The sequence below is a fragment of the Cyanistes caeruleus genome, chromosome 2, assembly GCF_971803275.1.
Source record: "Cyanistes caeruleus chromosome 2, bCyaCae1.hap1.1, whole genome shotgun sequence".
In the NCBI taxonomy this organism is placed as follows: domain Eukaryota; kingdom Metazoa; phylum Chordata; class Aves; order Passeriformes; family Paridae; genus Cyanistes; species Cyanistes caeruleus.
The window spans coordinates 47438150-47726507 of NC_141702.1; the positions used below are offsets into that span (position 1 = coordinate 47438150).

Genomic DNA, 288358 nt, shown 5'->3' on the forward strand with positions numbered 1-288358 from the left:
GCAACTTTAGAGCCCAGGACAGAACTATAGTCAGACTTTTTACCTAATCAGTGGAAGTTTCTTCTCCAGTTAATTCTCAGGGCACTTCAGTGCAAATTGATTGAAATGAACCTGAAGGTGTAACGGTAGCTGCCCATTGTATGGGATATGCATTGCTAATTAATACTGATTATTTCCTTCACCTCCTTGGTACAGTCTGGCTGTTTCAATGCATACCAAATGTGGAGTTTTTAAGACAAGTGATGGTTTCACTTCACTAACCTTATAGGTCTGGGCTGCATCTTTGCAAGACACTGTTCTGCTACACAGCCACATTACAGCAGCCATCCAGAGTAAAAGGCTTTTTTCTGTTCCTATAAAGCTGTATTACTAGTGGAGCTTTGCTGAGGAGCTTGCAATGACTGGAGCAATTTTCTGAAGATGAAGTTAGTAATAGTGCTGCTTTTAGTTCCACCTCTTATGGAATGCCTATAACTTTTTTTTCATATTGTGGGGAATTGTAAATTAATTCCTATGTCTCCATGGGTTTGAAATGGAAACGAAGCCTTCACAGTTCAATGAAGTGGAAAGTCTTTCATCAGAAGAAAATCAGTGAAAGAATTGGATGGCAAAGACTTCATACATTGCAAAACAGTTGTTTGCAATTAAGTCTGGGAGTAAGATGTGCATGATTCTGTCATGTTTCTTTTTGTCTATTTAATCAGCCTGAGGCATAACATCAGATGGCTTGAAGTGGCATTGTTTCCTTGTCATATCCTATGTTTTGCTGTATATTATGTGTACTGTATATGTACTGTATCAAACGACTACAATCTGCTCAAAATATAGATGTTTCATATCCTGATCAATAATCAGGACACTTTCACAGATGCATTAACATTCTGAAGTAGTGAACACTGCAGCTGAGAGGAAATTGTTTTGGAGGCTGTTAGGGAATTATGTAGGAATCATAAGGACGTAATCAGAGTTAAATTCCTTGTACCACAGCCCTTCTCTGTGGTCATGGTGGCAAAGAAAATGACAGCCTGTGCTGATATTTCTCTTTCTGTCTCACAAGACATACATTTCAGGCAGAGCTGTGGATCACTGTGCACCATGAGAAAAAACTTTGAAACTAGTAAGTTGAATGGAGTCAAAGTTGAACTGAAAGTAAGCTAGACATAACCTAAGAGGAGTCCAGTAGCTTGGTCACCATCAGCTCCTAAAGTCATGCCACGCTACTGCTGGTTTTAATAAGAATCTCACAACAGCAGGTAATCTTATTTACCATATGCTGATCACAGTGCAGCAGATGGACGATGGCATTCTGGTCTTCTCTGTGCTTTCCTTGCACTTGTCAATTCAAGCCCTGGGAAAAAGGCTTGTATCCAGATTGATAGCACATGGATGTTCTCTAAGGGCTTGACTCTTTCATCAGTGCATTATTGCAGAAAGGATTGGAAATCCTTTCTCTATAAATGTAAATGCAGTTAGGGATAGTTGGTGTTTCTGAAGATGATTTATTATGTCTGTCTCAAAGTTGTCAGAAGGTAAGTCAGTCTTTAAAGAACAGATTACCCAGAGCTGATCAGTGGGTAGAAGAGTGCTATGGAATATCACATAAAGCATTTCCTCAAAGAAATTCATAAACAGGAAAAATCAACTTATAGGTACTGATGATGGTTAGTCTGGGCATATCCCTGGTTCACTAACATGTATGAGCGTTCAATAACAAAATTAAATCATTATAATGCAATCTGTATCTATATTATTAAGTTTTTAATTGTTTTTTTGTCTGTGAAGGAAATTTTACATGGTAGACTCTAAATTAAATAGAAAACTAACAGCTAAGTAGACAGTTGGTGTCCTTGGAATAGAAGAGTAAAATAACAAAAAATGTCTGAGATTACAACTAAAATAACTTCTAATGATCTTTTAATAATCTACATGAAGTCCTTCTCTCTGTAAACAAGCTCATTCTAATGTGAAATTTAGCATTATTTATTCTGCTGCTACAGTTGTACAAAATCTGAGGACCAAGCCTGCTCAGGGGTTTTCAAGTAGTGTGGCAAGCATTTTTTCGATAAACTAATTAGACAATCCACAGAATTTTCAAAGTGAGTTAAGAAGGAAGATAAAACTTCTGTTACCATATCTTTATACTTAATCAGATTTTAAAGGTATTACCGAAATTTCTCTGATTTACTTTGCACATTTGTTCCAACAAAATGATGAGTCCTCTAAGAGGGCTTAGAGGGAACACCTCTTCAAAGTGTTTCTGGCTAAGTACAAAGAAGAGCAAGGCACTCAGTGCTGTTACATCTGAAGCCTATTCTCTCCCACTGGAGACATTCAGTGACTGCCAACTGCATGGCAGTGCATGGAAATGTCTTCATGTTTTCTTTTTTTTAATGTCCTTCATGAAGCATTAATGGCCACTTCTAGTGACAGATCCTGTTTTGAAAAGATGTTTGTTCTGATCTAGAACAGTTTTAGTGACATTACTCATCTTTTCAAACAGGTTAGTCTTCTGCCTGCCTAGGGAACTGAAGTAGCTCCACATGGAAGGGGCAGGTCATCATAAGAGGCAGTACAAAAGAGTGGGAAAAGAGCACATTGTATGAGGATGGAAACTGGGACCTTGTCAGGCATGAGCTGAGTTGACTGAAACTGCCATGGGATTGTAGGCTCCTTCTGCACACCTGGTTTCTAAAGTTATTTTTACACAAGAATGAACATTATTTTATCCCATTTTAAATGAAAGCAAATATACCAGTCCCTGTAACAGTCAACTCCTGACCTCCCCTTCATGAAGAAGTGTCCTCTGTGAACTTCCTGGTCTCTGTAGTCTTCTCAGTCTGTACTAAAACTAGCAGCAGTGATCTGTTGGAGTGTCATTAACAAAAAATCTCTCCTGTCACAGGGTTTCAGTGAGTTGACTGGGCTTCCATCATGACTTAGATCAGCTATCCAGGGAGTAAATATGTGTCCTGTAGTGCTTCCATACCCTGGGTTTCAACTGTACTGGCCTGTGATACTGGGGTTCCTTTTTTTCTGTGGTCTGTACAACACTGAACCAATGGGCTGTACTTAATAAGAACTAAATGGTATATAGAGATTTTTCACAGGGTCACAGCACAGTTGAGTTTGGAAGGGAAATCCAACTCCCACTTCTCAAGCAGAGACTCCCAAAACCAGGACAGTGTGCTTTTGAATATCTCCAGTGATGGAAAAGCAGCAACCTCTTTGGGCAATCCATGCCAGTGCTTTACCTGCACAGTAAAGAGGTGTTTCCTGATGTTCAGATGGTGGTCCTGTGTTTTCAGCTTGTGGCCATTGCCTTTTAAAAACCTTGGACTATTATAATGAAACATGTTGCTAAAAATGGTGTGTCTCTTTTATTTTTAGAGATTGTGGCAAAAAAGGGAAAAATCCATTAACATAAGTTATATGCATTTCCATCATATCTCTTCCACTTTCCTGAAGAAAGTGCAGTATAGTGGGTTAATGGTAAATGAATCTCTGATCTCCAAATATCAGTCCTTTATTTACCTATGTACTAATTTCTGAAAATACAATTTCAAATTCATCTCTGACGATCCTTTATACTTCAAATTGTTGTCCTATGTATCTTAAATAGCAGCTGCCACAATCTGATAAAAATACAGAGAAATATTAACTGTTTTAATCCAAACATTTACCAGAGCTGTGAGCCTGTAATTTTTAGAGTAAAGAAAATAGGAGAGATGCAATATCTTTAGAGAACTTAAATGCCACAAATAAACAGCTGCAACTTCATATAGCTGTGCATCACTCTGAAATCATAATCTCAAGATAAGAATGTTCTTCCCAGTCTGAGCACTCATGACCAGTTTGAATAGAAATGATTCACTTGGAATTTGGGAAGCAAAGCAAAGCGGTTGAAGTGAATTATTCAGAAATTGTTCCTGAAGAGGAAAACACCATAAGGTCAGGACTTCACAAAATGGTTATGAGCACTGACCATTAACCTAGGAGAATTCTTTGGGTGATGTGTTGTATCTATGTATTATGAATCAGTTTTGAAATTTTCTCTTCAATGGATTATGTCAAATAGACCTGACAACATTGCAATGAAGGCTTAGTGAATCAGTCTCCTGCTCTTTTAGTCCTCTTGATATAATTTATAATACCTTTGAACCCTCTTTCCTCCCCTCCTGTTCCTGACTATTCTTCCATGCATTTTTGAACCAGATTTGTCTAAGATACAGCCTAAATTTATCCACATCTCTCCAAAATTGCAAATGATAAACTGGAGTTAAGCCAGATGACTTTAACAGGAATGTGCGTAGTCGTGCCTGGTAGATCACAGTCTCTGTGGCTCATCTGATCAATGCAGAGAGATATTAATTCCAAATGCATATTTTGTGCTTGGAGGTAACTTTGATATAGCTAATTTGTCCCTTACATTGAAAATACATCTCAGCCTTCAGTCAGTTTGTAGCCAGGACTATATGAAATATCACCCAAAGCTGTCTGGAATTTGTCTGCCCATATAAAGACCATGAAAAAGTTAAATTGGACAAAAAACTCCTTGTGGAACAATATTAGACAAGTTAAATATCTGTCTTTTTTTCTGGAAGTAAGCAAGATAAATGGCTTTTATACAGGAAAACAGTGAGTTGTATTGTAGCTACTGCAGAGAATTTCACATATGCTCTGCCGTGTTGTGCTGGCACGACTCCGATGCAGCATGAAGAAACGGCACATTGCTCACAGTGTTAGCACATATGATTAAAGATACAGCAAGACAAGAAGCAGTCTCTCAGAAGAGTTTTTAAAACCACTTATTTAGTAAAACCAATGCTTCCAAATCACTGAACAAAATAAACAGCCCATGGGGAACACTTGATCTTATTATAATCTGAACTACCAGCCACTCTGCTGCCATAGCCCAGAATATTCAGATGTTCTGGATACCTTCCAAAATTTCTCTCTCCATCAATCTCTAGATAGTGGTTTTAAAGTGGTTGGGATTTTTTTTTTACTTCACTTCTCTCTTTTTTTTTCTTCTTGTTTTAAAATACTTTTTTTATTTGCTTTAATTGTTTTTACTTATGAATCTTTAAGAACCATACAACATATAATGCACGAAAATATTAATTTCCTGAACTAATTTCTTTTACCTTATTGAATAGAAGTACGAACTATATGTTTATCCCAGTAATAACAATACTGTGGTTGTTTCTTCAGAGCACATGCATGCATTACCAGATGAAAGCGAAGGTATCACAACTGTGTTCTGTGACTTCTGAGGCATCACCACCTTTTGGTGATGAAGTCACCAAAATTTTTCTTCTAATTTTGTTGATCTATCTGTTTGTTTTGTTTTGTTTTAATGAGGACTCTGCTTTTTTGATCTACCCCAGGACACCTGGTTACAGTAGGCTTTTGCAGTCATGCTTTAGCCTCATGGGAAACTGCATTGATTTTAGCAAAGTGCCACAATGGAACAGCAATGTCTTTGGGGTGAGCATTACACCAGTTTCCTAGGAGGATGAGCTTTTTAATAAACCCTGCTTTGCCACATGTATCAGCTTTTTAAACTGTCTATAAACCAAGCTTACCTGAGCAAATCTCTCTCACACATACATATGATCTGTCTAATCTAAGGGACCACACTGACATAGATCAAGCAAAAGTGAAAAGCCATTGCACATATAGGTAATTTTAATCCATTCCATTTTTAAATACCACAATAAATTTAATTTTCACAATAAATTAAATAGCCATATTCAGTTTACAAAATAGAATTACTTAGTGTGAAACCAGTATTTACAAACATTGTACACTATGTACACCATGTTTAGCTTTGTCAACACACAAGTATAGAAGAAAAAATTATTTGACCTTTTCTTGACACATGATTGACATGCTACAAGTGACACTATGGTCCATACAATAAAACAATAGTGCAAACTCACCACAGGAACTCTAAAACAAAGTAGTTTGTATGAGATAAGATATTCATTTAAAATAATAAGAAAATAGTACTATTCACTCTCATTGTAAAAATGCAGCACTGTGTTTAAAGTGTCAGTATTCCTTTAGTAATACACATACCAAACATAGCTTCAAGATTATGTTTTCTCACAGCTTTACAGACTTTTGACAAGAATTTTTATGGCATAAACTAATGTTCTGCTTAGATCAATAAGTATGTCACATAAACACCTCACTAAGCAAGAGGAACACTGACCCTTTTAACACTGTCTGACTGTTTCCCTAAATACTTCCTTTCCCTTTATTATTATATCTTAAAAGATGCAACTATATTGACAGTCAATTTATGTTAGTTACTACTCTGTAGAAAAAATCGATCCCACCATATATTTGGTCACACACTGCATTATGTACACATATGCATGAAAAAAGTTACTTTGCTAGCCGTATCAATGAAAAGTGCATATTTCAGCAGAGGCATCCTATTGCATGCCTCAGGTGCAACAGAAAGTGTTGTATGAAGTTTAGTTTAGGGCCAGTTAAATGTCCTCCCCGTGATCTGGTAAAATTTTTGATTAAAAGGATGGAAGAACTTGCGCAATTTGGTTATGACAGAGGTATCCACCTCTGGATGGATGCGTCCCTTGCTACCCGCCAGGCACTTGTTAAAGACAATGTTAAATCGCAAGCAGTAAAACCCTCTGGTGGCATTGAAGTATAAATTGTACTGACTTATCCTCGGAGGAAGATTTAGGAACTTCTCAACCAGCTGGAGCTCTGGCAGTGGCTCCGTGATGAGCCGGTCTCCGTCCACGATGTGAAATTGCTCGATTGGGAAGTATTTTAACCACCTCTCCAGATGTTTTGTGTAGATGCTGGTTCTCACTGCCTTATACTTAGTGTTCACTTCGCAGGTATTAGGATCAATAGCCAGCTTCTCAAATTTGTAGTAAGTTTTGTTCTTTCTTTCCTTGCCTTCCAGCACCTGAGTGTAATCAGAAATAGCTCTGGTGGTAGGTTCCCTGACAATGATCAATAATTTGATAGATGAGTTCATTTTGTAAATCCTTTCAGGTACTTCCTCAGTGATAAAATACGCGGGGCTTTTCTCAATTGTTATTTGATGAGGGTAAGAAAAAGGCATTTTTTTCCGATACCACTCAATTCCCTTGGCATAGTTTTCATCATTGTCAAAGAAGTGAATCTCTTGAGAAGCTTTGACCACTGCAGGGTGAAGGTTCAGCATCTCCAGTAGTGCTCGGGTGCCTCCTTTCCGCACCCCAATGATAATGGCCTTGGGAAGCTGCTGAACCAGATTGTGCAGTCGAATTTGTTCCTTGGTGGCATTGCCCTTTCGAAATTCATGGAGCAGACCTCGCTTGAACTGCAGGGCTCGCAGTGGGATTTCGTCCTGGCCATGGGGTCCAAAACGACCATCAATGGGGCAGAGGGGTTGCAGTCTGCAAGTAAAACAAGAGGTACTTGTAAAAGGAGGACATCTCTCAAGAAAAGTTTCATCTATGAGGGAATCCTGCTCTTGGAAACATTTTCAAATGTAATGTGATGTGCCCATCTTTCAACTTTTATTTTATTCTGACAGTGATTAAATAATTTGCAATTTTTAAATTATTTAATCTGTTTTTTTTACTCTGATTTAGCTGGGAAATTTCACAATCTGTTTGCCCTTTATCAGCATAGGAACTATGATTACTGTTCTTGGGGCTTGTTGAGCCTCACCTAAACTTCCACATTCCTCATTATTTTGTGATGGGTTTGGCACTTTTTAAAGCATTCTAAGATGAATTATATTTGGACATTTTGATCTGAAAATCCAGCCCATTTAAGTATTCTCTTTCCCACACTTTTCTTAATCTAGTCTGATGTCTTTCCTGTGCTTTCCATTCTGTTGATCCAGAGATGGCTTTTTTAGTGAAGAGGAGGAAAGGGGATGAAAACCAGCTTTCTAAGCATCACCTTTCAATATTTCTCCTCTTTACAATATGCTCAGTGTTTTTCTGCCAGCCAGAAAGTCCAAGGTTCTGATTCAGATAAGATCAGCAAGGTACAAAAAGAATGGAAAAAAGAGTTTTTAAAAATGCATTTATTGCATTGTTACACCAACAATTTTCTTATAATCACCCTTGTATCCTCCCTCTGAATCTTATTTTGTGTTTTATTATTTCTTCTTTTGCAACTGCATTTTTGTACTATTCTTTCATATTCAGCTACAATTATTTCCCCTCTTTCCCACTTTCTAATTCTTCATTCTTGCATCTGACACCACTGGATCCAAAAAGTGGTTTGGTAAGAAAAATGTTAAAACTTTATTTCTACAGAACCTTGAATAAACTCTCATCTTCACTCTCAAATCAGCACTTTGGACATTATACAGGTCAATATTTCACTGAAGATGAAATTGGTGAGTACAGAGAGCTTCCAAGGTCCTATAAAAAATATTATTACTAATTTTGTGGAGCCAGGCTCTCCAAAATTAAGGATATGTAAGAACAAAGGTTGCCTAGGCAATTTTAGTGTGAGCTTGCTGTGCACATATATTATGATACAGTTCTTAAATTACACAGCTGCATGCTATTATTTTTCACAGGACCCCTGCCTTAGCCAGTATACCAGATGGGCAATGCTCATTAATTGCTGTTTAGGTATTCAGTATTTATTCTAGTTTCTCAGCATGTGGTCCTTCACTCATTTACTATATATTATTCAAACCCTGCTTTCAGGACATAATTATTTATTTCATTGCAGGTTTTCCATCCATCACTGCTTGTTGGGGTCTCTAATTTGACACTGATTCTAGGACAATGGATGGTTGGGACAAAAAAAGTTTGATCCCCCTGGCTGACCTGTTAGCTTGATTATCCAGATGCTGAGAGATATAGACTGTCCAGACAGAGCTGAAGAAACAATCCATATGACATTGCTGGGTTCACATGAGCTCTAGCTAAGTCCCACAGATTAATTAGAAACTGTGATGAAAAACGTGTTCCTGTTAGCTCTTTTCTCAAGTTTCTAGCTTCTTCTATCCCTTTGCTCTCTGCCATCTACTGAAAAAGCCTGACTTGGTGGCAAAGACTGAATCATTGAAGTGCTGATGCAAATCTGCCCATACTGGAAAAAAAAAGGGAAGGAATGTCTTAACAGTGCTACAGTTTGGTCAGACTGAGGTGTGGCTGGTGAGAGTCATAATGCATCAGCAAGGTGGCAGTTAAAAGCATAAGAAACAGAAACTGCAATTGCTGTCTCTGTTCTCTTTCCTCTCCTTCTGTGTATTTGTTATTTGTTTTCAAGCAAAGATGATTCCACAACAGCAGTTCCAGACCCATCTCAACTAATTTTATCTCTTGCTCAAAAAGACAGCTAGCACTGCCTTCAGTGTAACACAACAGCTTGTCAAACAGGGTGGTTTCCTTTGAAAATAAATAAATACTTAAGATATCCTCTAGCCTAAGGGAAAATATTGGATATTGTTAGAAGCACTTCCTCAGCCTTTATATTTCAGGGATTTTTTTACTCTTTCCCCCTTATTCTACTCTATCTAAACAATAAAAAGGTAACTTTTAAAAGATTTTGGTAGTGGTGAGTAAAGGGCAGATCCTCATACTTTAATCCAAGATGTAACTATTTACTCTTAGGTTGCAACATGATAAACTTGATTTTCTGAGTCATTTTCCCATTAAATAACAGTTCTTCGCTAAGAGTATATGGCACTTTTTATATCACTGAGTTGCTCTGCCAAAACAGGCAATTTTTCAAGCTGCTACAGTAAAACTCCACAATTATTCTTCTTGAAAACACCCTCCATAAAACAATTAATCTCCAGGAACTGTATATCAGAAAAGTTTCAAAACAGATGAAGTAGGTCTGGACAATCTTAATGAGCTGTCTCAACTGATCCAGAATACTTGCTAATTTTCTTCCAATGGAGGTGTCACAGCAAGGGGAGGAGCAACAAAAGATTATAAGCCTGGTTCCAATAGTGTAGAATGGAAATCAGGTGTGGAGGCTGTGGTACTGCCAGCCAGGGAGTCAGGTAACTCAAGGACTAATCCAGAGAGTCTCAAAATTGCCACATAATCTATTTGAGCTTCCACATATGAAGCAGATCCATGCACTCAGGAGTTGAAGGAAGGTGGCCTCCCCTGGAGGAAAATGCTCATCAGATTTTGTGACTTAATGAGTCAGATAAACTCGTGGTAATTTCCCTTTGGGCCTAAGGAAACTCAAGACACTGCCATTGGAGAGCCTAATCTGAGGCTATTAAACATGAGCCATCCCCAGCTCTCTTGTTCAAATTAGATCAGCATAAATTAAGCATAAATGAATCTGGATTTCTTCCTGAGCAATTAGTTATTGTGAAGTCTGTTGAAGCCACTCAGCATCCTTTTTTGAGAGATTCAACAATGATGAGGCAGAAGAATATTTCTAGTTAATTCATCTATGTCTTGTCCTTTCTATTACTTCTTTATTTCATAAAAAGTCCATACACAGGACTGTGTTTTTAGCAGTGTGGTGTGCTTCACACTGGTAAAGCAAGAGAACAAAACTAAATTTTGCTGCCATTGGCAACACTATGTATGAAGCCAGCGGAATTCATTGCTGCAGGAGGTCAGTGAGTCAAATACTGTGGCGAGATAATTTTATAGCCATCAGTAAATTCTGTAGATGTGCAAGCATAGATAATAGGGGAAGGTTAATTAGATTTCATGCCTCCGAGCATAAAATATACTTTTGCAGGGACCAGTAAGGATTTCTGCCTCCATTTACAGAATCACATTAGTCTCAGTGAAGTTTCTACTCCTGGAGCATCAGAGATGGTTTAACCACTAGTGGAAAGAAGATATAAGTTCCAGGTCTTAATTTGCAATGCACTTGGTCTTAGCTGAGTACATGGTCTCCTTCTGGAGTGGATTTGAGGAGCTGAAGAAGACACCCAGTGGCCACCAATGGGTCCCACCATTACCTAGCAAGGGACAGTAGGTACCTGTGTTTTTGCTTTCCAAGCACTGTGTGGTCATGCAGCACTGTGTGACAATTTTGAAACCAACTGATATGTTGCATCATTTAGAAGAAGGAAAATAATATAGCATTAACACTTGCAAAGTGTCTACCAGCCTCTGAAAATCTTGTAGTTTTTCATTCATTCTTTTGAAACAGCTTTTTTTTCTTTTCTTAGATTTTTCTTTTTTTTTTTTTCCCCCCAAATGTGTTCTGCCTTTGTGTGGCACCTACCACAGGAATGCCAGGCCATTTCAAAGCTGACAGGAACAGCAGTGTCAATGCAGGTAGCACTACTGCTGCACAGTCAAAAACCAGTCAAAACTCAGCCTGGTCAGAAGTGCCAAACACTCTTTGATTTTCTCTGCTGTGTTTTCTACTACTCTCCAGGAAATCATTTGCAGAGAAAACCCACTTATTTAGCACATTCAGCTACAGAAAATACCAGCTAATTAACATAGTTAAAATTCTCAAACCCTGAAGCAATCTTTCAAATGAAATAGTATTCAAAACTTGACGAGCTGCTCTGTGGGCTCATACTTAATTTTAACTACCACTGTAGCACATTAATTGCTTGCTCACAAATTTAGAAAAGGAGATGTATAAATACATCATAACTGTTTTGCTGAAACTAGAGGTCAACACACAGATGTACACAGGCAAAATGAGCTACTGTAATGACATTTTTACTAGATGCTGGTTTATTTCTTCTCCGAAAACAAGTGTCAGTGTGCTCAGAATACAAATGGACAGACAGAAAAACTTTGACAGGGATGACTGTGACTATTTTCCTACTCTCTTCTCCAAAGGGTAGGAATAAATAATGAAAACCAATATTAAAATAGCCAGTCTTTCTGTCTTCCTATATGAGTAGACTCTCTCAAAAAAAAAAAAAAAAGCAAACCAAAAAATGAAGAATGAAAGAAATCAGACCCTCAAAGCAAAATCTCAGACAATCTTAGCCCATTCTAAATTAAATAGCAGCTACTTAATGACTTACCTATCCAAACTCCCAACTCTGGCAACTAGATATAGGAGACTTCCAATAGCAAGGCTGCCTAGCACAAAGAGCTTCTGTCTCAGCAACGCCTGCTGTTTGAATAGCATGGCCCTCCATCAATCTTCAGGACTTCTTCAGTCTGCAGAGACAAGAACACATAAAACCCTCATCAGAAAGCAATATGCAGGGTCATGTTTAGTCAGGTGTTGCAGCTGATTAAGCCACACTTGCAAAATCTTTGCAAAACTGCAAAATAAGTAGTTAAACTTTTTTTTGGCTACTGTTTTTCAGTCCCACATGGCAACATATTTGGGGTATGATGATAACCCTGGAAGTGACAGTTCAACTGCATCCACCATTACTAGGGCTGTGAGACAGCCACAATGTAGGTCTTGAGTGTAGAAGCTCACTTTGTAATAGGATATCTTGCTAGGTAAATATGTTTAGATTTTAAGCCTTTCAGAATCTGATAGATTTCAACAGAGATTTAAATGCCCTGATGTCAAGTAAGGCTGCAATAACCAGGAGTTAGGAGTGCAGGTCCTCTGTACAGTTTATGGAGGCACATTTACTCTGTCTCTGATTTTTAGAGTGTTGAGAGAAAAATCTAAAAAAGATGTCCTGATCCATGCCAGTAAGTCAATTATGACAGACCTGTGAAGCAGGTAGCTGGGGTGAGCACAATAATGATTTTTCAGCATCAGTGTATTCTATCAGCTGTGTCTGTGCTGAGCATCAGACAGTTCTGTGTTGAGCCACTTAAGCTCCTCACTTGTATGACACCAGTCTTGACTGTCACCTCAACACCTGATGGGACACAAACTGCAACCCTTGAAACATGCCTACATCCTCAGATTTTAGAAATACCAAAGAATATATTTAAATTTCTTTTTCTGATGTGCTCCAGAGACCATCTAATTCCCATAGTTGAGCATTGCTTCAAATACTATAGTTATGAGGCAGTCAAGAGTAAAAAGACATCACGTTATGCCATGAGTTAACCAGGAGGTTCCTAGGCAAGGTAGAAAGAAGCACTGAGTAAAGCTGTTTGTCTCTAGTTTGACTCTCCCTCAAGCACTACATTTGTGTTCTGGGCTGCAGATCTCTTTAGGACACTCAGACCTGGATTCCTACTACATTGTTACATGAACTGAGGAGAAAGATCAGCTCCTCCTTTCAGAGCACAGTCAAAGATGACATGGTTCTTCATTTTGTACCAGTTCTGAGCTTTCTCATAGATACACAGGAGAATTAAGTTACAATCCTTTTTCTGGCTCAGGAGGGGTAAAGCCATAACGTCTACCTACCTACCTAAAAGAATGCTTTCATCACTAAATAGATCCTTTTGATACAAAAATCATAAAAATATAAACTGTAATCACCTGAAATATTAATCTAAAGTCTCACTCCCTCTATCAGGAAATGTTTTCTGTATTATGGAGTAGTTTGAACAGAAACATTTTTTTCCAAATTTTGGCTAGGCTTATTTTGAGCAATTGTTGATGTCAGGTTTCTTAAGTTTTACTACAGCAAAGCTTATTTTGCAGCACGTTTTCTTCTTTTCCAGTTTTAGGATTTACATAAAGCAAGACTGGGATAGATTACTGTAAGCATGAAACTATATACAGAGGCAGAACTGCTGGTCAGAGTGCAAGGTTTGACTGACCACTGCTAAACACAGCCTGAAAACATTTCTTTGTCCTGCCCATGATGTTAAATTTTTGGCCCAGAAAGCTCTGTTAAGAATCCAGGATTCAGTCAGGGAGATAATACAAGCTGGAAACTATTCCCAGCAGGCAGCAGTCGTGTAGCCTGCCTGCCCCAGTGCTGGCTGGGTTTAAAGGTGCAGAGGCAGGTCATTCCAAACTGGTTTTCTTCAAGTGTGGTTGAATAGCCATTCTGAAGCACATTTATTTTATAGCTATAGAGAAAGCTTTCTAATTTCAGCCCACCATCTCTTGATAAAAGAGCCATGCAACGCTGAAGGTCTGACTCTGACTTGGTCTCTAAAATACTTCCGGTACAATAATAATTGTAATAATAACTCCTTATACAGCTAGGTCACAGCTCAGGATAACCTATCATACAGGATAACTAATCATACAGAATATATTGCTTTTTATGTAGATAAAAGCAACTCTATAATAAGAATTCTTAGATAAGGTCTTTATTGCAACAAGAATAATATAAAACACAGAGTAAAAGGAGTTTGCAATGTAAATATAGAGATAGAAGAAGTATTATCATCCTTTAAAAAATAAATGAGGAGTAGAGGTACAGAGAGATTAAGTGATTTGCTCAAGGTCACAGAGAAAACCTATAGCACCAGTAAGATTCAGTCTGAAATAATTCCTTTCTAGTGCTTTAACTACATGGTAAACTTTTGCCTTTTTGTAATACAATTTTTTTTTCCCATAAAAATCATGTATGAATGAGGAATCCTATACTTTGAACAAAGCAGAAAATACGTAGCCAAAGCTGAACTACTAAGAAAAATGCACAGAGGTTACATCTCCGTGTTGATATTTTACTGCTAATTACTTTTTGAACTGCTTAATTAAAAAAGATGAAAGAGAAGGATGTGAAGAAGAGGATGAATTTTCATAGGTACCAGGTTTTAAATCTTTCAGTACTGTTCCCACTAAATGAGAGTTTCACTTGAGTGCTACAACAATTGGTTCTGAACTTTGTCTCTCAGAAAACATATACACATGCAGCCCTCTTTTCATTAAACTAGAGTGCTTTCCATGTGTTCTCCTTTATACAGGCTCTTGGATTCCAATTTCTGCCTGAAAGCACTAGTGTGGCTATGGAGGTCATCAGGCCACAACAAAATCAAATTAATGACAAGCTGTTCCCTGAAACAGATTCCACAAGGCATCATGATCTCAATATTAATATTTGAAATAAAAGTCAATACAAAAAAAAACAAAAGCCAACCAACCAACCAAACCACAAAACAAACACAAACAAAGCAAATCAAGCAAATCAAGCGACCAAAAAAGCCTAAACCCAAACCAGTTCCATTTTTATGTTTGCATGTACCTATGTACAGAAAACTTTTCCACAGAATGACAAATATTAAGCACACACTAGAAATGTAAAGATAACATTATTTATTTATTTGTTTAATTTTTATTTTCATTTTTAGCCTCTGATTTAAAAAACGTGGAAATAACTTTATTCCAGAGACATGGTCTCAATAAAACTTTCCCTAGGTGCTATTTTTATGCTGAGAAAAAACATAGCAAAATACTATCTTGATTCCAGAAAAGGCTACACCTTGCAATGGATGCAATGGACAGTTCTCTGTGCCAGAGGAGAGGACTGAAAAAACATTTCTATTTAAGATACAGAGTTAAAACAACCAGAATGTGATTAAGGCAAAGGTCCCTAAGGTGGAAGTGTTACCGAAGAGAAACATGGCAACGCTTAAATGAAATGGAAAGAAGAAATGAAAAGAAATTTAAATTCTGGGATGTATTATCAGGTGCACAAAGTTTTCTGTAAGGAATGCATACTTTTAAACTTTACAAGAAGATCTTGGAAGGCAAGATAAAATGTAATCCAAAATGACAAGATTTTTAGCAATTATTTGAGGCAAATAAGGGTGTTTTAAAACAATTTTGCTCTCTTTTAGGGGCAAGAGCTGAACTGTCACAAAATCTGCTGACCAGTGGGAGGAGGATTGGGTGAAAGCTGCAGGCAGAACTTTCCCAGTAGCTGAATACTGAATGTGGATCCTCCCACCCAAAGAGATGACAGCACACTGTTGCACAGCTCCAGTGGGCTTACATTAGAAATATCTGTCTTGGATAATTTAGTTAAATATGCATACAAGAAAGTTCATTCCTGGCTGAGAGAATCATAATGCACAAAGAGCAACACAAATTACTGAACGCAGAATTTCTAGTAAAGTGTGCAACATCACATATATTTAAAAATGTGATTTGTAAATAATGTGTAAATTAAAAGCAAAATGTGCTTTGTGATTTCAGATGAACATCTGATCTGAATTGTTACACTGACATGGTCCAGTTCAATAAAGAAACATGAGAAAGTAGCCTTACCACAGTGTTGATGTGAATGCCTCATTTAACCCCTTCCTCTACATTCCCATTTTGCTGGTGAAAAGACTAGGGTTATTGAGTGAATTGCTAAGAGAAGACAGTACAAGGTCCAGTATGTGGAACTCTGCTGACAATACCGACTGAAAAATAGATGGACTGTCCCTGACAAGATGAAGGTATCATGGATAAAGGTAGATAGTGGGTATGCCAGCCAAAAAAATGTAAATTTTTTTGTGAACTATTGTGAAAGTCAGTTTTTGGTTCAAGTTAGGTCAAAGTCAAATGAGTAGGAGAAAACAGGTAAAGAAGCATACTAATAATGATGGCATTAATGATAAATATCTGAATTGTGCAGAAGCACAGAAAAGAGACTCTGTTGCTATAATCACTTATTCCAAATAAACAGACAATGAAACAAGAAGATCACCAGGAACTTTTTTGCAAATGATCAAAGGGAATTTTTTGGACACATAGAGCAGAGATGAGAAGATGCTATAGATAAATGAATAGTGTGTGATTGATTATGGATGGAAGTTTAAGAAACAACAACATCCTTTCTTTTGGGAAATGGGCTGAAGAGATACAGTCCTGATAGAGTTATGTGATTAATCAAAACGAAGTACAAATCAGAGGCAAATATGTACAAAGGAGGCTGGAAAAATAATAAATAAGATGTGTTTTTTATTAGAATTTATTGTTTGGTATGTCTCTTTTTTTTTTATTTTTCACACCAGCAGGGGTCATCTGTTGACCAACAAATATTTGTTATACGCTGCAGAAAGATCTTTGAGTTTATACAGGACTTAAATACAGAGACAGGAAACAAGTTAGGGAACTTATCACTGGGCATATTTGCATTATGTCTCTTGAATGTTAACTACGCTTTCTTGCATTTTTTTACTGTCACTGAACTTCATAAAAATCAAGCACCTAGACTTTTTCTGGGGTATGAAATCACATGGTGTTTGGGAAAGGAGGGAATTTATGCTTCAAATTGTATGCATTCTCATCAGCTCATGATCTTAGTCATAGCCTGCCTGGAATAGCCAGTCATATTATTGCTCCTGCTTCTCCCCCCCCACACCCCACTCCCTTTTTTCTGTCTCACTGCTGAGGAAGGTCTGGGCTAGTGGCAAGGAAAAGATGCATTGCTGCTGTACTTTCTCCCCAGTAGTCTGCACTTTGGTGACTTCCTTAATTGCAACAGAACTATTGCACCATGTGAACGGTATTAAAGAACTAGAATGATCATGATAAAGCAGGACATGATTTTTCATTAGGGAGAGGATTTTTCATTCCTAATAGCATTGAATGGTCTAAGAAGAGACAAAATTCTTCACTTTTTTGACAAAGTAAAATGAAATGGATAATAGGAACAGAAAGATTTGAAAATACCATATTTTTTAGGGAATGATAAAGTACTGACCCTGCAGAAAAGGAACTTGGATTTTTTTTGAAAATTTTTTCCTTAAAAGGTCATATTTCAATACAAAAAAGAAATTTAATTCTCATGAGTAATTACAGTTTTCATTTTTTTCTCTCTCTAGCATAAGACTGAGATGGGATGAAGTAAGATTAATGCACATTTTCTCTATTCAGGTTTCAAAGGAAGAAAAGAAGGAAATATAATATGTAAGAAATTCACAGATAAGAGTCCTTGTGTAGCAGTAGACCTGTCCTTTTCTCCTCATGACTCATATTGACTGAAAGAGTGGAGAAGGAAATGTCAGCAAAGCTGATGGAAAACAATAAATAATGCAGATAAATTCCAACATAAAGATTTCCTATAATGTTATGGCACATCTGTGACAATAACCTTTTTTTTTTATCTGCTATTGTGGAATTTTGAGATTTAGGACTGTCTTTAAGCTGCCCTTGAAGTCAGTTTTTTTGTGTAAAGAAGTGGTAAAAGACTTTCTCCAGAAAAGCTGCTAGACTCTGAGACCACCCACAAAATCAGCATCTGTACGTGGATACTAGATAAAAAAACATATGTTCATTTCTCAGAAGTTAGCACACTATCAGTGCTGAAAGAGTATTTGTGACTCATAATCCCAAACAGGGGCTGGCTTGGGTGGTATAGCCAGATACCTGTGCTCTCTCGAGTCTATAATAGAGTGGTAATGACAATTTATTTAGTCCACTCTCCACAGGACGGTTCACTCCAGACACACTGAAGACTCATCTGCCCATAATTGTGCTATCTCTAGGAAGCTGCTGTGTCAAGTGACAACAGTACAGAAGGCCATAACCAGCTCTTTATCACATTCCATTCTCAGCCTGACCCTTCCTATTTTTCTTTAATTTTTTTAAATCTCACTGAAAGACATTGAGCAATATGGTGTTGGGAAGAGAGAAACAACTCAAAAGCTTGCTACTGACTTTCTGGTGCCCTGTGCCAAACAGATCTGCTGCCAGATTGTCAGAGTAGTTAGGAATCTCAGGCGCTTTGATGCCCTTGGGGTCTCAGGCACATCTGCTTAGGAAAACTGCCTTATTGCGTTTGAGCCGGCGAGGCAGGCGGCCGCGTTCTGCTGAATGATGGCTGGGTTGCCATGATCCACGCTTAGCTACAGTGCTCCAGGAACATTTCCAAGCACATAGATCTTAACAGGACTTCATTAGTCCAAAATACAGATGCCTGTCTCCTTGCCAGCATCCTGAGTATATTACCCTGCATTGCTCTTTGTACAGCATGAGATTAATCTGATAAGGTTGGCCCTTTTCTGCAGTACTTCCCCAGCTACTTCCCTCCTTTTCTACTGAAATGATCATCTTCCTGAAATGATCACCTCCCCTTGTCTGCTCCATTTCTCAGGAATGGTGGAGCTGATGATACTAAGAGAGAAAACCTGTGGGAATTCAGTTGTGGTTATAGAGAGACTATAATAGATACTAATTTCACAGTCTTTAAAAGACAATACCGAGGTGGTTTCTTCAAGCTGGCACTAAAACAACTGCAACCAAAAATAACAATAATACAGAAAAAAGGAACTTGAGGAATAAAATTCAGTGACATGGAAGAGGGAAGCAATGACTGCAAAAGTCAAAAGAGAAATCATAAAGGGCGGCCAACAGTAGTGTCACGTTAGGAATAAGCAGTTTGCTTTTCAGCTCTGGGAAAGACAGAGAAGAAGATTATGAGTCTTCTGAGAAAAAGGTAAGCAGGTAGATATCCAGAGCTTTCTTATTTTGTCCTTCATTTAGGGTCCAGTCTTCATCATGGACAGTTTCATTGCATTGAGCAGGATAAAAAGGCAGAGAGGTATTGCTTAATATGATTTAGTGTGAAATAAAATTACCTTTTGTCACATACTAGTAATTTTGAAATGTTCTTTTCCACTACATAGAATCATGTCCATAGACTATCACTCCTTTTTTTTCTCCTTGGAAAAATTATCCTTTCCCAAATAATATCAAATCTGAAAAAAGACATATGAAAGGCTGTTTAAACATTCCTTAATTAATTGAAATTGGCAGATAATTTAAATAAAATTTCACTTAGATATAAGGCAAAATCTATGTGGCTTTCTGCAGTTTCTTGCAACTCTGTTTTCTGGTGGCTTCCCTTCAGAAATATAGCGAAACTGAACTAAATTCAGAACATTGCTAGGAGTCAAAAGCATTGATGGGAAAACTAACAGCAAAAACTTAACTGAGCTGCAAATATATTTTGACGGGACACTGCATTTACAATAAATCCATCTCAGTAGATTTTTGCTCTTGGCTTTTACCCCACTGCTGAGAAAAAAAAATGCCATTGTATGAGAGTACCCCCCATGCCTCTGTGCAGCTCATATCTTTATATAGTACACTTACTCATCTCTTTTCTCTTATCCAAACTCATATTCTGAACTATCCTATTGCTGATGAATAGACTTCACACTGTCTAATATGGAGCACCTACATTTGCTCTGATCAGTAGCATCTCTGTCTTTTACTCAAACCCTTAATCTGAAACATGATCAGCTCAAACTGCTCTCATATTCAGGCTAAATTTAATACCTTTATCATAAATGTCCTGAAGATTCAGTCAGATTCACACCTATATAAGTCTAAGTTTTTCCTGTGTGTTCCCTGCACCATTTTATCCCAACTACTGCAGTGGTCTTTTCTCTGTCCTTGAACAATGTAACCGTGTTTCACTCACATCCATTCTGAACAGTGCTGCAAAGGGCATTCTTCCACTCCAGCTCTCTGCAAACACCACCTTCCCATTTCCTCTGTCATACCTTTCTGTATATTTCTATGTCTGGATAGCCCATGGGACTTCTGCTGGGAGAAATGGGAGTTTAAAGGCTTGACCGCCGAGATTCAGAATGACCGCCGATCTTTCAGAATGCAAGGTCTCAGTGCTTCCCCTCTAAGTCCTGACCACAACACTTCCCTTAGAAGTGCTGTCAATTTTAATGTGGAAATCTAAGTGAAAAACAATAATGACAGTTTAGACAAGAACTTGTTAGTGTACCTCAGTGAGAAAGGCAGACCTATTAACAGCTTTCTCTGAAAATGAGAGAGCTGGAGTTTTCTGCTGTGCATGTGTTCTAAGGGCCAACTGCTGTACACTGCTGTAGTGATCTGAGTGACAGATCAGATTTGGGCAGACAGACCAAATTTTCAGACAGAAAATAAAGGGGAAACAAGAAGACACAGGTGTTAACATGTTCCAGTGTTACAGAGCTGCTGGAGAGCTCTCCATAAATGAGCTCTCTGGTCACTATTCAGTCCTCTTGTTCTGGCACAGCCCACTCATTCATCTTCCTCCCCTTGGGAAGCCTGAGCAGTAGTTTGGGTCTCTGTTCACTGTCCTACATGTACTCAGCCTGGCAAATATGTCTGCTTCATGATTTTAAATTCTAAAAAACAGAACATACTAAAGTCAACTGAAACATCTTTGCACATACTTTACTGTAGGTAGGTCTTGGAATAAAGCAAATGCCAGCACAGAGGTTTGTGCTTCTGATCTTCACTGGTACTTATGCCTGGAAAATTATTAAAGGGCTGCTCTTCTGCTTGCATGAGATGACTTCTCTCTCTGTCTTTTCTGAGCCACTTCTTAGAGAATACTTTTCAGTGTACTATTCATGATTCTTATACTGATTTCATGCTTGTGCAGCTTGATTATCTTGGTGAACTCAATTTAACTTGGGCTTCATGGATTAAAGAGGAACCAATCCTTTCTTTGTGGGTGCTTGTGACTTACTATCACTTTCCTAGAAATATACTTTTTTAAATTAATTTAATTTTTTTCCCTTACCCATCATGACCACATGGACTGTTTGTATTTTTAGATATAGACATATTTTGCCTACATAGTAAAATATGCTAGAAATGCTGCCACTAGAAGAGGCTGACACTTGTTTGCCACACAGTTACTGGTGAATCAGTGAAAGAGACAGAAGGCATGGATTTAACTAGATGGAAAACTCATGTACTTTATCCAGGAGCTTGAAATAACTGACCTATGCAGTTCACATTTGTAATGGTAATTACAAGGTGTCTCTGGTTTGTCTTTGCTCCTGATGCTCATTTACAGAACCTACAACCTGATACCTTTTGGGATCAAGGGATGGCTGCAGCCTCAACCCTGACTATTAAGTCCAAATATGGAAAACTGTAAAATAAACTGCACAATTAAAAAAATATCTTGTTTGGGTGAAAATTAATGGCAGAATATCTCAGCATTTTGTTTATTTGGCTGTGAAACATACAAAACACTTCCTCATGCTCTAAAGGACCCTGTATTTAAAGCAAATGTTACATAAATATACCATAAAGTTAAACTAGTTCTGTTTGTCCATGAAAACATAGTTCTTAAAGGGTCCTGCTTACAAATTGTATTGCTATCAGAGTGAGTGACATCTTATGAATGTCTCAACAGATGGAAGAGTTGATCTAATAATGAAGAAAACAATACTCACAAATAATTTATTTGTCACTTGATGGGGCAAAAGAAGAGTGAATAATTTATTTGGTCAATATTATTCAATCATCAATAGAAGTGGTAGAATAATTTATAAATTTACTTATGAATAATTTATTCATCAATTGATGGCAGGAGGAAATTAATGAAGTAAACAATATTCACATAACACTCAACAGGCTCTCAGAGGCAGGGCAGGGATGAACTGGGAGAATGGATCTCTTTTGTCGGGCTCAGAGCACAGGGGATCACCAAAGGGCAGCTGCCCCTCAGTCACTTCTGTAGCTTGCTGATAGTGGTGACCTTTTTCATTTACCCACCCAATTCAAGAGATCTGCAGCGATGCCCTGAGAGCACTGTGTGCTTTCTTTACGTGTTTGGGGTGGTGGGAAGCCATGTGGAAATTCCTGCTCTGGTGTTCCACTGGCTTCTGCTGTGACAGCTCAGGCCAGACTCTGCTTGCTCTGACATATGGCAGCAGAGGCTGGGGGCCCTCTCATCCTCCCAGCAGCTTGAAACTTATTGTGCAGCTGAGAAATGTGCTGGGCTCTGCTTGTGCACTCAGGGTAGGAGACAGAGGGTTTCCCTCAGGGAGCCACAGGACACTGTCCTCTGTTTTTAGTTAAAAAATTATACTCTAAAGAATTTTATAGAAAAAAATATTTTTTTGCACAACTGAATTGTGCTGTGACAGAAATTATGTTACAAATTGCTGACATACAGAGTTGAAAACAGCCCTTTTGTCCACCATGTCTCTTCAGAATGCAACTTCACATGGCTGCAACCATCAAAATAATTTCAAGGCAAATCTTATCTGAATGTAATTTTTAGATTTCGTTAGCTTAGAAACGTCTTTCCAATGTGGCTGCGGATGGGGGAGGTTTCATTCCATTTAATTCATCCAGAAACACCCCACTGCCTTCTGATAGCATTCACTAGTTTGGTCTCATTTTGATCTGCTGCCATTGAATGAATCCCTAAGAAATCCAGTCTGAACATTAACCAACAGCCACAACAGAATAATTTTAATACAAATCACCTGGAAATGGCTTTTTGTGTTATAATCTCACACTGCAATCACTCTCATAAAAATATAAATATAAAGTAGACATAAGGATATGAGTAGAAGGCCTTTTTTCTGTTCTCAATGTACTAAGTTTAATAGCAGATATATGTGCAGTTTGGGATGAGAACAGATGCCCTTTATGAACAGACTAAGTGAAGGAATCAGCTGGTTTATGTTCTCCTCTCAACTCTCACCAGGATTTTTCCACTCTGTTCCTTTGTTAGCTATAAACTGCAAGCACTGAAAATCAAAAAATGAGGGAAAGTTTATGAATTATACACAGTCACAGAATTTATTAGTGCTCCATGCTCATTCTCTTGGGATATACTGGAGGAAAAGCTTTGAGCAATTTCCAAATTTTCAAATGTGCTCTCTGTGTCTTTATCTCATTCAGTTTTTGATATAGTGTGTAAATTATTTATTGGGACTACCATTATTTTGTTAGCTTGTGTTGTCCTCTGGCACCATATCTGCGGAATGATATTCATTTTGCATTTGCAATGACTGAACTTAAAAGAAATCAGTTCATTCCTCCTCTGTTCAGCTCTCATCCTGCAAAATGATGTGAGAAGGACTGAGATGTGAACAAAATTTCATTTTGACCTTGAATGCTAATTACTGTTTTCATCCTGCCATTTCACAGGAGGATGCAAATAAACTAATTTAAGAAATATTTTTATTTTCTCCTCTGTCTGTCTCTTTCTCCCTCTCATGGAGGAAGGAATTGGAAATAAATTCCTCAACATCATAAATTCACCCTCAGAGCTTATATGTGCTTTGCTGGTTAAATTCAGAGAAGGATCTTTTATTATATATTTTAAATCTGTAACCTTCAAGTTAAATTTTGAAGCTGTCTCATAACTTCCCAATTGCAATAACATCTCAATGGAACACCTTCTCAGTTACTTCTCCTTACCATGTGTAAAACAGACTAGTCCTTTTCCACATCCAAATGTACAATCTGTTCTTAAGCAAACGTTTGTTATAATTGACTTCCTCCTTTGTTACTCCCTTAACACACTTACATTCTTTCCTGCCATCTCTCACCCTGCCCTGCTGATATAATTACCAGGTAGCAGGCTACCAGGAAGATTTCCATTTAACAATTTATATAGGTAGCTTTACATGCAAAAGAACGTGGTAATGCACTGGAGCCAGATCATAGCTTAGCCTGGTGGAAAACTTTATCCTCACTGTTTGATACAAGAATAGACTCAATTACAAAATAATTTTACTTCTGCTGGAAAGCTCCACTGCAGTGTGTCCCTTTCCTGCCCCTCCTCAAGGCTCCTTGTCTGAAGCCTTCTTGCAAAAAAGGAGGGTGTTCTAGTGGGGGTGGGTTCATGGTTTTTTTGTGTCCAGCTGCGGTTCACCTTACGCAAAAAGGCCTGGTGATATCTGGTCAGTAGGCGCAGTCAGTGAGGCGGTAACCATACTGAACATCTGGCTGGGAGACACTGTCATGGAGCTGCCTGTGCTTCAGGGCAGTGCCACATCCCCACCTGAGGCCTCTGCCAGGATGAAGGATGGATGGCAGTGACACAACTCCTTCCCCTGTGCTGACTGCCACTCAGGCAAACAATTTGCCTCCTGGCATCTCTGCAATGGGCCCCATTTTCTACAAACACAAGATCACAGACTAGAATAAGGAAACAATATTGTAGTATTACCTAGCTCTATTTTGCTAATGTCAGCTATGGATTAAGTCACTGATGTCTTTCAAATTTCTGTCCTATCTGCAGGTTCACTTTAATCCTTCAGTCTTTGAAGATGCATTTCTCATAACTCTATGAACATTCCTGCTGCTAACTAACCATCTTATTTGATTCTAACTATATTTGTGGGGTTTGTGTGCATTAATATACCGATGTCCTGTATTACTTTCTTGAGCAATTTTCATTCTTGAGAATGGCAGGCACTTTTCTATTTTTGATTAAATTTAACATACTTAGTAGCTGTGTGGTACAGATCACAGTTGAGAACACACATGAGAGGTGTGATGATGTCAGTGTCCATGCTGTTATTATCAATACAACCAGACTTCTGGAGAGTGCACAGTGAGATAAAACACCTCTTACCTCCAAGTTCTAATGCTTTTTATTTAATAGTTGCCTAACAGAGTGTTTCTATAGATGTCTTGATGTTGTATTAGGTGAGGTAAGGAAGTCACTAAATTCTGTTTTATAAAACAGATGTATGTAGTAGGTAAGAAAAGGTACCATGGAGGTGAAATTTAATCTATGCAGAAAACCTTGCTTTCCATGTTGTCCTTCCTCTTTGTGTTTGTAGAAGTATTTTTTCTTTTTTTTTCTCTGACAGGTGCTGTTTCAGTGCCCTCACCAGCTAAACCTACCTTCAGAAAACAGGCTAAAATAGCATCAACAGCAGCAGATTTATCAAACCACCCTATATCACAGGAACCATTCCCATGGTCCTGCTATGACTCCTGGAAAAAGGTGTTTAGGCAAGTAGAGGTGTCCTGATCCCTGCTATGAGGTGCTGCTCTCTGCTTCTCCCCAGTTTCCTGCTAGGAAGCCTGTCCTGTTGAGAAGATGTGAGACTGCTGCCACACTCCTTGGCCACCAGGGACAAGCCATACAGGTATATACCATACTGGTATGACCCATGAGAGGGTGTTTCCCTGCACCTGCCCACCTTGAGATCCCTAGGGCCCTGTGCTATTCATGTCTGCAGGTCATGGATATCTGTATAAACCCTTAGGCTAGAACTACATAAAAACTGGCACTAAGCCTCATTCTGCCTAACTTACCCCAAAAGGTGCCATTCCACATCAATTTACACAGTGCCCAGCTTCAGGCTTTATTCACACTGCTGTGTGAATAACAGGGCTGACTAAAAAGATACCAGCACTCCCTGTACATTCACACTCCTTATCCTTATCCTAAATACACACAGCTAGGTCTATTGGAGAAACCGATGTACGAATGTGTTTATACCCTTTGATGCACGAAAAAAAAAGGAAAAACAACCTCTTTTATCTCTAGGAATGCTAACAGTTTTTTGTCAATCTATGAAAATAACAAATACTTGCTTTGAAATTAAGTCTGTAAGCTGAATATTAATGAACTACTATAAAATGACTAGCATTTAGTCTGCAGTGTAAGTGTAAAAGAAAGAAAATTAAGCCATCCCTCCAGCTGTCTCCAGGCAGTGAGAGATGGCTCTGCACAGGGCTGTGCATCCTGCTCCTTCCAAGGTCACTGAAGGGGCCAGCCCTGGCACACAGAGCCTCTGCAAATGTTATATCTGTTATTGCAGACTCTATAAAGATATAAATGTTACACAACAAGAACAGCTGCTGGGCTTATCCCTTGAATGAACATAAGATAATGCAATTGAGTTTGCTTTTGGCCAGGGAAGGTCTGGCTTAATGCTTTAGATAGAAATGTGGTTCACATGTTCGACACCAGTTTAACACCTGGAATTCTAGAGCAGGCTCTAGCCACTGTCTTGCTGCATTCCTACACTTTTCCCAGCAATGCCCCAGCATCCAAGCCTTGATAGCTGCGATACTGTGAGAATGCTACAGCCTGTCCTGCTTGGAAATGTCTCTCAGATTGCAACTTTGAACAGACAACTTCTTCCTTTGTTCAGGATAACCATTTTCTTCCACCAAAGCCTTCCCTTGCCAGCTAACAGGAGTAATGGAGCTGAGACCTCTGCTGTGACTCAGAGTGCTTTGAGCTGTACCAACCATCTGCCTTATAGGAAGGGTGATCTGCTTCAAATTCCCATAGAAGAACAGTACTATTATTACTGCTAATTAATAGTAGGCAAGGACACAATTCCAGATCAAATTAAGTTCCAATCAAAAAGTCAGCTGTGATTTCTAATTGATTGCATTTTAAAATCAATCAGTTGGGTTGTGCATGTTTTTTTCACAAGACTCAACAGCTTACTGATGCTTGTCTTTGTAGGGGGACTGAGATTCAAGCGGGACTGAGAAGGTTTCTTTTTTTCAAAGTGGAATTGACTTTTTAAATGGAAGATCTATTTTAATTAAAAATTTACAGTGAGATTTGTCAAGCTCATGTTCCTCTGGAAGTTTATTATGAAGCTATGTGGAAAGAAAGATGCTCTATGTATTTGTTCTCTCCCAAAAGGCCAGAAGTTAAAATGAACCTCTGTGCCTGCTAGCACATACAGACCCCGTGGGCCTCCTAAATTCCTGCTCAGCCAAGGCTGCTTCACACTGAGAAAAGAAAATATCATCACCTCTCCATAATGGTAGATTAAGTTTTCCCTGGTTCCCTCTCTTTGAGAATCAGGCTCCAACATAACATTTATGGGTGCTAAAGAGCCAAGAGGGTTGGTGAAGTTTTAAACTAATAAAATCAGCACTCCAGCCAAATGGGGCATGATACAGTTGAGTTTGTCCACCCCCATCCCTTCTGTGTGTTATATGAGTTAATTTAGTGCTTCTGGCTTTCCTCTTGCTGAGCTTTCAGGGAATTGTTGTTGAATAGCAGTTAACTGCAATTGGCCATGAACATTCAGAATTAGGAGGAGGGGCAGTCTATGGAGCACCTTGATTCAGACTGTGACAATTAAACTCTTGGGAAGTTACAATAGTATAATTAATGATATTGGAGTTAAATCTTTGATGCTGCAGAAGAAAGCTATTACAAAAGCCTAAGCCTCCAAATTCCTGGACTCTGGGTAGATTACAACTGTATTTCAAAAAAAGGTTTGTAAGGAAAAAATAAAATGTGGACTAAGCACTCTGTATTATGAAGGATGAATGAAGGAATCCCAAATGATAATGATCATGGATCAGAGGAAATAGATAACATATGATGTACAACAATGATGCAGGTAAGCATGTCACTGAGTGAGCCTTTGGAAAAACAGGTCAACATTGAACCAATCATTCAGCAATATGGAATAACCATAAAAATCGTGGGCTTCAATATCAGAACACAAAGATTTTAGTTAAAGACACTTTATATTAGTAAAGAAGCCCCAAACAAACAAGTCTACATTTCATTGAGACTGAAAAATCAAATTTATGTCTTGGGCAGAACCAATATCAAACCCTTTGGGACTTAGCTAATGGAAAGAGTGTCTTACACTGGTATGTACAATAACAGAGAGTTCACATTACTTGGGACCCTGGACAGATCTCCCTGTCTACAATCTACATTATATTTTCTTATCATTATTCTTTACGTTGCCAAAGCACAGTTAAACTTGTTGGAGAATCAATGTATATGTTCTTCTTGCTATTTCCTTCTAAATAGGAGGAAGGATAGAAACTGGCTTTGGTGTGTTATGTTCCAGTGTTCTTAACCAGGTGACCTCTCTCTGCTGTGGGTTGAAGGCTGTGCTCCTGAGGGACACAATGGCACAGACACTCTGTAACTTCAGTGCAGCTCTGGGAAGACCCACCCTCCAGAATGTGATTTTCCTCTCTGAAAAACATACCTGTCAGTCAATAACTGCTCTTCTCATTCCTTGCTTTTAGGAGAAGGGGAAAACTCATTATATTCTTCTTGCACTCTCTCTGTTTTCTTTAACTAAGTCATATTTGCCACTGTAAAAGACCTATTGATTAATTTAATAGATCTTTTGCTCTTTCTGCAGATTAACATCTTACTTTTTATCTTATTTTTTTTTGTGTGTGCAATCTTCACTTCAGTCTATTTAAGCACCCTGAAATCTTTATAGCATTTTTAAACTCTTCATTCTTTTGTCCCTTAGGTATCACCCTGGGCAGGGGTGAAATCACACAAGCACTCATCAACTACCAGTCACAAACAGGGCCCTTCCCCCCTAGAGTGGTGTCTGGTGCGAAGATGACAAGTGTCAAAAGCACTTGTCACTCAGAAAGCTGACATCAGGATTGCTGGGCTAAAAGTTGACTCCACATGCCAACGGGGATGAATAGCAATACATAAAATTTTCTTCTTTTTATAGCAGAAAAAATTCTGACTCCTTAGCTCTCATCTCTACTTTGGCTAGAGCCTTGGGAAGTCAGCCTGGGTGTGAAGCTGCAATAAAACCTGTGGACTTCAGCAGAGGCAAGAGGAAGACAGCTAATATACCAGTGTGAAAGTGTGGAGAGTACAGTGTCAGGGTAGGAAAAGCAGGATGCAATGCTTAATGATACACGTACCTCCTCAGTCAGTGCCCTAAATGTCAAAAGCCTCACCAAACAGTTTCATAGAGTCAGAAATCTTGATTCAGAGCCACATTCTGGAAAGTCACTTTCCTCCAGGTATTAGTCTTAAACCATGACCTCGCAGCATGCACTGTTCCCACTGAATTGAATATTTAAGCTTTCTCACAAATTTCCCATCTGCATAGAGCAATTTGTTTGTTGATGTTTAGACATGATTGACATAATTTGACAATCTGGCTTATTAGCTTTCTTTGTAACTATGTAAAACACTGACAATGATTATCCCAGTTGACTGAGGACATGCTTCCTGTGACACAGTAAACAAATGTAGCAAAGGAGGCTTTTTTCCAAATGATTGCTCCAACCCCCTAATGAGACTGCTAACTTATTTCATCAGGGTTGCACTACACCAAGCGTCTTAATGAATCCTCAAGTCACAAAGCTCTGTTTCCAGAGCCTGAGGTACAGCAGCTAGAATTGTATGCCTATGGACTTTTCTCTTTTTAGCTGCGTGCTGCATTATAATGAACCTATTTATTATACTGCCTGCAAAAAGACATTTCTTTGGGGAAAAAAAAAAAAAAGTATTTCGGAGACTTAGTTTCAAAAGCTACCAAACTCCTTAGAGGAGTGCTTCTTCCTATAAATCAGTGCCTCTTAATGGAAAGAACATGATGAAAGAATGAGTAATGGTAGGTAAAAAAATAAGGATAAATCAACCTGATCATTAACCTGCTCGCACAGTAAATTCTCTGTACTCTGAAGGCCAGGATTTAAGACAGTTCCTCTAAATCAAAGGATTCTTATGAATCCTGTTCTGCAGCTCCCTTCTATAAGTTATGTTTGGATAGTCAATGACCATGTGTAGGGGATGTTTCTCAGGTGTTCATAAATATCAGCACTGATTTATTTGGAGAAAATAACACATGGTGTTCCCAGGGGTAAAAATCATTACTTTAGTTTTGGTGCATCTAATTACAATAAGTCTATCATCCTCACCATCTCCTGTAACTATCCAGGGAATTGGCGGAGTTTAACAATGAAGAAGAGAGTGCTCCAGTGTCCAATTAAGGTTTTCTTTGAGGATTAATAAATCATGTCTCATCAGCCCCACTGACCCAGAGGTGTTAATCTTCACCTTATCACTCTAATCTTGAAGCAAAATTATGCAGATCAAGAGCAGCCGAAAAGTTGTGTTAATTGTTCCATTAGGCTGATGAAGTCTTTATACCCATATCCAATAATACACTATTCCCTAAGTGTGTTTAGATGCTCTGTTACAGAGCAGGAAACAAACAGCAAAAGCAACTGCCACAGCTATTTGGAATAGGTGACCAGTAGCTTGAGCTCCATACTCAGCTCTACTGCTATAACTGAGCTGAAATCACATACTGGAACAAGGCACTGAGAAGCTGAGAAACAGCCAAGAGAGGTTTTAGCACATCTAAATGCAGTTGCAAAAGGAAACAAGTACTGTAGTCAATAATGGAAAGAAGACTTAACAGTTATCTGCCCTGTAAACAATATCCTTGATTAGAAGACATAAAAAATACTGTTTCATTTAAGGGCAAGGATCCAGGTATTTCACTGCAAAGAGTTTTTCTCACTGACAAGTCTACAGTAATCATGGAGAGTGTGGCAAATTGAGTTAAAATATCCTCCTAAGCACTACAATAAATTAGAAATCACATTTTATCTTGTTTCCAGCCTACATTTATTTGCTCTTGTTTCTAAGTAATCAGGTAGGTTAAATTCTTTTGTCATGAACGCTCACAAAAAGTACTGAGTTACATTAAAAATACATTTCATAACCATTATTTTTCAAACAGTTCCTTCTCCTGATCTGAGTTAAGCAGTAAAGGAAATGTCAATTGATACCTTTAAGGGTCTGTGCCCTTACATACTTCTGTGCCCCTGAACAATGAGGGAGAGAGACAGGATCAAAGCCAGAATAATTTCATGGGGTGGGTAGAGGGAAAAGGAAGGAGGGCTGGATTTCGAAAGGCTTTTGAATGTGTGATCTATATTCCTATTCACACAATATTTACTTCTATATATCTGTCTCCTTTTCTTCTAAACAAAACACGAGACTTTCTTTTCCCTCTTCCCACTCTGTCACACTCCTGAAGGAATGGGACTTAGATTCTTCCCTCTTCCAGGTACATGACTAAGGAGTGTGTGTTGAATTCAAGAGGACAGAAGCACCTCCTTCAAATTGTTAAAGAAAGTTAAAGTGTTGGGTTAGAGAGAGGAAAATGAGTAATGTTTTTCCCCCTCTTTCTCTTTTCTCCAAAATGTGATTCACATATTGTGGTATTTTCTGAAACTCATGTAAAGACTCTTTTACACTCTGAATGTACCCCTGTATGTCTCACCTGAAGAAACAAAGAAACATATTAAACAGCAGATTTATTTATATTGTTTGTCACAGAGATTTCTCAGAGAAAATGGACAGCTACTATTTCATCCATACTATTAGTTCCTCTTTTTTTTGCATACTGAAGATATTTCAAAAAGATTCATCCAAAAAAAAACCTAGATAAGCTATTGTCATGTCTACCCTCTGTGTTCTGTGTTGAGAAATGGAACATACCGTTATGTTCAAATAATTTAATCTGTAAAAAAGACGAGTGACCTACACATAAAAGCGTGCATCTTATAAAGCCCCTAGATGGGATCATTTAAATGATTAATTTAGCCAATATAGTTTTGAGATAAATTGATTTTCCTCTTTTCCCCTATTTATCACCCTGTATCCCATTAAACAATTTAGCATTTAACAAAATACTACCAGAATAGAGCACTCCCAAGGTCACTCTACTAACCCTCCTTCAAGAAACCCTTTGAAATCCTCCTCTAGTATAAGACTATGAACAAAACAAAATTAATCCTCCCTTGCCCTCCAGCCTAAGAGGATTCAAACTCACATATCTTACCTCCCAAGAGAATTGCAACCTCTTCATCTGTGTGCCGGCGTCTTTATGTATGCACATGCATATGCCAGTACTCAGAGACAGAGAGATGGACAGAGCTCTTTGTGCTGCTCCTGAGAAAGTGCTTTTGCTTTACATTAAATAATTAAGGATTCCTTGGACCAGAGAGCAGGACAGAGCACAACCATAGGGCAGCAATTTGGGTACTCAGCTGGGAAAGAGGACTGTTTTCTGCTCTTTGCTTCAAAGACTACTTTCTATTTAAACCAGTGATTGCTGTGAGTTCTTCCCTCTGCCCTGCCTGGTGAAGCGTGTGAGCCCTCACCTTCCAGGTGACTGGTTAGGTGAACCAGCAGGACTCCCAGGAAAAGAGATCTTCCCTTGTTTGCTGCAGCTTGTGTCTGCGTTGGGGCAGCTTCTGGTACTGAGTGTCTGTTAGGTCATCATGTGATCAGGTCACTGTCTTGACAAATACCCCAAAAAGCCATTTAGCATCTCAGAAAGCTCAGGCCAAACACAGCTACAACTGTTGCTTTTATGCTGTACTGGTGTTAGATTGGCTTCTCTTCCCAGGGGTTGGAGGAGATGCCAGAACTCTACCATTTTTCTGGTCATGCTGGTTCGAGAAGTGCCTTCAGAACCTGTGGTTTATTGCTGCCAACAAGCAGGTCACTCAGCTAGGTTATCAAGATTCAAGTCCTTACTCCAGAACAAACAATTAATCACAAACCTCTATTCACACTGGGTAAATGAAAGAATGAAAGAAATATCAAGGAAAAATGTGAAATAATATTATGTCTGATTCATAAAATACAGAAAGAGGGCTTGGCACCTATCTGTAAGGTAGGGTTTGCCGTCAAGGATGTCAAGAGAAAGGAGATATTTGTCTGGCCAGAGGCAGACGCTTCTTTCCCATTAATTTCATTCCTTATTAGTCTGTGTGCTTCCAGCACAATTCCAAGGTGGGGCACCACACCAGGGAGCTGGGAGTCCAGGAGATGATAGCTAAATCCTCTTCATTTCAGAACCTATCTTCCAAGTGCCAGAGCTCCTAGGAGGGTTTAACTTACAGCTTCTCCCCTGTTTATTTCTTAAAATTTACAGAAGTAGGTGTTTCCAAAGCTGGCCAAAGACACTCACATTCAGTTGTTGTGCCCAGAACAGAAAAGTGTGAGACAGCACTGGAAATTGTGGCGTCGACAAAATAAAATCATTTTAACAACATTATTGTAAGACAAGAGAAATGTTTAGAAAGTAGTTAACGCCAGATCACTCTCATTCATACATTTTTAAAACAGATTGATAGAATGCATCCATTTTTTAAGTCTTTTGCCTTTCATATTTCTTATTAGTTTCTTCTGTTTTGGAATTCCACCGAGTGACTATCTCTGCACGTTATGTACAGAACATAGCAGAACAGTGGAATACTTTTATATCTTCTTCAGTCTGTCTCCCTCTGCCTGAATTTTAATAATAATAAATCTGAATGGTTATAACACAAAACTGAAAGCAAGCTGCCTGACAAAGCAGGCAGAATGCATGAGCAACATCAGTATTGCTTTACTTTCCAGATGTGTGACAAATTACATCTAGTTTATAAAGATGGTGTTATTACCGTTGTGTTTCTTCAAAAAACAAACAAAAAAATGACCACATGATGGTTCTTATTCTGTTTGGCAACAAAATGTTAAAAAAAAGAAAAGGAAAAAGCAAATAAAAGGATCAAAAACCTGTCTGAGATGATGAAAAATAAAGTGTGAGCCACGTGTACATCTCTCACTAAACAACTTTCAGTTCATCTGCCCAGACATCCTATTATAACATTTATAACAGTTGCAGCCTTTAATAGAAGCCCTAATTCAATTTGTCGGAGTCTTAAAAGCGAACTTCTATTTTAATCAGCTGAACCTCAGCAACATGAAATTGATAAGATCATTTCCACACAATATGTTAGAAGTTGCACTTTTGATTTGCCACCAGTTAGTTTGGGGCACCTTTTTCTGCCAGTAGATGGAAGACTGCCATTTTACATCTATGATACTTAATCTGGTTTCTTCTCCAAGTTAGAATTTAATTTCTCTACTTATTTTAAGTTTGAAATAGTTCTTTTGTCACCCCAGGAAGACGATAGTTGAGGTAATGATTTCTTGTGGGTTGATCTAGAGACAGGAGAAATATTTATTTTTCATGGAAAGAGGCAAGCAGAGATGATGAATGAAGAGAGCCACTGTCATAAATGAAGCATGTTTCTTCTGCCCAGGAAGAAAAGCTAGGAGCTGAGGAAGTATCCAAAACCCTTAAAAGTGCCAGTAAAGTAAAAAAAAAATCTCACAAGCCTGTCTCCACACTAAATATGACCCTCCCTTGTGGATAGCTGTTCATTCTTAGAAGATCAGAGCTGCAATGGGCTGTCTGCCACATCCTCTTGTCACCTCTAATTGAGGTGTAAGCAATTAGTTGCCAGATTCTGTGGCACAGATTGAAAAAAGATTATCTTGGCTACAGAGAAGGAGCTTTTGTCAAAGACCTGGAACAATATTATTTGCTAAGAGTTAACAAGGTAGAAATCTTACTTGAAAGAGCCTGATTGCAGATTTTAATCTAATAGAAAAAGCTATAGCACTCATTTTGAGCACATCAGTTATTACAGTTCGCATCTGACTATTCAGGGGAGAAAACATAGGCAACTGCTGGCTGTATTTTCTTAAACTGCTTTGTATATACCTCACTAAGCATGGTGTGAAGTCAACAAATAATGTATGTGGATTATCCTTCAGGGATCACCCATTTCTCTTCTGATAGCCTTCCCTTGAAAGAGAGACTATCTGCAAACGCCCTCTTTCTAAAGGGAAACTCTTTCCAGGTTTCCTCCAGCTGAGGGCACACCCCTCTAGGGACAACAGGATTCCCTTTCTACCCTTTCCTTGTCCTTGGCTCTCACTTAGTATAATTTATATTGCTACACAAATCTATTGCAAGCAAAGATTTAAAACAAAAAAAAAATGGTCTACTACGCAAGTATTAGACTGCAAACTCAGCCCAGCAAATTCATCTTCTCTAAGATTTGATTTCTTCTCTGTCATTTCTTCTTCTCCACCTAACAATTTTCGCAAGAAAACAAATTCTGTCAACGTAGCTGCTCTCAGCCTGCTGTCCATATTACCTCAGTAAAAGAAGTAAATTTGATGTCTGGACATATGTAGTCTTGTGGAAAAGGATCTTACTTCACTTACTGACAAGCCTAGTGGTATAGGTAACAGCATTTCCCAAGAGGGGTGGCCTTGCTTTAAAAAAAGAGAAGAAGAAAAAGAAAAAAAATCAATATTGACTCTTGACACGTTTTCATTTACATCACTGCATTGCTTTCAGACTGGGCACAAATCAATAAGCAGCTTTTAACACTGCTCGACTAGTTTGTTCTATGTAAAAGAAGAGAGATTTGCCTCAAGTGGCTTGTTTTTCCCCTTTGGGCTCCAGGCAGACTCTCCACCATTAAGAGTGTGTGATTCTCTGAGATGAAGTTGAGTTTATTTGACTGCTCTTTCTGTGACTGATCAGAGGAGCTTGAACTGTAATATTAATCACACAACATTTTCTTCATCCCTACTTACAGTCAATTGACTTTGTACTTAGTGAAAGCGTCTCAAGCAGCCAACTCAATGTACCAGAGGGCAAGAAGTCAATAGGAGGAAGAAAGATTTAGTTTCAAAACACACAGAACACAGCCTGTGGAGCCACTGACACACACATACCGGGCACTTTATCACACCACAGGTGTGATGCTGTCTCATGCTTTTATTTGCGTGATGAAGGCACCCTCATTACCTTTTGTTCACTAGGCCCCCTCAGCTAAATGCAACTTTTCTTTCAATCTCAGGGTTACATGAAGGTGTAGGAACCAAGTAGTTTCTCCAAACTGCACTGGGTTCAGCAATTATTTAGTTTCAATTTAACTCTCTATATATTTCACCAGAGAAGTGACCCATGAAGTAGGCACCTTCTGCCTCACAGATACTGATGGCTCTTACTCAGATGCCAGGCATATGTCATGCTAATAATACTATCCATATGCTTAACAAATACCAATTTGCCTCAGGCACCATTAATGCCACTTTAATAGCCACTTGCTTACAGTGGGCCTTCTAAAACCACATCATAACATATTGATTTTTGAATATAGAAGAGAGGGAGTACAGATGCCCTGGAGGTAGAACATTATCAGTTTTGTTTCAGCACACCACCTCAGAGAATTTTTAGCTCATGAAGCCTCGACAGAATTTTTCACACCAAAGAAGTGCACACAACATTGAAAACAAGAGCCTGGAGGATTCATTTATTGGATGTGATTCCTTAGAAATGTTCTTTGCTAGAAGCAGGCTCTGTGAAGTCCAACATGCCATAAAATGGGCAATCATGTCTTTTCTATGGCACATTTTAGACACGCATGATCAGAGTCTTCCCACTTGTGTAAAGCAACTCGTTGACTGCCTTCATTGCTTCCATGGGGATTTTCCCTAAATAAAATGGAATCCTCAGTAGTGTGGAACTGATGTAACACCAAGCAAAATGTTGTCTCTTCTTCTCTGAGCTTTCCTGGATTAGATCTCTAATTTTCTATACACAGATACATGTAATATTAAAATAATGTATAGTAAAGGACTACATGCTCATACTAGACGTTTGCCATGGTTTTAGGTGGATAAAATTAGTTTCACTTGGATGAAACACACTGAGAATATTTTAGACAGATTTTTCTTGTTATTAACTTTGCAAAATTTCCATAGACTGGCCCACACCTGTATGAAATAGTTGTTGTCTTAGACATGCAAATCAATTTTGATCTAAACATCCAAGTTTTCTTGACATTTGTCTCTTACTAGTTTAGAGTTACAGGACAATATGTATTGCCCAGTGGAAAAGAGTACATTCATAGAATAAAGAAGGACTTTCAATCATAGAATAAAGAAGGACTTTCAAGGACACTCACAGAGATCAGTCAAACAAGACAAGACTTTAAATCTGTATTCCTATTCTTTTGGGAGGGGATCCAATCAAATCAGAAAATGAAAAAGTAAAATTAACTCTCTATTCAAATCCAGCCAAACATTAATCTGGAAATCAATTCTGTATACTACCAATTTTGCACAACTCTTCAGCCCTCAGTTCCTGATGCAAATACAGCAACCACTTGCTCTCAACTTCCTTCCCTGACATTTGTGAAATAGTAGGCAAAACGAAATTAATTGCTCAATTAGGAAGCATAAAATTGTATTTCTTGTGGAACGGATCCATTTTATTACGGTTCGTACTCCATGTACCAGTACCAGATACATAAGGCTTGTATTACTACTCACCAAAAAGCCCATTAAATGCCAAGTCCACAGGCATGCTCCAGCTGATCTATACTTCTCCACCAGTGGGAACTGAGGTAAATTACCCTGTATGGTGTGATGGGCTGTTGCCCAGAAGCTATGAACGTAGGCGGTGCACAGCCACAGCGGCTATCTCCATGGAACAGCAGAAGGGTGAAGGATGAGGGCAGGACTGCTGGGAAGTCAGCTCTGTCCCTATCAGATGACAAACAGTGTTGACACCAGTCAGGCTGCCCAGCTGCCCCTACATCTCTTGCAACACACTCACTACTTAGCTACAAGAAGTGAGCAGTACTTTCATCCCCAAACTTGCAGGAGATGTAAAATTTCACACCCACCATAAGAGTACTTGCAGCTCCTGGTTTCTTTTGTAGATCTCTGATACTATGTATTTTCAAAATTTATTCTGAATACCTACTACACCAAGGAAAAATGGGTACCATATAGCAGTTCATATAATCATAAGAAAATCTGAGGTCTAAGAGGAAAGGTCACTTGGATAACCTTAAATCTGATTTTCCTGTCAATTAAATAGGCTCATCCTAATTACTGAGAATACCACTGAAGATTTTACACCAAGATAGAGAACCTCACCATTATCATTTCCCCATTGTATAGAGGCACACGTGGAAGGGAGATGGAGTTGAAGCATCTTGTCTGAGTTCCTTCATCAGACCAATAACCAAGAGATCACAGAGCCAGCCATGCCTCATTTTCCACAAGACCTGTGAGAAAATCCCTAACTCTGGAGCTGAAAGATCGCTGGGGAGAGCTGAGGGAAGTGATGGATACACGGATCTGGGTGTAGAGAATAGAGTAGACTTGCTTTTGTGAATCTTGCAGCTCTATTGGATTAAGAAGAGCAGCACAGACTGTGTTTCAGCTCTGACTGTTCCAGTTCAGCAGTATAGTCTGGCACAGATAATGCTAGGCAGGGTTTCAGTGGCCTTGGGGTGAAAACAAATTGTTCTAAACCTCCTGTAACAGAGCTTAGCACTCCCTCCAAGAGACCACACCACTGAAGTGCAGCATACGTTTAAGTGGACAGTCAGAGTTCAAACATATGCAGTCATGCTGGTATTTCACAAAGGACTCCATTTGGGATGAAAAAGAACATGACTATAAGGCCATGGGAATTTTTCACCATCTGTGATAATAACGCAGAAAAAGCTTGGCATGCAATCTGCAAAAGATAATTCTCTTTTGGGGATGAAACTCCAGGATTTACTTCCAGGATTCAAATATTAAATTTTTTTAACACCTTATGATCATTCATGGAGGCAAATGATTTCTGTCCACAACACAACTCTTCGAATGAGTTGCTAATTGGTGTAAAGCATTTGCAGCAATGTATTTGGTCCAATAGTTGCAAAAGACCAGTCCCAATTCCATACTTAGGCTGATTTCCAATACAATACTCCACTACAGGTTGTCCAATTGTTTCATATCACATTTTCTGAAATCAGAGCTTAAAGGCTGATGTGACACACAAAAAATATCATCAATTGGTTTTCTGAGGTTTTTTTACACCTGTTTACATACACAAAAGATCCATAGCTGTTAAGCAGCAAATCTCTTTAGGTGTACATGAATTGGGATTATCAAAATTACATTGTTAAAAATCCCAGAAATTGTCATTAAGAAGAGAGATATTATCAGACTAAGCCAAACTGACAGCGTGCCTAGGTAGTGATTGTCTTTCTGTGGTCAGGGTAGAGCTGTTCTCTGGGCAGGTTGGAAAGTACAGCCCAAGTTTGGATCAGTGTCCAAAGTGTCCAATAAAACCTGTCCCTGGTGCTCCCTTTTCCCTGTTGCCATTGTCCCTTCATAAGGTGTGCCTGACCCAGTGCTAACTCTGCTGCCTCTGGGCACACAGGGTCAGATCCCCTTTCTCATGACTGTTCTTTCCCTCTATGCTGAGAGAACCTGAGCAAATTATTCCTAGCAGCTTCCATGGGAGAGAAGTCTGCCAGCTCTTTCCTTCTCCCTACTTCTCCCTCTCCTTGCAATTGAATGGCACAAAATTATTAAGAAACAATGTGGTGAAGTATGATCAAAATGTTCATTTGTTAATGAGCATGCTTAATGGAGAAATTAGTTCCTGACCCTCTCAGTCAGTGATTGGGTTGTGCTCAGGATATGGTACTTTTCTGCTTTCATTATTTAAAATTCTGGTGTCAAATTTAATCCTATTCAGTTTGTGTCCTCAATCATTTCTTTTGACAGCAAGATCCATTGGCTAATCATTTATTCCTGAGTCGGCTGGGGCTTACAACACACTGGTTATTAATCAGATCAGGTTTTGTATTCATTAATGGTGAAATGCAATGAAAAAGCATTCCCCTGCCTCAACCAGACTAATTCCACACAACAGCACAAATGTGGATGTGGATTGAAATGAAACCCCCATAGGGCTGAGAAATTCTGGCCTCAGTGGGAACATCAGAGAACCCAGGACAAAATCCTGCTCATGACTCATTCTCTGCTTTGGCTTTGTCTGACGTTCAGAATTGCAACAACTCTGATCCTGAGACCATAGAATGCAAGGGCAGTCAAGATACAACTAGAAGAAAAGTATTTGGGGAACATCCTCTTTTCCATTCTTTGCTGTCATTAAACGAATCTCATCGTTCAAATTTTGTGTTACATTGGTGTTAAAAACTGGAATGCTCTGTGTGAAGCCACAGGCACTTTAGGCAACATTGGACATTGGACAGTTTTGTGACCTGGGTGTCTGGTTCTCATCACTGGTGTCTGCCACTTTTTCCTCCCCAGCCAGGCTGGCACAGCACCAGTGTGCAAGTGCCTGCCTATTTATATTTGTAATCCTGGCCCAGGCACATGGTGGTGAGCAGGGCCATGGGTGTTACAGGCAGGGACATCAACTGGTAAGGACATGCAAAGGTACCAATGAATGTTGCACATCCTGTGTCTGTTGTGATATCTAAGTCCTTTGATCTCAAGTAAAACTTAAAAAGCAAAATAAGGATAACAAACATCCCAGCATACATACCCAGAAATGTAAACATCTATAAGGGAAACATATTGGGGTAATATTTAAACCTACTTTTATGCAGAAAAAGAGTTTTTAAAAGACACAATTAACTGAATTCTGTATTGGTTTGCAACAATTAAAAGTCTAATGCTGATGAACAAGTCTCAGTAGTATAGTGAGAAAATTGCAGTGGCATCTCTTCAGAGTCCAGGAACTAATATCAATAGCTTTGTTTTTTTTATGCTTCTCAGGAGTATGAGATTAGGAGAACAATTTTCCTGCCACAAAGAGTACTAAGAATTACTGAGCACAGTATTGCATCTTTATGCTGCTAAAAACCATTTTAAATAGCCCTCTGGAGAAACAATTTAAGAGAGATGGATTTTCCACTAAAAGGTGCACATGCTTGCTTGTTTTACATAAGCATTTCTCCCAGTATATACCCAGAGCAGTCACACACACAACCACATGTGTCACTGGAGGCACAATTTCTTCATGCCAAAAACTAATATTCCATCATGTGGTAACACTACAAGGAAGAATGCACATGGTTTCAAGAGGTGTTAAAACCATGAAGCGGCATTGCTATTGCAGTATCCAACACTACATTGGGACTGGTAAATTAAGAAGTCCAGAGCCTGCTCCATAGCCTGCTCTTTGGCCTCAAAAGAAGTTTGCAACCCAAAGGCTAAATACCCTTTAAAACAGGGTGAGCACAGCTATTTCACTTACAACCTCCTGAATGGTGCTGGAACATTGGGTTAGGGAATTCTAGGTGGCATGAGCCCAAGTGCACGTCAGGGAGAATGCTCTCTGTTAGTGAATAACCCAGGACAGTGTTTCAGCCTCTATCCTGGCACTGTCTTACCAGTGTGGATGCAGCCCTTGGGACTCATGATCCTGAGAGAGGATTAAAAATGGGCTAAACACCTTGGACCTGTACTGAGATGAGATTATCTAGGGGATGAGACAGATGGAAGTAAGAAAAAGAAATGGGCTCTTCATCAAAATCTCCGCTAATTTCTTGCCTTGAGAAGTTATATAATGATTACCAGGTACTACAACACTTTTATCATTTTTTGAAATGGATTTAGTGAAAGATTCGTATTGTGTTGCCTGACACTAACTTTTATACAGATTGCTTGGTGTATTGGCACCAGGTATTTTTATTCATCATATAAACATAAATATATTTAAAACAGGTCCTTTTGAAAAAAACAAGGCTATGATTTTGCAGTACTACTACAAAACTGAAATAAATTTCTCCTGTCTTTAGAAGGCCTAGGAACCAAATTGCTAAGGACCATCAAATATATTCCTATAGGAAATAGATTTGCAAAAGTCCAGGAAAATTTTAATTCAATTGAGTCATACTCTAGGAGGGACAGATTAAAGTGACAGGTTATCTTGTGTTTTTTCCATGCAGGCTTTATTCTAACAATTGCTTTTTGATGAAATGTCCAATTTAGTTTCAAAAATCTCTGATCGGGAGATTTGCCCAGCTGTTCCAGAGGAAGGTGCATTTATGTAAGAATTACCTGTTCTTGTTCAGTTCTTGCTGCTGTCTCAATCCAGAGATGGATAATTTTTTAAAGTAAGATGTATGGAAAACAGTTGTTTTACTAGGTATACCCTAGTTCTTGTACAATTTCTGTTGTATCTGCCATTGTCACTGTTCATGCAGCTACTGATCATTTCAGGCAAAGATTTTTTTTTGTCATCAATATTTTGGTTAGCTATTTACAGAGTTGTGTGAGCGTAGCCTTGTTGTAGAGAACATAGAATCAATGAATCACTGACTACTGAACAATTTATGTCAGAAGAGACTTAAGATCATGGAGTCCAGCTGTCAGTGCAGCACTGCCAAGTCCACCACTAAGCCATGTCCCTATGTGCCACCTCTACACATCTTTTAGATACTGACTCTGCCAGTTCTCTGGGGAGCCCATTCCAATGCCTGACAGCCCTTTCCACAAAGCATTTTCCATAATATACAATCTAAACCTCCCCTGACACAACCTGAGGTCATTTTCTCTTGTCCTAACAAGGTGTTATCCTTGTCTGTAGAATAATATAAGATCATTCCTTCCACATTGTCAGTGAACCTTGCAAACTGATCTTACCATGCTGAAGTTACCAGACTACCAGAGATGCGTAGAAGGGACTGGGGGGTGTCAGGACAAGCTGCTGCAGAGGCTGCAGAGTGAAGGCTGGTTGCATGGGTGCCCACAAGTGCTCCAGCTGCCAGCACTGCCACAGCAGGAATCCCTCTTTCTCTCTATCAGAGCATAGGTACTGGAGGCAGCAAAAGTAGCTCCACCAGCAGCCCCCTGTGCCCTGTACTTTCTTACTTTGCTTTTCCCTTGCTCCACAAGGGTCCTCCTTTCTTTTGCTGTCACAAGGACAATTCCTCCAAGTAGGTTTACCATGCTGTTTTTCTATAAAAATGCATGAAATTTCTGTTTTCTCACCAAGCTCCTGAAACTAGGGTCAGAATTTGGAAGCTTGCTCTGAAGAAATCAGGTGTGCAGTTTCTACTGTCCTTTCTTGAAGGTGCTGTCACTCTCCATGAGAGCAAATGATTCTCCCATCCTGCTATTGCCAGGATCTCAGTGAGTCCCAGGCTGTGTTTGCCTTGCAGCCCACCTTAAAGGAAACTGAAATACACAGGCAGAATGCAGCTCATAGCTTTGAATTTTTGGAAGACAGCCATTTTCTAGGAAAAATGTTTTAATAAATTAGTGAGAGGTGGGAGGGTGACATTAGGATTTGTAATGCATCAAATTCCCAAATTCTTCTCTGTGAAAAGTTTGGAGGCCACAGAGGACATCATACATGTACATATATACACACTTATATGAAGAAAGGTCTACATATATTTTCATAAAATTTGCTTGAAAAATCATATCTGCTTCTGTTGGATTCTGGAGACACCTTATTATTATTCCTATTTCCTATTAAGATCTGTTGCAAAAGTGTCATTCAATGTGAATATACAACATTTTAGCAGGTAGCAGTACTTAGGAACATAAGAAAAAACTCCTATATTTGGGTTTATGTGAAAATTTCTGCTGAATTTCTACTCAAATACTTCACATGTGTTATTTTCCTCTTAATCTTTCATGTAGTTTAAAATGGTTAACCATTAAAACAAAAATAAAAAAAAATTAGAAAATAAAATCACAGTGTTAGCTTCTGCTAACACAATTAAAAGACAGGTATTTTTTATTCTCCTATCAGTCATGAAATACTCACTTTATCTTTTATCTTCTGCCCTCCTCTAGTAATTGTTTTGCCCTGTACTTCCTGATGCAACATGTGCTTAGACTAATGGAATATCTAAATCATGGTAAAAAATTAACATGCTGTAGGCTCTACCTTCAAAAAATGTAAGATGTCACTACTTAAAATGAAAATTGATGTGCAGACAAGAGAGAAAAAGAAGGTGTTTTAATTATAGGACAAGGAAACCTTGTTCTGATCTGGTAGAACTGTGACCATTTGGGAGAAACAGAGTATTTGGATACATAGATGATATATAAGGTCCATCTCTCAAAAATTTAGCATAAAAAATACTCCTCAAGTTTCCATTTGAATTATACCTGCTGGCCATACAAGCATAAAATTGCTGTTTGTCTCAGTAAGAGCTGATTTTTCTCTCTCCTACCTTCATCTTTTTATAGTGCATATTCAGTGACTAATTTCTTTTAGAAATCTTAATTTCGTGGATCCATGTGATTAAAGAGGAGAAACAGAATGGAAAAAACCTCACACTACTCAATGTATCAGCAGCCAATTGACCAGCTTTTATGGCCATGGAAAACAGCTTGCAAATAGTATTGATGTGTTGTCCAAAAAGATAAGCTCAAATCTGATAGAAAGCCAATTTATTTCAATATTCTTTAGCAAATGATGTTTTTTGTGACCTAACTAGATATTCTGGCTGACCATGCTAAGTCCAAACAAATCCAGTGTCAGGAGGCTGCTCTTGAGCAGGATAGGACTGTGAAAGGCTTGTGGTGGTGTTTTAAATCTTCTTCCTTGGTGCTGGTGCCCAAGGTTACCTCCCCAGTGCACGTCTGAGAGACTGCAGGATGGGAGATAGAGCAGATCATTGGAAGACATCCCACAAAATACAAACCTGCAGAGCACTGGGGTCATGACAATGCTGAGCAACAGCACTTTAGCCTTCGTGCAACACCAGTCAGCTTGGTGCTCTGGGCTTGCTGTTACATCTTTGGAGGATGACTCAGGGAAATATAAGTTCCCTCTTAGTTTTCTGCTGCCAGATCTGCAGTTTTAAGTACATAAATTAGTAACAGCATCTGACATCATCAGCTTGTTAATGCAAGTTCTTATCCTCTGGTACCTCTGGTATTATCTTTGACCATTATATACTCTGGCTAAATAAAGAAATGAAGTACAGAGCAGGATAAAATAAGATAAAAAAGGGAATAACAGAATTGGATGGACATTAGCAGAGAAGGATGGTCATTGAATTTAGGATACTTCATTAGGACTCAGGCTGTCCAAATGAGTTTCCCTTTTGACTAATGACTATTTGTTGACAGCAAAGTGTTTAAGAGTATCTGTGTCCCAGCTCCATGTCTTAAAATATGTTCTTTCTTAATTTCATCTAATTAGATTCAAACTGTTCAAGTTGGGGGCTTTCTCTAGGTGTACATGTACTAGATGTACTACTTTTCATGTACAGTGATTAACATGAAAAGATGTGTTGTACTGAGTGAGTTGGCTGCATATGCACTAGTAAATTAGAGACATCTATATCTTTTATCTATATTTTTAATAATAATATCTTCACAAAATCACAGAATCACTAAGTTGGAAGAGACCTTCAAGATCATCGAGTCCAACCCAGCCCTAACACCTCAACTAAACCATGGCACCAAGTGCCACATCCAGTCTTTTTTTAAACACATCCAGGGATGGTGACTCCACCACCTCCCTGGGCAGACCATTCCAGTACTTTATTACCCTTTCTGTAAAAAACTCTTTCCTAATATCCAACCTAAATTTCCCTTGGAACAGTTTAAGCCTGTGTCCTCTCATTCTGTCAGTTCCTGCCTGGAGAAAGAGACCAACCCCACCTGACTACAACCACAGTTCAGGGAGTTGTAGAGAGTGATAAGGTCACCCCTGATCCTCCTTTTTTCCAGGCTAAACAATCCCAGCTCCCTCAGCTGTTCATCACAGGGTTTGTGTTCTTCTAATAGTGGTCTCATTTGCAGACCTTATTTAAGTCTTTAGATAATGCTTAACATAAAACTATATTGTCAGAATATACAGAAATCATATCCAAGATGAAGCATTGTCATAAAGATGTATAGTATACTTATATTTTTGTTTACTTTTGTTACAATGTTTATAATTTTTGGTATATAACTACATATTTTATATATATATGTATAGAATTGTGTATTAAATTAAGAATATGAAACAACACACCTTATATAAAACCTCTTTTTTTCTGTCTCAAGATGCAAAGCTGTTTATGCTTTTAAGATTTATAAGACAGTGCCAGTTAATCTCATTCCAGACTGTAAACCAGAATAGTTAGCTGCAAGTTATAACTTCTACATATGGTAGAAGTTATATATATACAGTTTATCTATCACATTTGATTAGAATTGTATTTTGCTGTCTAAAATTTATTAATCTACGTAAAATTTTTCTGTCAATAAGATAGTGTTGGATATAAAAAGAATACGTTTCTCCATTTTGTTACATAAGTCTTTGACTTACACACAATTACAAAAATTCTCTGATGTAAATAAACCCAGAGTGGTTTCAAGGAGGATATTGTAAGAACTCCACATCGAACTTTGCGCAGTCATTTGGGGAAAGAATTGAAATGATTTTCTGCCCCCTAAAAGCAGCTTCAGGTACTTCTATCTGCTTCTTGAAAAGACTGTTTAGTGGTATGGATTTGATTAGCTCATATTTTTTTCTTTTGAGTCAGGGACAGGGGAAATAATGAATGACTAATCACTTCAGGTTACTGTTTTTTTACACTGAGGCTATTACAGAACCAATTAAAAAAGTCAGACAGAAAGCTACAGAGATCTGATTAGGTTATAATGCTAATTCAGGGAATTGCGTACAGATAATTATTCTGCAGTAGAGATAATTCCAACAAAGACTGATCAGAAGATGTATCAAACACCTAACAATCACAATTTTGTCTGAATTCCTTTTAAATACTCATTTTAAAAGCTGCAGATATATTGTGGCTTTTTAAACAAATATGCTGGGCTCTTTCCTTCCTTGCCTTGCACAACATTGCCATGCAGTTTTCACAGAAGCTCAGTTCCCACTACATTCCCACACTAATCACAGCTGGGGTGTAATTCAAAGCAGCTTTGGACCTTTTTTAAATTCCACCAGCTGGTAACAGTTTTCTAGGGACTAACCCAGAACTGCAGGCAGCAGAGCACAGGCCATGGCTCAGCTGCTGAAGGGGATCACACGTCTGCGTCCGGGGCTGCTGAGAGAGATGCCAGCAGTAATAACACACTTGCAACAGCCCAGGTGCAAAGGGAAAATGATAGACTGTAAATCGAGGTAGTGCTGTGTCACTCTTTGTGTCTGATTTCTAGGAATGGACAGAGGGCTGGAACAAACTTGTTTATACTGTTATTATCAAATATGGTTACTGTGCTAACATCATATCTTGAAATGCAGAAGACAAGTGCTTGTCATGTGTGTGTGACTCCTCCTGACCTCCTGCACTGTATCTCCTTCTCTCTTCCTTTGTCACCTCTCTCTTCTGATCCTCTCTGCAGCTGTGCTCAGAATAGGTCCTGCATGTCCCTGCCAGCAACTCATATCTTATCTCAAAACATATGACTCTGTACGATGTCTCCTCTTTTTCATTATTTATACTCTGTGCCCTACACAAAGTCGTGCTACTCGGTTCTGAAAACCTCAGTGCAATTCAATTCACATCAAATCAGCCAGTTTGTCAGCTTCTCCATCACCTAAAAGCTCTATATTCACTGACCGACCTCCCTAAGCATATCTGCTACCTTCCTGCCTTCTGTCACATAAAACACCCCAGCATTACTGCCCTGGTACCTTCTAGGAATTGACTGATTTGAAATATAAATTGTCTGTCATTTTCCCTTTCTTCAGTGTCTGCTGACTATTTAGCTGTTTCTTCTTAACATGCTTGTTCCTCAGGGCAGAAACACTGCTCAGAAAGCATTTAGCATGCATGGAGAAGTGCTTAAGTAATGATTACTACATTGTGTGGCTGTACAAAGCCAACATTTATAGTTCCTGTTTTATTCCAAAATGTGTTTTTTAGATCAGCCCTTGAAAGATTTCAAATAACAACATTTTCCCAACAAACAATGAAATAAAATCTTTCAAATAAAACCTTTTAAGGACTGCTTGTTAGGGTCCATTAATAAGCAGACATGACCTATGCAAAGACAATTTGAAAGCTTAGCACCAGCCAAGCCCCTATGAGCTCAACACGGCTGCCACATTGAAGCTGCCTGCCTCTTGAAATGACCAACTGGAAATCCTTTTCTGGCTGAGCATGAGCTGTAGTCTGAATGGTTTCTGAGGGTGATAGGAGTTGTTTCATGTATAGTAACAACTTAATAAACACATAGAAAATTGCAGTCTTCTATCTTTCTGAGGTTATCTAAAAAGATACATTCTAAATATAATTAAGCCTTGATTTGACCTGTTTCATGGACTTTATCTTTCACTAGTTTTTTCAATCTTAATTAGTATTTAGCATTTATGCAAGTCTGTGTGATTTAAGATGCTGTGTGATATATGAGTTTAAGGGAGTCCTCAGCTGAAGGACGAGTATTTTAGTGAACGCGAGACCTGACCCAAAGGCTATTTGCAGCAGTTTGTCATTTAGTACAGGGAAGGTTAGGTAGGTTACAGTGATATATGATCTCTCATGCTCTGGACCTAACAGCACAGTTGAGCTGCTCCTGTGACTTTCATTAACTGTGTGCAGCTCTTTTCATACACAGAGTAAACTGAAGATGTGACAACCCTTCTCCCTGTGACTGGAAGAAAAGTGAAAAGTTCTGATAAGTTTGGTCACTCCATCAAAACTCTGTGCTCAGTCCACGTAAGCCTGAATGCAAATTTCTGCTGAGTTTATTTTGCACTCATTCATCCACCGAGGGGGAGAGAGGGGAAATCTTGGCGAGTGCTCCGCATGGAGCTCTGCCAACACGCTGTATTAAATAGTCACCCCAGTGCAGGAGCAGCCCAGGGAATGCCAGGGAAAAAACAGCACCTGCAAGTGTTCTGCAAATGGCATGGGGCTATGGAAGGGGTGGAGAAAGAATGAAAATGGGAAAAATATGATGAAAAATGGCTAGCAGCCACGGGCAGGCAAAACATATGGGCAAGCTTTTCTGCTTAAGGGGACAAGTTAGTGGAACAATTCTTCTCTTCCTTTTATGTATACATAAGAACTGGAGCTGTTAAAATTTCAAGAAGTGAAAAATGGACTTTTTTTCTAAACAAACAGTATTTTGAAAAATGCTGTTTTGTTTTGCATTGTTGCCATTTTCCCTCTCAACATTTTCCATCAGAAGACTGACTAAAAATATGTAGAAAGAAACCCTGGAAGACAATTATTTCTCTCTAGCCAGCTGGACAGGTACCAGCAAAACCAAATAAACAATCATATCAAGAGGCAGTTCATAATGTAGTTTATAATAACATTTTCATCAATAATGCTCCTGGTTTATATTGAAAATCTTTTCCATTGAAAAATTTCCAGCAAACTGAATATAATGTTGAGTGCCTGATTCTCCCTGTAGGCTGGTGAAACTCTTCTGTGGAAGTCAAGTTGCCTTGCATAAAACTATCTTGGATATCTGCTGTGTACTAATATATCAGCCTGGGGGTTAATATATGAAATTCTTCAATAGGGGCAGCCATTTTAAAAATTCTTCCAATGTATGGCATCAAGAGAAAGAAATGTTCAGGTATGAGTATGAGCAAAAAAGGAAGCAAATGCATAATAATCTTTCTTTAATGGCATTTCTATAAATCCTCCTCACCTGCAACCCCCCAGGCAATAGATGGAGAAGGAGACCAGTTTTCAAGAAAAATCAAGCTCAATCCCAAAGGCAGAAAAATTCTAAGAGCTATAAATTATGAAAATCAACAACAGGTTTACAGAAAATCAAGAAGTGTGCAAACAAATTTTGTGTCCTTGCTTTCCATTCAGTCCACAACAGGAATGGGCTGCCCCATCTGACCCTTGCCTACCTAATGTCCACTTCCACAGCAGGGTTGGGAGGACTTAAGGAGGAAAGCCATAAGACTTCTCCCATCCACACCATAGCATCCTCACCAAGGCAAGACTGAGAGTAGCACCTTGGCAACAAGCGGTAAGAGATGCCTTTCTCTCCTGCATTGACACACAGGCAGCTGATACCATCTGATATTAGCACCAATATGGATCTGTCTGGTGAAGCTCTGGATGGCGTCCACAGGACAGCATTGATCGTTTCATTCAAGCAAGTCATGTCAGTGATGAGTCAGGCACAATGTGGAGGGGCACATGCCAGCTTTCAGCCTCTTCCTGCTGCATGACATCAATTGGGTTATGGAGCAGAGTTTAGAATCCCTTTAACCCTGGGTAACTGTTCTCTATAACGATTTTACTAAAGTGACTGGAATAAGCTGCTCTTGCTTCTCATTCCTGTAAGGCTGATTGTCCCTAGTTGTGTGTGACCTTGCAGCATGCAATCCCTCCTTTGCTCTAAGATGCTGACTCAGTGCCAAGTACAGGATGAGTCAAATGCATTATTGCAGTGCCTTAACTTCTGTAGCTTTGGAAAGCAGCTATTCCACAGTGCCTTCCACCCCCTCACAGCACACATCTGCATTTCTTCTATATATAGACCAGAAAGAAAGGCTTTGAAGGAAGGAAGAGCACTGGCATAGTGAGCAGCTGCAGGAACTCATGCTGGGAAGCTCCCCTTTACATTATTGGCTGCTCCCGGTCTCTGCAGGGAGTCCTTGGCTGCGCTTCTCTGTCAGAGGGGATTGTAGCAGCACTGGCTGCACCTCTGTTTTTCCAAGACATGGACACTTGTGGCCAGCTGTGGCCTGAGGGGTACTACCCTTCACTTGTCTTGCATCAAGGTAAATTTCTTGTGGATTTTTATTAAATTTAAAATTTCTTTTTAACCCTGAGGTTGAAGTACATTAGGCTGCATGATTTCTAGATTCCTTACCTGGCTCTGGTAATTCTGTAATTGTTACTTGGGGATATATGATGCTCTTCTTATTAAGGAGGGACATATTCTTTTCATTCACACAAGACAAGCCTAGCTCCTATAAAGACTCTAGCATGGGACTTTCCATGAAACAAATTCCCTGTTTACTGGACCAGAATCTCAGACAAGAAACAACACTGGGCAGAGCAACCTGTAGCTGTGGCTATCTGCATTGTTTCATGCAAGGTGCCACTCATCATGGTCAGGGACTGCCTTGGTGCAGCAGTGAAATGTGGGAGCCCTCCCACAGAGTGCTGTGGTGCTGCAAGACCCAGGGGAACCTGCCTCCACTTCTGCAGAATTCTTCTAAGGGGTCCCAGATTCTTTGTTATCAGAAAAGCTATTGTAGTCATTGAAATCTGGACTATAACTGCGATGTTTCTTATTAGAGTCCTTGCAAAAAGAGGTTGTGTTGAGATTTAAAGCACCATTTTACTGGTCTACCTAAGAAAGATTTAAAAAATAACACTTGATAGTCGTGGCACTCGTTTAAGAATGCTACCAGTAACCCAAACTAGTGAAAACCACTTTTGAAGACCCTGAAAATTAAAATATCTGTGTTTTACTGCACCAGTCCTCCACATTGTTTTTAACATTCAAAACTTCTCTGGATTTCCTTTACCAATTTGTGACATTTTTACTATTTCCATGATATGTTTGTTATTTTTAACCTAAATCTTCAAGACAGCTTTGCTGAGAAAATTCTAGCACACAGAGCCACTTCATGAAATTAGAATGGCCGTCAGGAAATAACAAATCTACAAGGCTTTAAATAATATATGAAACTCTGTTTCAAACAGCCTTTTACAGTGGAGTGAAAAGACAGATCATCTGGGGATTTAAGCCTCTAAATATTTTTCAAAATTTTAGCTTATGGAAAATATGCAGATCTAAAATACGTCATCTGAGGGGTTTTTTAATTCACCAAAAGAGAGTGATTTGGTGTTTGCCAGAACATCTTCAGATAGTTAACAGGAAAAAAAATCTGAATTAATCAGAGAAATTAATCCAGCAAATTTTATTGGCACAAAATGTCATACCTGTGAAACTGCTCTCTCTCACAACACCCAAGAGTGAAGTCTGGTGTGTTTGCCCATGCCATGTCACACAGACCTGCAGAGCACCACCCCAGATGTCACCTAGAAGGTCTGTTGTAGGTGGCTGTGCTGTGGAAGGGGATGAGGTGATGGTGCTCTAGCACAGACCTGAGATGTCTTCTGAGGAAACACACTGCCCAGCTCAGGACAAGGGACCTGGTCTGCTCCCCACCTGCCTGCTGATGTGGGTTTTCATAGTAAATGGTCTAAGGTGGTGTCAGGGATAAGAGGCTGGATTGGTTTTGTCCTTTCTTCTGTTTTTGGAACTGGTGTGCTGTGCAGCAGGAGCCAAAGGACCTGAAGTCAGCCCTCAGCAGCTGGGACAGCTGAAGGTAAATCTACCTCAAGTTGCACAGCCAGCCTGTTGCCAAATGTGTTGACAAAGGAGTTTTTGGCTTTCCCTAACAGCTGTTTTCCAGGGTGCCAACCTGGAAACAAACCTTTTATCTCCAGGGAGCCAGACCTCTTGTCCATAGGGATTTCTCCCTTGGTCCTGTCTCTGCCTGGCCATCTTCTTTGTTAATGTTCACTTGTAAAAGGGGCTGAGAGTCATTAGCTCCCTTTGAACTCGCTATGAATAAAAATAATTTAGCATCACAAGCCTGAGATGATTTTGAGTGAAATCCTGGCATATTTCAGGCAATTAAATGAATGGGTTGTTATTGGGTCTTTTGTCCAATTGATGCATAATTTTACCACCTGAACAGGATCCTTCTCTGTTCTTGCCTCTTTAGGCACATCCCCTGCTCCAGTAGGAAGGAAGAACTTCGAGGTGAGGTAGAAATTGCTGATCCAACTAAAAATTTCCTGATATTTCCTAACAGCAGAGGATATTTTTTGTGGCTTCAAACTCTCCTACATTTTGAATAAGCAGGCTTGAGATTTCTGTCTGGTGTCTTTCTTAGTCTCACTTTTGGGCATGGAAATTTCATGATCAAAATAATTCAGCTATTTCAGAAAATGAGAACCAGTATTGAACTGAGTCTCAAAATGAAATAAAATTGGAAAAAGTATGGGGAAGTTATGATACAAAGAGATAGGTAGAAATATAGGAGCCAGCAGGGAGGGTAAGTGGAAAAGTGAGAATGAAAGAAATATGTATGCCCAGATACAGAGCAGAGGATTTGAATTGAGTGCTAGCATGCTCATAAAGTGAAAATAAATTGTGTTGCCAGTTTTCTAGTGTATGTCTAGGAGTCATTCCATGCAGTCTTTTATCAAACTCATGCAAGGTGACTTGCAGACACAAAGAGATAGGCAATAAAGGAGCATTGTCTCATCATCACCTCGCCCTGATTGTGTTTGAGGGAATATTAAATAATTGTTTATTTCGCTAGTAAAACACATCTCTGCTCTAAATATATTCATTTTTTAAGTCTGTTTAAATGAAAATGGCTACCTGCTTTTTGAAAGCAAAAGTTGTCACCAGTGTGCAAACTGGTTTTTACATGACTTCAGGCATCTTGGGTACAATACTAATATGCAGACCACCTACAAGATTTGGAAAAGAGGGAACAATCATATGGAAGATTGAAAAATTCTGTCATAGAAGTACTGAAGGAGATAAATTTCTTTTTTTCTGACTGAAAAAACTCTGATGTTAGTTTTTTGTTTGCCATTTTCTCAATTATTAAAGTCAAAATTGTAATCTGAAAGCTCTTACCGTATTTTACTCCACAATATAATCTTGACAACTGTCAATAGCATTTTTTAGATTAGTATTTTCTCTTAAAATTGCTTTACTATTATATTTTATATGTGCTGTACATATTAATATGTCTTTGTACTTGTATGGGTACAGAAAGCCGAGTCTCTTCCCTCATTACAGAGGAAATTCCTCTTGTCTATGTTCATCATATTTTACTTACATTGGAGTATTTTCATGACCTACCCCTTAGCACAAAGTCCTTTCTCTTAGAATGAATCAGACTATTTTTTTATTTTTTAATCCCTCATGGCATTGAGCAAAGTCATTTCACTCAATGTAGGATTTCTGAGAAAGAAAATTATCCAAATATTTGCTTCCAAGAAAAATCTTTTTATAAGGAGGAAGGTTATCTGAAAGGATATCTGGAAGACTTGCTGTGAAAGCACCTGTGAAAACACTTGCAAAAGCAGAGTAATTAAGTAAGGATTGTTAACTATGCTGTTAATGTGTTCTCATTGTGGGCAGCACATCGACATATCTAAAATAAGAAACACTTTTCCTTCACCTTTCATTGTTTCTATGTTAGCTAGACAGCCTACATATATAAATTTGCTTTTCTTGACACCACTCTCAGGATTTCTATTGATATGAAGGTACATTGAAGAGATTAGAAGAAACACAGGGTCATAGAAATTGCCAAGGTAGATTAAATCAGAGGTCTATGTAATTCATTGCCAGCAAAAGGTATTAGATAATCTACAATCTTTATGTAACTTTTCTTCCATGGAAAGTTGATGTCCGAGATCTAGACAGATCCAATAAAACAAACTGGATGAAAACTGTGACCTCTTTTTTTTGGAATGACAGTCAGCATGTGAACAACCAATATTTATTTGGGAGGATATCTTAATGTACACATTTTTAAATATAAAAGCCTCTTGAAAAAAAGTATTACTTTTTAAAATACAAACTAACACATATCATGGTTCCTGATATCAAGAAAATGACAGCTCTTTTCATTGGCATCTATTGTTAGTTGTGTTTCATATTTTACATTAAAAAATACATGAAAAAATACAGTTTTCAGCAGTTCAGTATTCCTAACAGGAAAAAATATGTGGAAGTATTTAATAAAGGCTGCTCCTAAATGTAAGGTCCATTACAATTTTAAAGAGCTTGAAACATTTTTCCTTTCATTATTTTTGTAGATGTGTCTGCTTGCACCTACAAGGTGGAGTATGCAGTACAATCTTGTGATTTCTTGGAGAGAAGGATAAACTGACCCAGAGGACATGATACAACACACCTGGGACAAAAGGCTGTTCTTTAGATGTAAAAATTTCACAGAAACTGAATAAGGTCAATCTCTACTGTGCTTTCCATGTTCACTTCTAGATACAGACAGATGTGTTTGAAAAACAAAACCATTCATTTTACTCATTCATAATTTTTTTTGTTTGTTTTTTTTTAGCACATCACTCTAAGTATCTTTGTAAATAAGGTAACAAAATTCAATAATAAATTCAAATATTTAAGCCTAAATATGACTTCTAATACTTTCCATTTTGACTCAGACACACAACCTTTCCTCATAGTAGAAGCAAATATATTAGTAATAAAAATAGTCACTTTCTATACCCAAATTATTTCCCCTTTGCAGCTATCACTGACTCCTCTACCTTCTGTCAAGTTTGGTTAAGGGTTTCAGAAATTAATAGGAAGGCATAAGAGCCTGACAGATAAATATGGACAGCATATTTAAGTAAATCACATTATCTTCAGAAAGGAAGGGATTAAAAAGCAGATTTCATTTATCTTAAGAGCTCACATAGCCTGTTGTGTTTGGTATCAGTTCTCATTGAGGAGACATATGCAGGTACAGGACAGCTTTTTTACTGAAGAAATGTACCTCTCAAATTTCACATGCCGAATAAACTGAAAAATACCTCACAGGTTTTTGAGTTTGCTGGATCCCTAAGAAAGAGGTGTTTCTCATCTGCTGGCAAGGCATATTTGTCACATTTCAGGCAAGAGTATCTGATCATATTTAGTTATCTATTTATTTGTTTGCCAGAAAGAACAGATGATGCTAATCACAGCAACGGTGAAAGAGAGAATCCAAAAAGTCCACATGGCTTTTGATTAAAGTGTGTTAGATAGTGTTTTAACTTCAAGGGTTTTGTTGCTGTCACAGATCCCCACAGGGATTCCCCTAATACAGCTGTGCTTTTTCACCAAGTACTCTATATGGTACACTAACTCTCTTGCTGCAGTTTTTTCATATATCTTTTTCTATTTTTGTTCAAATGGGTTACTAGAAACAGTTTTGCAAAACCCCCAAAATGTACCACCCCATCCAGGATGTGTCAAATGCCTTGCTCAGACAAGCTTTGCTGGCAGTACTAACAGGGGTCTCAGAGGCACTAAAATTTTCATGATGACTGCAAAAAAGAGTCCAGCTTCACTGGAGGGTGGGACTATGGCCACTTGGAAGGATTGACACAAGGCTGGCTGGAGTGACTGATGGGCATCAACCCTCAATGCCCACAGTTGCCACTGAAATAAATTAACACTGGTTTAATCCCAAATTAATAATGTGAAGTATATCACCTGCCTGGGGAGAGGGAACAGGTGAGGATGTGTCAGAGAAAGGAAACTTTGAGGATTTGGAATTCACACAGAAACCCATCACAGACAGGTGGGAAGATAGAACACAGTAAAACTGCAGCTCAATTACTACATCAAAATTCCACTTCTTTCTAAAGGAGAGGTTTAATAAACAATCAATCTCTCTGAGGAGTCTGTTCTGATTTGTCGTTACACACAGACAAAATTGATTTAGAAACTGTGTTGAATTGTGAGGTTGAAGAGTGAAACTGCTGGTATCACAAAAATTTCACATTAGTCCAAAAAGCCCTCGATTAAGAAGGGTTGTAGAAGGAATTTTTGATTAAGCTAATATAATGGAAGGTGTACAAGCCCATGGCAAGGGTGCTGGAACCAGGTGGTCTTTAAGGTACCTTCCAAACCATTCTATGATTTATGTATTTAATGGTACCAAATGACAGGAAAATGAGATGGCAGCAAAATTCAGTGCTTAAAAAGGCAAACTAATATGTTTATGCTATGTGTGTAGTTTACACTAAAGCATAGTCATGAAAATCAGCTCTTGCTCAACAAGAGAAATGGATGCAAATAGCTTTGTGCCAAATGTCAGCATCATCTTCGTGCTCAGGGCAGTTGAAATAGCAAAGAAATGTCAGGGAAAAAGGGATAACAGAGAAAACTGTGTGCTGTTCGGTGTATTCCTGATACATCTACATCTTAAATTCTGCATATAGTTCTTACTGTGTCACTTCAAACAAGACCAAGTAGAATAACAAGTTTTTCAAAGAAACTGGGCAATGCCTTTCCTGTGAGAGGTAATTACATAAACTGAAACTCCTCAGGTTGAAAAAGGAATATTGGTAGAAGGAAAATATGATTTAAGTCTATAAAATTGCGAAATGCATGTAGATGCTGAACATGAGACTGATTATTCATTATTTTTCAAGATGTAAGAACTAGGAAGATCCAAATGAGATTATTATTAGGCAGTTTAAAATAAACAAAAGGAAGTACTTTTTCAAATAAGGCATAATTCAGTTGTGGAACTCTTTGTGAATGTCAAAAGTATAAGTGGATTCAAAGGCAGATTGAAGACTTTCAATGAAAAATCCATCAAAAGCTATTAAACACAGTGAAGTGATTACAACTTACAGCTCACAACGTCTCTGAAATGCAAATTGCTGGGAGTAGCAAGGGTACAAGTTAAAGTATCATTCTGTCTTTGCCCTGTTTCCATGACTTCTTCCATAAGCACACTTTATTTATTCTTGTAAAGAATAAATGGGATGCTGGAGTAAATGCACTTTTGAGCATCAAAAGTGATCCCGCACAGCTGCTCTGTGTGTAGTATACAACTCAGATTTCACTTAAGCCAACAGGGTAATTTCATTGATTTTAATGGCAGCTGAATTAGGTTGTCTGAGAGAATGAGCCTCCCAATCCCATGTTTTGCTAAGGGTGTGAAAACGAAACTCCTTAGACTGGTAAACGAAAATTCAAAGGAAACCATAGTTGCCCAAACCATGGAGCATGTGGACTTCAGCTGCAAAGAGAGAGAACTTTAGGGATTTATATTACAACTGTATGCAAAATCTATAAGTTTATGATTGATCTATTCTTGAATTTAAGTGACTGGTCAGCTGACTGCTTTTACTCCCTGGAGTGGTAGCTGGTCTGTTTGCCTGACCGCTCATCTGAGCTTATAAAATGCACGGGCAATTCAAGGTCAGCCTATAGTTTTATGAAATTTAGATGATAATAGATATGGCCAAACTACAAAAATGTCACCTGCTTTTTCCCAAATTATTTGCTTTCCTGAGACACTCATTAGTAAGTGCACAATTAAATCAACATTATTTGGTTTCCTTTACTTTTAGAGAAAGAACTCTTTTAGAAAACAAGTCATATATCTACAGACAGAATACGTCCTTTAAAAATAAAGAAAATAAAAGCATACCAGGATAATTATTTTAAGAGTGCAACCTACAAAGTTATTACTTCAGACATACTACCATGAATAAGTTTGTTACTTAAGACAAATGAGATACCAGTGATGTACTTGCATGGATAACATATAATCGTCTGTTAAAATGTATTATTTGAAAGAACAATCTTTTCAATTTCCAGGAAATGATGTTTTGTACATGTAAGCATGTTCTCAAGACATCTCTCATCCAAGGACTCTGACATCTCACTTCTGCATGAAATTCACTGTATGCTGAATGGGGAGGAGAAAAAAATTCCTTCCACTTCAGTACCCTAAAATGTGAAGAGCACTTTGGGTACCTAGCATAGACATTTAGTACCAACTGAGATGCTCCATGGCAATTCAAGACACATTTGTGATGCTAACAGCTTTGACACAGGAATGATAGATAACTCCCACCTTGCAGAGCTGCAATACTCTGGGGCACCACAAAATGCACTAAGGACATATATTTAGGTATTTGATTACTTCCCTAGGTTTCAGGTGTAAGTGAGCTGTAAGGGCTCTCTCAATGGAGAGTAACAGGTGTGTTCCAAAGGCAGCTCATCTCAGCCTGTGGCATCATTTTCACATAGGTCACACCTGCCACCTGTGGAAGGTTGCTTTTCTCTGTAGAGAGATTATTTTAATGGGTAACTGACTAATTCAGGCTTGACTCCCAGTTCTTCTCCAGCCAGTTCCAAGAGAGGTCAGTCCTGCAGGGGGACCATTACACTACCACAAAGCAAATGCTAATGATGTAATGGGATTTTGTTCCCTGAGCTCACAAGGTCTAAGGACTTAATGTGAAATGTTTCTCTTTTTTGATGTGGGAATGAGCTAAGGGGACTGAAGTTACTTAACCCAGCCTACTTGATAAGCTATCAGCAGGGCTAGAAATACAGTCTTTGCTTGAGAACAGCTAAATAAGATATATAAAAGTTGCTTTACCCTAATAGTAAATGCTTAGTAACCAGGCTCAAAACAGAGAGGAAGCTAATTAGATATGTTTTATGGTTAGTCAAATATTAGCTATAACAGATATAGGTGAACGAATTAACATTAAAATTTACAAAGCTGTTTATTATAGACAAATGTAGGAAATTGAATGGGAAATAAGAGCAGTGGGATTTACCTTTATTGTCTGGACTTACTAGGGAGGTGTCAATAAAAGTCACCTCAACCACATATCACAATGAAGAAAACTTGTTTTTCTTTAATTCCATCCTATTAAAATAAGTGAGATAAGTATAAATGAGAAGAGTAATTCTACATTTGTCTGAGTAAGAAAAATATATTCTTCAGTTTTAACCTGATTAATGGTTTCATTGTTTTGGACTTCTGTATTTTAGTACATATTAAGAAAGATGTTTTCAAAAACCTCTATTTTTTAGAAAGAAAGAGAAGGATGTGTTGAAAAATGTAATTTTTTAAACAGTGGATGCACATACACACCCCTACTGTGTCTGTAAATGAAAAAAAAATATTTTACTATGCATAGAAGTTTCAATATGAATATGCATGGAGGTGATATGTACATGACAAAAGTGTTAATACTTCCATCTGAAGTTCCAAGAGGTGTCAGTATGATATCTAAATGCAGTATGTGCCATATTTTTACCAATTCAGAGTTCACTAAATGTATTCTTCGAATAGATTCATACATTTCTCAAAAAAGGACAGTATAATCTCATTTCTCATATGTCTATGTTTATTTTTATTTACCTGTACTCAGACTTACAAACTTATATATCATCAAAGAAAATTATGTAGCAAAATTAAAACTCATGAAAAAGAGAACATGTGGATTTTATTTTCCTATTCCCTTTTCTCTTCAGAAAAAAAAAAAAAAAACAACAACAAATTCCTGTCTATAAACTTAATAATTTTGAATAAAATAGCCAGCCAATATAAAATACTTCAGATAAAAAATTTTGAAAAAATCTGCAGAAACCAAACTATGTCCTATATCCTGTAAACTTAATTAAAATTAAAACCAACAACAATTTCTCCAGTTCTAAAAAGTAAGTTGAAATATGACCTGACAGTCATTTTGGACTTAAAACAAGAAGTCTAGAATCACTCCAGAGTTCTCAACAGGCTGGGAAAATCTGAGCAGCAGAAGTGTTGGCTGTCCTTTAGTTCTTGAGTTTTCCAGCTGTTGAGCTCTTCTGGATCCATCTGTCCTTGGCAAATATTTGGCATGCCTCCCTAGGTAATAGATCTGACATGATTTCTTATGCATCTGGAGTCTCCCTGAGATGGTGATGCAATACTACTATATTTTTAAAACAATTTTATGTTTATACATTCACATTTGTACAAACACACAGTTCTTAAACTCAGTTCTTCTGCAAGCCCAGAAACCCATATGACTGCACACCAATAACGGGCTTTGCCAGCTCTGAAGACAGAGTGGAGCTCCTGTGCTGTTCTGATGCATCAATATGTAAGTACTCAATTGGCAGCTGGATTAGTGCACAGCATGCATTTTCTTCTTTCTGAGTATTTTTTTTTTAAATTCAAGGGTAAATGTCAAAACAATGCTGTAAAACCAATTAAGAAGAAAGAAAACAAGATTAGAGGTGCTACTTGAATTATTTATTGTTGTTCACTGTTGCCAAGTCTTTAAATAAGTACTTAATAGACCTTACTGTAACTCTCTGAGCAATACAGTAATTTATTTAATGCACAGTTCAGCAGTTTCTTAACATTCAACTGAAATAGTCCATATAGTGTGTTGTGAGCCTTTGTGAAGTTCCCTAAACTTGGACTGTTCACCATTTGTGAGAGTCTTCATGCAGAGCTATTCATTCTTCTCATTCAATAACCTGATATATTAAACAGGCATTGATCTCTGTGGAGGGAAATATCAAGATTTATTGATCAGAAAGATTATTTCTGACCAATTTAAAGCCAGCTTCAATATTTATCGTGATGGGAGATAAATCTCATTATTCAGGAAAACAAGAGGCTGCTATGTATGTACTGTTATTTATTACTGGTGTTCTAACCAGACATATCTGGAAATCACTCCTCCATGGATTTGAGTTTCAGGTATATGACCTTTTCATTGATATTAATATGATAAAGTGGGAAAAAATATTGATAGAGCTGGGGAAAAACATCTTTCCTAACCCTTGTCCACCAGCATTTCTAGGGAATAGAGCCAGAAAATTTCTGCTAAGAATGAGCAGACTAGTCAACAGTAGCTGCAGATTTACTGATTCGTGATCTGCTAAAGCTGAGAATCTCAAAGTGCAGACACAGCTCAGTCCTGTTCAGCAGCCTCCTGAGAGTATTCACAAAGGCTGTGTGTGAGTGGGGGGTGGAGAGAACAGCACACCTGTGAGTTCCTGGACCAAGCTGGGGCACACACCTCCTTATGTGGCACTTGGGATCCACAATTTCATGCAAACAGTGCCACCAGCTTGTCCTAGCTACAGCAGGAACCAGGCCTGTTCTCCTGAAACAGAACCTGTTTCTTGTCCATGAAACCATTCAATTTGTAAACTATTGCTCATATAGTACCTGTGGCTAATATGTAATGCAGGAATCCAAACATTACACATTATAGACTGAAATTATTTCTCCGCATCACAGAAGATAAATTCATCTTTACCCTCCACTCTGCCATGGAATTCAGCCTGTAGAAATGGAGGTGCTCTGCTTCTGTGGTAGGTTTCCCTACTTACAGCCAACAGAAATTTCTAGTTGTGAAGGGGAAGAAGTTCTGAGTTTGAGGGAAGATTATTTCAGATGCCATTATCTGACTATTTGAGCTGTAGGTGTCTTACTCTCTCTAAACATTTGGGCTGAAATCCAAATCTTTATCAGTACATGTGCCTGCTTGAAAAATAGTGTCAGACACTCATTAGCAATAACCTACTACTTTTGAAATTGACACCATTTACCTACAGGAAATTGTCTTTTTGAAATAGTACTTTGTACTGAACCATTCTGAGATAATTGTTCCAATTAAAAAATACATGGGGCATTGCTGTGCACCTCAGGATGGAAACTTTATTGTGCTGTGAAAGAAGTCAATAGGAGTTCAAAGTATTCAGCCACCTGCAGAACTGATGATAGAGAGCCAAAAAATTTGTAATTCATGCTGGAAAAAGAAACTGTTCTACAAGCAGATACAGTGTTGAAAAGGACGAGGGTTTGAGCATTGTTTCTTCTCCTCCCCCACTCCACCTCCTCCTCTCCCAGCTTCCAAAACAAAAAAAAAAAAAAGAAAAAAAAAAAGGAAAAGAAAGAAAAAAAGAAGCGATGAATTTCTTATGTCTTTGAGTATTGCTGAGCTCTACATAAATAGGAATATGCTCGTTGTAGGGAAACAGTGAGATTCAACTATTCCCATTAAAATGCTAATTACAGTCCTTTTATAGATCCGTTGGAGAGGATTTGGGGAACAAAAATAGCACCCAGAGATTATCACTGAAAGAAAAAAAAAAATTCAAAGAAGAAAACATGACATTAAAAAAACTTGCTTCTAAATTTAGAAGCCCACTAAAGTGAGCCTAACCATTTATTCTCCCTGGAGCTGCTCCATATATTAAACTAATACTGAGAAATCATGAATTCTTATACTTAAAAGCACAGCTCGCAATTTGGATTATTGTACTTCCATAGATTTTGTGTCCTGTCCAAACTGTCACTGACAACTGGAGAGAAAGTCCTCCAGTCCTTAGAACACTGAAATAAATATTGTGGGGAAACAGCATTAAGCAATACAATCCCAAAATTACCTGTTATTAAAAACAGACCAAAATTTTTTTAGAGAGAATATATTATTCAGCTGTAAAATAATATGTTTGGCATTCACTCCAATTTTTCAACATTATGATTCAATCTTCTAAAAAGCTGACATTGAAAATAACGGTGTAATAAACCAATTTATCATAATGTGTAAAAGAAACTACTGGAATAAATTGGAATAACCTTTCAAAAACTAGCAGCTTTTAAAAGTATTAATTTCTACTCCAGATAATTGGAAAAGACACCTGGGTGGCCAAGCAATATTTTTTATGGGATTACCCTGTCAGAGACTCAGATTGTCTTCAGAGTCAGGAGCTATCGGTTAGCACTAAGTGACAGTGAATCTTGCAAATGGGTCTTCCTGGATGCTGTTTGCCATAAATTACCAAACTGAACTCCCCTTCAAGGTCAACCATAAAAGAAGGCAGATATCAAATGGCCTTCACAGAAACCCAAAGTAGTCTTCAGGCTTCACGTAAGCAGGTGCTGGTTATGTTGGATCCTATAAAAGTGACTTAATAGACATACAACATAAATTATTATCAAACTTGGAAGATATTCTTGGGAACTAAACAGCAGAAGAACATAATTGGAAGTTGTAGTTCACAGGATTAAGGGCTAACACAAGTTTCTCCCCATTACAGAGCAGTATGTGCAATGAAACAAAATTAATAACATGAGAATTTAAGATATCAATATGTTTCAAGGCACACATGCAAAACAACTTCTTAAAGGAAAATAAGACATCCTAAGTCTGTCAACTTCTTTTACCTTTCACAAAATCTCTTGTCATTTTTTTCTCAAGATCATCTGTGTTTACATAAGCATTGTTAGTTCTAGTGTTTTAGCTTTGAAGTCATAGTTTTGGATTGATTAAAGTTTAGTCAGTAAGGTTTATAAAAGCAGACACTAGTGGCATAAAACTGTGCTACAAAAGTGATTTTAGTCCTTTTTTCTCTGAGAGAGAAGGAACAGTTATAAACAATATGATGTCTTGAAATGACAAGGAAGTTCTTTATTGTCTTTATTGCCATCCTTTTGGATGACAATATGGAAGCTGTGTCCCAACGGTAACTAACATTAATTCACATTAAAACAAAGTGTAGACAAGATTTATGAGCTGGATTTAAGCAGAGCTCCCTGTCACTTCCCACTTGAAAATCTGGACTGATGGTGTGCTATGGAGCACTACGTTCAATGCTGCTTACTTGAACTTCTAATGCCATAAAGGCAGAGGAGTCAGGCTCAATGTCCTGTGTTTTTGGAAAGGCAGGGAAAGCAGGAGAGTGTGAGAAGGCTCAATGAGTGGCACAGTGCAGACAACACCTGCTGCAGGGACACCAACAAGCCCATGATGCCAGAGGGAGCATCAAAGATCATAGAATTGTAAAATTGTTTAGCTTGGAAAACCTCTAGGATTGCTGAGTCTGACCATTAACCAACCCAGCACTGCCAAATTTCCCACTAAACCATATGTTCAAGTGCCACATCCACACAACTTATGAACATTTCCAGGGATGGTTATTTCACCACTTCCTTAGAAAGCCTGTTCCAATGACTGACCATCCTTTTGGTAAAGTAATGGCTCCTAATATCCAACCAAAACTTTCTCTGGTGCAACTTGAGGTCATTTCCTCCATCCTGTTCCTGGTTACCCGGCGGAAGAGGCTGATCTCACCCCAACTTCTTTTCAGGAAGGTAGGTCTCCCCTGAGCCTCCTTTTCTCCAGGCTGAACAATCCTTGTTCCCTCAGCTGCTCCTCATAAGACTTGTGCTCCCGACCCTTCATCAGTTTCATTGCCTTTCTCCAGACATGAAGGATGCTTCAACCCTTGATGTGTTTTGGTTCCTAGCATGCATGGGGATGTCACAATCCCATTATACCCTTTACACTGTCCCCTTTCTACTTCACTGAAACGTATCCTCATGCTAATATGCTTTCAAACGGTTCCTTATTGGCGTGCCGCAGCCTATCGGAAATCTTTCAGGAGCTGCTGCAGTGCTCAGAGCAAAGCTTCAGCTAATGCAAACTGCTGACATGTTTTTCAGAAACCTCCCAAAATGAGAAATTTCTCTTTGCATACGTTATACTCTTTAACCTTAAAGCAGCAACGGACCTTATGTTAAAAATAATTAGGAAAAAAGGTTTGAGGATTTGTGAACTCCGGCTTAACTATGCCACCTCAGCCAAATATTCCCAACAGCATTCCTGTCGTAACTGTGTCATATTGTGTAGTATGAACACAGTGCTTCTTTAAATTAAACTTTTGATAGTTTTACAATAGTTCTGTAAGAGCCCATGAAAGGATAGAAACTTTATTGGACAAAGCAAAGGCTTTTGAACTCCTGTGGTTACCCATATGAATTAGATGACTTAGAAAGTTTCATACCGTGTATGGATCTTTCTTTGCTCTGCAGTGCTGCTTTCCTCCTTCCCTCCCTGTACAGTGAGCCAGTCGTCCTTGTGCTGTGATAGTACTTTTGTGTCTGCTATGACCTCTGGAACTGAATAGCTGTTTCATATAATTGCAAAGCTAACCCACTCTTTCCCACTAGCTTCACCTCAATCCTGAGAAATGAAACAAAGAGAGATTCTCCTCACAGCCGCTCTTCAGCGAGCTCAGATGTCTGAGCCACAGCCAAAACTAGGTCAAACAGCCCGTTTCCACATCACATACTGACCTCTTAACAATTTTGCTCTGTGATATTCCTAGTGGGTCTTAGCACAGACATTTACAAGAAATGAGAGGAATAAAATCCTCTCCAACACTTTCTCTAGTTTTAAAATAAATTGGTGACATAGTTTGAAGTTCAGTCTAAAGATGTGCTAATTATACAGGGAAAAATCTAATTAACCGAATCAGGAAACCCATAGCAACTATTGTCACATTCTTGTATGACAGAAGCATCAATCTGGCAGTCACTGGAGCATACGCTCAATAACTGCCTGAACTCAGATCCTTTTTCATCAAGACCTGCAAAGTTAAAATGAGATACCAGCTATGATAACAGTTCAGCTTCACAGGCCATATTGCATGAAGCAGCATTTCCTTCTCTCCTCTTTTTATAATTTTTTTTTTTAAATCTAAAAAATAAATAAATATATATGAAACCTCCCAAACAAAATACACTTAGCATACTTGTAGGTTGAAAGTGTTGAAATGTTATGAAAATGACATTCCCTGAGAGTGAAAGGGGATGAATTTGTAATATAATGGAACATATATTTTTTTCTTTCTGCAGCACTTAATATATTACACTGAAAAAACATGGAATTCCTGGTAGAAGATAATGGGACTTTAAAAGACAGTGAGAAAATTCCAGGAAAACAAAATCCAATGTGTGTAGGAGAGATGAAATTGTACCACTGATAAAAATGATCATTTCTTCTATAATTTATCTCTCTCAGCACTCATTACTCTGACTACAGGAAGAAGTTAAAATATTATGGACATTTTGAAGGCTCTTCCTTCTCTAAAATTATCACTAAAAATAGGAGGAAAAATGCTAGTCTCAGAGGGAGGGAAAAACACACAACTTGTGAACTGTGATAACATAGGACCTATTTAAATAAGTTTGGTACATATGTCTTCCCAAAGCTTTTAAATTTGAAAGTTTCATCCAAACAATCCCTGGAATAGTTAGCATTGGTGATTAAAGACTTAAGGAGGCTTTTAGGGAGCATAAGATATTTTTTTTAACCAGCTGATTTAGCTGTAAGGAGCTTTCAGGCTTAAAAGAAATTCAACACACTTAATGGTATGAGGAGAAGGATATGGGGCAACATACTGTTTGGGAGAACCCAAAACTTCCTGCATGGATGATGTATGTGTTTCTCATACCCATGAATTAGTGAGCTAATGTGCAAGATACATGAAAAGAACAGACTATCAATGAAGCAGTAAATTCTCAGCATTGTTTGACACAAGCGCTAACAAAAATCTGAGTCTGGAACACTGTAGTATCCCCAGTGGAAAAGCAAGATTTGAAATAAAGGTCAGTCTATGGCAAGGAGCACACAAAGTGTTAGGTAGGATATGGCATGCAAATGAAGATTGGGCAGAACTTTGAAATAAAATCAATGAAACTGAGACTGGCTAGACAAGACCTTTCAGCACTCATACAATGGCAAGAGGAAAAACTTGCTGCAAAAGGAGGTGAACTGTGTTAAGCTTTGACTGAGCAGTCACATCCTTCCACAGAAAATGGCATGTATAACATACATTTGGTCAGGAACACTACACTTGGTGTTACTCTTCAAAAGACTCACCCACACTTTCTATGAAGAAGCTGAAGTGGTAACCCTGGTTACTCATCTGTGAGGCTTTACTTAAGGAAAATGAGGATTATAAATCCATTTCTGAGTGTGTCTAGATCATAAACGCATTAAACGAGTAATGTCAGAGATGGATTTATGTGTTCTATTTCTACTAAGACATAGTAAGCAAAACAACACAATAAAGGAGCACAAATATACATTCCATAGATTAGGGCAGATTTTTAAATAATGTATTACCGAAGACACTTTCACTGTTACAGACTATCACTACAGATTCAGTAGCACTTGCTGCACTTTAAATACCTCATGTATAACTCACGCAGCTAAAAAAAAAAGTTTAACTGAGGAGATACTGACTTACACATGCTAGCAGAAAGTAAGATTGCTGGTTTGCCATGAAAAATACTTTGTTTGCCACAGCAGTGGGGTCTGAGTTATTTGTAAGGAACAATTACATGTGACTTAATTCTATATGTGAAAGATACGGTACCAAGACAACTAGAATTATAAATCATTATTGCCATACTTTCCTTCACTATTTTGGCTTGGTCTGTATGAAATAAATAAAAATCAAAATGAGTATGCAGGTTGTCTTTGGTAGTTACAACGTCCTCTTTGTAATTTTGTCAAGCCTACATTTTTATGTAACAAAAGATAGCATCAGTTTCTTTGGGTTTTATATTATAGATGAACAACCCCCTTTGGACTGCATTGGATTATCACTTATTCTCTAGATCCTGGATTCTGAGAAGCATGGAACCCTCTTACAATAATTTTTAAGACAAGTGATGATTTTGCTGCCGAGTCCCTGGTACACAGAGTAGTTACTACTCAGTACCCAAGACATTGCTTTCAGGAGGCACTTCTCACTATGAGCCCCAGGACAAAAGTTTCTCTTATGTACAACCCAACAAATAAATAAATTGATATTAATGAAATATTTGCTTTAAAACACAGACTTCTGTAACAACCTAGAAAGAAAAGAAACCCATTAAATGCTTCCTTAATTAGATAAAATAAACCTGATTCTTGTTGCATGGGATTGAGCTCAACATAACAATGAAGGAAAGGATCAAATAATTTATTAATTGTACCTTACCCACTGATTTAAGGGAAGGTTCTTGTTAGTCATCAACAAATCTACAAGTTATTATTTGAGTCATCAGCTAGAGAAAAGTTTATGTCCAAGTAAGTCCATTCCCCCACCTGCAGTGATTACAGTAATATTATTTTCTTCAAGGTAACAAACACAATTTTCAATATAGGCAGGTTTCCTCAGTCCTTAATGAAGACTTAACTCTTAATTTCTTGCATAAGAGCTGTTAGGTTCCTCCAGTAATGCTTACTGTTGTATCACATCTCTCAGGATCGTTTTTTTTTTCACAGAGGAATCTCCCAGGAGATCATTTTTGTAGTGCTTTTTTTAACACATTAAATTAATTCAGCATTTATCATATTTACTTGTGATTTTTTTTTCCCTGTAGGAAGACATAATTATGAATCTCAACATAACATTGGAACATATGCAGCAGGTGTCTTTCAAAGGAACTAAAAGCTCATTAGAAAACTGGAAGCAAAGACCAGCTGCAGTAATGCGTGCTTTCTAACCCATACAAGAAGAGAGAGAGGGGAAGCTGAGAGACAACTTGTCAGGTTGACTAGCAAGTGGAAGATATTGCTGTGGGTCTTAGTAGGAATACACAGAGTTAGATGCTTGCAGCAATACCTATTATCTGAGATTTTAAGAACTTCAATATTTAAGTAGCTAAATTGTCCTTTTAAAGGTGTCATCACATCTATGGTCTGCTTTACTGTATTTTGTGAGGCATCTTCTCTTCTTGTTCCCCTGGTATGTTTCAGGAACAAATTTTAGTTCAGTGCCTGAACGTTTTCATTTTGGTTAGAACTGTTCTTCCCTGTTGTCATGGGGTGGCTTTACCTTTAAGGTGGTTTTGGGAGCTAAGGAAATTGAAGCTGCTGGTGGCTGATGGGAGTCTTTCCTCCTGACCAATTATCAGTCATTTCTAAGAATTGACAGCAGTTTTGACCATTAAAAAGTGAAGTCAACTTGTAAACACCTCCTTAAAATGTAAAGTCAGAGCACACTTGCTCTCTTTGTTTCCTGGCTGTGAAAGGTAACAGAGCTCCAGGCCTCCCGTACCCTGTCCAGGCCATGCAGCCCAGGCAGGGGCTGGGCTGGGCCCAGCGGCTCCGGCCGGGAGATGGGGCCTGCGGGGCCTGCGGGGCTTGCCCCAGGCTCTGGCCAGGCCAGGCCGGTCCCTGGCTCAGCTGCAGGTTTTGCTGTGACTGAATTCACCAGAGACTGCCGAGTGAAGAAAGGAAAAAAAAGCTCTGGACCTGCGGCGGGCTGAGACAGCGACCACACTCTGCAGAGCAGCCATGAAGAATCTTCCATTGCAGACAGCTCCAGCCGCTGCTCCGGCAGAGATCACAGAACCATCTACAAGGCCTGGGCAAGATTTTAACACTTTCATTACCTAGATGAGACTTGCAGGTTAATCCTTTTATCCAGAGAGAGAAAAAGAGAGTAATCAACATGTAAAGAAACTTTATAAACTATCAGAGACAGTAAAAAAAAAGAAGCTTCAGAAAAGGTAGAGAATAAGGAGATGCTTTATGAGCTGAAATATTTTTCTGTTAAAGCTATGGAGTTGGACAGTAAGGTCCTGAAAGAACTCCTTTAATTCATGATAGAGTATATAGGGAGGAATGGAGTGTTCAAAGTGTGGATTTTGAGTAAAAAGTAGAGTAATTGTGATATGCTGAAGTGCTGGAAGATTTGAAGCCTTGGGGGCAATGAGAAAACTGTTTTCTAGTGGAGCTCACAGAAACAGATGAAGAAGACTTTTGACTTTGAATAACTCATCCTTAAAATGACATCCCTAAACTCATGGCCCATACCCACCTCAGAGTGATGTGAAATGGGAGAAGTGAATTCTCATGATAAGAGTTCTAAGCAGCTGGCATCAGAAAAATGGAAAGCTATAACAGAAATAGCTTTCTTGTGGAAAACTCCATAAAATAGCAGAAGAAAACTTCTGTTCTCTACAAAGACTGATGAAAAGACTCTAGCAGGAATTGGGACTGTTTTAAGCACCAAAGTTCCAAAGTTTTTTGTCTCTATGTTGTCATGTGAACAAGGGAATGGTGGGTAGTAGGGGATAAAAAGGGTTTTCTGGAAGTTTATTCTGGTGTTCTTATTCTGGTGTTCTTATTGTAGTTTGTTAATAAACTTTATTCCTTTTTAAGTTCTAAGCCTGTTTTGCTCTTGCTCTAATCCATATCTCACAGCAAGAAATAGGTAATTTTTTTAGTTACTGGTTTAAAACTATGACACCTGTGCTGGTGAAATAGAGGGTAATTCACCACAGGGAGACAAGAGCTATGGAGTTTTAAAAGAAATATGCATGTCTGCATACAGGAAAGTCAGTGACAGCAGAAATGCAAAGCCAGTTCCATATCTTCTTCATATTGCTAGTGAACAGGCAACAAGGACCAGCCACCTTCTTTCATCCTGTTGTCAGACAGATCCAGCATGTTCCCATACGCAAGGTGGAAGAGACAACATATCCCCTTACTTCAAAAGGGACCCACATTTCTGTGCATAACATCTTTAAATGCCCACAAGTATCTCAGAGACTGTGATCTGTGGTTTCTTTTCAATCACCATTTTCTGGGATATGAAGACGGGCTGGGTGCTTTCCTTCAGTGGTTCCCATAAAAAAATGTAACATTTTAAACCTGAAGGAACCCAATGACAGGCATGAAGGAAGATATTTTAGCCAAGGTGCAGACACATCAGCTCTGGAATCACTCCCAGGGCACACTGAAACTCAACAGAAGAAGTCAGAAATTGATATAAAGGGCCACTGGGAGTAATAGTTAGGGTACCCTGTGAACTACTTTGAGAAATCCCCACGGATCTCCCAGAGCATCAGAGAGTTATGGAGGTGCATCTCGACAGCACCAACCACTCCCACAATGGAAAAGTCTTCAGACCTTCACAGTGAAAAATTTGTCACATTCCAATAAGGCAATATTTTTGTTTCTGTTCTGATTTTTGTTGAGAAAGATTGAGTTTCAATTTGCATTTGTAGAAAAGATTTCTGCTGAACAGTCGTTCCGTTCAGGATTGACATTACTATTAGAAGTATTTTACTAATAAATGTCTAATCAATTTAAAGTAGCTGCAGCTCAGAGGACTTGTTTTAGACACTACCCTCAGAGTGTTTGTTGACAAGAAAATCTTCAGAACTTTCTTAGCCCCAGTGGAACAGCCTGGGGTCAATCAACATGTTTTTGCTTTGTTGTAATGAACATCTGGGAATTAAACCTCCTGTTTCTGTAGCTGCTCTGCTACAGATTTTTTTCTGGTACCCATAATAGGCTGGGCACTATCTGAGCAATACCTGACCTACCTTGTGGAGCATTCAGGAAGGTGCTGAGAAAGAAGGAGACAAGTGCCTCCAAGCAGTAGTGGGATGCCTGGGCAGACATTTGGAACACCTTTTACCTGTGCTTCATTGACCCAGGTTTCATCAAGAGTCTGCATATTGTAGTTTTAGATGTAGGCAGCCGAACTGCTCTGTGTGAGTTTAATGGACCACTGCCTGACTATTCCCTAACACCACCCTCTGATAAGCTGGGATGTGATCTACACCCAAAGGTAATTTTGTTTGGCAAAGGCCTGACATAAAATGGCAAGGACATATTTAATGAAGAGAAAAAAAATGACAAAATGCAAACAATGAGCAGAACACCAGGTTTCTTTCACTTTTCTGCAAGGACTGAGAGAAGTATGCATTTTCAGGGGATGAATTTGAATGGAATGATGCAGATATTGGACTGCTGGCGATAAGTAAGTTACAATATCCTAAAAAAGGAAACAACTGGGAAGGGAATGATAGTTCCAACCATAAAAATAGAAAGAAAATTGTAGTGAATTTTTAAATGACACTTAAACCAATTTTCTTAGATAGTCTAAAGCTTACACAGGTAAGCTGCTCCTTAACTTTCTGTAATGAAAGCCTGTAAATGTTTTCCATTAAAACTTGATTCAGCTACAAGGAAAAGTAATCTGGAATTTTTTTCTTTTTTCCAGTTTTGGAAGGAGGACCTATCTGTCTTGTACAGTTTCTAACACAATTAGTATTTCCCATATTATATATATATATATATACATAAAGTAATTGACACTGTCATTGAGCTGAAGCCATTAGATCAATATTAGCTTGAGAGGTCCCATAAATCTTGCTGTTTTAACATTTAAATGACATTGCTGAATATAAAGTGTATCAAATGTAGATGATTTGAGTATTAATTCCTCATTATTGTGGAAAGTATGATTAACTTCATTGAACCTTTACCTGAATTTCTTTGGCAGGGCATTAAAAATTGATCTCTATTTTCCTATTTTTCTTTAAAAGTCCAGGTACTGATAATGTGTTCAAACTTTGATGCTTTTTATTTACTTATAGAGACAAAGATGCCTATTTTGTGATAATGTGAAATAATAAGGAATTTTATGTATTCTAATTTGAACTGCTGGTATTATTGCTGCTAATGAAGTCTCTTCAGTTTACAGAAGATGGTACACTATTTCAACAACACCAGCAAAATATGTAAATCAGCATGTGTGAAACAAAAAGGGAAGAAATAAATCCTGGTGCTGTCATAGTTCCTTCTGAAGTTCTGCAACAAATCAGAAATAACTCCAAAGAAAGGGTTATCTTTTACTAGATGACACTTTTATGAAATTGTTTTAGCTTTTCTCTTTAGTGCAAGAAAGAAATCATTACAAAAAGGATACAAGTGACCTACAGATGATAAATCTCCTCTTAGATATTTCTTTGTGTTTGGCTCATTGGGCATTATATATAATAAATACATTAATTTTAAATATGTTTACTTATATTTAATTTTGAAATAATTACTACAACAATATGTAAGCCTTGATCTTATTGCCACAACCATTTCACATTCATAATTAATGAAACAGCTTATAAAGCATATTAAAGCTTTGATGATCAAAAGGCCTAGATGTAATCTGGCCTCTTTGTTGTTTTTGGCTGGTGGTTGCCTACAGTAATCTGTTTAGATTTGATACTATCATGGTCCTCTAAGATACTAGCATACAGCAATATTAGACAGCTACAATGACTGTGGGATGGAAATTTCCATTTGCTCCAGAAAATATTCATCAACTCTGCAATGACAAAAACCATAATCACTTTAGCTAGGTTGTTCAATGTACAACAAATTTTGATTCATCATTCTTACCTGTATTTTCTCCAGTTCCCCCTACTCTAACTCAGTTACATTTATTTTTTTGTCCTCTCCAGATGTCTTTGTTGTTTCTAGGATTCTGTGAGATGCTTTGGAAGTAACTGTAGTCATACTGAACCAGCTAGATATTTTAATATCAAAGGCTCTCTAATTCCTAATATCATTACAACTACTTCATTTTTGTGACTTAAAATATCCATATAGTTTCATGAGTTTGGTCATTTAGAAAAATGATTATCCTGGTTGCCTCATATACTATTCAGAGTTTTCTCTAGAAGAACCTTCCTTGATGATAATAATCTTTAGATCAGGAATTTTGGAGTGTTAGTTGGTTGTCTTTATGAATAACATGAGGATATCTGGACTGATCTGTTGGTAATGTTTACACGTGGGAAATCTACTTATAGGAGAATGAAAGATAGAAATAGAGAATTATCTACTGAATTTATTTGAAAAAATTAGTTCTCAAATGTCACAGTCAGAAGGTCATGGTAATGCAGTGGCACGAGGAGTCAGGCAGAACAGAAGTTTTGCTTTCAGGGAAAAGAGAGTGCTCAGAGGAGGCCAGAAGGCATATTTTCAAATGTGTAGAATTAAAAAAAAAACCAAAAAAAACAACCCAAATGAACAAAACAATCCATCACAAACCCAATAGGAAAACAACCTCCCTTGGACCCAACAACCTCAGCATAAGTTTTAATTCTCTGTTTCTGCTTTAGCACATTGAAATACAGTTAACTAGCAAGTGTTCATATTAGATAAGGGGAATTGTTGCTACTCATATAATTATGCTATTTCTGTAGCTGAGTCTGGCAGTGAGAGAGAGCAAGACATCACATCACGCTGTCAGGGCAGTTGGTGCCTTTGACAAGAATCCATTTTCCGGTGATCAGAGGTGCAGTTTTTATAACTACTTCTGTGCAAACTCAAACATCAATGAAACAAACATCTTTCAGAAGACAAGTTCCTTTTAAACCTTTTTTGCAATGCTGATGTTTTTAATGTGTTTTTAAAAAACTTCAACAAAGACAAGTGTGCAGATCAAAAAGTGCATACAAATAGAATCCTTAATCTGTATCTGTAATAGGAACTGAGCTTTCTTAGAATTGCAGAGATATATTTTTTTAATGACTCAGACAAATCCTTTCCTAAATATATTCATTAGTTTGGGGTTCTTTTAGTTTTTTCTTACCTAGCATAACCTTGTCAGAGATCTTGATATTTAGAGTCATGTTCAAAAGCTGTTCACAGTAAGTCATCTAGGGCACTCAAGGAAGTTTTGTTCTGTTGTTTCAAAACCCTCCTCCCCTCCCATCCCCACGCAAGCCCCACTGCGGAGGACTCGTGCATGCCATCTGCTGGCACTTTCTAGACCTCTTATAAGTACATTCCTGTTTCCTGGCCTCTCCCTTGTCCATTCCAGTGACACAAAGCATCCTCAGTACTGCTGAGGTCAGGCACAAGGTCACCGGTGTCCCTAAAAGGCAGCATCTCCCCAGATGGATGCCCAGATACTGAACTAACTATATTTACAAAGCATTTCCAAAAAGATTTCTTTGCCTGATTTTTTTTTTTTTCTTCTTTTTGAAGCATGTTTTTTAATAATGCCAGAATAGCTATTTCTTGTTTTACTAGGAAAAGCATTTTAAGAAATACTAGTTAACATTTTGAGTAATATTTTATTTCCATGTGATTTGACATCAGACATACATCCCTCTGTGCGGGGTTTTGATAAGAAAATGTTTAGGATTCATGCCAGTGTCCCTGCTTATGGCAGGGCACTTGGAACTAAGAGGTATTTAACAGTTCCTCCAACCCAACCCAAACCATTCTATGATTTTATGATTTATAAAATTCTTTTAACAGTAAAGAAAAGTTGAAAAGGGCATGCCCACATAATGTAAAACTGCATGTAACTCCTATATTTTGGGTCTTTTCAGTCACTTTATTAGTATGGCAGTTATTTGCAATTTTAACCATATGCACTTGCAGTTACATTTTTTTGTGAATATGTTAAAAAATACATATAGAAATGAATGTAATTATATAAACATAGGTGTGGATGTTTGTGTGTCCATGTGTTTCTGTAAGGCAAGTTAAACAGCTATGGCTGAAAAATTTTCAGCACCATTGGAATTTCCTTGTCTTTAAAGGGATGAGCATACCTACATGCATGCACACATATAATATCCCTTTGTGTGTGTCCTGTGGAGGAGCAGGTAAACTGAACTGCTTTCTTCTGTTTCATATTACCCAACCAGTATTCTTCAGGAAAAGATTAAAACCCAGCAGAGTTCTTGTTCTGTAATGAAGTAATCACTGGTAGGGAAATTGTTAAGTGGCTGAAGTGGCAGTTTAAGAGAAGCACTGCGCAGCAAACTTTGCATTGGATGAGGAATATGTAGTGTGGCAAGATCAACAAAATAAACGGGGCTTCCATCCTGTTTGCACAAAATGACTGCTGTGTCATTTTGTGTCATCAGGGGTGCAGATGAGGACTTGTGCTCTCAGCTCCTATACACAAATGTGCCAATCTTATATGAACCATTTTATCACAGATTAATTTCTGGCTCATCAGCAGTGCTATCAAAACAGGGATGAAGAAAGGCCATAGCTAACTTGAGGTGAGTTAAAGTAGTAAGACTTCTGACTATCCTCACGAACTTTATTGAATCAGTCCTTCTTTGTGTCTCTTTGAAGGAGAAAATATGCTTATTTGCATTTTTGCAAGGTATTGATGAAGGAGTTAGTTCTAAGGAAGCAGAAAATAAAAAGGCAAACAAACATGTAAGAGTAATTTTGTATAAAGAAAATATTACAACATTCCGACCAATGCAAGGATGTCTGAATCACATTTCCTGAAATCAAGACATGGCTTCCCTGAGTCAGCCAGTCAATCATCCTCTAAGGATGTCAGTCTGTGAAAATTAAAAACTTAAATGACAAGCAGTCCAGTCTAGAAAATGTAATAGTGATTAAAAAGAGTAAAAAAAACCAACAAAACCTTAAAATGCTAGCATATGAGAAATAAATGATAAATCCTATAACAGACACACTGAAATAATACAGGGAAAGTATAAGTCTTCTAATCTCTGCCCCTCACTCTTCCTTCCACACTATTGCAACAATTAAAGTCTTACTTTTTGGATTTTCTTGTTTTATTTAGGTTATCTATGTAATGGAAAAACAGCACACATTGAACTTACATTTATTTCTGAAAATGTATTATATGTTTTTAGGAATTGGTTGGATAATCTTATGAAACATAAAAGTTAAGCCTCTTATTTATAGATCATATTTATAAGATTTATTTAAGATCATATTTAGAAAAATGTCACAGTGACACATTTTTGGGAATCCTAATTATGAGAAAAGATACTGATAGAAGACATTATTCTTCACAGAGGAATAGAAAAAGTGGCATAAAAATTTATTTCTGTTACTTATATAAATCATTTGGTACAATTATAACGGTGTTCAAGGATTAATATTGGAATGTTAGAATAATAACATTTAAAAAAACTGCTTTTGTTCCTTTAATCTTCTAGTTTCATTGTTCTTTCATCTTCTGCTTAAATCCAAATGGCTGCTTTTGAAAACTTTTAAAAACATTTCACCAGAAAAGCTCATAGAGATACATTATCTCCCTTTCATTTCTGTCCTGAGGCTATCATGTTTGACAGTGACAGAAAATAGTTTCAAGGACAATATAATGACAGAAATGGAATAAATTAAAGGAAACTATAAACTACTTAGTTGCAGAAATAATTTGCTCTTGTTCTGAAACTGAAATCTGGAATAAATATTTTAGACTGAAAAAAAAAGCGGCCTTTAAACAGGAGCAACTATTTAAATAAGCTACTATTTAATTCATGATAGCAGTGTTTCAAAGGAACATTCTTAACATTATCCAATTACCACTTTCTCTGCAAACTATAAAATTTGTGTGAAAAGTTGATTACATATATATTCTGAAAGCATTTAATCATCAGCAATGTCTTGCTAATCAGGCATCAATCTGAGGGATTAGTTAAAATATGGTGGTTGTTTTCTCAGTGCTGAAATAAATGCTGGAATGATCCTTCAGTCACTACTTTTACAGGGGCCAAAGCAGCATCCACATGCCAATGTGGAGCTGAGGGCAGCAGACTTTTGCCTCAATACCTGCAAGTCTTTCTCACATCCTTTTCCTCTCCCCTTCCTACCACACACTTGGTACCACTTTTGCTTGAGCAAAACAAAAGGAAACACCAAGCATATGGGGTAGGTGCAAAATCTCAGACACAACCCTGGATTGGGATGGAGAAGTACCTCCATGATCCTGGGACTGAGAAACAAAGCTAAGAAAACAATTCAGAGTTAATAAGGTCCCTATCAATAACCAGTGGGTATCAATTAGGCCTGATCTTGCTAAAAAGTTTTAAAAATACTGCTTTATTTCAGATCTAAATGTCGTCTTTCCTAACTTTAATGTTTTTAAGAGTCTGCTGATTGTATTGTGGCTACAGCAAAGTAATAGTAGTGTTTGTTGGTTCTTCCTGATTAGAGGAAGTTTTTAAATTCCTTTAGACCAAAATCCTTTGGTGCCTCTGCAGAAATGTAAAAAGTGGATACAGAACTTTAAAAAACTGAAATAAATGACAAGTGATTAAAGCACTCAGCACCCCAGAAGTGGTGATATGGATGTGGACATTCATTTAAAAAAAACCAAACCACTGGTGTGAAACTCTCTGTGACTACTTTCTGAAATCCATTCAAAACCCTTTATTGTTTCTAACTTTCATAACTAGGCTGATTTAACCCAGGGTGTCCATTTTGCTTTAGTTATTTTGAAAGTCTGTACCATAATTAATATTTTACATAGAAACAGCAAATGTTGCTGTTTATTACTTTAAAAAGTAATGTAAATGTTTATGAACTAATATACCAAATTTGATTAATGATGTCAGGTATGTAAGTTTACACACTTAAAGAAATCTGATATTAAATGTTGATTTAATACTTTGTGTTTTCTTTCTATGCATATCAAATGGACCACTCAGTGTGAATTACTGACTGCTTTCCAAAGTGTAAAGCTATATGTCTTTCAGTTTTGATTAATATACATGAAGGTACCAGTATGCAATTCTGTTCAGAGTGGCTATGCTTGCAGTGCCTAGATTAAATCATTTGAAGATGTTATGAGTTAAAAAAATAAGATTACAATAAACCCAAGACAAAACAAACCCAGGACAGTGTTACAGCATTTTAGAAATAGTTATTAATCTCTTCATATTTTTAGATTTGTTGTGGTTTCAATAAAAGCACCAAGTAGGAAAGGTAAAAACTTCATGAAGAGAGGTTTATTTTGGAGAATCATGGCATAATTTTAAACTACTGTATGACTACAGTGTCTCTGTAATAATTATATAAATGAATCCTGCTTTTTATCACACCATATTCCAACAATGGAATGGCCTTTTCCTCAAGTGACGTACCCTTTCTAGTTTTCTTAATACTTTCCCAGTCACAGCGTACTAAAAGTCTTTTAAATAACTTATGCAAAGCCCTTTTCCTTTTGTCCTTTTTTTTTTTTAAATAATCACCTATAGAATTGCATATTCTCTAGATACTATGTGATGAGGATTGCCCTCATTTTGCATAAATTGCTTTTTTGTTGCTATTACAAGTCATAGGCTCAGCACCTTGTTAACATGGCTCACAATAAAACTGAGTTTGCTCAGGTCACACTAGAGACTAACACTTGCCCAAGGATATTTCTGTGCTTATTGCCTTTTTTCCCCAAGAAATCCTCCCCATTGAGCAATAATAGCATAGTTAAATTTGCATCCTGCTTGCCTGGGTTTGCAGTCAGGGGTCTTTTCTGATGTACTGCCTTCTCTTGGCTTTGAATGGGCTGCAACTTTCACTTTCTAATTTGTTTCGGCTGACTGACAGCTCAGCAGTGAAGGAAAAAGAAGAAGCCTTTTTCCATTCACCCATCCATGAGTTCATCATTGCCTTCAAACTTATTTCCTTCTATGTCCTTCTGTAATTTTGGTTATGGTTGTCCTTCCTGAGCAGTGACAAAGGTTGAAAAGAAGTCACTGGCAGGGGTAAGGCTGGGTCAGACACTGCTCTGGGGGGGTACCTGCCTCCCTGGGTGCTGGTTGGAAGGTGGCAGCAGGATCTGGGAGGCAAATATTTCCTTCCCTAAGCCTGAGGCATCTCTGTGGTTTTCCCACCAACATTAGAAGAAAATATACAGAATGTCACCTAAAATAAAGAAGGGTATAGTCATTCCTTCACATGTGACTGCATACAAAAGCATGTTTCCTAATTTGTTCTTGTTTCTGTTCACAAAAAAGGGGTTGAAATTCTTGTAGAAATCAGGCCTTTTGATTTTACTGACTTGTTAATATGTTTTCTAATCAGTGTCCTGATGTTTCTAAGCAGTATCCTTCAATTCTGGAACAATTCCATTACGTGAAAATTCAGTTGTGCTTAACATGTAGTGTATGCTTTTCTCCAACTTCCCCCTTATTTTCAAAATGGATTATAGACAAAAAAATATAAATTCCTTATTTAAATACACATAACACTGAAATTCCCACCTCTCAGCCTCCTTGATACATGAGGTAAGGTTTAATCTCTTTCTGAACCAATATGTACCACAAATAGAAAATACAGTCAAGTGAGAAAAAAATTCTCATTGCTCAAACAAGCAAGATATGTATATTCATACATTCGCAAAGAAATTCAGCAGTGTTTTTTAAATGAGAGAGTTTTGGAGATTTTCCAGCTTTCTTCTGGCACTATCAATAGGGGATATTTCAAACTGCTATTTCTTCATCACAAATGCAGTGTCACTATTAAGCAGCACCCAAGAAGATAACTGAGCTGGTGGGTCTTGCTTGGTTCATTGTTTGATGATTGCATCATAGGAATGCAAACAATTCTTACATCTAGTGATGATGTAAGGCAAATTTCCAAAAAATAAATCAACCATTATTACACTAAGTACTTAAATAGTACCAAGAAAACTTGTCTTGTGGACTGAAATCAACACATTAGATACAGCTTGTTAGCAACCATATCAGCTTCCTAATCAACACTACTTTGAGTTGACAGAATAAAGCTAACCAATGCAGACAACAGGGCACACGCAGAAAGGCGCTGGGTAATATTGGGAAAGGAGGCATTACACGCTCGAATGAAGAAAAAGAAAAGGAAAGAAAAGGCAGACAAGTCTCTTCATACATCCTTTCACTCACACATTGAAAGTGTGAAAAGGATATCCAAGAATCATTTGCCACATGCTCTGAAGAGCAACTTCAAAAAAAAAAAAATTGTCATATTTTTGTCACATTCAAGAATTTTACAAGTATGAGAGAAAAAGCTGAAATCGGACAGCGGTACACAACAGATGGGCTGAATTTCACTTTCTACCTCTAATAGGAATGACAGCTTCCTTAAATGAAGACTTTCTCTAGTGACGTTCTTTTCGAAGCTCAAAAAAATTTATGTTAACAAGGCCTGTGTGGGATGAGAGCATCACTAGTGTCACTCCACAAGACAGAGAACTGACCACAGGCGTTCAAGATGAATTGTCAAATATAACAATGAACTCGAAAACCAGTCTGAGGAACCTTTAACCTGACCCCTTTCCGATGGCATGCTTGGGGGTGGTGGGGGCTACCCAAGGCCTTCAACCGTGGTTGAGAGTTGTTCACTGTTTCTGCCAATAGTCCCCAAATATTTCCTTTTGCTTAGCTAAAAGGAATGAATTGGGAGCAAAATGCACTTAGGGGACAACTGAAAAAATTTTAGTCACCTGCCCAGCATTACCAGGAAGCCTGTGGCAGAGGTCAAGAGAGTTTTCTCTCTAGGTATGTCGTCTTTGGGATAGAGTTGAAGCAATTTAAGGAGTTGCCCTCCCTTGCTGTTACAACATCCACAGCCACCTTGTTTTAATGCTCTCGCCAAGAGATTGAGTCAGCTGCAGCATAAAGCCAGTGGGCTTGCTTTAAGTTGTTAACTGTGAGTACAACTCAGCTGTGAAGGTAGAAACCTTCAGCTAAAGCACAGTAATGAACAGCTGGTGGGCAGTAACTGCTAAAATTGCTATATCCACTTTTGAAGTCTCAGGTGTTTTAGTTTTTTTCTTTCTGCGTTTTTCTGCCTTAACTGACCTAATTCCCATTCTTACTACACAAGACAGGCATCTTACAGAGATTAGCATCTTTCTTCTGTGTATTGCTGGTTTGTTCTCAGTGCATAGTCCCTCCTTGTGCAGTGAATGAAGCAGAGGTCTGAAAAATCCTATGTGTAATAATGAACTAAATACTGTGACATAACACAGACAAATAAGAAAAATGAATGCTTAAATAGGCTACCCTAGTCCCTGGGTGCTTACCTTGGCTGCATTTCAGGACAAAAATCTGTCACTTCTCTATGCACCCTTGCTTTTCATGGCAGAGAGCTTGGGCTTGTAGGTAAAAAACATGCTATAGTGTTCTGCCCTCTGAGTGGGAGTGCTGAGAGGTGCCTGGGAGCACACAGCAGCATCTCTAGGCCTTTGCAGACAAGGACCAGGTATCCATGTGGCACCAGTCTTTTCTCCTTGCTCAACGCCTGCAGCTGAAACCAGACTGTGCACCAGACCTTTGTGAAGGTCCCACCAAGGAAGAAGCAAATATTTCTGTAGGTGGGATGAATGATTCAAGCACAAAGAAATGCTGAAATAAAATAATGCCAGTTTTAGTTCTTGCTGATTGTCCTTCTGCTACTGACCCATACACCTGCCTCCAGCAAGCCCTTGACTCACTCACAATTCCCATGGGCCTTACTACTTTTCCAATTTTTAAAATTTACCTCTTTCACTGTCCCCAGCCCATCATGCCCAGATTTTATTCCTTGTAAAAGCTTATTTGTGTACTCTACAAATGTTCATCTTTGTTCAGAATGATTCTTCACCATCTGCAGTAAACAATAGGAAGAATGACCTGCAAGCAGATGCCCACTGTATTTTTTTCATATCATTTAGTCACAGTCCTTTTGTGCCTTAAAAAGTCCACATTAATAACAGATCTGAAGAGTCACAGAAGTACATTTGAAAGTGCCAATTCACTTTTATTTGCACACCATAGTAGAAAACCAAAAGTCCAGAGGCGATAGAATGAGGAATACTGAAATGTTGTTTGCAGAGAAATGTTGTTGCTGTCTGTCCTTGTTTTTCCAAAAGGCTAAAATTATTATTATTATTCTCTCAAACAATAATGCTATGTATTTGCTTGTATCTTGAATTGTGAGCTTCCTATTTATGGCTTTTCTCAACTCTTGTCATTTGCCTTGCTTGCAGTGTTTTATAGTGGAAGCTGAAACAAGCTTCCTCTGTGGAGCAATTGCAAGAGTTGCTAAATATTATGAACATGATCCCACAACACATCTGGCAGTGCACTGCATTACATAAGCTTGTTACCTCTTTGTATGGGGTAAGGTCCTGAGGAAATCTTCTTAAAAGGGTCAAAAGAATATCTACTGATATTTTTTTGATGATCATCATATTCTGATGATGTCTGGAAACAAAATATCCTGTAATGAAACTGGGAGAAACTGAGAAATGCTGAATGGAAGAATAGTTCTTCATGCACTAAGTCATTCCAGCAGCTGAGGTGTTAAGAAACCCATCAAGTGTCATGGGACTGAAGATAACATTGTGGGGATGGCAGAAGTGAGTGGGAATGACTTGTGTTTGCAAGCCTTGCCACTTGTTAATGGTGTACTTATACAGAGCTTTTCATAGATATTCTTTGCTAGTTTCATTCCTTTTAACGTGCAGGCTGTAAACACATTTATTATGAAAATTGTAAACAAAACAAAACCAAACAAAAATAATTCACACAAACCCTGTCTGAAACTTCTGAAATTTGACTATTGGACTATTCATAACCTTCCTATCCTCATCACAAAGGCATTGCATTTTTTGTTATTAGTAGAGAACATGAGGACATGAGGAAAAAAACAAAAACAACAAAAAAAGAGAAAGAGACAACACAGAAAGGAGTTGGAAAAATTAACGCAGGCAGAAGAGAAGAGACATGATGTTGCTGGTGATGTCAGAGAAAAAACAAAGGAGACATGGTCATGACAGAGAAATGAGAATCAATTAAACAGCAGACTCCTTTATGAAGGAATGTATTTATATTTTCTCTTGCCTCACTACTTTCCCTGTTGTGATAAGGTGAGGCTTTTGAGTAAGTTTGGATAGTGTCACAGCAGTGATTTTCAGAAAGTCTCATGTGTACTTTTAGCCGAATAGTCTTCAGAAGGTCTTAGGTCCATTTTTCCAATTCAATGGGAATTTTAATTGACTATTAAAATACAAAATTACACAATAAAGACATTACTGAACTTCTGCAGAAATACCAGCAAATGTGCTGTCAACAGAAAAGTGATTCTCTTCTGTAGGTTTATCAGAACTGCTACAACAGCAGAAATAGCCTGGAGCAGCAGTAATTGAGGGTATAGAAGAGCTTTCCACACATGCTTTTCCTCCAGTCATAAGCAAAGCAAAGCAAAAGTCCGATCATTAAAGCATTAATTTTACATGATTCTCCCTTCTCATTACTTCATATGCATTAGGTTATATTTCACTGTGTGATATAGAATGATAGGAGGCACATGTGTACAACAAAGGGTAAAAATTACATGACTAAGTGAAATCTCCATGACGACAATGCACAGAACCCAGTCCTTTGAGCATATTTGCCCTCTCGTTGTTTTCCAGAGCAAACCTGCCAGTAACTGCACCGATTTAAGACATGAGGATTTTTGTGTCCTTGGCTTCATGAGTTCACAGGGGTTGGCTGAACCCAAATTTCACCTGTCACAGCTGATGGCTCCATCCATAGAGGTTCCTCTGAGCAACACTTCAGGTGGAAACGTGCCACCCTGTTGCCTGTGAGCTCTGCCACATGCACGGCTCAGGTGATGTGACAGTGCACCAGGCATCAATGTCAGTGATGCTATGTACCAAAGTCAGCTCGTGGGTGAAGCTTGTCACAGCTCTGCTCTCCTCAGGGAGGGGTGAATGCTGCAGTGAGAACAGTGTAAGTGTAAACAGACAACTTGTGTTCTGTTTTGTGTTCAGCAACGGTGTTTTCGCAGGAATGGTAATATCACCACATCACAGAAATCATCTGAAATTGCATTTCTGGAAATCAAATAAATGAAACTGAGCTTTTACTGAATCTGTGTAAAGGAGTGGGTGACCTTCCATCTAATCCTGAGTTTCTCATTAAACAGCAAATGGTTGAGAAGAGAGTGTGGTAGATTGACAACGAGCAGCATGGAGACCATACACAGACCAAAAGCAGTATGAATATTACACCACTGCTGGTCTCAAAGGGCTTTATTAAAAACAAAAGCATATAAAGTAGCTCTTGAACAGGATGATTTTTAATTGTGTACTCCTGGGAAATCTGTACAATACAGACTTGCTTGCTTCCCTTGTAATCTAGAGGGATCTGACAAGCTCTCAACAGCGTCCCTTTGGTCTAAAATGAGTTACTGCTGAGTTTCTGGGCTCTGTTAGTCTTAGTGGTGAACAATGTTTACCTGGTTCTAAAACAAATGCAATTTTATTGACATCTTTTTTATACTAAAAGAAAAGGTAACCAATACAAGGGCTCAATGTGACATCTTCTAGTTCCGCTTTCTTATCAGCACAAATCTCTGAGCATACACTAACAGCAGTGAAAAAGCAGCAAATTGAAGCCATTAGGTCGATACCTACAACGTGCCCGAGTGCCATGGTATCGGTGACCAGGCTGCATTGCCTTACACTTCCTAGAAAGGCAGATTACCTCTTTTCTCTGGCCTTTAGGCAGTGCAAGGCTCCTTGAGCTGGACCTAGAGCAGACAGCTGGGCACAGCACTACAGTGCCACACTTCACACCCCTCCATCATCTACACACTGTATTCTGTATGTAGCATAGGCAATGCATTAGGAAGGCTGGAAAGAGGAAAAGCTGTAATACCTATGGTGGCTGAATAATGTGGGGGAACAAAACCAACTCCCTGAAAGAAAAACCCCCTGCAGTTAACCAAGCTAAATATTAAGAACCACCAATGAAAAGGATGCGACTTTTATTTTGATCCTGCTTCTGTGTCATTTCAGAATTTTTTTCTGGGCCATCAGGGGTGCTTCCTTCCCATTGGGATTTACTTGCTAACATCTCTAGCAAGATCAATTATTTATCACAAAAGATAACCAGAAGAGAAAGAACAGAGCCCTATTCTACTACCCCTGGCTAATTTCACAGCTTTATAGCTAGTGCCAGACAAAAACCATGCACCAGACAGGCAGGACTCTTTCTCTGATGATGAGGCACCCACTTGGAAAGAGACAAACCAGGCTCCAGTGTTTACTTGGCAGAAAATGGGACAAAGCACTCCAGCAGGGAAGCCTGGCACTCTTCAGTTTATGTTACTGAAACCTCTATGCCAGGAGGTCTCTGCATGACAGCCTGTAACTGGACAGCTTCTACCAAAATTGGGTCAGCTCTGTTCACAGGCACCAGCTGAGGATCTGTCCTCCCAATTATTTATGTTTGCTGTGATATGGTAACGATATGGTACATTCCCCAACCATCCCATTGCCTTACATTGATCTCTCAGATGTTTTGAAAGATGATGAAAGTAGCAAGATGAAAGAAAAAGGAAAAGCTCAAAACAAGCTCACATTAAATATTCATAACTGGTAGTAATTGCAAACAGAAAGTAGGAAATAAAGCAGTAGTGATTATGCAGTGTCCAAAACATCTACAACACCCTCCAGGAATTTTTCTCCATAGATTTCTGTTGCTGGGGTTGGAAAGTGACCCAATATTTTTTGGCCTATGCCTTTGGTCAAATTTTGTACCTTGTTTATCTGATACAGGCCAGGGTTAGTTAAGAGTAAAATTAAGGCTCTACACCTTATTTCTGCTCTCCAGGAAAACCTATGATGAACCTCTGTCTTCAGTAAAAACAAAACAGCATTTCTACTGTGAAAAACTTTATATTTTAACAACTAAACTGTTGTGTTGTCACTTCAGATGTTAAATATTGTGGTTTCATTAAAGCAACTGACCTCTAAGTCTTAAAAGTTCTTACTTTTAAAGTTTTTTAATATGACTTCTGCTTATTTTTATAACTCAGGCAATTCTGATTGGACATTATTAAGTCTGTTAACCAAAATATTTTCTTTTAAAATTACATGTATAAAAGGTTCCTTTTCAACTGTAAGATGAGAACTAGAAGCTTTATCTGAAGGTTTCTCTTTCATGTAAAAATTTATGAACATGCTGACTTTCTTGAAATTACCATTTGTTCAACTACATAAAAATCACGAGTTTATTCCAGTCTGTCTATATCTCTATGATCTAACAGCTAGTGTTGCTTAATCAATGTTGATTACCAATGCATGTAGAAGAGCCATGAAGTATGTCCCAGGATGTTCTTGTGGGTTAAGGCCTGCTGGGTTAGAATCTTACATCAGTGCTAGAATAAACTGCAGGATTAGTTTCCTGAGCCATACCAGCCATCTCAAACCACAGAAGTCACAGGTAATTCAACCTGTTCCTACTTTGCATAATTTTAATGCTCTCATGAAGTAGCCTTTCCCCGTGATATGGAACTTCAGCTCAGAGAAAAAAGCAAGAATTCTACTTCTACAGTGAACTTGTCAGTTTTTGCCATCTGAGCACTTGCTCAGCTCTGGAGACTGCAGTAGCCTTGTTAGGTTTCTAAGGCACCCTAATTACACACATCTGAGATTGCAGAATGCTTCAATTTAAGCCAGCTTACAATCAAGTTCTGTGCTTTCGCAAATATTCAGAAACATCATCTGAAAGGATCAAGAGAAATTGAATGGATATCTACTGGGTTTTATCTGCAGCTTTGATGCATAATTTTTCATTTTCTTTAGTCGGGTTTAATACAAAGAGAGAACATGCCTAGAGTCCCACAGAGGTGTTTTGACATTAGGCTTAATAAAGCATGAAGAAGTCATTAATAAATAATGTTTTGCTGGTTAACAAGTAAAGCTGAATGCATTCACGAGACCCAGAAGTAGATTACATCATGCATGCAGCCAAATGACTTGTTAAAATGACTGCAATGGTTCCATTTTTTCCATTGTGTTTGGCACAGCCCAACACAACATTGCACAAATAAAAAAAACACTGCAGCATATATACATGCACCTTCAATTACAGTGTTACCTGTCAATTTTCATTTGCACTCAGTGGGATTGAGTGGTTTGTAAACAAGCATTCATGAAAGTGACAAAGAGCTATTTGTATATTGTTAAGATTTGCAGAGATCGAGCATTGCTGTCTGGAGTTTCAAAGGAAAAGACCTCTTGTATTCATTGAGTTATGCATCATCCCATTCTCGTGTCAAAGCTACAAGCTTAATACATTTTACTGCAGACACGTTTGAGCTACAGCTTTCAAGATTGTGGCAATATTTCCATATGTCCTTATTTTCCAAGGTTAAACATTCTGGTAAGTTTTGAATAAGGGTCTGTATCTATGTGCTTGGGGTCAAATACACAGCTCCCATTCCCTTTGGTTACAACCAGGTTTCCTGTGTTATCTGGATTGGGAATATGGCAGCGTTAGGGTCTGGATTCACTCTCCATCGTGATGACTTTGTCAGCTAAATGCCTAAACTGGGAGCTGAAGTCACCTTAAACTCTCCCTGTAATCAGTGCCAAGAGACAAATGTTTCCAGAATGTGATTCAGATCTGGGCTTCTGATTACAGAATCAGCTTAAAATGAGCAAGTTCTCAATTTAGAGACTTCTGCTATATGCTTATGCTTGTAGGCAGGAAAACTCCTCAGTCCCTCCAATGAGGCCAAGGAACAGATTGTACAATTCAAGTTTGGGCCTGTGAGATCTACGCAGTTTGTGAGGGAAAGAAAAAAAAAAAAAGATAGGAAAATGTTTCCTTATTTTATTTTTAGTTTGAGATATAGTCATATTCTAAATAAAGAGTCATGATATTCAGAAACAGGGACAAAGATTCCAAATGCATGTCTTCAAGTCTCCAGCACAGTTTGTATAAGCACAAAAATGCTCCAATCCTCTATGTTAGTTCACTGTCATTTGTAGGTAGTGCAACTATCTTGGAATGAACATAAAAAAAAAAAAAAAAAAAAAAAGAATATTTGATGTCATCTATTTACTGAAAACCCAACTTCCAACATATTTAGTGTACTTATGAAAACTAGATTATTTTTCACACCTGATTGAGCTGCCAGGTTCCAAGAGTTACCGAGAATAAGAGGATTGGAGGAAGCTATAATAACTTCTGAAAATGACTTAAAATCTCTGATATATGTGAGGAAAGGAATAGCTATTTAGGTCGAGCAATTTTTCCAGTTGTTTAGAGGGGATTTTTTTAAAGAAAAGATATGAAGAAAATAAACTTCAGATCCATGCCATTTTTAGAACATGAAATTGAAAAGTACCAAATCTTTTAGTCTGAGTCACAAATGGGGTGATTTTCCTGTGACATTTCAAATTTTGCAAAAGTAGAAAAGCCTTTTTTCTAAACATCCACAGATTTAAGATATTCAGGGATCTGAAATATTAAATAAGCATTTTTGATATGGAACAGTAAGTAGCAGTGGATAAGGTACATGGCCCATTTATTTTCCATGTCTTTCTACCATTTACCACTGAACATCATTTCTATCCATAATAATATAAGAATGCAAATGCATGAGCACAAGTCGGTGAAAATTGAAGTATTTTAGTGAATACACTTTCTATATATTATCCTATGGCTTAACAATCTCTGCTGACTTGGTTTTAGAAAGCAGACTTGGGTGTGGATTACCTCAGAAAATGAGACATAAATTTTAGAATTCAGTCTCCATTCAAATTTTTCTAATGAAAGCCTAAGTACTGAAACCAAGAAAAACTTGTCCATGCTCTCAGATGAGAATCACAAGATTACTAGGAAACTGTCACTGCCCAAACAATGCAGAACAAAAGTTTTAGGAGATACCTGTCTTGTGAAACGTGAACTGCTTGTGGAATGCAAGAATTAGCTGGATACACAGCACAGCAAATACAGTATTGCTTCTGGGCTGGGTGATGACAGGATTTGAAGTGACAAGCTTTCTTGCAAGCTAAGACTCTTGTGAATCTTCAAATGGTGGGTTTATCTATTCAGATTCTGCTTGTACTATATTTCAGGTATTTACATCCTTCTAGGACCATGCCAATAATCCTGAAGCATATCTGAGAACACTGACTTTTGTTCTCAAGGAGATAATTTAGGAATAGCTTAGTGTCACAAAACACTGGACAACAAAATTACATCAGAAAGTTCTATCCATTGCATGAGTTTGCATAGTTTTAGAATGCTACCTCCATAAGATGTTAAAATATAAAACATCCAGTCTTTGTTGATGATAAGCCTTTTGACTTCATGAAGGTGTAGCTGATGCTTTCAAAGAAGGTTCAACAGATATTCACATAGAAATATGTATATATTACCATGTGATAGAATCACACAATTTATACAGCTGTAAAAGGACTGGCTTTATGGAAAGAAATTACCATTACTACCTAATTTTTATGCACATTAACCTGCAAGGAAGAAAAAACAGAAAATAGTATTTATGCTACAAAACATAAAAGTTAGCTAGAACGGTAAATCAAAAATGAAATGGAAAGGAAAGGTGCTTAGGTTTTTCTTTCCCTTTTGCATTAGGGAGTTAAAAGAAACTTGTGATTAAATTTTTGTAAACAGTGTTTGTAGCAAAAGCTGTTAAAGCAGGAATCATTTTGTCAAGCCCATTAAGACAGTAGTTTTCTTGATCTCCATCAAGATACCAGCATACTAATAAAGGAAAGAAAATGCCACCCTCTATCAGAAAAACAGGGAAGGACACAGAAAGCATTTGGCAAGCTTTGGTATAGACATCTTGCAATTGGGTTGGTAACTCTCTTTTAGGGAAGGAAGAAGGATTTAAGCTTTCAAGTAACAGTTCAAAATATAGAAAGAAGCACCAACCAAATCAACAAGCATGAAGTCCCCAGGGAACCCAGCATTTTTATGGCAGTATTTCCTGGGAGTCTCCTAGCAGATCAAAGCATGTCAGCTTTCATTATATCCCCTTGAGAGAAAAATGTTCACACTGCAGCTTCTGATTTGCAAAGGCTCCAGGAGGCAGAGGCTGATCAGGAAAGTGTTTTGGAGTGTTCACTGTCCTGTCTCTGCTGAGACTTCTTGCAGTGACAGGGCATTTTGGGAGGGACAACACCACTAGGCTGTGACATGGATTGACTGGCTGTTCATTCCTTAGAGGAGCTGTGTTATACAAAGGGTCATTGAAAAGAAATTCCCAGATTTCTAGTGGAGTCCCGTGTGCCCTTTTAGCTTGTCAGACTGCAGTCAGGATTTATGATTATACCTTATGATCTGAACACTGAAACAGGAGAAATTCTGCATTTCCATGCCATCTCTAACAAACCCTGTCTTTTAAGTACCCCTCTAGGAATATACATACAATTTAGCAAAACAAATGCTTTTTTCATGATGGCAGTAAGTACAGCATGGCAGTGCACATACCAATTGAATAGTAGCTTTGCATCTTTTTATTTTATTCCTCCCAATAACTACATGTTCCTACAAGTGTCTCACAGGCATACCCTGAGTTTTCTACACAGCTTTTAATGGAGAACATTTTAAAGAGTTTTCATAAAGTAAATGAAGCTGTGATAAGCAGCACAGCTGGTGAGCCAACAAGAGACTACAAGGAAGGCATCAACAGGAGGAAAACGTTGTAGGAATTTATTTTCCTTATGAGGCCTACAGATTAACCAATCAAGATCAATGCTCCAGTTCATGTATGCAAAACATACATGGAAAATTAACAGGATGACTTGAATACACTCTGAATACCTCTTTGCTGTTGAGACAAAAATTTCAGAACAAATATCCCCCAAAAACCAATACTGTGCACCAGTAAGGAAAGAAAAAAGCTGAAGAGCTGTACAGTTATTTTACTTTTGCTTACTCCTGAATGTGAACTGGAAGGAGGAAAATATTTAGAGGAGAACATCTTACTTGGTCATGTTGTGACCTCAGAAAATCTAGGGGACTAAACTGTAGGTGACTGCTTATACCAACAAGTACCTCAGGAAAAAGACCCCAGGATGCCTTTTTCTGTTGCCTGTTGAGGAAATGGAGTAAAAAAAAAAAGATAATGCTCCCAGGCAGAATATTCAAGATTTTTACAGTGAATACCAACAGTTTTAGTTACTTATCCTTCATAAAGATACTCATAAGTTTTCATCAGTTTGGGACCAGATTCAAAGACCTGTTCCATCCTGAAACTGGATTCCAGCTTCCCCAAGAATATTGTGTGTGGCTTCTGCAATTGTGTATTTTCATGGGATGTTACTTGTTTACAGTTTTCATGTATGCTTTCACCTCTACTTGCCAGTTATTTGTTACTTTAGGAGCTGTTGTATTCTGAAACATCCCTGATGGAGGATGTTTGTATGACCTCCCAGAGTTTAAATCACCCATTTTTAACCTTTTTCCCACCAAGAGTAGAAGTCTTAATTTTAGCAGACATACAGAACCTCTGGAAGTCAAATTCTTTGCTGCAAGGCCTCTGCAGTATGTACAGACCCAAAAAGATCACTGCATAACCAGAAGAGAATCATTAACCCTCTCTCAGGAACCCTCTTTGCTCAGTAGGTTTCAGATTATTTCTTGTAGAAGTTGTCCATTTGCAGAAAATGAAAAAGCAGTTGTTGATATCAAGAGATCCAAAACAGCTGTACCTTTGAGAACAAAGTTTATTGTGCTTTCTCTCCCGATGCAAATAAGAGCCTTGGAGACACTGCACTGAGGGAGCAATGTTCTCTTACTGTGAAGCAGAGATCTTTGTGGCTGGGCCTTTTTCTCGGAGGCACACGAGTATTTTCTAGATTTTGTTGGTTTTGCTGCCTCATATTGTAAGCAAAGTGAAAACTAACAGGCTGAAAAAACCCGTGTTGCAGATGCTTTTAACTGGACTGTGAAGAGTTCTTTGTTCGTTCTCTGGGGCCACAGCTGAGCAATGTGCTTATCCTGCCTTTTTCCAAGGATATGAACAGCCTCATTGCAAGCTAATGCTTAAGGCATGAACATAGGAATCTTGCTCAACTGGCTGTCTGGATCATTTCTGTCTTTCAACCAGTGTTGTCTGGATCTCCCCCAAATTCATTCTCAGCCAGATGCTCTTCTCCAGGAGCCATTTTCCTCTAGGCAGTGCAACATCTTTATGATGGCTCTGGTTACATCTGTAGAAAATGAGATATACACTTGGGTGTCATCTGCAAAGCTTGCTTAGCCCCTCTCTGGAGTATTTTGGGAGTACTGGGAAGGGATGTGGGAAAGGATTTATGGTCCTATGGTCAGACTGCAGGTGCAGGGTATTGGGAAAAAAAGAAAACAATGTTACCAGTTTTCTGGGGTCCTATTGAAACCAGACTTTGTCTCTGCACAGTATACAAGATTGGGGTATATTCACTTAACATTTAAAGGAGGAAGAGAGATAAATAATTCCTTGGCCCTGTCTGAAATTAAAAAGTCCTTGCAAATTAATACAGCACACCAAGCTGGATATTGCTGTAATACTAGCAAATGGAAACATGGTGCACAGTATAAAACTCCCTGCATAAAATAGATAGAATGAAGAATATTGTTTGTTACTGTAATACATTTTGGATATTGTGTGTTTTACATTTAATTTTACAGTGCAAAGGATATTACTGAAAGAACGGCTTTAGTTGATGCTTTTCTTATTTGGTAGAGCTGATATATGAAGAGGTTAATGTGCTAAATTTACATTTTCCTAGACTGATTATTTCTTACTCCAATCTGTCTTTCCTTGTTCTTAACCTCTTTAAAAAGAAATGATATAAAATAGGACTCTTTTTGACAATTTTAGCCAGAAAACCTTACTTTCCCTGCCGATTTTCATGCTCTACAAGCTTTGCCATCATAAACCACTTTGCATGTATTAAGGAGTATTATATTAGATGAGGCAATTTAAGTGTATCCCATTTCACTTGGTGAAACTAAGCAGCTTTGCATTATAACTAAGTTGAGATAATGAGAATGCGTTTTAAAGCACGTGTTACCTGAAACTGAAGTTAGCTAGTCATTCAATCCTGCAACCTGTGGGTTTGCAAAACGATGGCAGGAATCCTGCTGTGAGGGAGATAGGAAAATTATTATAATCTGCATTTCTAAATTGAATGAGTATTTTGCTCAGCAGAGGCCTCTTGACTGTAAATAGTCTGAAATTACATCCTGCTGTTTAAAATGCCTTTTTTTCCAAGTAAGTAAAAATGCCCACATTTTCTTAAATCAAATATTTTTTAAATCTTAGATGAATTAAATTATCGAGAGCGGAAAAGTCATAAATCCTTTTCTACTTCTTGTAAAAACTGTTTGATATTCACATTTATAATATAAGGGAAAAAAGGTCTAGAATTTATGGCTTTATGCTTTAATAATTTAATTATTATATTTTTAAAGCTTATCATCATATCTCTCTCATCATTTTTTTACTGAAAAAAATCCATGTTTACAAGATTTTTAATTTGTACAGGGGAAAATTGTATGAATCAGCTAATAGATATGATGTCTGAGTACTAAGGTAAATTCCTATTGAAAGTTTCCAGAAAAGACTCTACAAAAGAGAGCAAAAGACCATGGGTTTACAAGAAGGCAGAGGGTATAAATTTCTGCCACAAGAATAGCATGGTAAACATAACTTCATTCATGTGAGTTCTTTATCTCATTAAAGCTAGAAATGACACAAGAAAAAAAAAAAAAAAAAGAAAAAAGCCCTAGGGATAAGGATTAGAGGCCTCTGTAGTTGTTTGAGCAATGGTTTTCTACTGTGTGAAAGCAATACCTACTGTAAATACTTTTCATTACATCCTCTCTAAGAGTTCAAAATGGGATAGGAGGTGTCTCAGCCTATCTTCCTGAAATTCTCTGTCCTTTAAGTGATAACCAGTGAAAACATTTACAGTAAAAGTTGTTTGTGCTCCCACTGGAACTTTGCAACACTTGGCAGTGTGTGTGCTTCAAAGTTGAACAAACCAGGACAAATTCTCTTGCCCAGAGTGTGGATGACCCTGTCTCTCTACCCCAAAAATGTTGTCTGTATTCTTACCTGCTTCTTGGAAACTGTTCCTTCCCTACCTGCTTCCTGAAATTGATATCAATTGAAATCAATACTGTGCATTGAATGGGACTGTGGGGCAAAACCAAGGCAAAACAGGAATAGATGGGATGGATAAGCAGGATCCAGGAATCAAATTTGTGCCTAAGCCTTGTTTTGCTATTATAGATAGATGTTTGTGGCTTTATGTATTCTGATAAGAAGTGGTGGTTGAGAGGAAGATGAGGTCACTCTGATGTGAAAGATGGTTCTCAGGAGGACCAATGAGACAGGCAGAGATGATGACAAGGGTATAGACATACCTTAAACACAACCTGTTTTTCTGGAGCTTAAGGGACCTTATGCTGAGTTTCAGTCTTATTGTTTTGGATTAGGATTCACAGCTCTGACCTACTTCTGAAACGGTGCACAGACCACTTCTGGGGTATTTTTGTCACAAAATATATTTGACAGAAGACATTTTTGTTTCCACACATTAATTCAACCTCCTAGGACGTGGAAGGGCAGAATTCAGTCTTTCCTGTGTCAGAGGACTCTCCTCCCAACCTCTGGGAGGAAGCTGTAGCCTCCAGGATATAGTCTGTATGTTGTAGGCTTAGCACAAAATCTCCAGGATCAGTTTTAAATCTCAGGTTATGCCAAATGTTCCCAGTTCACAATCCCTTTTTTTTTTTTTTTTTTTTTTTCTTTTTTCCCCCTTTATTAAATGCACAATGTAGGCACTCAATGCAGTATAACCATCATTTATTCACTTACATCAGGGTAATTTCTTACCTTTGTTACTTAAAATTCTGTAGGCTTTGGGTATAAATCTATCTGCACATGTTTGATCAAATTCAGCCAGTAACAAAAATTAACCATGGAAAATTTGGACAGGTGGAACTCCACCGGTTTTGCAGCCAGTCAGATAATTTAGCTTACTCATTTTGATTTGCACTGTTTAAATGAACATGTCTATTACCTGTCAAAGACAGTTTGTTCTCCAATCTATCAAACAACGTTTGTAACAATTTTTGTAGCATTAACCATGAAATCCACAAAAATGAAAAATAAAGCAAGATTTTTTACACCATTTTACATCCAAATTTATATATTGGTATTAATGAATGTATGCTTTAGTAGCAATACTGTAAGCAAAGTGAAAGATGTGGAGGATACTTAACCTCATGAAGTACAAGTCCAAGAGCAAATTTTACATAAATTAGGGCAATTCTGGATATGAGTACTAGGAGAAAAACTCATTGAGATCATGCTTGTGGGGAAGGATTTGGGGGGTCTCATGGAGGAAAAACTGGACATGAGCCAACAGTGTGCTCTTACTGCCCAAAAGGCCAAACACACCCTGGAATGCTTCGAAAGAGAAATGTCCAGCAGGTAAAGGGAGGTGGCTCTCCTCAGCTCTGCCCTCGTGAGGCCCCACCTGAGTGCTGCATCCAGGTCCAGAGCCCTCAGCACAAGAATGATATGGACTTGTTGGAGTAGGTCCAGAGGAGAGCCACAAAGGCGATTAGAGGGATGGAGCTCTTCCCCCATGAAGATAGGTTAAGAGAACTCATCATTTTCAGCCTGGAGAAGAGAAGGCTTCTGAAAGACCTTATAGAAGCCTTCCAGTATCTTAAGAGGGTTTATAAAAAGGAGGAAGATGGACATTTTATATTGGCAGATAGTGAGAGGACAAAGGGGAATGGATCTAATGTGAAAGAGGGTAGGTTTTGATTAGATGTTGGGAAGAAATCTTTTTTTCAGAGAGAGGGAGAGTAGTGACAGTGGTTGCCCAGAGAAGTTGTGGATGCCCTGGCAATGTTCAAGGCCAGGCTGGATGAGGCTTTGGCAACCTGGTTTAGTGGAAGATGTCCCTGCCATGGCAGTGGGGTGTAACTAGATGATCTATAAGATCCCTTCCAACCTAAACCATTCTACAATCCAATCTTCCAGCATTATCTATCCTAAAATGGCAAGGTTTTATCAACAGCTATGCTGAGATAGCTAAACCCATAATCCTATCCTTTATGTTTATTTATCAGTCCACACACAGACATATTACACAAACCTCCCAAGTGCAAACATACACTCAGTGACAGAGGATTACAACACGTTTGACATTTTAACTCTACAACTGAGATGCTCATCTACCTCATAGGTATAAAACTATATAGGTATAAAACTATAACATCCACACTCAGAGGTATAAAAGATGTAATATTATCTAAAAAGTCCACATATTAAAGCTACAACATACGCTTTTATATGAATTTTACTTTCTTGGAAAATATTTAGGTATCACATTGAGGGCATTTCACAGAACTAACACAGCTCTCCTCCGCACAGAAAACTTTGCACAATCTTGCAACTCCTCTAACCTTCTGCTTTTAAATGGAGTCTGTATTTTTATATTCATGTTCTTGTTCCTACTGAAGTCTATTATAAAGATTCTCTGTAACTTCAATAGAACTTAGATAAAATGAAACTCCATTCATTTTTTTTTATTTGTTTGTTTTGGATTTTTTTCTCCTCCTATCTGGAGTAGATATTTGGTGCCAATGGGCAAACAATTCTTTTTGATGTGGGATGATATTTTTATCTTTTTTTTTTATTTTATTTTATTCAGGGAGTTGGTGTTTAGAATATAAATTCAAATGCTAGCTAGAGTAGCAGACAGAAGATGATTGATTAGAAAGCTGTTATTCAGATGATGGCACTAGAATCCCTCCATAAAAAAGAAAAAGCAGAACAGAGTTCTTATACTTCTAATTACATCAAATCTGAGCTCCATCTACTATAGCCAATAGGTTTCCTGAAATTATTTTAACAGATTTTAATAGATTTAATAGGAGATGCTTAATAAGAAAATGTAGTATTTGTAAAACTAGTTTTTTTTTTTAAATGTCCATATGAAATGAGATGAAGTTGACAGAATGAAACTGAAAAGAACCTTTCCCCCTCTTCCCCCAAACCCAGATAGAGCCTTAATCCTGAAAAATACTCTGCAGAAGATGAAAAACAGATGGCAATCATAGAATAAAATCAAGGTTACATGATTGTTCACTTTTCTTCTCTCCTGCTCATAGCATTATCCACATCATTATAAACATAGTGTTTTTTTATAATGTTATGATTAGTGCTGAAAATCCTGATGTATCTTTATGATCTTGCTACTTTCCTTGTCAGTTATGTGTCTGAGACATGACTTGATGAGCACATATGCCCACACACATTCTACCACCTTTCTGAGCATATATCTGCTTACAAAATTATTTTTTCTATGTTTTCAATCATACCATAAAAAAATTGTGTCAATGAATTATTCTGGTCAAGGTTGATCTCCTGAAGTGGCAAAGTAGTGTCAGAATAATATCAGCAGATTATATATAATATTTTAAAAGAAACCAAAGTGTAGAAAAAGCAATTTATCAAAATCTCAGTTTCCAGAAAATGAATAGCTGCCATTAAGAAGAAATTAATTTTTTCCAACATGCTATGTATGCCTTTGTCATTCTCCTTAAGCCTACATGCCATCTAGAACAGTCAAGCACACAATTGAACAAACACTCTGATCCCCACTGACTGTAAACAAGAGCCATCTCATGAACAAAGTAGAATACTGTCCCCTTTTTTCCAGTTGTAAATCAAGCAAGAGTGATTGAAATGCACTAAACACAACTGTAGAATTGCAATCAAATTCAGAGCATGGGTAGAGCATTCTCTTGGTGGCCAGCTAGTAATTTAGAAGGCTTTAGGTTGCCCGAGCTCACTAAGCACATTTATTATGAGGCAGTTAAGAGCATGATCTCAGCTATATATATGCTGTGTTAATCACCATTTTATTCATCTGTGTCCCTGGTCAGGCAACAAATTGAAACATAGTCCCTGGTGCTAAAGATTAAATGAAACAGTCCTGAAACCTGAAGCTTTTAAGAAAGACACTAACCTTTGTGTCCTTAGGCACATCCAGAAAGTCCAGTACATCTACATTTGGTGAAGAACATTCCAGAAGGATTTAACTCATCTGTTCCAGTGTTCAGTCCCAAGAAGACTTCAGTGGTCACTGAAAAGACCATTCAGGGAATAAAGCAACTCCAGGTATGCAGATGGAAAGATCAGACATCTCTGCTGAAATGGTGTACACCTCACTGTGCCTGCACAAAAAGAGAAGACACTTGCTGCATATTTAAAAAAACAAAACAACCCAACAAGCCAAATCAAAGAACTGAAAGAACCCAAAACCTCAGTTTCCCTGTATAAGAATGAAAAGAAATATTTTGCAGTAGGGCCCCAGAGGTAGTACATGTCAGCTCATGTTTCTGGAAGTACTGTGTCAGTATCCTGTAAACATTGGCAGCCTGCAATCTGGAGCACAGGTTAGAGAGGAAGGGGAAGGGGGAAGGAAAATTACAACAAATGCATTTCACAATACTAAGCCCCAAACAAAAGTCATTCCTAATGACAGAAAATGGCTAATTACACTTATTTTAAGTGGGCTACAGGAAAAAGAATGTTAGATATTTACTGGAAAGAGGTAATATATTGCACATGCTGCTGCTACTCTGCTACATTTCACCCTTGACATTGGCCAGAAATATATTTTACAGCCATTTTGTAAATCACAGGAAAAACTACTTTTATACTTAGAACAATTGCCAGACACATCTGGAGAAAATGGTAACAACATTTGATGAGAATTGTTTAGCTGATCTTATCTTTTTTCTATATTCTGTGGGTTTTTAGTTTTTTTTTTTTTAATAATCTAACTATGCCTCTGTATTGAAGAAGTGGGTCAAAGAGACAAACGTGAATATGGTATTTAATTGCAAACCCTGTACTACAATTTCTAGCTCCAGGCATGAACATATCTACTTTCATTCAAAGTAAATCAAGTCTCAAGGAATTTGGAATACAGTTAAGTCCTCAAAGTCATCAATGCCAATGTGACCTACCAAAAGACATTAACTCTGCAATTCTTCTGTTAGCTGGGAAAAAATATTTGGGAGTGGAGGAGCAACATTAAATCAAAAGGTTTCTACAAAAATATTGCAAAGAATGACCAGTTTGAACACCTTTGCAGTATTGCTGGAGTCTAAAAAAGTACAGATGTCTTTGCACACTTGAAACTAAATTTTGCACAACTGAAAGACCATAGAAATGTACAAGAATCTTGTAAAAGTCTAGGAGAGTAGCAGCCATCTTTTCTTTGCAATGAAATGTTTATTTCAACACATAATTTCCATCTACATTGCATAAACCACTTACTTGGCTCAAGAGCAGTTTACTTCTGACTGCTGTTGCCTGTAGGATACATGATTTGCAATGCTGAGTATTTTGTTTTTCCATCACAAACATTTATTCATTAATAATTTATCAGATAAATGGCTTCTGATTGAGCAATTTAAAAAATGTAGACAAATCAATGGCAAAAGACACCAAGCATCATATTATAATGATACAATAATTCGAGCTCATACATTAGGCTGAATTGATAGCGTCCCAAAAGCCCTCTTTCCATAGCTCAGTTTCAGAGAGTAAATGTTCAGCTGAAATAACTAATAAAACATCTCAACTACTGCTCTGAGAAATCATGCCAGTATCATGTACAGTATCTTTGAGGGCTAATAAGTTGGCTCTGGAAATCAAACAAGCAAACAACCCTAGAAAACGCCTCTGTGAACCTACAAGCTCTCCCTGGGGGGAGATTAATAGTCACATGGAGAAGACAATGAACTTGTCTCTCAGTCGTGTGAATGAGACTTTGAAAATCATAATGGTCTGATTCTTTGATGGCAGTGATACTTAGAGATATAGATTGTAGCATTAGATCCAAACAGTGTTTGTTATCACTTATATGTGCAACACAGACCATGAGGGAAGAAAATGTGATAAATCCCTTAAGAGGGAGCTCTTGAGGGCTCCTAATTTATCATGAATAAGTCCTGCTCTGAGTTACAGGATTTTCAGCTGAGTTGTTCACAAGGAAAGTAAAATGCATTCTAAGGGCTGTTCCATGGCCATCCTCAACCACCTTCGAGGTTTCAGAAAAAAGAAGGGAGATTTGAAAACACTCTTGGAGAAAAGCTGCATATAAATATTTTCCCTATTTCCTAATTAATCCTGAATTAAATGACTCAATATTTTCCAGGGCAGTAGTTAAGCTCCCTAAGAATAATGTTGTTAAAAGTCCTATTGTTTGATGGGCATTCTGTATTTGCAGAAAGGACTGGTTTCCCATCAGGCTTGGGGACACTGGTCAATAATGTGTTGACAGTGTGTAGACTTATTTACAAAATGGATACTGTTCAATTTAAATGAACACATTTGTTCTACAAAGAATAGATTGTTTTCAAACTTAGATGAAATTTATCTTCTATTATTTGATGAAAATTCATTAATTATATACAATAAGTTTCAGAAATGACAGATCTACCAATACAAGCCATAATTCAATGTGGAATATATGTGAACATCAATATATGTAGTTATATATAAATGATCACAAATATCATCAATTTATTTATTGTAAACAGTGCAAACAAATACATATGAAGTGAAAAATCAAATTAAATGGAGCAACATAGCAATTTTTTTCTGATTTGATTTCTAATTTAATTGTTTCTGACTGTGCTAATAAGAACACTAGAGCATCTTGTTTAGTAATTATACATTTTCAGTATGTGTTTATCCACTCTACCTAAGACTACAGTCTTTTTTTCCCACCAAAAAGTAAGAGTTGCTGAAGATATGCTTGCTTATTTTAAATAATGGACTTGAATTTGTTTACAGGTTTCCTTTTCTGAATCTGTTAGCTTCAGGGGGTTTTTGTGAAGCTCAAGAACAAGAAAGCACCCTGCAAGAAATATTATAAAAAGAGATAAGAAGACAAGAATCTCCTGTTCTTGTAATGACAGAGTTTCGAAATGAATTTTCAATTCTTTCATTTTGTTTTTTTTTTAATGATTTCTTTTCCTAGTTTTCTAGTTGTCTAGAAAACAACAAGCAGTTAAACACTTGGACATCATAAGTGACCTTCTCTTTATACACATGAAAGTTACACTTCCTCAAATAATACACAAAATCTGGTCATGTGCCCACACCATGTCCATTTCCATGAAAAATAAAATGAGTTTGGTAGTTGAATCAGACTTAACAAATTAGGCATTAGCTCTCGAAGTGTAAAGGCTACTCTGGAAGTTTCCAATCACCATCAGATTTTGTTGCCTACAAAAATAATGAATTTGCAATAATGTCATGAAATATCTATGTACAGAGAGCCATAATTGTGTTACTGGGGACAAAGAAAAAGAAAATAAAAACAATTATCAGTTGCTTACACATACTTTCATTTTCAGGCTTCCCCTGACTTCCTTCTGCTCCATAAAAATAATTTTCAGAAAATCCCCAAATTTCTGAGCCCATGGCATCTGTCCAACCCTGCTAATCAGACAGCTCCAACTTCTAGGAAGCCAGAGCTTCCAGTGTTTGTGTCTCTGGGATAAATCTTTCTGACAGACCCTACAGCCCTGGGGCAGTAGCACAGGGAAGCCCTTCAGAACACTCCTGCAGAGATGATCACACATAGTCCAGGAGCTCTTGATGGAATCTGGGAAGAATTTCTACAGATTGCTTTTTCCACCTGCTGCATAAATATGAAGCATACTTGCCCTCAGGGAAACAACCCTACATTCTTGCAAATTTTGACATGCCACATATTACTTTTTCAGCTGTTATTCAAAATGTTTTGAAGATGTCTGAAGCCATGGCAAGTCGCAATGGCCACCACACCACTGTGTTCGTCATCAGTTTTTCAGTTCCAAACTAGTTCCAGTTTTGGTTGCATGGTAGAATGAATTTCAAGCAGCTCAATGATTTGCCAAAAAGCTGAATACTAGCAACTTGCATTTCAAAAAAGATATATTTTTTCTTTTGAACCCAAATTTCAGTGTGAAAAAATATGGCTGGGAATATTTACATCAAGGTAATAAAAGTTGGTAAACATTGTGCTAGTGTGTCCACATTTCAAAATCTCCTCTTTTTCCTCTATTTAACTGTCAGGCAAAAGGTGAGATCAGCATTCCACACTAGTAATGTGTTACTATGGTGTAAACCTAGTGCAGTGAGTTTACACTAAGAAATTTATAACAAGCCAAAAAAATTATCAGAATAAAATTACATTAAAAAAAAGGTGTGAAATGTGCAGTAAATCTCTTGAGGCGGTAGTCTTAAATAACGAGGCTGTGTTGCAATAAATATTTAATAAGAAAAACAAGAATAAAATAATCATGAACAAATATTTTCAAAGTACCTTAGAACTAGAGTATAGCCCACAAAATGTCATTTATATCTGAGTACTGTTCAAAGTACCACAAAAGGACATACATTTTCTTATAACCACCATATTTCACTTTATGAGAGTGCTTGTGCATGAGCTCTGCAACAATTATTCAGTACAAATCGCTACCTGTGACAAGAGTAGCTGCTTTACTGATGTAAATCCAGCACATTAGCACAACTGTACAGACAGCTACAGCAGCAAAAACTCTGTCTCATGATCTACAGAAATAGGTCAGCTTTATGAGGAAATCACTTGTTCTTGGAGGAAATAAAAGAATGAACTTCCACTTGGGGAGAGATCCCCTTGAAGACACGAGGCTAATGTGAATTTTCTTAGCAGAAAACCTGTTTTCTCTGAGAGTGAGGAAAAGGAAGAGCCAGTGGCCCAGCATCCCTGCCTGGGTGCAGAGAGATGCCTTTCATCACACTTACATGAGGCACAGTGCACAAGGGTACAAGGAGAGGATGGAGCTGTGACAGCACTCACATCACAGCCTTTGGCAGCAGGGGTATACTGTGCTCACTGGCAAGGGAAGGCTACAACACATAGTGACCCTCAACAACTTTGTGTGACAGTGAGAAAATGACAAGGGCCAGTGGGACTCACACATGCTCATCAGCACATTGCAAACTGACAGCCCTGTCCAAAGATTTCATGAATGCGGGTAAGGTACTCACATCTGAAAAGAAGACATTTGTTATGAATTTATGTGTCATAATATATGTATTTTTATGTTCAAATATATTTAAATACATGTATTCCAATTATTTTTGGGCAAATGTAAGTGGATAAAGTCAGCATATATTATGGTAAGTGCCATGGATTTTTTTGCTTTCCAAATCTGTGTATGTTTTAATATCAGCTGCTTCATCTCTTCACAGCTACTTACTACATCTTACCATGCAATGACTGATAAAATCTGAAAGTGAAAGGGTGAAAAACCATCATAAGGGATTCTTCTCTTCTATGTCATGGGTACTGTCTTTTCTAATCCATGAGTTCACAGGTGAATTCTTCTTTGTTTTAGGGTTAGGCAGTGGGAGGATAGCTATATTTTTTGTCCTGGTTCCTGCCTTCTCAACTGCAGCTTCCAAATATTCCAGTTATCCAGATTTTTAAACAGAGGCAAGAAATCCCACAGGAATACCCATTACTGCAGCCTATCAGATACAAGGAGAAGATGAGGGAAGTGGGTTTGCTCAGCCTAAGAAAGGAAGGCTAATGAGAGACCTGGCTGTGGTCTGCAGCCACCTGAGAGGTGGGTGTGGAGGAGATGGAAACACTTCCAAAAAGAGTCTCCTCAAAGGTCCACAGTGGGAGGATGAGAAGCACTGGGATGAGGTTGAGGTACCTGCTGTGTGACTGGCCTGTTTTCAGTGAGAGGTTGGACTTGAGGCGCCCTGAAGCCTCTTGTCCCCAGGTGACTCTGCTGAGCAGAAGTCCTGGCTCCCCTGACAAATCAAACGCTGCTTCCCACAAAAATGCTAGGCATTTCTCAGAAGAAAGAGCTTATCTTTCTGAGTGAAATCTGCACTGCCATCTACTCCGAATCTCAAATCAGATTTTAAGCACGAGACCCAAAGAGTCTCAGCCTCGTCAGCTTTCCGGTGGAGGTACTGTCCCACACAAACGTAACTTCACAGACCTGAGCTGGCTTACAAAGATGCACAGATTGTAGAGAGCAGTAAATATGATCTGAATGCAAATATCACTATGATTTATCTTTTCAGTATGTTTGCCCATTAAACTAAGTTCTTTTGGGAATGAAGTACAGGCCAATTGAAAAATCAGTTAAATGTGTCCTCTTGATCGCTTTTGCTCCCAAAACTGATGAGCATACAAATTACATGAATTAATACTTTTCAGTTCTAATTTCTCTGACTGGAAAGTTTATTTATTTAATCTGTGTTTATAGGAGGTTCACATCTTCTCAGTGTGAAGGGTTTTAACATGATTCTAGGCAGGCAGAGTAAACAGTGTAATGCTGCACTGAATCTCCTGGTATTTTGTTCAACCTCCTCCTCAAAGGCAGCATCCTTTGATCTCAGTCCCTTGCTTCTGGACCCCTTCCCTCTCCTGGCTGCAGCCTCATGTGACACCTGCAGCTGGTGGGGAAGTGGGAGTTTTCCACAGGCATGCAGTGGAACAGCTGCCAGGTGCGTGAGGCAGCACTCTGGGTATGCATTCATTGTGTATCTGTCTGTACAGGCTAAAAATGCAGCCTATCGCTACCCAGACAGTTGTTTAAGCAGTGCAAATGGCCACTTTTTCAGAAATTGGGTCTGTACTTTGACTGAAGACTCTGCCAGCCATGAAGAATCAAAAAACTTGCCTGTGCTAACAAAATTATCTTCCTGTTTCCTGGTTTCCATCATAAACACACGCAGAAAGAGTTGCTCTGCACCATGTAACAGCCACATTTGAGATAGAGCAGCAGTCTTTATTTCCAATTTGCTTTTATGTCAGTCCCCATCTTGCCCAAATCCTGTCAACCATTATCATATTAACACAGATTTGAAATACTTTTTTCCTTTACAGAGCAGAGATATCCAGTCCAGTTTCAGATGAGGTTAAAGTTTTGCAGTGTTCTCCTGTCACATGTCAGATTAATTAACTCAGACCTGATTAATTTAAACTAGAAGTTTCTTTAATTCAACCTTCTAGAATACCAAATTCCACTGATTTCCTGCAGAGATACACAGGCACAACAATTCCCATTGCAATCTTTCATTATTCTTTACAGAGATACTGTGCCATATTCCATATTCCCACTAGAATTGCAGTGATGTGGCTGTACTGACATGGGTAAAATTATTCTTGATTTACTTTGGCACAAAAGAGATCAGCATCATGTCTACTGGGATAAGATAGTTCCTCCCCGTGGTCATATTTACTTTACTTAAGACTACCAAAAAAAAAGTATTGCTCAGACAATTTCAGTATACCATCCTTTCTCACAGGAAAAAAAAAAAAAAACAAAAAAGGAAAAGTATAATTACAGCCTGCTCTAAGGTGAACTGCTGCTTTTTGTGATTATCTGGAAGAATGAGAGAATGAGAACAGTATCAATCCAGCAAAGTATCTCTGATGTTTGGTTTTACATGTACTCACAATATTCTTTATTTACTGCTTAAGAAATAATCAGGCCTGAAAAAAACTTTCCTCAAAAGAGGGAGGCAGCTTTCATTAAAAATTGAGAAAGCAACTGAAATGAAAATAATTTAAGCTCATGTTATTTTTATGCACAAGTATTTGCCAGCTTTGGCAAAAACCAGCAGATCCTCTAGAAGGCACCACCAGGAATTGCTGTCTTTGGCTTGCGGAGTTCTATCAACTAAGCAAAAAGGAAGACTGGGGAAAACAGCTAAAAAAGAGGCATTTGATAGATGAAGATTGTCAAGGATAGGCAAGCAAGTGACAGAAGCTGCTTCATCGAGGCAGGAAGATGAATGCTTCAAAAGACTTTCTTTTCACATTGGTGAATATCTTCCACTATTTCTATTTAACTTATCAAGATTAGTGCTATCTGAAAAATTTATTGGCTTTTTAGAAGTCAATTAGCATTACTGAATAACCACTTTACTTCTCATGCGTATCAGTTTTGGAAATTAAGTGTACATCCTCAGGGTGCTCAGGCCCCAGAGTGGTAAGAATAATACAAGACCTTGAAATAAGTAGAAACTGCTCAATATGTAAACATATTGATATAATTCTACTTGTGATAATGTTTCAACAGGCTGTGGGGACGAGTGACAGCGCTTCTGTGGATGCACAGAAAGTTTGTTTAGCCACAACTCTTGCCCAATACATCTTCTCTTTCAGCACTAGTTTGCAGCCCCAGCATCTCCTAATTAATCTATGAAACTATCAGTTACTCCATGCAGCCAAGAAGCCTTAAAGGCAAAATCCTAGGCCTTTCCCTAACATTTCACTAACATTAATATGAGTACTTTGCATAAAGAGCTTGCAAATGGGGTTCAAAAAGTTAAGCAGAGGCTCTGTTAGCTCTTCATCCTGACATAACAAGCTGGACATGAAGAGTATTGAATCATCTCCACGTTTGTATTACTCAATCCATGAGCTTTAAAGACATGCAGAATAAAAATTTTCTTAGGAGTTCTCACTGTGCTGTAACACAAAAATCTTTTGCAGCTGAAAAATCTCTTTTAAATTAAAATCTAAATTGAGGATTTCCCCCCTCCTCTGATAACACAGCCATAATTTTCTATTATTTTTTTGTATTTTGTGATCTTCCATGTGCAATTAGGGTATGCATTCTAGGTTTTAGGTCTATTTTAATTCATCTCTCAATGAAAACAGGTTCTTATGTGCCCCCTTGACACTGGACTTTACAAAACTTCAACAAAAGATCATTGTGCTTAAAGAACACTGCCAACGCTGAAAAAACCCACAAAACAAAATACTCATCAGAAAACACCACCTTTTCAAAGCAGGTGTTTATGGAGAGGGAGCTCTCTTGCTGTCTTAAAATTCCCCCTTAAGTTAATTTTGCATAACAGCTATGGTTAAGTGGCAGATTGGGTGGATCTGGCACAGCTTGTGACCCAAAAAGACCATCAGTAGCCATGCTTTGAAACCTAAGATGCTCTCTGCATACAGCAGCAGAGACTGAGATGGATGTCAGAGGCAGCTGGATGCCAGAAAATGGAAATAGTTGTGTGGGTCACTAAAACACTGATGTCAGCTCAGCACCTTACACCTCCGTGTGCTCAGGCTGAAGTGACTTCTGATGTTCATAAATCTCCCCCTTCTACCTCTGGTTTTCTTAAGGGATCAACATGAAGGCAATGAAAAAGGCACCAGGCAGAGCTGAATTAAACACACAGACATATTTTCAGCCATGCTCTCTCCACCCTGCCCATAACAGGTATGATTTCAGTACAGGTAGGGACAGATGCATATCTGAGGAAGAGGTTTAATCTACCAAAGTTTATTCCATTTAGAAGGACTATTTTCAGGACTACAAAGAAAGAATCATTCTTCAATCAATATCTGAGAAGATCTGTGTCCAGTAAGTGCTTACTACTTTTTTCATGCTCTTCTCTGGAGACCTATGAGACAGATGGCTCAAAGGACCTAACCCTCATTTCTCCAGAACAGAAGGCTTTGCCCTTGGGCTTATTGCTGTCACAGCATGCATATGACCTCTGCTTCTCTTTTCCTGAAGCTGAGCTTGCTCACTAGTTCTAGGTCCTGTGGTGACTTGTATGGGCAATGTTTATTTGTCATCAAATAAGCTTAAAATTATACCCAGAAAAAAAAATAAAAATACAAAAAATTTTATCTTCCTGTTTTGGGGAAAAAATTTTAAACTTTTCAGACTAGCTTTGCTGAAAGTCAAAAGATTAATCCTATTTGCAAATATGTATATGCAAATGAACTGTATCTCTCAAATGAGAACTTGCATAGACAAACTTTCAGGTTCAAGAACCCAGGTGTAGCAGCTGTGATCATTTAATTTCTACAGACACATTTCTGATGAAACAGATTAATTTTAAAATGTGCAATATGGACAGAGATGCAGCAATTCACACTGCATTTCAAACAATTCCTGCTCAGCATTGCTAATTAGGAAATCCCAGCAAAACAAGAAATATGATACCTCATAGTGCTGTCAGAAGTCTGAAAACCAGCAAATTCCAAACACTCCAAAGAGAAAGTCTTAAGAACTCCCAGTGCAACAAATCTGTTCCATATGAAAGCTTTATAGATCTCGTTCAAAGTTTCAACAAATGCAAATATCATCACTGCTTATAGGCTCTGAGCTGATGTCATCTGCCATACCTCCATGGAAGTCAATGATGATACATTGATTTCCACTAATGAGGGTCTGACCAAAAAAAATGCTGCATTCATTCACCTAAGAAATTATTTTTTCCCTCCCACTTTCAAACTTTATTTAGCTTTTCTCCAGGGGAGCAGAAGTGCTGAATTAGCATTACATACATTCAGCATCCTCACCCAGAGCCAAGCACACTGTAAGCGCAAGGAGGGCATAAGGAATTCACCACTGTGTCTCAATCTTAGTATATAGATTGAGATAATCAGTGTCATAGAGATGAAGAAAAAGCATCACAGAGGTTGTTCTGGAAAAGTTTTGAGATGTCTAGAAAACCTGTGCCAGCACTTGGGAAACAAGTTAGGTTTAGGTAGTTTTAGAACTCCAGATACAAGTAAAGCACTTAGGAAGAAAGAATAGAAGAGTTCAGTTGGGTAATCCCTCAAAAAATTTTAAAGAAGAAAACTTCTGAGAAACAAGATAGATTGGAATAATAAAAATAACTTAAAATATATCCTCCTGGTTTAGCACTATTTTTTAGTCCTATCAAAGTACCATGTTTTCTCTGATAAAATGTAAGAACGGAAGTATAACTTTTCTTAAGAAGAGTGATGAGTGACCCAGTTTTAGAGGTAGCATTCATACTCTTATCCTCTGGGTTTTATGTTTAAAAGATTATCTTGACATTAGTAAAGAGGCTTTACTGTATTTTCCCAGTTAAGTTTTGGACTCCACGTTTACAGAGAAAGCTAAGCTGATAAGAGAGAAGAAAAAAGGTTTCAAACGAGTTCCATTAAAAAAAACACAAAAGCCTTTTAAAGATACTCATTTCTGAAATTTCTTTTTGCGTTCCATTCCATCCTCCCCTCATCCCCCTCACCCCTCACCCACCAAAAGCACTTGTTGGATGACTTATTTGATGCTATCCCCATCTAGAACTCAACAGTTATGCACAGTGAGGCTCCTTAGGTTGCAGCAATTTTAAGTAGGACACTTATTCTCCCCAGAGAAGAGAGCAAAGCCCCAGGCACTCAGTGTACTTTCCTGCCACTTGTCAGAAGTACTCGCTTTGTTTGGTTTAGAAGCTGGGATTATACCAAAGATGAGAGTCAGGGCTATGATTATTTAAAGAAACCATTTTATCCTCACACCTCGATAGAACCCACATCATGGTCAGGTCATTGAGTTCTTTCATTAAAAATATTCTTTCACCAGTATCACAGATACAAAACTCTTGTTATCTAAGAAAGTTACATATAAAAGTAATTTATGCAAGAAAAATAGTTTAGCTATCCAGGCAACAGTTAAAAACATTTCCATTTTGCTCACATGCTTTTCTTGATCAGTAGTACAAAGAAGGTCCTTGTTTGAATTTTTCAGTGATTAAATCTAGCTGGGAATGAGATTTGAATGAGATGTTGGTTGCCAGGCCAGATAAACAGATTCACCCTCCTTTTGGGGTTTCAAAGGTTGTTTTCAAATTGAGTACCTTTTTTTCAGACATGACATATTCTAAAGCTGTTCTGAAGGGCTTACTGCTGTGGTTACAACCTGCATGGGTTGACCTGAAATATACCACAAACAGCTTGATTTAAGGCCAGAAGGAGACTTGTACCCTTCACTTTCCTATGAGAGCAACTCAGACATGTAATGTTATTATAATATCTTTATAGTTTTGAAATGCAAAAAGCCAACCATATAATCATCACGTTCTATTCTACATAATTACAGTAATTTTGTAACATATCCAGAAAGTAAACACAAAAGAAATGTAATTGCAGTTTTCCCCAACAGCTGGTAAAACCACTGTTTTAAACTTAAACTTACAAAACCACTGTCATTCCTTATGCTAGCGATGACTGGAACAGCACAAAACAATCTTTAAATTTTGTTGTTTTATAAAATATATTGATTAAACAGTTGACTGAAGTTAGAGATTTCAAATAGTGGAACATCCCAAATGATATAAGAAGGATTTTGCATATTGTCAGTGGAACAAAGGAGCAGAGAGCACTTGCACAAAGTGGTTTTGATATCAATAGGCTGAATTGTCACAGCTATGAATCATCATAAAAAACTGCTGTACTAAGTAATACAAGACTTTGTAAGGTATTCTTTAGTGAATCATCGGTTTAAAAAAAATCCCAAAACTAAACCCCAAACCATTTAACTTCTTTTATCTTTTTTTTCCCCCTATCAGAATGATATTACACAACACAGAAAACTAATTTTCACATTCTAGTGCCCTATTGTACATGCCCTCAAAAGAAATAGAATGGTTCTCTTTTTCTTTAAGGTAGCTATGAATATATGAGAAAATATCAAGACTAAAAACACCCCAGCATTTTGATTGATTGAAAGATTAGCATCCACTGAATTGTTTCTATTTTTTTTTTGGTGGTAGTTTCATAGTATCACTTGCATTTTATCTAACTTTTTGTTATTTTTATTCATAACATGGGGAGAAGGGGGATAAGTAATGGAAAGGGTACTCTAGTTATTTGAGCTTTTGTCATCAGGAAGAAAACAGACACTTTTGTGTGGGATAGGGAGGCTCCAGCACATCAAGCTTCCATGGTGAAGGGAGATGGCACTGGTGTAGATAAATCAGACAAATGCTCTGTACCCACACGCAGTCTTCTGCCAGCTGCACCAAACACAAAACTGATTTATACATATTTTAGAAAGGAGATGAGGTTCCAAAGAGGCTGTGTGGCATGAAACAGAGCTCCATGTTGGCACAGACATGCAATTGTTGGAGCACAGCTGATTTAGCAGGTGCATCTGTAGCTGTGTGTGGGACACCAAGGATTTCTTCCCCTCTGTCCCAAGGGAAGCCTCAGTTCCAAGAGCAACTTCTACAAACATTCATCTTTGCAAGTTTGGTTTTTCTAATATGACAATCACATCAGGGACAGAACTGAAAGATGAAACCAAGGAGTGAAATTTTTTCCATTATTGAATTTTTCTTCTTTGAATAAACTGGGATCTATTTTCTCATAAAAAGCGTAGAAGCTTTGCAGCAGTAAATACGATTTAAGACAAAACTACTTCTTATTCATGGATCTGCTGGGAGTTTTTGCATGATCTTGGTTAGCTCTACAAAGCTAGCATTTAAACAGCCAATACAAATTTCATGAGATTAGTTGACAAATAAATACTTCTTTTCCTTGTTCTGGACCACTCTATCAAAAATTCATAGAAAAGAATCCATAACCCAATGGCTTTTAAAAGCAGAAGACAATATTATAGGTTTTCAATGCAATCTGAACACATATTAAGATGAATTCTTCAAAGAATTTCTATGAAGCTTGGAATATGATAAGTGTAAAACCTCAAAATCTATGATGACAGTTAATCATCTAACACAAGGGAGTCCATTTCCTAAATAAGGCACCTCCTTGAACTGAGCTGCCTTACCAAGCTTTAAGCTTAGAGCTTAAAGATTAATTTAAAAAAATACTTCAGTGAAAGATGGTTTTGACACATCCTTAGCATCCCTCATGTCTTCTTATGCAATACTTGGCAAGTGTTGTTGCATATTTAGAAAACAATAAATACAGTGTAGAAAGCCAGCTCTGAAGGGATGCAAGTATACTTTTTGCATGTTTTGCATCTCTGACCTATTCCTAGGAAAAAAATGCCACTTACTAAAAATTTATACTGTTTCTGTACATGTGTGTAATTGTAAATTAGTTTCAATACAAAAAATACTCTTTACTATTGACTAGTAGCTATGAGTTCTCCCAGTATCACTGAAATCTGTGACATCCATTTTAAGAATATGTGAAATAATTCTTAACAAAGCTCCAAGGATTAAACAGAGTAAAAGATAGTTTAGATCTTTAGCACTCCCCACTGATGAAAAACTGTTTAGATTCAAAGATTTAACTGTGTGAATTCAGTCTTTGGCCAACAACCATACCAAGAAACTCCTGCACTGGGCACAGATGTGTGCAAAGCTCAGTCATATGAAGAATAAACTACAATGAGCCCACAAATGAGCACTGAGGAAGAAGAGGGGGAAAAAACCTCAACAAGGTGTGATGAAACAAAAAAGAGTCTTGGAAAATGAACTGAGATCAGAAAACCAAGCAGAAAATGAAACTGATATCTGCATAGGCTAGGTTGTTAAAATTGATTTTACAATAATTTCCACAAAACTTATAGCAGAATTTTGCACTCAAATTAACTCTTTACTGCATCAGCTCTTACAAGCAGTTTTCTTGGTTCTCCTATATCTGTGAGAAACATTTTTCCACCATGTCCAGCTAGACCCTTCTGATTTCTCAACAATGTGACTGCTCTGCTTAATGAGGGAAGGCTGAACCCCAACTGAGGTTTCACATCACATTCAGGGAATGCATACAGAAATGAATGCTGATGGTGAACATGTGCTCTGGGAGGTGGATGAGGGCCAGTCTGTGAAATCTGACAGACTTTACTGCCTTGCAGAACAGTCGGGTCAGCAGAAAGCACTCTCAGCTCTCCTGGCTTAAACAGGCAGTGCTGGTAATGGTTAGACTTTATTAATCTTTCATCATCTTTCTGTGAAGTTCTAAGGATTTTTAACAGATTCTGTTGTTATATCTCTTCAAGAGCAACCAGCAAGATCCTGATGTGACTTCCAGGAAGGAAAACCTGCAGGAAGTCTGCAGAAAAGGACTGGTCTAAGCAGATGGTACAGACAGAAATCTCCTTTGCTTTATTTTCTGGCTGAAGAGAATTTTGGAACTGTATGTGTTGGGCAACACAACGTAGAAACATTTGAGCTGAAGGAGCAGCATAACCCTGGCCATGTTCTCAGGCTTTCTCAGCAGAACCTATTTGTTTAGGCACAAAGGTGCTGTTCTGCCTCATGTCCTCCAAAGTGTTGAAAATGAATGCATCATCTCAAGTCAAGGGGATCACCATCACATAGAAATTCTACAGCTTTTTTTCTCCTTCACTGTCCTTCACTACTGTCTTAGGCACCTGGGATCAGAATTCATCCAAAGAGAAGGGTAGACTCTTATTTTTCAACTGTCTTTCCTATCGTGGTTCTCCTTTCCTTCCTCCCTCCAGGAGTATAGACACCAGGCACACTTTTCCCCCAGAACTCTTGCTACCCAAGTCCTGGATGAAATGACATCCAATGTCTTTGAAGATGAAGCACTGAAGATTTGCAGGTCAGAGAACACTGAAACTTCACAAAATGTGACAAAACCTTATGAGGCATTAGGTAATTTTAAAAATGGACAATTTTTTTTTTGACAAGACAAGCTTATTTAGAATAAAACTCTATTTTTCTTGAGCCCTTATGTTTAATGGAGTTCTTTTTTCCTCCACCAGTGTATCTCAGTAATATAGCACTTCTCAGAAACTGACACATAATAATTTTTGTTTAAGAAGAAGTATATTAATAATTTCTTTTGGACTTGGAAAGAAAAATACTCGGTGAGTCCTAAAAGACAAAGACTATTTCCTTTGGGCTTTGATACCATGAGGAGTCCTGCAGAAAATGCTTAAAAAACCACATTGGTACAGGCCAAGCAACAGTGGAGAGGTTATGTTTTCACTAGTGATGATGTTTTTGACTCCTGTAAACTCCTACTGGTAGCTTTCTAGGGCATCTCAACCCATGATGTTTGCCTCTTGTGCTGCCAGCTGGGGGGACAGGAAGGAGCAAGCAGAAGTGTGGTTTTAGCAGAAGCACTGAATTGGAGAATAATATTCCTAAACCATGACAGCTATCAATTTCACTCTTTTCTACTATTTGTATCTGTATTTGTATTTGTTCAGCAACAATCATTATTAAAAAATCATTGAATGGTTTAGTTTGGGAGGGACCTTAAGAATCATCTAGTTCCAAGCCTCCTGCCATTGGCAGGGACACATTCTACTTGACCAGGTTGCTAAATGCCCCATCCAACCTGGCCTTGAACGCTGCCAGAGATGGGCCACCCACAGCTTCTCTGGACAGCCTGTTCCAGTGCCTCGCCAACCTCACAGTTCTGCATACCTAGCTACATTTTCCCTCTTTCAGTGTGAATTCTTTTTTCCTTATCCCATTGCTATGACTTCTGATGAAGAATTAAGAAATATTAATGAATCCTATACTAGAGTCCTGTGCTCTCACACAGTAGGGAACTTGCCATTTTCCTGTATCTATTGCTCAAGGTTTTAAACTCACGAGGAAACTGGAGCTGCTCTTAGAGATAGGGCAAGAGATATTGCTCTCTAAAGCCTTGAGAAAGAAAATTATCCCAGGTAAGGGAGAACATTATTATGGCTGTTCTGCTGACTGCTATCCCTTCAGCTGGCATGCAGGAAAACAGACCAAATCAGGAAAAAAGCTGTACACTTCTGGTACCAGCACCACATCTCCTGTTGCCCCATCAAAATTGGTTGACACCAATGATAACACCTTAAACTGCTGCTACACACAGCCCTACTTCCTCTGTGGATCACTAGCTGGTATCTGCTCATGTGGAAAGACAGATACATTTTTCCTAACACTGCATAACTCTCTGTATAGCTTTATCAGGGATAATGTTGACTCAGCATTATCCACTCGTAGATCTGCTCAGACTGCCAGAACTCAGATGAGGGATATGCACATTTCAAATGCTGTAACTCACAGTGAAATCTCTTTCTTCATCAATAACACCGATTTCTACTCTGCAGTTTTCCCTGCTGCTGCTCCCATAGACAGTACAGGACAAGCTCTGTGACAGTGATTGTAAACCCTGACATAAACAGCAGGATTGTTATCTGCCCTTCAACAGATAGGAGCACTGTCAGCAGGAGCCTATTTAAGCTTATTAAACAGGCAAAGTCATTTCACTCCTGTCAAAGTTTTGTTTTCAAATTTCTCTATGGAAAGAAGTTTCCTTCATTTCTATTATCATTCTCCTGATGTTTTCATTCACTGATGAAACTTCTCCAAGGAAAGGAGGAAATGTGGAAATTTTCATTTTAGTCCCTTAGCTACGTATATTTCTTCTACCTTATCAACAAATATGTACTACTTTGCACAGTCATGTGTTAATCTCTATAGCAGCCAGCACAGGAGGCTATGTAGTCATCTTTAGCACGCTGCAGATATGTGTTTTCCATTATACTGTGCTCAGAAAGCTTTTCTCCCTGGGGGGGCTTCTAATGTGATATTTAGTTTGAATCCTAATGCAGCTAAGCTCCATCAAAACCATGCATATGGACTCAAGGGTAACGGTAAATAATGCAAAAATAGATCAATACTAATCTTGACTTGTTTGTGTGTAATCCTTACAGAGCTCTTATGACTCCAGCCACATCCTGTGCCAGAGATTCTGACTGGCTGCTCATTCCCAAGTTGTGGCAGGGACTTCAGGAGTATGCAACATCAGCACTGCTCTTACATATGTGAAATGTAAGGAGAATTGCATTCTCTGTCTCTAAATAGATAGGATATAGTCTCTAGAATATATTCTTTTACAGAGAAGAATGAAGTTAAAGACATGAAATAAATAACTAGTGTTGCTCACTACTGTAGGACTCAACTTTCTGATCCTATTGTGCTATTGTGTTTTATTTATCCAGCTTTTCAAGAATAAACAGAAAACAACTATTATTTATTATAAATCTTAAAAGAAGTAAACTGTTTTTGTATATTGTACTTGTTATGTCAGTAGACTATATTTGTGCGTGTGTATTCTATGCTAGAAAACAGTCAACCATTCACAATGTTTTATTGAAAAACTATTTAAATCCAACTATTTGTTTGGCCCCATTAAATAATAATAAACATTTAGTTCTTAAAGTGTGTATTTTTATTTTATAGCTTGGATCCTGTAAGCAAACATCTAATTACCTGCTAAAGATGTTATGTTTGGAAATAATTCGGAATTATGCAATTTCCTGGACAAAGAACTGCCTTCACTCTTCTTCCTCCCTTCTATTTATCTGTTGTAATTTTACTTGTTTTTATATTCACCAGCTCCTTTTTGTAATACCAAGCAAAAAGCTGCTTTTTCAAACATCAGAAGAGCATCATGTAGAGGAAATCAGCTCCTTGCAGGGTTCTAGAGGTAGTTTTTGCTTATTAGAAAGTAGCAGACAGATTGCTGACGAAGGTTCTAATAAGCAACATTAAAGCATTAATACCATGAGCTCAGGGTTTTGTACAACATAGCAAAGCGTATGCTGCAGAACTTGGGATCTCTTTCCAGCTGTCAACTGACAGTATCCCTGGGTTCCTGCTAATTGGCGACACACCAAGGCAAACAAGTCAGCTAATTCCAGAACACTGAACTGATTAACTTCGGGTGCATATACATATTTATAAAGAGAGAGCTGCTTTTGTGTCAATAATTAAAACTAAGTTTAGTTTTCAATTTTAAAAGTTGTGGACTACAAATGTACAAATGGCAAAAAAACCCCACAACCTAGGACTAATTCTTTCAAGGAAATGTTTGAATACTGTATTGATGTCAAAAATAGAAAATGTCTATGTATGTAGAAAACTCAGATTAGTCAGTCATTGTATCATTCTTGTCTACTCATAAAAGCATCACAATTATCTTTTTACTACAAGATAAAGACATTTTACGACAATATAGCATTTTCTCTAACACTGAACAACTAGATTAAAATAGACTAGTTTTCACTTTTTACCTCTTTAAATTAATACAATTTTATCAGAAAGCCATAAATTGAGAAAATAATGTCTTTTTAGATATATAACATCATAAAGTATTTCCTTTGATTCTTTTAGTGTAAATATGAATGTTTGGGTCAGCAAGGTGCAACTCTACACTGTCATGTACACTGTCGTGTCTCTTGGCTGCACAATCAAACCTAGTATTTGCAGGGTACAAAATCCTAAAGAGCAGTCAGGAAAGCATTTCTACTCTATGACCAGAATTTTGTGATTTGGTAAAGAAAGAAAACTAAAGAAATCAAAGAGCTGGGAAAGGAAAGCACATTGATGGTATGCTACAGTGTGACTGTGTAAGAAGCTGTAGATGGTGAGGACAATCCTAAAGAAACTTCTGATTATATTTGTCTCCCATGCATGCCTGATCTCCTCACCAATCAGAATGTGCATCTAAGGACAGGCCCATGTCAGGGTTACCCTTTCTTATGACCACACTGAAAGAAAATGTGGTCTCTTTTCAATATAAAAGAATTACAAAGTGTTCTGAAAGCAGAAATTGAAACCCCATGTCTGGTTAATAACAGCAGTGTCTTCCATTTTAAAGAAGAAATATGTGTCTTGTATTTGTACTTGTGGTCCCACCACTTCTGCATTCCTGGTTTCAGTGTGACCCAATTGAAACAGAGAGCTGGAAAATATACCAGTAGTCCGCCTTGCTCTCCTGATGAAAGGAGCTGTGATTTTAAACTCCCTGAAGATGGGAGAACAAATCAGTAGAACACATCCATGGCTAAAAGTAGAATTATTGTGCTGATACATGGTCAACTATCACTGTTTTTTCTTATTTTTGAAAAAAACCCCAAAAACATTTCCCCTCAAAGATGGACAATAGTGTTTTAATCTATAGTTTGTCCTGTGTTTTTTGGTCAGGTTCTCTTTACATTTATTATTGCAACTTATCAATTTAAAATAAATCACCTTGATCACAACTAAATTTAAAGAACCTAAAAGATTGGGGATATTGTTTTGTTATAGAACTGAAGATTTTATTCTAGTACTACCTCTCCACGACCTCTTTTATAATTTAGAGCAACTCCACACTAACAAACAAACATTCTGCTCCAAATCCTTGTTACTGTGAGTTTCCAAACAATTTTTTTTTTTTTTACAGGTTTTCTTAGTGGTAAAATGTTATACCTGGCAAATATTTTTAAGTGCTTTATGTTTCTTCTTTTGCCCACCAAACTAGTCTAAATTTTATATTAAATTCTCATCCTGGGGGTTATTGTGTCCCTTCTGAACACTGTCCACACTCATTAAATAGAAACATTGTATAGCACAGAATGCTACTATGGCTGCAGGCAGGAGCAGGAATCCTAAAAGATAAGTATTCAAATATTAAAAAACTATATGCAATATTTTCTGTTTCTTGAATAAGCAAATCAACAGAGGAAAGGGTTATGCTTATATAAAGTATCTCAGCTTGAGTGTGACAACATTAATTATCCACTGTAACATGCTGATTTATAATTATGAAATCAGTAATTTAATTGGCATCTAATGCAGTAAAAACATTCCTGCCAGTGTCATTATCTGAGTGCCAGTGCTTGACGCTCTCAAACTTAGTTAAGCTGTCAGAAATTATTACTCTGTTAAATACATATACCTGCAAAACTGATAACCATTTAACAAAAATGTTTTAAAAGGCCCTGCTACATGACCAATGAAGGTACTATCTACACATTTCAGACAAACCAGCCAAGCTCACTGCTGGCCATCAAACACCTCTCACTGTTGATAGAAATAGCATCTATACTCCTTGGGAAGAGAAGCTGCCACTGAATCCCACAACTGATATTTGGATCACTGATTATGTCAGTCTGAGTGTCAGAGCTTAACTCCTGGGTGCAACTGCATCTCTGTGTTTGTAGGTTTGTGATGGGTATTCTAAACTACAGATTAGTGCACTCATCAAAAGATGAGGCTGACCACCTTGAATGAAGCACAGATGAGCAGTACATGGGCTGGGATCGGCTCAGCCAGTTCACTGTACTCGAGGTACTATGTGTTAAAGAACCTGGGGACTAGTTTTACTCCTGCTAGTCCTTTTGCTCCTGAACTCGAGATCATAGCCAGAGCAGCAGGAAGTTCTTCAACCTTGTAGACTTGGGTGAAGGGCCTGATCTTCACAGAGGGAGACACACAAAGGAAATATATCAAAATAACCTTAACAGGACAGTGATCTGCATGAATGATGCTCTGTCAAAAGAAGAATCTAAGTTAAAAACGGGATACAGCAGGTGGTAGAAAGCAGAAAAGAGAATAAAAAACCAGTGCTGTAGTCAGTAAATCATTGTACAATGGTTTCTTAACCTTGCTCTACATGACGTATTGTGCCTGTGTAACTATTTCTGTGATGGAAGGGATTCCTTCTACTGAAATGGTTTTACATCTGCAGCTGCTAATGGGTCTGAAGTACTACCTCTCTATGCAGTTCATTAAACCCTATGGGAATAAGCCTGGATAAGCTAGATATAAGTGATGACATAACAACATGAGCTGCTGAAATATTTAGGCATAATTTTCAGTTATTGCATACTGGACTTTTTTGGCTTCCTAGCACAGTCGAAATGCTGCAACTGCTGAGTGTGAACAAGACCATTTTCTCAGATCATTTTAGAAGAGTGTCAGTTCCTTAGAGAATATGTCATTTTGATATAAATAAAAGTATTTGACTAAAAGCTGCTAAGCTAAAGATAGATATAAGTATAACCAAGAAAAATATAGTATTACCAAGAGCACGGCCTATGAGGATTCCTGAGGACAAATAAAGAACTTCACATTAAAAGTATCATGCTGTCAGATGTGTGTATATGGAGTAGGATTCAACTCATATTAACAAAAAGTTAAACAACAAACTACAATGGGAATCTCTCTGCAGCCAGTGGAGACACGCATTTCCCTGGGGTGATCCATCCATTCCCAAGGTAGTGTTGAACAATGTCTTTATGTTTTCTATCACAAAGAGCTTTGTACTTGCAATTCTGCAGCCTGTCTTTCACTTGCAGCTCAATTCCCTCATTGAAGTCACAATGTTTTGCATTTTCTTATGACAATATTTTCTCATTCCTGTGGGAATGAGACCATTGTGTGAGTCACCGTTCTTCCATCCTTTCCCAACTTTATGGTTACTCAGTGGACCAAATGGCATGTATGCAGACAGCTTAACTGTTTGCAGCACCTGCTCCCAAAATCTGCTTCCATCAGCACTTAGAAACATTGTGCCCATAAAAGCAGAGAGCCTGAGTGTGTCTTGAAGACATCCATAGAGGTACTACTGAAGTTTGTGTGCATGTGTGCTGGTAAAACACCTGATGCTGATGGAAGCAGGACCTGAGGGTGCTCAGCTGTGGATCTTGTCACTTCTCTTCTCCTTTATGGCCACCAGAGTAACTTTTCATTTTCCCTTTTCTCTCTCTCCTGTTTTTATCTTTGCCCAAAAGCTACTTTGACTGCCCATACACGCCATCAGCTATGAAGCCTGCTGATAAATCTCTGTGCATGTAAATCTGTCTCCTTTGTGCCAGAATAGGTGACTGATAACTTTTAAACACCTGATTTTCTGACAGCTGGAGTTAGGTCAAACAAATCCCACCCTCAGGCAGTGTTAAGATGGAGGGAGCTGGCAGAAGCCCTTTGTAAAAATCTGACTTTTAAGTACTTAGTTTATGTGCAGAATCCTGAAGTCTGTGAGCAATACACAGTAGCAATAGCATTACAGCTTATGCTTGTATAGTAACATAATTGTTCATGCTCAATCTTTCCAGTATTTCCTACAGCTTCTGTTCCAAAGTGAGCCTCAGCCTCACAAGCACTTTTAGGTATGTGGTAACATTAATAGGCCATAATCACAGAAGAAGTGGAACTGTAAGGAGTAAACTCTCTAGTTTAGTACTTGTAACTCAAGACTCACAAGCTGCTTTGATCAATATAAAGGTAATTCACTGGAATAAAAAAAAAGAAGTAAATACAAAAAAAAATTAAAAACTAAGCCTTTATTTAGACAATTGAAAAAAAGCAGGATATGCAAAAGAATGTGGAATACTTAATTCAATTTCTTTGTGTATTTTTTATTATCAATTGTCATCACTAAGAAGATTCACAATGAGAGCATCATCCCAATTTTTAATCACTTTAAACACAGATTTGTGATGCGTCACACAATTACCTTTTATTCTCCCTTTTCTCCCACAAGAATTATAGAAAAAGAGCTGATTTTAAAATAGCATGCTTCAATACATAATGGCCAAGTATTTATAAAATATTAACTGTTAGTGAGACTCCTCAGAATAGTCAATTGCTATCCATTGTCTAATGAAAATGAAACCAATTCAAAGCAGACACTCCTGCAAAGATACCCACCACAGCAGAGGGTAGAGATTGTAATGAAAAATATTACATCTTTAAAAGAATAAGAAAGAAATATGAAATGCAAAAAGTTCCAGTTAAGCACACAAAACACAAAAGTCTTTTGTTAAGGCATTCTGAAAGAGGCCTGACCCACCAGCCTTCCAAACCAGGCAGACAGTAAGTGAGACACAGCAGAGCAAATTAGGAACTCACAGACATAGTTATGTAGTTTCTGGAGCAGAGCTGATTCACATCCAGCCTAAAAGAAGCCTAGGGAAAAAGCTAGCCTGCAGAAGTAGTCTGTTAAAAAATTTGCTTACTCATTTTGCTGTTAGATGTAATCCATAATTGAGCATTAGATAGTTTGTTTGAGACAACTCAATGTTGAGAGTGCTCATAACTTTTTGTGAGAGTCCTAATGTGCTTTTCTTAAAGAACTAGTTCTAGCTGTTATTTTTATTTAATTGTTGAGTTATAATTTTTAGGCATATTTCTGGCCTCAATAGCTGTGCTAAATTTTGAAAATATTATCAGACGATATAAAACCAGAAGGCAAATAAAAACAAGTGCAAATGTTGGCTTGTTTTGACTTATTTTTACATTGTGATTTTTCAACAGCAAAGATTAAGCACATACTTATATGTTTTGCTAAACTTAAGTTGATATCTGGTGTAAAGCACAGAAGAGAATAGGAGGCAAGTAGGACTTATGGCTTGAAAGCTAAGAGCTTTCTGGAGCTGGGACTTGGTCCGTCTTTTGCAGAAGCTAATTTAGATTCTATTTAGCTAAAACACAACTCAGTGGCACATTAATTTATTCAAGTTGTTAGAAAGTAATTAGTGAACAAGTCAAGAAATAAAATTAATCAATGTTACAATATAGCATGTATCTGGAAAAAAAAACCAAAAAAAAACTACAAAGTATATAAGGAAAAAGTAGCCGTCATTTATATTAAAGAAAACTCACTTCACATAAATAGTAAATGTCAGTTAAAGCCAAGGGAAATATGTACCATGTTCAACAGTATTAAAACTGACATAACATGAATGATTGTCAAAAACTGATGGTATCTGGCAATGTTAAGAAATATTAAATAGGCAAGAGATTTTTTATACTGTTTTACCATTTTTGACAGTTTATATACCTAGAAAGAAGGTTCATTTATAGTTGTAAAAATGCAACCTATTCAGTTTTGTTTCATATTCTATGAGACACTTGAGCAGCTATGAAAAGATAATTTGGGCTCAAATAAAGGCTTTTGTAATTGCTGTCAGCTTGGCCAAATACTGTTTTGAGCAATCTGGACGAAAGATTTGACAGTATACTTAGTTCAACACAAATTTAATAAAGGCAACTGAAAGCAAAAGCTGCTTCTTACAAGGGGAGGGAAGTGAAGGTACCTGCTATTTCCACACATTTTTTCATCTGTTTCTCCTGTTAAGGGCTAAAATCCATTCATTTTGATCTACACAGTTCATTTACATGAAAGGCTGCCTCCAGGACTTAGCCCATGTCTGAAATACCAGTTTTTTAAATGAAAAATGGTCTTTGACACTGAGTCATTCATTGACTTGGGGTTATATGAACACAGCATTTGCAGTATTGTTCTGTTCCATGTGTATTTTATAAAATATGGTTGATTGTCACTTCCTGCTTTAGCCAAGTGACACACAGTTTTTGTTTGACAACACCAATTCTGCTTCTTTATTCCACCATCCCCCATCTTCCCCTCACATGTTAATTTCTATTCTACAAGATGAATGGCACTCAGGAGGGAAACAGTGGCACCAAAATTCCAATGCTGTGTCATAAATTAGTTGATATAATTTTTTTGACTGTTAGGACCAACATTGCCTTAGTATTTATGGAAGATAATGATATATCTATTTGAAAAAAATAACCTGTACCTGCATAAAAGAGGACTGGAACCAAAAAAAGTCCAAAAATCCCACACTTTGCCTCCCTTATGGAAGACAGAAATTTTGGAAGACTTAAAAAAATGAAAATATTACAATAACCAAAGGAAGTTTTAGCAAGAGAGAGGTGTTTGGAAGATGTTGCTGTATTGTCTGAAGCTGCATATGAACTTCAAAACAGAAATTCTCATGAATATGCGCTATAAATATACACACTGAAATGAGAAAAAGAAATTGAAATCCATAAGGCCATTCAGAGCCACTGCTTCTGCTGTCAGAATTAATGATTTTTCCTTTCTTCCCTAAGGGTTGATTGCTAACACTGTACAGCACCAGAGGCTTTCATCAATGTGATGAAAAAAGAAGCTATTCCAAGACCCAAAACTTACTTTGCCCTATTCAGAGTTGTATCTACAAGATCACATTCTTCAAATTAAATGTTTTCTGATAACTTTTACATTATAATAATTATTTTCCAAAACACTGCAGTCTGAGCACCAACAACCCTTGAAAGGAAAACAAATATAATAACATCATTTTAAACACACACACACACAAAAGCATTCACAAAAAACACAGCCAATGAAGAGGTAAAGAAAAAGGTAAAATCAAAGCTGCAAGAGTTGTAAGAATGTGAACAGAGCATCTCACATCAAAGTAATGTTTGTGTAGTGTTTTGCTCTACTCAGACACATGAGCTAACACCTATGGGTCACATCCTCTGGGAGAGAGATGTGGATGTGTCAGTAAGGCAGAATGCAGAGAGAAACTGGCCCCACATCCCCCTGTGCCATTCCAGGACAACTGCATCACTCCTGATATACAGCCTTGAACAGAGCCATAGAGACATCTCAGCTCACCTGGTGCTGAATCTCAGCAGTTTTTGCTGAAAGAGCAGCTCAGCCTGCACTTTCTTTTGTGGCTTTTTCCATCCATTTTTGTCTGTCTGGAACCTACAATATTATCCACTGAAACATCCAATTTTACTGATGTTTAAGCCTTTGCTATCTGGGTGACTAAATAGAGCTGCCTGAAAACTAGAGAATTTTATTTGGAACAACACCTCTCTCATTTTTCAGCAAGGACTTACCACTGAGAACACCTTTTGCAATTCCAATTTCCCCCAAATCTCTTCCAGGAGATCAGGACAAGGAAGTGTCATCACATAGCACTACAGCACCTTGAATTTACATCACAAGAAGACATAGAAATATTCCTCCAGTAAACATACCAGTGCACGCAACAGTGCATCAATAAATAAACAAATAAATAAACATAAATAAACATTATAAATAAACAAACCTTATAAATAAATAACCATTATAAATAAACATTATAAATAAAAAATGCTAACATTGTTTATTTTTTTACTCAGCAAAATGACCTCTCTTACCCTAAAGAAGGTACCCAGAAACTGCAGTAAAGTTGGCAGACAGTTCTGATGAGAGGTTGCATAATTGGGGTCTGCAAATAACATTTGTCCTAGGTTTAATTAATAAACATAGTTTGTATGGGAAGACAGGAGGCAAAAATAATGCTTTCAACATCACCTGTCTTTGAGAGAGGTAAGAATTCTGAGGTAATGTGTTCTAATGGGGTCTGGTTTACATGCATCTCTTCAGTTATATAATGACAGCCTTTAGTTATCTGGCTCACATCCTACCTCTCAGTGTTAGGTATGAATCAAAGCCATCCCTGGTCAGAACGAATTATCCTTTGTCACTGGAACACCATCTGATGGATCAAGAATTATATAAACTCTCAGAGCTTTCATTTTAGGCAATTCAATTTTTTCACTCAGTGGCAAAAAAAAAAAAAAAGTCTTTAAAAGTTGAAAGCAGAATTAATTATGAATTTACTTGTTCATGTAGAATAATCTGTCTTTAAAATAGCTCAGCATTGAAATTGCCTCAAAGGCAGAAACATCTGCTGTAGAGCAGAAGCACATACACCCTGGCTAAAAACAGAAACCTGAGATTTTACTGTTGATCAGCTTTGCCATTGCTTGTACTTAACATCGGTGCCCAATTGAATTGCAAGCACTATGGAAGTTTAATGATTACTCTGAGTGGCACCTAAAACACAATATGCAGGTAGGATGAGTATGTGAAAGCAGAAAACCAATGTCAAAATGCATTCACGTGAAATGATACAGTCCTAAGAAACCTGCCTCTTCAGCACAAAAAAGCTCATGCATACATAGATCTCAGAAGGATTGTATTCAAGAAACAGATGGAAGTTTGCATATTTTTCAAAATGAAAAGTGAAGCAAAAGGAAATAGCCTGCAGAGAGCCAGACAGTCCAGATCGCTCACCAGTAGCTTACCATTCAGGGACTAGGAGGGCAGGGAAGGGAAAAAAAAAACAACAGTGAGCAAAATTTGCCCACCACAATAGACTGTAGTATTTGACACTGTGATTATTCATTTTCCTTTATGAGAAAGAAGGAAAGTTCGTTGTGCTGGGGTGAGAGACACTAGCTGTGCAACTGAATAGTGCTTGCAGTAATGACTAATCAGCTAAAAGGAGCCTGCAGCAGGGAGTGTGTTGTGCAGCCTCCTGCCTTGAAACAGCAGCTGGGCTTATTTTCAGAGAGTAGAACTTCAGCAGAGCCTTTCATACCTATAGAGAAATGCACAGGAGCAGGTAAACACACAAATACACCACCTATGACCATTCCTTACTACTTGGAGGTCAGTGGGTGACTGCAGATCACCAGGAAGCTTTGAAGCTCTGCCTACGTACTGCTCTGATCCAGTAGCTCCCAGTTTTGTTTTCACCAGGAAGGGAGCAGTGGGGAGGTGTTCTCCTCACAGAGTCCCCTGTTCTTCGCGGTTTCCAGCCCTACTGACAGTAACACAGGGTAAAGGCTGGCTCATCAGGCAACAGCTCTTGTGTTGGACAGACTCGTTGGAAACTCATTGCTGTTTGCTGTTCTAACCTCCTGCAAAAACATACCTGTTAGAAGTCTTGTTACTATAGCTTTCACACATGCATGGGTGTGTTGTTAACAGCTCCTGATTTCCTGGGATAATTTTTGGATGACCCCAGAAAATGGAAAGAAACATGGAGAACACAGAAGATGTACATATTATAAGTGTACATATTTAAAAAGTAGGTGAGGAAGCAGCAACCCAGTAAACTTAAGGGAAATGTATAAAAACACAGTTTTGACTGTGCACCACGGATATCTTAAGTGATGTGAAAATGGCTAGTGATGTTAACTGTACCACAGGTGACATTTACTACATGTATTGTAGTGTCACCTGTGGTACAGTTAATTCCCAAACCACATAAGCTAGCTATTCAAAAGCAAATTTATTGACTTCTTTAAATTATTGGCTTACAATCAGGGCATCATAACATATATTTTCTGATAGCTGTAAAGTATTGCAGCTACCCTTTGTCCTTGGGGAAAGGGGAAAGGGGAAAGGGAAAAGGGGAAAGGAAAAATCTGAACCCACTTATATACCTGAATATCAGAGTCTTATTTTGCCTCTGATAGCAAACAGGAAAATCCATATAAAATTAGTCTTTTTGTGATGTGCACCTGAGAAGCAGACAGCAGAATTTTTTAGCATAATAACTCACTGTTAGATTTCTACTTTCCATGCACCAGTGACAGGGAAGAGAAGAAACAACATCTGTGCTTTTTAAATAGCTGAAACTTAGAAAAACCCTTCTAGAAATAGGGAAAGCCAAGGTCCCAGAAGGACAGAGCACAAAGCAGCTTGTCTGAAGCATTTTAACCACTGATTTAGGTCTGGCTGTGTAAACAGCTGACTATTAAATCAGACGAAATGACCACCAGTGTGGTCCTAGCCCATCACTGGTTAAGAGATTAAAGACACTTGGATGGCCCTGGCTCCTCAGCCTGCAGGAGAGCTCCAGTACCTTTAAAAGGAAATGAATGCAGTTCATGCAAGTGGAAATGAGTAGAGAATGGTCATATTTAGCAGTGGATTTATACAACCCACTGCCTGATGAATTGGAAATCAAGTTCAATTCAAGTGCAACCATTTTGGAATTCAGAAAACCATCCTCAGAAAAATCACTCATAAAGGATTTAAACAGCAATCAAATAACAGGCTGTGGTACTGAGCCCATAATGGCAAAACAAACAACACAGAGGAAACATTCTGAAAAGCTCCAATAACTGATAAGATGGAATCACTGTTTGTTTTTTTTTTCCCAGCTCTTGTTTTTCCATTGCGTCTTCTGGACAAAGAAAGCGGGAAGCCCTAGCCAAGGAGTTCCCCTGTGTCATAGTTAGCTCAAGTGCTTTCTCCAAGTCCCACTGGTGTAAAGGAACATATTGGCAGGGAAGGGACGTGGTTATACTGTTCTGGCAAACTCCATCTGGCATATATGTCCCAGGGGTGCTACAGACAGCTGGCATTAGTTTTAATAGTCGGATTCAAATCTTTCTCTGGATCAATGTGTACAAATCAGACCTGTAACTCTGTTCCTCCTGCATGAGGCAAGCTTTGTCACAACTGGAAAATGCAGAGCTTTCTTATTTGCTCATTTTTAAACCTAAAATATTATCCACTGAAACACCAGTCACTCAGCATCATTTTCCCATTTTTGTTGTTCTTCTAGCAGAGGAACTGAGTTTAAAGCCCTTTAAAGGGGATCTATCTAAATCTGCCCTAATCTGCTGAAAAACATTATAACCATGGCTCAGTCCCTACAAACTCAGGATATTGAACTCTCCTAACAAAAAGATCAAGTCAGTTAAAATGAACCTTTTCTTTCACTGGCAGTACCAAATACTGACAACAGACTGGATCAAATGTCCCTACAAGATTCTCCATAAACAAAACCTAGATGAAATTACACCTGAAGAATCTGTGTGCTACCTGAAAAATTTAAATGAAGAAAAACTTATTAGAAAGCTAAAGCTGTTACTTCCTTCTTTTTCACAGTTATCTTCAATGAGTACTTTAAAAATTAATTTAATTAAATTATTATTTTATTTTATAAATTAAATACTTATCAATATTTGAGCAAGGACTCAAATAATATGTATAAAAAATAGGTGTTCACTGCAGACTGTATCATAATTCAAGACTGTGGTGCAATACCACAGAAACATGGGCAACACAAACAGCTAAAAATGTTAATAATGACAAAAAAGATGCCTATTATCTATTGCTGTGGAATTTTACTAGCAGGAAGAAATATAGCCGCCAAAAGACTTCTTTCACAACCCTACATCAGGGACTAATAAATAGTCACCCCAATACTGCAGACATTAATCCTTGACAACAGTCCCATTGAAATTTAAAATCTCAAATGTTCTTTTTGAATTATGTTTAAAAAGGTCTTTTTTTTTAGTAAAAACAACCTTGAAATCATTCCAATATCTAAAACCATTGTAGGATAAAATTGCTGCTTCCATATGAGATTCATTCTAACGGAAGAGTATTCAAAAGCTCCCTTTTGAAGTTTTGAAAATGCATTCATTTATGTAAAATTTGCTAATAGTGTGAATAATCATACAAACTGGATAGCAAAAATATTTTTTAAAATAAGTGTTGGGTTTCCCTTCATGCTGTTTTAAGTGGCTATTATTCTCTTAACAGTTACATATCAGCACAGCACCAATTGAGCACTAATTCCAATTCTTTCATGACTCAGCTACTTAATCTGAAATTAGTGTCAAAGGTTTATGTTCTAGTAACAAATAAAAGTTTGCTTGAGCAGCTTCTATGTGGCATCATATCCATATGTGGCAGTGTTATTATTTTACATTTTAAAATATGATCAAAAGGGTAATTAGTCTTAGGAAAAAAAAAACAAACCCCAAAATACTCCCTCTTCTCCAATTCTTTCTTCTCTTATGGCTATGTGGAAAGCTATTCAAGTTTGACTTTCTAAAGAAACAAATAAAATAATGAGATAGGTTTTAGATCTGTCTGCTGTGGCGGGACAAAGGAGATACAGATTTTTGATGGTGTGTTTCTTCCATTATCCATATACAAAATATTCTGCTTTAGGTAACAGAACATTTTATCCCTCTCTGAGGCACTGCTTTGAGTGAGACACTTGAACTGCCTCTCAGCCACCAATACAGTACTTTTCTAATATATCCATCAGAACTTCATTGAACAAACTGAGATTGAAGGGTGTGTGTGTGTAAACCTTAAGAACAGGGTGAGGGGAGAGAAAAAGAATGAGAGATTGGCATAATGTAGCCAAAAGTGGAAAAGGAGGTATCTTTCATAAAAATGGTGTCCAGAAGGTTTCAAACTTGATTAATGGTGTTTCCTTTCTTGGATTGCAAAGGCATTTGAAGCAACCTTAACATTAGTTTGTTTCATTAATATATATTCAAATAATCTCTCTGCATAGCCCAGAGTTTCTGTTTTTCCTCCAGATAAATGAAGTCATTTTGACAGTACTAAGATAGACGTTTCAATGCAAACAACTTAAATTGTAACAGTTGTGATCAAAATTCCCTTGCCTTTGCTCTCAACATTTTCATTGACCTTGGTGAGCTTTAGCTGAGCTCTGAAGGAGATTGTTAAAGTCTTTTGATTCAAAATCTAACTAGAATGTGGAAGATTAAGTCTTGTAAGGGACAGGTTTGTAGCTGCTGTAAAGTTTCATAGCTCTATTGACTTTGAGAACGTTTCAATAATTTATACTAGCAGATGATTTGCCTTCAAAATTCACAAACAACTTTCATTTTTTCCCCCCTTCTATTAATCTTCCACACTGTACATACCATATTTTGGAGAGTAAATATGAATGTATGGTCAGTAGTTTCACTTTTATTTTTTTATTATCAGCTCTTGGAAGAGGAATAAGTTGTGTGCCCATTGATTTCCTGCTGTTCTGTATGTGGAGCAGATAATAAATCCATTCCACATCAAGTGTGCTTTAGAAAAAGATGCACTCTGGATTTTAGAGCACATAATTAGGTCAAAAAGGCAGCCTGGATAGCTGGTTTGTCTGGAATCAAAGAGAATATCTGGAAACACATTCAATATAGTTTGTAGACGTTTTCATTGACACGATGACTGAGAATGTCAGATTTGTATATATTTTAGTAAATCCATAGGTAGTAAGGAAAGTAATTTGGGGATCTCTTTTTTGAGACACAAAATTCAAAACTTTTGATTGCTACAAGATACTGGCATAGGAAGCAAAGAGCTTTTTCGTAAATCAACAGAGAAGAAAGATTTGAGTGTGCTGGTAGGGAAAGATTATGAAGTTGGGAAGCATGCAGGTTTTTACAGGAATCATAAAATAGCTTAGATTTAAAAAGACCTATGGAGGTCACCTGGTTCAACTCCCTGCTCATAGCAGGACCACTGTTAGATTTAGATCTTACTTTGAATTTAGATCATGTTACTGAGCGTAATATGGTGTCAAGTTTTAAATATCATCAGAGAAGAATCCTCTCCCATCTTCCCTGGGCAGCCTTTCAAAGGGCTTGACCCTTGTTACTGTGATAAGATTAAAAAATGGTTTTCATAGTATTTAACTGAAATATCAATTATTATAACTCATGTCCTTTTGTTTTGCATCTTTCAGAGGAGCCTGGCTCCACCTTTCCTTCTATCAACTTTTCCATACTTCTCATTTGCTTCATCCCCTTTGTCATCCTGGGGCCATCTCCTGGACTTGCTCTATTATGTCAACATCTCTCATGTACTAGAGGCCCAAAACTGGACACCTGTCTCCAGATGAAGTCTCACAAGCACCAACATGAGGGACATGGTCACTTTAGTTGAATGACTGCAAATAATTCAGTAATAGAGTTCATTGCTGTAACATCACAGAACTGACTCAAGCAGCACACTGCTGACCATCCTCAAAAATAACCCAGGGCCAATCTTTTAAGTGTCGGGGACTGAATTTTAGGATGTCCCTTCCAGGTTCATTAGATATGGCTGAGTAAATATCTTCCCAGATTCCAGCTTGCCCTCTAGTCAGACTTTTTGCTTGTGGAAGGGCTGTTACTTCAAAGGAAGGGTGAAAAAATGTTTATTACTGGTTTGTTTAGCTCCTGTCTTAGCTTTTTTAAAAACAATATCAGTCTTCAAATGCTTTTGAGATATACCTATATTTTAAAGAACGTGGAAGGTTAGACATTAAACCAAGCATGGATTATTAATTCTGCAATAAATTGCTTTCTTATCCACCATATGGGTCATGAGGTTCCTTAACAGGGAATAGGAAATGTATTGTCAATAACATGTTCGGGAGTAACATGTTCAAGTTACTTGGGCAAGCACTGATATTAATAAAGAAACAAACAGTAAATACAGATTGCACCACACCTGTACATGCCACATAAGGCTAAGTAATTAAAAAGATTTTTTTATTTCTCTTAAGTGTTCACATAGCATCTAAGTAACATTGAGTTCTTCCAACTCCGTATGGTGAGATAAAAACATTTCTTTCAGATGGGAGTGCTGCTTCTGTTATCTGTGCCCTTGTCACCTTGAGACAAGGCTGCCGAAACACAGTGTGTGTGAAATCACGTATTTGTGAGATCATTTTGAAGCTAAAGCAAGTTATGAATGCCATTTCTTGATTATTATGGGGAAAATCCTAATGTGAACACACAATTATAGCAGTTCAAAAAATAGACTGGCTGTTAATTTAAGAGGTACATTTGAGCTTCTAATGTCTTTATTATTTAAATCTAGGAAAACTGTCTTTTTCTCTATTAATTGAAAGTAGATCTAGGACATTGTAAGTCAGTTAAAACTGAGCTATATGTCAGCAGCATTTTTATTTAAAATGGTTCAGTCTTGGACTCACTATTCAGTTTTGGTTTTTTAGCCCACAAAATTATGCAGTCCTTTAAATTGTGCAAATATGATCAAAGACATAATTTATGGCAGCCATAGAAAAGTTTTTACCAAGCCAATCTGTTCAATGTGGAGATGACCTATTCAATTGCCTTCTAAAGTTTTTAAAATACTTAATTACTTAAACAAAGATGTTTCTTTGTAAATCTTCAAACTTTGTTAGATTCTAAATGACAATGAGAGTGATCCAGTCAAGTCAGAAATGCCTCTGGTTTGCACACAAATGTTCACAAGCCTATGTCTTGTAGACCAAATGTAGACCAAATGTTAGTCAACAGTGGAAAGCAGGGTGAAATTCATTACCTGATCTGAAGCTCATTGAACTTCTTATTTCATGTCTTTAAAGCTGTCTAGCTCAAGAGGTTTTAGACTGGTTTTATACAGGAGGTTGTTTTTAAAAAAACAAACGTTTGCACTAAGACACTTGTAAAGTGAAATGACATATTTAAGAAGTGCATTGTGTGCATCATCTTTCTAATGTGTCCCAGCCATCTGAGCTATGATAAATATCAGCAGAAGACTATTTATAATATTATATTTCCTTTGTTGGAGTATCTTAGTTTTACTAGAATCACTTTGGGCTCTCCATGCATAAAGGTCACTGTTACAGAAGAGTCTCAGGCAACAAGCACCCCTCCTGGCAGCTCCCAGCAGGCAGCTGCTCAAAGGACAGGGAAAAGAATGGAAAGTAAAGTACTTTGACTCCAACAAGCTGCTCTTTACATTGATATAAATTATTAAAGCTGGAGGTGGCCCTTGAGAATTGGAGGACTATAACTGGGTTTTTGAAAGCTCCCACTGTTTCACTTCCCACAGAAGAAAAAGGAGATATCAATGAATCTCATTACCATCACCACTGAAAATTTTTACTGCATTAGTCTTTACTTTTTGGTGCATTAGTCTTTACCTGGACACCTTTTAGAAATACAACCACATTGCAGAAAATGGTATAAAAATTAGTTGGTGCAGTAGCTAAAAGAAAGCTTTCATAAGAAAGCACAAATCTAGCCTGTTTTACAAACTTTTGAATCTCAAGACAATGTTATTATATTATCCAACAATTTTAAAGTGAATTACTTACCTTGTAAGTCTTTTGTTCCTCGTTTTACTCTGTGATCTCTCTCAATGCAAATACACAGCAATTAAACATCAGCATTTTCCATTCTGCTTATCTGACAACAACACACCTGGTGTAAAATCTGTAAACCCAGTCACCCACCCACCCCACTGTCTCGCCTGAGCTGAGTCACAAGAATTCAAACTTGTCTTTATTTTGCATCAGCGGCAGAAGGACAATATCGATGGAAACAAACAGCTGCTGAGTTGTCACCGACCCCAGGGAGAATACAGAGAAATTTGATTCAGTCTCTATAGTCTCCTGACTCTGAAACCTTGTTAAAGGTTTGCACAGATGCATATTACATAATCTCTAGGGTAGGCCATGGGTTTGTAAGATGATTTTTGAGATGTTCCAAGCTTTGGCCAAAGATAAAATATAGTGGGGAGATCCGTTCTTTAACTTCAAATTAGTAATTAGTGGTTTTGTTCATAAACACTCCATGCATGATCTTCTTTAAAACAGCAAAGGGGAAGCTGTGAGAACAGAAACTGACTAGGCTGAACACACAGATAAAAGAATATTTTATATTTTATATAAGAATATATAAAATAACACACTGTCTGTAGCACTATAGGCTTCATAATACTGGGAATATTTGAGCCCTCAGTAAAATACATATATATTGAGATTTACTAGTGAAAGGTCCAGGACCTTGGTGTTTCTTTGCTTATTTCCTCCTCCACTCCTCCCATAATTTCCCCTTTGTTTGGCTTTTTTTTTTTTTGTTTGTGTTTTTGTTTGGTTGGTTTGGTAATTCTATTTTACAGTTTGGGATGTTTTAGTAGTAAGCACAAAGGCAAATATTGTAGTAGGCAAACTATTTCCAATAACATTTTAAAATACAAAACTTCTCTTTTTAATTATTTCAAGATGCTTTAAGAATAATTTCAAATGAAATATGGACTTGCTTTCCCCTGTTAGAGATTGACTATGATATAGACCAGCACCAGTAATATTTGACCTCTTAATTTATGCCTTACTCAGTACTCTCTGGTTTGATGCCTTCCTCAGCTGTGAAATTTTCACTTATCCAACAGATCTCACACTACCTAAAATTCAATATAAAATTCAACATACTAGCAAAATATATATAATATATTCAACATACTAGCAAATCCAGCTCTTGGATTGTAGAATATAACAAAATTTATTTCAAGTGACATGTTCAGATATACTTGAAAACTGCTAATTATATAATGTGAAAAAGTTTGAACAGTGTTTTCCTGCTACATGTGACTGGATAATCTAACTGTATTTAGATAGGGTAAAACTTTCTGTGAGAAGGACTTGGGAAGGATATGGGGGAGGACAGGTGGCTAGAAGTAATTACAATTACAAAACTTTATGAAAACCAGAATGCTTAAAAACTTTGGATTTCTGTTCCTTCAATGATTAGGAAAAATAATTGCTCAGAGTAATAGAGATCACTGTTCCTGGAGAGCACCAACTGCTGTTCATTGTCTTGTAGAAATCAAGGACCTACAACAATCTCTGCAATGCACCATTTGCTCCAGTCTCCTTCACAGGAAGAAAAATGCAATTTACTTCAGAATTAGTGATTCCTTATCATAACTATTTTATTGCTTTGTATTCCATATAGAAGTGAACCTGCCCAGATAATTTCTATGGCTATACCATGAATCCAGGATACCAATAATTGCAGAAAAGGCTTTGTTTGTGTAATTGTAAGTATCTTGTAGAAATTACTTGCCAAACAAACTAATGAGCAATTTTCCACATACAACTAGAAAACTGAAATGTATGTTCTGCCCCACAGACTGCATTTGGACCATGCAGTGGATTTAAAAAAAAAAATAATTAAAAGTTTAATATTCTTTTATCTGTGTTCCTGTCAGAGGAGAAGAATGTTGTAGAAGAATGGAAGAAGACAGAATTCTTCCTTTAGTCAATAATTGCCAAAAAATGAAATAATGCAGTACCAATCAGACAGCAAAATATGGTTTACCTTTTTACAAACTAAAACAAATGCTTATTGCTTTAGGCTATAGGTAATATAATTTAAATCTCATTTGTATATAGCAAATTAAATAAGTTCTAACAAGTGAATAAGGTGAAGAGGAAAGTCAGATATTTCCTCATGGGATTTATCTTATTTTTCTGCTCCATTTTTCCCTTTCAGTCCTTGTGATATAACCACAACATAGAACAATCTGTCTTTCACATGCCAGTGTGAATTTTTACATTTTCATTTAATTTCATGATTAATATTTGCTATGAGTTTGATTAGCAGGTAGTGGTAAATACAGATGGCTAATGAGTATACAGTTGAGAAATACATTTAAAAAGGGCATTCCAATTTTGTTTCCTTGCCTGTATTTCCTAAGAACAATGAATATAAAGGGAAAATTAAAAAAATATGAGTCATCCCAAACAGAATTGTCTTTCAGATGATGAAAGAAATTTTCTGCTGCCACCAATACATTGTCTCAATTTATTATTCTGATTTGTATTTTACATCATCAGAGATATAAAGATATTATGGAAATGACTTTAGAAATGCTGAAAAAAAGGAGTGGGAGAACTTTTTGAGATTTTGATGCCACTGGACTTTGACTGCACCTACAACAAATTAATTATGTAGTCCAAAATGCATCTAAAGTCTGAAAAATTTTGAATTGAATTATTTGCATCTCATCTCTGGAGAATGGGATGTGAATCTGATTCACAAGAAAAGGGGATTGTGGAATGAATATATTACAGGTCATCTGAGTTTGGAACTGTATTCTTTTAGACAAATCCCATATGGAAGCAGGTATCTTTGACATTAGACAGGAAAAGTGGTGTTGCAACTATTAAAAAAACCCCAGAGAATTCAGTATTTGGGATTACTCTGTCCCAGCAATGCTTGGCAAGTAAACACAAACACCACAAAATTTCACACCAGTAAATCCAATTCAAAGTATGTCTAGTTTATTTGATATCATATTTAATATATATTTTTAATCAGCTTGATTAAAGGAGACAGAAGTTTCAAAACCCAATTCAGGTATTTGGGAGGAATACAATTCATTTCAGTTACATATTCACAGACATCCTTATATGTGTGACAAAGCAAATGAACTTTTATTCTATGCCCTCAGTTTAAAATGGACAACTTATAAAATTATGTAAATTAATTAATTAATGATACTTAAATTAATTTTATCTATTTTTAAAAAAAAACTGGCATGAATTTAGAAAGAATTAATTTTTAAATATTATATTTCCAAAGTATTTATTTTATATCCTTCGATCAAAGCCAAACAGAAATATCTAAACGAGCTTATATATTTTCTGTAACTTTGTTATAACTTTATAGGAAAAACCTAATTTTTTAAAACATCATGTGATGAACTTCACTAAAGCATTTACGTTTTTTATAGGCCCCACTGTTTTGTAAGAACAAAATGAAATAAATTATATTTCTGTTATCAGACTGGCATCATATTCATCAATATATTTGTAACAATATTACACTCTTTGGCATTCCAAGGACTATCTACTAGAAAATTTTCTCTCCTTTTTAAGTTCAGCTTTTGCTTGTCAACTTTATTGCAAATGCACTTAATGACTTTTTTTATTCTGTGAGGGAGAGGATTTTGTGCTCTTCCTAGCTCTTTGTAGAGTGTCTCTGTGGTCTTCATTTTGCTCCTACATTTTTTTGTGGCAATCCAATCTATTTTTATCCTTCCTTAATTTTTATGCTTATCTGGCAGTCATTAAACAGCCTTGGATTTAGTCATACTGGTCACTTTCTCTATTTCCAGAAGAGTGGAGCAATTTGTACCCATACATTTAAAATTATTTGTTGAAAACTGTCTGTTTCATCTGCCTCCTTTCCCCTTAAGCTTACTTCACAAATCTCAGCATTTGCTCACTGCCTGCTCATTTGTTGCTTGTTATTCTGCTCTCTGGCTCTTCTCTGAAAAGCTGTGAACCCTGTCAATTTGCTGTCATTCTCATTCATGTTGTCCTCAGCCCTCATAGCATCAGTGATTTTTTTGTTGGCTGGAACCAGTCCAGAAAAATGTCTCCCTCAAATATTTTCTTGAAATTTTGTACTGAAGTTTTCTCACAGACACATTTTTAGAAACTGGACATCATACTCCTGCAGCACAATCTACCCACAGTCAAAACCCTCAGTTGCCAATGGGTAATTCTGCCACATATTATAAAGAATATTCTCAAAAGGTTTTATCCATCTGGTCTGTATTGGGTCTACAGTCATCTAGGCATCTGAGTCTGAAGTCAAAATGTGAGGTAATAGATAAAGGATATATTCCTTTTTTCACTGTCTATACCTGGACAAACTAAACTTTCATGGTAATATTTATGCAATTTCAATTAAAAGGTAATTTGAAGTAAAAGGTAATTGGTATATCTCTTGAACAAATGACATCATATTTTATTGTTTTCATATTTTGTTCTTTGACTTCTAGATATTTTTCTTAATTCCTGTATTATTTTCCCTAGTATATTTTTATGTATCTTTGATTTTCAGTAGACTGAGCTATTATCATCCTTCTTGCTTCTCTTATGAATGCATTTTCATTAAATTTTTCTTTCTTGCATTTTGTTTTTACCTTATATTCCATTAATTTAATCTTCCATTCCTCAGGGTTCTCTGTCCTTTAACCTGTAAACCTCTTTTTCACAAGCTTTGTAAAAACATTCTTTTTTTTCTTTTTCTTCCCTGCCTCACTGCTCTTGGGACTTCAACTCAGACAAGGCAGAAGGAAGTCCCCTGAGTAGCATCCTCTCTTTAGCCACACACCTGTTTCTAGGACACATCCAGTCTGCAGGTGTCTACATATTATTATATATTGGCTTTCACATATTTTCGACTGATCTAAGTTTTTATTCCTCTTAATGTGGAAGCTTGTCACTTTCTCTTAAAGGTAATTCCATTAATTTTTCTCAGAAAACATTTTAGTTTTCTGCCCTGCTGCAATATTTGATTTCTGAGACAAGATAAAAAGCAATACCTTGTGGTTTGACTGTAATATACTCCATAATCGGAATGGTCTCATATTTTTACACACTACACAGCCATTTCAGCCACTTTTACATCATTTTATGGCCTTTAAATCTGATTATATTTGTGACTTTTTGGCATTCTCACAATCTTCTGAACTCTGGGACAATCAAACAATACATTTTATTGGAAGATCCAAAGACAACTGAGTAGTCATCAGATCATCAATAAAAAAATAATTACTGTTACTAGGCTTGGTATTGATTGTTTGAAATGCCAAAGTATATGCACATGCAAAACCTAACACATGCAGTACAGTCATCATAAATTATGATGAGGATTCCCAGGAAAAGTTGGAAAGTTTTGATATTTTTAACATGATTTATCTATCCCCTAACAAGATGTCAGCAATAATTACCCCTTCAAAGATGGTTTTTTGATAAAGCATAGACCAAATTCTGAAGTCTTGTATAGGTTTGAAGGAGAAATTCTGAGTTCAGAAGCTGGTTCGTCAGTACATTTCTGATGTTAGAAACAATACGTCTGTGAGACTTGTGTCACCTAAAATTTTAAGACAATTAAATATTAACTTATGTGTGAAACACCAGAGTGGGTATTGCTAAACATCAGAACCAGAAAAAGCTCCAAGACGACTTAATTCTGTAGATATTCTTATTTGTACTCTTAATTACTTTTCAGACTGCTGTGAGGGTTGTTTTTGTTTTTGGTTTTGGTTTTTTTTTGTTAGTTTGGAGTTTTTTATTTGTTTTTTAGTTTCATCTTTACTGTAAAATATTTGTAAAGGCCAAGGACATCAACCAGTTTGAATAAGTAAATTTAAACATGTATTTGCTTCAAATTAAACTCTTTGCCTGTAAAAAAATTTGCATCTTTCTCTAAATGGATCTTTATCTTGAGACAGCTTTGAAAATTCAGAATTCAGAGAGAGAGTATGACAAATTACAGAGTATTTTTCATTAGAATCTTATCCCAGCCCCACTGCTGGTAAAGTGAGCAGTAGACTCTGCTCTGCCTTTCTCAACACCTGTGTGCAGTTGTTGGTGATTGACACCAGGAAAAGGCCACCTCCCTGTGAAAAATACAGAAGAAACAGGCCAAGAACTTCTTAATCACAGAGAGGTCTTCTTCTCTCACCTAGCACAGCAGAGTCTCTTTGCAGATCTTGTAATGGGTAATGTAAAACAGAAGTAGCAACTTCTTTCTGTACTACTATAAGGAGTATTAAACTAAAATGGAATAAATAATATGAAATTTACTGTTATTTTCTCTAGTTTTCAATCCAGTTTCAATGTCTTCTGCTTTCATTACTTCATGTTCTCTATTCAGAACTCCTTTCAGTTTAGAATAGAAAGGATCAACTTGTCTTAAAATTATAAACAGCACCCTTTTTGTCAGGCTTCATGAGTACATAGATTATTGAATCCAATTGCTGTGGTGGTGCAGCTTTCTAGTTTACTCTTACTTCTTACTAAAACTCAGTAGGCAATTGCAAATCACTCTTCTCTTTAACCTTCATTCCCTTCTCTCTTTCATGCATGTGCAATGACATGTTGACATAAGATATATAATACACGTAAATCCTTTCTTGTACTTAGCTATTGCTGTTAAATTTTCTGGTTTAATCTAATTGACATTCAAAAGAACAGTCTAAAAAGATATGCTAAACACTGCATGAATCAGATTTTAAAAGTGTTCACTGTACCCAAAACAATAACTGCTGTATATCATGCTGAGGGTTGAAAATGACAAATACTTTGTTTTTGTTCTTTTTGTAGGCTCAGAATAATTAGCAGTTGATTAGACTTTAAAAAGAAAATTCAAAGATTTCTTCCAGATACAGAGCTAAGAGAAAATATGTTAGAGGAATAGAATATAATTCTAAAGGCACTCTACAAACTATAGCTGTTATCTTGAACTTTGCATAAAGCTGGTCCTGCATTAAAAAGAACCCAATCAGATTAGACAGCAAAATAAAGAAAAAAAATATTTTATCCAGGCTTCTATATACTGATGCACACACATATACATATATATATATATATATATATATATATATATATATATATATATATTACTATCACATGATAAAACTGACTTAACTAAGAAAATGCATGTGTTGTGTATCTGTTCAATATCCAAGGAAATTCATACTGGCACATGATTGGTATTTTACAGTATAAAATATTAGATTAGAGACAATATATCAGTACTCTTTGGTTGTGCAGATTAACTAGGAATCCGCTTTTATTAGCAAGCAATTACAGTGACTACAGTTGACTTCTGTACTTGTTTCATCAACCCTATTGCAGCAACTAAGGAGAAGGGATCATACTGTTCTGCAACATTGAAAGTAACTTTTCAAATATACCATGAAGAAGTTTGAAAATGTGACAGTGACATACACATGCATAGAGGGACAAGCCTTCAAAATTTATAGGTAGTCATTTAAAAACAAGAACATTTCTTAGAAGGAATGTTCTTGCATTGATTAGTGCTTTAGGACATACAATAATAATTAAGTCACTGGAACAGTTAGTTGCTTTAAGGGTAAAACTCAAACTTTGAATTTAGTCAAAAAAATATGACAAACCTAATTAAAAGTGGACTTCTTTTCTGAAAGCTTTAAATTGACAGAGGGATATTAAATGAAAAATTCTTCACTACAGAAAAATTGTTTCAGTATAAATCCTGCTAGAAATAATACTATAGAATATACAACTAGATTTGAAACTGACTTTTTTTCTTACTACACTATGCACTATTACGATAGAAAAAAATACAATGTAAGTACAGATTCCTTTTTCAAAATTCAGAGAAAATGTCTACATGATCAACAAGTTATTGTGTAGGATAAGCAAACCATGATACCAATCTAATTTTAACCAAAGCTTCAAAGGAGAGAAATAGTAAATCAGTGACTATGGCCAGCTATTGTTCTTAAAATGTACAAACCACCTTTCCCAAGCCTGAAAACAAAAGTGAAGTATCAGCCACATAAATAATGACCATAACCTTTTGCTGTTGAGGCTGCAAAACATGAAGCTAAATAGTAAGAAGAAAGGAGCACTTCATTAATCATTCATGCAAGATGATATCTGACATGAGGTTATGTGTAACCTCTGGTATATGCATTTGTTTTGTTTTGGTGAAAATTAAGTAATCTAAACACCTGGACAGAGATTATGGTTCCAGATGTTTAGGAATACATGAAAAAAACATTAGAGCAATAGTGAAGAAAAGAAGGCAAATATTTACAATTAAAAATGGAATTGAGGGGAAAGCAGGATTTCCAGTGTTGGTCTCTGCAAATTACTTCCATTTTTAGTGCAACAAACTGTATAAAAGCTCCAACATCAAAGTCCAGGTCTAGCCTGATAAAGCATTCTTACAGTAAGATGCTTTAATAACACTCTGATTGAGGTTTTCTTCTCAGCACTTGTCCTTTCCTGATGGTCTGTTTCTCTTCTCTCTAAATAGGTCTAACAGGATGAGAGAGGCCACCCACCTACCAAGATCCCAAGTGGAGAGCGAGGGTATGCTGACCTTTATCTCAGGGACAGACTTGGGCTCAAACTCAAATCTGTCACTGCCTTCAGGGAAAGAAATAAGGCAAGGTTTGTCCCAAATTTATTTTTTTTTCAAATTCTGCTGTATATTTTTTATGTTCTGTTTTATTCTTGGGCTGTTTTGTGTTTTGCCTGTTTTGCAGTCAGTTTGTTTCTGTTAGACTTAGGGAAAATGAAGTTCGTTCTACTGATTAAAATAATGAGCCTTTCTAGAGTCCTTTTCTCCCAGTGTGAATTACTTTACACAGTTACTTATTAATTGTGCTGAGTTTACTTGAATTCAATGGGTCTAGTCAAACAAATTAGAATGGAGCATGACTGAACTAGACTGCAACCCCAGCAGCCACAGCTTTACAAATCCTGGTTTTGCTTGTGAAAAGCCATGAAGATAAGGCACAATCCTTGGCACATGCTTACTTTAGCACAAGGAATGAATAACATCTTCATATTTCCTATGGTGTGAGGCACTTTAAAACCCCTCTGCTGGGACAGCTATGCACAGTGACAGGGCAGTTTCCTTCTCCTGCCCCCTCCTATGACACAGACTCAGCTGCTGCTGCTCATCTGACAGTTTGCTGAGCCAGGGCAGCCCTTCATCCCAGCAAAAAGGGCAAGTACATTTTTGCCAGGTTACTGAGCGTAACAGAAGCGCTGTGAGGCTGGAGGCACACCAAAACTTATCCAAGGGAGGGGAAAGACAAGTGGAAAAGGGGGCAAGGAGTAATTGAGGCTGGAAAAAAGAGGGGGAAAACAGAGCAAGCAGGTAGTTTGGTAACCACTCCTTTCATGACATCTACGTGTTACACTGGTTCAGCTCCATCATCTTTCTGTCACCTTTCATCCATCATAATATGACCTCCTGACTATTTTCTATTTTAAATTCAACTACTGATCAGGAAACCACTGGGAACAGGAAACCAAGTAAGGAGCTGATCCTGTGATGACAACCTGCAGATTGTGGGTTAACATTAACTATGCCATTTTTAACAGCCCAAATTCAATTCTTCTTCTCTACATTTAGCCATTCATTCTAGTTTCCCCTAGGAGATTTGTCTCCTCTCAGTTATGCTGATTTAGCTCTTCACATGGCTGACCTCTAAACTGGACTCGCAAAATGAAGCACTCAAAAAAAAACCAACCCTAGTCTTTAAATAAAAACATGCCATTTCATCAGTCTGATTTATAGTCAGAGCAAAAAACTGCAGAACTGGCATAAATAAATGTCAGGGCTCAAAGGGAGGCAGGAATGTATGGCCTCTTGTGGGGAGGGAGGGGGACATCTTACACGTGATATGCTCCTGACAGAATAGGAGCATGAAGAAACTACAGAGTTAATTCAGGCATTAGTTTAGACTTGTGAATGGTGTAGACAGGCGGCAGATTAGACCGCTTAGGGAGGTTGTGCAGTCTTCTTTGGTGAAGGTTTCTAAGAACAGATTAGACATGAGCCTGTCAGGATGTTCACAGCTTATCTGAGCTTGGGAGTTTGGGTACTATAGCTTTGTTTTCTACCAGTTGATGGATTGTTCTGAAATATTGTCAATGTCTGGTTATATCTATACTCTCAGTATATCTTCAAAATTTAAAAAAAAAAGGTTTCTAAACGTCATTTTGTTGGAAGTAGAAAAATGTGTTAGAATGCATCTTTTTATGGATCCTGTATCTCCATGAAGACTCCTTTTAGCAAAGGAATAATAAAGCCATTAAGCAAGAGCTACTTAATCTTAAAGCAAAAGAATCTAAAATGTTTTGGACTTGAATATCCACATTTATGTGTATTTGGCTTATGTCAATGTCAGCAGTATTGGATTGTAGAAACTCATTGTAATTAAGCAGGCAATTTGCTATATGCTGTGAAACAGCAGCTTTACAGAGCTAAGTGCACTGCAACTTTTAGGTGTGATACTGAATGCTCATTCCAGATGGTTTAGAGCTGAATTACAGGCTCAAAGTGGAGGCAGGCAGATCTTGAAAATCAAGGTACTTTGGAGACTCAAACTTGTCCATATTTGAAATACTCAAAACAAACACCATAGAACAGGACAGTCAGACATTTTAATTTTTCACCTAGAGAGGTTTGAGCTAATTTGGATGTACACTCCACCTTTCACAGCTGTCATATAGGAGATTATAAAGCAGATGAGAATGCCTTGCTTGAAAAGTTAAACCTTTTCCAGTTAGATTTTTTTTTCCATAGAGACCAAATCTTTACTTATTTTATTTCTTTATTCAATTTCTTTCTTTCTTTGTTTATTTATTAACAGAAGTTATTTAGGCATGTGGAAATAGAATATGGTGCATCAGGGGATGTTCAGACTGGACGTGAGAAAAAGGCTTTTCACTGGGAGGCTAGCCAGTCACTGGAACTGGCTCCCCAGCAAAGTCACAGCACAAGCCTGTTGGAGCTCAAGGAGCATCCTTAGGACGCTGTTAGTCAAATGTTTTAGTTTCAGGTAGTCCTTTGAGGAACAGTTGGACTCTGTGATCCTAGCTGGATCCCTTCCAGCTTGAAATACTCTATGATTCAATGATTATTAATCAAGCAAAACTTGGTCTGGTCACTTCAGGCTGCTTTGAATTGTTAAAACACAGTTTCAGAAATGCTAGGTGTTTAGGAGTCTAATTCAAACGAATGTCTAATCAGCCATGTTTTTATGTTTGGACTTTTTTCCATATAAATAATAGGCATAATTTCATGTCCTTTTAGATATTAAGAACATAAACTCAAAAATAAATTGGATCTTAGTGATACATTAGGTGATGAAACACTCTCCAGATTTTAGAACTGTGCAAGCTTTTTCATGCTCTATTTTTCATATTACTTATGTTTTATCTAAAAATACAGACATTCACTTGCAGTATCATGTTCCTGTTTACTGAGACAGTTTGTACTAAGTTGGATACTGAAGGAATGAAAGCCAAAAGGAAACAGATTCATGAAGACAAAAAGCCTGAATGATATTCTTTGGTGTTAGATGGGAAGGGAAGGGAAGGGAAGGGAAGGGAAGGGAAGGGAAGGGAAGGGAAGGGAAGGGAAGGGAAGGGAAGGGAAGGGAAGGGAAGGGAAGGGAAGGGAAGGGAAGGGAAGGGAAGGGAAGGGAAGGGAAGGGAAGGGAAGGGAAGGGAAGGGAAGGGAAGGGAAGGGAAGGGAAGGGAAGGGAAGGGAAGGTGCAGGAAGGGAAGGTGCGGGAAGGTGCGGGAAGGGAAGGGAGAGGGGAAGGAAGGAAGGAAGGAAGGAAGGAAGGAAGGAAGGAAGGAAGGAAGGAAGGAAGGAAGGAAGGAAGGAAGGAAGGAAGGAAGGAAGGAAGGAAGGAAGGAAGGAAGGAAGGAAGGAAGGAAGGAAGGAAGGAAGGAAGGAAGGAAGGAAGGAAGGAAGGAAGGAAGGAAGGAAGGAAGGAAGGAAGGAAGGAAGGAAGGAAGGAAGGAAGGATAAAAAATATTATAAGTGGAACAGGATTATTTCTCCACTCTTCTCTTGTGTGTACAGCATTTTAAAAAGCAACAGCGTATTATAAATTTGTGCCAAAGCTACTAAGCCATTCAAAAGATTCCACAGAGAGCTGATCGATTCTTTTTATGTCTTCTGCATACTTATTTACTCTACAGCTATTAATCAGGTCATAGCCTGAAATTTGCTTCAATATCAGAAAATGTAAAGTTGCCTAATACTTTTCATCAAAAAATCTTAACTTGTATTGTTTGTAACCTCCCCAGATTTGAATAGTAGGGGCTTAGAGCATTCATCCTAAGTATCTGTCTCAGAATGAAACATTTCAGTAAATTCCAGCCCTCTCAAAGAAAGAGACTTTAAAAACACCAATGCCAAAATAAACACTAAACAAAGAAATAGAAATAAACAAATAATGAATGCCTGTGGGGATAAATAAATTTTTCCATTTTAGAGTCTCCAGTGGTTTGGGAGCAAGATCCCCAAATATTGTACAGACATGAACTTAGTGTCAAAGACGTGTCTTTTACCTTTCCTCACATGAAAACAAACATTTTTATGGAAAAAAAAAAAAAATCAATATTCGTATACTTAGCAGGTTGGATTTTTAGCTGATGGGTTTTTGTTTGTTTTTTTTCCCCTCCATGTTCTTGTTCTCATTTGGCATGAGCCATCTTTACACTGTGGTGTGGCTCATCCCAAGCACTGATCTGAGCCTGTGACATGAGCTGGCATCCCAGGCAGCTTGGTGTGAGAAAGCCACGTAGCTCAGGTGACAAGCAGGCAAGAGAGAGGTACACCGTGTACTTGGGCATGTGGGGATGGAGGAGCAGCTGTGTAGCAGGAATGATGTTTGAATGTCTTGGGGGTGAGGAGGGAACCTGAACAAATGATGTGGTGATGGAACAGCAAGATGTCAACAGGACAGCTCAGCCAGAGGGGTAGGAGACTGGATGAGGAGAGGCTTTCAGATTTGGATCCATTAAATGACTAGGATTTACTGGGCATCAACTGCCCTCAGAGATATATTCAACAAGAATATATGGAAAACCAAGCATGAAGCAGATGTGGGGACAGGAAACTAAGTTAACGGAGGAACAAGCTACAGATTTGGAATGGGGTGTCCTTAACAACCTTCAAACTGAAGATGCTGAGGAAGAAGAGAGAAAGGGCAAACTGAGATAAGAAAAAGAAAAACTAGATGGGTGAATAGGTAGATAAAAGGCATGTGATTGGGGAAACTGCAATGGGAGAGGGTCTGAGAAAGACACACCACAGTGAGGTAAGACATGGGAATATATCAAGACAAGAAAGACTAACAAGTTGTCTTAAAAGAAAGAGAATGAGATGATCTAAGGAATAGCATTCAGAAGTTTGGGAGGATGACCTGAAATGGCTGTTGGGGTGATTTGTGAAATCACCTGTCAATCTGTGCTTCTTTATCCTGTAATGCTGATCTATAATGATCATAGCTATAAGTTCTAGAGTGCTATAGAACTCTAAGTTCTATAGTGCTACAGTGGTCTCACTATCTGTATACTCATAAATATTTCCCCAAGCAAGGAAAGAATAGGAAGTGTCTCAGGTCTGTTGAGGAATGCTTAAGTGTCTTTATGATGCCATCAGGTCAAATTTTGATGCATTGATGCATCATATGCAACATATTATCTTCAAATTTTATTTCTGTTTTTTATTTTACCTTGTCTAAGTTAGTAAATAAGAACCTTGTCTGGTTTGGTGACAGACATGCTTTACAAATGACTCTGGAGTATGCAGATGAGAAATCTGAGAGCTGCTTTTGTTTCACCTCCTATGGAAGATGGAAGGTGTTTAGGGGTAAGGCAAATGATTCCAGAATTGGAATAGAACATATTTTAATGGCAAAGCCATGCAGGAGATATGATTAAGTCAGATAATTTGTATATGGATATCTGAGAGTTGTTTAAATCAGATTAATCTTTGCTCATTTTTACATATACACATTCTACTGGTGTCAGATTTGTGGAAATTCTGACAGTTGCAGGTGCAAAAACTGTTGAGTTTTGATTAATTGAACTGCTGTATAGAACTGAAAAAGGTCTCTTTTTTCAAATAAGACTTCCTAAATTAATGAACAATTTTAATTTTAATCTGTGTATAAATTTTTTAACCTGTAAATTGGAATACTCCACATTTTAGAGGTCTTTGTGATGAAGAACTATTAATATTTGCAAATCACTCAGGCAAAATAGTAATGAATATCTGAGTAGGAAAAAAAAATAAAAAACCCACAGGAAAAAGCACACTATTATATTCAAAATAAAAATAGCTTGTACACAGTTCTGGGCAAAGGCACACTGGACCATGAGGACAAAGAACTACACCATGCAGCTGCATGTGGTGATCTTCTGTGCCCTGAAAAAGTGCAAAGAAGTCAGGCTGTGACTGTGTGATTCCTGTATCCTGATAAACCCCCTGGGGAACTGAATGAAGATATCATAAACACCTTAATTCTGGGATGTCCTGGAATACAATTCCCACAGTAAGGGTGTTTTGAGTGTGTATATTTGTATGTCCTTGTTTCTTTACACTGTGACTGTTGGCATAAATGCCAGAGTTGGTAGTTTTGTAAAAGTGCAATAACTTAAATAAATATGCCTCTACTCACTCCTTCAGACTTTAATGACAGGACAATAAATTGCATGTCAGAACAGCATCTCAAAAGAAACTGCTTCTATATCCTGGTTAAGTCACTCTCCTCCATTCAAAAGAGCACATTTCCAATATACACTGTTTTTCATGGACTCCACAAATAATCATCTTCATTCTAAAAAGTATTATTAAGCAAAAAGAAAAGCCAGCTAACAGACTAGACCTTAAACATTGAAGTTATTTTAAAATATGATAATAGAAATGGGGATTCATTGTGTGCAGTGACCATTGTGCAAAGTGGTACCATCAAAATCTTTACTCGTAATTAAGAGATTGACTCTTCAGAAGAGCTACAGGGATCTTTGACTGGCATACATCAGAAATTAAGCAGCCACCAAATCAAACCAGTTTATTGATGGGACAATAATTATGGTGGCTCTTGAGAAGTTCGAGTGAGGCTGCCCTGCCAAGAGCATTCTGTGTGACAGCAGCAGCCCCGCCAGTGTAGTGACAGGTCCTCGTTACAGGAAGAGACAAGCGAGGCTTGCTCAGGCTCAGAGCATGAGGGTGTACTTGAACTCATCTACAAGTTAATTTCTGTGCTTCATACAGCAGAGTGGTTGTACCCATGAGGAAGCAGCACTGTCTTCTTTAGCCTATTAACTATTTGGTTTGCCCCCCAGTTCCTTCCTTGAACTCACTGAACAAGGTGAACTTTACAGTAGAGTAGGGAGGTGGATTAAAAATTGCCTGCAGGGTCAGAAACAATTTGCATTGGCTAGTTTACTCAAATAATTTGCAGCTCACAATAACAAGAACTCTCTATAAAGAGATTACTTTAAATTAAGCATACCTTAATAATGACTGGAATATGTATACAACTTTTGCTAAAAATCTATTCATTTGATAATTGATCTCCATGCAATATCTTCAGTTTTGCAATTCACGAAAAGCTACCCTTGTTTTGAACAGGTTGTACTACGTTGTCAGACTTCTTTTCAGTCACAAATGGGAGGTGTTAGCCTAAGAGGACACCAGAGGCTGATCTTATAGACAGTATCTTCATAAAAATTAGAGTTTTCTTAGTTAATGTAGTCTGCCAAAATTCTTTCTATTAGTGGCATCTTGGCTTTTTACAATACGTAAATTATAGAGGCCTGTAATTATAGAGCATTTATGTCTCCACATTGCCATTATTAAAAAATTTACTTGTATGGCCAAAAACAAGCTAAGCATTTGGTTGAACCAAAATAGCTGAGGGAAACTCATACCATTAATCTCTTTGGACTGTTAAAAACATTTCTAAGAGGTAAGGGATTATGCTTTACATTCAACTATGCTCATATAAAGTATGCTGCTGCCAATTCTATGGAACCTGAATTAAAAATTACACCATTTAATTCTCATATTAGTTTTAAGCATGCTATAGATTCTCTCCTTGAACTGAGGTATTCTGGACAGCTGTCAGTGAACTTATTTTTCCATATTTTCCATCCTTCCCTCCAGGAGAAAAGGCTGCCTACTCAACAGAATACTCATATGAAGACTAGCTGTTAAAAAAATGCTTATTTCCTATGAAGAGTTCTAAGGAATATCAAATAGTTCCTGCACCTATAAAAAATATTAAATTTACTTTTCTTGTGATCCTGTTAGCGTCATGTGAATGCTGCCTATCTGTATTGCCAAATACTCTAGCAAAGGTTGATGCCAAGTCACAGCATCTTCATAAATCTGAATTTACAGTAGGAAAAGATGATTACTACTGAGTTCTCCCTCTTTCTGAAAAGTATCCCAGCTACACTCTAACCTACACCTAATTTTGTGCAGGTTATGCAAAGGTAAGCATCAAATAGCCTATTCTTTTGTTGGAGTGTGGGTTTTCTGAGGTATGGAAAGTATGTGAGAATACAGTAACTCTTCAATGTTACATAGGTGATTATAAATACATTTCAGGTATGTATTAGTAATGTCAGGATCAGAGAATCTTTGTATCAGATGTTCATTTTTAACACAATACAAATTTAACTACAGGATCCCGACTCTTTGTCCCACTGTGAAGACGGAGTTTTCAAAAAATTCTCTTTTGAATTTGATAAATGTGAGATCTAGAAGCTTATCTTTCAGAAAAACTGAGTAAAATTATGTGGAATAATAACACTGTTAGCTTAGTCTGAAACACCTCAGCTAAGCCAAAAACAGCGAAGAAGTCCTGAGGATCCTGAAAGCAATAGCTGATAAATTTGGTATCAAACAAGATATCAAGAAACAAGGAAGAAATACACAGTATAGCAAAGGGAATTGCTAAAATCCCCAAATAAACATGTCGGAAGAAATAGGTTTGCTTTGAACATTTTCTTCAACAGTTGTAATTAAATTAAGCCTCCAGATTATGCTATTAAAAATACCCTCACAAAACAAATCAAACCAAAGCAAAGAAAACCAAACTTTAAATACCTATCTAATTTTGAAGTTTTATCTGTACTATACCTCTATCTGTCAATATCTGTGTGAAACTTGTGTTGCAGAGAATTTGAATATAAAATTCTGGAATTCTCAGGATGTGGTGCATGGATATGACCTCAGTCAAAAAAGATACAGCAGAAGGGATCAGAACCTTGAGTACAGTCAAAATAAAATCTTTACTTGTTCCAGTTAAAAAAACCCAGCAAAACAAACCTATATGGAATCACAAGTTAACGAGAACAGAAAGGTAAGTTGTTATGTAAGAATAAAAACAAGCAAACAGTTACATCTTCCAAAGAAAAAAATTTTTGAGCCTAAATATTGTCCTAGACAGATTTTTTTAATAGAACATTTTTTTTTAGAACTTTTTTTTTTTTTTAAATAGAACTTTGCATAGACACTGCACATTGCAGTTGCTACTTTAACTTTTCTAGTGAAAGTGATATATTGGTGGAAGACCTGATAAGACCACTTCCACAGCAAAAAGTTTTTTCAGGTCAGGGCCAATGTAAAAGTTGTTTGTGGTAGAATATGACAAGCAAAATACTTCTCTTGACAAGGCAATTTAAATCAGCAAAACTGTATTCCAGTGAGTATACTTTACACCAGAACACGTTTCCCCTTCCTATGATAAATAAGTTATCTTGAGAGCCTGGCTGCACTTAGCAGGTTTGGTGATAAGAGCTGCAGTGATAGAATTACACCAGCCACTCATTTGTAGTACAGAAATAGATCACTCTGATAAAATAGCTTTCTTTGCAGGTACTACTTAAGCCAGCTCCTTGAACAGAATAACATATACTGTCAAAATAGTTTTTGTTGACTTTTTAACTAAAACTTTTGTCTTCTTTACTTTTTTGATCAAGGGTGTTATATCTAGAATGACCCAAAGAGTAACAACTTTGAATGTAGATTACTGCTGACAAAATCTTAAGATTCTTAATGCCTTTTTCACATACTTTCAGGTACCATCACTTCTACAGTTGTGTCTACCACAGTGTGCACTGTCAGGCTTTGGGCTAATATAGATATGCCAGTAAAACCTGTAATGCAAATTTGGCCTTAGACTGCTGTGACTTATTCACTTTCCAGGTGGGACAGAACTCATATGTGCCCACTTACACTTACCACTGGGTGACTGTTTAAATCAGAGATTACCTACAATACACATTTCAGTGTGTACTAATGCAGTAATCTTAACATTCCACCTGCAGGGCAGAATTGCACTGATTTAACTTACATTGGATTTAAATCTCACACAAATCTTCAACACAAAAATGAAGTCCTGGGAATCAGCTGCTCCGATGTTCCTACGCATTATCTTACTCTGCAGCAGCAGCATCCTCCGTACATGTCAAGAAGCTTATTCTCCTTAAGGAGGGTAACCCTTATCAACTACCTCCCATTTATCATGAGGAAATGGAGCATGCACAATGCACTGTTATCATGGAGCCACTGATGCCTGGTAACATATTGTCACCCGGTCACTCACTAATATGTCAAAGCTGATAGTTATATTGAGATAGGCACCTGCATGGACATTAAAACAGAGTATGCCTAAATGCTTCACACAAGTAGGGTAAATTACCCTGTCCCAAGGTTTATGTTGCCATTAGCAATGCAATTTAGTAGTAGTCTATAAAGTTTAATCCTAGATCTGTGCCTACATGCTACACTGAAATTGTCTCTGTAGCTGCACTATGGACGTATCCTTTACGCTTCAAGCCTATGAATATATTAATTTCTGACAAGGGATGACATCCTTTCCCTGAAGAGCTTCAAATTCTTTAGAGTTATAAAGCAGCTTTATGAAGAGGTGGGCACCCACACTGCCTCAAATGAGGGTTAATATAAGATTTTTTATTAAGTTAAAGTGAAGTGATTTATTTTATGCCTTGACTTCTGTGTCTGTGTTCATATGTCCATCACTTTAAATCAGTGAAAGGGTGACTTCATTCATAAATCTGGCCTCTGCTGTATCATAAAATATACAGCTAAGATGAAAACAACATCCACAGATAGATTTTCACCTATTTACAAAGGTCATTTTAATTAATGCTTTTGGTTTGTACCCATGCAACTGTCCTGTGTGGCCAAGGATACAGAAGGAAATGCAAGTGGTAGAAAGAATTTTCTTCTTCTTTTTTTATGCTGTGTTCTCTTTTTAAAGAGATAAGTGGGAAGAAGGAAGGAATTTGCATTTTTATTTAAAGCAACAAAAGTGAATTTGCATTTTTCCAAGAACTGCAGTTTCTTTTCTCAATGCCTAATAAAATATTGATATTAAAATAAACAATGAAGGCACTTGAACAAATAAAAAATTTTAATTAGTACAGCTAAATGATGAATTCAATTTTCTTTTCATATTTAGAACCCTTTTGGATGCTTCCTACTGCTCATTTTGGATTCAGGGAAATGTAGGTTTTTAACTACTGCATCTAAAACAGAGACAGAACTTAAAGAACAGGAAATTAAAAATAAATAAATTAGCTCTCTGCAGTTGTGAGCTGGAGCTTCAAAGGTCACACTTGAGCATAATGAGTGACTAGAAAGACTATCAGCATGGGAAAGAAGGCTCACTGAGGAGAGCAATGAGTGACTCCAGGAAGGACTAGTGAAGTTTTTGGGAATGGTTCTGGTTGACAGGAGAGAAGAAGACAGTATCTTCTTTTTCTTCTGAAATGAAAGATTGGTCTTGGCTGAAGGTGGCTGTTTTTTTTCTTGGAATCCTACTATTTTTTTTTATAGTGACAAAAGGACTAAATTAAGCCTTTCTGCTCCTCCAGTTTTTGTAGATTGACTTCTGCCAACTGTTTCACCATAATTCCTTGGCTTGTATTAAAACTGGAATCTCCTGTTTCCCTTCTCAGTGTTAAATGGGTCCAGCCATGCTTTACATTGAAGAGCAAATAGCACTGTACAGTCAACACAGTGAGGCAAAGTACCTTGATTTTAATTGAGCTTTTAGAAATTGCACTACTGATTCATCATTTCCAGATCAGTAAGAGCAAATGAATAAGTCTCCTCTAGAAAAGAAAGTGAATACAACAGATGATAGATGGGGAAAGAATTCATGGAAGACAACAAAGAGTCCAAAGCAAAAGTAGAGCAGGTTTAAATAATGGAGTATGCAGCCTCTGCTGTGATTTCAAAAGGACACTTGCAATGCATACGTGGGAGAACTTTTATTTAAATTAATAAACACTGTTATAAAAATAATGCATTTTCATCAATAAATAAAGCAAGTATTTTAAAGGCATACTGTATGCATTAGATGTCCCCTTGGAGCGTGGACTACACTCTTCATGTGATTCACTTACTGTACGTGGGCAAGAACAAAGACAGCATCAGCATTTGTGTTAGCTGTGTTCCTCTTTATAAAATTATTCAAGATTGTGTTAGTGGTGTTCCTCTTTATAAATTGTAACATACTTTACATAGCAGAAACAGCAACATGAAGATGTTTTCTACCCCTCATAGCTTATGTACCTAATTTATTTTTTTTATCCAAACTGGCACCTATTGGGATGTTGATTTGAAAAGGCATATGTTCAGGACTGCACGTAATTTGGACTTTTAGGGTTATGTCAAGCTGGGCATACAGAAAAAAAATCAGAGTCATTATTCAGGTTGTGCTCTTCCAGCTGCTGTGCATAGTTTTGACATTTTCAGTGTCAGAAAAAAGAATATGGATTCTTGATACAATTTTTAAGACAAATATTCTTTTGAACCTTTAGTGGACTTTCAGTTTGTACTGAGCTATGTCACAGCTTGTGGTCTTCTATTGGCTGTACCCTGTGTTTTTAAAAAGAATACTTGCAAAATTGCTTAAGAGAAACTAAATAACACAGAGGATGATGTGTCTCTTTTCTATTGCAAACCTTGTATGCTTAGTAGTGATTTGTTACCCAATAAATAATAGACTGACTACTAAACCTCCTCTTTATGATGACTTTGTAAGTGCAAATATTTTTCCCATTAAGATTATCACATGACCTCCAAACAATCACTCCTTTGTCTCTCACTCATTGCTAGGCAAGTATACATATATTTCTGAAAAACTGCAGATAAATACCCTCCTTTCCTGTAATGTTATACTCACCTAAAATCAATACCTGGTAATCTCAAACTCTGATAAAGTTTTGATAGTTGCACAGCTTACCAAGTTGGACAGTCAAACATGAAAGAATTATGTTACACATAGTTTCAAAAATATCCCCAAAAGCTGAGTAGTAGGAAGATTAAAAATAAAAAAGCAAAATATGAGATGAGAAGAGTACTGGAAACAAAAAGAAATCAGTAATAAGAGAGGCTAAGATGAAAAGACTCTTCTTTACTCTTGGAAAAATTAGCTTGAAATAAAAGGCATATACATATTTGGTGATTGCTGTCAACATAAACGAGCTTCAGCTTTTGGGTTTTCAGTACTTTCTGCTTTCAGCTTTCCCTCTACTCTTTTGTGTTGCCATTTCTGCATACCTTACAATTCTTGTAACTTATTTGTTGCCTTGATTACTGCAAGCAAGGTCAACTATTATAATAGCATGCTCCTGATCCTCCCACTCTGTACTTCACCAAACTCTGAGAACACACTTTAATAGGATATGCTACCTGAATATCTTTGCCAAACAGGACATTATGCAGCTAGCCAAGTAAGCTGTACAGAGCTCTGAACTCCAGCAATATGCTGAGAAGGCAGGTGCATTATCGTTTTAGATTCCAAATTTCTGTGGGCATAATGTAAGCCAAACACTGAAGAAAGGCCAAATCTAAGAGCTTCATGAACAGGTTTTGTAAATTTGAGAAGTAGGAACAGACTAGAAGTCAATTACAAAAAAAAAAAAGAGACATAAAGGTGTTTTTTTTCTTTTTTCCTTTTTTTTTCTGAATTGACATTGTGGAATAAAGAACCCTTCATTGTATGTCATTATGTGTAAAGTTAAAGAGGTCTGGATGACAATAGGCATAGTAGGAGATGGCATCTCAACTGCAAGATTATCAGGAATTACAGACAGATTACAGGGCAGATGTAACTATTCCTATTATCATTATTGTTGCTAATCTGAGTAGCTTTATGTACATATTGATGTATGTATGCATGCATTTTTAAGGAGCAACCAGTACATGATGCCTGACCTCTCTTATATCTTTAGATGCTAGTATGACCTCAGAACTGAAGGAAACCTGGAATTTTCAGCTCTCTGGGTTTGCTAAGAAATTTGTGCAAGAAATAAGTTCCTCCATGCTATTCCCTGAAAGTCTCACAAGAGACTGTCTGAGGAGCAGTATTCCCCTGAGCAGTATAAAAGCTTATGCTTTGAATAGTCATTTCAGGGAAGGGAAAATGCACTAAATGTGTAACACAGCAAATCAGGCATGACCGGTTAGATTCCTTGGATTTTAAAGAGAAAAAAATCCAACTTATAAAAATTATCTGATAATTATCTAATTGGTGGCATTTGTTGAAATCTTTAAAATACAGGACCCTTCCCTGAATAACACTCCATAAATCAATTGGTTTTATAAAAGCTCATCACTGCCCTCCTAAAATCTTTGTCAGTTGGAAGAGGGGAGGAACTGTTCACTGCCCCAGACAAGGTGGGAACTACAGAGCTGCTGCTGACCTGGTGGAGCAAATGAGCTTGGAGTTTCAGCTGACAAAGTAAATTTTTTTCCTTCCATACAGTTTTCAGTTCCCCTCACAAAGAGACTGTAATGAGGCCTAGCAAAATAAAACCAACATTATGTCATGCTGCAGTGAGACAGCACTTGTCTTTATCCCTTCCAAAATCTTATATCGAAATGCGCTGAACCCAAATAACTCCCCGGAGTTTTCAGGGGAACAATGGTTTCTAAGGTCCTCAGAAAAAGCCCATGGATCCCCAGTCAATGCTCTACCCAACTCAATTATCAGGGGAAAGAATGCAGCTTTGACACCTTGAGGAATTCACCTTGACATTTACAGATGGATGTGTGCTGTGTGGATTATATTATCATTTCTTCTGCAAAGAGAAACATGTGTAAGTGACATCAAAGTCAGGAAAATGAAGAAGAGAAGAAAATGTAACTTTTTCCTCCAAACATAAGTCATCAAGCCTTTTTCTTTGAAACTGTTAAAGTGAAGGCTCTGGAAGGGACAGAAAGAAGGTGGCAAACAAGGTCTGGAGTTCAGAAGACTTCTTACAATGGTGTCGGTAGAACAGACAAAATGAAAGCTCCTCTGTCAGCAGGGCACAATAAGCAGGACTACAACACCTGCTCCTGAAACGCTGTTATGTGTGAAGCACAGACTGGGACTTTCAGCTGTAGCTAGTTAGCTCCCACACTATGGGCTCTCCTCCTCAGGGAACCCACCTGTGAAGCAGCACACATCCACTAAAGAAAGGGATCCAATGAAGTGAATTTTAATACTGAATATATTTCTAAGAGCTGTAGCTGAAACCTGTGGAAATTTACTAGAGATTAAGCTGAACTCTTTATCAGTATGTAAATAACCATTAACTTATGAGGACACCACTGCCTGATTTAAAACCTGTCTTATTCTTTCTCATTCTCTGAAATACTCATTGGTATTAACAAAAATTTGGGGTATGTAACAATGCAAGATTGGGTCAGGAATACTCAGGCTGAATTGAAATATTAAAAGGTTATTCCTGATATGTAGTGCTCTTGACTGCAAAATCCTACAGCTAGAAGTACTTGGAAAGCATTTAGATTGTAGAAAATTTACTACTTGCAGCCAGTGATTTATTTCATGCCCTAATGCACTAAAAGGTCAGTAGCCTAAATTTATCTCAGTGATTTTCAACAGATTATGGCTTCTACAGTGTGTCCATACATCAGCTACCTTTGGATGTTAATGTTCATTCTAATCTCCAAATTTTTCAAGTTAATAGGAATTCCTTTAGATCTGAACTTTGACTTTTTTTCCCTTCCACTTTAATCTGAGCATAAAATCACCTTGCAGCAAGATGTTATATTCTGACTTTTTGCCTTGTTTTGAGCTGCTAGTAACAGCTTTTAATTTGGAAAGACTATCTCCGAGTTTACTGCGCCTGACTGGTTTCAGCTCAATTGTTTCCTCAGCCAACAGAGCATTTCATTTCTCCTGAAGGTCACTGCAAGCTGCCAAGGCATTGAAACACATCAGCTTTTCATTCATGCTGCAATCTAATGTTGCAGTACTATTAAGATAAATAGGAGTAGGCATGTATGTATTACTTTTTTCTATTAAAAATTACAAAATGCATTAAAATACAAAGCAAATTATTCCATCAGTGAAGGAACAACTGGTAATAACCTCCCTTCTTTGACTCCAACACTTTCTTAAACTCACTAGAAATTAATCCTTTCATTACAGTGATTTGACTGCATGCTGATAATTATTTGTATAAATTACACCATCATGTCATCTGCTTGTGGAAGTGGCTCTTCCAACTGCAGCACAACTAGTTGCAATAAGATGGTGATGCAGAAAGCTGCATGGATCCGAACCATCCCATAAAGCAAACACAGTGGCCATCTGTTGGAGAAGGACAGCCATTAACTGTTTTAAGGGCTTGGACATGGTCCAGTATTGTTCATTCTACTACCAATATGAAATGGCTATTCTAATCAACAATGTGCATTTTAAAACCGGGTCATCACATGTCTGCAATGTCTGTGTTGTTTGGAATCAATACATGCAGTGCTGACTCACACTATCCAAAGGCAAACTAGCCTGTTTTCAAGCTGGACAATTTTTGTGTGTCTCAAGTTTGTGGAATTCCTTTAATATGAGATATTGTTAAAAATTTTGTTATGACTCAAATTCAAATTGGAAAACTGAGACTAGACAGTCTTCCAAAAGAAGTTTAGTTTCTTAACAGCTCCCATGGACATTTCACTGTAGTAGTAAAATACATAATGATGATAAGAATAAAGAATATATGAGACCACAATAATATTAAGACTAAAAAAAAAAAGAAATACAAACTTGGAAAAAAGAAATGCACTGGAGTCTGTACATAAGTTCTTCTAGTTTATTTAAAATTTTTACTCTATAGTTTATTTAAAAATAAAACCAAGTTTTTTTCCTTGACATTCCATATTTCCAGGTAAATATTCTGTTTAAATTTGGTCTTCTGAGTGATTTTGGAGATTTTTAAGGAGTTCTTAGGCCTCCTGTTGCAGTGGTAGGAAACCCATTAACTGGATGTGAGAACAACATAATGCAGATACAACATGGCAAGTTTCCTCACAAAAGCCTGCCAAAAGGCATAAAATGGGTCTATCAACACCTTTGTTGTTTTACAAGTGCTACCTTGGGAAATGTTGTAAATTATGCCTAGGTCTTTGATTGGCTTGTCATACAGATAAATACTTACTACAACCCAAATAAATTAAGCTAATTTTAGTCATGGTTTCAGTCAGAACTAAGCTGAAATCTCAAGCAGTGAATAACTAGCACACTGCATGCTGTCCAGACTGAAAAGATTCTCAGCTGATAATTACACATACAAGGAAAGGAAGGCTGTCCTGTTTCAGACAAATACTTTTCTTGCATTTTTTCCTTATGTAAAAATCTAATTAATGAAATGTTAAACAAATACTAGAATAACTAAATATTGTTTACACTTGAAATTCAAGCACAAAAGGCTGGATCAAGCTTCCATGTCTGAATACTGGTACTAATGTATTTATAATGTAAAAATTTAAGAAAAAAATTAGTCTTTTATGGGATTTTTATCTATCAAACCAATCATATTACAGACATAGTACTTGCTGTAAAGATCTAATTAAGTAATTAATTAGTGTAACTGGTCTAGTCCAGGTCTAACAGTAAGGCTACTTTTCTCATCTGACTAAAGTTCTGAAATTGAAAAGTAAGCCAAACTGTATATAATCGCTTGGGGTCGAATCATTCTTAAGGCATAAGGAAAACTTGCTCAGTTACACCAAGCCCAGAAGCACAACTCCAGATCATTCTTTTAACTTTTTCACAGAGAATGTATTTTTTAGTTAAGCACAATGAGGGAATGATAACATTTTTTGTCTCCAAGGGAGTGAGCTTAGTCTGAAGTTCTTGAACTTGAGCTGAGTGATTTCTGATGCTCCAAGAGGGAAACTTCTTGGCCATTGGCACTGAAATCCTACTTTAAAGATGAAAGTTATACAAAGAGAGATATGGAAATCATGCTGGCTCAGGCACAGAGGTCTTCTGTAAAGCTAAGTTGCAGGTCTGTATCAGAGAAGAAATTATTCAAAATGCACTTTTTTACCTAGCAAATATGTCTGGGATGTATATAGTGGATGTGCAGCTAGAGTACCTGTAGGGCTCATCCTATGTACTTACTCTGTATTTCATAGAGTTATTTATACTGGGACAGTGGCTGAAAAATGTACTGTTATGAAAAATGTAATGTTATGATACTGTTATGATGTATTTTGCAAGTTATTTTGTTCTTATTTTTGATAATTTGAACAGCTGTCCAAATACGAAGTGAATTCAGAAAGGGGAATAAATGTGCATTTTTTTCCCAAATACTTTAGTGTTTTATGAAAAGAAAAGAATAGAGAAACAGCAGTCTCACCAAGTATTTTGTTCCTATGTGTACAACAGCTATAAAGAACAATCATTCAGTGATACATTTGGATCTTTTCAGAAAAGATGAGTGCCAATTGTAAGTAATCTAATAGTGGACACGTTAATGTCAGTGTGAACATATGATTGCCATCAAACAGAAGAAGAGCATTTACAGCAGCCAGAACAAACTCAGAACCAACATAGTTCTAAATCCAGCTCAATCAGTGTCTGATCTGTGCGGCTAAGACATTTCAGCCCCACTCCTTCCATAATCTTCTCCCACAAGAAAGAGCAGTATGAATGAGCGTCTGATTCACTGGGATTCCTAGGTAAGTGATTGCCTGTGTTGGTGACTCAGATTAGAAATCTGTCTCAGAGGAGTTGTGGAGGACTGCTCTCCCTCTTCCTCTGACTGTCAATCAGTTTGCTCATGACTTAAATTAGCCTTTGTTTAATACTTCCCAAAACAACTGTCTGCCTGTCATACTGACTCTGCTGCTAACGTATATTTTGGATCTGTCATGTTTACTAAGCACTGGTGAAAGGATACAGAACTAGTCTAGAGCTCAGCCTTGAAGCATACTTGGGAAAAAAATCACCTGATGGGCTCTGTAGGGCCACCCAAACATCCTGTTCCTTTTTGCTGATTTTTCAACTTTGGTGAAAAGCTGAAAAGTCTGATCCCCCTGCAGAGCCAACAGCACAGTTCATACAATTGCTTCCTAATCCAGTGGCCATAAAATCAGCTTAGTTCAGACTAGCAGTTTAAACTGTTTAAATAGCCTGTTTCACTCTGTGCTGGAAGCTGGTGAGGGACTTCTCACACCCACACCACTCAGCAGGGCAGTGACAAGTGTGGAGCAGTGAGTGCTTCAAAGTGTTCACCCCTGCATGAGGAAGAACCCAGCTGTCATATCATTTCCTTCTGGTCCAAAGGCTTCAGTACCACAGAGACAGCAGAAAAAGAAAGAAAGAAAAAATATTATTACTATTCTTATGGAAAAATCACAAGCTCTTATCTGAACTTTTACCTCATTTAACTTTTCACTTTATCCTTGCTCAGAAAGGAACAAGTAAAATAAGAAAACTGTCTCCTCTAGTGATTTGTTCTCATTAGAGTTCAGTCTCTGGCTAATTAAATAGCCCCAGGTGCCAGACAGAACCTTGTTTGCAATAACTTATCTTGTTTTGGTCAGTTCCTCAGCTCTGCTAGCCAACAGCAAAGCAACAGATACTTCTTTCCATTGCTGTACTACTGTGAAACAAAATTAGAGGTAATTAAACCTTCCATTTGAATCAGCATAAGTGGCATGGCATATCTCTAGGTCCTGCCATTCTCATTGCCTAGAGAAACCTTCAATAAACGCAGGAACTTCTCTCTTCAGACTCTGGCTTGTAACAGTTAACAGTGTGGATTACACTGTTTGACTTAAATGACACAGCACTTGACAGTCATCAATAACCTAACATGATAAGAGTGTAATAAATTTGTTTCTCCTCATACTCTACTGTCTATTGAAAGAGTTAACTCTGAGATAAAAAATAAGGTAAAAGAACAGGGGTGGCAAGTTATGAGGATTTTCCAAGATAATGTATGATATGTTATGTTGGTTATGTATAGAAACCTCCCAAAGGAATTTTACAATATTTAGTAGTAAGTGCAAACACTACTAAGGGCTTGGCTGGCAGAAGATGAGATTTTCTCAGACCTCTCATAAAAATATCTATTAGACACAACTGAATGAGATCTTATTTGTTTTTTACTAGGCAGCACTCTCATCACACTGAGTTTGCTGTGCTGAATCATAGGGAAATCTCAGTTTAGATGGAATAGTATCATGTTTCTGTCACACAAAACTATGTCCCTTGCTCTGACTTTAGCCTGGATCATTTTTATAGATGCAAAGAATAATAAAATGTTCGTGCTGAAGTTACTGGAGAGACAGTATAATCTGGTGGAAGAGTGTCCAAGCAGCTGGAAGCAGGCTTTCTCTTTTTCACAGGCAGATCATAAATGAGTTAGAAGCAGGGAGATGATTTTACTGGCAGAGATATTTGTTGGTTTGATAGAGTAAAGGTAGTCATTGGAACAACTTAATGCACAGGAAACTCTGGTGTAACCACATCTCCAATGGGCATTATGCTGACACAGGCTATAAATAAGGATCCCCCCCAAAACATAGGAGTGAAGCTCAGAAGAGGAGGGATGTCTTGGTAAACTATAAAATATTCCTTGTCTGAAGGGGCTTGTCTGGACACAGATGCTTTCATTTATAAGTCATATAGGTATAGTGCCTCATATGAATGTTCTCATTAAAAATGGTTCTGTGTATTTTTCTTGCAGTTTCACATTGTCTGTTTAAACTGAACGACAGCAATGAAAAGGACTCAACACAATTTAAAGTTATTAAAATGAGATAATTTACAAATTGGATTTAGATCTGTAGACTTGGATCATTCAAAAATCTGTCTTTGCTTATACTAGTTTGCTTTCCCTAAGATGACAAGACCATATTGTTTAAAAGCCCAGCTGTGTTCTGACTCCAGCAAAAGCTGATGTATTCCAAATTATGTGGGAAAGGTGCTGCTGTGAAGGATGCCGACCTACTCTTTTCCAGTGCACAAAGCAGCACACACCATCCTCTCTCAATGCTAGGAACAATTTCTGTGAACTTTTCAAAAGATTACTGAACCAGGTATTGCCTGGGTAGCACAAAAAGAATGTCCTGAATATGCAAATTCTTCTATCTTCTCAAACTAAATACCCTCAAGAATTAAACATAGCAGTGTCTTCATAAGTAATTGACTTTCTCCCACCCACTGAAAAGGAAGAGATAAAGGATCTGTATAACATATGTCTGGATACATTCAGGTCGTACATAGTGACAAAACACAATATGCCAAAGATTACTAAGTAATATTCATACTGTTTGGCAGAAATGAAGAGAGGAAGTCATAACATTTTGGCACACATTCAACTAGACAGCACATCTTTATTGAATGAGTATATATGTCTGATAAGTGACCACTCAAGAGACCAGTATAAATTGGCTGTATAGCAGAAAAGGTTCTCAACAAAAGGTCAAATTAACTTGTTCCAAATATAACATGGAGATATTTTTATGTGGGCAATTAAGAAAAAGCTTTTCCATTGTAGCTGATTCATAAGATTATCAAAATCAAGAATTTAAGGACTGATGGTTCTGAAAAGCAGAAGGTATTCACTATACTTACAAGGGTTTGCTGGAAAAGCATTATAGTGTGTTGTGAGGACCTAAAGAACAAAGTTACGTGTCTCAAAACACTCTCCTCACAAGATAAGCCACCACAACAGAACTTTAGACAAGTGCAGATGGCACAGCAGGAGGGAGCTAATTCCAGGGCTAATGGAGATAAAGGTTTGGTTAGCATCTGAGCAAAAATTCCTGCTGTGGGAAACCGTGAGAAAGGAAATTACTGTTTACACCCATGCCAGCCCAAATTGTGGGAACCCTTGCAACCACCCCTTGGATACCTGGGGCTTGAACTATATACAGTGATACCTCCAGAAGAAGGACCCAGGACCCCCACCACCAGGAAGATCAGAAGAAGAGGACCAATGGGACACCATTGGAATCCGTGTGGTAGTGACATCTTTGCTTAATCTCTCTCTCTCTCTCTCCTCCACACCCCTTTCCTATTTTGATCTCTCTACCTCACATTTACTGTCAAATAAAACCTGTACTATTGATTTTGGCATATATACTCCTTTGCACCTTAATTCAGTCAGAAACATCTCTTAAAAAACAGACCCTAACATTTCTTTATATTGGTAAATCCTGACCATGGAGATAGAGCAACAGCAAAAAGAGTTTCATTCCAGGAATAGAATTAGCTGTACTTGCAAATTGGCTATTTTTGCTCTTTAAGAAACATTTCTACATCCAGGAAGTTGCTATCATACTTATGTCATTCAGCATGGTAAAAACATCTCACTTCCTAGCCCAGCTATGTCAGCAAATTGTTTTAAGGGCAAACATGGTCTAAGTGAAGAAACTGTCATAGACCATTTTTTTAAAGAAAGTTCTGCTTGTGTTATTAAGACACAGTGGAAATTATTTTGGATTTATTGTATTAGATTTTCTTTACAAGGTATCATTATAAATAATATTTTGGATTTTAGATAGTTTCTACTACTCTCCTTCTGCTTCATCCTTCATTCTTTTTCTAACATTTTCTCCCTAGACAATAATGTGCTGTCACTGAAAATAGAGCTCATTTGTGGGAAAAGACACAAAGAATAATGTTCAATATTGTACAAGAAAGCTAACTGCTTCCTAGGCTGCATATGAAGCATGACCAGCAGGCTGAGGAAGGTGGTTCTCCTCCTCTAATTTGCTCTGGTGAAACCCCATCTGGAGTGCTGTGTCCAGCTATGGAGCCCCCGCACAGAAAAGACATGAACCTGTTACAGTGAGTCCAGAGGAGGGCCATGAAGATGATTGGAGGGGTGGAGCACCTCTCCTAGGAAGACAAAAGTGAGAAAGCTGGAGTTCAGCCTGGAAAAGAGAAAGCTCCAGGGAGACCTTTTTATGGCCTTTCAATATTTAAAGATGGCTAATAAGAAAAAAAGAGAAAAACTTTTCATTAAGGCCTGTCGTGACAGCACACAATGATTTTAAATTGAAATTGTAGATTTAGTTTGGCTGTAAGGAAGAACGTGAGGGTGATAGGACACTGAAACAAGTTGTTCAGAGAAACTCTGGATGTCCCATCCCTGAAAGTGTTCAAGTCAGATTGGATGAAGATTTGAGCAATCTAATTTAGTGAAAGACATCCCTACCAGTGCTAGGGGTATTGGACTAGATATGCTTAAGGGCTTAGATGACAGATCACCTGTATATCACCTCCATACAGAAGTGGATTTCATTATTCAATTCTAATCACTAAACTGAAATTCCTAATTTAAGTGAGTGCAAAGACAATAATGAGAGTTTCACATTTGATCTAGGTTTTCTTTGTAGTGGAGGTACTTCTTTGGTATGCTTCATCCATTCCTGAACTAGACATCTGAAAAGGGTCAAGTGAATCATAACCTAAAAATGCCTCTTTCTTTTCTTCAACTCTAAAGACCATCTAACTGAAATACTGTAGATGTTGAGAGTTATGTTAAATCGATTTCAATCTTGCAATATATATCCATGACAAGATAAAAGAAAACAAAGAATGGAAAGAGAGATCTGGTTGTGGAAAGTGTGGCAATAGTCTGAGCAACCTTCATAAATCCATGGGTAAGAACTAAGCCTTAGTGAATAACCATAATTACCTATAAGAACTAAGTAAAATGACATCCTATTTCTTTACTCGCTTACTCATGAATGGAGGAAGGCAAACAGGAATATTTACTTTTGTTTACTGTTCATAAACTATGTTTATAAGAAATCTGGTTGAACTTAATGCATTTCTTTGTCCATGCACCTTTGCATATCCCATGTGATCCCTGTTTCAAATTCCAGAATCAATGTGCAAAAATGTATTGATTTCTCAGAAGAAAAAAAATAAAAAACTTAAAGTCTTTGCCATCTATTTACCTAAGCAGCTAGAAGCACCTTTCCAATTATCTGCAGCTCAAAGAATAGAACTGATAACAAATTAATACCTTGCAGCAAAACTTCCACCTTGGCTCTAGCCATCTTCCCAGTAGAGTTTTTGTTGGCTGATGCTCTAAATGATACATCTCTCAGAGGCAAAAATACATTTTAAAAGAAAAGAAAAGAGGGAGTAGAAGGTTGAGAGCCACAGGGGAGAAGGTAACTTTCAGGCATTTTTAGAAATTGCAGCTTCCATGGAAGTAAGGAAAACAGTCCTCAGGTTGGCCATGGGGACCCAAAGCTCTAGGTACATGAGAACAGGTATGACAAACCCTGGTAGGAGGATAGCAGGGACATTGGGAGCATTAGTATAGGGAAAGAAAGCTTGGGGAAGAAAAAGAGGAATGTAATGTACAGGGAATCACATCAAATGTTGAAAAACTGAGACTTAGGATGGGAAGCAATGAGAAGCAAAGTGGGATCAACGTCTATAGGGACAAGCAAACAAAATCTGATGTGTGGACTACAAAGCCCCTGAATAGAAAGTAGAAATCAATCAGTTCACTAACAGAAATAACATCAGTTAGGGACAAAACATGAAGAAGACACAAGTGCAAATGCTTTAAAAACCAGCAGAGTTTGAAGAGGACACTTATTTTTCTGCTGTGGCTCAGGGTTTCCATAGGACACACCTACTGTTAAATCTTTAGAGCAATATCAAGAGGAAAATTTAGCTTTAGCTCATTTATCGTTACAAATCATAATGACACTGTGCAGTTAACATCTTTCTTCAAAGACTGGTGGCAAGGAGAGCTGTTTGGCATTTTGTTTTCAGGACAGTAGACCAACTTCTTTTTGTTACTTTTTAGAGGATTTATGAGGGTCTAATTATATCACACCTATCATCACTATCAACTACAGTGTCCTCTCCTTGATTAAGGAATTTATTTAAGTGCACATAAAATACACTGATCCAACCTCAGTAGAGTAAATCTTCAGCTTTATTTTAAGGAGTTCTAATTTTCTTAGGAAATGAATTAATCTTTTGTTAGAAAAAAGCCTGTCACCAATTATTCATTGTGGATCCAATTCTTGATAAAGATGTTACTGCTGAGTTCCTGAGGAACACCTGAATACTTGGAGCCTGTTGCTTTGTTTAATTTGATCTTGCTCTTTGTAGCCATAAACTTTTTTAGCTTAAGGCGTGGAAATAAATATTTTAGAATCACTTCACAGCACAAACTCTGCAGTATCTACAAGTTAAAGTGGGGTTAGATTCTAAAATGTATTAAATATATTTTATTGCTTTCTAGGGATTTGCACATGGTCTATGCCCAGTTTACAGAGGCTTTACATATTATTTTCCCTAAACATCAGCCAAACAAACTTACCCCGGCTTCTGAAAGCCAAGCTGTGCTCTTTCTTTTTCACACATCATCACTGGTAATAAAGATTCCAAAGGCAAAATTAAACCCCAAGATAATTCCAGGCCACCCCACTGTCTTTTAAAGCCTGCAATGACATTACATAGATGTAATTGACTGGAACTTAAGTAAATAATTCTGGTAAGGAAGAAAATGGAGACCAACTCACTCCATATTCCCTAAACTGGTCTACAGTAGTACCAGAAAAAAAGATAATTCTAGATTTTAAGTCTTCACATGTTTTTTTTTTAATTATTAAAGCTTCCTTATTGGGCTACCACTGTTAAATTTCATTTTATACAACTGCATTGAAATAATTTCTATAAGAATTTCATTTTCCAGATGTAACAAATGCATCCATTTGTCCATATGTCCTTGATCTATAATGAGTTGAAGATTCATTGTGAAATTTTCATTATTTTGAGTAATTATTGCGATAAAGAGAAATTAACAATTGGTTTTAAGTACCAAGTAAAAATGAGTCTAAATTGTTAATTATTGCAGAAATGCCTTTAACTAAACCAATAAATGGAAATGCCTTTCCTGACAATTCTATGCTAGAAATAAAGTAATTTGGAATTTTGTTTCTTACATAGGAAGATAAGGAAAAACAGCAGCTTTCTGAGATTCTACCAAAAAGTGCCCTGCATTGGATAACACTATAGACAACCTCAGTGCTGAACAGAACAAGCTCTAGTTCATACCCCTGTCACTCTTCTCCCCCAAAAGATTTTGTTTCTGTCTAAATGTAACTGTATAATCAACGTGGTGCCTGAAGAACCCAGTCCAAGGCAATGGGTGAACACCAGATTTCAAGATAAGAAAGGGTGGAAGACACAAAGCATTAGGAGGCAACTGTAATCTCTTTGACACATGTGGCTTCTGCTTGGCATTGAGATGAGAGCACGAACAAAAGCAAGGACCCCTGCAGAGATTGTATAACCTCATTTTCAAAGTCACTGAACCTATACATCCCCCATTCATCTTAGTGGAGCAACTGAAAGAAAACTCATAGGTCCAGGATGTCTCCTAAATCCTTCCTTTCAAAAAACTGTCCATGATCCAGTTCCCCTGCCTCTATATCTATGGATGTCTAGGCCATTTCCACCTAAATTAGATGTCTGTCCTCTAGGAAATCCAAAGGAACAATGATGATGAAGCGTAATATAAAGAAATAAATAAATGAAAGCCTACTGTAAAGACAGCTGTGCACTTCTATGTACCAATATTTTGTTGTTGAAGATTTGTTGTTGTTGTTGTAGGTAAACACAGGTATTTAGTTAAAGATGACAAGTAAAAGAAGGAGGATTATACACAGAGATGGTAAATTTCAAAGGGCCATGCAAGGCAGAAGACATTGAGAGAAAATTTTGCTTCTCCCAGCTAGGCTGTTCAGTTTTGCATTTCACACCTCATTGCAGTTCCTCTGTCATGGTTAAACCCCAGCCATCAGCTAAGTACCGCAGTGACTCATACCCTGCCACAAGGTGAGACAGGGAGTGGAGTCAGAAAATAAAAGGTAAAACTTGTGGGCTGAAGCAAAAACAGTTTAATAACTGAAAAGAAGTAAAATATATTAATAATATTAATACCAGTAATTTGTTACTCACTGTATACAGCTCAACCCATCCCAGAGCAGGGATCAGTGGCTCCTGGCCAACTCCCTCTAGTTTATACACTCATGAGGATGTTCTATGGTGTGAAATATCCCTTTGGCCTGTTCAACTCAGTTGTCCTGTCCATGCTCCCTTCTGGCTACTTGTGTACCTCTCTCACTGAGAGAGCATGGGAAGAGTGCTTGACTTAGGATAAGCATTACTGAACAACAACCAAAGCATCAGTGTTTTATCAACATTACTCTCACACTTAATCCAAAACTCAGCACTTTACCAGCTACTAAGAAGAAAATTAACTCTATCCCAGGCAAAAGCAGGACATCTTCCTAACAAAGTATCGTGTTTGTGGGCTCTTCAAAGTCATTCAAAAAAGATCAATGATCATATTACAATGTCCACTGAAGAACCAATGAGCCACATACAAATTCTATATTCCATATTATATATATTCCATATTCTATATTCCATATTCTATAGTGTCAGAGAAAAATACTTATCCCTTATTAATCTCCTTATAACTAGGAATGATAAAACAGTGAAAACATAGTTCACTTTTTTTTTTTTTTTTTATAATGGCCACTAAAATTAAAGCTCCAAGGGTTAAAAATCAGAGAAATGAAGTCAAACTGTAGATGTGAAGGCATGTTTTTAGCTGTAACACTTCAAATAATATTTGTGTCAGCATCAAGAAATTGTCACATACTTGTGGTCACTGCCTCCAGGTACACAAAGCAGACACTGGAGAGACATGTCAAAAGATATTGCAAGCTTTGTATTTATTAATTTGTTTTCTTTTGTGGACAAAATTCAGACTTCCTTAGTTCAATAATGAACATAATCCCTTTTGACTTTTGGACTGGCACCTTGTGATGCACCAGCCTTCTGGGCCTCTACACACCTTGATCACGAAAATGTCGTCTTCCTTAATATTTTAGTTAGCAGTTGACAGATTTACATTGAAGTGTCATAAAAATACTTAATGCATTCATAAAAGCCAGAAAACACTTTCTCTGTTCATAAAATCCATATTTGACTGGAGACATTCATGTATAGAATTTTTTTTTTTGTATTTTGTGCTGTTTTGAGATGCTACCTGGTATTAAATAAAAAACAAACAAAAAAACAACAAAAGAGGAACGGAGGGGTGATATTCCTTTGGGGAGGGTTTGGATGTCCCTGAGTTTCCATAGGCATACAAGCTGCTGCCTCACAGTGGAGTGACCTGAGAGAGGCAGCAGTTCCCAGCCCCTGCTGAGTTCCCCTGGAGCAGGCAGCCCCACACTGAGACAAATTATCACTCTATGAATAACATCATTAAGCAAACTCAGAGGGAAAAAATAAATTGCCATTCAGAAACCAGCTATTTGCTAAAAGAAGCTGCAGCTTAATGTACCACCTCATGACAGTTCCTGCATTCACTGGAAAAAGTTTTCTTATTAAAAAAAATCCAGTAATTTTTTTAAAAAACCTCAATACTTCGTATAAAAAACCCCACCACTACTTAAAATTAGGATGAACTAAGGTGATTCATTAAATTTTGTCTAATATCTTAAAATTCTTTGTAAGATGCTCTGTTATACCTAAATCTAAATTAGTACATAATAAAAGCATATACAATTGTGTTTGCCTCAGATTAAGTACTTTCATAATGCATTTGTGGACTGCATAAATGTCTCTTCCAGCTTTCAGTTATTCAGACAAATACACAAAATTCCACTACTGTTCCTGAATACATAATGGAATTTGATGATAACAGCTATCATTAAAGTAACTTTCAAAATTCTTAGTGTTAGCATCATATAAAAAAGAATGTGAATTACTTTATGAAACTTTCAAAACTGTAGACACATTTTATTGATTTTTTGCTACATTTTCATAAGACATTAGCCCATAATACTTTCACTATGATAAAAAAATGCTTTTATGTAAGAACTTATGGTTTGAAAATCTGGTTTTTCTCTACTTTAAGATCATTTGCCTCATTGACAATGAGTGTATCTGTTTTTTTTTAATGAACATATCTACATGTATTTTAGAAACTGGGCAATGGTATGTTACAGGAATTAAGTTAGCCCATAAAAGTTTTAGAAAGTGACACCCTTTGTAGATGTTTATTTACAAACATTTCTGTTACTGTAAACTTTAAAAAGGCAATTTGAAATGAACTGGTATCACAGTTATAAACTAATAGTTATGCCACATGGAAAATACTGACTGTCTGTCCTTTTCTGTTCTGGCCTGGAAAAGATAGCCTGACTCATAGCACTACCATTCACCTACCATAGCCTCTAGATCAAGAGAAAAGAATTAAAAATGAAAGGAAAAATGGTCAAAATTCTAAATAGGTTGAGATAGTTGGTATATAAAGAAAAAAAATCTAACCATCACAGCACATTTCCTCTACATGCTGGTAACATATGACCCAGATAATTATACTCCCAAACAAAAAGGAGAGGAGTGGGTTGTGTCAGAGCACTGGAAGCAGCCCTTTTGAACCTTATACCTTGTGACAGGCATCCTTAAATTGTGCATCTGTCTCCAGACCCACCAGAGACTCTGGCACAGTCTGATTCCAGTGGCAGAGCCCTGCTCTGGTAGATTATTTCTGGTGTCAGTTACACAGACTCTGTGACCCAAAAGACGGGCTCCCAGACAGCCACCACACTGGCGCTACCCCAGCTTCCCTGTGCTCCGCGTTCTGCAGCAGGGCTCCAGCACACATCCACACCAGACTCTTCCCTGTGCCAAGAGGCTGGAGTTTTCAAGAGGCTCAGTAATAACAGGAGGACTTGATGACACAGGGTACTTATGTCTACACAAGAGGAATATATTGTTCTCTCTCTTGCTGTCCTGACGGAGGGAGTGTAGAGAAAGATAAAGTTCTGTGACACTTGCATTCAATAAATGACCCTTCCAAACGGCAACATGCTGTAGTAAATACTTTTTTTTTTTTCTTTTCCAAGCCTAAACATTGCTTTGATGACTTCCAGACAGCAGCTGTGACCAATGGGTAATAACTATAGGGTAATGCACCTGGGTGTCTCAAAACCCTGATATTAAAAAAGGCACAGTATCATCAAGAATCATGACACTATTAAAACTTTCTGACAAGAGTCATTGGGGTTTGGGCAGATAATGTGTAGGAGCTGTGGTCTCCTTGAGAGCCTCCTTGAGGCCTCACCGATCCTGCTGATAATCCTGCCTTGCCGAAGGCTTGGACAGGAGTCTGCTTACAGTATAATGTGGCATCAGGACCTCTGCTTTTTCTCTACCATCAGATTTTTACACCTTCTCAAAAGACCAGACAAGTACTATTTTACCCAAGTATTTTTATTTTCTGATTTATTTAATTCTTCAAATAGAGAAGCAATTAGCTCATGGCAAGCTGTGCTGAGCAGACATATAATGGCCTTCTGTCTTTCTTATCTTATCCTTTTTTCTTAAAAGGTTGTTTTCAAATTCTTTCTCCCAGTGAGATTCACTCCTCAAATCAGTGCCTTCTCAGTGTTCTTTGAAAGGGAGGTGACAGACAAGAACCAAGCTATGTAGTTGTGCTAAAGCAGGTGAGGCACTCAGTTTCCCCAGGTTTATGTGATTTTGATTTAAGACCAGCCCTTGCCATTTGGAGACCGGCTCAGACAAAATGAGTGTATCGAAAGCTCTGAAAATTCAGGTGCCAGGGGTTTGGCAGCCCAAGTTGCCAGGAATATTTTTTACATGTATCTGGGATGATTGATCATTCTGGCTCAAGTATGACAAGGAAAGCTACAGTAATCTCTGAAACATGGAACACAGTAAGGTGGAGGAACCAGATGTCCTAAAGAAATCGTCTGAAATCTCCCAGCCAAAGCCAATCCTGGGTTCAGAAGCCAGTACTCATCAGGATCCGACTTCAATTTGATCATAGTTATCTTGATGTGGGTTACTGTGTAATTCAGAAACACATGGTATATCCTCAGCTTGGCCTGGTTAGCATTTTACAGTCCTGATGTGTATCAGAAACACCTCCCAAAATCACATCACAAGACTTCTTTGGATAAAGATCCTTGAGTCCTTCCACTATTTCCTTCATCCTACACATACCAGTGGAAAAGACTCAACAACTTTGAACATAATCAAATAAAACATTGATCTTCAACATCTTTTACAGTGGGATTACTGAGTGCTTATAGTTGAAAGATAAAAGAGAGTGGGAAAAGAGAGAGCTGGTTCATTAAGGGCATACTCATCCTTTGTTGTCTCCTAAAACACAAGATGAAACACAGCTGCATTACTGTATTTTTAGTTCCATCTCTATTTATACAATTATATGGTTGGATTTTGAAACTGTAAATTTGCTGCTACAGATTGCATAATTTAGTTTCTGTATTGCACTGGGGTCATTCTCAGTTCTATTATGCAAGTGACAGGTGTGGGAATCAAGCAGAACACAGAGCTTGTGGTAAGGGGACTGTAGAGCAGCGTTTCAGGGGGAGCACCAGATGCTCTGATCTGCCCAGGCCAGCTGTGACATTCAATAGGAAGGCACCTCCTATCTCCCCATCACCCCATCTCCCCCCAAGTCAAGAGCACCACTTAACCACCCTGGGCACATCTGTTCCCAAGGACTCTGATTACTTCTGTCCTCCTAGGGGTCAGTAAGGTCACAGGAATCTTCAAATCCATATTGGTTCATCTTTATGTGCTAATATTGTCATGTTACTGTACCATATGTACCACACATGACTCATCTAAAACTTGTTTTTATACATGCAATTACAATTTACAGTCAAATATCTGATATCCTGCAACAGGTAAGCACTGCTCTTAATAGACAAACTTCGTTTCCTGGAACATACTAACATTTCCACAATTATTTTTCTTCAGAGTTGATGACACTTCGTGATACTAAATTTCAGTAAGAAATGCAGCCATTTCTGCAGGGCAATATATATATATGATACTCTATTTGCTACTAGTCTAAATTAAAAACCTATCTTTTAATTTGAAATTTTAGAGAGACTATGCAGAATATTAATTAGTCAAACTGGAACATAGCCAAGACACCAGAGTTTAACATCCTTGCTCTTGTAAAAAGTAGCAAAGCATATTTTCCCCATGACACTAGAAGCTGAGGATCATGTAAAAGAACATCCATATGAATACAAACCAAACTGATATGCTGGGGCTTACTTTCATTAGTTCCTTTTTGGGGCTGGTGGTGGGAAACCACACCAAACCAAACCAAACCACAAAGATGAACTACTAGAAACAATTCTACCCCAAGATATTGCATTTTTAAGAAATTCTTTAATTGCATCTAAATTGAGGAATAATTGGAATTTGATATTGTAATTAATAAAACAAAAGGCTCTTTTCAAACAAAGAACTTCTGGTAGGAGAAAAGCCGTATACAGTAGCTGTTGCTAATATGAGATATGTGGAAACAAGAGAATCATTATTATTAAAATTATTAAAATTATGACTGCAAACATGCATTACGTACACACAGCTTATTGATTAAACACACCATTCAAATGCAGAGAAAAAAAGCCTGTCATTTTAATTCCAAGCATTTTGAAGGGATAACAGATCTTTAATATAGATCTTAGATAGACCTCTACATCTGTTATTTGTTAATATTTTTATGGACACATAGAAATGTATTAAAAAATTAAAAACAACAAAAAAACCCAAATAAATTATCCAATCTATATTAAGAACTTTAGACCACCACTCCAGTAGTGTTAGCATATCACCCAACCATGGTCCCATCTGCTTTCATGTGTTTTCTGGGTGTGCTGCTTCCCCATGGATGGGAGAGGTACCATTGCACTCTCTTAACATACACACATTCACAAACTCCCCACATCCCAGAACTCCATATTTCATAAAGTGCAGCTCTCAATATTTTTTCCATTTGGGGTATTTATTTTATTTTTTTAAGAAAATCAGTTATTTGGTTCTGGTTTTAAAAGTGAGAAATTTGCTTGAATGAGTCATATTCTAGAAATGAGCATTTGAGCAGCTGATATGTTTCTTCGGGACATTTTTTTTTATTATATATGAAAGAAACCAAGCATCTTCTCCATGTGGTTCTTTCATTCTCCCTTTGAGGTCTTCAAACCTGTATAGTAGAATTTCAAGCTGAGCAGCAAAAATGAGTTCATGTCCTACTATTTAGTTGAACTTCGGTTCTGAACTGCAAAAATGTACTAATGATAACCTGTTTACTCTTCAGGCTATATGAAAATTAATAATTACATTAGTGACTTTTGCAAATCTCAATAATGAACACTGAAAAAAGCCAATGAGGAAGTCAGGATTTCTATCTTCAAAATAAGACCATAACAGCATGAAGTGAACAAGGCACATGCTTACTTGGTAAACAATAAAAAGAAAAAAAATAAATAATTGAAGCACTGCTCACTAGAGAGCCCATTCTAATCATCATACCAGATGAGTCAAGGTTCCTTCAGAAAAACTACTGCACACTCATGTTATTGAAGTCTGAATCATAGTGCACCCTTATAAGAGGGCTGAAAACACAGTGCTCTGGTTGTGACGTTTCCTAACATTTGAGCTCTTGGTTTCAAAAACCTCATAGTAATTTTTAGAGTTTGCCATTTGTTATATGGCTGCTTACTTACTTTACAACTTTGTAAAAAGGCAAGTTACTGGTTTGACATCATGATCCTTGATTTTAATTTCTTCTTGTTTTGGATAACTAAAGAAGGTTTCTCAAACTGCACATCTGAAAGCAGTGGTTATTTTTAAAATTGTTCTCCTTTTATATAGACAAGCTGTTAGTGCACCCAACAATTATATACATTCCCCATCATTGTAAGATTGTGTAAGAGTATACAATACAAAAAGGATTATTAAGAGAGCCAAAATTAGTATACTAATGATTCAGTTTGACAGTTTCATTATGTATAATGTAGATAAAACTGAGAACTCTTTTAAATTACTCCTGCCATGTTCTGAACAAGACCACTAAACCAACTTAGAATAAACTAGCTTTTGATTTTTTTGTAATAAATTTATCATAATGGTGCATATGTACACAGCCATATATTTTTCTTCTTATACCAAATGTTCAGGACATTATTTTGATCTAATTATATTTCATCTAATTATAGTTCATCATGGTTAAAATATCAAATTTAATGGTATGTCATGGATTAACAGAATAATTTGATTTCTACACTGTTAATTAGAACTTACATTTACATGATTATGGAAAGTTATATGTGAATTAAAAAATTAATACTTAATGTCTAAAAAATCCTTCTGCCTGTTTCTAAGAGGATCTATAGACAAATGAAATTAGAAACTAGAAAAATTGGAAATATGTATTTAAGGTCATCTAATGGATTTATTGGGGAACTATACTCTACTATAATATAATAAAATTGAAAACTAGTTAATGAGAAATTAGCCACTCCTGGCTAACAAACTCAAACATAAGCTTGGAACATCCTAGGGATTCTCTGGCTAATTAGCACTCTGGTCTTTCTCTTTTGTGCACATCTACAGGAACATCCCCTGTCCCCCAGGTGCACCCACTCTGCAGTTCAGACACAAGTGGAAGAAGGAGCACCTGGACGTGTGCAGGATAAACCTGCTTCCAGGCTCTGTAGTTTGGAACCACACATTTCTCATCACACCATCATCTTACAGGTGGGAAGGATTTGACAGCTAAAGAGAAAAGAGGTGTTTGGGATTTCCTAGGGCAGACGAGCACACACAGCCATTCCCACCCAGAAGATGTTAACAACTCCATGGAAATGGGCTGCTCTGGCCTGCTACAGACACACAGCAGGCGAGTTTCTGCTGGCACCATCTGAAGATGTGCTTCTGGTAGTTGGGGAGATAAGTTATTCAGTGCTGTAGGGTTGGGTGACCTGTGCTGCCCTGCAGTTATGTCTGCCCTCAATATTTGGCCCAGAGGAGATCCTTCACTACTAGCTTCTGAGCTGAAAAAATTACCAGCTTCCCTACCTTAAATGCAGCTAGTGCACATTGCCCATGCCAGAAAGGGTGAGCATATCAACAACATAATGGAGACAGTCACTTTTCAGTCTGCAGTCAGTCATAGAGGCAGTGGCATATGACATTATGTACTGTGATGCAACATGCAAAGTACTGAAGAGATCCAGCATTCATCTGGAGGGACAAGCAGGGATTTAGTTCCTTCCCAGTGACATAACCATCAGCCCTGTATGCAGATTCACTACACGAAACAATGAAGTCCAGCATTATTACAGAGAGTGAATAAAATCAGAAAAGGAAAGAAAGTATATTTTATGCATTTTTATTTGTTAATGCATGGCAGGTTACACTTTTGTGATAAATTACAGCCCACTGACATGTCAAGTGACACAGTGTGTAGCTGACTGTAAGAAAGCTCCACATTGTGGGGATGGTTTGGTTTTGGATCATTTCAGAGTACTTTAACATATCATAAAAGCAATTTCCTGTCCTTTCCTGCTTCTTATTTTTTCCTTCATAAATTCAAGTACCAACTCACTATGCAAATTTATCTACTACCAAGATTAAGCAGAAATATCAGTTACTTGTGTACAATTGCAGAAGGATTATAAATATGCAAAGGAAATTCAAGTACAGAAGTCTGCAAAGCCAGGAAGGATGCAACTGGGCTCTTGGCTATCATGACCTCTTTCTGATGTTACAATCAGATTAACAATCTAGTATAAATGGCACCAAAAGAATAAGAAACATATTAAGTTTCCGAGTCCTTTTATTTCCTTTTTTTTTTTTTCCTTTCTTTTTTCTTTTTTTTTTAACAAAGGCAGAATATCTCATTCAACATCAATTGAAAGAAAAAAAAATCACTTCCATTAGGATGATGTGCTTTTATTTCTTTTGCTATTCCACTGGACTTCTCTGAATTCCTCCCAGGAAAGGAAACTCATGAAAAAGTAAGATGAAAATGTAATACAGTTAAAAAACTTAAAAATTAGGAGTCATCTGGTTTGGGTCTTAATAGTACAAAATTGGAGTCCTTTAAATAGTACTGGTTCAAACACACTATGGCTCCGGAAAACCTTGGCATTACAATACACTTGCAGAAACCCTAGGATGATAGAAAAACAGGCAACAGGTGGAAAATATGTAAATAAGTCTTTTCATCATGTACTGACTGAACCAAATATCAAAGCCTGGATAGGGCTAATTAGCTACCAAGGCAGCTGTTGAAAATTTGTCTTACCTGAGCATCTCAAAGGGACTCCTACACTGCAGTCATGCTGGGAGCCCAGGTCATGTCACACACTGGATCAAGTACAGGAGAGCCGTCACCACGGAGAGCCTGATGTCTTCCCATGTTTTCACCCCAGGTGGGACCTATCTCAGATCACAGACACCAGGGGCAATGGTCAGAGAGAGGCTCATCATCAGAGTTAGCTTACATACTGGTGTAGGGGATATTACAGTCTCGAGCTGGGTTCACTTGTTGGTTACACATTAAAACTCCCTGTTATGCCACAGGTTCTCTGGAGAAAGCAGCAAAAATGATGCAGCTATGACTAGCAGATTGCAGATCTGGCTTCTTTTACCCTGCCTCTCTTTCAATCCAGATCCAAACTCTGCTTGGTAAATCAGGCTTAGCCAGTTGGTGTCAGCTTTCCCCTTGTGTTGACTCTGCCTCTTTTTCTAGCATCCTCAGAGCCCTTCTCACTTTCCTTTGACCATGCATGTTCACATTAATGCCACAGAGATGGGTGTCCAGAACAGGTCTTCCCACCTGACCACAAATGTCCAGATTGTTCCAAAAACTTGTGAAGTAGCTTATACATCTTGCCCCAGACTTCACCTTAACTTCTAGATGGAATCACTGTCATGGGTGCTGCAGAAGATGCAATTAACTGTCTATATGATAGATCAAGTCTTTAGATCTCAAGGTCCTCCTAAAGCATGGCAGAGGTTCTGTGTTTAGTGAGAGCAACAGTCTGATGATGGGACCATGCTCCTCTTACCACACTGGGAACGAGATCTGCAGTATTCTCTTTTTCACCTGTAACAAGCATTTGCTGTAACAAGCAAATACTGTGGAAAACTCACTATAATAAAAAAGATAAACAGCTTGTTCTCTTATTTTAGATGCAGGAAATACCTGAAGAGTCCTTATGGTGGATATACTAAAGCCTGGGGAGGTTTCCCCTAGTTTTCTTTTAAAATATTTTTAAAGCTCATGTTGGGAAAGAATATCCTGAAAAGCAAGTTCCTTATTTTGGAAATCATTATTATTTAATTAAATTATGGATAATTTCCAGTAAAATTAATTTGTTTCAGTTATTGGTCACATATTCAACTGTGTTGTGCAGGTGTGTGAACTAATAGGTGAGAAAGTTTTATGAAATGGTGTCTGTCTTATCAGACAGAAACCTGTGGTTTCAATCATATTAAAAAATTACAGGAGATTTTGGCCATTTCTAGTACAGATATCTCAGTCCTACTTGTAGAGTAGTGTCCTTTTTTACTGAATATTTGAACATTTTTGGTCCCATTAGGTATCCTTTGTCTCTTTATAAATAGTTGTAAACACCATATTTTGAAAAATGAAGATGATCAGATATATAAAAGGAAAATAAATTCAATAACTGAGCTAGAAGAAAGCTTGATTTTCTCAAATTAGAAATCTACAGGAATGTAAAAAAGAATGAGTTTTATTGATAAAAAACTGTAAAAAAAATTTATTCCAATTTATACACTGGAAATGCCTAAAGATATATATATATCTAAACTAATATTAAGTATTAACGTAGCAATAGTTCAACATATTTTGAAAATGCTATGTCTTTTGAAATGGAATATATGCCTGTGTATGATCTGGTTTATATATATAAAGAAAGGAAAAGACTAAAATATGATAGTAAGCATTTAATCTCATGTAAGAATGTTCACAGTGGCACAGCCAATGGACATGTTCCTATGAAATCCTCAGATGTGATAATTTTCTGAATAGGTGACCAATTTAAAAAAAAAAGGAGGTATTTTTATAAGTTCACAGTGAAAAGCACCCTGTGCACATACAGTTTGGAGAGCTTCATCTTTCACCCTGTTTATATTCTACCCTGAACATTGTAATAGGATTTGGTAATCTTTAGAATAATCAAACTAAAATATAAAATTTATAAAAAAACCAGGAGGTTCTGGAATACAGCCGATTAATCAAATGTAATGGTTTCTGCAATAACTTTTTGATATGTTTTATTGATTAATTATAATATTTATTAACATACTTTTTTTCTCTGAAATAAATGCAACAAAGATTATTTTTCTAGTATTAGTTTCTTAGTTCATATACTATAGAGTCATAGATATAGTTGTGGAAAATTACATTATTATATTAAGGAAATAGCCTGCATGTGAAATAAATTCAGAGATGGTACTGAAAGTCTTGCCATGATTTTATGAATTTCTATCACTAGGAAAAGTATTTGAATGATGGGATACTGATTCTTTTTGGAATCTCTCCCTATTTAAATTATCTTCCAGTCAAATTTCCTCAAAAAGTCTCCTACAGAAGTTTTTTTCTTAATTAACTGGGAGAAAAAATGGGTGGCTTAGTTTTGTGGCAGGGTTCAGGCAGTAAGAAATGCACTGAGAATTCTTGCACAGCACAAAGGCAAACTCAGGCCCAGTGTAGATAAAAAGAGCTTTGTAATATGACTATTCACATCTAAAATTAGACTATATCAAATAGTAAAATTCAAGTGCCAGTCACTTTCTCTCAAAAAAAAAAAAAAAAAAAAAAGAAAAGAAAAAATAAAAGGCAAAATCTTAACTCTTTGAGGGTTTTTTTAAAGTTTTCTTTGTCATGGTCACAGCTAGATATTTATGCTTCTCCTCTCCACCTTGCCCTCACCCCCACCTTGATTTTCTGCTTTTATTTAAAAATAAAAGATGGAACATTCAGAAAATCACCAGAGAAATGCTGTGCCAGGTTCCAATAAAAAAATAAAATGTGCTGACACAGATTTTAAGGTCAGAAGGAAAAAAATATGATAATTCACTCTGACCTTTTTCAAAACACAGAACACAGAAAACTGGGAGGCAATACTTGCAATAAGTTACTTTTATTAAGTTTACAGTTTTGCACAATGACAGTTTAAGTTTTTTCTCACTAGTTGTACTTTTAGTAGGATTTTTGCACAGTTATCTGGCCACGTTTTCAAGGAAAACTTGAAGGTAACAAGAGAAAAAAGGATTTCTTAGTTTGAAATATGCTGACTGTGTACTACACAATGTCATTTTCTTGCCTGTATCACATATAGCCTCTCCCATTTTCTGTAAGCAAGCCACAGGATAGCATTCTTCTACAATGAAAAGCTGAAATGTGCATTAGGACACCCTTCAAGCCAAATACAGAGGATGAGTGATCTCTTTCATTCCTTTGAATGCTCAGGATATTCCAATTACAAAAAAAAAAAATATAGAGAGAGCTACATTTATAAATAAATTTAGAAAAAAAAAATCTTTTCACTATACACTTTTTGAAAAGCTGGAACTCAGTCAAATGTCACTGAAATGAACAAATGCATTTAAAAAAATATATATTTGTGTGACAACTTTGGATTTATCTTTTTCAGTTTTTCAGCTCTGGAATTTCAGTTTTCGCAGGCATTAAAAATATTAAAGTATTTTGCTTTTTAATGATTTGCATGATTGTTCAGTTTTCCCGAGATAAAAAGAGAAACTATTTTCCTTGACCTTTCCAGGTAGCCTTATCCTGGAATTTTTTGTTCAGGGACATTTTCAGAAATTATAACCCCTTGAAAACCATGTTTTGGCTCCTCAGGGTTATTAAACATACCTCAGGTGGTTAGAACTTGCCCAGTGGTGATATTTTTATGGCAGGTGACACCAAGGTGCTGTCACAGGCAGTGTTCCCACTCTCTCTGAATGTACATGCCTTCAGCTTTGGCTGTGCCAGGCCCTGTGCAAAAGGATTCAGCTTCTTCCAGCAGCTTTTCCCTACGAGTAACTAAGGACTTAACTACTTTTTGTCACAAAGCTGCCACCTAAGAATGAGGTAGGAGCTTAGAGCTGTGTCTCCCAGAGACAGTGCAGGATGTTTTTTGGCCAGGAGAGATATATATTCATTCAGGAATGAGTTACACCTGGGACAGATCTAGGTTATTTGTCACTCGGTTGCTTTCAGCTAGGGATGCAACTGTGCCTCTCCAAAGAGTTGTAACTCTTCGTAAGCAGCAGTTACATCAGGGTGCATTCCTCCTGTCTGCTCACATGTGCAAGAGCTGTGTACTTTATACCCCTTGACATGTTATATAAAGTTTGAGAGGACTTGAGTTAATTAAAAAAGGTAGTCATGATCTGTTAGGTTTAATATGAAACCTTTAGAGTGACAATGCAAAATCATTTTGCAGAAATCCCAAGACCTCCACACAAATGAAGTCAGCTGATAATATTTATTGACACAACACTGGTATAATCTCATTAATATTTGCAAATTTCAATTACAGGGAGGGCATGAGCCTCTTTAAGTAGTCACAGTTTTCCATTATGATTGGAGCAAACACCAATTTATTAATTCATCTTCTAATTTTGAAAAAGGTGAAAGTGTGATGCTGCTAAGGATGATATATGATGAAGTAAATTATTTTTGCATAGATGTAATGTTATTTTCTACCTGTGACATTGAAATTCTGTGTCAAATTCTGAGAGAGAGGAAAGAATAAGAAAGTGTAGGTCATTCCTCATATAAATGAAAAATTGACATGGTTCACCAGCACTAAGAAAGCAAATAATACAGTATTTCGTTATTCAAGACCTAAATCTGTTGGATAAAAATCGCAGTTGCTGTTCACAAAAAGGAGGGTGACTGCATTACTGTATTTTCAAGAAGAAGCAAAGGGTGATGAAATTACATTTTGATGGTGTTTTTTGTTTGTTTGTTTGTTTGATTGATTGATTTTTCAGCAAAGATTTGCCCAAATGAGAAAATGAACTACTAATCAAGCAGAATATTTTGATAGCAGAACTCTGTCCTCTGTCCTAAGGACCCCAAACAAAACTTTTGAAATAAGAGTCTTGCACAACATCAAAAGAGAGGGATTTGGTGATATATCTTTACAACTTCTATAAAACTATATGCTTATAGACATTCAGAGAACAATTTGTTTACTAAAGTAATGGGTTTTTTCCTCCTGATATGTTTTGTAAATAGCATGAAGCATTATCATTGCTTTTTTATTTGTATTATTTGAGATGTGTTTGTACCAAAAAGGCTCCGCTGAACCAGAACTCAGAACCATTGAACTCAGAACCATTTTCTACCTGAACTAACAGAGTCACCCAGTTCATATGGAGGCAATGATGTTAGACTAGGACAAGGATAAAATAAACCCTCTGAAGCAAACTGTGCCCTCCTTCTACTCAAAGAGCAGAACTGGTGTGTTTATGCATCACACATCTAACACAAAAGCCAGCATTCAGCCCCAGAAAGAATAGCTTGCAGATGTCACTGCCAGGCACAGTTTGCTGTCAATCTAAAAATAAGATACATGATCTTAAAAGGAGCTGAAGAAGCGTTCTAGAAACTCTTTGCTAACTAGAAAAAGGCTGGACACATGGCAGAGTGAACAAGCCTTTTCCAACACAGTGTAGATGAGAAGTTGTTAAACCTTCTTCTTAGGGCTTGCTGAAGCACTCAGAAAAAACTGTGACTTATCTGAACAGCCAAAGAATTACTTTTCCTCACAGTCCAGGTATACAGCATGCTGCAAGAGTTCACTGTAGCTGCCATCTTAGGCTTTTTATTTCATTCTGCTCCTGAAAGTCAGTGAAACACATCTGCTTTGGCATTCTTCATTAGATGTGACAAAAAAAACCCCAAACAACCTAAAAAACCCCTTGAGGTTGAAACCACAGCCTCATCACCTATCATGGAAGATGTCACTCTGTCTCATCAGGGTGCACAGTGTGAATGGATCTGGACTCATAGTTCCTCGGAGGGAAGACGAATATGTTTGGTGGCAGCTGGTAGAACAAGGAATATATTGAGCTCATCCTTCCTTTCCCTCTGGCTCAGAAAGATCTCCTCCCAAAGGAGAGCAGCTCCAGTCAAGCTGAGTAAGATGATGTGCTATGAAATGGGGAACTGTTTACAGCTTTTCAAAATCTGATTCCAATTCTGAGAATATAGAACACTTAGCATGTCTTCAAGGCTGTAAGCAAGAGAGGGTTCAGATAAATCAGAAAGGTACACTTGCTCAAGGCCTTGCTAAAATCTACCTCTGGGTAGCCCTTATCCCTAACGATCAGGCAGAACAGATGGCTAACGGGTTTCAGTCCCTGCCTGGAAGCAGTAGAGTTTATTTTGTGCCCAAAATCTGGTCCCATTCCATGGCTGGATGCCCACTGCAATCTGCACTCTGGAAAGAGTCTGAGGGCAGGGTCACATCAGAAGAGATAGGCAGTAGAGGACCAGAAGAGGAGCCCAATGGGTTGAGCTGGACAAGCTCAACTCATCAATTTTGCAATAGAAGAAGCCACAGCAGAAGAAGAAGCTGTATAACACAGGCTGGGGTATATGGTGAGAATCTGTTACAATCCATGTAGATCACTGGGAGAAGCAACAAATGCTGAATGAGCAAGATATGAAATACTTGAAATATTAAATATTTCCAGAGGCAAAGAGGTGGTAATCTTATATTTTCTGTACATACATGCAAGGGAATGGATTAAGAAGAGCCAATGGCTGGAAAAATAGATCTGTATCCTTTGCCTTGACTATTTCCAGACTATAAAAGAATCGGTTCCTATGTAGGTTTCAAAATAATCCCACATATTTGAATAGGCAGTCAGCGACAAAACCAGCAATGCAGAACAGTTAATTCAGATGCAAATATTAACAATTACTGTAACACAGAACTCATATACTTAGCACTGTAGGAACAGATACTCTGATAATGAAAGCTAAAATAACTGCTGGTATCCATAAATTCAGAGATTCTTACCCTATATTTTTATGAAATTCCATCTGCATATCAGTGTGGTAACTGAACTGAGCTTAAAATTCTGTGTGCAGTCTTTAAGATAATTTTTGAAAAGGGCAGCCTTTTGAGGATAGTAATTTAAATTCAGAAGGCTGCCCAGAATATCAGAGTAAGTTCAGCATTAGTGTAATTTTTCAACCTGACCCCAGAGGCCTAAGAACTAAAATGCCAGCAGATTAAAATGCCTTTTAAGAGCCATTCTGCACTAAGTGTATGTATGACAGAGTTATACTTTGAGTTATAAGCGGACAGTATCACTTTGGAGGAGGCAGCTGCCACAGTCAGGCAAGGACAATTTTGCAATTTTAGCATGTGTCAAACAGTTGCAGGATCAGGCTAATTGAGAGGTCTCCATCACTGTAACAGCAGCTTCAAGGTTAGTTCATGGAGAGGGGGTCAGAGTCAGGCCTGCACCCTGCTGAAGGCAGTCAGGAGGAAGGCACAGTGCTGGCCAGAGTAACATCTGTTTTTTTCACAGCTTATAGGAAGCTGTTGGCACCGGTACCACATTGTCACCAAATGTGTCATGATCTTTCTCCCTGAATGTTTCGTCCTAACATCTGTTCAAAGTACCGTTGTCAAATGGACTGAAATATTTAATAGACTATTTATTGCAGGAAAATACAATGTTTTGATATTGAAGCGATCTGCAAAGTGATTTGCAAAGCTGGATCTTAATTTGGAGCTTTTTTGCAAGAGGAAAAAAGCCTCATCTTTGAGAGAAAGGCACTTCAAGAAATCTCAGACTTGTTGTAAATTCTTTGTCTGACTCAGGTTTGAGGCTGGCTACTAGTTCACTACCCATTTGGAACTGCTTGGTATGAATCCCTCTCTTTCTGGACTGCACGAGTTGTATCCATCACCTGAGAGCTATCATCCCTGCAGACCAAGCTGAAAGGAAGGAAGAGATAAAGGCAGAGGCACCAGAGGCGTTACAGCAGGATGCAAGGAGCAGGATGCTCTTCAGATCACGAATTACAGTTGTAGTTAGTAGACATGCTTCAGACACACACCAAAGAAGCTCCAGGCCAGCTTTAGATCTACTTACTTAACTATTCCTTTTTAAGTATCAGTGATAAATAGCTTAAACATTTTAGAACATTCTCAGATCTCCTTAACCATTATATGCTATACCAAGAGAAAAAAATCATTTCTATTTAGGTGAGAGTGCGTACAATATATATTAAAGTAGAAATTAGAAATCAATATGCAGACACATAGAATGAATAATCAGACAGTACCTCTCTCAAATTTTTACACGGGATCTTTCAGCATCTGCTCCTACCCTACTGTTTCTAAATATATTTATGCACGTTCAAGCTACACATAATTTTCCAAGCATGAAGAATTTTAGGGAACTCAGTGATTTTACTAAACAAAGTGACTTACATATCATCTCAGCTTCCAAACTAAGCTAAGCTAAAAATCCTGGTATGCTTCGTTAAGTTTCAATTTTCTAAAAAAGTCTTCACTTTTTTGTTGGTCAAGCTTAATAGCTCCTACTGAATAATAAAGCTATTGATATCTGACTATTGCCTATTTATCAGATTCAGACACAGGGGTTTTTTTTAAGCTGGGTACATCAAGTTCATTATATGTGTGCTTATGTAGTAATTAAATCAGACTCCTTGAAACTCTGCTAAAAGCATCACTTAGAGAAATAAATGGTTAAAATATTTAGATTTGTTCTTTCTCCTAATTTGAAACCTCCAGAGGTATTAAATGCAGCTTGCTGAAACCTTAACTGGAAGTAATGTCCAGAGAAGGCACTGGGACCTCATGACCCTTCCCCTGAGATTCAGTCTTACCACACACCTGGGGTCACAGCATTTGGAGGCAATTATTTTACCATTGATGGGCAATTATTAGCTCTCTGATAGGTAACTTTCCCCCAAGAGCACTGTAATTTACATATGCAGCTCATGAACCACAAAACTGATATTGTAGGTCTATGCCAAGAAGCAGAGTCCCTTCTAGGCAGCATTTCAATGTATCCACACCCAGACTAATTCATTGTTTTTGAAGTTGTGCTATCCTGCATCAGTGAAAGAATAATAATACCTCACAAGAACTCACAATAAAAGATGAAGAAAGATTAGAAAGAATGACTTGCAGATGTTGCAAGATGCACAGTGATGTTAAATATCAAGAAATAAAAAAATTGTTATGAGTCACTAGAAATGAAAGGTTTTTTGCCCCACTAATTAAATTAAAAATTATTTTTCTCATGTAATTAGCCCACTGTCATTCAACTACATATTAAACTATATCCAGATATCCTGTGTAAGCATAACTTCCAGCTAGCGAAAAGGTGTATATTTTAAAGCTCAAAGGATTTTGATTTCTGAAACCCCACTCTAAAAGTTATGTCATTATTTTTGTTTTCTTGACACAGAATACTGATAGTCACCAAATAAGGATTTTTGTGTCTGATTGCTTTCTTGGCAAAAACTAGTAACACATCTTTTAAAAGAAATTCTAGCACCCTCACTTTTTCGTACCTCTGAAAAAACAGATTTTTCAACACTATATAAATTTCCAAAAAACAAATGCACTGTAAATAGATAATAAATTTGCTATAACAATTTCTGGACAAAATGACCCCAGCATTTGATAAGAAATGGAATTATAAGTAATGCAGGAAAGTATGCAGGAGGGTAGCCATCATTTTCAAAAACATTTTACCAGATTTAAATCTTCCCCTGTTTTCAGAATATTATTATTTATTCCACAGTTAATGACTGGTTACAAACAAATATTAAACCCCTGTTACACTATATGTGAAAATATCATGCTGTGCTGTAGTAGCACCACTTAAATCAACTGAGTTCATTCTTAATAAGTAAAGTGAATAAACAGCATCTATGTGTTTGGAGTCACACTGACCTAAATAATACTAAGTACATCTATGGAAATGAGTTAAATAATAGTAGGGCATGAATTCATGCCCTGAAACCATTTTTTTCTCCTAGAACATAAAATGTCAGGGCCTGCCCTGACACTCTTTTGATCTTGGCTACTTGACCAGCTGTCTCCCAAGGGTTTCCTGGGCACAGCTAGGGCACTAGCCCAGCTTTGGGGCTTTTCCCAAGAGGCAGGCTAGATGAAGCTTGTGCTTGGGAGGCTAAGGGAGCTTAACCATATGGAAGTGGCCGTGCTTAGCTGGCCTCCAGGCTAGAGGGAGGCCTTGCATCATTCAATTTATTTGTAAAAATTACAGGCGAGCAGCGGAAATGCAGCTGTAATAGGAAAATAAAACAAACAAACATGTAAACAACAAACATTCCCAATTAGTCTCCCAACAGCAAACATTCCCAATTAATCTCTCATAATTACTGGAATAAAAGAGACAAACCCTGACAAATCTGTTCTCTTGTGTCCCTGGGGGATAAACAGACGTGAGTGGCCAGCTTCTGGTCTCCCAGCGTGCCGGGGATTTGCGCTGCCTGTCCATGCTGTGCTTTCCATATTGACCCAGCGCACTGGTGCTGAGGCACAGCCCAGTCTGGAGGCAGCTGTCTCGCCCACGAGCACCGCTTACTGACACGCGTCAGCTCACATCAACAGCGCGCCTGCGACCTAAGGTACTCAAACTCTGCCCTGAGTAAAGTAGATTTCTTCCCAGCTGCCACGTTTTAAACATACATCCTGAGCCTATATATTGTTTAGCTGTAGGGCATTTTCCTCTTAAAAGTTTTTAAAAAGGCACACTTAATTTCGCACTCACTGCTGTCTTCTGTTATGGCAAAGAGACACTTCCTTTCCTCTTTCTTTCTCTTCTTACCCAAAGTCTTCTTCAATATATTCAAGAATAAATTAATCAAACTCCACTAAGCAAGTACCTTTCAAAGAAATCACCAGGTTACCTTCCTAATACTTCTATTTTATCCATTAGCCTGAAACCATTTAAGGCTAATGACATACAATGTCATGTCTAGTGGGAAATGGGGAAGGGGTTATTCTCCTCATCAGGAAAAATGTTTGGAGCTCTTAAAATGATTTTTTCTGAACTTGAAAAAGTTTTAAGTCTTCAAAGTTTTGGAAGCAAATAAAGTATTAGGGACAGATCAAGAACTTTGTGTCAATATTTTGGGGACTTCTTTCAGTTTTTTATTTTTTCTAATTTTCACAAGAAAATCAACTTATAGATTAGGAAAAATAAAAACTATACATTTTAATTAATATATTATCACAGTGCACAGAAAATGTATGAAAATACGTCTTTTCTACAGAAATTTTAATTTAATTTGTATGTCAGATAAACCTAAATTTCAAAAAAATTTGAACCAGCTTCAAGTTTTACTTAAGACCTGACTGAAATATCTTCAAACACAAGACTTATATGATTAAAAAAAAATTGATTCATTCTGAATCGACATTTGAAAAATTAGTTTTTTTAAATTTAATAGAGATTCTTTCAAGGTGATGAGTAACAAAGAGGCATTATTCAGGTACATTTTCTTTGTGTAAAAGAAAAATTGCTTGAAAGTTTAGAAAATATTTTCATTGTTTTCTTGTCTTTGTCCTCTTTTTCTCATTGAAATACTTTCCTGCTTCCACAAAAAAAATAAAAAAATAAAAAAAAAATACACACTATCATTAAAAAACTTATATATTTTCTGTTTCTGAAACAAACAAAGCAAAAGTTTCTAGTTTGCATCGTTACACAAGAAAGATGTCAAATCTTAATGACAGATAAATCTTTCCAATCCATTTTTGTTAAAGAAAATAATTTCCATTCAAGGGTAAAGCTCACAAGCAAAGCTTCTGTCATTAAATTCCTCCTTTGTTGTTTCTTGCTATTAAGTTGTGTAAGGTGGAGGTATACAAAAACCTCTCTGAGGCATCTGCACCATAAATAGTCCTTTTGTTTGCCACCAGGAGGGAAGCGAGGGCAGTCACAGCACTATAGGCAAAATATACAAGGGAGGAAAGAGCTGTTGCCTCATGCTCACCTAAATTCACTTCACTGGCAGCCAGGCATCAGACCTAAAGGAACTGCTGGGAAAGCAACCAGAGAAATGAAATATGTTTTTAGGTACATCGAAACAAAGGCCTGAGTTCCATATTCTGAGTTCCATTTTGCACAGTTTGACTTTTTGAAGCCCCTGATTTTTGTCATACCTGAAAGATGCTGAAAGAGCAGCTAGCAATGTCAGTGGTAACCAGATTTTTTTGATGTGCATACTGAGAAGTTCTAATTGCAGGACAAATTTTTCACTAGTTCCCCTCAAATCTTTTCGACCTCTGAGTGAAACTCTGTGGTTGGTAAAAAGCTTATCAGACATATTTTCTTTTTCAGAATTATTTGCCAAAAAGATTATAATAGATTATTTTATACAGATTGTGCATCACCACTCAGGAATGTAATTTTCCAACAGAAGACAAATAAAGACATGTTGTTTGACTATACTGATAGATTCTACATTGGCAGACTTTTTTCCTGCTGCAAATCTGATTTACTTTAGATGTGAGATTAATCCTTTTACAAGAGGCAGGAATGTGAAATTATAAAGAGGAAGGATTTTCTGCCACTTTTGATATTATTTATACTTACATAGCACTTACAAAGGTGAGGACATGCATCAGCAAATTATCTAAAATTTTTTTACTCAGATCTTCCTTCTGACATCATGCCAAAGTTAACTCCACTCAATCCATTCAACAGTTGTTTCAGCATCAAAATTTTATATGAAAAAATGGTATATTTATTTACTGCATTAAATAAAACATTGTATTAAATACTCCTCTGCTCCACTGTCCTTTTCAGTTTTCCTATAATCTCCACAAGACATCCACAGAAAATATTTTTTATTTCTCCGGTGTAAGACTGTAGTTGATTTTTCAAGTCTAAACAGGAAGACTTTGACTGTGATTGTAGATGACACTAGCCTGTAGCTGGAAAAATATTGTTCAGATTCATGTTTTTCAGGACAAAATGTAACTTGTCTGCAGACTCTAAAATGAAGATTCACTTTGTTTTCTTCTTTTTCAGGATTTGATTACTTTTTTGGGGTTTTTTGGTTAGTTGGTTGCTTGAGGTTTTTTGGGGAGTTTTGTTTGTTTGTTTTGCTTTAACATCACTGCCTCTTATTTATAGCCTTGGGTTTAAAACATTCTGCAGGAGAACCATTCAACTCTACTGTTTTACCTTCAGGAAACAATTTAACCACTCTTAGCTATTTACTGTGTTATCAAATCTTCCTCTATAACTTCATGGTCAGACAGAAGAAGAGCCAGCAAATCCCTGCTGGGATGAGGAAATCAGTCAGTAACAAAGTAGGGCATTATACAGATTGGGATATTAAAAGAAAAAAAAAGTATATATGTATGCACATGTATACACACAGATAAATGTGTATACAAATGCACACAAAATCTGTTAGGGCCATCTGGATTTCCAACATGGGAAATGGTTATTTTCTGGCTTTAGCCTTCTTTTGAGGCTCCCATCCTGTCGTTATGTCAGCTTTAGTTACTTCTCCCATGGCCAGAACACGTTAGGTAACTCAACTTTCATAATTTTATTTTTAACCTCGGTTGTACTTTTTTTATGTCTTACTTCTGTCTTAGGGATCTTTCATAAAAGAGTGCACTTTTCTCTCTCAAAAAAAACCCCAACAATATAACGCATCCTCATATATATTTTTACTTCATTTTGCTAGGTCTTCACCATTTCCAAATTTGTTTCAAAGTTCATTCAGGGTTTTGCCTAACTCATTTTTCTCTTCAAACCTGGCAAAAGTAATGCCTTTTATAACAGTAAGAGGAAAAATAAAAACAAACCTGTCTGCAAAGAATCCAGGAGGCAGTGTAAATCCATTTCCATTGATTTAAACTGACTTATCTCTCATGAGATGCCAGTTTTCTAAGGCTGTCATCACAGCAGCAATGTCAGGTTGCAAAGGGAGGTTTTGATGTAGGTTGAATGTCCATCAGTTAGTGCAGAAAGTTTATACACTGCTGAGCAACTTTAAACACTTGTTGTAGGGGATAAATCCCTTATTTGTCATCTCGTTTTTCACTTAATTCTACATAAGAGTAATTCATTAATATTAATGTGGTATTTGCATACTTTAAAAGAAAAGTAGCACATATATATGTATTATAAATCAGTTTATTAAGTCCTTTTACCAATATTTTTTGGTAATTCGCAGACATTTTTTACCATTTTCTGCTGTAATGTAAAATCTAGTCATCCCTTGGTAGACTCTGAATATGTGTCTGCTATAATAAAGTCTAATAGCTTTATTTATGACAGTCCTTTGGAGACTCCAGCAACTGTGTGCAGTCAAGATTGTTCAAGCCATTATAATACAAGATTGTATTACAGTGATTTGAATGGATAAAAGTTCTTTCATTTCCAAAAGGGAAATAAATTGTTAGACGCTGTTCTGTAATGTATGAGGACAAATGTATTCCTTTAGTCCCCCAGACACAAAGCTGTATTTTCTCAAGCAACACTTTTGCAAAAAATAAAATGCATAAGAACTAAGAGGGTTAGTGAACAAAAAGTACAGAAATTATCTATTTATTTATTATTTTCTAGTGTAAAATTTTGTATATCAAGTACATTAAAAATCCTTTGTTTTGGGATATTCAACAGCTTAACCATGGAAACATTCCTTCAATTTGTCTCCTTGAAAAATGTCTGAATCTTACAGAACTGGCTATTAAAGTCTACCTTGTGCAGTGTTAGTTCATTAGTATATGTAAAGTTCACTTTGCAGTAGTCCCTCATTATAAAAGTCATCCTTCACATTTTATCTACAAAAGTTCATTTTGAATAAAAATTTGAAAGAGTACAGCTACACAACCCATTTTAAAACAGTTAACTGCTTCCAGTACTTCTAAAGTATACAAAACATTAAAAGAAAAAGTAGAAATATTAAAGATTTTCCCCAGAAAGTTAAATTTATCTGGTTAAAGTTATCTGGTGCTGACAAAATTTTATAACCCCAGATTTACATGTTTGAATAAACCTTGGAGAATTATTACCTTTCATGGTCATTGATCACGAAAGCATCTTTGTTCAACAAAATGTGATTAGGTCCCCTTGAGGTCAGCACATGCTTAAAGACTAATATTTATTTAAGGATTTTGCTGATGTGAATCTTTCTTCAATTACCTTTTCATTTGATTGTGTTAACAATGCACAGTAAAGCTTGTTTGTTCAGGAAAAAAATTGTGCTTACAAACTTGTAATACTTGAGAGAGAGAGAGAGAGTGGAGCTAACACAGTATTTAGCAACAGGACAGAAGTACTGTTAAGTGCTATTGCTGTGTTGGGCAAACCAAGAGCAAAAATGGCATGGAAAAACATAGTCTTGGTAGTTAATGATGTCTGGCCATTTGCCTTAAAAGATTGAAATTTCTGTTATAGAAATTTTTTTTCTCTTTTTTTAAAAATTTCCATGCATTTGTGTTCTGCACCCAAACCAAACTAAGCTAGTTTTTCTTGTATATCCATCTTTTTATTTCATTTAGCCAGTAGCATATCATTTCAGTCTACATGCTTTTCTAAGGAAGATCATATTATCAAGGAAATGTCCTGGCTGCCGTAAGAGAACACTGAACACACACACACACAAATACATACACATAGATGAAAGTAAAGCACAGTTGAGACTAGACACAGTCCAGTGATTGATATTTTAAGTTGCACGTGACACTCCTTCCTTGTTCTGTTGCACTGCATTTAGATATTGTATGGCTCTCCAGACATGCTATGCATAATTTTACATACCATCTGCTTTACATGCCAGGTTCCATATGTACAATGTATAACCTAAAACCAATATTTTGAATGATTTGAGCTACAGTGGAGGCTTTTGTTCTTAAATTGTTGGATAGAAGAATATAGTCCTAAATAAATTATCCAATGAATGTGTTCTGAGACGAACAAAATTTATTTTGAAAATGTTCTTAAAGGTGTAGAAATGAAAAAAATTCAGGTGACTTTCAAGAATCCCAGTAATGTTGCTTACTAGATTCAAATGCCAAGAGACCTGTAAATGCTTGCTACCATTCACCTAACAACCACAGCATTACAAGGGCATAAACATGTTTCAGAGTCAGGCAAGGGACGGAAAAAATAGTCTTGAAATATTCATCTGAGTGAAGAGGAACAGCATTTACTCCTCAAAACAGGATGAGGTTTATAAAGCTGCTGAAAGTGAGTAATGGTTATTCAGAATCACGTTCTGGGGTTTCCTGATAGTTCATTATCTGGCTTCATTCAGCTGTGCCTTAGATCTTATATACTCTTCAGTTACGGGTAAGCCTAAAAAACCTAAATTTCTGTTTTTTTGGAGATGCTGTCCACAAGATCTGTCTGAATATCCATACACATCTTTAGGAGAAGTACTAAAACATCAAAATGAATAAAGACATTAATTCCAAACAATGGCTCTCAGATAAACCCAAAGATTTATTCAAATAATATCTTCATTTTTAGAACTGCTGACCCTTTCCATTGAAGAAAGAGCATTGCTTTGGATCTTAAAAAAAGTACCATCATCACACCCTGCCATACCCCCCATAAAAAATACAAATACAAACCTCTTAATACTGAAGTAATCAACATATTTTTCACATTTGACTTGAAATAGTAATATTGTCAACAAAAAAAAGGTTGTGGCATTATAATGTGTTAACAAACAACAGATAGAATGAAGAATAGAGGAAGCAACAAAGTAGCTCAAAACAAAATTTTACTCCATGTAAAGTCCCATAAAATAGATACCCTTCACTTCCATATATGGCACATGATAGAATATTTCACAGGAAAATTAGAAAGAAACTTTCAATCTGACATTTTAAGAATGAGTTGTCTGTCTTGCCTATGGATTTGCAAGGAGAGAAGAGATAATCAGCGCAGCATTTGTCCATTTTGCAGGCTTTTTTTCCCGCTGTAACATGAACATCTTAATCTTTTCACAGTTAAGTATTAGTGACACATTCAGTTCACTTCAATGACAATTCTATCAGATGCCTGCAAAAAAAGCTGAACAAGAGGTACAGCACTTCAAACTTTGTTTTTATATTTGCCTATTAACACAAAGTTGTACTTAAAAGGGAAATATCATTATTGGACCATAACTAAGACAGGGTTTTTAATTCTTGTGTTGCATTTCGTTAGTGGTGGGGGCTACAGGGGTGCATTCTGTGAGAAGCTGCCAGAAGCTTTCCCTGTGTTCTACAGAACCAATGCCAGCCAGCTCCAAGACGGACCTGCTGCTGACCAAGGCTGAGCACCATCAGCAGCGGTGGCAGAACCTCTGGGTAACAGATTTAAGAAGGGAGAAAAAGAGCCTGAGCAACAGAAACTGCAGTCACAGAGAGGACTGAGAATATGTGAGAGCAACAGCTCTGAAGACATCAAGGTCAGTGGAGAAAGAGGAGGAGGAGATGCTCCAGGTGCCGGAGCAGAGATTCCCCTGAAGCCCGTGGTGCAGAGCATGGTGAGGCAGGATGTCCCTCTGCAACCCATGGAGGTTCATGGTAGAGCAGAGATCCACCTGTAGCCCATGGAGGAGCCTGTGCCAGAGCAGGTGGATGTTCCCAGGAGACTGTGACCCCTTGGGAAGTTCATGCTGGAGCAGGCTTCTGACAGGACCTGTGGCCTTGTGGAGGAAGAACCCCACACTGGAGTAGTGTCCCTCTGTGTGAGACCCACAGTGGAACAGTCTGCACCTGTAGGAATGGACCTTGTGGAAGGGACCCACACTGGAGCAGCTCATGAAGAACTGCAGCCCAGGGAGGACTTGTTGGAAAAGTTCATGGCAGACCATCTCCCGTGGGATGAACACCACACCAAAGCAGGGGAAGAGTGTGAGGAATCCTCCTCCTGGGGAGGAAGGAGCAGCAGAGACAACATGTGATAAACTGACCACAACCCTCATTCCCCATCCCCCAGAACCACTGGCAGGAAGGAGGTAGGTAATAAGGGTGTCAAGACAAGCCTGGGAAGAAGAATGAGGGGGTAGAGGGGAGGTTTAGAGGGGAAGGGGAAGGGTGGATGTTTAAGATTTAGCTTTTATTTCTTGTTTTCCTACTCTGGTAACAAATTTCTCCAAGATGAGTTTGTTTCACAAGTGACAGTAACTGCTGAATGATTCTCCTGTCCTTATCTCAACCCATGAGCTTTTTGTTACATTTCTCTCCCCTGTTTAGTTGAGGAGAGTGACAACACAGTTTTGGTGAGTTTCCTGGCATCCAGCCAAGTGCCACCCCAACACACCTATCAATGTAATAGTCACATTGTTCATGAGTATGGGCATATTTTTGATACTTAATAAGTTTTTGACCAATTTCAGTGGGGGGGTAGGGGGCTTGGGTGTTCTTTCAACACTTAGATTTGGAAAAAAAAAATTAAAAATCACACTTTCCTTTTTAAAGCATTTCAAGCAGTTGAGAATGGTTAGTCAGGTTACAGGAATAAGTCTAGCTTTTGCCATTTGAATATCAATATTTGTATTTGGTGCTTCATTATATATCTGACTGCTCCCAATCTAAATACTGCACTGAACAGAGGATGTTCTGTGAACTAGAACTTCCATTTGCTAATGGAATTTTTTTTGCATAAAATCTTCTTTGCAATCCATATGAATATGGGCATTTTAATTATTAATCAGAAGCATTCTTTCTTATTTGTATCTGTGCTGTGAAAGAGTTGGATAAAATGGGATGAAAAATTAATGTACATTTAGATTTTTCTCCTCTCTAGAGGGTGGGTGTTCATGAGTTAAATGCTTATGCAACACCTTTTCTTACAAACTGTACTACAGTTCTCTTGTTACTTCTCTGTTGTGCCTTTCTGGGCCTGATCCACAGGCCACTGAAGTCAATGAGAGCCCACATAATTGTCTCCGGTTGCTTCCAACTTTTTAGTGAGAAAAAAGATATACTGGAAAAAGTATCAGTTACTACATAATGTGTTTTAAAACAATGGGATTCAGCCCACTTGATTTCCAACACATCAAGAAATCTTTCTAGTATTCTCCAGTGCAAAGTGGCAATGAAAATCTGGAAGACAATTCTGACACTGCGCTGCTAAAACTCTTCGGTTAGCACGCTAGTTTCTAAGATGAAGTTTCTTTTGTACATCTCTTTCACTTTGCCATCTCTCCGTCTTCTGCCCAGTCCCTTTCATTCAGTATTGACCATAATTGCCTTCCTCTGAAGTCAATTGGGAGTTTTGCCATTGACTTCAATGGCGGAGTTATCATACCCAGGATGAAAAACACAGTGAGAGATCATTGCCAAAGTACACACAGTAAAAGTAAGAAAAAAGATTTCAATGATTTACCAAAATCCACTTAAAAATCGCCAGCAATTGTGAGCTTTCATACGTGTTTCCCACAAATCGCACCAGGCAGTCTAGGAGAACAAAAAAGCCCCTTGCACGGTGTTCCTGGCATTTGGTAGCCGGGGCTGAGCCCCTGCCTGAGCCGAGTTAGCAGAGCGCAAACCCGAGCCGAGCGGAGCTACCCACTAATTGATAGCAAACATTTTACAAACATTACGCTTCCCTAAGGGACGAGCGTTTTCCCACCGGAGCCCTCTGCAGCGCAGGAGGACGGAGCACGCAGGACGGGGAGCGGGCAGGGGAGCCTGGGGCACCCTCTCGCTGCGGTGCCGGGGCACCGGCCGGGGCTCCGCTCCGCTCCCCGCGCCCCGCTGCGCAGCACCTGGTGCTCCGCTCCGCAGGTGAGGCGCTCTGCGGAGCTCCGTCCCCGTGTTCCCGTGTCCCCGTGTCCGACGGCAGGCACCGCTGCTCCCGAAACACCGGACCGCGCTGGCAGCCGCTAGAGACGCGGCCAAAACCGAGGAGTAGCAGCGGACGGTACCCGGGGCGCACGGGGGGCACCGTGCCCTCCGTGCCCCGGTCCCAGCACGGCGCGGAGCAGAGCCGCCAAGGAGGGAGCCCCAAGCGCGGCAGGGCACCCTCCACACCTTACCCGCCCCCGGGGGACCCCTGCGAGGCTCGGAGCCCCGTACTCACCGCGGTGCTGCAGGCAGCAGCCCGCAGCGCAGGCGAAGCGCCCCCGCCCCGGCCGGTGCCCGCTGCGGTGCACAGACCCCGTCCCTCGGCGCCCACATCCAAGCCCCGGCCGCGCAGCTAAAAGTCCTTCTGAGGAGCACACGGCGAGCCTCGCCGCCTCCTGCCTCGGATCGCTGCCACCTCCCCTCCCCTCGCCCCCCCGCCCTGCGCCCCCCCGGCGGGCGGCAGCAGTATAAGCGGTCCCTCACCCCTCACATCACGCACCGGCAGAGGTGCCGGTCCTCGTCGCTACTTACCGGGCATCCTTCAGAGCGGCGGGCGGGCGGGCGGGAGCGAGGGAGGAGGAGGAGAGAGAGGGAGGGATTGAAGGAGGGAGGGAGAAGGGAGGGAGGGGGCTCCGGGCGGGCTGCGCGACGCTGCGCTGTGCTGTTCGGCAGCTTGGGCAGCTCGGCAGAGTCAGTGAGTGAGTGCCTCCGTGCGTGACGGCGTGTGCGTGTGTGCGCGATGCTGGACACTAGCGAAGGCAGACTCAGGCACGGAAGGGCGGCGGGAAGCGGCGGGGGAGATCGGGGGGCGCAGCCCGCGCATGGCGGTGCCACCAGGTGCGGCCCAGCGCGCCCCCGGCCCCGCGGCCCCCAGCGCCCCGCAGCCGCGGCGGGAGCTGCCGGGGAGCGGCTCGGGGGAGGCGCGCATCCTCCCCGCTGCCACACGCACCGCCGGCGGAACGCGGGGAGCGGGGGAGGGATTAAAAATAATGGTAATAAAAAAAGCCCAATCACTAGGAAAGAAAAGAAAAAAACCCCAAAACTCTGTCTCTACTTCCCGGCCGAGATTTGAGCCCCCCGCCCTAGAGCTGCGGTCCCGCGGACGCGGCGCGCTCCCGCCGCGCCGGGAGCCGTCACCGCCCGCGGTGCAGCACGGCAGAAGCTGCCGCTGCCGGTAGCGCCCAGCTGAGAGCCGGAGCCGCTCCCCGCGCACGGAGGAGCCTCCCTCTTTACCTCCCTCCCTCCCTTCTTCCCTCCCTTTTTCCCTGCTTCCCTCCCTCTCTCTCTCTCCCAGTCCGCTAAGGCGGGCAACGCGGCCAGGTGCTGCCGGCTCGCCCTGCGGCCGAGGGAAGAGCGGGCGGGGCCCTCCGCCGGCACCGGCTCCTCCGGCGACAGCTGCCGGGCTCCCCCAGGCATCGGGGTGGCGCTGGGAGGCTGCCGCCGCCGGGACGCGGCTGGAGGGGGAGAAGCGAGGGGCGCAGAGGGGAAGTCGGCTGCCCCCAAGAGCTGCCGGCGGGGCCCAGAAGCGCCGGCAGAGGAATGGAGAGGCAGCGGTGAGGGCCCGCCTCTGCCGGGCAGCGGTGCGGTGCCCCGGCGCATCCCTGCCTGCAAACGCTGCTCCCTCGCTCGGCTGCTCACCTCCTGGCCCAGCGGAGTGACCCGCTGGAGAGGACCGGGGACGGTGCATCATTACTGCTGGATGTTCTGGGGGAGGAGGGGAGAGCAAGCGGAGAAGGGAGGGAGCGCATGATTACAAGAATCAAACGGAAAGGGGAGAAAAAACGCAACACGGACACTAAAAAAGCCAGTTCTCGGGAGAGAAATCAAAAATAGCCACAGGAGCATTGAAAGTTGCTCGCTTAGTGATTTGCATTATAGCGCTGCCGCTGCTGCCTCGCTCCTCCAGCAGTGTGCCCAAGGAACACGCAAGACGGGAGAGGGGGAGCTATATACTTTTTCTGTGATCTCTTTCTTTAAGAAAAAAAAAACCAAACCGAGCCAATCACACCCCGCACACCTCACTCCTTTGATGGAGAGGCGGCTGCAGGTGGTGGTTTCGCAGTTCCAAGCGGAGTTTCCTGGGGAAAGGAGTGTGTGTAGAGGGCCCATGAGAGTGCTCCTCCGGGGTTTTGCGCCCTGGTGTTTGGCAGCCCGGGGAGAAGGGGGCAGCAGGCGCTGATGCCCGGCCGGAGGGATGCCAGGGAATGCTGCTGACGGGGGCTGTGCCGTATCCCGGCTCCCGGGAGGCCCCCGCCTGCTTCCCCTCGCTCCTCCTGCAGAGACATTCGACATCAGTGATAACTGTCTCTGTATTCGGGGCGGGGGAAGATGGGGGGAAATTATTAAAAAAAACCCCAACCAAACAAACAAAAAAAAAAAAAACCTGAATAAAACCTAACTTTTACTTATCAACGGTTCATGCCCTGATTTAAGAAATAGCACCAAATCTTAACCCAGATTATGCAGTTAAATGTATCCAGCCGGAGGCAGCATGGCTGTTTGCCAGACCTATGATCCATTAACCTCTTTAGCTCATTGTTGGCAGGCAACAATAGCACACGATTAAATTCTTACATTTTAAAGACAAGCCATTTTCTTTTCATAGTAAACTCCCCTCTCCTATGTTGCAATTAAAAATAGAGTATCAACAATAAAAATTATGAGAAAGAAATAATACTGTGAGTTTTTAGCTACTTTGTGTTCATTTTATGGGCAAAAACATTGTACTATGCTTAAGACAATATGTATAAATGTGGACAGAGGCATATTAAAAATTCTTATTTTATAAGAAGGATTTTGGATAATTTTACTTTCACCACTGGATTAAATACTACTTAGACTGCCTAGCATTCAAAGTTTTAGTTGCAGTTATTTTTACAGAGAGAAACCAAGTAAAACCCTATGTAATCAAAATAAAAGTATGAAAAGAGGATATATAGGGCCTTTTTCTCCCTTCCATGTGCTATAAATATATATACACATATATGCCCTTTAATCAAGAACGTTCTGTGTGAGCTGTATCTTCATACATAAATGTTTGTGCATGTATACCTGCTCTATATATAACAATTATAAAAATAACATATTTCAAAATCACTTAAAAATTAGAATAAAAAAGAGGCAAAGCTAAAAACACAGCTCTCAACCTCCTGCCGAGTGCTATAAAAAAGTGCTACCACTTGGAGGAGAAATCATAGAATCACTGATACAGAAAGAATATGAAAGTTATACTTGCACCTTGTTTTTCACACAAACAACTTAGGTAGTAGAAATACATCTGTTAAAATAAAAGGGAAGTATATAATGCTTTCTGTGTTTCTCCTCTTTTGTGTAAGACATTAGGCTGTGGTCTTAATAGCCAAAATATTTCTTTTGGAAAGTCTACATTCAGAGGGATTGAGTCTGCTAAATCAAGCTATGTCTCTGGGAGTGGAGGATAGATAGTATGTACAAAAGGGATGACTGATTGCATGAGGATCTGGGGAAAAATAATGGGAAAGGTGGTAGGGATGGGGAGAAGGGCTAACTGGGTGACAGCTGTGAATTCAAGAAGCTTCTATGTTGCAGAGGTAGCTGGGCCTGTAAACAAATGCAATCTCATGTGGAGGAGGCAGCAGGAAAGAGGACCTTTATTCCTTTTGCCATGGTCAGGCTGTGCTGTAAAACACTTCCTACTGCTCACTAGAAATGAAGAGTGTAAGATAACACCTACACCCTCTCAAGACCTCCACACACTGTTTCTAAACTCTCTGTGGTTTAGGAAAAGTCCTGTCAGAAACACTAAACGTGAGATTCTGGGAAATTATCAATAAAGGATGTAAGTTCATAGAACTGACCCTCTTGAGGAAAGTTTTAGTGGTGTATTTTTGGTCACTTTAACAAGCTCCTCAGCTGGCAGCATTCTATCCTAGCCCAAGGAGAGAAAAGCCCAAGGCTCTTTATTGGCTATTTAATCCAAGAAAATGTAGTCTTGATCACATTTTCATTAAGATCAGTAATAAAATTAAGAAGTGACTGCTACATTAGCATAAAGTTTTGAGTGTGTGAGATTTCCTGGCTTCAAGAGCAGGTGTTAGGGATGGGGAAAAAATGTAAATCTACACTGGAGTGTTAAATTTAAGATATATTTCCACCTGTTGCAGTAAGAGTAGTCATTAAAAGCCCCAAAATTAATAAATTATTAAAATTATTATTGCTACTGTAGATAATATGTCAAACAATTGAAAACAGATATATTTTGGCTGTTTGCTTTTTTCCTCTGTTCTCTACACCAAGTCCTGTATTTTCTCGTTACTTAAAGCCATCTACTGTAGCAGGGGAGAGGTATAAGGTATCACACATACTGATCCATTTTTGCATATGTTGTGTAGGATAATCACATTGACATTGGCTGATGTAAAACTGTGAAATTTGTGTCTATACAAAATTTCCAACTTTCATGTGGTATAAAAATAACAGGTATTTGGTAGCCATAATTTTAAGGAAATAGAAAACTGAGACCTCCACTCTTTAATAAAGTTCTGTTTGTTTCTTTTGTATATTTTTCTACTACAAAACCTATCCAACAGCTTTATTGTATTCATTTTCACTACTCTAACTTGAAGAAGTTAGCCATTTATTACAAACAGGCATTGACAATAAATAACAAGCAAAACTTGTTCTCTGCAAAATTAGATAAAAATTGAAAGATTTCAAGGCCCAGCCTTTATTACACTTGCAGCATTGGCTGTATGGCTGCATTGGTTTGCAATCTCATTAACAACTTGAAATCAAGTGAGGTTTTGACACTCAAGAAGATTTTCTAGGAAAGTCAAAATGTCAGAAAAAATGGCACACACAGCTACAGGATGTCTACTCTTCTGTATATAACACTATGGAACCAAGATTTTTAGTTTAAAATTCAAGTTTCACTAATAGTTCTGGAAATTGGACTAGAGTGTTTCTTTACTTCTTTAGCATCTGTCTGTCATAAATGTATGTTTTATGTAATTGTCTCCCAAATTTTAAAACTTGCATTCTGTTCCATATGAAGTGTCTCATATGCCAACCCTTTTTAAACTTATGGCAGTTTTTTGGGAAAAAAAGTGCTTTTCAAAAACTTTTAAAAATTTTAAGGTGTTTAAGAATCTTATAGGGTTACATAAACTTAGAGGATTATGCAAAATAATAGATTTCCTTAAAATTATAACCAATGTACATCTATTAGGTTGGAATTTGCCTTCATAACCCATTAAAAACATGCTTCACTGAATCAGTAAATACTATATGTTTGAGCTGTCTGCATATTATTGACTTTTCTGCATTACATCAGAAGTCCCTTCCCCCCTTTGTTTTCATACCAGAAAAAAATCAATTCAAATCTTAGATATACAAAGCAACAAAGGTAATCTAACCTTGATATATTTCAGAATTTATACAATCTCCTTCTTTATTTTGTTGAAGCCCTGCTTTGCAGGCTTATCTTCAACACCTGAGAGTTTTGACAACTCTTTCTGAATATATAGGAAAACATACTATACAATAATAGGATGAGAGGCAGCTTATTTAAAAATGTAGGGGAACGTGACTAGCATATTAAGGAGAGACTTTCATTTTGGGGGAAAAAATTCAAAGGTACTAGGCTTAGAATCAAATTCTGCCTTCAAATGTCCATACATGATTCCCTTCAGGAAGAAAAAAAGATTATATGCAAAGACATAACTTTAATTTTAATGGAAGATCTATGGATATGTGCAGAGCTATTTGGTCATTGGGCACTCACACTAGCCATCATTTTCACAGAGGTTTATGATGCTTTTACTACTTTGTTCAGTTAAAAACCAACATACAAGGCCTACTGACTCTTGTTTTCCATTCAGATAAGTATTGACAAAACAGCTGAGGTTTGCTCATAAGTGGAATAATTGTCAACTATTTTACTGTCCACTCTTATCTTTCTTCCTGACACTTATACTTCTTTCAGCTTACTGTAAGTTTGCTAAACTTCAGTGATTAGCCCTGAAATTCGATGTGCTGAAGTTCTGTCTTGGGCTGCACTTTTTTAGCATACCCAACCAAAATGGCTCAGCTATACCTGAGAATGAGGGACAATATTTTTTATATTTCTTGCTAATATATTAATTTTTAAGGCCTATTTTTTTTTTTTTTTAAGAACTCTAGCACCTTCAGGTAGCTCTTCTCTTCAGAGAAGAGACAGTTGGCAGATTTAGTTGAGGATGACTTGGTATCTTCATGAAAATTCATTTACATTTTTCCAGTTCATGAACATTTGGAAGCTCAGCTGGCACAGGTGAAATAGCAGTTTGTTGGGGTTATGAAATTAAATGCATATGTTTAGCTGCTCTTCACCCAGGTACATTCAGAAGCGGCCTGGAATTGTTTCTTCCAATGCTGTTGCTCTTAAGCAAGAGGATCTGTTTTTCCTCTGTTCTTCATCTTGTTTAGAGCCCAAGATGCACTGAGAAATAGTCAGTTTCAGTGTTGCTGGAATGCAAGAAATCTTCCCTGGATTTCCTGGGACTGGGAAGCTGGCAAGGATGAAGTGACAGGGTCTTCAGTGGTAAAAAATATGGGAGTAAGTTCTGAGACCTGGGAGGAAGTGATAAGGAAGAGACTGAATTCAGATGACTAACTGCTAGGTGTAGAAAAGGAGCATGGGAAGAGGCAAGGGATCTGCCTGTGTGGCAGTCAGATGGGAAAACTATGTGAAAAGCTTATAATTTTGGATATGCTGATGAGGAAAAAAGAGAAATCAAAATACTGAAGACCGTAGCTGGCTAAGTGAAAAGTCAGGTGGAAAAAAGCCAGGGAAGATGTGAAGATGTGAATGAAGTCACAGAAGTGGGGGAGAGAGAGAGAGAGAACTGGAATAAGACATAAAAGCAGAAAAAGAGGCAGAAAAGTCTGTAGTACTGGAGCATACTGCCATGCAGATTTTGGAAATGAACCAACCATCCCAGGCCTCAGCATTTCACTGTTATCAATAAATACCTGTGAAACCTGTTGGCAAAGTGTGCTCCTCACTCTCCTCTGGTGCTGCTCCACACAAGGGGTGACCATCTGTTGCCATTGTCAGGCCTGACAGTAGCTCAACAGGCAAAAACATCCCTGAAGGTCTAACTTCCCAATCTCAATGATGAATCTTGTTGGTATCAGGCCACTTTTTGAGATACTTGTGTTCATTCTTTTTTGAAGAGTAGAGAAGACACAGAAAATGGAAAGGAAGAGAACGATAAGAAGGAAAATGAAAGGGAAGAAGGGAACCCCTTAATTCTTACTGCAGTAAAATGCTACTGTCGTGTATTAGACAACATTAAAACTAAGATTGCCTTTACTAACTCTTCTCAACTTCTTCCATATTTGTGGATATAAATTATAGCACAGTTTAAAATTGCAAAAACATATACTGCTTTTTCTTTCATCAGCACTCATTTCACGATTCACAAACATCATCACTGTAAAAGATGAGTCACGCTTAATGGCTAAGCAGGTGTATAATGCTTTTTTTTATTTTCATTGACTTTTGGGTAAATCATAGACTTTTTTTTTTATTTATACTCTATTGAGAAAATGCATTAATTGCCTTTTCAGAAAGGTTTCTCTGAAACCAGTTAATATGAAATCTCCATACCTCACAAATTATTAATTTACTTTACAGTGCTTCCACCATTCCCATTGCAGAGATGTAACGGAGACATAACCAATTAAAAAATGAGTATCCACCACTTCTGAGTGTAAATGTAAATTATCTAGAAATTTTCATTTTACTCTTTGAAAGATTATTGTGTGCTCAGTTCAGCTGAGAGGGGAACACTTCTATAAATGAGACACAGGCTTTGAAGAAGGGCATTCAAATCCAAAATACTCATAACTTTTGAGAAGTAGGTGACCAGATAATTTTTGGTGAATTTTCTAGCTTATCACTAGAGTTTTCTAGCACTGCAAGGGGATAATATCCCACATTTCATGTTACCATTTAAATGGTTTAAGAATGCAACATTAATTGAAATGCATACTGAAACTTCTTTCACTGTATATGTGCTAAAAATAGTAATAGTAATAAAAGGCAGTGAGAATGAAAATGACAGCATTGTTATAAAACTCATCCCACTTTGTTCCCAGAGGTGATAATGAGAGGTCCTGCAGAAAAAAAAAAAAAAAAAGAAGATGTTTTCACAATATATGTGCAAGGTACCCTGGAAACCACTTATGCTTTAGACTGAGGTCATAACTGAGTGTAGGTTCTTCAAGCATAGTTAAACTCTAAATCCCAGAATAATCTGCAACTGAAAAGTTTGCTGAACATTTATTTTCGAGCCAAACTGGAAAAGTTTGTCTACTGTCTAAAAGTCCCTGTAAATTTTCTAGCTTTGAAATTGACAGCCTACATCACTTTTGGTGCTGTCATCTCATTTTTTTGAACACTTAAGATACTGCACTTATAGGAGGAGAAAGGATACAAGCAGAACTAGAGGAGAGGGAAATTGCTTAGAATTGATGGAGGCTGGAAGGATTTCTTTCTCTTTCAACATTTTCTAATAGCAATGCCAGGATAACCTTTCCTGTTTTTTGGCTGGGACAAGCATTGAAGAAAAAGTAAAATTGTCCATTTCTTTCTTTATTGTCCACAATAAGAAAATTCTCTTGGTAAATTATATCTTCAGGGAACATCGATGGGACATAAATTTTTACAGGTTTTTTCATATGCATTTTTGAAGGAACCTGAAAACCAAGTCCCTTTACCCTAACAAGGATTGATTGATATACAATAGGAAGGGTGGCGGGGGTGGTGGTGGTGGGGAGGGGGTGTTTTAGCAAATTTCTTTAGAAATTTAGCTAATTTCTTTGCTAAAACCCACATGTGGGAACTTCTATTTGTGTGAGAAAATCACCCAGTGACTATTTCCTCTGATTTGATGTCTTTTTGGTTAAGATTTTTTTGGCAAGGAATTGCTTTACTAGATAAAAAAACCATCTGATTAATCTGTAATCCAAAACCGGGTTAGTTAAAGTTAGGCTTGTGGAGAAAAAGTTGAAAGCTCTGTTTTTTTCACTATGTCTGTAATCATCAGCAGCTTTCTAAGTTACCAGTTCTTTTGAAGCCATACTACAGGCTGCTACTATGAACTTTGACTGATCCAGGTACCTACTTGAATCCACACATCTCATTCACAGTAGAGAGGTGATGCAGAGATGAGGCCTCTGCTCTTCTCCACAGAATTCAGAAAATCCATCATGCACATCTCAGCACTCTCTCCTTGCTGATGTGTTTTCCTCCTTGAACTGTTGATCCACAACAAGCTTTGGACAATGGAAACAAATGAATTTCTTTAACTCAGACTCTAAGTTTTTTGAAAAAAAACCCAAATAAATATATACAAGTATGTGTTGAATAATGTATTTCAAGTACTGCCTGTGAGCGTGACTGTTTACATTTACTGACATATTAAACAGATTTTTTTAGGAACAAATCCAAACACTTATAATCACATGCTTAGTAAATTTACATTTCATGATACATGTAGCTGGCAAAACTAGAGAAAGATAAGTGGCAACTGTATTGCAGGCAATATCATATAAAGTGGACAAAGTCCTTCTAGATTCCATATTTAGAAGCTGATGTACAGATTAATTTTAATCTTTCAGGTCCGTTTTTGGTAATCTGATCTTTCCTTTTATTTGATTTTTTTCAGGAGACACACATCAATAAATATATGGGTTCAATCTCGATATATTATTTAGGTATTACAGAACTATATATTACACTTTGAGAGTCACTTAGAAGCACTGATGCACCTGAAATCTTGCTAGAGTGGAAGAGATGTCTTATGTATCCCATTTCCCCCCTTGCTCAAGCATATGCCAAATAATCCCATTTATAAGATGCTGCAAATATCCCTTTCAAAAACTTTCTCCCTTTGTAATATAACTGAAAAAAACACTGTAATTTTTGCTTGGTGTAATGGCTAGAAGCTTTTCCAATTTCCACTTCAGTACATTTATGTCCACCTAGAATGTTCTCTGTTTCAGTATTATGATTTAATGAGCTCTTTGTTCTTTATTCACTGGCGTATTTATGGAGCTCAATCACCTCCCTATCTGCTTCATTTTTCTATGTATTTTCATACCAGAAAGCCAGTTTCAGGGTCACCCTTAAAACTGATCCTTGTCTCCTGTTTTCCTCCATAACCTTCTCTCTACATTTTCCCTCTCAAGGTTACCTCCCTGACTAGAAATCTCAATGCTGTATTGCAGTTGAGTTTTAACCAGTGATACCAACGATACCAGTGCTTGCCTGTCTTTGACAGACTCACTTTTTGCAATATGTTTTCAGTTTCTGTTTCAGATTTTTATGCTGCATCACACTGTCAGTTCATTCATTGAGAAACTGACTGTCACATCCCATTTCTACAAAACATTTCTATCTGATAAGCCCCTAACATACCAGAGAACTTTTTATTATTAGCTCTATGTGCATGACTTTGCATTTCAATCTGCTCCTATTTCTGTTCATCCACATCTTCTGGTATTCATTTCTGATCCCCTCTGTCCTACCTTCTAACTTCATGGTTTACCATTATGATCTAAACCTGTGCCTGATTGAAAGCAATAAACCAGATGAGTTCCTGGAGTGCATTCTGCAGAACTCAACTAGGAACCAGCTTGGTAATATTTTCTGAAACCTTTGTATGCTGCTTATCCCTGAAAAATACATATTTGCCAATTTTACAATTTCTATCTTAATTGTAATCCTTTTTCCAGATATATTAATGGTATGTCATGTGGTACAATATCAAATTTATCTAGTCAATGACTTAATAGAAAAATCCAATACAATGTCTAGGGAAAAAGAAGTTATTTTGTCAAAGAAATACATGGATAAGGGAAAAAATATCATAATAGTTCTTTAGGAGAGAAGGAATGGTTGTCACATTTTTTTTTTATTGCCATGAGAATGCTTTTTCAGCTGCTTGAGAAAAATCCCCAACAAATAAATCACCAAACCTATTTGTGGCTGCTTAAATATTCATACAAAACTGTACTATTTGGATGCTAGAATAGGTAAATACTTAAAGATAGATGGTATTTTATGAAATCAAGGTGATCCTTTCTAGTTTTCTGTCTGTGAATGACTATAGCTTTCTCAAAAACTTACCTTTTGAGCTGAACTTTTCAATGAGTCAGGTGGCCCTAAGGTCTTTCACTGAAACCCCAGGGTGATTTTCTCTCTGGCTGCATTGGAATTAAAATCAATTAGCAGTGATAGGTAAGTCGCTTTCTGAAAAAGTGACAAAATTCAAATATGTCTCATCATCAGACAGAATGGTAGTCCAGGAAAGGATTAATTTCCACAGACATTTAATAAAAATACCATTAATAAAAAGACCAGTTGATTCGAAAGGATTAATTTCCACAGACATTTAATAAAAATACCATTAATAAAAAGACCAGTTGATTCTTGTTTTTGAAGAACTCTAAAGGAGTGGTAACACAAAAAATAAAAAAGTCATAGAATTAGATTCAAGAATTATTCTACAATATGCAATGACATCACAAATATTCTCTGAAGTCCTGTGAGAAGGATTACTATGGCAGACAGTGATTCTACAATGTTCTCATAAGATCTTTTACCCAGTTAATTATGCATCTCAGAACACACTTTTCATATAATAAAGGGTATATGTTGTTTCATACCCGTTTTCATTATGTTTTCTGTCAACATAATTCATATATCTGTATTTGTGACTGTTCATATATATTGCATTGAGTTTGAAATGGATTATTAAAACATTCATGTACTTTGTATAATTTCTTTTGTACACAGCTGTGTGAACTGCCAGCATTATCAAATCTTGAAGTATTTTCTTTTTCCACAGTCTAAGCTCTCTTTTTTAGCTTTATATATATACATCTTTCCCACAGAGAAATAAATGTTCTCATATTCAGCCTAAATAAGCCTTTTAGCAGGCATAAGTTTTGCTTATTCTTGTCAGAGCAAAATTAGATATTAATCCAGCGCCAAACAGAGTTTACAAGAAAAAAATTCAGACACCAGATTGCAAAGTGCTTTTAAGTACTCCTGCACTATTTCCATGCTAAGATTGGTCTCAACACTCTGAAGGGGAAGAGATATAGAATGCACTGTGGAAGTATGGAGACTATTTCTTCCCTGTTTATTTATTATGGTGAATTGACATAATGAATGATGGCAAATAGGTCTTTTCTTTTTCATCTGCAAAGCTCTTCCCATTAAAATGTGAATATTTTCTGTGTGAGCATCAAGAGTAACACATTTAATTACACAAAAACCATGCGTCATATGTTGAGAATGTAATATGAAGAGCAACAGAAAATGTACTGTGGAATAAAGTGCTAAAGGAGCCTACATTTTAAAAGAAGCTTCTCTGGTGTTTGAAAACATTGAGGAAAAAAATATTTTTTTCTTCTAAAATGTGGAAAAAACATGTAAAGATTTTATCTTGAGCTTTTCTTCTATCCCATAGGATTGAATTTTTGCTGTCATTAAAAATTAGAGATTGGTATACTGAAATATCCATACCTAATATCATTTAAAAATAATATATTCTATTACATAGAATATATTGAAAATATATCTAGACTTTTCATTGTTCTCAATTTGAAAATAAAATATTCCTATATATTTGGAAACATATAGTGAAATATATAAATTCAAGCCTTCACTAAATTTAATGAAAATAAAATGGACACAAATTTATCCTTGTTTATTTTAATTCCTGTCTAGAAGCTCACTGTGAAACTTCATAGTTTGCCATGTTACTTGTAAAGAAAAGTGACAGCCATTAACATTGCTCTTTCAGTAAAAAAGCAGGGTCATATTAATAAAGTATAGAAAAAGAAAGCACAGTTTTTCCATGGTATGTTATAGTTATTTGAAATCTATCTTCTATCAGCAAGCCAAGTAGAAATAAAGTCAAAATATAGTGAAGATTTCAATAGTTAAAGTACAATTAGTAGTGTTAAATATAACATTTTCTTATTTTATTTCATTAAGCATGGCACAATTTTATTGTGTTGATGTTCAACTGGAAGTGAAAATTAGCATACATAATGCATCAAAACTAAATCTCTATGAACTTTGAAATAAATGCAGTATTAAAAAAACCCAACAAATAAGTTAAACGCCCTCCTCATCTGCAGATTATATACCTTTGCATGACAGCATTTCCATATGTTTCAAATTTTTTTTTCTTGCTTTTCTTTATATGTCAAGGAATAAAATAAATTTGGTACTTGTGTGGTTGGTTAGTTTTCTTCCTTACCTAAGCAAAGGTTTTTGTAAAGGGCACTAAGACTTCAGGAAACACACCTACATGTGCTTAGTGAGCTCACTGAAGAGCCACTGAGTCCACAATCCTCTTAGGCCATTTTGCTGTGGAGAGAAATTTGGATAGGATGCATGAAGCATTATTAATCTACTGTTTTTATGGAAAATTTTTGCTCCAGATTCAGGAGTTTTTTTCTCTTTCAGTTTATTTCTAGCTATTATGTTTTGCTTCACTGACAAGGGAGGAGCAGCTGTATTGCAGTGACAACATTACAAACATAAGAGCCCAACTTTCATTGCTGCCTTAATCTAAACAGATGTGTTCACAGGTCTTGCTAACAGCCTGGTTTGTATCTGAAAGCATTTTCTTTTCCATTACATTTCTTCCCTCTGCTTTGTCTTGTTTAAAGATTCTCATAATTGTAAGGTTTATAGGGCACTACTACTTCACAGACTAGTTAGTTTAAATGAAACTGAAGTTAACATGACAACACTTACAAGCCAAGTGTCATTTAATTTTATTTTTTTCTACTTCCTGCATGCACAAACTTACATAGGATTTAAAGTAGTACCTGGATGCATGTCTTGCAAGGCAGGCAAACACCTGAAATGCTTTATTTTATATGATAAAATTACCTCTTCTCAAAGAATCAAGCTGTTAGAAAGCTTTACTATCCATCAAGATCCACTGGCACAGAAGTTTATCAGAGCGTGGAAGGTTTGGCTTAGCAAAAATAAAGTAATTTAATAGGTCTAGAGCCCCTGTTTTCTTCCAGCAGTTATTTCACTTTGCAGAAGGCAACCTTTTTCTATTTTACTGCTCAGGGTCCTATATTTAAAGTGCTTTGTCATTCATGTCTGCTATAAGAACTGTGTTTTGAGTGCTGACCCTCTGTAGTTCATAAATCTTTTGGATTTATGTTATAACTTTATTTGAAGTCATCACACAAATTGATATATTTTGGCTTAATGCAATTTAATAACACAAATCTTTCAGATCACTTGTTCTTATTCACTTCTTTTGTGTGTCCACATCATCTTTTAGTGCCTACATTTAATGATTTTTACTGAATCTGAGTATATTAAAGTGAATGTACTACTACATAACAGCAGGAGTGTGTCTGAATGGCTTCAGCAATCTCTAAAATGCAGGGATCAGATTCTTGCCATGAAACCACAGACAGCATCTGAGGTCGAGCCAGCATTTGAAGGTCAGAAAAATGGAGGTTATGAAGCCAAGGAGATTGGGTTAGCCCAGCCTGCGTTCCCGTGTGGAGCCACACAGTCAGGGAGGTGTGAGTGCTGAGTTATGGATAACTGTGAATGAAGACAGCTCATTTGAAAGGGTTGCTGATGACACCACAAGAGTAGGGTGCTCCTCACTGAATGGAAAAACCCTGTTTTTATGAGAGGGTTGTGTGTGCTGTCCAGAGCTTGTGAGGCTAAGAGGGAACTCTGCCAGCATGGTGAGGGCTGAGGGAGTGAGCAGAGGCACTTGAGCAGCCAGATGTGAGGATGGTTTTACAGCCTGACAAGGCACTGCTCAGCTGAGGAGAGGCTGCCAGAGAGCACCTGGGAGCAAAATTCTGCATTTGCCATCCGTGTGACAGAAGGGTGGTTTTGTGCCCACCGTTTCTTGACAAGTAATGGGTTTATTCTGTGTAATTAACACAAAGAATGAAGGGTGTTAACTCAGCAGTGTGTATTGCTACTGCGATATATATGAAGCTCAGGCAGAAATGGGGGTGTGCAAAGTCACTGGTACCCTTGAGCACAAAGCAGATACCTAACCCCATCTATTGATAAGGCCAGGTAGCTGCTGCTGCTAGATCAAACAAATCAGAGTTTTTTCTCTTGCAGCCTGAATTCAGTAAAATTTCAAGGGTGCTTACTTTCATTCTAAATAATAATATTTCTTCTTGACTGTTAGAAAGCGTCAATCTATTATGTTTATTTTGTGTCATATAGTGTCCTTTTATGTGTCTCTCGGTATGTATCTGTTCATTCCTTTAATATTTAGTACCATCATATGAAAGTATTTTAGTAACACAAAAATCAAGGCGGAAAGCGAGCTTTTGAAACATAGTGACAGGCACAATAAATTCTTATTTTTCGTGCTATGGCATGTATGTCTTCTTGAAATAATTATATACAGTTTTCACCAAAGAAGTGATATGCTGCTTAAATAGGTCCACTCGAGCTTATTGTTAATGGTATTTTTGTGGCTTACTTCCTTATGCTTTTGTCACTCTACACTTGATTTATAAAGAGATTCATGGAAAGTCATAATTATTTTAAAAAGGCAGCAGGGAAAGTGTTCTTTCAGCATGTCTATAAATCTTTACTTATGCTCTACAGAGAACTCTGCTCTCTATGTCTGCTTTAACAGTGTAAGAAGAGTATATCATAATGCCTTGGGTTGTCAGAGATTTGGGAATCTTTATAATATGAGATCAAAAGTGGAGAAAATTTCATTGTAATAGTCCTGGCAACAAAGCAAGAAAGGATACCAATTCAGCTGGCACACTGACATGATAGCAAGAGTATGTTCTTTCATAGAGTTAAAATAGGTGTGGGATTGGAATGTGTGCGTGTGTGTATGTACACACAGACACATATATGCACATATGTACATATAGCTAGGAAGCTAGTAAATTTGAGGTGCAGAGGAGATGACTAGCAAAAACATGGTCTTTTTTAAGGATAATATTTCTGGGAGAATGCAGAATATTAAATTTTTCCCTTACTGAATTGTAAACCCCTGCCTTTCAGAAGAAGAAAGTATTTTTTTTTCCCTGATGAAATCCAGAGCAGATAACACTTGGGCTATTGCTTTTCATTCTTCTAAATACACATTTTCAAATGACAATTTTCCTTTTCTTTTTCTCTTCTGCAAGGAGCTGTCCTATTGTAAGGCTTACAGCCTATAAGAGAAAGGGTACAGTTATGGTGGTTATATATGGACACAGTTTTCTTGTGAAGATTAGGCAATCTCTTTCACTGAAATTTGAAGAAATGTGTAGAGAAATATTTCTTGGGAATTTTTTAGGTGCAGCTAATTCTGCTTTAGGTATAGTTAAGCTATATGGTTTGTTATAGTGCTTATATCAAATGGTTTGTTATAGTCCTTCCCCTTTTTTTAAAAAGCTCCCTATGAGATCATGCTGCTAAGCAAAAACACCTGAAAACTTCATCAAAAATACTTGGTTTTAAAAGCAATATAATATTTATGTCTCTGTTTATGTACAGTCACCTTATAGCCATTTGTAAAGAATAGGTTTTTGAGAATGGATGTCTCAAGGACCAGTCTATAGTTTTAGTGTCTGCTCTGGAAGACAGATGCATTACATAGTAAATACTGTATTCTGAGCACATATTATGGAATCACAGAATGGGAAGGGTTGGAGGGGACCAAAAAGATTATCTAGTTCCAAGCCTCTTGCTGTGGGTACTCACTAGATGAGATTGCTCAGGGCCTCCTCCAACGTGGCCTTGAACACTGCCAGAGATGGGGCATCCCCAGCTTCTCTAGATGGGGTGCCCCAGCTTCACCTGTTCCAGTGTCTCACCAAGCTCACACCTGAATTGAATTTCCTCCTAACACTTGATCTAAACATGCTCTTTTTCATTTTAAAACTATCACCCCTTGACCTCTCACTATCTGCTTGTATAAAAAGTCCCTCTCCCTCCTTTTTATCAGCTCCCTTAAGGTGCTAGAGGTCTCCCCAGAGCCTTCTCTTCTCCAGCCTGAACAAGCCCAGCTCACTCAGCCCATCTTAAAAGGAGAGGTGCTCCAGCCCTCTGACCATCCTTGTAGCCTCTGGATTCTGACAGGTCCATTATCTTGTGCTAGGGACTCCAGAGCTGGATGCAGCCTTCCAGATAGGGTTTTAGGAGGACAGTGGGTGAGGAGAACCATGTCCCTCCACCTGCTGGCCACTCCTCTTTTGATGCAATCTAGGATGTGTTTGGCCTTCTGAGCTGTGAGACCACACTGTTGGTTCATGTCCAGCTTTTTATCCACAAAAATCCATGACATGTTAATGATATGAATTGAGAATGAAATAAAAATGCCTTAAAATATTTTATTTGTTGGATTCTGACAATAAAGATATTTCATTTTAATACTTAATTTTATTTTTTTTTAAAAAAAGAGGACATTTAAATAACTGTTAAAAATGTCCAGTAAAAGCTGGGGAAGCTAAAAATTAGGATGATCAGAAAAAGCAGGTGGAATGCCAATATACTTTTGATGAGTTCCAGTCTACAGTTATCAGAAATGCAAAAATATTTTAATAGATAAGTGGTTGCGTAAAGAAAGTTTGATCCATTGTAGTGGCATATATTTAATGTATATCTCTCTATCTTTTCCTTTATTTTCTTTCCATTAGCAATATGACTAAGAAAAACTAAGTTCTGTGAGAATCTTGTATCATCTTTTTTATTGTTTAAGTATGAAAAACATATGTAGCTTAAGGATGTATTCTTCCTGAGTGAAAAGCTTGCAATAAAATCTGTTATATTTACACTGGAGTAAAATTTAAGAGTATTCTTTAATGTCAGTATTTCAAAATGGAGCTGCAACTGAAAAAACCCAGCAACTTACATGTAGGAGATTTAGTCTTCATATTAAACCACTTTTTTTTTTCCTTTACCTGAATAAAATATAGCAAGTAATAATTTTTGGTGAATATTTGACTTGACAGTTTATAAAAATTTATAATCTTCTGGTTATTGAAAAACAATAGATTTAGAATATATATATAATTATATATATATATAATTATATATATATATATAAATATTATATATGTATTATATAGCATATAATATAATATATTTATAATCTATTATAATATAATAATATATTATAATATTAATACACTATATTAATAATAATATAATAATTATATTATATAACTATATTCAGTTTACAAAGAGAAACATTTCATGCTATATTATATATATATAAAATATAGCATGAAATGTTCCTCTTTGTAAACTGAATAATAGCCTTTCTTTATAAAAATTCTACACACCAAAATTAAATTTTATAGTAGATTTTTAATTAAAAAGTACCATTTATGATTTCCTGGTGCCAAGTATAAATATGCTGCATATACTTTATGTACACTTGAATTAAGAAAATATTATTATGGTTATCAAAAACACTAAATATGTATCTAAAGCTATTGAATAAAAAGAATTTCCTTTGCTATGTTTCCTCTTCTAATTTTCAGAAGCTTTTCAAAATCTCAGTAGAAAAAGACACAGCTGTTACTGTCCTCCTTCATGACTGTGCAGCTTTGAAGCAGCACAGATGAGTTTTATCATATAAAATACCTTTGCCCAATTAATACCCAACCCAACTACTGCCAAGACAGGGAATTTGTCTCTAAAGACATTGACTGATAGAACATGTAGAGAAAGAAAGAAGCACCTGGCATCAAAGTAGAGCAGAAACTTGTTTAGTTAGGGTCTTTTTTATTTTCTGTGATAGGGCCTTGTTAAACAATATTATTAAGAGCTTTCGTTTCCAGCAGTGTACAAGTAGAGGCGATGGTGCCACTGATTAGAGAGACTGGGATTCCTGACATCTATCTGACCTGACTGCCATAAACTTGGGACAACCAAGTTTTGTAAGACTGTTGCTACTTCTTACTCACATAATTTGCATTCCTGGTTCTGTAATCCTTCTATTGTTGTCAATGACTTAGTTAGACCTGGTCACTTCTGAGATTATGAAAATGTTCTGAGGTGTTAAGTAATGATGGTTGTGATTAGCATAGTCAACACAAATCTGGTTATTTTTCCACATTCCTTAAAGAGAGATCATGATGTATTTCACTGTCTCAAAATATTTCTCACATACAAATTAATTAGGTTCAAACATAAAATTTGAGGGTTTTTTTCCTAAATTCTGGCCTCACACAGAACACAGGAAACATGGATATCCCATAGCCTGAAGTCTATGTGTTGGTCCCAAACCTTAAAGCTGCAATAACATCTTGTGTCCTTGGCTCTGCTGAAGAAAAGGGGTAGAATCAAATCTGTTCACCTGAGGATTATGGTGTAGCTACCATTCAAGTTGGGACACAGCCCTTCTCATCCTCCAGGTTGATGTGCCAAGGAAGTATTTGCTCCTTATAATACAAAATCATTACTGAAACAGATCACTCTCCAAAGTTAATGGGAATTGCATTCTTTTCTGGGGACTATATACATAAAACATATGCAGGACTAAAATATTTCCATCTGCTCTCAATCCTAAGTACTCAGCTTTCAAAAAACTATCAAACTTTGCAATATATTTTTCTTAATATCTATCTAAGTGTTGTTTTTCTTAATTAAAAAAGTACAACCTGATTATATTTTTCATGTGTGAGTAGTTGAATACATAAACAGAAGAGAAAAACCTTGTATTCAACCATAACAGGCTTTCAAAGCAAACTCAAAGAAACAAACATCATATGTCATGATTTATTTTTTTTTTTCTAATGTCATGCCAAGCTGTTCAAGCTTGGCTTTTCATTTCTCTGGTGGTAAGATAGCTGCTAAGATCTACAGCTCTCTCAAATTAGTGATTTAAGCAAGATTACAGTGTGGTGCATTCAAAATGGAATCGACAACCAGTTCAGAGAGAGGAAGAGGGGATTTCTAATATGAAAAATTGTCTTCTTCCTCAAATTTTACCAGTCATGTCATGTTACATTAGACAGAGTAATAGAACATTAGCTGTGTAATGAGACATGACTGCTAAAATGTAAAGGAGAATGCACTTTCAGATTGGCTAGTCCTGTTGAAAGTGATAGCTTGCATCTAATCTGCAACGCTTGTAGATATTATGCAAACCAGCTGTTTGTGAATTCCAGATCATTTGGAAATTGGAAGAAGTGTCAGATACATTATCAGCTTCTCAAAATATTTCTGTATCTTACTTTTTGTTTCTAGATAACAAGAGGGTTTTGAGAAATACAATTATAAGTTATCTTCATTTAACACTTGACAGTTTTCTTACATCCTTTGGGTCAGAACTTCTATTGAATCAATCATAAGAAGGTTTGTTTTATTGATGTCAGCAGAGCTTCAGACATTTGAACAAGTTTAAATCTATTCTGTTTTAGAGGTGTGGTGGCATAAAGTTTCACAGTGCTTAACAATGTAGCAGCTAATAATCTTTCTCCAAAAATAGTTTTACTTTGATATGGATTAGTTATTAGTTATTAGTTTGTTAGTTTAATTGAAACTAAAATATTTCATAGAAAGACTTCAGAGAAATTTTATCAGGAAAGAGGGAGGTAGTGATTTTAATTTCAGATTATTTTGAGAAATGAACTGAATAGAAGTTTGACTCTTGAACATCAACGTGTGAGGCCTGCTAGCTATTGAGTTGCCAGATATTCTGAGGCATGCTAGATGTTTTCCTCTGTTCCATGACAAATAACAAAAGGTTTTCTTGCTTTTCCCTACTCAACCACTAGTAAACAAGAACTTATTTCAGACCACTGGTGATTTTGCATGCTATAACTGTGTGTTTCAGCCATATCACACAGCAAGTCAAGCCAGCTGTTTCAAAATCTGAGCATTTTTAATATTTGACCTTTGCAGTTCTACCACTTGCCACATAAATACTCTGCATCATGCAGGAAGCCCTCAGAATTTTGTGTCTGCAAAGGGAGACCAAAATGGGTGGCATTGAATCCTTAAGAACTAGGTACTAGATTTAAGTTTTAAAAGTTTTGATTAATTCTAACGCAATAAATGATGAAAATAACCCCAGCAGCGGGAATATGAGATTTGTTTGGTCAGAAGAAAGAACACTTGGTAATGGAAAAATTACATATATGGAAATGTACACCTAGAAAAATCAAGAGCTGTAAACTTGTAATGCTACCAAATCAATCTGCTCATTATGTCCCTTACATTTAATATTTAGAAAAGTAACTCTAATTTCAAATACTTCATTTTATTCAGAGTGCTGCCATTTTATTTAAATATGTGTGTTAGGCAAACCTAGCTTCCTCTGAAATAACCACAAAGAGTCAAAAAATGGCAACTCAGAACAGGAAAAATAAAAACATGAAAGAAAAAGAGATTGATTTTTTCAATACTGATTGAAGATGAAAATTTAGATGGAAAAAGGAGCCAACTGAGTCTATGAACTGCTATGTATGTAGTTTTTGTGAAAGTTTTTCATTTATTATTACTGTGCAATTACAGACTTATATATCTATACCAACGATAATTTAGCACCAGTGCAGATGAATTGCCAATACTTGGCTTCCTCAGAGCAAAATACACAAAATTCCTGAGCTGAATTATATTGCCAAGCAGTGTACAAATTTTTAGCTGTTCTGTCTTTATTTGCAGCTCAAGAAACACATTGCTAAATCTTCACAGAGGATCTTGAAAGAACACCCGTTTATGACTATGTTTTCCTTACACATACCTTTTTATTTAAATTGCAGTTGTCTCAACTTACATTTTTAATAGCAGTGAAATCCTTTGGGTGCTTATTAGATGGAATCTAAGCAAAAAATTCTCTCATCTGCTCTGCTGTACAGATCTTTGAAGGATAAAGAAATCTCTTTTATATTTGCAGTTGTGGTTACAGATTGATGTGCTTATGTCTTTACATTGCCAAAATGACAGTTTTATACATGCAGTTGCAGTCATACTCAAACCAGTAAGAAAATGAGAGGAGAAACCAATGCATGCATTTTCCAGATCCTGGTTTTCATTTCTGCAGACCTCTTAGAATTAGCATTTATAGAATGAATCTTTGTCCAAGTTCTGATCTGATACTTTTTTTGTTTGTTTGGTTGGTTTGTTTTGAGGGGTTTGTCATGATCTTAGTAGAAGCCTTGCACTGTAAACAGATTCAGAAGTAGGACTAACAACTGAACTGTGTTTAGGATCTAGGTAATGTAAAGAGAGTTTTATCGTAAAAATGTGGCTCTAAAAGACTGCATGCTCGGCCTTGGCTTATCAAAGACAAGAAGAAAACTCATTATAGAACCTGCATGACTTATGATGCTGACCAGAAATTGGCTAACTATACTGTCCAGACTAAGTGAGACTCAGAGACAGCTTTCATTTATAAAAAAGAAAGAAGAAAAATTAAGTAATTTGGGATAAAAGGAGTAAGAATCTTGATGTTATTAAGCTATGCAATTTCAGTATCTCTTTTCCATCTAAAATCTCATTATAATGATGATGATGACTACTGTTATTATTATTATTTCCATAGGTAGATGCACGCACATTTTAGTTTCAGGAGATTCCATTGTAGGATTACTAATGAAATACACAGTGATTTTTGTGGGAGTGCAACATCTTACAAATCACCATGCAATACAGAGATACTGACTCTTTCTCAGTGCAGGCAATAAAAGAAAACAAAAACAAATGAAAAAAATCTGGGCTACATAATTGAAGTTCCTCTTCATTATTCTGACATTAGCTAGCCTCAGGCTTTAGAATCTGCTCAATTGTAATGAATCGTTAAGATTTCAGTTGGACCAAGGAGAAGATAACACCTCATTCTACTTTGTTGTTAGCAAGATTTCAACAAAATAACATCTGCTCTCTTATATTGTGGATGATTTAATTTTTAAACATTTGTTCCCAACCTTTAATTTTCTGCAAAACAACCACATAAATTATTAATTCAGCTATATTTCCTCAAGGCGAGTTAGACTTAAGGTCCTTCATAAATATTTAAGAATTCTATTGCAAAATAAACAAAAACTTCCACTTAACTTTTAATTGCAAGTCCCTAAAACCAGCAGAATCAAGAGTAAAGAGAAAGATTTCAGATAAAAACACTTTTTTTTGTGGAAGGACCCAGACATATAAGATAGTGGATATTCAATTTGTTTTTGCACCAAGTTTGCAAAACATGTATTTCATTAGTGACAAAAGAAAAAAAACAAAATAAAAATGTTCAAATATAATCCAGTCTTGAACTGAAAATCTCCCTGGTGGTTCTCAGGAACTTGAAGCGTAACACACATGTGTATATGCGTTTTCCAGGAATACATCTGCCTATATTCATATCGAGCGTTATCCAGCCCCAAATCTGATTTTTTGTTTAATTCTGGCACTGAATCTGAGAAGTGAAGTCTTCAGGGCTAGCCTAATGTAATTTCAGCTGCCAACTCCTCCCTTTTACCCAAAGGAATTGTGCTAATCACTATGGATCACTGCATTTGCTATTTCTCACCCTTTCCCCAGAATAGTTCTCACCTCCTGGAAAAACAGAGTTCTCTGAACCCTTTAGAGTACTGCAGAAATAACAGCAAAACTAAGAACAAAGTTTTGTGAATGTAACAAATTTACATATATATATATATATATATACATATATACATATATATACATCTTTATATACTATTTTTTTTGCAAAAAGTGTGCTTTTTCATAAAATTTGTTGGGATTTTTACCCATGTCATACATGAGAATAATATTATAAAACAATATTTCAATGTTTTCATGTTTCAGCTTTGCTTTGAGATAAATCTAATATTTTGAAAATATTTATTAGTTGAATTTATGTATTTAGGCAAAAAAATTATCTTAAGAAACTTTTTCTTTACCCCTTAAGATAAAGCAGTGAATGGGGTATTATCTCATTTAATGTAAAAATAATTTGACTGGAATGTAAATATATAAAAGTTTCAGTCTTTGTTCCAAAGGAAGGAAAAGAAAAAGATTCTGCCAAAAAATGCAAAACCAAAATTTCAGCATTTCTTGATTTCCTCTAGAATAACAATTCTCCCCTGAAAGACAAAACTTGATTAAAAATCCAAGGGTGAGTGTAAAAGTGAAGTCTAAGTACTCTCTGCATGATACAGAAGATCTCAGCTCTAACCACTTTTACTATTTCCCTTCTCTTCCAGACTCTCATTTTGGCTGTGGTTCCAAACAGATATGGACTCATGGATTCCAACTGTGCTCTCACCTTTTCCAGTGCTGTCCAGAACTAATTTGAAGGAAGCAAACAAAATACAGGGATGTGAGTGTGGGGTACGGGAGATTTAAAAGAGGCTCATGAAAGTATCCCTCCTGCCTTGCCATATGGATATTGATTTCTCCCCCTCAGGCTGAATATAATTGCCTGCTCTAATTTAGCATTGATCTACCCACCCAAGTTTCTTAAAGCACTGCACAGGCATCAATTAAATTGTTCCTAATACCACCTTTGTGAAGTAGGATAGCTATAATTATTCACACTTAGATGATGGTGAGGGGTAAAAAGTGATTCGTCCTGAGCTATTCAGTGAAACAAGCCAGGAATAAAGCATGAGACAATTATACCCTGCCATGTGCCCATTATCAGATCATCCAGAGTTTTTCAAAAGGCAAAATATTTGCACATCTAATGACTTGGGATTCCAGTGAAACATACCTGGTTAGATAATGAGTGTACTATGCTGCTGATCATATCGGATGTACCTCTTGCCTTGACTTCTCTCCTTTGTGGGATTTTTCCACTGTATTATTTTTTTGTGGCTTTTGATTCCATCCACACTGCTTAAAATGTTAGAGGCTTTTATTTCCTATGGTGCAGTTCTTGGCATTTGATTGTTGATTTGTTCTCTGATAAGAACTTTCATGTTTTATTACCTGCAAGAGATAACACCTCTTGCTGCTGAGGATGACAAACATGGTTTTGCTGCTCTGCTTTTTAATGTCATTTTATTTAGTAGTTCAAGAGAAATCAGCTAGGGTGCTGATGAGGAGAAACAAGTACAAAGTATTTCATATACACATCCAAGAGTTCAGAAAAATTAAAAGTTCTAGCATATTAACAATGTAAGCCCAGTGCTAAAGCAACACATGGGTTAGAAAATTCTTTGAATCGAGTAGAAGCAATAAACCAAAGTCATGCTGGATTTCAGATTTAGTTTAGACAGCTTCCCTATGAAATATGTGACTTGTAGTCAATGAAGAGAAAAACACACACAAACAACCCCCCCTCACACACACACCTGGCAAGTTGTTACAAGGTTTTTAACCTGCACATGGGCAAACATTGACAGATTTGTTCAAACATAAGTTGGACACAACCTTTATCCTTCTGATTCAAGCTTTATCTGAAAAAAAATCATATTGATATTGCAAAGATCTACAGTATGTACAAACTTTAATTATCAGCTAGGCCATGCTACCTAATGCTTTCTCAGAGAAACCACAGGAATGCAAATAATTCAGTACATATTATTTGACCTCATTTTGCTACACTGCTTGGCTTGAACAACCTAAGTCTGCATTTTTGGCTAAGAATTTCTGACTTCAAAGAATCCCCTCTGGGTGGCACTTAGGGCCCTGGGTTAACTTTAAACACGTTCATAATATGATCCAAGTTGCTTTAGGCTTCACTGTTAATATTCTAGAAAATTAGGGGCATAGAACACAAATTCCTTAGGCTCTTTCTTCTGAAGCGTATCCATTTTTCAGAATAGGAGATGTGAGAGATAGCAATGAACCCACTCTTGACTCCTGATGAAGTTATGGAAATTAGGTAGAGCTCACTTGCTCTGACCCTTACAAATATGCAATGTATGATTAAAAAAATTTTTGGTGGTTGTGGATTTCTGTTTTAATTCTGTTCCATTTTTGTTTGTTGGTTTGATTTAGTTTAAATAAGACCTAGACCTGTAATCTTCTTCCAACAGACTTTAGTTTGAGGATGTGTTTTCTCCTTTTACAAAGGATCAAAGAGTTGCAGGTCTCTGGTTGCCTCCAAACTAACTGGACTAGAAGAGTGAATATTGGACATGAATTTGTTGTTTGCAAATAGTACTTCTGCTATATTTTTTTCCCCTCAAGTAACAGTGAGGTTTGGGGATATATATTATCAGTATTCAAACAGCACATTTTGTTTATATGCTATTTAAAAAGGGATTTGTAGCTTTAAGGGCAATTAAGTAAGAAATGCAGATAATTGCTATTGTTAATTTCCACTTGCAGAATGAATGGGGGAGCTTCATGTATATCTATAGCTCTCCATACACACAAAGGGAAGAGCAAGCAACTAAAACACAGCAAAAATAAAAATAGCAGCAAAGAATCTTGTGCTCCATGGTGTTGTCCGGGAGGTAAGGCAGATAACAGCTTTCCCTGGTAAAATTTTCCCCGGTCAAAGAAAACATTTAACAGAGCAATAACTGAAGCCCATACTGTGCAAGTTTAAGCATCACCTCAGCTGTTGAACAGCTGGGCGTATTCGTAGGGGCTTTTTGATAACCATAGGACATAATGTGTGCTCTGATCACCTACAAGAAATAGAAATGCTTTTCATATGCATGACCCACCATGCATTTTAACTGGGAGAGGAAAGGTACTTATCAAGATAACACAGACAGGTGGCAAAGCAACTCAAACAGTACAAGATAGAAATTCTCAGCCAGAGGGTGGCAAGAGAAAATGAAACAATGCTGACTGGTGTAAGCTGATATGTCTCCAGTTACAGCATCCTGATGGTGTGAAATACGACATTGGGAGAGACACGGATTGCTAATGCTGATAATTCTTATTTTCTCCCTATTGGAGGTCCTTTATTTTCCTTACATTATTCTTTCACACTGAATACAACCACGCTTTGTGCAGGAACATTTGGGATAACTTTAACATTAAGCAACTCAGAACAGCAAGTTTTTCCTTATCTGCTTGCAAAAGAACAATCATTAGACTCTGAATCATGTGGCTTCAACTAATCTGCTTAAAGGAAGAAGGTATTTTTCAGGCATCCTGAGTCATGGTTCTCTTTTATATAATTTTCTCTTTGTCACAATTTCTTTTACCTTCTCCATGACCTGAATAAGCTAAAAATAGCTAAGAATGGTGCATTATCCTTAGTTTGTTAGCTGTTCAGCTTAAAATAAGTTCTCTACTTATACTTTTTCACCACCAAACAAAATCAGAACCCCAGTTAGATTTAGATCAGAGCTTTCATTACATGGAGCTTTTGATTTGGTTTGTTTTTGGTTTTTTTTTGTGTGTGTGGTGTTTTTTTTTTTTATTTTGTTTTGGTTTTTTTTTTTTAGGAAAAAACATCTCTTTACATCTGTCAAATACTTGACTTCTCTCAAAAAAAAACCCAAAAACAAAAACTAAAGTTTCTCTTCTTCAATCTTCCTGTGTAATGGAAGCGTTTCATTAAAGTTACTTGCAAATATCATCAGCACTTTTTAAATGCTTTAGACTATTTTTCTAAATCAAAATAATCAGAAACTCAACATTACCACCACCAACCCCTGTGCCAGATATTTCAGATTTACAGTTCTTTTGTTTTGGCATGAGTTACAGAACCCATAGACACCTGAGAAAAACAGGTGAATTTGACCCTGTGTATTTTTTCCTAAAATGACCAACTTCAGTGCTGTTTCAGTATTAGTAGCAAAAAAAGTAGAGGTGAGATTTCAAGTTGCTTTTAACTTCCTTTTAGCTTCATACACACACATGCACATGCACATGTGAACTATTAATACACAGATGTCTCTTGACAGATATATATGATTGCTAGCTTTAATCGCCTCTCAGCAAACTAAAATTGTTTAAAAATGCCTCTGTATTATCTGATAATGTATGGTGTTTGTTCCATCTCATATTAAGTGTGAGTTAATCTCTCACAAAACAATGTTTTACCAGGACTCAAGGTTGGCTGTAGGACACACCGTTTTAGTTAATATCACACAGGAGATCAGTTATTTCCCATTGTGATTCCCAATTGGCATCTTGCAGTGAGCTTGTTTACTGCTCCGCAGCAGAATGGATTGTCTGTCGTTAAGTACAAAAAGGCTGCATAAAAATAGTGTTAAGTCTCTGGCTTAAGCTGACAAATTCTAGGGAAGTCTAAATTAAAGTTATCAGAACAGCACTTGTTTTTTGAAGCAATATTACCTTGGAACGGGAAAGGAAGGTATCATAGGCAGTAGCTTTTGTCTGGCCATTACCATGTCAGTCTTTCCCTTAGATTCAGAAAAGTAGGAGCTTTTACAAGCTCCTTGTTTTTCCTTTTCAGAAATGAATAAAGCAGTGGAAGTGGGCCAGTACTTATAGCTTTTGGTACAATTGTAATTTAAAATGATTGGGGTATAAGAATAGTATTTCTAATGGAGATGTTGACGGAGCAACCAGGCAGTACATTTATAATACTGACAAGATGATAAAATCAGTCCTTCAGGAGAACAGTAAGCCTACTTGACTTGAGGGGCATTGGATTAACTGTTTTAAAAGTTCTGACATAAGTAATCCAAAAGTAGAATTAGAAATCTGGTATAATGAAACTCCTGTTTTCTCTGCGTCAACTGAATCCTTAAAGACAGGAAATGAGAAAAATAACATTTAGATATAAAAATAAAAAACAAACATGCCAAAGCAAACACAAAGAAAGGGACATATTCTGGTTGTTGAGATAAGAATAAATGGGTGGCAGGGGAAAAAGTGCTCTTTAAGAAGGATGACCACAGAGCAGAAGACATTGAAGGAAGGTGGCTATGCCTGTGAAACAAAATAGGAACTAAGACTCCAAGAGTGCTAATTAAGAGGGAGAGCAAAGAAAAGTAGTGTTTATTAGATAAATTGTATGTCTATGAGAAGAAATAAAAAATTAAAATTTTCTTTCACGGCAGTATTTTACGTTTTGTTACTATTATGCAGAGAAAACATAAAATGAAGAATAAATACAAGACAATTCAAAACCCATGCTATTGGGTTCACAACAGGGCTAGGCTAACAAAATGATCCCTATCTCACCAGCTATAGCTCTTCCCAGTACTGTTTCTAGGCATAGAGAAACCTGGGTTTGTCAGATGACAAACACCTGAGCAGCCTGAATGAGGGAAAGAAAAATCCAAATTCATCCAAATGAAATATGAGTAAAAAGGAGTACCTTATTCTAAACTCAGCACACATGGGTGGAAAAAGGAAAGATTTGCAGAAATTATATTTTTACCAGTTACTATTCTAGGCTCTGATTAAACCACCTAGCATAGATCTCTTAGTTGCTTGCACTTTTTGTATGGACAGCAGACAAAAAACCCAGCACCTCGAGGCCACTAGTGTTCTAATTTATCTGTGGAAATGTCTTCCTCTGTTGGCAACTATGGTCCTAAAATAGACATATTCGGCAATGTAAGGTGAAAGGATTTGAATCTGTGCTCTAAATTTAGCTAATTGTCCTTGCTCTTTGTCACCATGTTTATTCAGTACCTCAATAGTAGCAAGATTTTTTTCTATGCAGTGACTTTTCTCAATAAAAATCTATCCTTGTGAAGCTGCACAACTTCTGCACAGGTTCTGCATGCAGTAGTTGCTATTTTCCAGCCAGGAAGTGGGTTGCAGTTACAGAGAACAAAGTCTGGCTTCTATTTTCGAAGCCCAAGGCTCTGGTCTGCAGTCAAAGCCAAACTCTCACTGCTTGAGTTGTGCAGTGCTTAAATAAAAGTAATCTCAGTGTTAAATTCAAGCTCTCCATGCCATAGCAATGAAAATAACATACTGTGCCTGGGAAGTGCCTGTAGGGACGGAGCCATGCTGCTGGAAGCAGGTGTGTGCATACAAATGGCAAGCAGGGAGAGAGGATCCCTCAGAAAGCACTAGACTTTTTGTAGTTCCTGGAGACAGAGTGGCTCAGTAATTTGGTTTTTGTTGTGGATGGCTGAAGAAACCCTCCACATTCTGTACACAGAACCTAGGATGCCACTTAGAGATTTTTCCTTCTTATTTTCTGGCTAATTTTATGTAGGAAGGTTTGAAGCACAAATAAACTGCTGTCATTGGACTAATATGACCCAATTTCATATTTGTTTATGAATAGGTATTGCATATTGCTCTTTTTGAAATGAAAAAATCCATGTTAATAAGAATTTTAGAGTATTTGAAGAGCACAGCTGTACATATCTGTCAAAATATAAGGAAAGTAATTATAAGTACATGCCAGAAGCAACTTACTTAGCATTAAAAAAAAAAAAAAAAGAAAAGAGAATCTCTGTGTCAACGCCCTGGAGGCACGAGTGGTGCATGGTGTTTCTGACTAGCCTCACCTGGGACCCTCTGGGACCCTCTTCCACACTGCACACATGGGCCTGGACACCTCATTTCAGCTCAGCCTGCAGGTCTTTCTGAGCTAAGGTTTAGATGGGTCTGTGCCTTGTCCCCAGCTGATGTTGCCTGAATTTCCTGTGCTGACTTGACCTCAGACCTGTCTCGTCACCTCACGTTTGTCTCGTTGCCACTGGAGTGTTGATAGGATGTGCTGCAGTGACAGCCCTGCCCTGCTGGCCTGCCCAGCTAGTTCCAGGGTGATGCCTGCCAATGAGCTCAGTCTGTCCTGGAGTCCCCCTCAGATCCTGCTCATCCTTCTTCACAGAGCAGCTCCTGCTGCTCCCTGACACCAACACTCCTTAAAAACTCCGTATTGACATGAATGGTATTCAAGGCAGCTCATTCATAGGGATGAATATATGGATGTTATCTCACTAGAAGAGGAATGTAGAAGCAAAAGTCTGTTCTGAAGCACTGTAATTGCTGAAGAAAGTAGCAGTTGTTAATAGCGCTTATGATTTATCTTCACTTCTTTTATTTTGAGACGTGCTTCTATAGAGCACCATGGGTTTTACCATAACATTTAGCTAAATAGTTCCATTAAGAATATTTTAAAAGCTTTACTTGCCATTTTAAAATTTTGCAGATTCATGATTCTCTTTATTGTTAGCAACGAAAAAGCTTATTAAGCAAGACGCTATTTCCTGCTCATAGATATCTGCTCTATGAGGAATGATTAGGAATATCAAACAAAAATGGTTTCAGATCCCTTCTGTTGTGGTTTTAAAGCAGTAACTAAAAAAAAATTACTTACTTCTTGCTGTGAGATATAGATTAGAACAAGAGCAAAACAGGCTTAAAACTTAAAAGGAAATAAAGAAAGTTTATTAACAAAACTACAAGAATAAAAACACCAGAATAAACTTCCAGAAAACCCTCTTATCCCACACCACTCACCATTCCCTTGTTCACATGACAACAGAGACAAAAAAACTTTGGAACTTTGGTGGTTAAAACAGTCCCAATTCCTGCTACAGTCTTTTCATCAGTCTTTGTAGAGAAACAGAAGTCTTCTTCTGCTAATCTATGGAGTTTCTCACGAGAAAACTATTTCTGTTATAGTTTTCTATTTCTCTGATGCCAGCTGCCTGGAAATCTGTCATCAGAGTTCACTCCTCCCATTTCACATCACTCTGAAGTGTGTTATGGGTCAATGAGCCTAGGGATGTCATTTTTAAGGATGAGTTATTCAAAAGCAAAAGTCTTTTTCATCTGTCTCTGTGAGCTTCTCTGGAAACAGTTTTCTCATTGCCTAAAAAGGCCTCAAATCTTCACCTCACTCTGTTCCAGCACCTCACTGTATCACAATTATTCTCTCTTTTGCTCAAAATCCACACTTTGAACACTCCATTCCTCCCAATATACTCTGTCATGAATTAAAGGAGTCTTTTCAAAACACTATTGTCCATCTCCATAGCTTTAACAGAAAGATATTTCAGCTTATAAAGCATCTCCTTATTCTCTCTTCCCCATCTAAAACTTAACTCTTTTCCTCACTGTTTTTGGTGGTTTTATGGTGTCTTCTTCATGTTGATTGTCTCTCTCTCTGTCTCTCTGGGAAAAAGGAGTAATCTGTATGTTTTATCCAGGTAGAAAAAGAATTAAAGAATTAGAAAAGCTACAAGAGTTCATGGTGTCAGGTTTCTTAAAGGTAAAGTCACCCCATGACACCTTCTTAACTTCTTTCCATCAAACAGGAAAAAGGGAATTATTTTGACTTTCTAGTCCTTGCATTTCATTTGTCCTCTAGAACCATCTCAATTGAATATCCAAACAATGTTTTTCCAAGCAGTTGACACTGTCAATAGTCTTGCACTAGATCTTTCATTGCCATAAGAGGAAGGGTTTGTCAGTGCCTGGTTGTAACTGCCTGATTCTGAAGGTCACAATTAGTGCCAGGCAGCCCTGAGTCTCAGATGTCCTCTGCAGGCTGATGCTGTGTAGCAGTGAGTCTCCCATAAGAGGATGTTTTTGGAAGAATTGACACCTGGGGATCAGAGGAAGCTCAAATGTGTCAACCCTAATGATCTTCTGATGTAAGGGTCCCTCAGGTTTGCCACTTATTTGAAGCAGAAGCTTGGCCTAGGCATCTAGTCTTCTGCTTCTAAGTAATTCCCTTGCCACCATTTATAGTGATTCTGCTTAGACTTCCACACACCTGAAAAGTCATGTGTTTTGATGTAGGGTTTTAAACAGAGGGGAAAACAAGTGCATCGATATACCGGGTTTCATGGTATAGATGATGCAGAGAAAATCTATCTAGCACCTATTGCTGACATTTATACACTTTTAAAGGGGTTTCAGTGGGTTCTTTTTTGCTTAATAGTCTTCCTGATAAAATAGGAAATATATATATATATATATATATATATATTTTTTTTTTTTCTGAAGCCAGCAGCAGTGATGGCTTGTAACAGGAATAAAAAACAAACAAAATGGAGATGTGGTTGAAACTAACTCTTGGCCTTTAATATGTGCACTTTGAAGTCAGATTTATATAATATTATGTCATTAATGTCCCAAAACTACAATTGCATTGTTAGTAACAGTACTAATGCAAGGGATTAGAACAGTGCTATCTTAATTTGGAATCTCTGGGGGTTAGTTTTATGATGGGAGAAATAATATGATAACATGCTTGCTCCTCTTTATTGTCTGGTAAACTTTGACTTCTAGCATTGTAATGCCATCATTTCTGTTCATATTTAAATATTTCTTGTCTCCTTTCCCCAATATTTCTTTTAAGACATTTCTAGCTGGTTTATAATCTTACTTAACATGCACAGAGAACATCCTTCCAACCACTGATTCTGCATCCCAAAATAAATGCAGGGATCCTTACACTTAGAGTTGGTTTATAAAGACTTAATTTTAGAAGTTTGAAGTTTTGGTGCACTGAAATATACATCATTAAAGCTCTTACATGCAACATCTGCTTACATCCTATAATGTCATCCTATTGTAAGTGAACATTTAATCCTAACTCATTATGCCTCTCCAAGCAAGCTGCAACCCTGAAACTTAGGAAGGAGATTTGCTTCTGTTCACAGAGATTGATGCAATCTGTAATTAGAACCCCATACTCTTCCCAGCTGCTGTTGCTGGCACAGTTGCATTTGAGAATGATGTAATACATCTTCTATTGCAGCACTTCCTACTCTTTTCAGTCAAATGTACAGGCTTACTAGCTTGGAACTCACCCGTGCCAGTCACTAGCCCTTGTCTTCAATTTAACTTTGTGCAGAGTGAAAAGGAGCTGGTGTTAGGTACCAGTGCATTGCTAGCACCCTGTGCAAGGAGTTCATTACCTAAATGAAGGAGAGAGACAGCTGAAGATCAGCAGAAAAAACTTGAAAGGCATAGCAGTACCATAAGTTAGAATCATATTTGCATAAGTCTAAATCACATATCTAAAACTGAAGTGTGTCACTATTAGCACAGAATGAGAGGCTGCAGCTCTGGAAAGTAACAATCCTGAGAGGTGGCTGCAGCAGACAAGAAACTGCCCTGTGTGGTGGTATATTAAAAGGGCAAAATTAATTTTAGGTTTATAGATTAGGAAAGACTGACTCATATTTAGGATACATTTAGGTAATTCTACATCTGAATGTGTCTGTCAGCTGCAATCTGCTCTTTTGCCATGGTTTCTAAATCTATGTTAAAAACTGTGTAAGAAAAAGAATCAGATATTTTTTGCTTTCTACAGATATACAACTCTAAACTAGAGAAACTAGTTCAAGCTAGTTTCTAATTAACTAGAATTAGCTGGAGGTTAATGAAGACAGAGGAAATGTTTTGTTTGCTAAAAGGAGAACTGAGAAATTATGTATTTTCATTAATAAGTTTCCAAGGAAGATAATGGATGGTAAAAGGCGAAAATTTATAAGAAAAAAACCCAACCAGTTTCTAGAAACATAAATCAAGGGAATTTATGCTTGAAAAGCATAAATTTGCAAACATCATTTTCTCACAGAATTTAGTCTCTGAAACAACACATGTATTGATTTGACTAGTCCTTCAACTTCTAAGGTTATATAATCAAGGTTGGATGCCTTTTTGAAAGATGAGCTTTAGCCAAAACAGGTTAGTGAACACACTGGAAAGCTAATTGGATGAAATGTAATATGAAGGCATTCAGAGTAGAAGCTTTAATGATTCATTTTAGCCATAAAGTCTGTGAAGCCAACTTAAATACTCCAGTTGACCTAAGCAGATTTTTTTTCCTGTAAGAATAATGAAGAACATTAACCTTCTTAGGCCACACACCAATTATTTAATTACTTTCCATTCTCAGTAAACTTTCCAGAAGAAACACGTTCTACCAGGATTCAACACATCTATTTTTTAGTGAAGAGATAAGAGACTTCACACAGAGGAATAAAAGAGATATTGAACTGTATATACACAAGTGAATTACAGCATCTGTATCCAATCAATGGAAAATCTCTAGCATACACAGGAGGAAATTACTTGATGGCCTTCAAGTTAGTTATAATAGTAAGTTAGAAACAAGTCTGAATTCTAATGGAAAAGGACACTGTGGTTCAGTAACTGTTAGCTAGAGTGAATTTAATTGCTAGTCCGGCATATCTTCTTTAAACTTGCTTTGATAGCAGCTCTGCATGATGGCACATCTGTGAGGGAGGTATAATATTTTGTCCATCAAAAGAGCTGAGAAAGCAAAACCTTGAATAATTTCATTGTCAGCTGATATGAGGAACATGAATTAATGAAACAGGTTTTGAGATTGTTTCAGTAAATAGCTTGCTAAAATAGGTTTCCTCCCTTATACAATATGGAAAATTGGAACAGAAGCAAGATTCTGTAAAGCTTCTGTGAGGTTTGGTTTGAGTTGTTTGGTTTGTTTTTTTAACAAGATCCCATATCTGCATATAGAAGTTTCCATTGTTGTTATTGTTACAGCAGAATATAGACCTGGAAATTATCCATAGACCATTAGTCATAGTGACAGTTAAAAAAACAAGGGGAAAAAAGGGATCTTCCAATTCCTCTTCCTTTTCTTTTTTCTCTCTCTCTCCAAGAACACTCTTGTAGGGTTTTGCATTAAGGAGAATAAATTGGATGGACTCTGTTCCCTGTTACATCCATACAGGGCCCTTGCCATCTGTGAGATGGGTATCACAGAATTTATTTCCACATATCTTGCAATTAATATCAAGTGCTTCTTTAAACATGTGGTTCAAACTCTGTGGGGAATTCTATAACAAGATTTTAGTTTCCTGACAGCACTTCAAACTAAAATAGTTTCAAATATGCAGTAAAAGGGAAAATAGTTGCTGTGGGATAAACTTAAGGGTCATTTTTTTTAAAAGGACACATTCAGATACAAGAGTAATGCTCTCTTCTGAGCTAAGGGACCTATTCTCCAGTCTGTGAGCCTGTATTTCCTGATAACGTTAATCAGAGTAATGTATGCATGCTGAGTGGAGGCTAAATCCTTAATTGTCCTAATGATGCTGTTTGTACTGAGGTGTTTTGGTGTTTTTGGGGTTTTTTTCATTTTTAGTTTTGTGGATTCTTTTCTTTTAAAAACATAAGTGTTTCTTCCATTCTTACCAGACTTAGAAAAATGTGTAAAAAGGAAGGGCAAAATGCCCTATGGGACTTTCATTTACTGAAAAGGATGTTGACAGCAAGAATCAAAAGAACAAGAATACAACCTTGATTCTTACTATGAATCAACAAAGTTGAATGCAAATATAAAAGCAGTTGTGCTTCCCTTAATGTAGTAAACTTCAGAGGAAATTCAAAGCAAGTAAATACAAATGTTTTTTAATATGAATAATGCTGTCATTTAGTTGCTTAAATAAATGCCTAACACAGCATTATTCCAAAATTCTTCCTACAATCTGCAGAAAATTACCTAAATGAAAATAAAGACATAATATAGCTAAAACTACATTATTTATATTGACCCATGAGCAACCTGAATAAGGACTTGCCACAGTCTTTTTCTTCTCTCATTCTGATGCATGGAAGATATTTTCCTTAGAGAAAAAGCCTGAAAGCATCTGTCATACTATCACCCTACTCATTCTGCAGTACTAATGGCAAGAAAGAGTGAAGTCAGGGCAGGTATTGTACACGGAGTAGTCACACCCTGGGACCCTGCCTAGATCTATGTGCAGGCAAGGACCAAAATCATCTTAGAGCTGGAGTTGGTTTCTCACTAAGGGACATTTCCAGCAGCTGCTTCCTACCAAATAAATGGAACTTTGAGCACAGAATATCTAGTTTTATTTGCATAGATAGCAAGACTGATTTACTAGGATGCTATTTCAGTTTTATGGTGATATGAAGCAAGTGAATCACTGCATCTATCTTGGCAGTTTATTTTCTTTTGGTCGACAGAGGACAGATTGCATGATTCTGTCTATATCTGTATAGGATACAGATTATCTTCTTCCTCCTTTACAGATTATTTAAAACCAATTACAAATTTATTTAAAAACTGGTTGACCCAGGTGTACAAGCCATCCAGGTTTGTATAAAGTCAATGCAATAAAGAAACTTTTGTGTTTGACCCAAAATCTGTGTCACTCTTTTTATTTTTCTGAGTTAGATCGTACCTTTCTTTAAGAATGTGCAGTTACAGTGTATGTGTTACTCAAAACAACCACCAGGCAGGATGCAGTGCATGTATGCAGAGGGGTTAGGCTGCTATTGTCACCTCCTTTTTTCCCCAACAAGTTCTTGAGACAGAGGGGCAGATCATAACGAAGATTTATTAGAACAGCCATTGTTTATTAAATTTTTGTTTTTAAAATAATCTAGCTGTTGCTGTGGATACCAGACAGCTGTTTGCACAGCACGTTTACTTGTTTCATCACACAGTTCACAGTCACTGATAGTTACCCTGTGGAAGCCACACTGTGGAGGCCAAATGAAAGGTGAGTCCATCAGAAGTAGAAGTCACACGGATGCATCTGTGGTCTCTTGGTACAAGCTGAGGAAGTCCCCTAAGAGGAAGTGACGGTGTTATCCTGTTGTCTTTGCCCACAGCAGCCACACTCTTCCATGTGGTCTGTCATCACACAGCCTGTTCATGTGTGTGTTGGCCTTCTACTAATTTGGCTAACCCTTGGTGTCCTGAATTTGTCAGGTCTCAGATTCATCAGGAGCACTAGACTCAAGTTTATATATGTCCTTTTAAGCACCTCCTGCCCACTCCTTCCCTTTCTGTCCTCATGTCCCTTTATTTTAAGATTAATAGGAAGAAAATCAAAGTAGTATTATCGTGGTATTCTTTTCCTTCTTGGAGAAAAATCTCTTTTCCCTTCTGCTAGAAGTTATTTGTATTATGTCACCTCAGAATTTGTTACTTTTCAGAAATTCCAGTATAGCAGGTGTATATGGAGTTAATATAAAGTGATCTGGTAATTTGCAAGTATCGTTTTATCACTGATAAAAATTGTCACATAGTCTCCCAGCCTTTTTGCACTCAGGAATCATGGCAAAGTTTCTCCAGCTGAGGAACTATGAATGTCTCCTGCTTCTCTATTCTGCAAATTAGTGAACACTGTTTTTCTGTTTATGAATGTGAGAGAAAACAGAAACAGCCCAAAAAAATTACACAACTGAAAAAAGGCCCATTGTTCTGAATCGTAAAACTGCCAAAAAGGTAAATTGCAGGTCTGAAAATGAATTTATTAAAAGAAGATGGAAGACCTGTTTTTTTCAAACCTTCCAATAGAGGCACTAAATCAAATCCCAAATCTTCAGTAGCAGATATTAGACGTCAAGCTTACAGCTCCCACATTTATCTCCCCATCCTCTGGGTGTAGCTTGGTCCAGTGCTGGAAAGAATAGGGCTGCTATAATTAAGATGCAAAGACACTGCCTCTGTGTTCTTCCTCACACTGTCTATATCGTTAGTCCTTGAAGCCTAGGCATTTGAGACTTAAAATAAACTTCATGTGAGGAAAAATAATATTTATTAAGGTGAAAGTTGTTGACAATTTACAACCCATTCAGGAAATTAGAGCATTATGCTTTCAACATTTCTCAAAAAAATCTTTATTAAGTTATTCTTCTTAAAAAAATAATTCTAAGTGATTCATCATTTCTTCTACTAGATCTTATAGTATCCTTCTGAAAATGATTCCTTTTAAAATTGAAACACAAAGCTCTCTACTTTTCTGTTCAATACTGCTGTAGATATTTCTGAAGAGTGATTTATAAGCTGTACATTCCCTTTCTAGAAAAAGGATTCAAAATGATAAAAGATCAGAGCAAATAGCAAAGCTGACCTAAAAAGGTACAGTTCAGCCCTAAGACTTTGATTTGGTAGGTTGTCCCTCATGCAGCTTACAAATTGTTAAAACACAATTTGGTTGCCTCTTCAAAGGAAAGGAAATACTCTCAATGGAAAAGTCTTGAGAAAGGATGTGGGTAATAGTTTACTAGGTTGAGGCAACAAAATTAGTTCCACCTGTGATATTCTGCCAAAACCAAGCAAACAATCTGAGAAGTGTCTCTGTGATAGCAGTCTTGTAAGTTCCTGGACAAACAACATTGACTCTAATACCAATTCGTTACATCTATACAAAAAGAGACACAGCTTTACAGAATGACCATTAAGAGTAATGCAAAGGAGCCATTTGGAGAGAGAAGCAGAAAATTATCAGCAATCTATATACAGATACAGAATAAAGAAATATTTCATAAATAGGTTGCACCTGAAAGTAAAACAGTTTTGCTAAATGACTCCATATTTTTTTCTGGGTATTTGCTATGAGAATTAGAGATGGATGGCTTTTAGTTAATTTTGCCTTACTCTTCTTCTGTCCTGATTCTACCTCCCAAAGTGTGCATTTAAGTTACCTGATTTTTAGGTAGAGGACCTGACCAGCTCCTCACCAAGAGATGTTGCGGATGCACTGTTTCAAGGGACATTGGAAAATTTGAAGAAATATTTACTGTAGGTTACTAAACAATCAAACTCTTTCTATGATTTAGGAAATTGCCTGAGCTTAAAACTGTTGAAGTCTAGGGGATCAGCTGGGAGAAACAATGGTTGCTAACTTTTACTTCCCCTCTGCCCCTCTGGTTTGGGTTGCTGCTGGAGACAGCATACTCAGCTGGTGCTACCAAAGCAAGACATTCTCAAGAAGATACTTTTGTCCAGCAAAGAACTTGTTTGATTTTAAACTACTTGCAGCTATTGTTGAATATTTTTCTTCTTGTTTATTTCTCTCTGAAATTATTGTATAGTTCTCTCTGCCATTGTTATCTAGGAGAGTACCTTCCAGTGTAATTTTCATAGAAATTACCAGATGGAAATTATAAATTAATACAACTTCCTAGCAAAATGTAGTGCCCTTAGACTAGTGGTTTGTTTTTGTGATTTATTTTTGCTTTTTTTTTAATATAAATATATACAGAGAAATACATATTGGAACAGATTGAAAGAATTACTCCTTTAGGAGACTTAGTTGCAGTACACATTGTGTTTTAATGAACAGCTGTGCTCTTCCATCTCAATTAGTGTCCATAGTGCAAGTGGAACTGAAAACAAGAGAAGACAAAGGGCTGCATCAGCAGTATCAGGAAATTCCTATATTGGAGTCAAAGAAAAAGGTCAATTTATCATTTTTATCAATTGCTGTGAGGAATGAGAGAGGAAGAAGATAGAGTGAAGTATGTGAAAAATAATTTAAAAAAAAAAAAGGCCAAGTAGTATCCACTTGAACACAGTTCAAAGGAGAATATTAGAAGTATAGTTAATATCTATAGAGAAATGGTGACTAGTGAGAGCTCAGGGCACCCATAGAAGGAGTATACATGTCAGCCTTGTGATGATTTCTTCTCAGAGTACAAAAGAGAAGGTCTGTGGTTTATAAAAGTCACCAAAATTATTTATAGTTTTACACCTTACACTGTAATTTTCTGTTATTTGCTATGGACTGAGCTGAAGCATTTTCTGAGTGTTTTAGATGTGGTTTTATTTTTTTACTGAATTCCTCTTTTTTTTTTTTTCCCTGAAGATCTTAACTTGTAATTTTTCTTATTCTTCTATACTGGACATGCTGTAACATTATCCAGTCAATAAGTATTCTTCCCATATGGATTTATTGAGTTTTACAGAATTTTCCTGACAACAGAGACTGGGACAGCTACAGTATCCATGGGCTCAGGCTGGTCATCAGAGAGAGTTTTTTGTGCACAGCTGCCCAAGAATATCCATCTGGATTGCTACCAGAGTAAGGGGGCATTTCAAGCAGCTGCAGATGTACTCAGCCACTAATGCTGAGGTGGTAGCTAGGATGGGACTCTTATCACAGAAACGTCAGAAAGCACATCACAGACATCTGAATAAACTCTGGGAGAGAGCAGAACAGTGTAGAGAGGCATTTTTATTGCATGATTCATCTGACCAAATGTAGCTGCTTAGTTCAAAAAGATAGGATTTTCAGCACAGAAATGCCTATTTTTCTGTGGGACTAAAAGCCTTTTTGTTCAGATGAATCCCATGCAGAGTGTCTGCTATGGCAGAGCATTCAAGGGTATCTTCACCCTGATTTGCTGCAGAGCTTCATCTGAGCAGTAGCTGGTGCTTGGATTTTCTGCAGAAAAAAAGGAATAATCTTCAAGAGTTTCACTTGCTGATTTTTTCCTGCTAATACTCATTACATTTTCATTACATATGTGAATATATATCACGTATCAGCCATTCTCAATTAAATCAGAGCTTAACCATGAATATATTTTAGCACTCATTCATTAATTTCTACCCTTCAAAAACTTCTATTAGGCAAGTTACTCTATTTCATTAGTGGAAACAAATTTGTGGAGTTTTTTGTCATGTAGCTGGGTTTTCTTTCTGTATTGCGAAGCCAATGAAATGCTGTAAAGCAATTAATATCTGCTCAAACATGTTTGCTGATGGAAAGTTCCTTATATACATTCCTACACTGCAAATGGAGCAGCCTCTGGAGAGCATGATTTTTTTCAAAATACAAAGTGTTAAACATATAATTCTATTCCAGTGTGATTAATTACGTATCAAGTTGCACAAGAAAGGCATTCTGAACTTGCAAAAGCATTCAAGTTCAGATCACCTAGAGTGAATACACCCAGAAATATGTAGGAAAAAATGAATAAGCATCTCTTGAAATTTCATAGGTTGGAGAGATAAATGTATAAATGTACTTCCAAGAACTACCACTGTATTTGAAAAAGCAAGTCAGAGGGGAAACAACATCTCCTTGTTTGTCCTTGCATTTCATAATAGGATGCTGTCTCACTGTGTGACCTGGAGGAGCTGTTGCAGTACAGAAAGAACACCAGTACTGCAAAGAATGCCTCGTTTCTTCTGTAGGCCCTTTAAGTGTTAATATACATGCTAATTGACATTGCTATACCCTACAATACCTCCCCTACTCTGTGTCTAATCCCTTCATGTCAGTAAGCATGACAGACCTGGTTCTAGTAGAAAAATAGGAGACTATATGACCTGTTAATTTAGTAGAAAATATTACTCCAAAGGGAGAACTGAAATATACCTTTTCTTCAAATAGCCCCACACTTGTTGTCATTAATAATAAAGAATGTTGTAAAAAGAGGCATTCGTTTTTTCATGCTTTTAAATATGTGGGAAATCTGATATTTTGCATTCTTATACTGATGCCAGCAGAGAATTAATTCTTTCAAAGTACCTGAAAAAAAGCCTTGAGGGAGGGTGCCTCTCAGCCATTTCCCTATGATTTTATAATTCCCACTTAGTAAAGAAAATCTGCTCTCTAATTTAAGATTATTTTTAGAATACTCTAATTTATGATGTTACACACTTCTCATGGACCAGGACCAAATGGGTCATTGCACATGGCATTCTACCTTTTCCAAACCCATTTTGCTCCTATGTTTCTCTCCTCAAGAATGTTTTTTAGAAAGGCTGAGGACTGAGAACTGAAGAAAGTGGGTCAGCTTTGTGCCACATCAGCAGCATAAAAACTCTGGAATAAAAGCCAAAAGTTCTGCCCTGACTATCTAAATGGCATTCTCTATCAGGAAGATACTCATAATTTCAGGTAATTAAATGACTAGGAAGCTCATTTTGTGGTTGGCAGCCAAAATTAAAGATGTCAAATGAACAAAGCCTGCTTAAATAAGTGAAATACTAAGGGCTGCTATTAATTTCAATTGGTTAATTAGTTTTCGGGAATATTTTGATCAATTTTTGACTGCTGAAAATGATTTTGTAAATGAAAAGCCAACATCTCATTTTTAATCTTGTTAGAATTGTTGGGACTGGAAGAGAGTTTTTTTTATTTTCCTACTGCAAGAATAAAGCTACAGAATATTGGGTTTGGATATTTCTGATTTTGACAAAATATCTATGAGAAATTTTGAAAAAAAATAGAAAAAGTAAGAACAATTGTTTGGTAAACACTTAGAAAATGTGTTCATTCTTCAGCTACATACTACTTCAAAATGTGGATATATAATTCTTTTAACTGTTCTTAGAAGTGTTTCTTAGAAAACACTTTAGATAGCTATATCTGACTTAGCAAGCACTTTGGACTACTGCATTATTCAATGAAAGAAAAGATTATTCTGTAAAGAGATTCTTCTATTCTATAAGTTAATGAAATAAAGCTCTTCAGAAATTCAGTATGTGCAGTTGCCACATCTGTTTTTAGAATGGTAAATTCAAAAGAAGTGTATAGACTCCATTATGTCTAAACAACTTATATTGGCATGTATTCCTTTTATTGTGTAATGAAAAATATCTGCTGAGAGGCTTTGAATGTTAATATATGTTGAAAGGCTTACATACATATTAATATGTCTAAAAGTAATAGCATGCATTGTCCATAAATAAATTAATTCCTACTTAGAACAGTGTTCATAATTTTGACCCTTTATTTCTCAGAAATAAGTGTTTTACTTCACAGTAATCCAAAGGGTTTGGGTTTTAAGCACCTACTAATTTTCCATTCTAAATCTTCACTGGAAGTAAACAAAATAGATTAAAAGAAGGATTAATTTTCATTCTTTGCATTTTTATTATTTAAAGTCGTCTTATAAGTAGAATTTAACAGTGAGGGAAATTGAGACTAGGAACAGCTACAGCTACCACTGTTATGATTTCAGGTGAAGTAGTGCATTGCAGGAAAATCCAGACTCTGGTTTTGAAGTATTTCTGAGATGGGATGGCCTGGATGCGACTAATATGCTAGAAATATTTGGAGACTTGATTCCTAAAGATGCAGTGAAATGATGAGCAAAGAAAGTGAGCACAGTCTCTGTTTGCTTTTGAGTGCTACATCTGTTCTTCCAAACCTTTCATGTCAGTCAGCCTTTGATTACCATCCAGCAAGTCTGATGGCAGTGGCCTGCTTTTCAAACTTTATTCCTTTGAAGCGCTGGAGATGACTTTTACACAGAACACGTAAGTAGAAAGTTTCTTGTGTGCAGCTATTGCACACAATTGCAAACAGTCTAGGGAAATCTTGGCCCTTAATGTTTACACCCTCTGATCACGTAGGCCCTCGAATGTCTGTAACAAATGATTTTTTTTTTTTTTGCACTGAACACAGTGGGTTACACAGACATGTAAGAACTTAAGGGGCTTGGAACGAAGGGCTTTAAAACACACTCACCATCTGATTTCACACCATCACAAATGTGCTTTGCTGAAAGCATGATGAAGTTCACATGAATCCCTCTGACACAATGATGGAGAGAAGTTGAGCTTCACCCTGATACAGATCTGTGCAGACAAGAGATTTTTTAAATCAACTCAGCTCAATGAATATACAGTGTGTCCCCTGCAGAGCTGCCAAGGTCAGTAAGAGTGCTGGTAATCTGCTGTATAAATGCCAGATGCACAAGGTATAGTGCCTCCAGGCATTTTTATTTCACATTGTTTATAATGGAAGTCAAACGCCAAGGTTCATTACAGTAAAAAGTTTACTGTTTCTTCCTTCTTGTTTTGACATAAATCCAAGTACAAATAAATAAATAATGGTCTAAAGGTTCAGGCAGAATCCTTTTCCAGGTTGGCACAACTCTCCAATGAAGTTTAAAGGAGTCATGTAGGAATTTTACATCACTGGATATTTTTAAACAGGGTACATGGCAGGATTTGCCCTTCTGCACAATCTCTTTAATTAAGAGGGAACTTAATAAAGCATTTTGCTGCTGGGCATCTTTACCTTTATGCTAAACATTTGTTTGCTATTTAGTTCCTCCACTTCACAGATTGACCCATTAACCAGCAAAGACAGACATTCAATGTATTTTGTTTTGTGGTATGACATTTCATGTGTGGCAGATTTTCTTTATTTAGTAAGAAAGAAAGGCACTTAACCTAGTGTGGAAACATCTGAAACTTTGGGTCCCAATCTCTGCTACTACAGAGATTTGTTCTTTGCAATCCCTTCTACAAACTTATGGAGTGGGGGTTGGAAAAACTCTACTGGAAATACATTACATGGAATATCCTTCTCCTAATGACTAGAAACCTTCTTCTGATTTCCACACTAGAATAATTTATGGACAGTTTCTATCCATTTGATTTTGTGCCAGTGCTGTCCTTTAGTCTAAGCAGATCCTATCTTGCCCTGGTGTTTCCCTGTCTGTGTATTTATAGATAGTAATGCAATATCATTTAGCCTCTGTTTTATTAGATTACCCAAGACAAACCCAGTTTTATTCTTCTTCTAAGACTTATGGTTCTCTGATACTCCAAGAGCCATTTTCTTCCCCTGCTCTTTGCTGGGTGGTTCTAAATATTGCATAGTTCTCCAAAAGCAACCAGCAGTAACTTGTGCAAAGACACTCGGCTGCCATGGCTCCTTCTGGAAGTGCCTTCCCTGATACAAGTATGAATTACCTTTACCTTTTTAAGAATATCACTATGGTCCATAGGTATTACTGGTAAACACAGATTCTCCTCTAATCTTTTGAGCTTATAAGTTCTTAATGATAGTACTTAAGTGTATGGCATTGCCCTTTTCTTGATCGAATTTTTATCTCATTACTATTATGCAAGTCTCTAAGGTCATCAGATCTTCCAAACCTCTTTTGTATTGAGGGTGCTTTCCCAACACCATGAGATCAGTAAATTCCATTAAAACAAGTTATCTTTTTGCAACAAAGTCACTGAAAGAAGTATTAGCTAGTTTCCAGAACTGATTACTGGTAAGCTTCCTTCAATATCTTCAACTATTTTCTCCCTTTCCTTTACTCTTTGTCTAGCTTCTATACAAGTTCTAAACTTCTCCATGTTAGCCAATTTGTTGTCCCAAAGCATATGAAATGCTTAAAAGAACATCTCAGAGAAATTCCTTGCATTTCCAAGGTAAATTATCAGAGTTTTCTTAATTATTAGCATCTTTAGATTTTAAAGTTCAACGTCTCGTTACCATTCTTTTCTTTGAATTCACAAAGAAAAAGTCAAGGGACGGTACCAAGTTAGGATCCAGATTAGCTTTCATTGCAATTCAGATAAAACATACAAAAAAATAGTGGGGAAATAAGTTGAATTTGTGAAATGCATTTCTCAGCATCTCAATTTTCCATAAAATATTGACTTTCTAATGAAAATAATGACTTGGACTTTTCATTTTTAAAGTAAATATTTGATTTTATTGGAGTTTGGGAAATCTAGAGCCTACTGGATATATGCTGTGTTTTGTTGGATTTTGATGTTGGTATAGATGGCACATCTTAAAAAAAATCCCAAACAATCCAAAAAAATTTCCTTATGCCATCTGAGGAAAAGGATATGCATAGACTCTTTCTACCTTGACAAGGAGAGAGAAGTTTACAGGGGGAAACATAAAATTTAAATAAGGAAGTGAATATAAAAAAAAATATTTTGACTTATTAAAAGGAAATATCAGAGGCTAGTAAGCCAGGGAAAAAATACAGCAAAGACAGTAATATTTTTAGACTTAATATTTCTATTTTGCAATAATTCAGGCATAGACTTTGCCATTTTAAACACTGTGAGCCCTACTGTTGGGCTCATATATATATATATATATATATATATATATATGATCAACCACAAATATATGTAATCAACCAATTATAATATGTATATAATCAACCAACATACATAATTTTATATGATCTATAAATGAGCAGTACTTGATAGTCCCAGTGCACAGAAGAATTTCAGAAACATTTAAGATTTGCATCCATTCCTTATAAAATACTGTCATTTCTTTGGCTCAAGAGCTTCCTTGCTCATACTGCAAGATGGAAAAGCACAAATCACTTTACCGGGGTATTTTCTCCATGGCTGAGTTACAAATCTGATGTTTACCAAGTGTTAGAATGGTCTTGTGACAAAACAGAGTGTGGGAGTGAGGAAGTTCATATTCTAATCCTGGCTGTGCCCCAGGCTTCTGTATGAATCCATGGGCAAGTAGTTTAACCTCTTTGATCCTCAATTTATTTTGCAGGAAACTGGGGGGAAAATGATACAGTCTGTCTTGTGAAGGTGTCAGGAGGGTACCTTCTGGCACTTTTAGATGTAATTGAGTGCTCCAGAAAAACAAATCTTATTGCCTTTAACCCACTTCTATCTATTAGCCATCAGTGGAGATGGGATCAGAGGCCTTACCGCTTGCCAAGGGAGGTGTAAGAAAAACTCAGTTGAAGATTTACCTAAATGTTCAGCATTAACTATTAAAGCCTTCATTCATAAATTCCAACCAGAAAAAAGTTTTCTTTAGTGCCATAATTCATTTGTACTTTTAACTATGTCTGTGATCACACAAAATAAATTTCAAATGGGAGGGGAATTATTGCTGCTCAGCATCTCCTCTCTGACAATTGCCACTTGGAACATATTTCCCAGTCACAATCCACACTTCAGATCACTTTAGATTTATAAACTAATGCCAGTAGTGGAAAGATAAACTTGGCATCTGGACATTTGAAGCTGCCAGGTGTATTGTATATATGACCATTGCTTCACTATGGTAACGGCAATGTAAAAAACCGAGAAAAATAGAGATAGCCATTAAGAACTGCCAAGAGTCAGCACTAGGTTATTATTTTAATTACAAGGGGATGATGGTTTGCCTTGTAATTCCAAAGTAAAGTTTCTGTTGAATGTTCAATGCAAGTCTGAAATTAGGCTTTCATGCCAGTTTTCAATAAATTAGAAACTGCTATTAGGAAGGCTGTGTAAGCATGCTAAACAGAAAAGGCGTAAAATAGAATTATGCCTTTTTGTCATAATTTTGAAAGACCCAGATCCATCTCTATGTCAAGGAAGCAATATGTTTAATACAATACAGGAAAGGGAACATAAATCTGTAAAATCACTGTTATAGTCTATGACATAACAGAAAAAGTATCACAGATCTCTGTCATAAAGGTAATATTTAAAGGTAGGTGCTCTTAAGTGTAATTATTTGGGTACTTTGAGGTACTTTTAAAACCTTGAGGTATTTTTTCCCAGCATGCTGAAGTATTACTATACCTTGTGCTGTATATGTAAGCATTAGGCCAGCTTAAAAAACCTGCCCCTCAGAAACCTAAAAAAAAAGATGAATTTCCCATTTCCAAGCAGTGCTTCAAGTAAGTTGTCCATCTGGGACCTGAGCAAGAAGCTCTTGGGTCTTGTTGAGCAGCACAGCAAGAGAACATCCCTCAAGATTGCTACAGTGGCCCTGTGGTGACTGCACTGGAAGGGTTCTTTTCCAGCACTTCCTTTTTCAGATCGAGGCAGGGATGTGACTTCAGTGAACTATGGAAGTGCTGAATTAAAGGAATAGGTGTATATTTTGAATGTGCACTTTGTTTGCAGAAGATGATTTGTACTATCAAGGTTAGGAAGGATGGTCTTATGGCTGAAATTTCAAAGATAAATAAATATTCAAGTCCTAGGTCTGCGACTTCACATCTTGTCCTTGAGCAAGTCATCTGATTTCTATCATTCAGATAGTAATTTTTTTCTTTTTACTGTCTGACAAAGGATACTTCTTCCTGTGTGTTTGTACAGTGCTTATCATACAGGACTCCCAGCCTTTCAACAGGTTAATGAGGTGTAAGTTATAGTTTGAATTTATGATATCAGGTACTCTGCAATAAATGCCTGCACTTATGCCATGGTAAATGTAGGTAGTTTTCTTCTTCAGTGAGGAAAAAGCTGTCACACTTTACTGCAGGGTGAGAACAAGCACTCAGACTGTTAGAGAATAACAAAAATGCTATAAATCTACATCCTACATTACCATGTGAGAACTTACGCATGTAGCTGTCTTTCTGTGCAGGGATGTTTTGAACTCAGACATAACAAGTACACATAGATAACATAACTCTGAAATTATCAAATCTTAAACAGACTTTAAAATGTAAAATATGGAAGGTTAGGGATTCATTTTTTGAGAAACATGACATCTTAAGGTGACATCTTAGTTGCCTAGGATATTTTTAACTGGCTTTTCCTCTTATTTTGATTGTTCTCAAAAGACATGTGATAATTTTTCTTCATTATCATCCTCCTCATTGTCCACCAAACTTCCAAATGACAAATATGCCAGAAGGTGAAGACTGTAGGTAATGTGTGTTTGCTCACAAGTGAAAGTTTGATTATTGATTCTAGGTAAAAGCAGTAAATATTTCAAAAGTTAAGAACACTTAATGAAAATTAAGGGTGAACTTTTAAGGAGCTGTATTGTAAGTATACTCAGAATTAGATGTTTATATTTTGGATATTTCTACTATAGCTTTTGCCACTAATGAATCAATGTTTCTTCTTCATAAATAAGTTTTTTTTCATGTAGTTACTAGAAGTGGTGGAACATTTATTGGCATAGTTGTGCTTTCTGCCAGGAAATCATGGTGTGAAAAATTAAAATGATTCATAGAACATATGTATTTTTGACTGGTTTAACATCAATATTTATCATTTCAGCAAAGTCAGTTTTGTTGTGATATGTAAAATGCATAATATTGAGTTATTCATTGCAATAAAAATTTATTAAATTAATCTAATATTTTCAGTGTGTACTATTTCATACAAAATGTAAGGACTTCTTAGACTAACTGGAAAACCCAGAGACCAAAATTCCAAAATTTTCTTGAAGAGAGAAGTTCCTGTTATTTGTCTAACAATCTAAATTATCAACTGAATTATGAGTCATGTGATAACATCCCCATAGGTTTACATCTTGTTTTCCAGGCTCCAGACCTGATATGCATAAAGTTTGAAGCACAGATCCATAGAAATATTGCCTTGTTATACAGAATCTTCAATCCTTTAATCCTTTACAGCCTTTCCATTTGTCCTTAGGTTGAGTTAAAAACTAATCTTCCTTCCCATCATAACAATACAGAATGTTAGAAAAAGATAAAAGATTTACTGTCCTTGTACCATGTTCATGTAGTAGGCAGTTTCCATCACACTTCATTTCTATTTAACCTTATTTGTGCCTGTGTTTTGCTACTTTGTTTTGTTTTGTTTTGTTGTTATGCTTTGTTTTAATCTTCAGGCATTTGAAATCCAAAATACAGGTTATTTCTTTTGATCTCCATATTTACTGCTATTATGCTTTGTCAGTCTTCCCATTCCCTCAGTCTATGAATCTGCAATAGTTTCATCAATATAATTTCATCCACTTGCATTTCTTTGCAACTTTACCTAAGGGACTTCACCTGGATTGCTGTGTTTGACAAAGTTCCCAAGATGGTCTTCCTTCTAACACAATCTCTGTTTCCCTTTTAAAATGAAAGCAAAAATGAAGAATGAACTCATGCAAATTCCTGCTTTAAAGTTTATGCCGCTTGTTTTTCTAATAGGATCATTATTAAGGTTTTCCTCCTCAATGTTCATTGCCCCTTAATATTTCCTGTTATCTCAAATTAAAAGAGACAAGGGAAATTTGTTCCAAATGTGTTAGAAATCAGAACACCAGGAAAAGCTCTGAGTAGTTAAAAGTCAAGAAAGGAAATTATATTTCAATGTCATTTTTAAAATATTAAATATTATATATATATATATATATATATATAAACACATTACATACAGCAACATCTTCCAAAGGTTATTCAATTGAGTCTTTGGAAACAAGATATGGTGGCTAGCTAAGATCTGATTCACCATTACCCCTCAGCAGTGGAAGCTGCTGAAGATAATCAGGGGTGTTATCAGCTCTGACTTTTATTGTTTCTGCATAGAAAACTAGGCAATAAAAAAAAGTGTAAATGCAGGATTTATTCTTTGCAGGGGTATACCTCATGCTTGGAAGATTAATGAAGAATTCCTGGTTCACTGTGTACTAAAGATACCTCTATTCTATAGTATTTTAATTGTAAATCCCTTATTTGACATACTAACTAATAGCTCCCGCTGAATTAATAAAAGCAACATATTAACTTTAAATCCCAGATAAAGTAAAGATTGCTGTTTTAATATCCCATCCATATCCTTTATCTTTCTACAGGGGCTTTCAGGCCAGTAGTTTTAATAACATGCATGAATGAAGATGCTCTTTTTTAACACAAATGGTGGCAAAGAGTTTTTCCTTTATATTAGCAGGCAATCAATTCCAATAGCTGTTTAATGCTTTTTTAAAGAATCAATTTTAAAGCACAAGCTCTTCAGGGGACCCTCTTAAACTTCTTCACAGCCAGTCTCCTAATTTTCTATTACAATACAATCTAAAGCAGCTACAAAAATAATACAGATAATGTTTGCTGGGTAATGATTTCCAATTTCCCCATTCCATGTACCCTGTTATTAGGAGGATCATCTTCACTGTGGAAATTAATTTTCAATTCACTTCAGGGGAACATTACAATGATTTATTCAACACTGATGCTGAAGAAAATGTTGGGAGGTTTTTAGCAATCTGAAAAACAAAATCAATTTGTTTTGATTATTACCATGATAAAAAATGTTAAGACAAAGGGTTCACAGGAGTATTTTAGTGGTTAACCTGCACCTTACAAAAGCAGTCTGTTTGCTCCTAGGTGTAGTTATCTGACCAGAAAGAGCACGACAAATGTCTGAAACTTGCTGTTTTCTCCTCATGTTTCAAACTTATGGAAGCACTGAGCATATTCTATAGGGTTTTGTGTAGATAGAAGACAAAACAGATCAACCTTTCAGTCACTAAAACTGTTTCTGGTCAGCGAAGAAAATGCTTGTTGTAAGTTAGACAAGGAACAGATTGTTTCAAAGTCAACTGTGTTATTAGTAATGATACCCAGGATTTGGGAGAGTTCCAGGCTAGGAAGAAGGACTAGATGAATTTTCACTTTCACAAATAAAAGATTTGTTGTAGAGCAAGCATCTGTTAGCTAGGACTCAGGGGACTTACACCAAAATGCTCACTCACTGTAATGCTCATACCAGGTAAAGCAGTGCCTGTAGTTGAATGTTTGGTTATTTTGATTTAGCTATTGCATTTTCAAAAGTGAGATTTGTGTCCCTGGACATTCAATGAGCACAAAAGAAAAATCCAATCCATGTGAGAGTCTCTTTGGAGAAAAGAGAAAGAAGTAAGAGAATCTTCAGAGTCAATAACTCTGATTTATTTAGATGCCAGTTAGCCGATCTCAGGCATGAATACTTCCCTCAAGTCACAGTAAGGGGGATCTGGAATGATTATTTCAGATCAAGCTGTGGATTTTGATATAGAAGATATTCACATTTTATTTAGTGATGTGTTTTGCTGTGTTACCTATGATATTCCAACATTTTTCAATAGTTTAAAGATCAGTGGAAATATAGTTTTCAAGTGAAAAAATTTGAGGGGGCAGTTGAAATTCCCCAAGTCTATCAGCATCAAAATAGAAGAAACTTTTAAAATGAAAGCAAGTTTGTTAAAAATTTCAAGCCCCATCCACATAAAATTGAAGCTTGAGAAATTGGTTGAAGGCTTTAGGGATTACCACAGGACAAAAAAACCCAATCATTTCTGAATTGCTGAACTGAAAATTGCAACTTTCTGTGGTTACAGTGGTAAGAAGAATACCCCAAACATAACAATTAGCATAAAATCCATTGGTCATAGTTCCAAAGGAATTTTTTGGATGACAACTGTGAACTGTTACTATTGTTAGTGTTTCCACATATCATGCAATATATATATATATATATATATATATAAGATATACATACACATATATATAAAATATATACATATATATATATATATATAAGATATATATATAGATATATAGATATATATATATATCTCATTAAACTACAGATGCATAGTTTGAAGCTGAAGGAAACTTGATTTCAATGAGACCTGAGAAAGATTAAGACAAAAGCTGAGCAACTCCATTGCAGTAATACCTTCTGGGATTTTCCTTCCATATTGATACTACATTGGAAAAGTGGAAAAGAATTGTCCTTTTTCTGTCATGTGGCTATAATCAGGCCTTAAATATATCCCAGTTATCATGCTTCCAGCATGCTAGTAGCACAGTTGTCACATTGAGTTTTTAACAGCATGTTGGCAGGGAGCCGAACTGACAATATTTATTAAAAATAAAACAGTAAGGAAGAGCAAACACTTGTGACAAAACAGCAAGTGAAGAAGGTATTCATAAGACATATATCTAGGTTGCCTGATTTGAAAGAAACTGAAGACTTTTCTGAGTACATGATTTTGAAAATAAACAAAATTATACAGAAAGCAATGCTATAATTTTTCACCCCGAGCCATAGTCAAATGCCTCATACAGAGGAGTGAGACTTGTCTTCAAAATATTTTGTCAGCTTCTGTGTATTAACCTGGTAGTCTAAGCTTGTAATTATAGCATACTCAAAATTTTATGGACTTTTACAGTTGATGATCTAGAATTCTTCATAAATATTTTACAGAGGATCTTAGGAAAGTACCCATGAATAGAAAAAGCATACTGTGATGTGTTGCCTAAAGTATCATGAAAGTTTTTGACTATGAAAATTGTGGGCTTTGCATTGAAGAAACTATATCTGATATACTTTGATAAGATTAAATGCTTCCTGAGTCTGCATAAACTACTGTCACCAGCAACATCCCACTGCAAAGAAGTCTACTGTTTCAAACAAGATGTTATTAAATTGGATTCCCTTTTTCTGTTTCAAACCTTTTCCCTGATGATCTTGTTCTATTCTTCCAAGTCATTTCAACACGTATTTCAATGTGCAATTTCTCTTTTCCTACTTTTCTTTACTTGTCATTGTTTTATTCTCCCTCATATTTCTCCCTCAGGTTGGAGAGTACTCATCATTCTTATCTCCCATAGTATGTAAGCTATTCCAAATATTTGATCATCCTTATTGATCTTTTTGATATAATTTCTGCTAAAAACTTGATGCTAAGTAAAAGGCACCTTAGACAAAGATAAATAAACCAACTTTAACTCTCATGAAACTCACATCAGTGCAAACCTCTGTTGTATTTTTTGTATTTTTGTATTGTAAATTGTGTTTTTCTTAGCCTATAATTATTACCATTGTGTTTTTAATCGACAGTTTTATAGTACATACTTTCACCTGTAATAGTAGCTTTGAAAAGAATATTTCTTCTGTGCTTGAAAATTAAAGTAATATATTAATTTAATTTCATTGCCCTAACTTGTAAGCATTACTAATATGAGAAAATTAGAAGGAAATCCATTTTACCTGAATCCATCTAGGCATTCAGTGACTCTATTCAGTGCTAGGTGTCTACTGCTTCCTTTACAGTCAGCAGAGAGAAATAAAGGCATCACTGGAGACCTATTCATCCTGTTTTAAGAGAGATGTTTGTGTTATGTGGTCTGAATTGGTCTCCAGAGGACGCAAATAATTGCACTGTGGAGGTCCCTCTCTTCTGTTCCTCTAAGCTTTTTCAATCATGGATAGCAAGTAATAATTTTGATTAAAATGTGAACTTTCAGACAACTAATTAGATGAAATTACCCCTATTCTCAGCCTCTAGGTTTGTAGGGGAGAGCCAATAAGACAAATACTGTGATTTGGTGTTTTCATGGGCAGCAGTTAAAGTAAAGGGTAACAGGAAGGGTCCCACAGTTCCCCCTCAGTTCCCACACCCACCTCAGAGGATAAGGGGAGCCTTTCCTCTCTGCAGCGTGCTCCTCTTCCAGTGTGCAGTCAATCTTTCCAGGCTGCTTTAGAAACTAATTTCAGCAATACATCCAGATCAGATTGCTCCCCATCTCCTTGCAGGGCACACACTGCAGTGGCAAAGGAGGTCCTCTTAAACTGGTAGAAAGGTTATTGAAACATGTCCTGCCTCACCAGACTCAACCATTCCTTCCCCAGACTCTTGCAACTTCCTCTCTTTTCCTTTGATGTCAGCAAAACAAAGAAATAATTTTTAGCTAGGCTCAACCACAAATTGGCAAGGATAACAGTCTTAAATATCACTGTGCTATTATGATAAGCACAGCATATTCCAGGCAGAAAAACTGCAAATTATGGCAACCTTCAGTAAGTATGGATAATATTAAAAGTTAGAATTTCTTTTTTTTTTTTAACACCCAAAAAGATATTAGCAAATAACTTGTCAAAAAAAAAAACCAAAACCAAACCAAAACAAAACCAACCAAAAATACCCAAACTATCAGGAATTCAAATAAAAGAAATTATAAATCCATTTATGGATTCTTATTTCCCAGATCTTCTGTGCATCTTATGCCGAAATGATATCTACATATTTCAGAAATATAGTTACCATGTTTGAACATCTGAGCTACATGAAAATACCAGAAATATATATTCCTAAATTTTCTTCCAGTTTTATTTCAGACTGTGAAGGTGTAAAAAGAAAAATATGTATTAAAAATCTATCATGTCATGGTATGTCCTCCTTTCAGAAAAAGAAATATGACCCCTTCCCTACTACAGTAAAGTCCTGTCTTGTCATAAACAAAAAATATTCATTCCATGCTCACTGCAAATAAAGAGATTTGTATAAAAAAGTTTAGTACAGTATTTATCAAAGAGTATCGAGGGAGAAGAATTTCCACTTTGAGATTCTTTCTGAAGCTAACTGAAATCCCAATAGAGATGAAATTCTTGAGTTCCTTAAATTTTTGTAGTTCTTCAATTGTTGCCCTCAAAAAAGAAGCAGGCAGATTTAAATAATAATAAATTATTAGCAGACAACTGCTCAGTAATGAAAACTGGGCTAGTGATAGTTATGAATAATATTTTTATGTCTAATATTTTTATGTCTTTATAGCAGCTTGTGCACCAGTAGGTTCTGAAGCCTTTATCAGGTGTATACTACTTCACCTTGCTACACAAGGCAATGCCAGATGAGTCAAGATTAGCTCCTTCTGTGTAAATTCTCCTCCATACTCTTCTAACATTTCTCTGGAGCTCAAGGGTCTGCAGGACCCTGTTCACAGAATTGCTTTGGTTTGGATGAACTCTGGAAATGATCAAGTCTAATCTCCGGCTCAGTACAAGGTGAGCTTTGAAATTGCATAAGGCTGGTCAGGGCCTTGACCAAGAATTTTATGTATTTCCAAGGATAGAAATTCCCTACCTTCTTATGTAGTCTCTCCAGTTTTTGACCACTATCACTGTGAAGAACGTTTTACTGGATTTACTAGTAAATCTGAGCTCAGCTAAGTTCTGATGACTCAAAAACCCAGCTGTGCTGTGGGGTATTAGGGGATCTCCAGGCCAAGATCTTCAGGAAGCACCAGAACAACTCTGTCTTCCTTCTCCAGGTTACAGGGCACTAGGCCACCAGTCAATCAAAATTCTGAAGGCCATTAAGACATAATTACTAAGTGAAGTACAAATTCCAGACTAGCTCTTTGTCTCCTTTACCTTCTTGGCAAAAACCTGGGTTATTTTCCAGAAGATAGTGGGGCAGATGGACATTTCAAGGGCTGAGGGCAGGTTTCTATGTTTCCACTTTTCTTAAAGCATCTAAAGATGTCCTTGAAAAATTCCACCTCTGCAAATTACTTGAGGGATCTTGTAGCAGGGAAACTCATCCAGCAGGGTACTATAAGGGATATTAATGGTATAAGGTAAGGAGTCCATCAGTGTGAGGATGTATTAAGACATTAGACAAATATGTTTCTAGGCCAATTCTAGAGCAACAAGGGGAAATAGGATAAACCTAAAACTTCATGATGATTTAAGGATTCATCCTATTTTTTTCCAAATATCCTTCTACTTAAGAACTTATATTCAATTAATGAAAAATAAATCTAGATATAAAGGCACTGCAGATCCTAAAATCAATGAATTACCAATGAGACAAATAATATTTGCGCTTCTTTTTCGTCACTAACCAGTTCAGTGGGGTCTCCCTTCAGAAGCAACCATATGTGAGGGAAAAATGACATCAGCTAATCAGATGTCATTAAACAGGATATCAAGTTGTCCTCAAAGTAAGGTACATTTCAGACAGAGGAAGAAAAGAAGCACATAGGAAAAATGAAGCGAAAAACTAAACACTGTATCTAAAAATATATTTTCATTTTTGTCTGACTGGTAGGGCAGTCTGCTGTTGAGTTGGATTTAGGTGTTTTCTGTTTATCACCCAGAACTGTTACCTGTTTTGATAATACTTTGTTTTTTCACAGTGAAGTTATATAGACAACATGAGTTACATTTTGCTTATAGCAAAACAAACCACAACAAAGTAAAATCTATTTTAACAGCACTAACATTTTTAATTCTTTAATTCTGTAATTTTGACATAACTCAGTAAAAAAAAACCCTATGAAGACTGTATAAAAGTTGAAACTGAACCTGTATGATTTCAAAAATGGATCAAAAAAAGATCCAAAATAAATATATTTTTTTTTAATTACAAGTCTCAGCAAAATCCAGCTACTTACTCTATCCACATTAGAATTTTGCTATGTTAAAAGGATAATATAGTCTGCAATTATGTTTCTTTTTTTTAATAAAAATAAGTAGCTTTTAGTTCTGGATTGAAAAAAAAACCCAACTAAACTATTTGTAATCACAACTCAAAATGGCACCATTTTCATTAACATTCCCATCAAATCTTGTTATTCTTCTTTTAGGAAATCAGTTTTGCACAGGTATTTTTGGAAAATACCTGGAAATCTAATTTAAAAAGGTAGCTAGGCTGACTTTATTTTCCTATTCTTTGTGCAATCTGATAGCACAGCATGCCACACTGAAGATGGTGGCCATGAATTCCTGTTTAAGAAAGTGTCAGAGGTGCAGCAACAGCGCCACGTGTCCTCTCTACACTGGACTTTTTATTTGTAATGAAATGCTTTTTACTCAAGGGCTTTTGCCAGTCCAATGTGTGGATTAATTTTTTTTCTTCTTGTATCAGAATCTGTTCCAAATAAATGTGGGCCTATATTTTTGCAGTGCAACTGCTGTGCAAATAGATTAGATTTAATAATAGAAGCATATGTCCAGGGTCAACTGGCAGTTTTCTCCAGTTCGATAAGATCAAAATACTAAACATAACCATGTTTTTGTGCAAACTTTACACAACAGAAGCATTTTGTCATTAAAATTACAGTTTGTTTTTGGCTCAAATTACTGCAATATCACAGCTGTGTTTTATGAGAATATGCATAAATTCTTTGCAACGATTTTGGGCTGGATTGACAAATGTCATATTTCCATTTCTCTTTAGAATGATGCCATTACAGTTGATTGTTGATTTTAAATTTTGATGTGAATGATATTAAAAAAACAAACCCAACCATAAAAACCAACAAAAAAACACCAAAACCAAGAAAAGCCACTCAGTATTAAAATGAAACACTATGAAGAACAGTTTTGATTTATTAGTCTTGTGCCTTATAAAGTTTGTTTTCAATGGACCTTGTTCAGTTATGCCCTCTATCCAAAAGTCATTTCTGATACAGGGAAGATGGAAGTTATTCTGTAGTGGAAAGACCATTAATTGAGTATACATGCTTTGTAAATACATTGTCTTTTCCTCTGTTGGCTACTATTGTCACTATCTTTTTTAGAAAAAAACAACCAACAGATCAAAACCAAACTCAAAATGCCATACATAAGTTTTTGTGATCTTGTATTGGAGACTTTGTGATAGTATTTAGTGGCTAGAGTACAGCACACTGAGAATGATAGTGGTGAATTACCTTGACCTTTACAATGTTCTTAATTTTGGTTGGCTACTCATTCCATTCATCAACATTTATAGCCACACTCATTTCTGGGGAAGGCAGAGCTAGGAACTAAAACCTAGAAAATGTCAAACACTCCTATACTCCAAGGACATGCTAGACATTCAAATTCTCATACTTTATTATCATAGCAAAGACTCCAACAAGTGTAGGAAATAACTTTACATTAATCTACACACATGCCAGAGAGTAACAAATTGAAGAAATGGCACAAGACAGCCTATTACAACTCTAAGATGTTCCCTTTGTGGTTGCCTTCAGATGCTGCTCATCCTTCCTCAAATGGGTCATAAACAATGGAGTCACTGCACATGATTTCTGGTCTGTACGTGCTCTGCTGGCTCTCCTGCAGTCCAACTTGAGAGCACAGCACAGTCTCCTATAGAGGCTGCAGCAGCTGCCTGCTGGTTACTCTGGCTCTTCTGGGTCTGCTTTTCATTGTAACCCATTTCAAATGCACTTTTCTATTCACTTTTCTATTCACTTTTCTATCCAGTTCTAAGTTCTTCTTTTCTTAACTTCAACCCTAGGTTTTAAAGCTCACTTATTTTATTTTCCTTCTCTCCGCACTTATATACACTAAAATGCACTATTTACACTTAAATGCACTAAAATTCTAGCAAAAATATAGCTTCAATGATATCATGACCATATCACAAGTTAGAGGGCAAAGAAGTGATGCAGAAATAATGAATGGCAGAAAACTTTATGCTTAATTATTTGAATTATGCATTTGATTTTAATACACTAATCAGCTAAACATTTAGGAAAATAGTAACATTGAGATAGTAACACAAATAGTAATGTAGACAGCCAAAGCTCTTCCTGCTTTCAAGAAGACACAGCAGAAAGTTCCTAAATTATGCTGGGTTTAAAAATTTTGTCTATATTACAAGTGAAACATTTTTGTGCACCTCCTTCTTCCTCCCCAAGTGTAAAGTACATGCACTGAACGGTAATGTAGCCAGCACAGAAAGGCAAAGGTACAAAAATATATCTAATCCAGCCAAAAGGGAGTTACAGTTTGTCAATACCAGTTTGATCTAGATTATTTTTTTTCAATGGTCACCTTCTTTGTGCTATCATGAAAAAGTATTAAAGTGGAAATAAACCTCAGTAATTTATCTCACTGCATCAGAGAATGAAAACTCTATATCAAGGTACTCAGTCTCTGTCATACCAGTACATTATTTCCCAGTCATCTCGATATTATTCCTTGGAGATAAAACTGGATGAATATACTGGCCATGTTATGAATTCATAAGATTTTCACAAGACAAAACCCCTCAAACAGAAGTGAAAAATTGTCAGTAAATGCCCACCTCAAATAATGCAATCTGTATTGTCTTAGTAAGTGTTACTACATACAGTTATAAGTTTAAATGTCTTTATAGTGCATTATACTGTATTTTGTAAAAATGCTGTGGTTCCATCAATATATGTTGAACAGAAGTACAAATACCCATTGTACAGATATAGAGAGTATATATATAACTTCATGTAACCTTATGTGTGCAGTCACAAAATCCCGGAATGGCTGAGGCTGGAAGGGACCTCTGGAGGCCACCTAGTTCAACCTTCTACTCAAGCAGGACCACCTCCAGTTGTGTTTGAATATTGCCAAGGACGGTGACTCCACAGATTCTCTGGGCAATCTGTGTCAGGGCTTGGTCACCCTTTCTATAAAAAAGTGTATTCTGATGTTCAGTGGGAGCCTCCTTTGTGACAGTTTGTGCCCATTGGCTCTAGTCTTGTCACTGGCAACACTGCAATGGCCCTGGCTCCATCCTCACTGGATGCACTCTTCTTTAAAGTATTTATACACATTAACAAGATCTTCTTGAGCTTACTCTTCTCCAGGCTGAACAGTCCCAGCTCCCTTAGCCTTTTGTCACAGAAAAGATACCCCAGCACCTTCAGCATCTTCATGGCCCTTTTCTGGGGTGTCTCCAATATGTCCATGTCTCTCTTGTACTGGGGAGCCCAAAACTGGACCCAGAACCCCAGATATAACACTGCCAGTGCTGACTAGAGGGGAAAGATCCTTTGACTTTCTGGCAAAATTTTGCCTCATGCACTCCAGGATAATATTGGTCTCCTTTTCTGCGAAGGCCCTTGCCATTTCATGTCCAACTTGATGACCACCAGGATCCCAGGTCCTTTTCTGCTAAGATCTTTTCCAGCCAGATGTCCTTCAGCATATATTTGTGCATAGGGCTGTTCATTCCTCAGTGCAGAATTCTGCCCTTCTTCTTGTTGAACTTCCTGAGGTTCTTTACATTGTCTGACCTCTTTATTGTAGTAATTACACATACAAATAATAAAAAATTTGACATGCAAATTTTCTACAAACTAAATTACTAAGAACCAGAATAATAGTTTTGGAAGTGATGTCAAATGTGATGAACATTTAATTGTCTAAATGGCATTTACTAGGTGCCTGCAGCCTGATCATATTAGCCTATATTCTTAACAACTTAAAAAACTAAGCAAAGTTAAATTGTTGTTTTCCTATAAAAAACCTAGAGAGCTATTTTATTTCAGCAGAGGAGGCGAACTAAATAAAGCTTGGCAAGCAATATCTTAGGCAATATGTTTCCCTTGAGTAAATGCTCAGATTTTTTTTTAAAAAAATAATTCTTTCCTTGAGCATCAATTTTACCCATCTAGATAACCACTGATTCAATAGAACTTTTTGTAAAAGCAAGGGTAACCACTGGGAAATGAAAGCTTATGTGCCACTGTTAGAGGAGCTTTTCCTTACTTTTTACAGGGAAGTTACTTGCATAAAAATATAGTTTTGCAACCATTAAATACTCAATAAAACCTTTTACAACAGTGCAGCATTAGTCAAATAGTCTTAACCCTGTCAAGTGTTTACCTTAGATTTAGGAAAGCTTTTCTTTCATTCTGAATATTGTGTTAATTTCTTCTCTGGAACCTTTGTGTGCAAAATAGCTGCTGTGTTATATCCCAAGAGGGGAAGTGTCTTGAAAAATCCCAAGGGGAAAGTTGTTAGGATGTTCAAAATTTATATGTCTTGTTCTTTTCTACAATTAACTCAGTGGATATTTTAATTTTGTAAGACAGTTTGTGGTATAGATTATGGTAAATTGCTCAGTTTAGCTTTTCTCATTTGAACACAGGTCATATCTGCATTATATTACACCTCTATCTAGTTCTGTAATGTAATGAGAAAATCACAGATAGAGAAAATATTGAAGGACCCAAATATCATTACACTTTTATAGCCATGTTTCCTCTGAGAATCAACCATAAGCATTTCTTATTGAACAAAAGTGTTCTCTTTAGTTGGCAAAGATGAAGATACTCAAGTAATGAAATATATTTCACATTTACCCATAACTTCTAAATAGTAAAATAAGCAGCCTTTAAAATTCTATTCTTGGAAGAATATTGAAAGTAGAGAAGCAGGAATGAACATGGGTTTAAAATGAGTTTTATATAGAAAGCAAAACAGACACCTGGTATACAGCATACAACAGGAAAACTATCAGATGGCCACTTCAGGAAGAGTGAACAGTCTTGTTAAACTATCAGGGAGTCCTATGTGAAATCATGGTTCTAAATACAGAGGGCTGGTTGAAGTATCTACAATATCACACTTCCTGTAATACCTCTTCCTTTCAAACTTCCCATAGAGGGAATAATGTCTAATATATTTCCTCAATAATTATCTGTAAGGATAATTATTTCAAAGAGGAGGTGAGTAGCTACAGTATTAATCTGACAAACTATCCTTTGATGGAAGTTGTCTTCCAATGATGAAAAAAACTCCATCCCTCTAATAACTTTCGATTCTATTAAGGATTTTTTTTTTTTGCTTGTATTCTGGGGAAAGACATTAATTCATAGTCTTTTTTGTAAGCTCAGTTTCTCCACTGCAAATCTCCTCTGGGACATTTAGGAATAGAAAAAGAGCTTCAACAAGAGATCTATTTCTTCATGATTTGTTCTGTGAAAAACCTTGGAGAAGAGTGAAGAATTTCCACATCCCCTGAAAGAGAAGTAGAGTTTTGAGAGAAAAGTGATACATCAAGATCTCCAAAGGTAAAATAAGGTGTTCAGTAGATGGTGGGGGGAAAAACAAGGTTTGTGTTTGTTATTTTGATTTATTTTTTTAAAAAACAGTGTACTAGTCAGTCACAGATTGTCTGTGACAAGGTCAATCTGAGGATAGTTTTCAGTTACAAACCTTAATCTCCCAAACCCTTATCTCCTTATATCTTTGAATATATCTGCCTACATTTTTGTCTTTTTGAACCACAATCAAACATCCATTCTGTCTGCTTCTTTCCATCCCTTTCTATTCAGAAACCAGGACTTCAACCATTAAGTTTCACATTCATGTGTCACAGCTTTCCTTGGGGCCCCTACTGCCAAGTCCCTAACCAAGACCTCACCCGTGTGTTGAGAGGAAAGAGACCACATTCTGTCATGGACACTGACATTACCACATGGCTGTGATCCCCTGCACAGGTCAGTTTCTTCTAAATCAGGCAAATGACTCCTATCCCTGCCTATTTCCTATTTGCTGCTAATCCTATCCTCTGAGGTCCTGAACTTCTTTAGGAACAGTTTCCATAATCCAGTGGGAGTTTTCCTCCAAGGTAGTCATTACTACTTAACAATACAGGACGATCACATATGAACAGTGAAGGGGAGGGAAAGAATTAAACAACTAAAATTGGGGGACTGCAGGCAAGTGAGAGGGACCTTCTTACTTAAAACTGGGTAATTCAGTCTCTTCTAGATCTTCAAGTAGCAGTTATCCCGAGAAAACCCAAATTTTGAAACAGAAATTGATTTAGATGCAGATATTCATACTGGGATGGAAGTGAAAAGACTTCAAATTTGAAGTCAAAGCAAGATATAATTTCTAATTTACTGAAAAGATTACTTTTTGCCATTTTCATACTTCCTGTGTCCTGAGTCCTTTTTTATACTATTACTCTATAATAAAAAATGTTATATTTTATTATATATATAAAAAAGTATTTTAACTATATTATATAATTATATAAATAAAAATATTATTATATTAATATATTATTATATTATTTATTATAAAATTAAAAATAATTTTATTATTATTGTCAGTAAAGCTAAAGACTATGACTTAACCATAAGTTACTCATATGATCAGTCAGTCCTCTATGAATATTAGGACTCAAGGTAGAATTACCTTTATGTGGAGGCATGTTTCTATTCATCAGTTCAGTCTGATTAGCTGACAGATTTTTTTATTCTCTTTTCACTTTATTCTTTACTTAACAATGAATTAAAGAAAATTTCAGTAGAAGAATTTAATATACTTCTTTATATCACCAAAATATTTTAACTTTCAAAAATTTATTGTATTCATTTATGACACCATGATGTTTATTTCTAGCTTTATTTCACTTATCTATGTCGTTCAATTATTATAAATTTTAAATTTTTAAGTGACTGAATCAACCTGATTTACTGTTACACCATCTGGATTTAATTTAATTGTTGATAGTTTTCCCCTCTTTGTTGCAAAATCAATAAGTGCAGGGACTTGCACTAGATCAGGCTCAGGAATACCTTATATTTTCCAAAAGGAAGCCAACTACAAAATAAATTTTGAATCTCAGGTTCTATTTATTGATATTTTTATTTTATATAAGAACACTGTAACAATATCAAACCTGCTATGTTCTTTCTTGTTCAAAAGGCTTCTTAAACTCCTTCTTGGAATGTAATACAGCTGTTATACAACTGAACTACAGACTTAACTGTAGGGAATGTTGTAGTCAATTTGGTGTGCAATATTACACTATTGAATTCAATATTGTTTTTCCTCAAGCAAAACAATTTTCATTCTTTTATTCAGGGATGATCAGACTTGTTTAACTAACAACATTAGGTGTGGATAGAGACTAGTCCTCATTTTCTCCCTGAGTGAGCTCACTGAAACTTGTCTCGATGTACAGGAGGTCTGAGCAAAACAGCCCTCCTTTGGTGCATTCCCTGGCTTTAACACTGATGTGTCCTGCAGTTTTTGCTGATGACCAGGAGTTAAGATAGGATGGTTGTTGAAATTGTGGCTGGTGAGCCTTGGAAGAAGACTTTCCACCAGCATGTGACCCATCACCTGTCAGAACTAATGGTTTCTTGTTTCCTTTGGCTTGTGGAAGCAGATATCTCAAACAAGAGTAGCCAAGGCAATGTCAACAAGCATACACACTTTCCTCAGAGAAACTTTGAAAATAATTAAAAACTTGATACAGGAAAGTATCAAGGAAGCACTTCTACCTTTAGAAGAAAGATTATTTTCCCTTCCTTCAATCCACTAAATTCTTGGGACTCAAGTGATGTTATGGGAATAGCAATGTTGTATTATGGTCGCCTATTCCAATAACTAAAAGTTACTTTAAAAATCAGCTGTCATTACACTTATCTGGAGCTAAACTAGGCTGCTCCATTCAGTGAAGGATCTAAGCCCCAGAGGTATTACCTTGGTCCACTGTTCTGCTTTCTCTTCACTCACTGCAATGGAGGAAAGAATAACATAGTCCGATATTTGACGGAGAAAGAATGTCCTGTCCCTATCTACAGTTTAGTTCTTCATAAATCTTTGACTCCAAATGAATAAGTCTCTGGAGATCTCTGAGACCAGTTTTAAGAAAGTTGTTCCTACAAAGAATCTTGTGGTTTGAAAAAGAAACTGAATTTCCTGTATGCCTTGAAAGGAGTAACTGGAACAGTCCGTTGGGATATCTTAATATCAAAAACTAACACCATCAACAAAAATCTTGACATTGAACAAAAAAGTTTCTGTCACAAAGATGGATATTAGAGATTCTGAACCTAAAAAAAGATCAATGGCACCCAAGTTGCAAATCTTCTCAGAACTGACAAAAACCAAGAAAGGCAGAGGCATTTGATAAACCAGCTGAAGCTGGAAACAGCTTAAAGAATATCTCAGACACACTAAGATAGTGATGCTTCCCTCACCTGTACAGACCTCAGGGGTCCAGGGTCTACTTCTCAGAGCTCTGAAGAAACTGACCAAGGGAAAAAATGTGTACAAACCACAGAGGAAATGGTAAAACCTCTAAAGAAAACTCAGCTTCATAAGAATTAACGAAAAAAAGAGATCTAATCCAAAGGTAGAAATCACCTGCATTAAGCAATTAGACCAGATGGAAGTAGAAATATTAGTTTTTATTAAAAAGCAATATGTGGATAGCAGCAGGTAAATCCCAATTTAATTCTAAAGGGAATCCCAATTTAAATAAGTAAAGAATTCTCAGAAAGTGAATATTTGAGATAAAAAACCCCAAAACACACTGCAACAAAAGGGAAATTTTTGATATAAAATCACCTAGCATTTTCTTAACGGAATATTACCTGCTTCCACAGTTGTGAAAACATGGATGATCATTTAATGAGAGTCATTAGGATATGAAAGGTTGTATTGTAAATGCAAGGACCAGTTATTTTACAAGATTTTCCCTCCATCACATTAAAAAGTAGCCAATGGAGTACTCAGCTAATTTAATAAAATCCATTGCTGGTGTTCTCATACAGATGGTAAGATAAAACCTGTAGCCTTGTGACAAAGCTATAGCCTTGTGATACAAAGAAAACTGTAACGCACAACTTTGTTCATTGGTAAAAATTCTTGATAGCCTGAAAATACACTTTGAGATAGAGGGTTCCAAAGAGATAAATGAACCCACAACAGGATCTCTCCTGACTTGGCAATAGGTCATTCTTCAGAAGCCTCAGAACCTGAAAACTCTAAATGGCATCTTCTGCAAGGAGCAAAAGGAACAGGCAGCAATGACAACTAGCAACCAAATGGAAAGGAGAAAAGAAAATTAAGAGAAAACATTAAAGGTCTTCTGGGATATTTAAAATTTAAAACTTTTATTTTTTTTTTATACATAAAGCAGTGCCAGTACATAAATCTACAACAGCAGCTTTATGAAGAGTATAAAAAAGTGGTATAAGGATTTATCACATCTGACAGATGATGTGATAAGGCAGATTCAGGCTCAAGAGGTAGCTGTGGGTAATGTTACTTAGTAGTATAATAGGAAGGGATGTACCAGGATAGCTTTGCTTTTCCTTAATCATGAACCCACAGTGTTTCTCTCCTGCCAAGCTAAGACTGAATACATAAAGGAGAAATTGATTCCTATTTTAGAGTGGTGTTTAAACAGATCATGAATAAAAATATTTATTTACTATATTTAGTGTAGTACAAAAAACTCATAAGCTTATTTCAATCTAATGATGATGATTATATTCTAAAAAGAGGTTCACAAATGTAACTATTAAATTTGTTAATTAAAAAATCTCCATATATTTGGAAAATAAAATTCCATGGAGTGTGATTGTTAGGAAAGGTTGGTGAGTTTACTGTCTGACACCCATTTTTCTCTGAAGAAGAAGGAGGCTAAGAAAATTAAATGAAAAGGGAATGCTCAGCTAGCATACAATCACTAAAAGCGTGGTTGGGCTAAATGCGAGAATGCTGTAATCGGATTAGCACTAAGGGAAAAAACAAGCAGTGACTACAAAACCTTTGTGTTTGATAAGGAAGCATTACAGCATCTGAAAAAAATGCTGAGAGTAATGACAGCCTACACTCCTGTATTTCAGTGTATTGGTTCAAGCAGCAATGGATCATTTTAAGAAAAGCTATCAAAAATGCATTTTTAAACAAAAACTTTGTCATGAGGAAATTATGAGATGATGAAATGATCATCATCATGGTTGGCATAAGAAGAAACTTTGTGCATTACAAACTTAAAAAAGTATATAAAAAAGAGTTTGATTATATTGTTTCCTGTAGTTTATATTTGAGAAACAACCCTACACTCTTGAAAGAAAGTGATGTTAAAATTTATATAGATAAGTTCAGAGGTAATAAAAAAGAACCATTATCTTGGGAGAAATTAATTGATTTGCATTTGAAGACATAATTTTTGCTGATGAGATATATTAGACTATTAAAATAGGCTTATACACACTGCTGACAATAGAAGATAGCATAAAGTCTGGGATCAAAAATGCTACATCCTTGGAGTGAAAAATTAATCTTGTTTTAAAAGATTTCTCCTTATTTCTCTACACTGTTGCAAAAAAAAAAAAAAAAAAAAAAATTTATGAAGCAATATGCACACTCTTTCATGGCCATGAAAATGTTAATATCCATAGAAGAGAAAATTAATGCTCTTCTAAATGATACACTACAACAAATATTGAATAGACTCCAATAAAATCAAACTCTTAGATGAATAGTTATGTGACAAAGTCACATTTTCAAAGTGCTTGAAAGACAGTTTCTAGAAGATGTTTATATGCTTAAATATTTCAAGTATTATTTCAGTGCATTTTGGGAATTTTCTTTTGGGGAGCTTTTTCTCTAGGATTTTTCTGGTTTGGAAATCCAAGCTGATGTAAAAACGTGTATCTTCACCTTGTTAGAGAAACTGTACAATGCATCCCACACAAACCTCAGAGAATGTGCCTTGGGTAAACTAACTGTGTAAATCCATTAAATTTGTCAAGTAATTCCATATACTTTAAAGGGGAAAAAAACTGCATGCCCAAAACATAGGAAGAAAAATTTATTTTAAAACTGATTTGATTTCTGGAATTGTAAGGCACCAGGTAAGTCACCACATGATACTAGAATAGCAAAATCTAAAAATACTAGCACATAAATTGGAAGAAAAATTTTGACCAAACAAAATCCATACATGAGATATTTTCATGTTGGTTTTTAATTCTCATTCATACCTAAAGGAGAAATTGCCTAAAGAACACAATTTATCATGGACTAATATGTTATGAGGTATAAGATGATGTGCACCAAGTGAGGCTGAAAAGGACCTTTGTGTAAATGGTTTGACATCTATTGTCTAGGCTGTCACTATATGTGTTATAAAATGGTTCCCAAAATCACCCATTTGTTTAATAGTTTCCTAGAATACTCTCAAATTCCAAAATCAATGAACAATTCGCTGAAGTTGAAATCCAACAAAGAAAAAATTGATTGCACCTCTCATGCATCTGTGTCTGTAATAAATACTAATGTCCAGCTATTTGCCAAAGGCTTGCTAATAGCTTCAACTCTCAGTTGCAGCAATTAATTGAGACTCAAATAATTTATTCCAGGAAATCCTGAGTGAGGGATAACAATAAAATCATACAAAGATAGAGATATTGTCAGGGAAAATTTGAGAACTTCAGTGGCCCATCTATAAACCTTTTTAATAAGCCATCTCGGGGACAATAATTCTAGCTGGACCTGCAGCAGGAAGATATTGGCTGTCAAGAGCAGATCATATCAGACTGCCTCAAAATGTATATGGAAATGACTTTGATCCCTCCAGCATAAGCACTAGCTTGGTACAACCCATTCTTCTGTTGGATAACAATATAGGCACATAATAAGATTATTAGGCAGCAGAAAACATGTAACCCGGGATATTAAAAAAGCTTTAAGTGCAATTATTGTACCAATATAATAGATGCTTATTTAAAGGTGATTAAAACATTGTATATTGAGGAATGTGAGAGTGGAAGTAGAAATAGATTTTTTTTAAAAAAAGGAATAATGAATTCTCACCATATTTTGATGCTTCTGTTTAATGTAAAATTAATGTTTATTTGTTATGTTCCTCTTCAAAATAAGTTTGGATAGATGCAAATTAAGACAGGATAGCCACCTCATTTAGGACATAATAGGTGAAATATAAAGATTTATAGAAGCATAATTATGACATTGTGCCAGCCAAGACAATGACTGCCAAAACCACTTAGGTAGAAAGTTTCTTAATCAGTCTTTTGAGATAATAAAAAAAAGAGGGCAATTGCTTGCCCTCTTGAAAAGGGGGAGGAAAAGAACATCTGCTCTCCTTTACTAAATACATGAGACTCCTGCTATTCTTTATAACAGGAATTAAAATTATTATTTAATAATTCTTATTAAAGCAAATATTTTGTCTCTAGAAGGATATATCTCTTTATTGCATTTGCCTCTGGAAAATTAGTAGTAGTAGTAGTGGAACTAGTATTAGTACTAGTAGGGGTATCAGTTGTAATAGTGATAGTGTTACTGCTACTACTCCTACTAATAACAACAGCAATTCATTATAATGGAATCAGAGAATGGGGGATGAGTTGGGTTGAAAGACACCTTAAAAATCATTTATTTCCAATCCACTTGTCCACGGCAGGAACACCTCTCATTTGATCATGTTGTCCAGCACTCCATCCAACCCTCGAACCCTGCCAGGGGTGGAGCATACAGAATTCCTCCTGGCAACCTGTTCCTGTGCTGCATCCCCCTAGCATCTAATCTAAACCTACTATGTCTCAGTTTGAAGTCCTTGCCTCTCATCCTATACTACAGCTCCTATGAGAAGTCCATCTCCAGCTTTCTTGTAGGCCCCCTTCTGATATTGGAAGGTTGCTATGAGGTTTCCATGCATCCTTCTCTTCTCCAAACTGTACAGTCTCAACTTTTTCAACCTGTCAATATCATCATTATCATCATCACAACAACAACAACAACATCGTAACAACTGGTTAGAAGCCTTTTAACTCTGCTCATGCTGGTTTATTTCTAGAACCCAAACCCAACACCCTTACCAGGCTACCCATTCTTTCAGATCATCTCTTGCCCCAAAGAGTCTGTCACAAGTTCTATCAGTGATTTATTTTGCATTGGTTGATTTTCCACTTGATCTTCCTACCTTCCCATGGACTCCAGAGAAGGTCAAACACAAAATACTCTACTTGATATATTTAGGTTAACTCTTGTAACATCCACTATTGGTCTTTTCTGAAAGTCTAATCAAAAGAAGATAAATATTATAATAAAAACATATGGGTATCCTAAGCAAATTATTGTAAAGACTAATAAGAAAATATCTGTCAATATCTTCAGATGGTAAAGGTGAATTGGGTCATTAAAGCTTTTTATCATCTGATTGTTTTAATAATACTATTAGTATTGCTATCCTTATCTTCTTATACGTGGAAAATTTGCCTCATCTAAGGAAAGTTATGAATAAAAGTCCATTTACCATAAAAACCTCTGTATTAACTACAAAAGTCTATGCTTTGAAATACTTTCAAATTGTATTACTTCTGAACTACAAGTCTAGAATAATTCAATTTATTTAAGTAGGTCTAGTACACTACTGCAAATACCACCAAAATCTAGTTCCTGATGATTGCATTTGTTTCAGTCATCATCTAGATCATTTTTTGATTCATCTGGTTGATGAATCTTGATTTTTACAGGGCTAGAAGTTTTATGTAGACTATGTTTTCTTATCAGTTAAATAAATAAAAAGCCTTTCTGCCCTTCTGCTCAATACATCTAGTTTTAAAACATTTATTTTAAAATAATTGTTGTTAATCTAGAATTAATTTAGAGTTCCTAAAATGTAAATTCCTAGAACCTGTATCCTTTTGGCTATTTTTCAATACTTGTTGTTGAAAAGTTTAATAGAAAAGAAAAACTTTGGGAAAGTAGGATAGATTTTTATATTTGATTTCTTGAAATGAAAAAAAGTCGGTTCAAAAAGAGTATTAATTGCACGTGAGAAACCAAAACTTGTTTCTACTGTACTGTAAAACTGTTTGAGCAGATTTGGCTGTATCACGCTTTAGTAAATACGTCTTGGAGAAAACAGTCATTAGTTTCCTAATGTAGTTAGTTTCAATTGACATTTCCATTGCCAAAAACTTTGTATAAAAGAAAAAGAAAAATATAAATGAAAGCACCACCCTCCACCCTCTTTCTCCCCCAGCCTGATTTCAGTGCCAGTCCTTTTCCCTTTATTTGGTTGGAACAGCAGCCATTCCTATCTATCATTTATCTCCCCACAGTTCACAGATGCTGTAGATGCTTGTGAAGTCTGGGAAGAAGATGAATTTTCCAACTGTGTCAAAAATAATTGAATGCAAACCCCAAGCAGCGAAGCACTTAGTAGATGCAAAAACAAAGGTTGCAAATGACTGATGTTCATGCAGATATTTACTGTTTGAAGGCTAGGTGGCACAGTGAGCCAGACACACTGCTCACATGTGAAGACCCTGGTTCAGGTTGCAAAGCTCTGGCCTGATGTGAAAATCAGAACACTGACAAGAGTGCCTGCCACCCCAGAATTTACATACAAAAGATGTAGCTGGGCTCAGCTAATCAACTGTGCCTGTCATAACAACAGGAAAGGAACATATATACATGCTGTTGGAGCGTCTCAGCTGAGCAACATAAATCTCCAGCAGTAGGAGGTATTTTCATTAAACAAACTAACTCACTCATCTGATATCACATAAACATACCCTCAGAAAGAAGTACAAAGAATTTGACTCACATTCTGAGGAATTTGCCTAAGCTCTGATACTCAGTGTGACAATTAAGATGAACAGACCAAAACGCACTGAGAATTTGGAATTAGAGAATCCAAGTGCCTATGGAAGGACAATTAAAAGGGTGGGATGGGGAGGAACAAGAAATGCACAGCAGTGGTTAATTAAGAAAAGTAATGCTCTCCCTTCCAACGGCAGAAAAAATTCATATTAAAATTTCTAAGAAAAATGCAACTGTTTCCACAAGTAATGATATCTTAAACCAGGAAACTCCTAGGTTTACATAGATAATCTAAAGGCTGTCTATTCTAAAGCAACCTGTATCTAAGCAAGCAGAAAATTCACTGTGGACATGAAAAATACAAATAAAATTATATTAAAATATTCTTTTAGAAAAATGTATGTTACACAATGTGGAAGAAAAACAGACCTGAAAACACAATTAGATGAATATCAGCAAACTTTACAAAATTCAACTTCTAGATGTAAATGGGTTCCTAGAGAGGGGTTTATAGGTCAAGATTTTGAGAACATATCCATAAAGCAGTGCATTGCTTACTGTGGCAGTTTATTATTCAGATATCTTGTATGCTTGCAGCTAAACTATACCTAATCAAAAAAGAGCTAATTTTGCAACAAAATCTATTTATAAGGAGGAAGACTGGGCACCAGAGAGTGCCTGCTCCTGATACCCAGGATATTAGGTAGAAGATAGTTTCCCACATACCAGTCTAGCTTCCTATTTTGAGACATAGTTCCAGATTAAAACTACCTTTTAGAAAATTGTGAGTTCACCAGAATAACCTTCAGAATTTGGGCAGTCTGGCAAGGAAGGCAAAAGAGGAGAAAAAGAGGGAAAAAAAGGAAAGACATGGATTCTGTCTAGAGAAGCTATAAGTAGAGTTAGCATTTATTACTTGTCCTCTCTACAACTGATTCAACAGGCATTCTAGAACATACTAATGCAAACAAAGATAGTCGATCACAGAATCACAGAATGGTTGGGATTAGAAGGGACCTCTGGAGATCCTCCAGTTCAACCTTCTGCTAAGGGAAATTCACCCAGATGGGGTTGCACAGGGACACATTCAGGTGGTTTTCAATATCTCCAGAGAAGGAGACCCCATAATTTCTCTGGGCAGCCTATTCCAGTGCTCTGTCACCCTCAAAGCAAAGCAAAGCTTTAAGAATATTGTCCTATATTCAGATGGAACTTCCAGTGTTTCAGTTTGTGTCCTTTGACCCTAATCCTCTTGCTGGTCACAGCAGTTAATTTTGTCACATTTGTCCCAGAAGTTGACAGAACCACAAACAAATTTTTTTTTTCTTGATTCCATATCAACATCTGATGCTTTTAATGAGGGGAGCACACCCAGCCATGTTTTTGTGCATTCATTGGACTGATAATTTCGACAAGTAACTTCATGAAAATCTTCATTCAGAAAGTTGAACTTTTAACTCACAGAGGGCATTAATCTCCTTAATGCTGTGCAAGTCTATTGACTTCTACTCTAGGTACAAATCCGACTGCTTTGTATTGTAATTAAATTTAATCTGGAGAGCTGGTAAGGGAAAAAAAATTAAAAAAATAAAAAAAAGGAAGAGTATCCAGTGTAAAATAGATGCAAATAATCACAGTCAAAAATATGTTTTGTACAACAGCTTAGGCAACAACAAATTCCTTGGAGCCTGTCTGTGATTGCTTGCTGCTAATCATCATCCGTTTATGCTTGTTTTCTTCCCCTTTGAAAATAATGAAGTGCAGCACATTATTTTCATATTATAAGTCCATGTCAGGATCATACTTTTTCCCCCTGAGCTAAGACAATGTTTGTTTTTCTCTGACTCTTGAATAAAGTGTTCCAAGATCATTATTTGTATGGAAAGCTTTATATAAATCCAAGTTTGTTACTATGTGCTTTTTTTTGTCCATTTTTGTTATCATTATCAAAGCAGAAGTGCTATGGATTAACACACCATCACAAAGCAAACGAATCTGTGCTCTAGTCTTTGAAAATCCAGGGCTTTTGCATTCCTTTCTGCCACTAAACTGATAACCACTGGTAAAGAAAATAATCAGTTTGTGGGGTTTTGCTGATGATCTTGAAATGGAGTAGAAGTCAGAGGCCACACTCAGATATTTGTGCAGCATGGTCTGTGTGTTTGCAAGAAATAAGCAGCCCTGTGATTCCTGGCACATAGTCAGACTCAACCAAGCAGTCCAGGATTCCACATTCTTCATGGAAATTTGCTTTCCATACTTTTTGTCTCTTCAAACTTATGTCAAACTACTTCAGCCATATCTGTGTCTTTTTTTTTTTTGGAAATCTCTCCCTGTAGGATTTTCTTTTCCCCTCTTTTTCTCTTTTCAACACACGAGCCCTATTTCCTGGTGCTTGAAGTAAAGCACAAGAGAAAGACTAGTCAACTGCATGGACCAGATTCTGTTCCAGCTTGCAATAATTCTAATGATTTTAGCAGCCAGCTGTGTGAAGAGATGTAACTGCTCTTTTTATGTTGATCCTGCAAAAAGATGTGTCCCATGGGGAGTGTTAAAGTGGGAACAAGAGACAGAGAGACGATACTCCTTGCTTTCAGCTAGTAGTACAGCAGAAAATAAATGCTGAGGAAACTCACTTCCAAAGCAAATATTGAAAATGGTAAATGCACTTAATTTAACCTGTATTTAACTTTTTTTTGCTGTGACTTCAACAATTTTCATTCAACATTGTATACGACAAGAAACAAAGCATTCCTGCCTTTCAATATCCTACTATGTAGCATAAACCTATGCTTGTAAATAATTAGCTCTACAACATTACAGGAAAGCCTGTATACATGTAAATGAGCGCTGAAATGCACTGAAAGAATTATTAAAAAGAACCCAAAACAACAAAAAACTGCTCAGGTTTTAAAATAAAGAAGTAGCAAAGCTGTTTGTAAGGTTTCAGCTGTGTGGAAACCGCACACATAGATTTAATGTGTGTGACTGTAAAAATGTGCTTACAGAGAAACTACTACATTATAAATACACCTCTGTTCATCCAAGATGCATTAAAAAAGAGAACCTAACTAAATCACATCTGCACTGAAGAAGCTTTCACTGAGATTGCAACCATTTTCAGTGATTTTGAACTGCAATTGACCACAGGAAAGAAACTATCTGTTCTTACCATGTCTTTCTGAAACAAAAATGTTATGTTTTTTTTTTTTTTTAAACTGCAAAATTTTTACTCTCAGAATACAGAAACCTAATTTACAAAGTTATTTTCATCATTCATTTATTCATTTGGTTGTTCTCATACATTTGTTTCTAGTTTGATTTTATCCTTTTTCTTTTACATTTAATTACATAATCCTTTAAGTAGATGTCAAAAAAAACCCAACAAGCTAACATGTTCTACTTCAGCACATGCTTTTTCCCAAAAGGTGTTATGGTGTTATTGTGGTTTAAAACCAAAAATCATATTATGATTTAGTAAACTACTAAGATTAAATAAACCATAGATCTGATATAACTTTAAAATGCATAAGATTGGTGATATCTTTTTTGCGAAAGACATGATAATAGAATATAAAATATTCTCAGCATATCATCTGGACAGGAATTTTAACTGGAATGCATTGGTGTTGCAGAAACTAAATATGGGTTTCAAGGTGAACTCAACACCTCGCTGAATACTTGGATGACATCTTGTTTAGAAACCAGTCTCAAACTCAAAAAACTTTCACAAATGGGGCCAGCTAGTTCAAGTTAGGTGTGACTGCCTTTGTCAGATCTTTTTCTCTCTTTTGGCAACAATAATGCTTCCTACCACAATCAGGCCTAGAAACACAAGGATGTTTCTGTGCCCAGGAAAATGTGGATGCTGGAGAAGAATCAGGCTTCTGTTTCAATCAGAATTTTATTTTAGAGCTAACTTTTCTTACATCTGGGATCTGCAGGCACAGTGCCTGTCAGAAGAAAAGCAAAAGAAACAGTAAGAACATGAGCTATTTTATAGTGTTCACATTTAAAAAATATGGAACAGGAACTTTCTACTGATTCATCCTGCATTCAGGTAACCTGTGTTGCAAAAAAGAAAGAGAACATTATCTACTTCCAGTGGAAAGGAGTGGGGAGTAGGGTTTCTTTCACACTTTTGTTTTTTCAGTTGGTTGGTTTGGGAGGGGTTTTTGTTTGTTTGTTTGTTGGGGCTTTTTAAGAGGTAAGGGGCTTGCATTGGATAACAGAACCAAAGTGCATTCCATGATATCCACTTATATTTGCAAAACCAAGCATTTTCATATAAATGCAGATCTTTAGAAAACCCCATCAGAGGCATTTCAACACTACACATCAATAAGAATTTCTGTAAGACCCACAATTTCTTGTGAACTTTTCGTGTGCTTAAAGAATCCTATTTTTTTCACTCTGTCTCCAATAGATGTGTTTTACTTCTGCCACCAGCTTTCTAGCCCTAGCTCACATATTTACAGAACAGCATATTCCCCTTGGAGGTAGACCAGGAGATATAGTCCCACTCCCTGATTCTTCCCTGGCAAGTAAAGCAACCCTCCAGAGAAAGATCACCAGATGCCAGACACACATGCATTACTGTACTGTACACCCACTCATGTAATGATGACTGATGTAGGGAATCTTAAATGCCAGAACTGAGGAAAACTAATCTAGTGAATTAATACAATTAGCAAAAAATCCCAGCTTGTCCAGAACCTCTACCTTTTTCCACCATATTGATATAGGGCAATCCCTGCAAAATCAATTTCTACCTGTAACAAAATTAAAACCATAGGAGAAAAAATAATTTAAAAAAAAAGTCCAAGCAGCCTGTCTGCAACAGATTTCACATTGTGTTAGTAAAATTCAGGATAATGCATATAAAGGAAAGAAGGAATTCAGAGATATAATGAGTGGTTTCTCAGGAAAAGCTTCTTAAGGTTTAAATAAGTGCTGTATATAGTAAGATTCCTTCAGAGACAACACACTTTTAAAACATCTGTGGAAATAATCTCTTGCTTGACTCATTTGTGAAAAGAAATAATGAGTTTCAGCATTTTTTTAGGCAGGTATAATGATTGTGGAAACATTCTGTGCAATTCTATGCAGCATCAGTAATGACTAAGTGACCTTTAAAGGTCCCTTCCAACCCAAAGTATTCCATGATTCTATGAAAAACTATAGTGACAGTCATTGCTATTTCATAATTTCTACTGGGTTTTGCCTTTCTTTACATCACAGAACCAAAAACAGTAGAAAAAATGGGCACAGAGGACACATTTGCAATAGTAACCATGTCCTGACTCAGCAGTGTTGCAGAGCATAAAACTTTAAAGAGAGATTTGGTTGTAACGCTTTTCGTTTGTGCAGACACAGCACAAGGTCATGAGTCAAGCAAAATGGCTGTCAGGGTTATTCCCACCAAGATAATTAATTATTCAGGCTGTGATGGCTGCAGAAGAGCTGTGCTTTGTCTTGTGCATGGGCAGACTATTCGCAGCAAGGAGTAAAGAAACTTTTTGCAACTTTATAGCATGAACAAAAGGGTCAGGCACAGCTCTAGGTACCAATTATGAGAAGGAGGGAAAGGATGTTATAGAAGAAATGTTATGATTATGTGGTGGTACTGCCTAGTAAGGTATTCAGTTACATATCTAACCTAAATCGTGGACTAAAATCAGACCAAGATAACAGGTAAATGAGCAATAACAGGGGAAGTAACAGTTTAGTCTGTTTCCTCTGGTGAAAAATATATTCATTTTATTTAGTGTTCATTTAGAACTGACAAATACAACAATAAAAGCTTTTGTGAAAACTTAATCTTGTGCTCTTATTGGCATTTCATCAGTACTTTTTATGAAAGAGAAAATCTGACCTTTTTCCAGTGCCATTATTTATTAACCGTTTCAAAATTAAATTTTTTAATGAGAAATGATTTTTTCATAAAAACGTTATTGGAAATAGTGATCATTATGTCAAGTAGAAGTACAGTGCAGGATTTCTATTTCCACAACTGGAACTCAAAACTGTTAAAATGCAAAAGTGAGATATGACTTTAGAAATGCAATACGAGTGTCTGCATTGTGTGTGTCTCTGCTATCTAGCCACAGGTGTAGATGGTCAGTTGCTTTTTTGCACTCTTACATCAGCTACCAATAGCATGGCCCAATTACTCCAGTGTGGGCTGAACACAGTCTGTAGGTCAGAGGTGGCTGCACCTTTGCCTCTGTGTCCTAAACTGGTGTCCTGCACCCACAGAAGTGATTCAGAATGTACAGCCAACAGGAGCAGCTCTGCTGGTGTCTCGAGTCAGATTTCCACAGCTGGGATCTGATCCTGTCGATTTGACCATGCTGACTAAAACACAGCATCTGCTCACTCTTTATGAATTTTTAACACACTGGCTCTACATTAACATTTAATTAGAGCTTGATTATATTTACTAGACTTTAGGGTAAAGCTTTCAAGCAATGAAAAGTTAATGTTTAATAGCAGGAACATGGAAAAACAAACCTGCTTTTTTAATACAGTTTTGTCTTTTTGCTTCATTGTCTTTTTCCAGAGGTGTAATATTTTATCAAGGAGAGAGGAGTAATTGGCTTGCACTTTATAAGGTTACATACATCAACCCCAAATTATCACAGATAAATGTAGAGTGGAGGAATGAACTTAAAGAAGATAGATCATTGAGTCCTTCTACAAATGACTTGCAAGAGTCATGTTTCTCAGCAGGGGAAGCAGTATTCACACCTCATCTGATCTCAGATCTTCATGTAGAAACTGTGGTCTCTCTCTACTAGCCTTCTTATTCTCTTGAGATTCTTTATCTCTTAGTATCTCTTTTTAATTTATTCAAAACGCTATGTGAAAGGTTATGATTTCTTCCCTCAGTCTACTGGCTACGATCCTTGTATTAAAGTGCAGGGTGCTGTTAGCCTTCTCTGCTGCCAGGGGCAAGAAGCTTTACATGGCTGGGGCAGCTGCTTCATGACTTCTTGAGGTCAAAGGCCATTGACACAGGTCCTTGCTAGATAGACTGAAGAAAGGACTTAAAATAGTGGGCAACCTCCTCATTTATTTTCTTGAAAATTCTATTATTTTCAATGTACTGAAAATTGCTGATATCATCACCTGCATTCTTTCATTTCTCAAAACTCATGCAGTTATTTTGTTTCTGGTCAGAGATGTATTCTGACAGAATATGAACTTGCTGTGTTTGGATGCTGGCATGCAGCCACAAGACTTAACAGGTACTTCACTGTCTATCACACCAGGAGGAGCATCGGGGGATGTGCTGATACTGCTGCTCCCGGGTCGGCAGCTCTGAGTTCTGTGTTCATTAATAGGAGATGCGACAGGCAGCTTCCCAGAGCGGTAGTACTGCTTGGCAGGTACAGAGGCTAAACATGATTTACCCTCTCCTTTTAGCTACTGGAGGGAGGCAGAGATGAACAATAACTCAAGTAGCGCAGTGTTTTTTGTTGGAAGCTGCTCTGGTGTACCTGGGCAAATGTGCTGTTTGATGCTTTGGATGGGTCCAAGGGAGGGTTCTGTACAATTCATCTGCAGGTCAGTACAGCTCTGCTGCCCTGTAGCTTCATTAAGGATTCAGATTGCACTATATGTTACAGTTTTTATCTATGTGACAGATTTCTGTTACTGATTATCCTCCACAAGCCATCCCCATGAAAACTGTGAGATTGTTTGTGTGGGAGTCAGAGAACTGCCTCTTACTTCCCCAGCTGCAGAACAAGCCTGCCTCCTTGACTCCTATTGTGCTGTTTTCCCCCCTCCCCTTGTGTCTGGCATTGAGGTGCTTCTCAGCCCCACCTGTTCATCCTCAACACTCAGCAGAATGGAGGCAACAAAGCTGATCAGCTAAGAACCGATACAGAAGTCTATTTCCAGCAGAAAGAGAAGTTTTTGTGTTAATCGCAAGAACAAGGAGCAGTGTAGAAGCGCTAAGAGAATGAAAACAGCAATCGTGAACAACGTAACCAGATGGGGCAAGAAAGGTCACTTCCTATTGATGTCTGCTTTGCACTCAAACTGATCTGTAAACCTGAACATTGTACAGGTAGGGTGATGACATCCATTAACCTTCACATTATTGTGAGGTCATGAACCACTCTTGGGTTTCATCATTTCCTATGGAAACACTCAAATTACTGCAGATTGAGTCTGAGTGCAGGGGTGTGCAAGATCCTGATCTGTATTGCACAGTCTGGAGAGATTGTGACAACACAAGAAGAGTGTGACAACACAAGAAGAATATTTCTAATTAATATAAATATGAGGTTTATTTTATTTTATTTTATTTTATTTTATTTTATTTTATTTTATTTTATTTATTTTATTTTATTTTATTTTATTTTATTTTATTTTATTTTATTTTATTTTATTTTTATCTATTTTATTTTTCTGATAAAAATCTGTTTTATGATCGGTACTCTGGTTAGGAAATAATGGTGTTTCCTCTATGCAACAAGTTACTCTTTCATATCGCAGCAATGCTAAATTTTTAAGAAGGCAATTTTCATGCTTCTATAAGGTTTTGTGAAACTTGTATATACACTGTATACACAGACCTGCTGCAAACCCAGAATATTTGTTTTTTCCCAAAGTGCAAAGAAACACGCTTTCATAAAAGAACAAAATTGCAATTTTTTATTATGAGAATGTATAGAAATGCCACCCAATAATCAGGACTCCACAAGAAATATCTGTAGATAGACACTGTAAGTTAGATAGAGTTTCTATGTTTACATACACATATGAATGGTATTAACAGCAGGATTAAAAAGTAGTACAGCCCAGTTCATAGAGAAAGCAAGCTGTGAATGCCTTAGCTTGTTCAGTCTCTTTTCTGAATTACTCTCTTTCTCTCATGATCACCCTTTTCTCTCACTTCTTAAACCTTAAAAAAAATTACCCCAAGTCACTCAACTGCCATATTTTTCAGTTAATCCCTGTAAATAGTAAGATATTAGCTACATACTGCTGTAACAATTCGATGCAATGGGGTGATAGGATTAATATTTTTAGTGGTCTTGTTAAGTTATGGGACATATGGAAATCCAGTGAATCTCTGTTCATGAGGTTAGTAAAAAATGCCCTGTCTTCACTTCTAACAGCCTGATGTCTGAAAACTTACTAAACTTTGTATCTTCTGCATCTCTGTGTGATAAAGAGGTGAGTTGCTGAACAGATGGTGAATAAATGACTCTCACTTTTGCTGCTTTCACACTTCCCAGAAGCAAAGCTGACAAATTGTATTTGGAGCCTGGAATGTGATTTCTTTATTTAAACTATATGCTTAGCACTAACAAGGGAGCACTCAGGAACATTAATTCAAACATGCAGAGTGTCTCACTCTGGGAACTGTTGTTCAGCCTTTTTGAGAATTTATTATTTCCAGAAAATAGTCTTCATTATATCTGTGTGCTAAAATCATAGTCACATTCTCTTCATTCTGGTGTCAAAAATTACTAAAGTCATTGTTTGTATCTACACATAAATATGTATCTATACATAAATATGTGCATAAATAATAAACATATCTATGTATTCTGTATGTAGCAGATAACTCTTGAAATAAGTTTCTGTGCTTGAAAATGTAGTCCCAAAATCTGCAATACATTCATCCAAACAAGTAACCTAATCCTTCAGGGAAATGCATTCCAACCACTTCCTTTTTCTTTATCGCAATGTTCTGTTTCACACTGTGCATATTTGTACTGCCTCCATCCACAGTGAATTCAGTATTCTAATGCTTCAAACCATTAGCTTAATAATGTTATGTTCTGCCTCACTTCTCTTTACAGTGCTGTTGTTTTTACATTGTTTCATTCCTCTTTGCTCCCTGTTTACATTCCTCAAAGCACATTGCCCTGTCACCAAATCCTACTGCATCCATCACCTCTCTGTTTTCTATTTCCTATCTGCTACAGATAACATTTTCTTCACCTTTATTAACTTTGTTGCCAGCTGAGCTAATTGTTTAGCTTTCAGTAGTGCTTGGCATCTTGTAAAGCAGACAACTGAATAAGGAACAGAATTTCATGGTACACCTCTCAGCATTGAATTATTCCTGCTGGAAAGATGTTGGGCCACATGGAAAAGAAACAAAGTAAAATTTGTGCTGTGGATATTTACTGGGCTTGCCAGTTCTCCCAGAAGGTAGGTATTGTAAGATGCTGTAATTCTGGTTGCAATCTATTCTCCTCCATTCTTCTCAAACACAGATACTCCTGGATACAACTTCAGAAGCCCATGTATAGTAATTCTCTGCTAGAAAATCTTGCTGCCATCAAGGCTTAGGTTATTAACAGAGTTGCAAATGTGGAATGACAAAATGTATTAATAATTAATCAAAACAATCTCTGTGACCATGATTTTTCCTTTTTTTTCTTCCAGAGAGGGAAAAATATATTACTTTATAAATGACAGTTCCTTGTTCACTTTTTTACCAAACCATCACATAAAGTGATTGAAGTTCAGACTTTTCAAAACAGATTATATTCAGGCTTCTTCGTGATAGCCATCATTCAAAGCAAGCTGGTTTTGATATATTCTCTTTTGCTTTCTTTATTCTGTTCTGATTTACTCTATCACTTAAAATTCCCACAAGTGCAGATTTTTGAAAGCCATTCACTAAAAGCATATGTTGAAAATGATACTTGCTTTACTTGACCATGTGGTAATTTAGTCGGATTTTTTCTATCTGGTAATGGTCAAAATCATCAAGGGATTATTTAAAGGTCAAAACAGAGTATAAGTAAAGCAAATTCTTGCAAATGGTCATTTCAGGAAGTAAATAAAGCATTTGTAGCTGCTGCATGTATATGCCTGGGAAATATAATAATTCCAGGCATAGGGGACAAGTCGCATGTACTATCTCCTGAGCAAGAAAAAACCAAAAATCATCATCAGTGACTTGGCTACAGGGTTGATCAATTATAGTCTACTAAATCTTCTGCCAGGCTGGACAAAGATGGACCTCCAAAGACAAAGGAGGAGGAAAACAATGTCCTCCACAGTCAGCTATTCCCAGAGAAATGCTACTCTTTCTTCCATTCCACTCACCTTCCTTACAGTCACTATGATAGCATTTTCCTCTCTCTTTTAAAACCTGTAAGAGTGATGCTGTGGAGTGCTGTCAAATACCCAACTATTGCTTTATAATAATTTATTTTTTTTTATTGATATCATAATTAGAAATAAACAATCATTTATTTTTCCCCGCATCCCCCTCTCAACCCCACTCCATCCCCAATTCACTTGTTGAGGCATTGGATCAGAATTTTGGATGATGTAAATCAATGTAAATATTCTGTAAATAAATTTCTGTAAATAAATATAATAAACTCTCTTATGTGACTTCTCTTTAATTAGATCTAGGTGGCACGTGCAGTTAGAGGACAGATACAGTATAGGAGTGTTCATTACAGTGACTGGTGATTATATGCAGCCTGCAGCTCCAAAAATTGTACCTGTTAAGAGCCTGCTAAAAGCTGATGTGAAAAAATCTCTTAAATGGAAAACTTGGAAAATAGCTGAAATCTCTGAATCAACATGGCAAATTCACTTTATTAAACAGGTTGCCTACTGCTGTGTGCAAGTGCTACCTAAAACTCCGCATTTTTAATGTACAAAAGGAGGAAGGCTGAATATTCTATTTATAAAATGTCCATAAGTGAAGAGAAGCGGGCTATTAAAGAAAGATTTCTGTGCTTTTTTGTGCTTTGATGTTCCACATATGCTGCACTCTATGATCGATGGTGATATTCTCGATTTTGCAAAAAGAGTTTGTGCTCTAATAAACCCTGCAAAGAGTCATCCTGGAAGAGAAAAATACATAGCTATCAGTTCTTACTAGCATGTACCTGTTAACCATTATTGATTCTGGCAGCTGGGAATGCTGTAGTTTATTAATGGAATAATTTTTTTTTGTTTGATTGGTTGCTTTCTGGGTTTGTTTTGGGTATTTTTTTGTTTTGGCTTTTTTTTTTTTTTTTTCAGGATTTTGGCTTCCTTTCTCTTACTGGCATTTTGCACAGGACCTTCTCCAACTAATAATGAGATGTCATCTCTTACAGGCACAGTGGCACCTGGGTGAAGTCCAGCATGCTGCTTCTCATCCCTCTTGCATTCCCTCCTTCTCCTCAGCTGTCTTCTCATAAACACTGCCAGGATAAAGGGTTAAAGCCCTTGAAGTGATGTCCCCCCAGGACACTGCCCAGAATTCTTTAGGAAAGATAAAAGCTCTTCTTCTCTTACCATGCTTCCAATAAACATCCAGGACAATAATATTTCCCTGGATGCTTCTTTTCAATTGTATTTGTGTGAGCAGCCCTAATGATACCATGGATAGGACATGTAATGGGTTCTTCTAAACTAGAGTATAAGGTTCTTTCCTCACTGCTTTTTGTGAATCAGAGTTGGATTATGTAAGGTTAGAGATTTTAAAGAAAAGAGGAAATATCTCCTAAGAGTTAACAGCTGAAGAGAGGGACAATAAAACTTGCAGATATTTAAAGGCAGGAACATTATAGCAATGATTATAGCAAAGTTTATCAAGATATCACCTATGGACGTAAGGAGATTCTATTGCTTAGTATGCATAATTCAAAGCAGAACTTCACTCAGTACATGTAGGGCAGTTTTCTCCCTTGGCACAGGTTTCCTGCATTAAATGCACAGGTTTACAAATATGTCTTGGATAACGTATATGAAAATAACGCTGCATAAAAGACCTCTCTACCATTAGAAACATGTAAGAACATAATAAAATTTGATGAATTTAGAAGATGGCAAATTAAATTTGACCTTCAAGTGCAACACCGTGTTAAAGCCTGTGATTTTGCATGCAAGGCAGAGTTATTTCGCAGTCCAAATAGCCAAGAAAAATGATCACACTGGTGTAGCTTGTCTAACTCAGCAAGCATCTGAGAAGTAAAACAGGAAAGAAGGCTGTGTAAGTTGTTGCAAAGTATGCTATTATAGGAACAAAATTAAATAAAGCACAACAAAATCCAAGCACAACAAATCCAAGTTACAATATGTAATAACCTGGTATGTCTAAGGATATAATGGAAACAGTAACAGGTCAGATGAATAATTTAGGGTTGGACTGGACATCACATTTAAAAACACAGTATATCATAGACAAGCAATCTTGCTTTGGCAGAGGACTGGACAAATGACTTTGTAGGTCTCTTCCATTGCTAATTCTTTTCATTCAGTGCTCTTTGTAGACCAATGTTAAGTACCTCTAAAAGGCACTAGAAAGATCAGACCTCCATTTATTTCTTGTCCTAAAAGCTAGTCTTCGATCACACAGCAGTGAGATACCATGTCTATTAGCTGCTGTTGTTTACTCTGGAATGAAAAAATATTCAAGTACAATGGATAAAATAAGAGTTTTTAATCAATCAAGGTGAATTACTCCAGGAGTTTATGCCAACACAATAACACTCTGTCTTTTAAGATGAGTAATGTTTTAGAAATGGTTATGGTTGCTAAGTTATAATTTCATTACAGGGCATCAACTGAAAAATAAATCTTCCCTCTTGGCTTCAGGAAGAGTTAAAGAAGCAAAACTAGGGGTCAATCCATTAATCCTTTAGCTAAATTATAGTCATAAGTATACATGCATACTTTGTGTACAAAAGATACTTTTTATACTGCTCTTTCAGGCAGGATACAAAATCACCTAAGGGGAACTCCATAAAAGTGTGCATTTGGAACATTTCACAAGGCTATTTCCAGGAGAGAGAGTAATTAGGTACCTCTGACATCCTAAAATTCAGGTTAGGAGAATATATTTACCCATGTTCTGCAATCTCTCAAAATTTACTCTCTTGACCTTTTATCACCTAACCTAATGATTTATGTAAAATCTGTAAACTTTGTAAAGTTTTGCATTTATTTTTCAAAAGGGTTATAGTTATTTAATGTTTGGAAAACACTCAGGGATATTGTGTTTTGTTTTAATGTAGCAGACTTTGTTCTGATTAAATTATTAACTAATGTGTCAAGTGTTTTGTTATTTGATGTAATTTTTTCCTTCTTTAAACACAAGAATTTGAGAACACTATGGGTTTGGTATTTTTTTCACTTTTAAACTTCTGTTCCTGTTTGTCTTTATAATGAAGCCCTGTTTTTGAGTGTGAAGACAAACCTAAGTGATAGCTTGATTTTTTTTCCTTTTTTAAAAATAAATTAATCAGAATTACTTTTCTCTCTACTCCCTGAGGCAGGAGGCAAGTTTAGTACAAACTTCATAAATGCAATGAAGCAGAGGGTACCTTCTCTGTCCAGGTGCCTCCTCCAAAATTTAAGAGATCATCATTTTGGTTTGAAAAAGAAAATGGAAAATTCCACAATTCACACAATGTGTTCACTCATCTGAGAACCAAGTGTTCAAATAAACAAATTATATTCTCCTGCCCTGCAACCTGCAGCTGAAATGCACATATTTTTTTCACATTAGAGGAAGAATCCCCTCTTTCATGATTCCTACCAGTGCTAATGTTTGTCTTATTTATTGCCTTACAACACCTTACTCACTGGTAGGTGAAAAGGCTCTTAGGGACTCTCTGTGAAGAATTGGTTTATAGCTCCCAAGGGGAATTTTCTGCTTAGGGTAATTATTGAGACAAAATTCAAGATGCCATCTCTGTCTTTATGGCTTGATAGGAACAGAAAGGCAGAGAAAATTTAGCACTTAGTAGCTATGGTAAAAAACAAATGCAAGTTTTGAACAGAATTGTGTCTTTTGAGCTAATAAGACTAAGAGCCTTTGACTGGAAGTGTTTTATTTACATGTAGGTCACGTAACATAGAGGGTCAATTAATGACAAGTTATTTGACTGCTGACTGGATTTTCATCTCTGCTCTGTAGGCCACTATATTAAACTGAAAAAAAATTTTAAAAAAATAAAAAAAGACTCAATATTAGGAAAAAACTCATTTGGAGAGCATTTTAAATCTGTAGTATGTTTTTGTGTCAGGGCAGTTATGCTTCCATAAAATTTTATAGGTTTAATTTTATATACCTAATATTTTTATGTCTTATTTCATTAAACCATTTTTTTCAGCCCCTAATAGATTCTCTTTGAAAATTATCTAAAATCTGAATGTCATGGACTTTATATCAGTTCTTAAAAACTACTTTGTGAGTATCCAAAAATCACCAACTTAAAATGTGTATTACCTACTATATATACACACATACACAGACACAGACAGATACACAGACATTTGCAAAATCAGAAGTTTTCTTAATAGAAGGAAATTAAAACAATACAGACTTGATAGTATAATGGACTTTTATAATCAGCAGTCTAAACAGGCAAACTGCAGTATTGTTTGTAAATTCCAGGTTGGTTTTTTTTCCTATTATTTTTTAGGGAATCTCAATTTCAAAGACTGAATTAATTATATGAATTATACATATTAGTAAAGAGCTACTACAGGACATCTCCTGGCATGGGATGTACAATGTCAGCCCAATAAAGAAATATGATCTATATATAGAGACTAATTTGACTTGAAGAATCTTAAAAAGAAAAGCTTTTGCCTCATTTCTTTGGAAGCTGGGAATAAAAAATAGCTTCCTTTCAGATATGACCAATATTATTGCATGAAGAAGGGTGTTACCTACAGTCACCAACAAAAAAAAAAACAAAACAAGAACTTGACAACAGACTATTGCTTATAAGCAGAGTAAATTTAGATGTGAGGAAGGATAATCATTACTCACAAAACAGAATATTGGTCATTTCCAGGAAAGAAAAGGTTTTATCTTCTAAGAAGTTATAATAAGAGGACAGATCCTTCAAAAAGAGAAGCAAGTCCAGGCAAGAATATAAAGTTTTTAAGATTCTTGAGCAAATCAGTGACTGTCCCTGGGGGAGCGAGAACAAAAATAGCAGTCATTGCCAAATGGTTTAAATTATTATCTTTTAATCTTAAAGATTAAAATGTAAGAATTTGAATTCTTCCAAATGAATTTTTTTGTAAAAATGTAAAGGAAAAGAATGTAAAGGAAAGAAACCCCTGAAATCAGAAGAATTTTTTCTGGCAAAGTTCAGGTTCAAACTGGGCTCTGCAAGCAGAGTAAAAGCACTGTTAGGCTTTGGAGAAAGTCAAGCGAATAACCATCACTGTTTCTGTGATACTCTGTGCTCTGCCCATTTGGGAAACTTTCCCCATGCTTCTTCAGCTGTGATAAGATAGTGTTTCAGGTACTTTGGGATCTATTTTTTCTCTTTTCTGCATCCTGTATACATGTAGATGCTAGCAGGACCCTTACCCTTCATGAATGAAATATTGCTGGTATTTAAGCTAACACTCAGCTCAGCTGCAAGCTGAAATTTGATCATATGGTATTTACTAATGTATTATTAATGGGCAGCTGAATGGCTTCAATAATATTTCCTAGTATTTATCATTCCCTACAAGGGTAAAAAAGACAGGTCCCCATTAATCTGGGTTATTTTAAATGAGCTACACAAAAGAGCTAAGTGGGCCCCTTATTTCCCCCACATCATCCCACAGCAAGAAAATATGATGTGACAAGATTTGTCTTGACTTATATCATATGAAGAATGGGCCCATAGTAGACATAAAGCTGCCTTTCTTTAATGTCTTCTGATTATTTCACTGAATTTATATGGCTTTGGTGCATTAATAATCACTCTTTGAGAATTCCCTGATATGTCAGCTAGTTATCTCCAGGGGACTTCTGTTTTCCTGTAGTAACATTTGTGTGCTTGGCTTAGAACACCAGTCCTCTTTTTAGTTGTATCTACTAAGTGTGTGTCTAGACTATATAATAATCTTCCATATAAAATAAATTTAAAGTGTTGCTATTTTTATTATGACATTACATGAGCAGGGTAGAATAATCAGACTTGCCAGACTGACTGGAAATTTGGATATCTGAGAGACAAAATCTGTCAATTATCTGACCACAAAACTTTTGCTCCTTTATAAAAAACCTCAGTGTAAAGTGCTTGGTTATGCCATAGATACAGTCAACACTTTTTAAAGTAATACAGATGATGGAATAAACTACAGGAACTTCCTAGTCTGGATTCTGTTCTTTGTGCTGAATACAAGCTCCACTAGAAGCTGCCCAAGACACCAGAATCCCAGTATGCGATCCTCTGCCCACCGGATTTTATACACTCTATAACTGCACATTCAGCTGGATTCCTAGAAGGATTAGAATGATTTAGGATCCATGTTCACACACAATGTCTTGATGGGTCACTATGCATCTGTATAGGTTTTCAAGTTCCATTTCAGTCCATCTTTGGCTTTATCTACACTTTAGCTTTTGATCATATGGCTTTCAATTAAGAATGAGTAAGAAGAAATTTAGACTAGTCTCCAGAAAAAGTCTTTGATCTTAAAATTTCATAGGCTTCTGAGAAGATTTTCAAAGGTGCTCAACCTCTTTGAAGATCTGTTCTTAAAGTAAAGAAGCAAACTGGAAACCCGAGCACAAAGCACAAAGAGAAAAGGCACATTTAGAGGATCATACAGAAAAGTCAGAACTCACTTCTGAGTCATAAAATGTTAAGAACAAGGCAGGTTGCTCTGCCTGCCACACATACTTTCCAGCTCAGTGAGATTAATAAAAGTCTAGCATGTACTCAGAGGATGTAAGAAGAGTGGAACTTGTCATATATCATTGTGGTATTCTGTAAGCTACAGCTAACCGCAGACTAGAAAGGATGGCTAAGATGAAAGAAGATGAAGTATTGAATTTCACCATTTAACACCCAGAAAGAGGTTTTCCATGGATTTCTAAAGTCAGCCTGGAATTATCAATACTTGCCTGCATAACCATTTCATTGCTCTGAATGATCCTGTGAAGGACACTTCATTCCTGGTGAGTCCGACCTGATTCTACAAAATTACAAGATCCATGGCAACAGGGCAAATGAGAATGAAGCACCTGATTGCAGGGACCCTGAGAGTGTCTTAAGGACATTTTGTGATGTGCCATCACTGCTATTGACTGAAAAACTCACCACGTGCCAGTAAGTTTGAAGACACTCTGGACTGATAAATTCTGTTTGCTGAGAAGATAATCACTCTTTTTTTTAAAATAAAAAAATGAAGTTTCCTACAAGACAGTTTGCTGTTTTCCCCACTTAAGTTATTAAATATACAAGGTTCCAAAATTCAATAAAACCTCATTTTGAAGAAAAAACAATGACCTGGATGGAAGTATCTTCAAAGAACAGTATGTAAGGACATTTTTTGTGCCTGAAAACAAAAAATAAACAAACATAAATGAAATAAGGAGACTGTTACTAGTTTTGCTAGCAAAAGGTCAAAGTCTTTCAAATGAAAAGCACCAAAGCACCAATGCATCAAGGACAAAGAAACAGACTGCTTTGAAAAGTATGTGGATTTCTATAGGTGTTTATTTGTGTTTATCCTGAGGGACCTACAACACATTAAAAGAACTCATTTGATCCTTGTATCCTAAATAGATGTTTCTGTTGCTAGGTGATGTAATATCTTCTAACCTTAAGAACTCCAAGGACAGTGGCATTTCTGTTGCCAGAAGTAAGCTTCTGGAAAAGTGAAAGAATTTTTTTAGTTTATGTTCTAGAAAACCTTTCAGTTCAATACGCTTGAACTAATGCAGTAGATTTTCAATA

At 37.1% G+C, this 288358-nt stretch overlaps 1 protein-coding gene across 3 annotated transcripts; it reads right to left on the reverse strand.

The window, feature by feature from the left end:
- Positions 1 to 5670: 5670 nt before the first annotated feature.
- On the reverse strand, positions 5671 to 198330 carry HS3ST5 (heparan sulfate-glucosamine 3-sulfotransferase 5). Of its 3 annotated transcripts, XM_086876854.1 has the most exons (4): positions 198292 to 198330; positions 98600 to 98807; positions 11975 to 12113; positions 5671 to 7421 (listed from the first exon to the last, which is right to left on the reverse strand). In XM_086876854.1, the coding sequence occupies exons 3-4, from the start codon at positions 12079 to 12081 to the stop codon at positions 6491 to 6493; spliced, it is 1038 nt and encodes a 345-aa protein (XP_086732980.1). In that variant the 5' UTR covers positions 12082 to 12113; positions 98600 to 98807; positions 198292 to 198330; the 3' UTR covers positions 5671 to 6490. The 3 variants fall into 3 exon arrangements, with proteins under 3 accessions (XP_086732980.1, XP_023779737.1, XP_086732981.1); XM_023923969.2 differs by lacking the exons at positions 98600 to 98807; positions 198292 to 198330 and adding an exon at positions 93617 to 93670 and having other exon boundaries at positions 6360 to 7421; XM_086876855.1 differs by lacking the exons at positions 98600 to 98807; positions 198292 to 198330 and adding an exon at positions 37463 to 37582 and having other exon boundaries at positions 6360 to 7421.
- Positions 198331 to 288358: the final 90028 nt, after the last annotated feature.

Coding starts and splice junctions, on each gene's coding strand:
- HS3ST5 (XM_086876854.1), bottom strand. CDS start 12,081: ATGCTATTCAAACAGCAGGCGTTGCTGAGACAGAAGCTCTTTGTGCTA. Junction 7,422..11,974: donor AGAGTTGGGAGTTTGGATAG/GTAAGTCATTAA, acceptor TTTTACTTGCAG/ACTGCAACCCCTCTGCCCCA.